This window comes from Oncorhynchus masou, chromosome 31, assembly GCF_036934945.1.
Source record: "Oncorhynchus masou masou isolate Uvic2021 chromosome 31, UVic_Omas_1.1, whole genome shotgun sequence".
NCBI classification, from domain to species: Eukaryota; Metazoa; Chordata; class Actinopteri; order Salmoniformes; family Salmonidae; genus Oncorhynchus; species Oncorhynchus masou.
The window spans coordinates 28,773,955-29,038,954 of NC_088242.1; the positions used below are offsets into that span (position 1 = coordinate 28,773,955).

A 265,000-nucleotide genomic window follows, 5' to 3' on the forward strand; every position below is an offset into this window, starting at 1 on the left:
ACGTCTGGCAACATTGTTTTTATTTTTTTTATCAAATGTTAATAGTATAAATTTCAAAAATCGTTTAGTTTTGCAACTTTGTTTTTCATTTTTTTTGCAACTCGTAAAATAAATTAATTTAGTTCCTACTGTACATTAATTTCCTCTCTTCCTTTCAATTTAATGCAAGGAAAAGAGTAACAACATTCAGATAACCTAAGCAAAATTTGCTAACTATCCAGGTCAGTGTTTCTATTTTAAAAGTAACTCAAAACTTTTACTCACTTTTTAAATTAGCTACTTTTTACTTTTACTTGAGTAGTTATTTGACACCAGTAAATGTAATAAAAAATAGTATTAAAGTAACAGTACTTCTACTTGAGTAGGATATTTCAGTACTCTTTCCACCCCTGCTGAGGATGAACTGCGCTGAAGATTTTAAACTGCGATTGCAACGATTTAGGATCCACAACAAATTTATGCGACGTCTTGCTCCGACGAAGACGTTGTTGGTCGCATAATGTGAGTGGTTGAAAGACGTGTGATTATGGGTCTTGCGCTCAACCCAATTTACATTTTAGGCCTGAATTGGCAAACATTTTTGGTTGTATCTTGTGTAGTGTGGGGGATGCTACGATTCGACTTTTGCAACTTGTCGGCTACATTGCATTGCTTCAGCCACAGAGAAGAAAGCCACGGGCGCCACAACACATTTCAAAATCGCTGGGCGGGGGGGTCTAAACAGGTCACAATGTGAGCAAACTCGTGTAGTGTGAGCACATGGGTCGCAGACTTCAGGATGACAAGATCATGCAGACTATTCGCATAATGTGAGTGCTGCCCAGATTTTTGTCGTCTGATTTTTGCATAGCTTAATTCGGATCATTTTGATCGCCTAAGTGGCGGTGTCTATTTCTGATCATTCAGTTCACCTACACTACCGGTCAAAAGTTTAAGAACCTACTCATTCAAGGGTTTTTCTTTATTTATACTATTTTCTATGTTGTAGAATAATAGTGAAGACGTCAAAACTATGAAATAACACAAAAAAGTGTTAAGCAAATCAAAACTATTTTATATTTGAGATTCTTCAAATAGCCACCCTTTGCCTTGATGACAGCTTTGCATACTCTTGGCATTCTCTCAACCAGCTTCACCTGGACTGCTTTTCCAACAGTCTTGAAGGAGTTCCCACATATGCTGAGCACTTGTTGGCTGCTTTTCCTTCACTCTGCGGTCCGACTCATCCCAAACCATCTCAATTTGGTTCAGGTCGGGGGATTTTGGGAGCCAGGTTAACACTCCATCATTCTCCTTCTTGGTAAAATAACCCGTTGATAACCAAATGATAGTCCCACTAAGCCCAAACCAGACGGGATGGCGTATCGATGAGATGACCTGTATGCCTGACTGTTCCTCCTGCGTTCGTAAATGATAGCTGGCTACACCGATGCCCTGAAGATCGAGGTGATGACAAAGGAGTTGTGTAAAGCCAAAGCAGGAACAGACTGGTATTCCAAGCTACCTCACGTCATTGCTCCACTCGAATGATTCAGCTGTTACGAAGACAAATGCGTGACTCAGTGGTTTTTCTACCTCAATTATAACCATGAACTATATTCTAATTTATGAAAAAAAGTTTCTAAAATGTAAAAATGCTCTCTTGAAATGAGTGGAGAAGTCTGCACCACCACTGATTGATGGAACTGTTACAGGGTCTACCTAACAATCTAACAATTGTCTAAATTTAGATCTGATTCCGTATTGCTGTTCTCCCCCCTGTCGGTCTATGTGGCCCGGGACCCAGTTATTACATCAGTTTTAGCTGTTTTGAGTGAGTGCGCTCAAGGCCTGGGCTGAGAACACAATGTCATCCAACCGTAACAGAAACTGTTGGTATGTTGAACCTGACCCAGCATGGGGTGTAATGACAAAACAAGCACGATTATTCACTTCCAGATATATTATACTCTACCCAGTGCAAACTGAAAACATGCTCATATTAGTGCCTGTCTCTTCACACATGGTGGTATGGAAGGCCTGAGAGCCCAGAGATCTGGGTTGCCTCAAAGCCCCATTTAAAGTCCTAAAATCTTTATTAACAAATGATTATATACATTCCTATCACTCTGGACGAAAATCATTTTTTTGTGTACTGGTAGTATAGGTTGATTTCAGTAAAAAGATGAAAGCGTAAAATAATGGCATCTACTGACAAACTCCTTTACAAAGTCTTTTGTTTGCTAAATTGTCCATGGGGAATTGTCACGTTCTGACCTTAGTTCTTTTGTTATGTCTTTGTTTTAGTATGGTCAGGGCGTGAGTTGGGTGGGTAGTATATGTTCTTTTTTCTATGTTGTAGTTTTGCCTTTGGCCTGGTATGGTTCTCAATCAGAGGCAGGTGTCGTTCGTTGTCTCTGATTGAGAATCATACTTAGGTAGCCTTTTCCCACCTGTGTGGTGTATTTTGCTTCACCGTTCAGGACTGTTCATTTTGTCGTTTTATTGTTTTTGTTCAGTGTTCAGTATTCTTATTAAAACAATATGGACACTTACCACGCTGCGCATTGGTCCTCCTCTCCTTCTCACGACGAATATCACAACAGGAATCAAATTGTCAAACGTTTGAAAGTACCGTACTTCAGAAAACATTTTCATCTAAACACATAGTTACATTTATCTGTAATCTGATATACTTGATTAAATAAGGCTTTCAACAACCAGCAATGATGGCCAAATGTCTGTTTTCTCCAAGCCTGGATGCTTAGGTGAAAGCCCTTAGATGTGCATTGATCAGACATGTCTTGGTGGGCTACAAGTAGGTAAGCTGAACTATAGACGATTTGAGGAAAGGGAAAAGAGGTATTGCAAAGAATGCTATTCAATATATTATTAGAACCATTCAGAGGGACTCTGTGGGTTTGGAACCCTGTAAGTATCACTTTCCTCCAACTGTGACTGGACCACACTGCCTCCCACAGACTACAGGCCCAGTAACTACATACAGATGCTAGGATGTTGCTTCACTGAGTGGTGATACCTATCAGAGGGCTAAGACTATTCTAGAAATATTGGCACAAACAGTTTAGAAGATGCCGGAGAAGTCCCGTTCATTCCATATCAGCATGATAGACATCAAAGAATTTGAAGGGGGACGGGCTAAATGATCTGTCCTGTTTGGTGCAGTCTTGTTTTCTGTGTCTGTCTCCCATTGAAATGCAATTGAACTTGTTCCCCCCTTAAGGAACAAGGCAATGGATCCAAAATGCTGCCATGATAGTCGTTACTGAAGCTATATTAGGCCTGTATTGGATTACCCCAGTTAGAAACCACCTGACTCCCCCACAATGTGCATGTTTATAATGTGATGAAGGCACATAACAACTATCTTATGTCAGGGAGTAATGCATTCAAACTGTTCAATAGCAAATCCCTTTCAGGCACACTGGATTTATGACTTGGTCGCACAGGCGGTTTATTTAATATATCAAAAGCGTGTATCAATGGTTTGGAAAGTGTTCACACGCCAAGCCACGAAATTAGATTTATGAACTTCATAATCAACATCCTTTCAACATCTCTAGTTGTTTAACATGTACGCCGTTTGTTCTGCTACACGTTACTGTTGTTTCCCCACCCCCCACAGTGCGTCAGTGCGGTGATTACCAGATTTCACACTGCAAATCGCATGTGGGAATACAACGTTAACATTTTTGCTGACATCATATTTATATTGAACATATTTTTGTTCTATAATGTGTGTATGTTAGCTTTATTAAGGTGCATTGGTTTGGGAGGCTGAAAACAGATGGTTTCAGAGCAAAAGGGAATCATTTGAGAAATGTTGAACGGTACATTTTATAACAAACAGTTTTTCATAACTTTTAAACTTTTGCCGCAACTAACTTTGAAAGCCTTGATAGAGTGAGTCTAAGGCCATAACTTAACAGGCGTGTGTATACATGTATTTAAAGGCTTATGACAAACAGTGACAAATAAAATTGACATTTTTCTCTCTGCTTTCTCCCGGGTGTCTAAACATCATGTAGTCAGTGACTTTAATATGTCAGAGGAGTATGAACCATATCCTTTCCTAGCCAACATAAACACACCACTGTTGTTTCTAAATCTACTGGGACATCTCCACACAGTCAAGCTAGGTTGCACAGCTTACAGAAGAATCCATTTATGATTTGTCTTCAGTCCGCTACAAAGGTCTTCACTTCAGTAGTTTCATAGCTGTTGGACCATGGAAACAATGCAGCAGGAATAATGGATGTCTCTCCAACACGATCCAGGGTTATAGGAGTTGTAACATAGCTAAGGCTTTTGACATTTGACATTGTGCTTGTTGGTGGAGTACGCATATAGAAGTTTACATTTTTTAAATTCACATTTTTCATACTTCTTTGAATAACATGTCTATTTTCTCAGACTTTTATGATATAATTTTACGATTAAGAGGAATACAATGTATTAGTCATACTAACAAGACATTAATATTAGACTAAAATGTATTCTCGGTCACTTAACATGTTTAAATGATATAACATAACTCTTATCGAGCTATTTCTTCTCCATTTTAGATCATACAGACTTTATGACTGACTAAATATGTTTGATTGAGGGACTATTTGAGTCGATAGCCATAATGCGCATATACAGTACCTGCTGTATTGGTACTTAAAGGCCCAGTGTGGTCAAAATTTTGTGTCATATTTGTACAACAGCTTATAAAACTAACATTGTAAAAGTGTGAACAAATGTGATCAGTGTTCTTTCCTGATAGTTGCCGGTTGAAAATACAATTGACACAGGAACTTCTAATCAGCAGGTTTTGCATAGGTGGAGTTATGGCCTGCCTCGTGACATCACCAGGCGATATGTTAATAGACCAATAACAAAGAGCGTTCCAAACCTCTTTGCCAATAACCGCTAGTCTTCAGGTTACATATCCCTCCCATTAGGCCCCTCTAATCAAGTCCCTCACTCTGGGTGCTCCCAGACAGTCCTACAATGGTTCCTCCTTTAAAAGTTGCGAGCTTGCACTGCGGGACTTAGAGGTACCAAGCGTCACGGCTTCATTGCTCCAGACCACCACAAGGGGGAGTTAGAGCACTCATTATGCATTTGGGTCCCATGGTTTTTATATGACCAATCATATCGAGTGGTTCCAATGACGAATTTTAACGCGAGCCACCCTTGCCTTGTGGAGTTCTTCAACAAAGATGGCTGACAAAACATTACGGTGGAACCAGATGTATGTTGTTATAACGTCATAACGAGTCAAGCAAAAAATGTACAATTGAGAGGAATATGTTTGTTAATGTAGAGACAAAAGTTTGTGTATATTTTTTGGTCATAAAGTTAATTTACAAAAATCGCTATTTAGCAAGTTATCTGACTAGCTTACATTAGCCAGCTAGCTAGTGTCAGGAGAATGAATTTGTAATTTGTGTTGTTTAATGTTTTAGGGACTCCTGAGAAAACCAACAAATGAGGCTGTCGTCTTGGGAAACAGTGGATGTAAAGAATTTTCTTTAAAAGTTATGTCATACTGCGTCACACCCTGCGTGCTGCTGCAGCATTCTGTGGCACGTCATTTAATTCTCAACCATTTCATCTGTTACTGCAAATTATTGCTAGTTGGACCACCAGAGGGCATCTTTGAGAAGCATTTGATAGTATTCTGTATTGGCCTTACCAGAGAATTTAAAACGTTTTTTGTAATAACATAGTATATGGGATTGATTTTAAAATTCTTTCTTGGGAATTTTTTGTTTCTTTTTGACAATTTTAATAGTATCCTTAAGATTCTATTGATGCCCCAATGAATCAATCTAAGCAACATAAAAATAAAAAAAATATCAAAAGCTAGAGATTTCTGTGAATCCACCGCATCCGCGTATGTCGGCCTTCAACGTCAGCGGTAGAAGGTGGAACGAGCTTCAACCATGTTTGTCAAACCACAAAGACGTCTGTAGCGTCCGAATGGTTTGGCCTACAAACTATTTTGACCACTCAATGTAAAGATGAGACTCTCACGAACATGATGGTGTTCTCTTCAGACGAGCCCCATGCAACTTGTCTGAAGTTGGTGCCGCTGATGTGCCAACTTCTGTCTGTAGTGTCCTGAACAGTTTGGGCTACAAACTTATATCAAATCAAATCAAATTTTAACTGTCACATGTTTTGTAAACAACAGGTGTAGACTAACAGTGAAACGGGCATTTCCTAACAATGCAGAATACAATAAAAAATGTAATAATAATAATATATCTTTTTAAATTGTAACATGAAGAATAAATACATAATGAGCAATGATAGCTTGGCTATATACACATGGTATCAGTACCTAGTCGTTGTGCAAGGGTACAAGGAAATTGAGGTAGATATGTACATATAGGCACTGTAGGGGTAAAGTGACGAGGCAACATGATAGCTCATAGACAGTAGCAGCAGTGTATGTGATGAGTGTGGAAATGTGTGTGTGTGTGGCAAATGTGTGCCTGTGTGTACATGTTATGTGAGTGAGTGTGTGTACAGTATGTGTTGAAATGTTAGTGTAAGTATGTGTGAGTGTGTGGGTGGCTGGAGTCTCTGACCATTTTTAGAGCCTTCCTCTGACACCCTCTGGTATGGAGGTCCTGGATGGCAAGGAGTTCAACCCCAGTGATGTACTGGGCTGTACACACTACCCTCTGTAGCGCCTTGCGGATGCTGAGCAGTTGCCATACCAAGCGGTGATGCAGCCAGTCAAGATGCTCTCAATGGTGCAGCTGTAGAACTTTTTGAGGATCTGAGGACCCATGCCAACTCTTTTCACCCTCCTCAGGGGGAAGAGGCATTGTTGTGCCCTCTTCACGTGTTGGTGTGTTTGGACCACGATAGGTCCTTAGCGATGTGGATACTTGAAGCTCTCGAACCACTCAACTACAGCCCCGTCGATGTGAATGGTGGCCCTCCATTTCCTGTGGTCCATAAGCTCCTTTGTATTGCCCATGTTAAGGGAGAGGTTGTTGTCCTGGCCTTCTCCCTATAGGCTGTCTCATCATTGTTGGTGATCAGGCCCACCATCGTCATGTCATCGACAACTTGATGATTGTGTTGGAGTAGTGGGCTGCCACAAGTCGTGGGTGAACAGGGAGTACGGGAGGGGACAAAGCACGCATCCCCAAGGACCCCCGTGTTGAGGGTCAGCATAGCGGTTGTGATGTTGCCCACCCTCACCACCTGGGGGTAGCCCGTCAGGAAGTCCAGGATTCAGTTGCTTAGGGAGGTGTTCAGTCCCAGCGACCTTAGCGTAGTGATGAGCTTGGAGGGCACTATGGTGTTGAATGCTGAGCTGCAGTCAATGAACAGCATTCTCAGGTAGGTAGTGTGGAGTGCAATAAAGGTGGTGTCATCTGTGGATCTGTTTGGGTGGTATGCAAATTGGAGTGGGTCCAGGGTTTCTGCGATCATGGTGTTGATATGAGCCATGACCAGCCTTTTTGTAGAATTTCATTGCTAAAGAAGTGAGTGCTTCGGCATGGTAGTCATTTGGACAGGCTACCTTGGCATTTTTGAGCACAGGGACAATGGTGGTCTGCTTGAAACATGTAGGTATTACAGACTGGGTCAGTGAGAGTTTGTAAAGTGAAGCCACTTGCCAGCTGGTCACCGCATGCTCTGAGTACGCGTCCTGGTAATTCGTCTGGCCCTACTTCCTTGTGAATGTTAACATGTTTAAAGGTCTTACTGTACATTATGAACTGAGAGCGTGATCACACAGTTGTCCGGAACAGCTGGTGCTCTCACGCATGGTTCAGTGTTGCTTGCCTTGAAGCGAGTAAAAAAGGCATTTAGCATCATTGGGTAGCTCTCAGCTGGGTTTCCCTTTGTAATCCGTGATAGTTTGCAAGCCATGCTACATCCGTCGAATGTCAGAACCGGTGTAGTAGGATTCAATCTTAGTCCTGTATTGACACTTTGCCTGTTTGATGGTTTGTCGGAGGGCGTAAGGGGATTTCTTATAAGCATCCAGATTACTGTCCCGCTCCTTGAAAGCGGCAGCTCTAGCCTTTAGCTCAGTGCAGATGGCTTCTGGTTGGGATATGTATGCACTGTCACTGTGGGCACGTCGTCAGCATTGCACTTATTAATTAAGCCGGTGACTGATTTGGTAAACTCCATAACGCCATCGGATGAATCCCGAAACATATTCCAGTCTGTGCTACTGAAACAGTCCTGTATTTTAGCATCCACTTCATCAGACAACTTCAGTATTGACCGCGTCACTGGTACTTCCTATTTGAATTTTTGCTTGTAAGCACAAATGATGAGGACAGTAAGGGCCAGATTTGCCAAATGGAGGGCAAAGAAGAGCTTTATATGTGTCTCTGTGTGTGGAGTAAAAGTGATCTAGAATTTTTTTCCCTCTAGTTGCTCAGGTGACATGCTGGTAAAAATAAGGCAAAATGGATTTCAGTTTTAGAGCATTAAAATCACCTGCCACTAGGAGTGCTTCCTTTGGATGAGTATTCTCATGTTTGCTTATGGCCCTATACAGCTCGTTGAGTGTAGTCTTAGTACGGTCAACATTTTGTGATGGTAAATACAGTAGACAGCAATATAGATGAAAACTCTCATGGTCCGGGCCTGGTCCGAAGTGAGTAGTATGTCCTGTGGCGAAAACTCATTGAAGTCTTCTACGTCAATCAAATGAATTGGGACTTTAAACATAACAGACATGTTTGAATCTAACATGTTTTCCAGAGAGAGAGAGAGAGAGAAAGAAAGAGAGAGATAAGGAGAGAGAGAGAGAGAGATATAGAGAGATATAGAGAGAGAGATGGAGATGAGGGAGAGGGAGATGGAGAGAGAGGGAGAGGGAGATGGAGAGAGATCGAGATAGAGAGAGAAGGGGTGAAGGAAATGATCCATCACCCGAGATAAACTGTAAACAGCCTAATGACACGTGGCAATATAAAATGGAAAATTCAAATAAACACCAGTGGGCCTGTTTGGAGGCTGCCCTGGTACAATAGCCCAAACAATTGGGCATTTGAGTAATCATTACCAACCATAACTCAGAGCAGTGGCCATGTTAAATAAACAGTACACTTCTGGAAGGCATATACAACTAGGCCCACATTTACTTTAGGCGGATTACAGGAATCTGTGTGGTATGGGACACTGGACAGCCCTGGGGTCCTTGGCATCCCTGAAATGTCATATCAGTATCTTATAAGTTTTAACCAAAGGAAGACCCACTACCATTACAAATTAGGCAAGAAAAACTTACGGCTAGTTGAAGACCGTCTCCTGCATGCTAACCTGGTCCAGCTCTGTACGTGCTTTAGCCAACTCTGACTATCATTATAGTGTATGAATACACATACTGTATTGCATACACAATTTATACACACAAAAGTGGACACACACACCACGTTTGCATAGCACAGCACTCGCACTTCCCATACGAACACGGCTGTATAAGTATAAGTCTGTTTCACCTTAAATCTGGACCTTGTTGTAGGCTAACTCGTGAGATGGTAAAAAGAGAGAACGGACCTCTCCCTCCCCCTTTCTCTCTCCTTTCTCTCCCTCTACCCCTCCCTTGCCTTTGCCTCCGCCTTTCAAGTCTGAAAGACTTTGTTATAGATCCAGAATTGATTTATAAAAGCGTAAACTGGTGTGTGTCCAGGAACATTCTCCACGCTGACCTCATGGGTGAATTCCTGAGCTCTAATTGACTCCTAATTGGGGCCTGATTACATGGCCATTAGACCGAGTTCAGCAGAAACAACATGGCCGACCCTTCGGCGGGCTTAACTCTAGCTCTCACTGCTGCCAATTACCTTTATACAGCCCAGGTAAGGTGTCATTGTGGGGCTAAAGCCCGCTGCTATCTCTAATGGTCAGTGGAGAGGAGGAATAATGGCACGTACCGTACTGGAGTATGGATGGAGAACATGTTGAAAGGTGTTGGTCGCTTTTAGAGGACTCCAATAATATCTCAGTTTGATGTTGGCCATGTGTTGCTGTTGGGCGAGTTTTGTGTAATGTAGTGTTTTTGTGACTGGCTGAAATTGAAAAATTGGAAAGTCATACATTGAATTTAAGACTTTATTCACTTTTTAGTCAACTCATTACCTCAACTATGTGTTTCAGTCTTCAGTAGCTGAACAACATGACAGATTTTTGAAAGGTGTTCTGTAGTCCATGGCCCTGGTGGTCAAACGAACTCGAACCCTCCCTAACTGGTTCCACTTTCATACTTCACAACATTTGAAATGAAAGCCATCACGGCCATCAGTGATTTTTCCCTAGGTTTGAGTTGTCAGCCACATGTCCATTCAAACAGCAGGTCAAAGCCAAGTCGTTGTCTGAAGATCATAGGCCTGTCTATTTAACAGCAGGGTCTAACACGCATAACAACTGGACTGGCCTCTATGAAGTTTCTGTGTACAACGTGTGAAAAAAGTTTCATATTGATGTTATTCTGCAGGTCCCCGGGCGGCCATTACTAACCCAATATTCTGTTGCAGAGTGAGAGAGCCTCCAGTCTGTTGCTCTTGGCCACTTACCAAAACATGAAAGCATGAAAATGATCCATCCAGTCATGGAGCCCCACAGCACCATCAGTGTTCCCTACTTACACAGACGTGTGTGTGTGTGTGTGTGTGTGTGTGTGTGTGTGTGTGTGTGTGTGTGTGTGTGTGTGTGTGTGTGTGTGTGTGTGTGTGTGTGTGTGGACATGGTTGAAACTAGCCCCCTCCCACACCCACCACCACCTCTACCATATTTCCCCAGAAAAGTGTAACAGGGCTATTTGCAGCTATTTGTAATGCCACATATTTGAATGACCACAAGGTCCAGCGTTTATAGCTGTGCGGAGAGCATAGATAAACAGTGTTGACTTCCTCTAGGCTTGTTATCAGCTTTCTCATACACTCACTGCCCTGCTCTGTAACCCCGCGGCTCTCAATGTGTCATATCCCACTGGAGCACTGGAGGATGGGGCCCAGAAATAGCCTGTGTGTGTGTGTGTGTGTGTGTGTGTGTGTGTGTGTGTGTGTGTGTGTGTGTGTGTGTGTGTGTGTGTGTGTGTGTGTGTGTGTGTGTGTGTGTGTGTGTGTGTGTGTGTGTGTGTGTGTGTGTGTGTGTGTGTGACAGCCATGGGAGAAGCCTTCGCACTGCTCTGATGACATGTTGACCTTAGCATTGTTGTCAATAAAACTACGTTGAAACCTTAACTTCCAAATGGTGTATCAAAGATGGCTGCCAATCCACCCACCAGGGAATTTAGGCTTGAATGGGAATGTGATGAGGAATTGAGATGGTATGTGAGGGGAATAAGGTTTGGGTTGAGGGCTGGGTTTAGGAGTGTAAGGGAACAAGGCTTGGATGAGAGCTGGGATGAAGAGTTGAAATCAAGCTTGAGTTGACCCTGCACTGTGGGGTCTGTGTGGTCTGTGGGTTTGTGTTGCATGTATGCTTCACAGAAACAGATGTTTGTGCTGATGGAGAGTGGCATGTCTTCAGCAATGCTAGACTTTGCGTCATGTTGCTCGATTACACAACTTTGCCAAGAATGGCTTGGAACTATACAAATGTGAATCACTATTTCGCTCACATATGTGTGCACGTTTTAGGTGTGCCGTGTACACGTCTCAATGCCAGTGTAGCACAGTCAGTGAATTGAAGGAAAATTGATTCTAGCAGAAAATAAATCAAATGGAGAGAGAGAGAGAGAGAGAGAGAGAGAGAGAGAGAGAGAGAGCTAAAGTTCTCAGTGAGTTATACTTTAACCCCCTCCTATGGTTACTCATAGTACTGATTGGGCAGGAAGCTGTCTCTGTGTGTACCACTTCTGTATACAGACAAACATGGAAGAAGGAAAAAAATCATGCCAGAAAACTGTTGTAATGAGTGTGTATGTTTGGTGATGTTGCTAACATTAAACATGACAGGCTTTTAGACAAATATTAAAGATGTAATTTACCTGTTGAGAAGCAGCAGACTGGGATGATTTATGTGAATATGGTCTCTACTGATTGATCTATTTAGAAACAAAAACCATTACACTATAAAAACACACTGTGGTTTCCTCAAAATGGTACCTGAATAAGGAAGCATGTCATGAGAAGGCTTGCCAGGTCACCTGATAAACAAACCTACATCCTTGGGGAAGGCCCTTTCCTGTTTCAGCATGACAATGCCCCCGTGCACAAAGCGAGCCAGGCCTCATCGCCCAACATCCGTGCCCTCACTAATACTCTTGTGGATGAATGGAAGCAAGTCCCTGCAGCAATGTTCCAACATCTAGTGGAAAGCATTCCAGAAGAGTGGAGGCTGTTATTGTCACGTTCTGACCATAGTTCTTTTGTGTTTTCTTTGTTTTAGTGTTGGTCAGGACGAGAGCTGAGTGGGCATTCTATGTTTTGGGTTTCTATGTTGGGCTTGTTGTTTGGCCTGATATGGTTCTCAATCAGAGGCAGGTGTTTGTCATTGCCTCTGATTGGGAACCATATTTAGGTAGCCTGTTTTGTGTTGGGTTTTGTGGGTGGTTGTCTTCTGTCTATGCACCAGATAGGACTGTTTCGGTTTTCACATTTGTTGTTTTGTAGTGTTCTCATTTATCGTCTATATTAAACATGTTGAACACGGAAGAAAACCGTTATACCAGCAAACGGGGGACTAACTTCATATTAATGGCCATGGCTTTGGAATGAGATGTTCAACGAGCAGGTCATGTAGTGTACAGTACAACTGTTTCCGCGGGGAACCAGGGCTGTCGCTCAACGCAAGCCATTTAGATCTATGGTGTTTATCTGGTGTTATTCCAGGCTGATTACATGTACACTAAACAGGGTCCAGAGTTTTCCTGGTCAGGCCATGCGATCAGGAAAACCTCAAGGACCTTTCACCCAAAAGTCACTGTGAAGTCTTCAGGGACTGCACACCGATGGCTGACAATGGTGTATTCATGAATATAACAATAAATACACTGGAGATTATACTACTGATGAAGAACAGTGATATGACACACACAAAGGTTACACAAATGATCGACAGCACAAGCTCATACACATCCAAGTGATTGTAATCAAACACTGTGCATAAAGGAAAACAACGTGCTTGTCATTTGGTAATTTAGTTTCTGTAGGTTTAATGAAAGATTGGTGTTACAGGATACTGTTATTATTGTTTTCTATACCGAATAAAAATATAAACACAACATGTAAAGTGTTGGTCAAATGTTTCATAAGGTGAAATAAAAGATCGTAGAAATGTTCCATTTGGACAAAAAGCTTATTTCTCAAAAATGCTTGGTACAAATTTGCGAGCATTTCTCCTTTGCCAAGATAATCCATCCACCTGACAGGTGTGGCCTATCAAGATGCTGATTAAACAGCATTATCATTACACAGGTGCACCTTGTGCTGAGGACAATAAAAGGCCCCTCTAAAATGTGCAGTTTTGTCACAACACAATGCCACAGATCTCTCAAGTTTTGAGGGAGCGTGCAAATGGCATGCTGACTGCAGGAAAGTCCACCAAAGCGGTTGCCAGATAATTTAATGTTAATTTCTCTACCATAAGCCACCTCCAACGTCGTTTTAGAGAATTTGGCAGTGCGTCCAACCAGCCTCACAACCGACTACCATGTGTATGGCATCATGTGGGTGAGTGATTTGCTGATATTTTGAATGTTTTGAACAGAGTGCCACATGGTGGAGGTGTGGTTATGGTATGGGCAGGCAGAAGCTACGGACAACGAACACAATTGCATTTTATTGACGGCAATTTGAATGCCCAAAAGCACTGTGACAAGATCCTGAGGCCCATTGTGAGGCCCGTTTATTTTTAAAGGTATCTGTGACCAACCAATGTATATCTGTATTCCCAGTTGTGAAATCCATAGATTAGGGTCTAATGATATTTTTTTAATTGACAGATTTTCCCATATAAACTGTAACTCTTTGAAATTGTTGCATCTTGCGTTTATATTTTTGTTCAGTATAGATTGTTGCACCTGCATGGGTGAGAACAATGAAGTGTGCATGAATGTTATACAATGTGTTAGAGCTGAAGACCACCCCTTAAAATACACAGGTGAGTTCATTATGAGTAGTATGAAATCCCCTGGGACATATGTGACATGTTTTAGTGACTTTTTTAGTTTTTAATGTTGCCAGAGCCCTCCAAAGATGGACGAAATTACAACCTCAACGGGGGCTGTGCCTCAGCCGACACATGCCGCTTGTCTGCGAAACTCCCCTTTGCTACTAACTACAGTCGTTGTAAAGGGAGTCTGTGTAACAAAGCCATGGGGATGAGTCTGAGTTCTCTCCCTCTTCTGCTGGGTCTCCTCCTCATCTCACTGGTCTAGTTAGTGGGAGGATTCATGGTAATCCCAACCGTTTAGAGTGATATGTGTCCACAAGATCAGGAAATGTTGGAGGTTAATTTGTTAGTAGAAATTAGGAAGGATGATGATTTCTATAATGATTTTAAAATAAAAAGTAAAAAGTAGGCCGTTTTAATATTTTATTTTTTGATGGTGCCCTTTATATCGGGATATGATTTTTGCAATATTTTATTCTATAAGTGCTCCTGGAAGACGAATAAAAACAATTTAACTTTAAACAGACACTGTGGTTTATTAATATTGGCGAGTGTGTACTGTGAGGGCTTGACTCAACAGGTGTGTATGTCTGGAGTATGGAGAAGACATTCTGGATACAGCTCAAATCTGAGTAAAACGCGTGTTAGTTGACCCTTGTGAAAATAATTTGACTGTGAATTATTTTTCTTTAAAGAAAGGGAAGAATAAAATTGATCAAATAAAAAAATACTCAGCAATCTAAACAAAATCCTAAAAACCTGAAGACAGGTTTTGAGAAATGTTTGCAAATATATTAAACTAGAAAACTGAAATACCTCATTTATATTTACATCCTGTTTCCATTGATCATCCTTGTGATGTTTCTAGAACTTGTGGTAACCTGTGGTAAATTAAATTGATTGGACATGATTTGGAAAGGCACACACTTGTCTATATAAGGTCCCACACAACCATGCCCCCCCCCCAAAGGTGCGGACTCCGGCCGCAAAACCTAAACCTATAGGGGAGGGTCTGGGTGGGTGTCTGTCCGCGGTGGCGGCTCTGGAGCGGGACGTGGACCCCACTCCACCATAGTCCTTCTTCGCCTCTCTATTCGCGTCCGTGGCCTCTTAAGAGCGGCGACCCTCGCCGCTGACCTCGGACTGGAAACCCTTGCCACGGGAGATTCCGGCAGCGCCGGACGGATGGGAGATTCCGGCAGCGCCGGACAGGCGGGAGACTCCGGCAGCTCCGGAGTGAAGGGTGATTCTGGCATCGCCAGCGTGACAGGCAGCTCTGGCAGCTCCTAGCTGACTGACGGGTCTGGCAGCTCCTAGCTGACTGACGGCTCTGGCAGCTCCATGCTGACTGACGGCTCTGGCAGCTCCTGGCTGACTGACGGCTCTGGCAGTTCCTGGCTGACTGACGACTCTGGCAGCTCCTGGTTGACTGACGGCTCTGACAGCTCCTGGCTGACTGACGGCTCTGGCAGCTCCTGGTTGACTGACGGCTCTGGCAGCTCCTGGCTGACTGACGGCTCTGGCAGCTCCTGGCTGACTGACGGCTCTGGCAGTTCCTGGCTGACTGACGGCTCAGGACAGACTGGCGGCTCTGTCAGCTCAGAACAGACTGGCGGCTCAGGCAGCTCAGGACAGACTGGCGGCTCTGGCAGCTCAGGACAGACGGGAGACTCTGGCAGCTCAGGACAGACGGGAGACTCTGGCAGCGCTGGAGAGGAGGCAGGCTCTGACAGCACTGGACAGACGAAAGCACCTGTAGGGAGAAGACGGAGAGACAGCCTGGTGCGGGGGGCTGCCACCGGAGGGCTGGTACGTGGAGGTGGCACCGGATAGACCGGACCGTGAAGGCGCACAGGAGGTCTCGAGCACCGAGCCTGCCCAACCTTACTTGGTTGAATGCTCCCCGTAGCCAGGCCAGTGCGGCGAGGTGGAAAAGCACAAACTGGCTGTGCTAGTGAACCAGGGACACCATGCGTAAGGCAGGTGCCATGTACACCGGCCCGAGGAGACGTACTGGAGACCAGATGCGCTGAGCCGGCTTCATGGCACCTGACTTTGATGCCCACTCTAGCCCGGCCAATACTAGGAGCTGGGATGTACCGCACCGGGCTATGCACACACACCGGGGACAACATGCGCCTCACGGCATAACACGGTGCCTGCCCGGTCCCTCTCTCTCTCCGGTAAGCACGGGAAGTTGGCGCAGGTCGCCACACTCGCCTGCCTCGCTGCCTCATACCACCGCCTCTCGGCTTTCGCTGCCTCCAGCCCAGCCTTGGGACGGTGATATTCTCCAGCCTGTGCCCATGGTCCCTTGCCGTCCAGAATCTCCTCCCAAGTCCAGGAGTCCTGCGATCGCTGCTGCTGCCCATTACCACGTTGCTTGGTCCTTTGGTGGTGGCTGTTTCTGTAACAAACCTCGTCCTCCTCTTCTGAGGAGGAGTAGCGAGAAGGATTGGAGGACCAATCTGCAGCGTGGTAAGTGTCCATAATGTTTATTTTAATACATAAACTGAACACTACGACATACAAAACAATAAACGTGAAATGAACGAAACAGTCCCGTGTGGTACTAACACGGAAGACAAACACCCACAACCCGAAAGTGAAACCCAGGCTACCTAAGTATGATTCTCAATCAGGGACAACAATTGACAGCTGCCTCTGGTTGAGAACCATACTAGTCCGAACTCAAAAAGCAACATAGAAAAACAAACATAGACTGCCCACCCAACTCACGTCTTGACCATACTAAAACAAAGATAAAATAACAGAACTAAGGTCAGAACGTGACAGTACTTTACTTTACTATTCATATTTTGGAAAACTTTTACTTTTACTTCACTACATTCCTAAATAAAATTATGTACTTTTTACTCCATACATTTTCCCTGACACCCAAAAGTACTTGTCATATTTTGAATGCTTAGCAGGACAGAAAAAGGGTCAAATTCACGCACTTATCAAGATAACATCACTGGTCATCCCTACTGCCTCTGATCTGGCGGACTCACTAAACACAAATGCTTGGTTTGTAAATGATGCTTGACTGTGCCCCTGGCTATCCGTACATTTTAAAAACTAGAAAATCATGCTGTCTGGTTTGTTTAATACAAGGAATTTGAAATGATTTATACTTTTACTTTTACTTTTGACACTTAAGTATATTTTAGCAATTACATTTGCTTTTGGTACTTAAGTAGATTTAAAACCAAATATTTTCAGACTTTTACTCAAGTAGTATTTTACTGGGTGACTTTCACTTGTACATGAGTCATTTTTTTATCTTTACTTTTATTCAAGTATGACAACTGGGTACTTTTTCCACCACTGGCCACAATAGATGATGTCACCATAGTCTAAGACCGTTAGGAACTTTGACAGAAGGATCTGCTTTCTACTATTAAGCAATATTATTTCTACACAAAAAGCCCATTTGTATTATCAGCTTCTTAGGTAACTCATCGACTGAATGTGCTTTTCTTTAAAGACAACCTGTCGTCTATCCAAATTCTGAGATATTTATGAGCAGGGGCACGATCAATGTGGCCACCATCCAAGCTATAAGATGCCGAAACATTTGAGTCATTATGGTGCGCTCTCGAAAACAAATGAGGAAGCATATTATGAGAGGGCTTGCCTGGTCGCACAAGAAACCTATCAGCACCCTTTAAAACGTTAAGTCACAATACTTGCAACTATCTGATATGAGATTAAATGAAAAGATCATCAAATCTCATCAAATAGTTGAACAATGGCTTATTTACATGCGTTTGACTTGAAACGCAGCAATGGGAGTGCATTGCATAGGAAGATAGATGTAGGAATTGTACTGTATGTTCTTTAATTTATGATACATGTATTTTGACTTTGTAACCTTTACTGTGTATGACCTTTGAGTGTTGTTTAAAAACTGCTAGGAGGAGGGTGTAGAGATCGAGCTGCAAGATTTCATGCCCAAGGAAGTCACATTTCCTTTCTCTTGCTTGTTTAACAATAAGTGGACCTTTATCTCGAGAGGCCTGGAGTTTACATCAGTGAGAACAGTTTCACAAGGGTAAGCCTATAGTATTATAATGATTTGTAGTAGTTTGACTGATCAATAGCCTTTTGTCCAAATAAGATAAAAAAATATTTGATGAACATGGACGTAGGGTCTAAGGACTGTAAGATAGATGGTAGAAAGTGAGTACATTTTTCTTTGAATTTCATACAGTACTCTGCGTGTTTGTCACTCACTTCTACTCGCATTTGAGTTCTTGAACAGAACCACTTCCATCTTCCAGTTATTTTTTTACTGCATAGCTATCCAAGATGAAGCTAATCCTGAAAATCTCCTTCACCTTCACACTGTTCTACACAGGTAACCTTTCAAATGGTGTTGTTTGGTTCCAATCTGTTATTGGAGCCAAAATATCAATATGTTCACCTTATTTCCACATACGGTAGCAGTTGGTATACAAGTTTAGTCTGTTAATTATTAGTTAGTGCGTTTGATCAATGTTTAGATGTTTTGTGACTTTATTCCTGTGATCTGGTGTATTCTTCAGTAGCAGACACACTACAGTGCTACACTTGCGAGTCTGATGAGTGCAGCGAAGCAGCGTTGGAGATGTGTTCTGGGGGAGAGGTGTGTTCCACTAGGACAACAGTATTTGGTGATTTAGGTAAGTCTGGTTTGGAGTTGACTCTGTTCTTGTAATGAATGGTTGCAATAAATTCCAAGCTGATCACATAAATATGGTCCCGATTTCCCCCCCCCCCCCCTGGACAGAAGAAACTCGGGGCCCTTTCACTTTAAAGTCACTGTGAAGTCATTTTTACCCCCCGTCAGGCACCAGAGTCTCTAAGGATTGCACAACGAGAGAGGAAACCTGTGTATTCATGGACGCAACAACAAGAACATCAATCAGTGGTGGATACACACACACCTCCAACGCCGCGTACTGCTGCAGCACGGACGGCTGCAACAAGAATACTCTCCCAGGTAAGCTCATACATCATAACGTTTCTCATTTCTTCAATTCTCTCAGAATCACACTGGTGACGTGGTTTCAGTATTTCATAGAAACACTACGGGCAACATTTTCTTAGTTTAACATTGTGCATAGTGAAAAACTTACCATGAACCTCATTATAATCTGGCAGCGTGATTTAATTGGATTATTTTCTTCAACCATGTGCATTATAAAGAGTTCACTAAACTCACCTCCCTATAACACACATTGAAGAAAGAAAGGTTTTAAGCAAGATCACACTGTGAGTTTACAGTGTGGTTTATGGCTCTTTTGCATAAGGAAAATGTTTCCCCTATGTGTTGTCAGTACCTGATAAGTGGAGACTACTACTGATATAGGGCTGCAGGTAACCTAGGAGTGTTGGCAGGAAGTGGGCTGGCAACCGGAGGGTTGCTGGTATCAAATCCAAGCTCCACCACTGTGGCAGCCCCCCGCACCTCTCCAAAACATGTACGTGTATTTTCAATATGTCTTTCGGATGGGTTTGTTAATAAATGGACGTCGCATGTCGGTTGGACCACTTGATTTGACCAATAAGGTGATCTTATTTTAATAAAGGACAGAACAGTGACATGACATCTGAAGCATGTATAAGGCTACACATCTGAGAGACAACACAAGCACGGCCATTATGTCAAACACTCCAACCGATTGTAATCAAATAATTGATCAATCAAGTTCTTGATATTTTGTTTAAAATATGTAGGAATAATTAAGGACTTGCTTTACAGGATACTGACATTTCTATTTTTCACCTGTGGTGCAGTGCTCAGTGACAAGCCCAATCATCTACAATGTTACACCTGCAAGAGTAAAGGGGATCAAGTCTGCAACACAGTTGTACAATGTGTTGGAGTTGAAGACCACTGCTTCAAATATACAGGTAGTTCATTTTCAGTGGCATGAAATCCCTCGGAAAGTATTTAACATTTGCTTTAATGATTTTTTCTTCTTCTTCATGTTGCCAGTGCCCGTTGGTGATGGAAGTAATGATGGACGACACCTGGGCTGTGCCTCTGCTGATGTATGCCGCTGGTCCGAGACATCCCCCTCTACGCCTAACTTCAACTGTTGTGAAGGGAGTCTCTGTAACAAAGCCACGGGGATTGGACTGAGCTCTCTCCCTCTTCTGCTGGGACTCCTCATCTCACTGGTCTAGTTAGTGGGAGGATTCATGGTAATCCCAACCGTTAAGAGTGATGTGTGTCCACAAGATCAGGAAACGTTGGAAGTTAATTTGTTCGTAGAAATTAGGAAGGATGATGATTTGTATAAGGCTTTTAAAATAAATAGTAAAAAGTAGGCCGTTTTAATATCTTTAATTTGGCACTCTACTCTGTAGTGGGATATGATTTTAACATCACTGTATTTTATAAATGCTTCTTATCACTATACCACTGCAGTGTATGTTACATAATGTATAGTACAAAGCTCAAGGTTGCACCCTTCGTCTCTCATAGGGCCCGATCAGGCCTTTCCTATGCACTTCTCAGTAGTTGGTATTCAGACTTACCTTATGAAGGTGCATAACGGGCCTTGCAGGTATGGTTTCCTTGCGCACACTGAGTAAACAAATGTAATTCGGCTGCTGAAAACCCTCCCACTTGCTGGCCAATATATTTTCTCACAGAGTTTTCATTCAGTAGGGTTTTCAGTACATTTATCTTCAGCAATTCCGTTAACTACAATATGTAACTTTTTGGGCGACTCGACCAAATTCACATAGACATGTGAGTTAAAGATCTTTCATTCCCATTGAAAGCAAGTCTAAGAAGCAGTAGATCTGTTCTATGTGTACTATTTCTATGCTTCCCGTTCTGAAGTTCCATTTTTGCATAATTTATTTTTGGTTTTGTACACCACTTTCAAACAGCTGAATATGCAATATCTTTGGTTATGGAAAATATATTTCACAGAGGTTTAGATTGTACAATGATTATTGTTATCTCACATTAACTGAAATTCCGAGAACTATTCGATTTTTTGCAAACAGCAAATGGCGGAGTGATTTCTGCACAGGGTGTCTTTACGGTGTACTAGAGTACATTGAGAGAATGGGTTCAGAAAATAGGAATCAATGAGGGAAAGCCATCTAAATATATGCATATTCATTACCATTTCAACAACAACTGGTAAATGTAAAAATACACTGATCTTGTAGATTATGAATCATAACAAAACAGGTTTGGAGAGCCTTTATGCACAAAAGACACTGAATGTTTTTGCATAAGGGTTGGACAAAGTGAACACCTTGTTTCCTGTTTCTTGTCAGAATCTTGAGCCTCATTTTGTTAAAAAAGTGGGGTAATGACTGATGGAATAATGTGCTTGTATCCTTTTTTTATTGACACTGAATGTATAAAACATTAGGAATACCTGCTCTTTCCATGACATAGACTGACCAGGTGAATCCAGGGGAAAGCTGATCCCTTACTGATGTCACCTGTTAAATCCACTTCAATCAGTGTAGATGAAGGGGAAGAGACAGGTTACAGAAGGATTTTTAAAACTTGAGACAATTGAGACATCGATTGCGTATGTGTGTCATTCAGAGGGTGAATGGGGAAGATAAAATATTTCAGTGCCTTTGAATGAGGTATGGTAGTAGGTGCCAGGAGCACTGATTTGAGTGTGTCAAGAACTGCAACACTGCTGGATTTGTTACGCTCAACAGTGTGTATTTTTATTTTATTTCATCTTCATTTAACTAGGCAAGTCACTTAAGAAAAAATTCTTATTTTTTTATTTAACTAGGCAAGTCAGTTAAGAACAAATTCTTATTTTTTTTATTTAATTTATTTAATTTTTATTCAATGACAGCCTAGGAACAGTGGGTTAACTGCCTTGTTCAGAGGCAGAACGACAAATTTTTACCTTGTCAGCTAAGGGGATTTGATCTTGCAACCTTTCGGTTACTAGTCCAACACTCTAACCACTAGAATACCTGCCACCCCTCATGGCCTACCCCGGCCAAACCCTAACCCGGATGATGCTGGGCCAATTGTGCGCCGCCCTATGGGACTCCCAATCACAGCCGGTTGTGATACAACCTGGAATCGAACCAAGGTCTGTAGTGATGCCTTTAGGACTGAGATGCAGTGCCTTAGACCGCTGCACCACTTGGGAGCCCAAGAATGATCCACCACTCAAAGGACATCCAGACAACTTGACACAATTGTGGGAAGCATTCGAGTCAACATGGGCCAGCATCCTTATGGATTGCTTTCGACACCTTGTAGAATACATGCCCAGACAAATTGAGACTGTTCTGAGGGCAAAGGGGGTGCAACTCAATATTGTTTTGTACACTCAGGGTATGTTGATGAATCAAAAATACAGTGGTTTGATTCATTTTGAAAATTGCCACATTCAAATTTTTAACCCATGATAATGTTGGAAGATTAGTGTATATGCAATGATAGTAGGGAGAATAGTGTACAATAGTAGGCTATTGACTCGTCTATTGCCTGCCCTAACCATGGAACTGTGTGATAACACAAACTGTTATGGCTTGGTCTGCACTCAGCTCCATAGCGATTTAATTAGCCTACATGTCCTTTTGGTAACACTTTACCTGGCACCCAGTGTCATAACACATTATGACACGGTCATAACCATGTCATAATATGTCATACCAGCTGACATTACGTGTCATAACCTGTCATAATATATTTTGACTTGTTGTGACAAATTGTGTTATTTTATGGCTGGCTATGACACCTGCTTAAGAGTGTCAAAACCTATAAAACCTACCACACAAGGCGAAACATTCCATGATACCGTAGCCTACGTGTCAACAGTGTGTTTATGTTATATAACATTTTCTGAAATATATCATGTTAAATTATCATTGTAATTGCGTACACGTTGATGTCAGGCATGCACATACACCAATTCTCTTTTGCTGATGACTGGGATGAACGCAGGAGCAACAACAACAAAGGATTTTAGAAAGAAACTTTCAAACGAAAGGAAACTGAATAAATGTGGGTTTTGACACGCTTATGTAGGTGTTATAACCAGCCACAAAATAACACATATCACAACAGGTGTAACTATATGGGTCGAGAGTGTTATGACCATATTATGGCAGGTTATGACACGTTAAATCAGCTGTTATGACATATTATGACATGGATATGACTGTGTCATAAGATGTTATGACTCTGGGTGTCAAGTATAGGGTTACATGTCTTTTTTTATATTATCAACTGTTACTAATGATCCTCAGCAACAACCACATGTCCGTGACGATGTTTACAGAGGAAGCAAATGAAGATAAATGAAACAATCTAATGAAATGAAATGATAATGTAGACTATACAAAGTGAAGGGAACTAACAGTAAGTTGTCAGTTGAATATATGTGGTTATTAGGCCTACTGATGGTCGATACTGATAGTGGTATTTAAAATGATAGAAATAGGGAACATAGAAAGTCGGGGATAGCCTATAATTAAGACATTTAAGAGTGCCCATCCTTGCAAGTTAAAAGGCCGTACAATTTAAATTCTGCATAATGGGTCCGCATTTCATCAACTACTGTGGGACATGTGCATACAAAGGGAATAGAGTTCCATTTACGCGCTTAGCTCAGGTCGGGACTGGGACCATAGTGATGGGAGTAATCCACGTTATGTACATTTAATAACAATGTGGGATTCCAAAATATGTGTTTATGTTTGTTTGACATTTTCTGTACGATTTCTACTTTTTAAAGTACTCTCGGAAGACTAGCTATTGGTGGGCTAAGAGAGGTCCTAATAATAAATAAACTATAATTTTTTTTTTTTAAACGTGTTTTATTCATACCTGAATGAGGGACTGGGTCCTGAGAGGGCTTGTGTCTGTCTGGAGTCTGGAGCAGCGTCCTGGGCAAACTGTACACTGAGTCTACAAAACATTACAAACACCTTCTCTTTCCGTGACATAGACTGACCAGGTGAATCCAGGGAAAGCTGTGCTCCTTTACTGATGTCACTTTGATGAAGAGGAGGAGACAGGTTTAAAGGGAGGATTTTTAAGCCTTGAGAAAATTGAGACATCGATTGTGTATGTGTGTCATTCAGCGGGTGAATGGGCAAGGCAAAATATTGAAGTGCTCTTGAACCGGGGGTATGGTAGTAGTCACGTTCAACCGTTTTCCGTGTTTATCAAGAATGGTCCACCACCCAAAGGACATCCAGCCAACTTGACACAACTGTGGGAAGAATTGGAGTCAACATGGGCCGACATCCCTGTAGAATGCTTTCGACACCTTGTAGAGTCCATATCCAATGAATTTAGGCTTTTCTGAGGGAAAAAAGGGGTGCAACTTAATATTAGGAAGGTGTTCCTAATGTTTTGTACACTTAGTACACTCAGTGTGGATCAAGTAATTGACCATTATGAAAATAGAGTCTATATGAATGATAAAAAACATGATTTGTTCCAGTTTGACCTTACTGCGAGCATGATTTGTTCCAGTTTGACCTTATTGTGAGCATGATTTGTTCCAGTTTGACCTTACTGTGAGCATGATTTGTTCCAGTTTGACCTTACTGTGAGCATGATTTGTTCCAGTTTGACCTTACTGTGAGCAATGATTTGTTCCAGTTTGACCTTACTGTGAGCATGATTTGTTCCAGTTTGACCTTACTGTGAGCAATGATTTGTTCCAGTTTGACCTTACTGTGAGCATGATTTGTTCCAGTTTGACCTTACTGTGAGCAATGATTTGTTCCAGTTTGACCTTACTGTGAGCATGATTTGTTCCAGTTTGACCTTACTGCGAGCATGATTTGTTCCAGTTTGACCTTACTGTGAGCATGATTTGTTCCAGTTTGACCTTACTGTGAGCATGATTTGTTCCAGTTTGACCTTACTGTGAGCATGATTTGTTCCAGCTTGACCTTACTGTGAGCACATAAAGGAATGCAAAGGTGACATTCACACAAAAAGGACACAGTGTCAGCAGCAAATGTGTTGAGCAAATGTTGTATATTTTGTTTGGCAGACCTTTGTGTCTGCTATGATAAACCAACCACTCTGCAGCCCTTGGAAATATGGAGATAAATGTCATATAATAACAATACTGTACCTGATACATTTGGGGGATTTGGGAAATGAATGATTAACTTATATGGATAAGAAACGGTTTGAATAGGCTGAACGATCAGTAAATGGTGTGAAACGGTTGAAAGACGGCTGTATTCGTAAGGAGCTCAGTTCATTTGTACCTCATAGCGGTCTATCTATCCACGATGAAGATTATCCTGACAATCTCCTGCGCCTTCACACTGTTCTACACAGGTGACTTACTGAATCCCAATAGATTGGTTCTTACATGCACCTTATTTTGACATACAGCCGTTATGTTTAATTTGACGTATAATAACACGATGACGATCGCAATTGAAGAGTTTAGTTAATTGTTTGTTTAACGATCGACCACTATTGATATATACATGTTTCTTTTTTTTTCATAATCTTGGATGCTTTGGTTTCTAGCTGACATGCTCAATTGCTACACCTGTGAGCCTGAGGATGGAAAATGTCGGACAACAATATTAAAGAACTGTGTGAAAGCAGTATGTTCCACCTTTACAAGCATAGAATATCCTCCAGGTAAGTATGGAGATGAGTCTGTTCTTGTAATAATGGGTTGTAATACATTTCAGACTCATTACACATTGAAGTCTTTTTCCCCCAATATGTTTCTATTTTATATTTCAAATGTACAATTGCACCATTGTTACAGTTTGCATTGTGAATGATTTTGAACCTCTCCTCTCTCCATCAAATTCAGATTCCATCAGAGTATCTAAGGGTTGTACGTATGTAGACGAAAACTGTTATTTCATGGATAAAGTAACAAAACTGTCAATGAACAATGGATACTCACAAGCTTCCCAATCCTCGTTTTGCTGCAACACGACAGGCTGTAACATAGACACCCTCCCTGGTAAGAACACCCATCTAGTCAAATTTACAAGCTCTCAGCAATCCATTGATGGTCTAGTTTGAGAAAAGCAACGCTTGATATTTATTAGTTTGCGTAGGTTGTTATTTAATGACATGGTTATTAATCTGTGGTCTGGGCAGCCCTCAGTGACAAGCCCAATAAACTACAATGTCACACCTGGGTGAATGGTACTTATGAAGTTTTGCAATGCGTTGGAATTGAAGACCACTGCTTCAAATATAAACGTGAGTTCATTTTCACTGGCATGAAACCCCATGAGACGTGACACGTTTGAATTATTTTAATACTTCATTTCTAGATTTCCAAAGAGTCATTGACAACAGAGATGTCTTAGAGTCTTTTTTGTTTGTTTTGCATGTTGCCAGAGTTCACTCCTGATGGGGGCAAAGTCACCATTTATGGAGGCTGTGCCTCCAGTGACTCATGCCTCTGGTCTGAGATGCCCAACCAGACGAACCTCAACTGCTGCAAGGGGAGTCTGTGTAACAAAGCCATGGGGATGAGTCTGAGTTCTCTCCCTCTTCTGCTGGGTCTCCTCCTCATCTCACTGGTCTAGTTAGTGGGAGGATTCATGGTAATCCCAACCGTTGGTGTGATATCCACAATAAATCAATGTGTCAATATATTGGTACATCTAAGAAATGTTAAATACAAGTAATATTATTGTGTTTGGATGTTAATTTATTCGCAAAAGAAATGGAAATTGTAGAATTGTTTTAAAATCTGTAGTCACTCATGTCACTCTTTACTCTTTACTATATATTATAAACTGGGTGGTACGAGTCCTGAATGCTGATTGGCTGACAGCCGTGGTATGTCAGACCGTATACCACGTGTATGACAAAACATGTATTTTTACTGCTCTAATTACTTTGGTAACCCGATTATATTATGCCTTTATATTATTAAGCAATAAGGCTCAATGGGTTTGTGGTATATGGCCAATATACCACAGATAAGGCCTGTATCCAGGCACTCTGCGTTGCATCGTGCTTAAGAACAGCCATTAGCCAATTTATATTGGCCATATACTACACCCCCTCGGGCCTTATTATTTAATTATATAATGGCATAATATCACCACAAAACTATGTTACATACGGTACAGTGCAAAGATCAAGGTTGCTCCCTCTCTCTCATCAACTTCAATTGTACTCTCTTCCTAAACAAAGGTCTTACACACATCTGAAAGCACGAAAGGAAAAGGAAATAGAGAGAAGGACCACCAAACATCTGATGCTAAACCAAAGAATGTTAACGAGGCCATAAATATATTTTTATACCTTTCTACTATGTTTGATATGATGCCATTGTCGGGTGAACGTAGCAGGGTAAAGTTAGGTCTGATGGGGCAGAGTAAACAGATTTAGGAGATGGGTTTATTCTCAGGTATAGGATCATACCCCTATATTTTCACTTCTCTTAGTTTTTTTCTGTACTGCTTTTTAGTTGAGGCTTGTAGCTAGCTGAGGGTTGTAACATGGCAGTGTGTACCCATTTATATCAACAGTTATTATCAATCAGTTATTATATGCTTAATGTGCTTTGGGACTAATAAAATAAAAGTAAATAATCCTATATGTGGATGCCTGTCATCTTTATTGGTTTAGTCTGCTAAATGACTTAAATGTAAATGTAAGATGAATAATCCCACAGTGGCTCAGACACAGAGGCATCAGTGGTAGTGTACATAACCAAGCGAACAGATAGCCACCCGGCTAGCTGTTAACAACAGCCCTCTTGTATCAGTGACGAAGACCCTCTTTGATTGTGGAATGGAAAGCAGGACCCTGGGCTGGTCTGGTTGTTGCCTTTGGTCTGTCATGCTAATCTTCAAAGAGGGAGACGAGCTGAGACTCCTTGGTCGATGGGTTCCGGGCACACACATACACTGGGTTCCCGGCACACAAACACATACACACACTCGCTCAGACACACTCACCCACACTTACGCAGACACACACACAGACACACGGACACTCTCTCTCCCTCCCCCTTTCTCTCCTATGGAGGTCTACGCTGTTTACTCAGAGTTCACTTATCCCTTTGAAAGTGGACAAAAGAGGACAAAGACAAATATTTTATATTATGCTGCTGATAATGCCTTTATTTCATCCCCACATCAGAACCCTGAATGATAATAAACACTTTCTGTTTTCCTTTGCCAGATTTGACATATGTATCATCATGATGTTAGGATTGCTGATATTTACTGTATGTGACAGAAAGATGGAAAAACACAAACTGTTCATTGGTGGTTTGATCTTTTTAATCAGGAACAGAGAAAGTACATCTCAGATACTGTATAATGAATGAAGTAGTAGTGCAATATTTAGTGTTTATGGCCAATGCTTTTATGTCCCATTTGCTTTTAGATTTATCAGTCTTTCAAGCTTCAAAATGTTATGTTCATACTATTTTCACAAGGAGATAGGATTGCTTGATGTGCTTTATACGTCAAAGTAAATAGAAACGTAAAACCTCAGTAAAGTTCCCAAAAAAGGTCATGCTTTATTAGGGTCAGCTATTGGTTAGGACCAACCCTTACCCTTAATAGAGGTCACTGGAGTTGGGATGAGGTTGACTAGGGTAGCTGTTTGTACTGCACTGGTGCCACTTTGTGGCAGGTATTGGCAATTGCATTTTTCTGTATTTGGGATAAGATAAATGGTCCGTCTGTGGCCCTGACGTCTTGCTCAACATTATACGCAAAAATGTGGGATAGCCTAATACAAGGCCTACGATTGGAGACTGAAATTATTTTAATTGAAATGGTGTGGTGGTAGGCTACCCTGCATGTTTCCTTTTGCGCACAACGTTTTACCATAGTGTATCACCTGTTGCAGTGCTTCTCATGTAGACTAAAGTTAATATTCTCCTCTGTCTTGAGAAGTCGGCACACAAACAGAAAGCGCGACTAGTTACCTAGTTAACCTATCTGGAAGAATGACATGGGTCAGAGCCAGGGAGTAGCTTTTGTTCCCCAAGCAACGGATGGTTCATTAATGCAAACACAGCGTTACTATGGAGGCCAGGACACAATCACTTTATACACAAACCCCTTCACGCCATCGGGTCACTGTGGCAGTGGGCTGAAAAGCCGAGGAGGATAGTAGAACAGGGCAAGAATGGAAGATTCTCCGGCGGAGGACAGGAGATTCGAATTCATAGAGAAATACGTGTTAAAAACTCTAAAACTGAAGCAAGACCGGTGGCAAAAATGTATTTCCACCGATGACAACAAGCAAGTTATTCAGGTGTTCTTGGACAAACCCGACCAAATGACACTGGTCGTGTCTCTGAATGCAGCTGGCCACTTGCTGCCCACTGTCGGGTTTCCAGCGACCGTTAAAAACAAGGGTGTTTACTTCGTCAAAAGAAGCAAAACAGCTCTAACCCCTGACTCCATGAAAAGTCATTTGGTATATGGAGACTTGTCCTACGCGCCGCTTGACCAGTTTTCTGCACTAGTGGAGGAGGTAAGAATTAAAACAATGCTCACTGCGCAGGACAGCTCACCTATATCAGGTGTGTGTGTGTATGTTACAAACAATTGAACTACAATCAACGACAATACTTTACATAGGCATCTCATATTATTTTTAGGTAATGAAATGAGCAGTGGTGGAATAAGTATTGTCATACTTGAGTAAAGGTAAAGATACCTTCATAGAACATATCTCAAGTAAAAATGAAAGTCACTCAGAAAAATACTTATGTATGAAAAGTAAATCTAATTGCCAAAATATACTTATGTATCAAAAGTAAAAGTATAAATCATTTCAAATTGCTTATAATAATCAAATCGTACAGCACAATTAACTTGTTTTTTATTATTATTTACCAGCGGATAGCCAGGGCACACTACAACACTCAGACATAATTTACAAACGAAGCGTTTGTGTTTAGTGAGTCCTCCAGGTCAGAGGCAGTAGGGATGACCAGGGATGTTCTCTTGATAATTGATATGTGAGTGAACTGGACCATTTTCTTGTCCTACTAAGCATTCAAAATGTAACGAGTACTCTTGGGTGTCATGGAAAATGTATGGAGTAAAAAGTTTTAAAAAATCTTTCGGGAATGTAAAGTGAAGTAAAAGTAAAAGTAGTCCAACATATAAAGAGTCAAGTAAAGTACAGATACCTAAAAAAACGACTTAAGTAGTACTTTAAAGTATTTTTACTTAAGTACTTTACACAACTGGAAATGAGTGAATAATAGCTATTATTATTATACATGATTTTGTAATACTCTTTACTGTGATAAAGTTGATGTTATACTTATTCTCCCCCTTACGCCTTTCAGGTTGTGGTCCCATTGCTGTCCAACGGCAGGAACCACAGTGAATGGCCTCAGGTGGTATCCCAGGACATTCAGCGCCATGTTCATTCCCTCAAGAACAATGTGTTTGTGGTGTCTGGCCAAGTGAAAGGCAAGACTCTGCTGCCTTTACCACCTGGGGCAGAGAGAGTAGAGCAGGCTGCCTTGGAGCGGGACAAGAGGTAACCTAAATGACCGGCTGTCTCATATTATAACAGGACATTACAACACAGTAGGGTTATGCATTATAACATGTAATAACATTAGTGTTCAAATACACTGTTCAAAAAAATAAAGGGAACACTTCAACAACACAATGTAACTCCAAGTCAATCACACTTCTGTGAAATCAAACTGTCCACTTAGGAAGCAACACTGATTGACAACACATTTCACATGCTGTTGTGCAAATGGAATAGACAACAGGTGGAAATTATAGGCAATTAGCAAGACACCCCCAATAAAGGAGTGGTTCTGCACGTGGTAACCATAGACCACTTCTCAGTTCCTATGCTTCCTGGCTGATGTTTTGGTCACTTTTGTATGCTGGCGGTGCTTTCACTCTAGTGGTAGTATGAGACGGAGTCTACAACCCACACAAGTGGCTCAGGTAGTGCAGCTCATCCAGGATGGCACATCAATGCAAGCTGTAGCAAGAAGGTTTACTCTGTCTGTCAGCGTAGTGTCCAGAGCATGGAGGCGCTACCAGGAGACAGGCCAGTACATCAGGAGACGTGGAGAAGGCCGTAGGAGGGCAACAACCCAGCAGCAGGACCGCTACCTCCGCCTTTGTGAAATGACCTCCAGCAGGCCACAAATGTGCATGTGTCTACTCAAACGGTTAGAAACAGACTCCATGAGGGTGGTATGAGGGCCCGACGTCCACATGTGGGGGTTGTGCTTACAGCCCAACACCGTGCAGGACGTTTGGCATTTGCCAGAGAACACCAAGATTGGCAAATTCGCCACTGGCGCCCTGTGCTCTTCACAGATGAAATCAGGTTCACATTGAGCACGTGACAGACGTGACAGTCTGGTGCCTGCAACATCCTCCAGCATGACTGGTTTGGCGGTGGGTCAGTCATGGTGTGGGGTGGCATTTCTTTGGGGGGCCGCACAGCCCTCCATGTGCTCGCCAGAGGTAGCCTGACTGCTATTAGTTACCGAGATGAGATCCTCAGACCCCCTGTGAGACCATATGCTGGTGCGGTTGGCCCCGGGTTCCTCCTAATGCAAGGCAATGCTAGACCTCATGTGACTGGAGTGTGTCAGCAGTTCCTGCAAGAGGAATGCATTGATGCTATGGACTGGCCCGCCCGTTCCCCAGACCTGAATCCAATTGAGCACATCTGGGACATCATGTCTCGCTCCATCCACCAACGCCACGTTGCACCACAGACTGTCCAGGAGTTGGCGGATGCTTTAGTCCAGGTCTGGGAGAAGATCCCTCAGGAGACCATCCACCACCTCATCAGGAGCATGCCCAGGCGTTATAGGGAGGTCATACAGGCACGTGGAGGCCACACACACTACTGAGCCTGATTTTGACTTGTTTTAAGGACATTACATCAAAGTTGGATCAGCCTGTAGCGTGGTTTTCCACTTTAATTTTGTGTGTGACTCCAAATCCAGACCTCCATGGGTTGATAAATTTGATTTCCATTGATAATTTTTGTGTGATTTTGTTGTCAGCACATTCAGCTATGTAAAGAAAAAAATATTTAATAAGAATATTTCATTTATTCAGATCTAGGATGTGTTATTTTAGTGTTCCCTTTATTTTTTTGAGCAGTGTATATAGGCGTGTTGTAACATATACACCTGTATTTCCCCAGACTTGATAGATATCAACATGTTTTATGATTCAGCTGGAGTCACCAGATATTTAGGCTACCCTAACCCTAACCCAGACCTAACCCCTAACCCCAGTCTCAAACCCCAGTATCTAACCCATGTTATCGCCACCTACAGGGGAGTTGTAGTGGACAAGAGCATCATCCATGCCATTGAGTCAGTGGTGATAGAATGGAGCCACCAGATTCGTGGGGTCCTGAAGAAGGACTCATCTGAGCCTCTGCTGGAGGGAAAGAGTCCCACACCACACACTGAGATCAACTTCTGGAGGAGCAGGTCAGTACTGTAGTGGGCCTACACTATATGCCAGGGCCCTGCGTTGTGCTCAGTAGGCAGGAAACAGTAGCATGTTTTTTTTAAACAGTGACCCATATATAAACAAATGTTTGTTTTTTCTCGATATGTATGCATATAAAAACGAATGTATATGGCACTACTCCAATTAACCTCTCTGTGTAGATATGCAGACCTGGAGTGCATCCACTCTCAGTTCAAGTCCTCCAAGGTGACCAAGATGGCAGAGCTGCTGGATGCCATGGAGAGCAGCTACTACGCTGCCTTTAAAGACATGCTACAGGACGTTCTAGCAGGTAAACTAAAGCCCCGTTTTAACAAATCGTCGATAAAGTAAAACCGCACTGTGGGTTCAACTAATGTTAATGCTGTATCAGAGGTGTTCATTAGGTGCTACTAAAACAAAGACACCATGCAAGCGTTCTACTATCTTTGTGTCTGAAGGGACTGGGGACCCCGGATTGTCCTATTGTATTAGAACGTAGTGAACTTGAACTTGTGTGTGTCTGATTCTGTATCTGCCTGTGTTTGTGCCCCAGCCCTAGAGGAAGCTAAGGACATTTGTACGTACCTTCGTCCGCTGCAGCGTCTCTTTGAGGACCTGGAGAATGTGGAGTTCCCTGAGGTCAAGGGTCAGATCGGGCCTCTGATGCACATTGTGTGTCTGGTGTGGTCCAACTCACGCTACTACAACACCCCAGCACGCCTTATCGTCCTGCTACAGGAGACATGCAATCTACTCATACAACAAGTACACGAATATACAGTCAATCATGTAATACTGGTGGTAGTAATAACTCTATGAAGTACTTTTCCTCCATTTTGCAGTAATGCGACATATTCTCCAGTTGCATTGAAAAACAATATTTTTGTTTTGAAATGACGTTCATGTTTTCATGTGTGTGCTTTACTTACACGACTTACGGGACTGTGACCATGACCACATTCATACAGTCTCATGAATATACATGAATGTTGTGGATTTGACTGCTAACTGCTGTTTTGATTGTTGTATATGTTTAGGAAGGTGAATATATGTATATCTATGGATATGGGTCTTCATTTGACATCACATACTCTGATTTGTCCTCCACCTCAGGCGCGGGTGTATCTGAGCCCAGAGGAGGTGCTAAAGGGAGACGTGTCTGAGAGCCTGCGAAAGGTCCAGACCTCACTGGACATCCTAAACACCTTCAGACTGACCTATGAGGAGAAGAGGGCCAGCCTGGGCCAGTACCAGAGGAAGGGCAGGGAAGTCCGACCGTGGGACTTCCACCCACTCATGGTCTTCTCTGGCCTCGACCGCTTCATTGACCGTGTCAAAACCATTGAGGTGAGGATCAATTAATTAAAAACAGGGTTTAATTTTTTTTAAATATATTTTTGTATTGCTTTAGAAACATTTATGGAATATTGAAACACATTAACTTATTGAACAGATCAAAAGCAGTGGAATTACACCCTACCGACATCAATATTGTACAGATATCAGGATTCATATCTATTCAGTCCAAACACACACATTAGTAAGCCAAACATACTGTGTACTAAGGTTGGGCTGTATTAAGATTTTCATACCATCATACAGTTCCTGTACCATACCAGGATACGGTATTACCGGCAGTGTACACAAGGGGCACCATTTCTTTCCAAACCCCCCAAAAATAGCAAAGAAAATTATTGATCCAAGCTAGCCACTTAACTAGCAAGTTAGCAAACCAAATGCATAGCTGGAGCCCTGAGCTGGAGATAATTTATGAATCACATATTAGTCCCCCCCTCCCGGATTTTTTTGACGGTAATGAAAATCATACAGTCGTCATTTCAAAATACCCTGTTATACGGTATATACTGTATACCGCCCCAGCCTACTGTTTACCATAAACACCATAACCGCAGCCAATACACTACATTAAATGCTTGATGTTTAACAGGGTCTCCTCTGTGTTTGTCCCTCTCTGTCCCTGTCTGTAGGATGTCCTCCTGACAGCAGTAGACCTGTTAAAGCTGGAGAAGGTGGAGTTTGGAGGCATCCGAGGCAGAGCTCTAAGCCAGCAGGTCCTGTGGCTCCACCAGGAGTTCCTGGACACATATAAAGTCCTCACTGAGAAGCCCTACGACTGCCTCGACGTCTACAATACGGTACGGCAGGGTTCCCCAACTGGCAGCCCGCGGACCGAATTTGGCGAACGGGTGATTTTATTTGGCCCCCGAAGTTTTCTGAGCAAAATAAATATATAATATATATCTTTTTTTTTGTGAATTGTTGGACATAAAAGACTGTAAAAATACCAGAAATAAATCTGTTCCAATTGATTTTCCAAAGTATTCCCACGCAGAGATATACAGTGGGGCAAAAAAGTATTTAGTCAGCCAACAATTGTGCAAGTTCTCTGACTTAAAAAGATGAGAGGCCTGTAATTTTCATCATAGGTACACTTCAACTATGACAGACAAAATGAGAAAAAAAATCCAGAAAATCACATTGTAGGATTTTTAATAAATTTATTTGCAAATTATGGTGGAAAATAAGTATTCATCTTTTTAAGTGGGAGAACTTGCACAATTGGTGGCTGATTAAATATTTTTTTTTGCCCCACTGTATGTGATTGTATACAAGTCTAAGCAAGGTTTGAAATTATTATGTTTTAGTCAAATATTATATCTGTTTGGGCTTCTTGCTGTCAATTTGCAAATGATTTGTTTTTATGTTCCGGCCCCCTGACCATCCACTGAGGAAGAAATCGGCCCGCGGCTGAATCTAGTTAATGATCCCTGCGTTACTCTATAATAAAGAAGGAATATGGGAACAAGGGGCAGTTGTATGGACCCAGATTAAGTTAACAATAATCTACTGTAACAGCAGATATGGTTAATATTGGCCAAACACATTTGAAGTGAAGCAATTTATTTGTGGGCTGTCTAAAAGCCCTGTCAAAAAGGGCTTGAAAGGGTTGTCTAACTATCTACCTGACTGTGTGTATGTGTCTCCATGTAGGAGTTTGAGGCAGACGTGTGTGAGTTCAGATGTAAGGTGGAGGATACAGACCGTCGTCTGGGAGCAGTATTCTGTCAGGCCTTCGATGATGCCTCTGGACTGGAGCACGCATTCAAGGTGAGGAGAGGCGCACACCACACACACACACACACACACACACTGATACTCTACTGTCCTCCCTGCAGGTGCTGGATATGTTTGGCAGCCTGTTAGAGCGCCCACTCGTGGCAGCAGATGCTCTGGACAGATATCCTCTCCTTATCAGCCTGTTTGACAGAGAGCTAGACTGCTGCAAACTGCTCTTCAACAAACACACACACACACAGGAGGAACTGGGTAAAACACCTTGCATGTTACTCACGCCATCTTATATCATAATTTCGTACCAAAGTAATACATGTAAAGAAATCATCAACACTCTTGCTATGATGAACGTTTGACCGTTTACTAGTTTGCCTGCGACTGTTATCACTGCTGCCACATGATACTGTTTCCCCAGAACATTTACCTCTCTAGTTCGTTCTTCAATCTGCGCGTTTCTATCACTCCAGGTTATACTACTGTGAATAGGAACATGCCAGCTGTAGCAGGAGGTATGAGGTGGGCTCAGCAACTACAGGAGAGAATCCAGACCCCCTTCTCCATGTTCAGATACATCACCCACCCGTGAGTCTCCTCTCAGCCCGCATCGCTACTTTACCCCTTCGATTCTGCTGCTGGTGGTTGTATCAGTATTAGCTGAGCAGCAGTTCAGCTTTTGGGTGTGGTGGTTTCTTCTCAGGTGTCTGGAGTCTACAGCAGGAGAAAGAGCCGTACAGAAGTATGAGGAGATGATGCAGTTACTGGATAGGTATTTTAACTCAATTTTATCTCTGTAACCCCCCCCCCCCCGAGATCTGTTCTGCTACCACTTTCTGAACAACTCTATTGAAATGCGTTTAAAAAGAATATCCTGTAAGCTTTATAGAAATGCAGCATTTTTTTCTAGTGTAAATCAGTGTAGTGGATTACGTGTATGGAAGGCAGGGCCACAGCGGAATATAGCATGGAGACATGGAGCTCCAGTCGTGATTTATGTTTCCATTGTGGCAGTGTGGTTCACGGAGCTCTCATAATCTCATATGCTCTGTCATCATACTAATACTCTGTGTACAATGGCCCTACACAACACGTCCAACATAGGAACCTGCAAGACAAAGCATTCTATTGTGTTTCAATGATGTTCTCTCTCTCTCTCTCTCTCTCTCTCTCTCTCTCTCTCTCTCTCTCTCTCTGTGTGTGTGCGTATGCATGTTATTTTATTGTGTTGCTATTTTCTTTTTGTACCTATTTGTTCATTTCCTTACTCTTTAACGGCATTGTGGGGAAAGGGCTCGTAAGTAACCCCTCACATTGGGGCGGCAGGGTAGCCTAGTGGTTAGGGCGTTGGACTAGCAACCGGTTGCGAGTTCAAACCCCCGAGCTGACAAGGTACAAATCTGTCGTTCTGCCACTGAACAGGCAGTTAACCCACTGTTCCCAGGCCGTCATTGAAAATAAGAATTTGTTCTTAACTGACTTGCCTGGTTAAATAAAGGTAAAATTAAAAAAATTAAAATTAAAAGTACGCGTTTCACTGTAAAGTCAACACTTTTTGTATTTGCCGCATGTGACAAATACCATTTGATTTGATATGCGCACTCACATAACCACTCACATTACCACTCACATAACCCCTCACATAACCACTCACATAACCTCTCACATAACCACTCACATAACCACTCACATTACCACTCACATTACCACTCACATAACCACTCACATTACCACTCACGTAACCCCTCACGTAACCACTCACGTAACCCCTCACGTAACCCCTCACGTAACCCCTCACATTACCACTCACATAACCACTCACATAACCACTCACATAACCCCTCACATTACCACTCACATAACCACTCACATAACCCCTCACATTACCACTCACATAACCCCTCACATAACCCCTCACATTACCACTCACATTACCACTCACATAACCCCTCACATTACCACTCACATAACCACTCACATTACCACTCACATAACCCCTCACAGAACCACACACATAACCACTCACATTACCACTCACATAACCACTCACATTACCACTCACATAACCACTCACATAACCCCTCACAGAACCCCTCACATAACCACTCACATTACCACTCACATAACCACTCACATAACCCCTCACATTACCACTCACATTACCACTCACATAACCCCTCACATTACCACTCACATAACCACTCACATAACCCCTCACATTACCACTCACATAACCCCTCACATTACCACTCACATAGCCCCTCACATTACCACTCACATAACCCCTCACATAACCCCTCACATAACCCCTCACATAACCACTCACATTACCACTCACATAACCCCTCACATTACCACTCACATTACCACTCACATAACCACTCACATAACCCCTCACATTACCACTCACATAACCCCTCACATAACCACTCACATTACCACTCACATAACCACTCACATAACCCCTCACATTACCACTCACATAACCCCTCACATAACCACTCACATTACCACTCACATAACCCCTCACATTACCACTCACATAACCACTCATATAACCCCTCACATTACCACTCACATAACCCCTCACATGACCACTCACATTACCACTCACATTACCACTCGCATTACCACTCACATAACCCCTCACATTACCACTCACATAACCCCTCACATAACCACACACATTACCACTCACATTACCACTCACATAAACACTCACATTACCACTCACATAGCCCTTCACATAACCACTCATAACCACTCACATAACCACTCACATAACCCCTCACATTACCACTCACATAACCCCTCACATTACCACTCACATAACCACTCACATTCCGTTGCATCAAATGTACAATATCACCCGTTGTTCCTGCACCCAATCTAAAATACAACGATGAACAACATGTGTCCCCTGCACCCTGCTCACTCCAGTCAGACTTTAGGGACCTTGTTATACAGTTGTAATCAGCAGCGCTGCTTACGTATTCCAGTCAGCTATTAAAGGCATTCGAACACACACACACACACACACACACACACACACACACACACACACACACACACACACACACACACACACACACACACACACACACACACACACACACACACACACACACACACACACACACACAGGTCATTATGCTAACACTAAACACTGTGATTTATAGTTTTAGCCCAGGCGTTTGATTGCCTCAGCGTCTGCTGTGCCTAACTCGGGAGATGAACCATCAGCAGGAATCCAATAAGGACCTCAGTGCTCTGAAGCCCTCACCATAAACAGTCTCTTTACAGATTGGTACAGCCGTCCAGGAGCCTGACATATCGTCTGTTCTCTGTAGTGAATGAATCCGTTTAGCCGTCCCCTACTGTATGTTCCTCCTCCTTTACTAGACTCCCTGTGTATGTGAGAGATTCAATAAATGAAATCAGCCACCCGAACCTGTTCACCCCGCTATGATCTACAAGGCGGAGACAGTACAGGTGCATCAAAGCCGGGACCGACAGACTGAGATATAGCTTTTTCCTCCAGGACTTCAGACTGTTAAACAGTCACCTCTAGCCTCATTAACTGTTCTCTCTACCCTGCACCTTAGAGTCTGCTACCCGATGTATATAGAGAACACTGGTCACTTTAATAGTGTTTACATACTTTTTTACTTACTTTATACTGTAGTCAAGTCATTGAACACTGGTCACTATAATACTGTTTACATACAAAACACACCATTATATGTCTAAATATCTGCAGTACCAGTCAAAAGTTTGGACACACCTACTCATTCAGGGGTTTTTCTTATTTTTTTTACTATTTTCTACATTGTAGAATAATAGTGAAGACATCAAAACTATGAAATAACACATATGGGATCATGTAGTAACCAAAAAAGGCTTAAACAAATCAAAATATATTTTATATTTTAGATTCTTCAAAATATCCACCCTTTGCCTTGATGACAGCTTTGCACACTCTTGGCATTCTCTCTTCATGAGGTAGTCACCTGGAATGCATTTTAATTAACAGGTGTGCCTTGTTAAAAGGTCATTTGTGGAAAGGGTGGCTACTTTGAAGAATCTCAAATATAAAATACATGTTGATTTGTTTAACACTTTTTTGGTAACTACATGTGTTATTTCATAGTTTTGATTTCTTCACTACTATTCTACAATGTAAATGTAGTTAAAAAATAAAAAATAGTTAAAAAATAAAGAAAAACCCTTGAATGAGTAGGTGTGTCCATTTGAATGGTACTGTATATTTAAGCAATAAGGCCCGAGGAGGTGTGTTATATTGTCCATATACCACAAACCCCAGAGGTCCCTTATTGCTATTATAAACTGGGTACCAGCAGTAAAAATAAATGTTTTGTCATACCCATGGTATATGGTTGGATATACCACGGCAGTCAGCCAATCAGCATTCGGGGCTTGAACCACCCAGTTTATTAATATATATATTCCGGTCTCTGACAATGCTCGTTCTGATATTTCTTTTTTTCTTTTTTTTTCCTGGATAATGTGTGTATTGTTTATTTTACTTTTTTTTAAATTGTTAGGTATTACTGTGCTGTTGGAGCTAAAAACACAAGCATTTCGCTGCACCTGCGATAACATCTGCAAATTCATGTACGCAACCAATACATTTAGATTAGATATGTCTGTGTTGTGCTCAATCCTCATTTTGGTGTAGTCGCTTTCGCTACATGTTTCTGTTTGTTACTGAAGAGCATTCTTTTTTTTAATACAGTGGCTCATTAGAGAAACAAATGTCTGTTATTACAGTTTATTGAAATCTGCAGTAGCTTGTTTAGCATTAACAGTGTAATAGGAATGTGTTACTTGTTTTGTTAATTGATCAACTAACTTACTCTCTAAACCAGTGTTTCCCAACTCCGGTCCTCGAGTAATCCCAACAGTACACATTTTTTATTGTGGACAAGCACACCTAATTCTACTTGCCAATTAATCATCAAGCCTTTGACAAGTTGAATCAGGTGTTTTTGTCCAGGGCTACAATAAAATGTATGCTGTTTGGGGTAGTAGAGGACCGGAGTTGGGAAACACTCTCAACTAACTAATTCTCTAAACCAGTTTTCTGTTCTACTTGATAATTCGTTGCCTTCACCCGGTGTCCCAGGTCTAAATCAGTCCCTGATTAGATGAGGAACAATGAAAAAAAAGCAGTGGGAACTGGTTTCGAGGTCCAGAGTTGAGTTAAACTAACTAGCTTTGATAACCAACTACCTCCCCCAGTTACTCCCGTCAGCTGTTTGATGTATGGACTGAGACAGTGGGGGAGAAGTCCCAGTACAATCTCAACCTCCCCCTCATCAGCCGAGACCCAGCTTCCCGCCTCATCTCTGTCAATTTCAACCCACAGGTACTATAAACGTAACTCAGTCAGTTTCAACCCACATGTACTGCTAGGGGGAAATGATCTTGTACTCAACATTACTGTAAATTACATTGTTGCTACAGTGAACTTGTTATTTTTGCTCTCCCCCTCTACCTCTCTCTCTTTCCTTTCCCACTATCTCCTCCCCCTGAAACCCCACCTCGCCCCTCTCCCTCCCCCCAGTTGGTCTCAGTCCTGAGAGAAGTGAAGTACCTGAAGGCCAGGCAGACAGAGTCCATCCCGGACACTGCAGAGCAGGTGTACACTAGCAGGGGTCAGCTGTGGCAGTACATAGCCAACCTGGAGCTCACTGTGAGGAGATACAACAAGGTGGTGAGCACGGTTCTGGAGGTGGAGCACCCACTGGTCCAGGGTCAGCTCAGAGACATCGACACGCATCTCAGAGAGGCAGAGGAGGACATCAACTGGAACAGCCAAGGTCAGAGGTCAAAACTACAGGGGGAAGTGGGGCATTACGGGTGCCCTAATGTTTCAACTTGGGCAAAAACCGTCCACAATTTCCTTCTCACTTGGGCTTGGCTACATTACTCTACTGTTCTACTGTAACTACTGTATATTCTCCTCAAATGCCTATTTCATGATGTTCACTCCACCTTTGTCAGTTCCGGGACAGGACTGACTGCGATGTCATGACATGAGACCCCGGGAGAGAAGATGAAGATGATGACTAAGCCACAGTGCTTCAATCATTGATTGATACAATGTGATTCAAACAGTGTTGTTTGGGAGAGTTGTGGTGGTGCCTACTGTAGGACCCACAGCTTCCTGAAGGACAGGGTAGAGAAGCCTGTGTGGCTCAGTTGGTAGAGCATGGCACTTGCAACAGCAGGGAAGTTGGACGATTCCCACAGGAGACTAGTACAAAAAAGACAAACAAATATGTATCCACTCACTACTATAACTCGGTCTGGATAAGAGCTTCTGCTAAATGACTAAAATGTTGTTGTTTAAAAAAAATATATATACTGTATACAGTACATACATTATGACTACAGTCTCAACGTCAACAGTGAAGAGGTGACTCAGGAATGCTGGCATTCTAGGCAGAGTTGCAATAAAAGATTAAGATTGGCAAAAGAACACAGACACTGGAACTCTGCCTAGAAAGCCAGCATCCCAGAGTTGCCTCTTTACTGTTGATGTTGAGACTGGTGTTTTGCGGGTACTATTTAATAAAGCTGCCAGTTGAGGACTTGTGAGGCATCTGTTTCTCAAACTATACACTCTAATGTACTTGTCCTCATGCTCAGTTGTGCACCAGAGCCTCCCACTCCTCTTTCTATTCTGGTTAGAGCCAGTTTGAGCTGTTCTGTGAAGGGAGTAGTACCCAACTTTGTGCGAGATCTTCAGTTTCTTGGCAATTTCTCGCATGGAGTAGCCTTCATTTCTCAGAACAAGAATAGACAGACGAGTTTCAGAAGAAAGTTATTTGTTTCTGGCTAGGAGAGATCTAGGAGAGATCTAGGAGAGATCAAAAAAGGACCTTATAGCTGAAGACTTTTTTTTTGTCCCATTAAAGTACATTGCAATGACTTAGGAAGTGTTCACACTTTGGAGATGTGTGTGGCCAGATGGAGACAAAAACAATATGTTACTTCTGGTGCTGCTTACTGTGCTGGATGCACTTAGGATAGTTATGGAGAATAATTAAAGGGGACAAGGTGTTACAGTATATAGAGCCTGCTTTATGGTAGATGTATGTGGAGCCAGTTCCCTATCATTTCACTTGGAGGTTTTAGTAGAAGATGAAGGAGTTGGATAGCCTGGGTGCAAGTCTATTTAGCTAACTTCCCACTCCGTTTCATATGGTAAAGATTGTTTAGCATGGCAGGAGTGGAATGACAGCTAAACAGGCTGGTAACCAGACTGGGGGTTGGGTTGGCAACACTGGATGCCTCAGTGCCCTGCTTAAGAATAGATCAGTGGAAACACTGTAACAACCTTGACCAGCTTTCATTAGAGGGACATTACACTTCAACATTTGTCAGACGTTTTTTCAGGGATTGAGGCGAGTGGCTGGATCTACACAATTTGTGGGACATGGTTTCATCTTCTCTTCACTTTCAAGGTCTGAAAACTTTCTGACAAACATAGATTTGAAACTGTGATGGCCCTTTTAACGTGTGTCCATTTCCTTCCCCTGTTTGTGACCAGGGATCTGGGAGTACATCCAGGAAGTGCGTGAGTGTGTGTGTGACCTGGAGAAGAGGCTCCAGAGAACCAAGGACCACGTGGAGGAGATCCAGGCCTGTATGAGGGCCTTGGCCAGCCCCCTCTACGACCGAAGGGAGGGCAAGAGAGACACCCTTCTCAGCCTGGACGACCGGGCTGACAGGCTGGAGAGGTGTTACGCCCAAATACGCTCTTCCGGAGAGAAGATACACTTCCTGCTGAAGGTGACTATACCAAATAACATAAAGGTCATAAACACTTCTGGCTTTGCAGGGAACTTTATTGACCATATTAGGAGTTATGTCTTAGTCCTCATTGCAAAAGTTGCGAATTCGGCAACTTTTGCAAATGTTTTGTCTGAGTGAGGGAAATGCTGTGAATTAAGAGGACTCAATTTATGTTGAAAGATGAGACGTTGTGGATTATAATATATACGGCTTTGATGTCAGACAAGCAATCCAAACCCCCGCGAGTCCAAATGTGCACTTCACATTTCCATATCATAAAACATGTCATATGCATTGTCAACTTTTATGGTCCTTATGTTTGATGTACCGTTACAAGATGACATGGGGTCATACCCTGGGTTGTTCTGAACAGAGTGAGCCTACGTCTGCCTATTGTGAAGAAAAATCACAGCGGAACACGCACATGTGTGCACCCAGGGCACCTTTCTCTGATCACCAAAATTACCATCTGTTTCTCTGAATTGCCTTGTGAAAGCAGAACACTGTAAGATCGTATTTTATAACTTAACCAGTCATATTGGCAATAGAACAGGCTTTCAAATGATGCCCACCTGACCCAGATAGTGATATATAATGGTCCGTTTCTGCGTAAACAACAACAGGGATGCAGAGTTGTGTTCCAAACAAAACAACCACAAGTGTGCTTGCTGTAGTTCCTCATCGGCATAGCTAGGAGAGATCAAAAAAGCACCTTATAGTTGAAGACTATTTTTTTGACCCATAGAAGTGCATTGAAATTGCTTAGGAACTGTGCACAATTTGGAGAGGTGTGTGTCCACTTGGAGACACCAGTCAGTCATCTCACTCAAACCCTTGTCATTTTTTTTGTCTTATGTTGCACCTACCCCACATCTTCCAGGAATATTCTCATCGTGTTACTGAATGTATCCAGAGTGTTTCCAGATGTTGTTATCTGTGAAAATACTGTGAAAAGTACAGTAAATGTAAAATGCACAGAAAATCAAGTGTAATGTTTGGATTTAGTCTTGAGTCTGGTGAAATGTTTTTTTTTCTCAACTTTGATCTAATGATATTCCCATAAACTCCACTCTATTCCCGTTCAATTGGTACTATGATTATGCCTTACATATGTCTTATGTAAGAAACATTTCAATGTAACCATATCCGTATAGGCCAATCGCCACGAATGTAAAAGGTTAAAAGGTGTGCATTATTCATTTCTTTATACAAATATAAGGTGCATGTTCCGTGTACATGTTACTCTTTGATTTTGAGTGTGAGTGTCTTCGTTCTGTGACAGAGTAACCTGGAGTTGTTCAGAGCAGACCCAGCTTCTGAGGAGTGGGAAGCCTATGTGGAGTACATAGACGACATGGTCATAGACGGCTTCTTCAACGGCATCGAATGCTCCCTCAAGTTCTTCCTCGACAACACCGGTGAGCAATGATCCGTTCCACTTGAATGATCAGTACATTTGTTTGTGTATCCACCTTAGGTTGGACTAACGTGCTGGCGAGCCCTCCTGAGTGTAAAGATGAGCACTTTGTACGAGACTCACACATTTCTGTGAAACAACCCCCTTCTTCCCTCCCTCAGACCAGCGCGGTGGTGTGGCCCCTCTGTTTGAGGCCCAGCTCGATCTGAGGGTTCCTGACATGGTGTTTAACCCTTCGCTGGAGTACGGAGTTGCCGATGGCTTCTATGACCTGGTGGAGAGCCTGGTCAATGACATCTACAGGACCTCTTCTCTGGTGGCACGCCTGGCCACGCACAGCAGCGTCCCACACTACCAGGTACTACAACACTACCATGGTTGCAGAATGCAGATAACTTTCCCCCAAATTCCCCGGTTTTCCAGAAATCCCTGTTGTAAGGTTCCCGGAATCAGGATGACATAACCAGGATTTCTGGAAAACCTGGGAATTTGGGGGGAAGTTGTTATATGTCAAGTTTGTCATATAATATATGTCAAGTTTGCCACCCTAAAAGGGATACTGTGAGATTCTGGCATTTTTTACCATGTTTATGTCTCTGCCTGCAGTATCAAGGAAGTTAGCGGTAGCTTCGCAAGCCAATGCTTACTAGCGTTAGCGCAATTACTGTTAGTCTACAGGTATGCACACAGAGTCATAAAAATGGTATGCACGAGTTCATCTGACGCTTAATTGCCAGAATCTCCCAGTATCCCTTTAACCCATCATCTAGAACGTGTATTGTATCTATAATCTATCATCTATAAAATAATTCTAATCTGCCGACTATCAGGCTGTTATGGAAGACATGGCTGATTTGGCGGACATGCGCCAGCTGCTGATGGAACGTGTGCAGGGCGTCATGGCGACGTGTTGTGAGTTCCGTAACTCTTTGGAGCGCTATGCATACCTGTACGTTGACGACAGGAAGGAGTTTATGCGCCAGTTCCTGCTGTACGGCCACGTGCTGACCAGTCAGGAGATAGAGGCTCATGCAGAGGATGGAGTCCCAGAGAACCCACCTACACTGGAGCAGTTTAGAAAGCAGGTGGATGGGTAAGGGAGATAAATAGAGTGTGTTTTTGAGAGTGTGTGTGCAAGTGTGTATGTAATGATGACTCTGTGTGTGTGTGTGTGTGTGTGTGTGTGTGTGTGTGTGTGTGTGTGTGTGTGTAACCCCAGATACGAGCGTATCCATGAAGAGGTGCAGGGTCTGGAACCAGTGTGTGTGTTCCAGGGGTGGATGAGGGTCGACGGACGGGCCTTTAAGAGTGCCCTGCTCAACATCGTCAGGAAGTGGAGTCTCATGTTCAAACAACACCTCATAGACCACGTCACAAACAGGTCGGCAGACTCTAACTCTACCAATATCCCACACAGATTGTTAGGCAGATACCAGAGGATTCCAGGGAGAAAAAGCACTCTGTCAAAGTACCCTTCTACTTCATGTTGTCTCTCTTGTTTTTAAACTTTTAAACATTCTCTCTCTCTCCCTCTCCCTCTCCCTCTCCCTCTCCCTCTCTAGCCTGTTAGACCTGGAGGAGTTTATCAGTCTAGCAGAGCAGGGGCTGGGTCACAGGGTGGAGCAGGGCGACTATGGTGGCCTGGTGGGGGTCATGGGTCACCTGCTGGCCGTGAAGGAGAGGCAGGGTGTGACGGACGCCATGTTTGAGCCGCTCCAACACACCATTACCCTGCTCAAGACATATGAACAGGAGCTGCCTGACGTGGTCTACAAACAGCTAGAGGTGACCCTTGTCCAAAGTCAATCGATCAATCTCCTACCTCTCTCCTTCCTCCTCCTCTCATTCCTCTGTCCCCTTCTGTGCTTCCTTTTGGCACGCATCCCTCTGTTTTGTCCCACTCCCTCTTTGCTCCTTCTGGTGGTACTCCTCCTCCTCCCGATACTCATCCCTCTCTTCCTCCTTTCTCTCTGTCCAGGAGCTATCAGAAAAGTTACTAATGTCTCTGTCCCTTCTTCCTCCTTAACACACATTGTCCCCCTCTCCCTCCTTCCTCTGCCTTACACTCGTCTATTTCTCCCTCCCTCTAGGAGCTTCCAGAGAAGTGGACCAACGTGAAGAAGCAGGCGGTGGTGGTGAAACAGCAGGTGGCTCCTCTCCAGGCCAGCGAGGTGGCCGGACTACGCAGGAAGTGTGCCTCCTTCGACGTGGAGCAACACGCCTTCAGAGAGAGCTTCAGGAAGAATGGGCCCTTCAGGTGACGCGCGCTCCCACACACAGGCTGAATTACGTTGACGGAAAGTTGTCCTCTCGCTTGTGTCCTCATTCAATCCTCAGTCCTAAACAGTTCCTTAGCTCCTACCCCAGGACATGTGTCCTATTTGATCTAAAAGGGCTGGATACTGTAGGTGTAAGCAATGTGGTTATGGCTCCACATCCCCAACCAGAGGGCTAGGTAAAAACATTGCTTACACCCTTCTGCAAGCAAGACAGGCTTCTCTCCGTCATAGGCCACCATTGTTGTTCCCTCCTGTCACACCTCTACATCGACCAGTCTATAATTGTGCAGTGAACAGTTAACGACACAACGCTTACACGTTAGGCAAGCATAATTGAATCTTTACATATGCTAATTACCCACACAGGTAGTGGTGCTCCATCATGCTGTCTAATTACTTAATTAATTATGCACATAATCGTTCCTCTGTAGTGACATGATTTTCTCATTAATGTCATGGATGTCCGGGTTGATAATTGACTATGTGCCTATGGGCCTGGGTAGCCAACCTCCATTCAAACATGACTTGACAAAGTAGTCAGCTGAAACGGTGACAGACTGGTGCTCAGGCTGGTGTGATGTAGGTTTGTCAGTAAGACCCTCTACACAAGGGGCTTTCAAATCTTTTTTCTCCCTGGTAGTTAATACATTTATAAATGTCAGGTTAACTTAGTATCAATGTGAAACCATATCAGATGCTGAGAGAGTAACCTTGCTGTGTGGTTCCTCTGTGTGTTATTGTAGGTTTGACAGTGAGAACCCGTATGCCATGCTGAATGCATCCCACAAACAGATCCAGGAGAAGGAGGCTGTGATGGCTAGGCTGGTGGAGTCTGCCGGCCTGTTTGAGGTGACTGTCTCTGACTACAGACAACTACGACAGTGCAGGTGAGACAAGGCTTTCTCCACAAGGTTTCTTCCTTCGAGAGAGTTTGTCCTCCTACGGTTTTCCCTTAGAAGATCCAGGCCGGGTTACTGTAAAGCACTCGGTGTCAAATATTTTTTTTTGTTGTGAAAAGTACTATATTAATACAATTGTTTGATTGACGTACTGTCTGACTGACTGACTTATTGTTATATCCTGTGGTTCCCAAGGCGTGAGGTGGGGCTGCTGAAGGAGCTGTGGGACATGATAGCTGTAGTAGACAGTACTATGGTTGCCTGGAGGACCACACCATGGAGAGACATCAACGTCGAGGACATGGAACTGGAGTGTAAACGCTTCAATAAAGACATCCGAGCATTGGATAAAGAGGTGAGAGGGAGAGATGAGGAGGTGGATGAGAAGGAGGTGCAGAGGGGAGGAGAGGAGAGGGAGAGAAAGTGAGATATTACATTGGCCACAATCAAAAAGGAAAAAGCCATTGTAAAAGAACATGTACATTTCCAAATACATTTCTCACACCTTGCCTCTCCCTTTCTTTCACCAGTGTTTTTGGTGGTTAATGCTGAATTGTATCATAAAAACCCTTCTTCCCCCTAGGTGCGATCGTGGGAGGCGTTCTCAGGTCTGGACAGCAGGGTAAAGAACCTCCTGACCTCCCTCAGGGCCGTAGCAGAGCTCCAGAACCCTGCCATACGGGCCAGACACTGGCACCAGCTAATGGCTGCCACCGGGGTGCGCTTCACCATGGACCAGGAGACAACACTGGCGGACCTGCTGCAGCTCAACCTGCACAGCTTTGAGGAGGAGGTGAGGGGCATCGTGGACAAGGCTGTCAAAGAGATGGGAATGGAGAAGGTGCTCTCTGAACTCAACTCTACATGGACCGGTACAGTACAGAATACCTTTAAACTGAACTCAATTAGGACTTTTATCAGATGCCTGTACTTTTCATGTTTAATCTGTGATTGGTTTGGTTGATTGGATTGACTGATTGGTTCGGGTTGATTGACTGACTGATTGGTTTGGTTGATTGACTGACTGACTGACTGGTTTGGTTGATTGACTGACTGATTGGTTCGGGTTGATTGACTGACTGATTGGTTTGGTTGATTGACTGACTTATTGGTTTGGTTGATTGACTGACTTATTGGTTTGGTTGATTGACTGACTGATTGCTCCAGGTATGCAGTTCCAGTACGAGCCTCACCACCGTACCCAGGTGCCCTTGCTGCGCTCGGACGAGGACCTGATTGAAACCCTGGAGGACAATCAGGTCCAGCTGCAGAACCTCATGTCCTCCAAGTACATCGCCCACTTCCTGGAGGAGGTGTCACTGTGGCAACGGAAGTTATCAGTGGCGGACGGAGTGATATCCATCTGGTTCGAGGTGCAGCGTACCTGGACCCATCTGGAGAGCATCTTCATAGGCTCTGAGGACATCCGTTCACAGCTACCCGAGGTCAGACAGGCACACACATGCACACACATGCTCAAAGACACACACTCGCATGCACACATGCACTCCCATTTCACAAGTTTGTTTTTATCCTTCATAAGGGCTCTGCCTGTACCACTTTCATGCATGTTAATTAATAAATCGTTAGTTGTCTAAACACCAGCCTACTTTTGTAAATCAGAATTATACATTTCCTTAATTACCTTGATGGCGATGCTGTTCCTCCGGTTCCAGTGGTAGTGTTAAAGCCAGATGTTTGTAGTTAATATCTCTCTGTGTGATTGTCCTCTGGGAACTCCTATCCTCTGGCCGGGCTCCCACAATGCAACTCTCCCCAGGACTCCAAACGCTTTGAAGGGATTGATGCCGATTTCAAAGAGCTGGCGAACGCAGCCCATAAAACGCCCAACGTGGTGGAGGCCACCAATAAAGCAGGCCTGTTCAGCAAACTGGAGGACATTCAGAGCAGGTGGGGGAAGGAGAGGGAGTCTGTGGTGGTGTGATGGGATTCTCTGTCTCACGGTGCACTGAAATGTGTGTTAGAGCAAAGAGAATGATTGTGTTATCGATAGAAAAAGGCAACACATACAAATGTAAGAACTGACCCATGAATGTATTTATACACTTATACATATTCACACAATTCACTGATAATGGGTGTGTGTAACCTTGTGTAGACTGTCTCTGTGTGAGAAGGCCTTGGCTGAGTATCTGGACACCAAGCGTCTGGCCTTCCCCAGATTCTACTTCATCTCCTCTGCTGACATGCTGGACATACTGTCCAATGGAACCAACCCACTCCAGGTAGGAACCTATACCCATTAGGTGTATCCACAAAGCCTCTCAGATTAGGCGTGCTTATTTAGGATCAGTTTAGCCTTTTAGATCATATTGAATACAATTATATTGACAGATTGAGACCTGATCCTAGATCAGTTTTTTTGCTCATACCTGTAGGACTCTGAGTCTCCACAAGGGAGCAGTGTTGGCCATAGTTTGCCAGAGTCTTTCCACCTCATCCTGGGAATAAAAAGTGCTAAATTATTCTCTTCAATACTGAAGGATAGTTGAACAACGACTTTTGTTGAAACCTGTCAATAACGCGTGGTCCTGACTTTTCCTGACATTAGTCCCTACTCTTCCCGCTCTGTCCCTAGGTCCAGAGACATCTATCCAAGCTGTTTGACAACACAGCCAAGATGCAGTTTGAGACTGACACGGAGGGGAACCCTACTAAGACAGGTCTGGGCATGTTCAGTAGGGAGGAGGAGTATGTCCCCTTTAATCAGCCCTGCGACTGCACCGGACAGGTAACACTATGATGGGGGACAGGGATTGAAAGATGTTATAGCATTTGTCAGATGTTCTCTGTCCAATCTGTGAAATCTCAAAGCCTGTAAATCTCAAAGCCTGTAAATCACAAAGCCTGTCAATCACATGTATTAGTTCCCTATTAGACACCTTCGTTTGAATGAAAAGCCCGTTGTGTTTATTCATGTTGTCTGATGCCCCTCGGTTCTAAAATGACAAACACATTCATAGAATGGCTGTGTAGTATGTCATCATTATCTGTGTGGTTGTCTTCAGGTGGAGATGTGGTTGAATCGGGTTCTGGAAACCATGCGGTCAACAGTGCGTCATGAGATGACAGAGGCAGTGATGGCCTATGAGGACAAACCCAGGGAGCAGTGGCTGTTTGACTACCCCGCTCAGGTACATTAGAATTAGAAGGTGTGTTAGAGCAGGGCTGTCACAAAAGCCTGCACACCAAATAGCTCTCCAGGAGGAGGGTTGACCGCTCCTGCCATGACCTGTGTCTTTTTAATCGATCTGTGTAGTGCATTCAGCTCTGTAGCTCGAACCTCTGTCTTCCTCTGACCTCTAACTTCTAATGTGTATATCGCACTCTAGGTGGCCCTGACGTGTACTCAGATCTGGTGGACGTCAGACGTGGGCATGGCCTTCTCCCGTCTGGAGGAGGGATATGAGAACGCCATGAAGGAATATAACAGGAAGCAGGTCGCCCAGCTCAACACACTAATCTCCATGCTGATTGGACAGCTGTCGCCGGGCGACCGCCAGAAGGTCATGACCATCTGCACCATAGACGTCCATGCGAGGGACGTGGTCGCTAAGATCATCGCTCAGAAGGTATCAGTATCAGTTTGTTTTCAACCTTTTCTCAATTATGAAATTAACATAATGATAAAGGATTTTTAAAAGTTTTGCAACTTTAACAAAGACAGAAAGTGTTTTGGATGTTGTTGTTTTTTACCCATCCCTGTTTTTCGTCTTCTTCCAATCCCCCCCCCCCCTCTCCTCTCTCTCTCTCTCCATTCCCTCATTCCCCCATCGCCAGGTGGAGAACTCTCAGGCGTTCCTATGGTTGTCTCAGCTACGTCATCGCTGGGATGAGAAGGAGAGACACTGCTTCGCCAACATCTGTGACGCCCAGTTCCTCTATTCATACGAGTACCTGGGCAACACACCACGACTTGTCATAACCCCACTGACTGACAGGTACACTGACCAATAAAAATAATGTTGGCACAGGGTATCACATTCTGATTGGTTTTCATCTCACTCACAGGTAAGTACCACTATGGTTGTTTACTTTTTTGATAGACAAGTTAGGGCGAGCCTAATCTCTCGTGAACAGATTCTGAGCGAAAACCAAATAATCTGTCAGGACGTGATGGAATTGGTAGGATAACGAGCAGCAGTAGTTCTGGTATTTGGATTTTCGTCACTGATTGTTTGGATGTATCAGGATTGGGCGAAGGCAGTGCTTAAACTTTGACTGCTTTGCACATGTGGTGAAATTAGCCCCCAACTCGGCACATGGAATTTTTTATTTTTTTATATATTTTTTTTCACCTTTATTTAACCAGGTAGGCAACAAGTTCTCATTTACAATTGCGACCTGAAATGGGGAATGGGGCGGGGGGCGGTTGTGGTTCAGGTCGGCTGTGGGCAGGGTGGCTTGATGTTTCTAAAATCTAAAATATGTTTTGATTTTGTTTAACACTTTTTTGGTTACTACATGATTCCATACATGTTATTTCATAGTTTTGATGTCTTCACTATTATTCTACAATGTAGAAAATAGTCCAAATAAAAACTATTGAATGAGTACAGTTGTGTTCAAACTTTTGACTGGTACTGTACATGTAAGAGATTAGCTAACTAGCCACTCTAGCTAGCTGGCTAACATTATAGGTTTAGAGTCATGACTAACAATAAAAATCATTATATTCTAATCGATTTTTGGGTTCATCATTTCTGTAAATACTTTTTATGCATGCTTATTTTTAATTTGATCTTTATTTAACTAGGCAAGTCAGTTAAGAACAAATTCTTATTTTCAATGACGGCCTAGGAACAGTAGGTTCAGAGGCAGAACAACATATTTGTACCTTGTCAGCTCAGGGATTTGAACTTGAAATCTTTCGGTTACTAGTCCAACGCGCGAACCACTAGGCTGCCCTGCCGCCCCAGCGCTTTCAAACTTTGAAAGTGCAAAGAAGTATGCTCTCAATGCAGTTATGCAGTCTGATACACCTACAGTGGGATGCCAAACTTGTTTAGCATTATCTAGTCCAAATATGGCACGATTCCACTGTTTTTATCCATTAGCATCACTTTCAATGAGGAACTTTTATTTTGAAGGTGAACTGCAAATTCACTATTGTGGCTAATTGTTTTTTTTAGGCAAGTCAGTTAAGAACAAATTCTTATTTACAATGATGGCCTACCAAAAGGCAAAAGGCCTCCTGCGGGGACGGGGGCCTGGGATTGTTATTGTGGTTAGCTTCTCATATGTAGGAATAAGCGGGTACCAGGGCCAGAGGACTGACACATTGGCCAACATTCCGATAGAAATGTATTATGCAGAACGAACATGCCTCCCTGATTCTAAGGGATCATGCCAGTTCTATTCATGCCATTTCTATCTGCAACGTATTCTCTTGGATTAATAAAACGAATCACAAGGAACATGTTTTGTTGCTTAGCACCTTTCATACAAGCAATTGCAGCTTGAACCGGGTTCCTACATTATTGTGGGAAATTATCACAGATAAAGTCTGAATATAAAAAGTAGATTTATGACCTGTTTCTGTAGTCCTCTGGCAAACTGTGCTGTGGCTGTGGAACTGACCATTAGCCCATTCCCTTTGAAGCCAGAACAAAGCACCACAAAGACAATGGTGTTTGAAGGCTGGATCACTGATCAGCGGCCATGTGCTCGTAGAGACAGCATATGGCCAGAGACTGTGCTCTATCTCGTTATCTCTGCCTGTCAAACTTTTGACCACTGACCCTCTGTCATTCAGCCATACTGGAGTCAGGCAAAGTTTGATATAAAGTTGTCATTCACTCACAGATGGCTTCTGGCCAACTTAAACAGTTTGATTTCAGCTTTCAGATGTGTTTGGATTTCAATCACGTAATTCTGGAAGCTGTGTTTTTAAGGATTGTGATGGCATCCCCCTGGTAGAAAAACAATGATGTAATCATACATACACAATACTTCTCGGTTAAAGTGTTTCAGCCCCTTCTGAGAACTGTGTTTAGGCATTCAGAACAAGCAGGTTTGTAGCCACCCAGACAGTTGATTGTGAGATATATGGCCATATTTCCAAAATGACTATTAAAAACGTTGGCAACAGTCTCTGGATGACACAAATTGGATCGTTTGTCTTCCGGTAGCTTTCATATCTCTATAACACACACTCTCTCTCTCTCACAATATATTGTCTATTTACCCTCTGCTTGCTGAAATGATTACCACATTGATTTCAGAGGCGAAACAACGCATTTATATTGATGATCAATTTCAGATTTGATCGTCTCCATCAGTCCTCCTCAACTCTTTAGTGTGCTATTGAAACATGCAGATTGTTGTTGCATTTCAATGCCCGCTTGTTATTTGACTTGAGTTAATCAGCCTATGAAGTGAAGTTGTTATTACTAAGAATGTGTGTGTGTGTTTCCCAGGTGCTACATCACTCTTACCCAGTCCCTCCACCTGACTATGAGTGGTGCTCCAGCAGGCCCAGCAGGCACTGGCAAGACAGAGACCACCAAGGATCTGGGCCGAGCCCTTGGCATCATGGTCTATGTATTCAACTGCTCCGAGCAGATGGACTACAAGGTGGGCTCCCACTCCTTCTGCAGACAGGCTATGAATCATCTAAGTCAGGGTTGGGCAACTTTTGATGGGGGTGGGGGACACAACAAAACAACTCATCATGAGGGCCCGCAGTTGCTCACGAGTCTGCGTACCCACGTCATACCTCCCCACGTTGTGGGCAAAACATCTTAGTGGCCCCACTCTTGACAGCAAAGAACATTTAAAACACTTTTTTAGAATACATTTCGTGCAATTCTACACATTTTGCCACGGAGTGTAGAGCAAATGTTGCCATTTAAAGTAAGTTTGCTGCAATTCTACACACATTTTCCCATGATGCGGTGAGGAAAACTGGCTGTCTTACAGTGAGTTTCCTGCAATTCTACACATCTTGCCATAGGGTGGAGAGAAATGTTTGCAGTTTTTAATACACTGCTCAAAAAAATAAAGGGAACACTAAAATAACACATCCTAGATCTGAATGAATGAAATATTCTTATTAAATACTTTTTTCTTTGCATAGTTGAATGTGCTGACAACAAAATCACACAAAAATGATCAATGGAAATCAAATTTATCAACCCATGGAGGTCTGGATTTGGAGTCACACTCAAAATTAAAGTGGAAAACCACACTACAGGCTGATCCAACTTTGATGTAATGTCCTTAAAATAAGTAAAAATGAGGCTCAGTAGTGTGTGTGGCCTCCACGTGCCTGTATGACCTCCCTACGACCTCCTGGGCATGCTCCTGATGAGGTGGGGGATGGCCTCCCGAGGGATCTCCTCCCAGACCTGGACTAAAGCATCCGCCAACTCTTGGACAGTCTGTGGTGCAACGTGGCGTTGGTGGATGGAGCGAGACATGATGTCCCAGATGTGCTCAATTGGATTCAGGTCTGGGGAACGGGCGGGCCAGTCCATAGCATCAATGCCTTCCTCTTGCAGGAACTGCTGACACACTCCAGTCACATGAGGTCTAGCATTGTCTTGCATTAGGAGGAACCCAGGGCCAACCGCACCAGCATATGGTCTCACAAGGGGTCTGAGGATCTCATCTCGGTACCTGATGGCAGTCAGGCTACCTCTGGCGAGCACATGGAGGGCTGTGCGGCCCCCCAAAGAAATGCCACCCCGCACCATGACAGACCCACCGCCAAACCGGTCATGCTGGAGGATGTTGCAGGCAGTAGAACGTTCTCCACAGCATCTCCAGACTGTCCAGACTGTCTCCACACGTGTCACGTCTTGCTAATTGCCTATCATTTCCACCTGTTGTCTATTCCATTTGCACAACAGCATGTAAAATGTATTGTCAATCAGTGTTGCTTCCTAAGTGGACAGTTTGATTTCACAGAAGTGTGATTGACTTGGAGTTACATTGTGTTGTTTAAGTGTTCCCTTTATTTTTTTGAGCAGTATATATCTGAGTGAGACTGAATTACGAAATCAATGTGTGCCCCCCCGATAATTCGACCATGATAACAAGTTTGGATAGCTGGGCACGGAACTAATTTAGCAATCTAAAAAAAGTTAACTGACACAGTCTATTTGACTGACTATCAGTGACTGACGTAACAAGAGTAAAACATCTGATGCACAACCAAATTTCGAAATTTCACCTTGTGTAGTCTACTATTCTAACTCGCAACAGTAAGTTGAGATCCAGACTGAGTTTTTTTTGGGGGGTGGGGGTGCAGGAGTGGATGGGGGGGGTTAATCCGAGGCCCTTCAAAAGGGGGGCGGGCCGCCAGTTACCCTGATCTAAGTCCTGCTTCTCCAACTCTGACACAGAGATGGAGGGGCGAGGAGGGTAAAGAGAGCTCCCTGTCGGTCTTCTCTCTCTCCCTCTGTCCTTGAAGGAAGAACTTAACAGTTCAACCTGATGGATGCATTTATTTTGCTGTTAAGTGGTGTCAGACGCCCTTCTCAGTGTTCCTGCTTCAACACACACACACACTGCATATAGAGTGGTCAATAGAGACGCAGGCACAATCTCTTCATACAGCTTGTTGCTGCCTGCCTAGACAGGATAATTATTATTGCCCTTCTCACTCTACACACACCACACTGTGTCAGAGAGAAGCGCTAATATGCACCAGGAGATGCAGCGATGGTGTAAAGTCATACAACCAAGCGGCACACACAGTCAGGCTTGGTTAGTATCAGGGCTCTGCCCTATAATAGAGAGGAGAGACTTGGATCCTACCTCTCTCCTGTCTAGTGAATCTCAGGAGGCTGTTTCTGTGTCTGTGGAGAAAGCTGATGGTGTGAGTTGGCGTTTAACCTTTTTCATATTGGAGTAGACAGACGGCAACAAAATGTCACCCGTTTAGGCAAGAAAGTTTAGGCCCTTGCTTTTGTGGTCAATCTCAAACGTCTGTTGTCATTCTTACCTTCAATTTTACTCTGTATAGAACACATCTCCCTCTCTCTTCTCTCTCTCTGACCCTTCCTGCAGTCGTGTGGCAACATTTATAAAGGCCTGGCCCAGACAGGAGCGTGGGGCTGCTTTGATGAATTTAACAGGATCTCTGTGGAGGTGCTGTCTGTGGTTGCTGTGCAGGTAAGCATGTCCCTGGGCTAATCATACAGTGTGCTCCAAAGGTATTGGCACAGTGGCCCTTTTTATTTAGTCTCTGTACTGTAAAGAAGAATATCATATGTTACTATTAAACACTTCTATTGCAGATAGTCCTGGATGAATCGTGAATAAGGATGAGCGAGAAGGTTAGACGCAAAAATATCATACCCCCATCCAAAATGCTAACCTCCCCTTTTCTTGTAATTGTGAGAGGTTAGCATGTCTTGGGGGTATGATATTTGTGTGTCTGTAAATCCCACTCATTATTCACGATTCATTCAGGACTATCCATAATCATAGTAGCATCCACATGAATGTAGATGTGTTTAGAAACATTTTACTCTTCCTTAAAAGTGACTCCTAAATTACACAATACATTATTTACCATTCATTTCTATTGGGCACAATACTTTTGGAACTCACTGTATACAGTACTAATAAGCAATGATTGCATTGAGTTAGCATAGTACCCATTCATATTTTGTCATCATTGTAATGTGTATTGTTGCAAAACTCATAACTAGCCTACGGATATTGTTGTACTCACTTTGTCTAGGTGTCCTAGGCCTAGTTATATGACCTGTAACCTAAATGAATGTATGCATTCATCTGACAAATCAGCATTTGAGGACGTGATGGATACATGCTTCCAGGGAGACAGCAATCTCACCGAGGTGGAAAAAAACCCCTCTTAAAACCAACAAACCCCCATTAGCATCACTGCAAACTGGGACACTCACCGACGATCACCTTAATTGGTAGCACCTGATGTGCTTATCAACCAGACTCAGCATTTGGACAAGGTTGCTGCTGCCCCCTGGGGGATGGAGTATGAAAGTGTATCCCAGATAGTATGTTTGTCTATGTCCTAACACTTACCTTAACCCATATCCTAACTTTATGTGCAGTAGATGATGCTGAAAGGGTTTCATCATCAAACTGGTAGTATAGCACAGCACAGCCAGTTTCTCTGCCCTCTCCCCGGCAGCTAGCTATGAAAGGAAACATTCTCAATAAGTCAGTGAGGAGAGAGAACTTTGAAATTGTAAAGTGGCAGAACGAAGCAATAGCTGGGCGTTAGCAGGCGTATTGAATAATAAATCAAGCTATGCTTGGAAAGGATGAAAGGAAGAAGACCTTGGATAAGACCGGGCAGAAAACAATCAAATGGTTCTGAAGGGCACTCTCCTACCCGCTCCAGTACCCTCTGTCACGCTCGTGAAAAAGGTCGGACCAAGGCGCAGCGTGTGTCAGGTTCCACATATTTTATTCGGATGAAACTTCTACACCAAAAAAAAAACGCCACATAAGTGGTGCAACTTGCACACACAAACAATATCCCACAAAGCAGGTGGGGGGAAAAGGGCTTCCTAAATATAATCCCCAATTAGAGGCAACGATTACCAGCTGCCTCTAATTGGGAACCATACAAAACCAGCAACATATAAATACACATTCTAGAACACCCCCCTAGTCATACCCTGACCTAAACCACTATAGAGAATCTAAGGGGTCTCTATGCTCAGGGCGTGACACTCAGCACGCTACACAAAACATTTTAAACTGTTTTTCAACGGAACAACAAAATTAGCGTTTCTCATTGGACAAGTCCTGGTAGTGCCTCCCACCCTTTTTCTCAGTCTGTTTTTCCTCTGTTCTTTGCCTAATGAATACGACCCACCCGTCTTCTCCATAAGCGAATGTCAGAGGAAGGTGTACCATAATCCATTCTGTTTAAGGGGAGAGCAGGCGCCATAACGTAGCTGCAGTTTGTGAGTGCGTTCGCAGGTGGCAGGATCAATTCTCCATTAGGTAAAGGGCAGGGAAACAGAAGGCAGCACAGACACAGCTGAATGGAGACAAATTAGCTAAATTCAGCCCCTCTCTTATCCTCAACACAACTGTCTGTTGGTGAAATTGTCTGCAAAATACCAGACTGGATGATGAATAATGACTAATGGGTGTATAATTATGAGAGTGCTGTTTCATATACACAGAGTAAACACATCATTTTCTAAACTAATCTATTTTACCACACCCTATACAGTCGAGATCTTGGGTTCAGCCAAGGACACGGAAAAGTTAATCTCATTCTTACTGTACACATCCTAGACACACACACACATAGATGTAGGATATGTGAAATGATGAGGATGAACTAGTGTTGCCGTTTCATCCTTTTAGTAAACGCTAGCTTATAGCTTATAGCGAATATCATTGCCTTGGCTATTTTTTAGAGTGTGAATACCGTTCCATTTTGTGTTTGTTGGTGATTGAATGCGAGTGGTAGTATCTTACAAGATCACCTACCGATGGGGACATCCGCAGAACCCTTTTGGAACCATTTCTTCTAAACTCAGCAAAAAAAGAAACATCCTCTTACTGTCAACTGCGTTTATTTTCAGCAAATAAATAAACATTTGTATGAACAACTGAGACATAAACCGAACAAGTTCCACAGACATGTGACTAACAGAAATGAAATAATGTGTCCCTGAACAAGGGGGGGGGGGGGTCAAAATCAAAAGTGGTGTGGCCACAAGCTGCATTAAGAGCTGCAGTGCATCTCCTCATGGACTGCACCAGATTTGCCAGTTCTTGCTGTGAGATTTTACCCCACTCTTCCACCAAGGCACCTGCGAGTTCCCAGAGAATTCTGGGGGGATTGGCCCTACCTCACCCTCCAATCCAATAGGTCCCAGACATGCTCAATGGGGTTGAGATCCAGAGTCTTCGCTGCCCTTGGTAGAACACTGACATTCCTGTCTTGCAGGAAATCACGCACAGAACGAGCAGTATGGCTGGTGGCATTGTCATGCTGCAGGATCATGTCAGGATGAGCCTGCAGGAAGGGTACCACATGTGGGAGAAGGATGTCTTCCCTGTAACGCACAGCATTGAGATTGCCTGCAATGACAATAAGCTCAGTCCGATGATGCTGTGACACACCGCCCCAGACCCTCCACCTCCGAATCGATCCCGCTCCAGAGTACAGGCCTCAGTGTAACGGTCATTCCTTCGACGATGAACGCGAATCCGACGATCACCCCTGGTGAGACAAAACCGTGACTCGTCAGTGAAGAGCACTTTTTGCCAGTCCTGTCTGGTTCAGTGACGGTGGGTTTCTGCCCATAGGCGACGTTGTTTCCAGTGATGTCTGGTGAGGACCTGCCTTACAACAGGCCTACAGGCCCTCAGTCTAGCCTCTCTCAGCCTATTGCGGACAGTCTGAGCAATGATTGAGGGATTGTGCGTTCCTGGTGTAACTCGGGCAGTTGCTGTTGTCATCCTGTACCTGTCCCGCAGGTGTGATATTTGTTTGTACCGATCCTGTGCAGGTGTTGTTACACGTGGTCTGCCACTGCGAGGACGATCAGCTGTCCGTCCTGTCTCCCTATAGCGCTGTCTTAGGTATCTCACAGTATGGACATTGCAATTTATTGCCCTGGCTACATCTGTAGTCCTCATGCCTCCTTGCAGCATGCCTAAGGCACGTTCATGCAGATGAGCAGGGAGCAGGGCCTCTTTAGTGTCCTAAGTTTTCATAACTCTGACCTTAATTGCCTACCGTCTGTAAGCTGTTAGTGTTTTAATGACCGTTCCACAGGTGCATTTTTGCTGAGTTTAGTTCCTGACTGTCTTATATCTCTATATATCTCTGTATATCTATATATCTGTCCTGTCCAGGTGAAGAGCATCCAGGACGCCATCCGAGACAAGAAGCAGAGGTTTAACTTCATGGGCGAGGAGGTGAATCTTTTCCCCTCTGTAGGTATCTTCATCACCATGAACCCAGGCTACGCTGGCAGGACCGAACTACCTGAGAATCTCAAGGCCCTGTTTAGGTAACACACGGAAAACGCACAAAAGTGTTTCCTTGTTTTTAAAATGCTATAATGTCATTTTTTAACAACGAAACGATGAGACTGATGGAAAAACAAAGATGAGTTACCTCTTTCAAGACATTCACCGTGCGATGTTTATGATAATGTTGACGGAAGAAAAGCTGACAAATGACAATGAATATATTTCAGTCCAGCAGTTACATGTAGTACTCTTGGTGAACTTAATGTCCCCGACGGGATTTGGACCAGGATTAACTAGAAGCCACATGACTGTGTCAGCCCTCTGAACTAAATCTTACTCTCTATTTCTCCCTCCTTCCTTCTCTCTTTCCCTCTCTACCTCCCTCCCTCTCTGTAGGCCTTGTGCCATGGTAGTACCAGACTTTGAATTGATCTGTGAGATCATGTTGGTGGCTGAAGGTTTCCTCGATGCCAGAGTCCTGGCAAGGAAGTTCATCACCCTCTACACACTCTGCAAAGAGCTGCTTTCCAAACAGGTACAGTATGCTTCAGATCCCTGATCTTATGCACTAGCTCCATTATAGCCTGGTCCCTTGTCTGTTTGTGCTGGCTTGCCAACTCACATGGTCATTGTGGCAAGACAATGACCATACAGTAGGAGTTGGCAAGACAGCACAAACAGATCGGGGACTAGGCTAGGCTAGCTCCATTATGTCCATATTGGTTATTACACAAAAATGGCTTGATATAGAGAAGAACTGAGTCATGACCGCAGTAAAATTCAATGTGACTGCTGAGTCATGGTAATCTCCTGTTATGCACTCTGGACATGCATTAGTAGTACGATCATCAGGTAACTAATGGCCTGGTACTCAGGGCTCTATTTAAGCAATAAGGCATGGGGGGGTGTGGTATATGGCCAATATACCACGGCTAAGGGATGTTATTTCGCATGATGCAACGGGGAGTGCCTGGATACAGCCCTTAGCTATGGCATATTAGCCATATACCACAAACCCCCGAGGTGCCTTATTGCTATTTTATACTGGTTATCAATGTAATTGGAGCAGCACAAATACATGTTTTGTCATACCCGTGGTATACGGCTGTCAGCCAATCAGCATTCAGGGCTCGAACCACCCAGTTTATAATATGAAATAACTTGCTTTGTGCAAACTTGTGTGTAAAAAGATATGTATAGATTAACATGTTAGAATATCTTGTTTGGGCCTCCTGAGTGGCGCAGTAGTCTTAGGCATCACTACAGACCCTGGTTCGTTCCCAGGCTGTGTCGCAACCGGCCATGACTGGGAGACCCATGAGGTGATGCACAATTGGCCCAGCGTCGTTTCGGGTTAGGGGACAGTTTGGCCGGCCTGGACGTCCTTGTTCCATTGCGCTCTAGCGACTCCTTGTGGCGGGCTGGTCGCATGCACACTGTACGGTGTTTCCTCCGACACATTGGTGCAGCTGGCTTCTGGGTTAAGCGAGCAGTGTGTCAAGAAGCAGTGTGGCTTGGCAGGGTCGTGTTTCGGAGGATTCATGGCTCTCGACCTTCACCTCTCCTGAGTCCGTAGGAGAGTTGCAGCAATGGGACAAGATTGTAACTAGCAATTGGATATCACGAAAAAAGGGGTAAAAAATATGTTTGACCATTTGTCCTTGTCTTACTTTCAAAATATGTTCAGCTGAAACCAGAAAAAAGGACACAGTCATGTTTGGCATTTCAAAACAACAAAGACTATGCTTTGTCTGTCTAGTAAACAAGCACTTTCGGAAACTTTTGGTACATCCATTTCTATCCCTTCCATTACATTTCTATCCCTTCCATTACACATCTTTGTCATTCTTGGAAAAGGAAAATGTGCCTTAAATATTAATGTTCCGTCTCTCCCTGGTCTCCAGGACCACTATGACTGGGGGTTGAGGGCCATCAAGTCTGTCCTGGTGGTGGCTGGCTCCCTGAAGCGGGGTGACCCAGATCGGCCTGAGGACCAGGTCCTCATGCGGGCTCTGAGAGACTTCAACATCCCTAAGATCGTGACAGATGACATGCCAGTGTTCATGGGGCTTATCGGAGACCTGTTCCCTGCTCTGGACGTCCCCAGGAAGAGAGACCTGGAGTTTGAGAAGCATGTCAAGCAGTCTGTGCTGGACCTCAAATTACAGGCTGAGGATAACTTTGTACTGAAGGTGAGTTGTAATTACCGGTTGACCAGGGTGGGCTGTTTCAGCCTTTAGAGAGTGTTGGTTAAAAGTTATGTTTTCATGTTGATGAATGACTTAATGAATGAAACAATTCATTTAACAAGTGACCCAGGCCTAGAATCATCCAAAAATACATGAAAAGACACCGTTTTTTGACGGTAGATGATAGCCCTGTAAGAGCACAGCCCATAATACTGTAATGTCCCTGACCTTCAATAACACTGCCAGGGAAATGAAACCACACTTCAATCTTGGTAATTAACAATAAAACAACAAATTCAGCTTTTGCGTTCCTCTGCTACTAGTTCCCTTTTCTCCAAAAGCCATGTACCTGGTGTTGCACTGTACTGTATCAGTGGTAAGTACACATTAGTGTCAGAGCAGTCTGGGTTGTGGATGAATCGGCCAAATATACCCAACCCAAACCCTCCGGTTATACTGTAATAACGTCCCAGGTGGAAAGGTCCACCGTCCTTATTCTAGCCATTATGCTGCGTTCACACACACACACACACGCACACACATACAATGTCAGAGACAGAGGAAAGCGGGGCCAGGGGAAATGAGTGCAATCTGCAGCAGGTCAAAGCGGTATGGTAGCAACGTAATGACACTCCATCACGCCTCTGTACCGCAAGAGCAGCTCTTAACCCTGCCACTGTCACAGACACCACACATGGATATAAACAGGGAGGGAACAGGCTGATGAGACAACGGCAGGTCAATAATGATCCATTTGTATCGTCTGAACCTTACACTCTCCGTCTCTGTCGGACACCCTATTCCCTGAAGCGATGTTAAACTATATTATAGTGCACGACTTTTGGCCACATTCTGTTGGTCAGTAAGATTAGAGTGAAAGGAGGAAGTCCAGAGGGGAATGGGTTTATTTGACTTTAGTGTTAGCCTCTCATAATGTTAGCCTGTTGTAGTGTTAGCCTCTCATAATGTTAGCCTGTTGTAGTGTTAGCCTCTCATAATTTTTGCCTGTTGTAGTGTTAGCCTCTCATAATTTTTGCCTGTTGTAGTGTTAGCCTCTCATAATGTTAGCCTGTTGTAGTGTTAGCCTCTCATAATGTTAGCCTGTTGTAGTGTTAGCCTCTCATAATGTTAGCCTGTTGTAGTGTTAGCCTCTCATAATTGTTGCCTGTTGTAGTGTTAGTCTCTCATAATGTTAGCCTGTTGTGGTGTTAGCCTTTCATAATTTTAGCCTGTTGTAGTGTTAGCCTCTCACAATGTTAGCCTGTTGTACTGTTAGCCTCTCATAATGTTAGCCTGTTGTAGTGTTAGACGCTTGTAGCGCTAGCATTAGCACCTGTCAGCTGCCCACATCTCAAATCTAATATCAATGTGGATTTTTCAGATGCTAACACTATGGTGAGGGTGAATAGCTTGAGTCAATTGCATTGATTGAGAATGCCATCAATGAGTTTTACTGTGAAAGGAAATATGATTTTCTCTCGCACTCTCGCTCTCTCTCGTTTTCTTACCGTTACAGAGACTTTGATATTTGCCACAATGTACTTTAATCTGTTATTTTCTCATGTTCCTGTCACATCCACAATTCAAGTTGTTAATATTTTGTGTATCAAAGTGTTGCTGATATTAATGAGGTGAATTTGATACTTTACATAACACAGATGAGGCCGTTTTAGAGGTAGCATAATTTGTTCTTTCCACACTGTTTGCTGTTTGCTTTATGCAGTAAATACTGCTCTTTCACAGAGCTGTAACATGAGTGACACACTGTACGGTACTGATCTACTCTGCTGCATTGCAGTGTACCATACCATTCTGTATAGCAATACCATACTATTTGTCTCTCCCTTTCTCTCCCTGGCTCTCACTCTCTCCTTCCTTCCCCCAGGTGGTACAGTTGGAAGAGTTGCTGGCGGTGCGCCACTCTGTGTTTGTGGTGGGTAATGCAGGCACAGGGAAGAGCCAGGTGATGAGGTCTCTCCAACGGACTTACCAGAACATGAAGCGGAGGCCCGTGTGGGCGGACCTCAACCCCAAAGCTGTGACCAATGATGAGCTGTTTGGCATCATCAACCCTGCAACCAGGGAGTGGAGGGATGGTGAGGGGAGGGCATGATGATGACGGTCGTGATGGTGATGATGATTGTCATGATGGTGATGATGATATGACCAACATATAGACCTTTGATGCATGTCTGTTTTCCAGGTCTGTTCTCTAACATCATGCGTGAGCTGGCTAACCTCAGCCACACTGGGCCTAAATGGATCGTACTGGATGGAGACATAGACCCCATGTGGATTGAGTCTCTCAACACTGTCATGGACGACAACAAGGTGTGTGTCTGTCTTCCTGTCTGTGTTTCTCTGTCCGTCTGTGTAATAACTCTCTGTACCTTTCCCTGCATTAGGTGTTAACCCTGGCGAGTAATGAACGCATCCCTCTCAACCCGACCATGAGGTTGGTGTTTGAGATCAGCCACCTCCGGACTGCTACTCCTGCTACTGTATCTAGAGCTGGTATGCTAGTCATTCGCCTCCTCCATTACCTCTCCTCCTCGTCTCCTTATCCTATCCCTGTCCCCCTGCTCTCCTCTTCTTTGGTTGTTATCCTAGACCACATATTTCACAGTTAGATCACATTTGACATGTATTTGTACGTACTGTGAAGTTACCTGTTTACATGTGACTACAGAGTAACAAGCTCTGCTTGTCCCTCCAGGCATTCTGTATATCAACCCAGCAGATCTGGGCTGGAACCCACCTGTATCCAGCTGGATTGACAGGAGGGAGGTCCAATCGGAGAAGGCCAACCTGACAATCCTGTTTGACAAGTACCTCCCCTCATGTCTAGACACCCTCAGGTCCAGGTAACACATCAGCTGTCAGTATGGAATGGTTCATAGTGATCTAGATGGTTCCTCTGGACTGAGGGGAGAGAGACTGTAGACAGAGAGGGCGTGAGAGTGACAGAGAACAATAGGCCTAAATAGTGTAAGACATAAAACAAATATATATACTGTATATTTAGTTCACTGATGGTCTTACCCCTATGTCTGTAATGTGTGTGGTCAGGTTTAAGAAGATCATCCCAGTCCCGGAGCAGAGTATGGTCCAGATGCTGTGCCATCTGTTGGAGTGTCTGTTAACCCCAGAACACACCCCTCCAGACTGCCCTAAGGAACTCTACGAACTCTACTTTGTCTTCGGTGCTGTCTGGGCCTTCGGAGGTGCCATGTTCCAGGACCAGGTAAGATGGTTGAATGATTCCTATGATTGTGGTTGGTCCTCTGTAGCTCAGTGGGGCTTATAACACCAGGATAGTTGGTTAGATTCCTAGGACCACCCGTACTTAAAATGTAAGTTGCTTTGGATAAAAGTGTCTCCTAAATGGCATATATTATTATGAAGTATTTTTGTGAGACACATTCCTACGTAGTGGATAAGTGCGTTCCCTCAGAGTCAAAGAATAAAATAGATTGCTTCAGAAAAAGGGGTATACTTTTATCACGGGTGCAAACGCTTTAGTAAATCGTCATCTAATTCGCTCTCCAACTCCCCTCGAAGCTTCAGATGATGAGAATTGCTTCACATATATTTCAGTAAAGTATGGTGGCTTTCAATGCGAGGACTCCGTACTGTATTGCAGCTTCATCTTCAAAACTAAGTGTATTCCACTCACAGTCCTAAACACTATAGCCGGCTGAATTTTTAACCAGAGGCGAACAAAGTGACGAGCGGTTGCTAAGCAACCCAGACAGCTCCGTACAGTAACCATGTCCATCTACGTTATGGGATAAAACAGTCTCTGACTAGCATACCAATGTACGCCACTTTATTTCCTTATCTACACTGCATTTATATGCTAAGTGGGTTTATTGACTGTAGAGCAGGGCCTGAACACAGTAGACAGCCTGGAGAGAGGGAAAGGAGAGAGGAGAGAGAGGAAATAACAGCTCAGGGATTTTTATTTTTTACTGATGGGTACCCACTGGCCACAGATGTCATTTCAACATCAAGTTCAACATCAACTCAACATTAAAGTTGTTAACTAATGTGAATTCAACGTGAAATCAACAAAAATGTCCCCAAGTCATTGGATTGAGGTTCAAATTTACATGACTTTTTTGAAAATCCAATCGCTTTTCCACGTTGAATCATCGTCATCACATTGACTTTTCTTGTTGAAATGACATGGAAACAATGTTAACCAGTTTCCACCAGTGGGTAGTTGTTCCACCAGTGGGTAGTTGGATAGGAGTGTCTTTGTTTCATTTGATTGTTTTTTAATGCAGACCGAAAGTGTGATCGCAACGCAATAAACCATGGCTTCCTCTCCCAGAAGTATCTCAAGACTATTGAGATTGACCCAATGTTTGTCTCTCCGTGTGTGTGTGTGTGTGTGTGTGTGTGTAGTTGGTGGACTACCGTGTGGAGTTCAGTAAGTGGTGGGTGACAGAGTTTAAGACCATCAAGTTCCCCTCCCAGGGGACCGTGTTTGACTACTACATTGACCCCGACACCAAGAAGTTTGAACCCTGGTCCAAGATGGTGCCCAGGTTCGAGATGGATGCTGATATTCCTCTACAGGTACGGTAAAGTCTTGTGTTACTGGTGTCACTTCATGTCACTTCTATAGTGACATTATACCGACATTATACCATGCATTAGCTGCTTCAAAGCTCTTCTATGTAGTCATCGACGGTCTACAGTAAAATATCTTCTCATTACATATTCTTTACAATTTATCAGATGCTCTTTTACCAGATGCTCTTCGCCAGAGCAATTTACAATAAGTGTACATCAGTGGCGTAAATATTGCACAACATCCGGCTTGAAGGACCACAATAAGTTATGGTTTAGGTTGTACTTGGAGTTGAGTAATCTGATCCTAGATCTGTGGGGAAACACCAACCTGTAGATTATCTACAGTCTATCTGAACTCTGTCCCCTATCTCCCCTCTCCCAAGGCATGTCTGGTCCACACCACAGAGACTATCCGCGTCCGTTACTTCATGGACCGCCTCTTGGAACGCCGCCGGCCCGTCATGCTGGTCGGGAATGCCGGTACTGGGAAGTCTGTTCTGGTCGGAGACAAACTGGGATCACTGGACCAGGAGAAATACATGATCAAAAACGTCCCCTTCAATTATTACACCACCTCTGCCATGCTACAGGGTAGGGAATGGTCTGCTACTACTAGCGTACAACTGTAAATAAATATACTGTAGCCTAGCTGGTTCTCTCCATTCCCTCTTTCTACACTCATCCTCCATCCATCTCTTTCTACACTCAACCTCCATCCATCTTTCTACACTCATCCTCCATCCATCTTTCTACACTCATCCTCCATCCATCTCTCTACACTCATCCTCCATCCATCTCTTTCTACACTCATCCTCCATCCATCTCTCTACACTCATCCTCCATCCATCTCTCTACACTCACCTCCATCCATCTTTCTACACTCATCCTCCATCCATCTCTTTCTGCACTCATCCTCCATCCATCTCTTTCTGCACTCATCCTCCATCCATCTCTTTCTGCACTCATCCTCCATCCATCTCTTTCTACACTCATCCTCCATCCATCTCTTTCTACACTCATCCTCCATCCATCTTTCTACACTCATCCTCCATCCATCTTTCTACACTCATCCTCCATCCATCTTTCTACACTCATCCTCCATTCATCTTTCTACACTCATCCTCCATCCATCTCTTTCTGCACTCATCCTCCATCCATCTCTTTCTGCACTCATCCTCCATCCATCTTTCTACACTCATCCTCCATTCATCTTTCTACACTCATCCTCCATCCATCTCTTTCTGCACTCATCCTCCATCCATCTCTTTCTACACTCATCCTCCATTCATCTTTCTACACTCACCCTCCATCCATCTATCTACACTCATCCTCCATCCATCTTTCTACACTCATCCTCCATTCATCTTTCTACACTCATTCTCCATCCATCTCTTTCTGCACTCATCCTCCATCCATCTCTTTCTACACTCATCCTCCATCCATCTTTCTACACTCATCCTCCATCCATCTTTCTACACTCATCCTCCATCCATCTCTTTCTACACTCATCCTCCATCCATCTCTCTACACTCATCCTCCATCCATCTTTCTACACTCATCCTCCATCCATCTTTCTACACTCATCCTCCATCCATCTTTCTACACTCATCCTCCATCCATCTTTCTACACTCATCCTCCATCCATCTCTTTCTGCACTCATCCTCCATCCATCTCTTTCTGCACTCATCCTCCATCCATCTCTTTCTGCACTCATCCTCCATTCATCTCTTTTTACATTCCCATCCCTCTCTCTTTCCACTCTCATCCTCTCCCTCTTCCCTCTCTCCTGCAGCGGTGTTGGAGAAGCCCCTGGAGAAGAAGGCAGGCCGTAACTATGGTCCTCCAGGCAGCAGGAGGCTGGTCTACTTCATAGACGATATGAACATGCCAGAGGTGGACGCCTACGGCACCGTGCAGCCACACACACTCATACGCCAACACCTGGACTACAACCACTGGTGAGAGGACGTGCACACACAGACCCTGCAGTCACACACAATCATACGCCAATGTAACAGTGCTCTTGCGTCTGTTCTTGCGTTGTGTACAACCATCGACACAGACTCCAACTTGTAGCACCAATCATGGAGATTTATTCTGATAGATACAGCACAAAATTGCACATAATGCAATGCACGGCTCACCATCCAACAATGCACTCACGCACTGTACAAAATATATGAAACCTCCCCACTAGACACAGTAAGTTACACCAAACACCTGGATTGTGAGGCACAGCTGAGTGAACATAATAATTTGCTTTTTTTTAAATTTTGCTGAACTGATGGTCTACATCTGATGGTCAGTCTGAGGGGATGGAGAGTGTAGTGGTGAGGCTGCCTCTCACACGAATCACCATCCCTCTCTCCCTCCCTCCACTGAGAAAAGTGGACAGTCTTCAAGCTGATGGCGAAACTCAAGTCGCAGTGCATTGTTTTTGCCTCATGCACCAATTAATGTTGTTAATTCGATGTCCAGATAAAGTGAAATATTACTTGATATAAAAAAGAGTCACGCCTCTAATAATAACAATGCAGGCTTTACGGAAACACTTTGCTGTAGTCATTCATTACAGCTGCAGTGCTGGTTGTAGTGCGAGTGGAAGTAGAGAGAACATGCATTTTATGGCTTATAAAAGTTTTGAACAAAGTGTTGACATTGCTGAATAACTTAAACATGGATTTACTCATAAAAACAGCAGCGCTTTGCTGTATTCGTTGAATCTCTCACTAGCAGTGGTGGGCCGTCAGGGCCAGCAAGGCCTTCTCTGCTGGCCTAAACATCATCAGAATATAGTTTTTTTTAAATATATTTTCGCACAAATATGTATTAAATTATTCCCCAGAGTAAGAGTTATACTTACATTTACATTTACATTTAAGTCATTTAGCAGACGCTCTTATCCAGAGCGACTTACAAATTGGTGAATTCACCTTCTGACATCCAGTGGAACAGCCACTTTACAATAGTGCATCTAAATCATTAAGGGGGGGTGAGAAGGATTACTTATCCTATCCTATGTATTCCTTGAAGAGGTGGGGTTTCAGGTGTCTCCGGAAGGTGGTGATTGACTCCGCTGTCCTGGCGTCGTGAGGGAGTTTGTTCCACCATTGGGGGGCCAGAGCAGCGAACAGTTTTGACTGGGCTGAGCGGGAACTGTACTTCCTCAGTGGTAGGGAGGCGAGCAGGCCAGAGGTGGATGAACGCAGTGCCCTTGCTTGGGTGTAGGGCCTGATCAGAGCCTGGAGGTACTGCGGTGCCGTTCCCCTCACAGCTCCGTAGGCAAGCACCATGGTCTTGTAGCGGATGCGAGCTTCAACTGGAAGCCAGTGGAGAGAGCGGAGGAGCGGGGTGACGTGAGAGAACTTGGGAAGGTTGAACACCAGACGGGCTGCGGCATTCTGGATGAGTTGTAGGGGTTTAATGGCACAGGCAGGGAGCCCAGCCAACAGCGAGTTGCAGTAATCCAGACGGGAGATGACAAGTGCCTGGATTAGGACCTGCGCCGCTTCCTGTGTGAGGCAGGGTCGTACTCTGCGGATGTTGTAGAGCATGAACCTACAGGAACGGGCCACTATACTCTTCATTTCATAGCTTTCCTCTTGGTTGCACTGCTTCCAGCCCCAGGTTGAGATTTGGAGGGCTGGTCTTTATGTTAGATCTTTTATCCAATCATATTCAGCCATCATGTGTTGCCAGGGGTCTAAAATCTGCCCTCAGGCCTTCAGAATCAACAGTGCGGGCGCTTGTAGCTTAAAGTGAATGGAAATGAAAATTTAGTGTCAACCAATCAGCTTTAGAGTTGGCTATTGTATGCCTGCTGGCTGCCTCCAGTGTTACACAGGAGCCAGCTAGCAGGCGTAGTGTGTGCACGTCTTTTGATTGGATTACCAATATTGAGAGGCAGGTCCTATATGGGCAGGTATATGCAAACCTCAGAGCTAGGAAACTGAATTTGATAAGCTAATTCATTTGCGTACTACTAAGCTGTTTTTTTAACCCACCATGGCGGAAGGAGAAGAAGATATCGATTTGGTCAAGGATATAATTATAACGTCATTCTCAAGACAAACTTTTCAAGAAAAGTTAGACATTGTCAGGAGAGTTCGCCCGACGCTACAAAGCCTGTCACAGGCGGGAAAGGGGTTCGTTCGCCACTTTCAAAGTTCCAACTACGAGCGCTATCAATGGGTCATAGACTCCGAGAAGCACTACAAACTGTACTGCTGGGAATGCCTATTATTTGCAAGTGATAGATTTGGTGTTTGGAGCCTCACTGGCTTTGCAAACTTGAGTTGTCTAACCAAGGCAGCAATGAAACACGGCTGGGCACTTACAAGCAATGGTGCTTTTGAAAACTTTTGGGGACACCCGAGTGGATCAACAGCTCAACGAACAAGCGCGCAGGGCAATGGGAGCTGCACAATGAAGAGGTATTGTACTCTTCCCCTGTAATTCTATGAATAAAAATGTCAATTTCAAAGTGACGCAACGCCTGGTTTTATAGTGCGTTTCTGTCTAAATGTATAGTGTCTAGAGCCATGGCATCATAATGATGGTAATAAGAGGTGGATTAATTCGGGTGGGACTGTGTAGGACGTCACTGAAGGCCCAGCCCCCAGGGACACGGCACGCCACTGCTCAACTGTCATGCTTTTAAAAGTTTTGAAATCTCAGTTTCAGCTTTGCTGTGTGCTCAAGGCTTCTTTTTACAGTCTATGGCTCAAGGAGACTGCAGACGCTGTGATCTAAGCTATCTGATTTGCCAGCAGTCGGCCTAAAGGTGCACTTGATTTGCTCTCTGGGTTCTACCTTCAGACACATGAAATGGTTTAAAATGGGAAACTTTGCCTTCCTGGCGCTAGGGCTTCTGAAACACGTGCACCTACTGCCAACAGCATGAAACAAATAACAAAAATAGGAACGCAAGGCTTTATCTTAGTTTTTTTTACATAAATGTTTGGAGATCAACCAGTTGGTGACCACTGCAGTAGATCTATACTTTTCGTCCTATGTATTGTTATCACAGATGGAACTTGACAGTGATATGTTATGGAAAAGAACGATGTTCCACTTCATAATTTAAGAACCCCATAAATGTTGGACAATTACAGTAAAGGCACATTTATTCAGAGTTACTGTACCACAGCTCTTTTAAAGAGGGTACTGGCTGGCTAACCCTGCTATAGCAAACCTACTGCAGTGAGTTAGTCCAATAATTGATCTGTTATTCAGCTTACTACAGCAGAGCATGTCTTCAGTTTACTATTCAAAGGGACACTCACTGCAGTTGCTGTTACTAAAATATGCTACAACTTAAATGATGTCCAATGTGAGAGCTTAGGCATGTGATTTTCCTTAAAAGGATTGTGTAGTTGGGGCATCAGGCATAGTAAGCGTATTGTAGACACAGCCACAGAGTGTGTGTGTGTGTGTGTGTGTGTGTGTGTGTGTGTGTGTGTGTGTGTGTGTGTGTGTGTGTGTGTGTGTGTGTGTGTGTGTGTGTGTGTGTTTTACACACGGTCAGCCAGTAGAGTTATGGAGAGTATCTCAGGTATGAAATTGAGAGGGAAAAGGGTGTTACTAAACTATGCTGGCTTAAGGCAGAATTGAGGTGTGCATATTGACAGGAGCACATGAAGAGTGTGTTTCTGTATTTCATTGCAATGTGCCTGTGCTTTTGTGTGCCTGTGGACGTGTTTAACTATACTTATGGGGACCAGAAGTCCCCACAAGAATAGTAAACGAGCAAAACATTGACATTTTGTTAGTCCCCATACGGTCAAATGCTATATTGAACAAAAATATAGACGCAACATGTAAAGTGTTTCTTGAGCTGAAATAAAAGATCGTAGAAATGTTTCATACACACACAAAAACGTATTGTGCACAAATTTGTTTGCATCGCTGTTAGTGAGCATTTCTCATTTGCCAAGATAATCCATCCACCTGACAGGTGTGGAATATCAAGAAGCTGATTAAACAGTATCACGTTCTTTAAGGATCGTAGACAGGTGCAGGAATGCGTAATAGGGTGTTTTATGACTCCACCCAAAATACATGAACATGACACGGGGACGAATCCCAAAACAAACAAGTATAAGCGAGACCCGGGAGACCCGTAATAACAAGTGCACCAGCAGCGGGACGTAACCGGCCTCGGAGACGACCACCGGGGCGCGGTGTGGGTCGGGCAGTGTGCCAACAGTGAAAATCACTGCGGTGGCGGTCGGCGCATGGCCCGCCAGTTCCTTGTGCCGACGCACGGCCCGCTGGTGACGAGTGTGCACAGCGTTCCAGGTCTCCTCAGCACACCCAAACCACTCGTCCACCGCAGGGGCCTCGGTCTGACTCGAATGCCAAGGTGCCAAGGCCGGCTGATACCCCAACACGCACTGGAAAGGAGTGAGGTTAGTGGAGGAGTTGCGGAGGGAATTCTGCGCGTACTCAGCCCAAGGTAGAAAATCCGTCCACTCCCCCGGCCGGTCCTGACAGTAACACCTTAGGAACCTGCCCACTTCCTGATTGACCCTCTCCACCTGCCCATTAGCTTGAGGATGGTACCTGGAGGTGAGACTGACCGTGACCCCAAGGCATTCCATGAACGCTTTCCATACGCGTGAGGTGAACTAAGGACAATGATCTGACACAATGTCCTCTGGGATCCCGTAGTGCCGGAAGACGTGCGTAAAAAGAGCCTCCACGGTTTGCATGGCCGACGGGAGCCCACGCAGAGGAATGAGGCGAAAAGCTTTAGAAAACCAGTCCACAACGACAAGATCGGTGGTGTTCCCCTGGGAGGGGGGAAGGTCGATGACAAAGTCCACCGAAAGGTGAGACCAGGGAACCGGCAGGGGAAGGAGCTTTCCATAAGGGAGGTGTCTGAGTGTCTTTGACTGAGCCCAGATGTAGCAGGAAGAGACGTCCTAGCCAAGGTGGGCCACCAGTACTTCTCAGACAGGCAGGCGATGGTACGGCTTTTCCCAGGATGACCCGATACAGGCGCCATGTGTGCCAGTTAAGGAGGCAGTCCTGTACACCTGTGGGCATGTAGGCACGGTTCTCTGGGCACTGTGCAGGTGCGGGTTCCGTGCGCAGGGCCTGCCGTATGTCGGCATCCACGTCCCACACCACTGGCACGATGATACGGAACGGAGGGATGATGGGGGTCTTCTCTCCCTGCTTCTCCTCTTTATCATAGAGGCGAGACAGGGTGTCCACCTTCACGTTCTTCGAGCCTGGCCTATAGGAAAGCATGAATTGGATCCTGGTGAAGAGTAGAGCCCATCTGGCCTGTCTCGGGTTTAGCCTCTTCGCTGCCCTGATGTACTCCAGGTTGCGGTAGTCCGTCCACACCAGGAAAGGGTGTTTGGACCACTCCAGCCAGTGACTCCATGCCTTCAGAGTCTTCTTGACCTTCTTGAGTCTTCCCGACTCCTACTTCGGAGGCTTCCAACTCAACGTGGAAGGGGAGTGATGGGTCGGGATGTGCCAGCACGGCGAGCAATGGTGAAGCGTGCCTTCAGTGTCTCCGCCTCTGCCATCCAACGAAGCCGCTGGGAACCTACTCTCAGCAGGGAGGTAAGAGGCGCGACCATCGTGCTGAAGACCCGGAAGCCCCGGATGAACCTCCGGAAATAGTTGGCGAACTCCAGGAATCGCTGGACTGCTTTCACAGAGTTGGGGATGGGCCATGACCTGACGCGTTGCTCCCCCATTTCCACTCCCTCCGTGGACATGAGGTAGCACAAAAAGGACAACGACCGCTTCCCAGCACAGACCTGACTAACGAGACATGCTGGGCGCTGTCAGCAGAATAGACCAAATTGTCGTCTATATAAACCACTACGCCCCGAAACACTTTGTTAATAAAGTCCTGGAAGACTGAAGGAGTATTAGACAGACCAAAAGGCATTATGAGATACTTGTAATGGCCCGTGGTCATGGAAAAGGCCGTCGCCTGCACGAATGCGCACCAGATTGTAGGCGCTCCTCGAGTCCAGTTTCGTGAAGTACTGCGCCCTGTGCATTTGTTCGATGATGGTTGGGATAAGGGGTAAAGAGTAGCTGAGCTTTATGGTGCCTTTATCCAGAGATAATCAATGCAGGGGCACCGTCCCCCATCTTTCTTTTTAACAAAAAAGAAGCTCGAGGAGGCTGGTCACGTAGAGGGTTGGATAAAACTCTGCTGGAGGCTCTCCTGCCCAGTCATGTGAAATCAATAGATTAGGGATTCATTTAATTTCACAGATTTTCTTATATGAACTATAACTCAGTAAAATCATTGAAATTGTTGCATGTTGCATTTATATTTTTGTTCAGTATATTTCTTGGGGGTTTAGGGTTAAGGTAGAATTAGTGTTATGGTTAGAAATAGGTTTGGGGTGAGGAGTTAGGTTTAGGGTTTGTGTCCCCCCACAAGGTTAGTTAATCAAGACTGTGTGTGTGTGTGTGTGTGTCCAGGTATGACAGGAGTAAGCTGCTGCTGAAAGAGGTCCACAGTGTGCAATACGTGTCCTGCATGAACCCTACGGCAGGCAGCTTCACCATTAACCCACGACTACAGGTACACACACAGACACGCTTACAAACAAGCACAGATAAACACGCATGCACTCACACACATGCACTCACACACATGCACTCACACACATGCACTCACACACATGCACTCACACACATGCACTCACACACATGCACTCACACGCATGCACTCACACACACACGCATGCACTCACACACACGCATGCACTCACACACACATGCACTCACACACATGCACTCACACACATGCATGCATATCTAATGATGTTCCGTTGTCTCTATTGCAACGTTTCATTAGCATAATTATGAACCCCTATACATATACACATCTTTTTTTAATTTTCTCCATTTCTCTTTGTAGCGTCACTTCTCAGTGTTTGCCTTGTCCTTCCCTGGAGCGGAGGCTCTTAGCACCATCTACAGTTCCATCCTCTCTCAGCACCTCAGGGGAGAGGGCTTCAGTGCTGCCCTGCAGAAGAGCTGTCCTACCCTGGTCCAGCTAGCTCTGGCCCTCCATCAGAGACTCACCTCCACCTTCCTGCCCACCGCTGTCAAGTTCCACTACATCTTCAACCTCCGAGACCTCTCCAACATATTCCAGGTGATGAATGCAAATGAATGAATGGATTGACGGGTGCACACACACACACACACACCCACACACATTTACAATTTACTATCCCTGGTGACATTTTTTACATTGATGCACATGTTCAGTTACTAAAGCTGGTACTGTACACTCAAAACTAAGACCTAGGGCATTTTCTCCTTCATTCATGAATTGTTCCATTAAAACGGCACTAGTTAAATGATTTGGCATGTGCACTCAAAACCCATCTCTTTTACTTTTTTAATATACTGTATCAAAGTTTGGATTGGTAGAGTTTTATTGCACCCCAGGCGGTAAAAGTTTAAGTACTGTAACTAATTTCTCATCTAAATGATTATTGATTTAGTAAGGTGTGCCTAGTGTAGAGAAATAAGGCTGAAATTTGCAGAAAAAGAGAGAAGAATGGATTTGCTCTCAGGGGTGTTTGTAACGATTTAATGTATTTAAATGAATATTATATTATACTGTAACCTCTAAAGCTGTCATGAGAGAGAAGCTTATGCGCAATATTTTTCTGTCACGATCCTCAGCGATTCCAGGGGGGGCAAAGACTCTCATTTAATACAAGCACCAATACATAATTAATACTCTAAGCCATTCAAGCATAGTACTTTATTTTTTATAATTCCTTCCCTGAGACCTCCAAGCCTTGGAACTGTTTCGAGTCACACCCTTATCCTCTTATAAAATGTGCATACAGAACGTCAGAATGTACAGTAAGTCATACTTCAAAAGAACTGGTTCTCAGTTATTCATCATTATTAGCCTTAAATCTAAGAGTTCAGGTTTAGCAATTATAATGAGTTGAGGTTGAGCTATTATAATTATTCTAACCTCACCTTTAACGATGTGGGACCATAGATTCAACACTAGAGAGTTTATTATCTATAATTACAGACCATGGACTCTGCCCTGCTGACCCCTTTATGTTACCTTTTAGACCTTAAATCAACGTTGACGACAGTACAGCATTGATTTCAATAGCAGTGGCCTGATGGGGGTAGAGCTCATTAAACTTAGCTTTTGAACTTTGAAGCGTCTCAGTGCGGTGCGTTTTTGTGAAGCCTGCGTTCTAAAGGGTCTGTGTAGTGTCACTGGTGTCAAGCGGGTAGAGGGTGTGGGAGAAAGGTGGGAGAAAGAGGAAGAGAGTGCAGGATGAATCCTTATTGTTTTTTCAGCTGGGGTAATAAGGAGAAAGTGAGATGGGGCTCAGACACAGCCCATAGTTCTCTTTTGAACTTGTCTCTCCATATGTCTTCACTATTCAGCTGCTAACTAGCTCCAGGGCCTGAGGATAGCTAGCTTCACAGGGTTGAAGAGACACAGCCTGCTCACACACTCTAGTCCACAATCCACCTTGTCTGCTTGTCCTCACTGTTTTTAAGAATGGAAAGTGCTTTCATTTACAAATAAAGCTCCTGAAAAGTTGACAAATCATCTTCGTGTCTTCAGACATTGTCTGTGCCCCAAACTTGTTCTTTGAAATAGCTAGTCAGATGAAGTGAGGACTAGTAAGTATTTTAGCGCAATAGCCACGCAGGTCCTATTGTGTTGGTGCTTACCATTACGTCATAGTATTTCTTCTATTGCAATTTTGCTGTCCTCTTGTGTTCATTAAAGTTAGCGAAATGTGGATTATTTCTGAAGAGCTTTACCTAAGGAACATTAGTTTGGTGACTTTTAATGAAGCAGCAGTTAGTTTAGTTTCTTTGTAAACACTGGAACACTGGTACAATCAGCCCAAGGCGACTACTGCCTCATTATCATCAGCTCTAATGAGGGAAACCAAGCTGAGGAACCTAACGGGGGAAAACACTTTGTTACAGCATTTCCAAGAGAACTGTTCAGACAACATTCAAGGTAGTGTCTAAGCCTTTCTTCTCTTCACCAGAAATCCTCATATTTTCCAATAGTTACACTCCTCAAGGTGGTTGTCACAAGGTTGTATCGATGTCACAAGAAGTGATCAGTTCTTTTCTCCGGTATTCCTCTCTCCTCTTTCTGGTATTCCTCTCTCCTCTTTCTGTCACTCTTTGGTTTTCCTCCGTCCCTTATTGATTGAAATACAACCACAAGGCTATCACTAAACACTTTTGTCGTGTTTGTCAAGTTTTCATAGTTACTTGACTGACAACAACTCAAAGCCAGATCCAGCTTAATATGATGACAGAAACACACCATCATCCTATGGGGACATGTTGATGTTTGATAGTTAACTAGATGCCAGTAGCCAAATCCCTGCTAATAGGACAAGAAAAACACTCTATGTTCCTATAGGGATGTGTTGTGAGAGAACTGCATTCCACAGCACCAGACCGTTAGGAATGCTGTCTATCGTTTGTTTTTCTGCAGTGCACGGCCAGCGGGCATAACAGGGATCTGTCTGGCGAACATCACCCTAAATGAGCTCTGGTAGAACAGAAGGAGAGTGGGAATGAGGGAAAGTGAGAACAAGGGAGAAGAAGAGCGATGGGTAGGAGAGGGGGAGGAGGGAAGGAGGGAAGAGAGCAGGAGAGATGAGAGAAAGTTATGTCAGCATGGTTAGGAGAGAGAACTCCATCTACTGTATTGTACTTAGGGTTGCAAAGGGTCAGAAACGTTCCAGGATATTTCCAGAATTTTTCCATGGGAGGTTAAGCCTGGCAATTTGGGGAATTTTGCTTAAATTCATCAAAAAAGTTAGCTTATAACAGTGAACCGTTTTTTGTGGGATACACATAAGGTAATTCTAGGTCTTGTGGCATATTTTGGTTAAACTATCTCTAATTCAATTCAATGGTATTGCAACCCTCTGAATGCACAGTGCATTCTTCCATCACATGTGCAGTGCACTCTTCCATCACATCATTCTCAAGAGCTGATTCTCAAGATCTTGCACACTACTGAGATGCTATTGAGCCAACACTACTACAATGTCTGGGACTACATGCTACATGCTTTCTGGTAAGTTTTGATTACAATACTGGGTGGGGTGAATAGATTTTATATGGCAGACATTATTTTTTGTTAATTAGTAAATAGTAATCTACAGCAGTGTGTTTAAATCATTTCTAACTTGTTAACAATTTCTGCTAGTTAGTTTTTGCTGCCATGTGAGTTTTAGCTTGCTTGAGCCTCCTAACTGAGGAGTGTTAATTCACCTGTTTCCGTACGTTTCATTTTAAAATGTTTATCTTACAAAAGAGTTGTTTAATCTAACTTTTCTAATCTTTACAGGAAAACGCCACAAAAAATCTGATGTGTGGAGACATTTCACTGCAGCTAATGTAGAAGGAAAAGCTGTGTACATTTGCAAATACTGTGCCAAATCATATGTGAAGAATGCAACAAAGATGCAGAATCATCTGGCCAAGTGCAAAAAGTTCCCTCAAGCTCACGACAAGCAACCTCTGAAAAAAGACCCTCTACTTCTATTTGAGGTGAAAATGATGAATCAGACACCTTATCGATGGCAACAGCTCATGGTCCTCCTGGAATCAGACACCTTATCGATAGCAACAGCTCATGGTCCTCCTGGAATCAGACACCTTATCGATAGCAACAGCTCATGGTCCTCCTGGAATCAGACACCTTATCGATGGCAACAGCTCATGGTCCTCCTGGAATCAGACACCTTATCGATAGCAACAGCTCATGGTCCTCCTGGAATCAGACACCTTATCGATAGCAACAGCTCATGATCCTCCTGGAATCAGACACCTTATCGATGGCAACAGCTCATGGTCCTCCTGGAATCAGACACGTTATCGATGGCAACAGCTCATGGTCCTCCTGGAATCAGACACCTTATCGATAGCAACAGCTCATGGTCCTCCTGGAATCAGACACCTTATCGATAGCAACAGCTCATGGTCCTCCTGGAATCAGACACCTTATCGATAACAACAGCTCATGGTCCTCCTGGAATCAGACACCTTATCGATAACAACAGCTCATGGTCCTCCTGGAATCAGACACCTTATCGATAGCAACAGCTCATGGTCCTCCTGGAATCAGACACCTTATCGATAGCAACAGCTCATGGTCCTCCTGGAATCAGACATTTTTTTGACTCAATGGAGGAACATAGTCAGATAAATGCTGATGAATGTCTTGCTCGAGCTGTGCATGCAACTGGTTCACCTCGGATGCTCACAGGCAATGTGAGTTGGAAGAGATTTCTGAATGTTCTTCGCCTAGCATACACCTCTCCAACCAGACATGCTTTATCTACTCATTTGCTGGATGCAGAGTTCAACAGAGTTCAAGTGAAGGTCAAGCAAATCATAGAGAAAGAAGACTGTATTGCAATCATCTCTGATGGGTGGGCGAATATTCGTGGGCAAGGAATAATTAACTACATAATCTCCACCCCTCAACCAGTATTCTACAAGAGCGCAGACACAAGGGCCAACAGACACACCAGTCTCTACATTGCAGATGAGCTGAAGGCAGTCATCAATGACCTTAGACCACAGACGGTACTTGCACTGGTGACAGACAATGCTGCGAAACATGAAGGCTGCTTGGTCTAAAGTGGAGGAGTCCTACCCTCACACCCATTGGCTGTGCTACTCATGCATTGAATCTGCTCCTCAAGGACATCATGGTACTGAAAACAATGGATGCCCTCTAAAAAGGAGCTAAAGAAATGGTTAGGTATGTGAATGGTCATCAAGTTATAGCAGTAATCAATCTACCTCACCAAGCAAAGTGAGAAGAATAAGAGAACCACTTTGAAGCTGCCCAGCATCACTCTTTAGGGTGGTGTTGTCATCATGTTTGACAGTTTCCTGGAGTGGAAGGAGTCTCTTCAAGAAATGGCCATATCACAGTCTGCCGTATGAACAGCCCGTTCAAGAGGATCCTCCTGAATTATGTATTGTGGGAGAGAGTGGTAAGCAGCCTGAAACTCTTGAAACCTGTTGCAGTAGCCATTGAGCGGATTTTCGGAGACAATGCCACCCCATCTGATGTTTAGACTCTGCTTGCAGATGTAAGAGAATACATCCGTACTGCCCTGTCCACTTCACTTTTGCTCCAAACAGAGGAAACTGCTGTTTTGAAATACATCAAAAAGCGTCAAGACTTAAGCCTGAAGTCCATACACGCCGCAGCGTACATGTTGGACCCCAAGTATCCTGGCAAGAGCATCCTGTCTGGTGCAGAGATCAACAATGCCTATGGTGTCATCACTACCGTGTCTCGCCACCTTGACCCGGATGAGGGAAAGGTTCTTGGCAATCTGGCGAAGTACACTTCCAAGCAAGGGCTTTGGGATGGAGATGCAATATGGCAGTCGTGCCAACATACTGTATCTCATCAGCCACCTGTTGGAAGGGACTTTGTGGATCTGAGGCTCTTTCCCCTGTCGCCTCCATCATCCTCGAAATCCCACCAACATCAGCCGCCTCAGTGCGCAACTGGTCCTTGTTTGGAAACACACACACCAAAGCATGCAACAGGCTGACCAATCCAAAAGTTGAAAAATTTGTGGCCATCCGGGCAAATGTGAGGCTTTTTGAGCCTGACAACCTCAACATCCTCAACAAGGTTGGAAAGTGACAGTGAAGATGAGGCCTCAGAGTCTGATGTTCAAAAGGTGGACATTGAGGAGGTCCAGGGAGAAGACATGGAAGCCTGAGAGGAAGACAACCAAAGCTTTAGTTTCTAGACTCGTTTTACAGATAATATGTTGAAAATGTTGTTTTTTTTGGGAGATGCGATGGATCATTGGGGATCATTCAATATTCCCTTTCTTTTGTTGTTCAGTGAAATCATCCCATGTGAAGAGTCAACTCATTTAAATAGTTTTTTTTAAATTTCTATTGTCAGGATTTAATCATTTGCAATTATGTCTACTTATGATAAGGTAAAAGGTGTATGTTTCTGTCTCCATATGATATGGTAAATATATCCAATGCAAAAAACATCTACATTTAAATGGTATGAATATAAATGTACGTATATTTCCGTTAATTCCCATATATTCCCGTTAATTCCCACGGAAAGTTTCACCTCTGAATATTCCCCAATGTGCAACCCTAATTGTACTGTCTGACATAGAAAGCCCAGTCCGCTGAGCTGGGGATAGCTGTAGTAGTTAACCAGGGAGGAGGAGAGGTGTTGTTTGGAACCAAGAGCGACTGGTCGGCAGAGAGGAGTGGAAACAAGCCTCAGACGAAATCAAATCAAATTGTATTTGTCACATGCTTTGTAAACAACAGTTGTAGACTAGCAGTGAAATGCTTACTTACGGGCCCTTCCCAATAATGCAGAGAGAAAATAATATATACATATATATAATAGAAAAAGTATAACACAAGGAATAAATACACAATGAGTAACGATTCCTTGGCTATATACATGTGGTACCAGTACCAAGTCGATGTGTAGGGGTACAAGGTAATTGAGGTTGACTTGTACATATGTAGGTAGGAAAAAAGTGACTAGGCAACAGGATAGATAATAAACAGTAACATCAGCGCATTTGATGAATCAAAAGAGTGCAAGAAGGGTAGTCCAGGTAGCTATTGGCTAACTATTTAACTAACTGTTTAGCAGTCTTATGGCTTGGGGGTAGAGGCTGGTCCTCGACTTGGTGCATCGGTAGCAGAGAGAACAGTCTGAAGGCTCTGACTCATACCCATCCCTCTCTTCTGTGGACAATGATAGAGGGGGAAGAGGGGTGGGGTGGGGGGGCTGCCAAAGGATGACTGGAGGAAAAGGAGAGGAAGATATTACACAGACACCTCCAACGCACTCCGTTACGACAGTCATCATCAGATCGGATTCAGTTGGCTGTAACACGCGAGGTGATGATGACGACGTTGATTTGCATACGTTCTGTTGCCTGGAGCACACAGCATCTGTTAGTTTGTGTGTTTTCTCCCTCGGTGACGGGCCGCAGAAAGGGACAAACAGTGCCGGGGCTTCACCGGGCCTATTCCTCATGCTAGGACAGCTGCTGGGAGAGGAGTTGGGATTACACTGAGACATGGATGAGTTCTAGTCTTCCCCTGTGGCACAATGTTAGTGTTTATCTCATCCGGAGCAAAGCATATCATCTTAGATTAGTTAGACATTTATCTGTTGGAAGGTATTATTTGATTGATCTGAAGTTTGCCATTCAGTTCATTTGGGTGCGTGTTGGAGATGCCAGGGTTTAGCATGTGAAGAGAAGTATGATAAATAGTCTTATTTTTATGAAATATGTGTCTCTTAAATAAACAGTGATTGCTCAGAATATATACATGAAATCAAACCAAGAAGTCCCATTGATTTATTTTCTTACTTACATAAACCCCTGGTCTTAATTTCTCTCACTCCTTTTCTACCAGCATTTAGACCCAACAGTGATCGACTTACCCACATGTATCTTTCAGAATCTGATCCTTTTTATGGTATAACTTGACTTTATCTGCCTCCTGTCCTGACCAGGGTATTCTGTTCTGTACCTGTGAGTGTCTGAGGGGTCCTGGGGATCTGGTGAAGATCTACCTCCATGAGTCCAACCGTGTCTACAGAGACAAGATGGTGGAGGACAGAGACACACAGGCCTTTGATAAGCTGCAGGCAGACACTGTGAAAATGTTCTATGAGGTAAGGAGAGAGTTTTACCAAGTTACACCCAAAGAAATGGAGACATGCAGGCGAGCACATGGACGTACACCCCTACACACCCGCAGGCACTCACACGCAGGCACACACCCGCAGGCACACACCCGCAGGCACACACCCGCAGGCACACACCCGCAGGCACACACCCGCAGGCACACATACGCAGGCACACACACGCAGGCACACACCCGCAGGCACACACCCGCAGGCACACACCCGCATGCACACACACGCAGGCACACACACGCAGGCACACACCCGCAGGCACACACCCGCAGGCACACACCCACAGGCACACACCCACAGGCACACACACGCAGGCACACACACGCAGGCACACACAAGCAGGCACACCCCCACATGCACACACAAGCAGGCACACACCCACAGGCACACACCCGCAGGCACACACACGCAGGCACACACCCACAGGCACACCCCCACAGGCACACCCCCACAGGCACACCCCCACAGGCACACACCCGCAGGCACACACCCACAGGCACACACACGCAGGCACACACAAGCAGGCACACACCCACAGGCACACCCCCACAGGCACACACACGCAGGCACACACCCACAGGCACACACACGCAGGCACACACCCACAGGCACACACACGCAGGCACACACAAGCAGGCACACACCCACAGGCACACACCCACAGGCACACACCCACAGGCACACACCCACAGGCACACACACGCAGGCACACACCCGCAGGCACACACCCGCAGGCACACATCCACAGGCACACACCCACTGGCACACACCCACAGGCACACACCCGCAGGCACACACACGCAGGCACACACTCACAGGCACACCCCCACAGGCACACCCCCACAGGCACACACCCGCAGGCACACACCCACAGGCACACACACGCAGGCACACACAAGCAGGCACACACACGCAGGCACACACCCACAGGCACACACACGCAGGCACACACCCACAGGCACACACACGCAGGCACACACAAGCAGGCACACACCCACAGGCACACACCCACAGGCACACAACCACAGGCACACACCCACAGGCACACACCCACAGGCACACACCCACAGGCACACACCCACAGGCACATACACGCAGGCACACACCCACAGGCACACACATGCAGGCACATGGACGTACACCCACAGACATCAGAACGGGCACACACATTTCACACACACACTTCACACACAGGCATGCACACACACACACACACACACACACACACACACACACACACACACACACACACACACACACACACACACACACACACACACACACACACACACTGTTGAGGAGAGAGTTTTACCAAGTTCAGCAGAGGAAGACGGAGCAAGAGGTGGAGGGGGGAAAATCATTAGACAGCCTGCTCAGAGTTGGAGGCCGGACATCAGTGACCAGCGCAGCGAGGAGAGGGAAGAGGAGGGGAATGGAGAGAATAGTAATCAGGAGACTGACTGTCAGGGCCTGGGCCAGCAGCCCAGCAAATTGGAAAACATTTGAATGGTTTTCTGACCGCTGTGCCCTGACTCCCTACCCTCCTGACTTTATCACAAACACACTGTTCATGCTTACAGCCAGGGAACTGACACCCACTCACACAGGGGAATACACGCAGACACACACACACACCCTCAAGTTGATCACACACACACTTTTTTTGCAGCGAGGGAACACACACACACACACACACCACCAAAATATAAAGCTTTGGTTCCGGCATGTCAGCTCGTCGTTTTCAAGTGTTCACTAATGAGAAAGAGACAGGAGAAAGGAGAACGTTATCACAGTTCCCCTCAGATGAGCTGCAGTCTTAGGGAATACACTGTAGGAATGTACATTTCCTCAAACAGAGGCCTGCGTTTAGAAACATCCCGCTATCATAAATATTTGAAGTGTTAAACATAACGAGTAAAAGTGAACACAGAGTAGCCTACTCCAGGAAATGTTTTGTTTGCTGAATGCTGAGTTCCTCCCTGTCCAGACTGATTCCATTTAACCATTCCACTGTAGCTAACTGAGGCTCTGTCCTAAATGGCGCACTATTCCTGATATAGTGCACTGCTTTTGAACCAGAGCCCAGGCCCTGGTCAAAAGTAGTGCGCTAAATAGGGAATAAGGGGCCATTTGGGATGCATACAGAATGTGTCTCCCCTCAGGATATGGAGGAGATGCTGGAGCAGGCCAGGGAGATGAACATGTTCTGTCACTTCGCCTCGGGGGTGGGGGAGCCCCGGTACATGGCTGTCCAGTCCTGGAGCTCCCTCAACAAGACACTACTGGAGGTCCTGGACAGCTATAACGAAGTCAACGCTGTCCTCAACCTGGTTCTGTTTGAAGACGCTATGGCTCACATGTAGGAAGGAGAAACCTCTATTTGGCTTTTTAATGTACTTATTATAGGTCCCTCTTTTGCTATGTCACTAATAAAAAAGAAATGAACTGAGAAACACTTTTAATGACGTATCATCAGTAAATCATGGCGATTGCCTCTTAAAACCTCTGCTTTTGTCCCTCTCTCTCTTTCCCCTCTATCTCTTTATTCCCCTCCCTCTCTCTCTCCCCCCTCCTGTAGTTGCCGTATCAACCGTATCCTGGAGTCTCCACGTGGTAACGCTCTTTTGGTCGGCGTAGGCGGCAGCGGCAAGCAGAGCCTCACTCGATTGGCTGCCTTCATCTCCAACCTGGAAGTGTTCCAAATCACCCTCAGGAAAGGCTACGGCATCCCTGACCTCAAGGTACACGCACGCACACCCGCACCTGCATGCACTGACCGAGACCATTGCATATTGCATGACTTAAACTACAAATGTTCCCCATTCTGTTCTACTGGGAACTCTCTCTCTCTCTCTCTCTCTCTCGTCACCCCCCCACCAGACTGACCTGGCGTCCCTCTACATCAAAGCTGGCGTGAAGAATGTTGGCACGGTGCTGCTAATGACAGATGCCCAGGTGGCAGATGAGAAGTTCCTCGTTCTGGTCAACGATCTTTTGGCATCGGGTACGAATGGGACGGGGACATTGGGGAAGGGGGTTGGCATTGGGGTTGGCTGGGACATTGGGGAGGCAGGTTGGCATTGGGGTTGGCTGGGACATTGGGGAGGGAGGTTGGCATTGGGGTTGGCTGGGACATTGGGGAGGGAGGTTGGCATTGGGGTTGGCTGGGACATTGGGGAGGGAGGTTGGCATTGGGGTTGGCTGGGACATTGGGGAGGCAGGTTGGCATTGGGGTTGGCTGGGACATTGGGAAAGAAGGCTATGTGTCACTCTGTTGGCATTAGGTAAAGCAGGGGAAGCCAGAGCCATATATAAAGAGCTCCAATATACTGTATCTGGCCTTGCCAATAGCTGCCCATGTAGATGAATGAGAGGAGAATTCTCTCTTTCACAAAGAAGAACAGCCAGTTACCATGGCTTTGTGTGAGTGTGCTGAAACACTGCTACTGCATCACTGTTGGAGGTGATGCCAAACGCAAATGTCCACCTCCGGGTAGACAAACAAGTCAGTTCTAAACTACAATTCTAATCCATTATTCAGATGGATGAGGAGGAGACATGGAAGTAAAAACCTAAAGAAACAGGATTTCTTTCTCCTCTCTGTCTTCCTGTGAGTCTGAGTTGCAGTACTGTAATAGTAATGCTCAGAGCTTCACCGTAAATCAGTGATGTGAGTCATCCAGTCACTAGGACCCTCGCCTGTCACTACCTCCTGTTTACACCCCTTCAGTGTTAGAGGAAACAGTGCCACTGTTCGCCCCAGCACATTCTGTTATTGTTTTGTTGATAAAGCATCCAGCATGGTAAAAAGACATTTGCAGGACCTATTCTGCTCTTCTATCCCGCATGAAGTGATGTGAAATTAGGGAAAAAACAGTGTTTGTTGTTTGAAGTAACTTCTTTGTTGTTGTAATATCGTAGGTTTATCCTCATCTGAATGTTCTATTGTAGATGAGCTCCCTATTGGTTTAGATCTGAATGTTTTATTGTAGATGAGCTCCCTATTGGTTTAGATCTGAATGTTCTATTGTAGATTATCTCCCTATTGGTTTAGATCTGAATATTCTATTGTAGATTAGCTCCCTATTGGTTTAGATCTGAATGTTCTATTGTAGATGAGCTCCCTATTGGTTTAGACCTGAATGTTCTGTTGTAGATGAGCTCCCTATTGGTTTAGATCTGAATGTTCTATTGTAGATGAGCTCCCTATTGGTTTAGACCTGAATGTTATATTGTAGATGAGCTCCCTATTGGTTTAGACCTGAATGTTCTACTGTAGATGAGCTCCCTATTGTTTTAGACCTGAATGTTCTATTGTAGATTAGCTCCTTATTGGTTTAGATCTGAATGTTCTATTGTGGGTGAGCACCCTATTGGTTTAGACCTGAATGTTATATGATCGGTGAGATCCCCATTGGTTTAGATACCTCAACAACATGTTGGAGTGTTCCAATATATGACCTTATATGTGGGATGCACAGGTAGCATCTATGGCACTTGTGCTTAGAAATGTACATTTATACGTAGTCGAATTGTGACATGTTAGTAATGGTCTGGAACAGAAAACTGCATCACACAGTAGCCCCCCCCCCCCCAGGACTGTACGTTACCCTCCATGTCTCTGTGTGATGTGAATGTTCTATCCCAGGTGAGATTCCTGACCTGTTCCCAGATGACGAGGTTGAGAACATCATCGGGAGCGTCAGGAACGAGGTGCGAGGACTTGGAATGATGGACACCCGGGAAAACTGCTGGAAGTTCTTCATCGATCGAGTCCGCAAGCAGCTCAAGGTGACAAACTGTCTTGCTCAGGGACATGGAGTGTTTCTTTGAATTTCATATCTCTCTCGGGTGTAAGAAGTTGAGGAACATGAATAATAATAATTCAAATGAAACTGGTCTAGAAGTGGTTGTAAACAGGTTTCTGTAACCAGCTTTGCCTTCCGAGTTGTTACCACCTCCTATGTCAGACCATAGAGATTATACTATTCAGAGGTTCATGACATTTTTCAGATACATTTTTTTTTAGTAAGGTCTAGTCTTATTATATTGCAGTGAGAGCTGTAGTTTGGGTATGAACTGTAGGCCAGCATTTCTCTCTGTGTGACTACAATCCTGATGAGATCGTGCCACCACTATACCCTGTTGTCTGAGGGAAAGCGTCAGGCCAGGGGTTAGCAGTATTATTATTATGATGAGGTTTGGAGCAGAATAAATGAGGGTAGTAGAGTCCCATGGGTCGGTGTTTAGAGAGGCTGGATCACACACATATACACAAACACACACACACACACAAATGTGGACACACATACACGCACATAAGCACATACAGCCGGATTCCTCATCCCTGTGCTAGGTAGGTGGCTGTGTGTTTCTCCCCTGGGGGCAGTGGGCTGACGTGTGTGTGTGTGTGTGTGTGTGTGTGTGTGTGTGTGTGTGTGTGTGTGTGTGTGTGTGTGTGTGTGTGTGTGTGTGTGTGTGTGTGTGTGTGTGTGTGTGTGTGTGTGTGTGTGTGTGCGTCTCTGTGTGTGTGTGTGTAGGTGGCCCTGTGCTTTTCTCCGGTAGGCAGTAAGTTGCGAGTGCGAAGCAGGAAGTTTCCAGCTGTGGTTAACTGTACAGCCATCGACTGGTTCCATGAGTGGCCACAGGAGGCGCTGGAGTCTGTCAGCCTCAAGTTCCTACAAGAGGTCGACAACATTGAGGTGAGATCTCTCCTTCTCTCTCTTTTTCTATCACACTTTTCTTTCCCACTCTCTCTCTCATTCTCTCTCTCTCTCGCTGTTTCTCTCTTTCTCTCACACACTTTTCTTTCTCTCTCATTCTCTCTCCCTCTCTTTCGTAATCATCATCCACAATAAAACCTCTAACACTCTACCTCTGTTGTCCTCCCAGCCGGAGCTGAAGGAGTCAGTGAGTAAGTTCATGGCCTACGTCCACGTCAGTGTGAACCACACCTCCAAGGAGTACCTGTCCAATGAGAGGCGCTATAACTACACCACTCCCAAGTCCTTCCTGGAGCAGATCAAGCTGTACCAAAGCCTGCTGGCCAATAAGAGCAGAGATCTCACCATGAAGATGGAACGCCTGGAGAACGGCCTACAGAAACTCAACAGCACCTCCGCTCAGGTCAGGCCTTACCTTACTTTATTCTAACTTAACCTACTGTACCAGCCTCTTCCTCACCTTAACCACCAAGATGGAGAGGCTGGAGAATGGCCTGTAGAAACTCAACAGCTCCTCTGCTCAGGAGATTTTTAAGCCTTGAGACAATTGAGACATGGATTGTGCATATGTGCCATCCAGAGGGTGAATGGGCAAGAAAAAAGATTTAAGTGCCTTTGAACGGGGTATGGTAGTAGGTGCCAGGCACACCGGTTTGAGTGTGTCAAGAACTGCAATGCTGCTGGGTTTTTCAGCTCAACAGTTTCCCATGTGTATCAAGAATAGCCCACCACCCAAAGGACATCCAGACAACTTGACACAACTGTGAGAGTTATTGGAGTCAGCATAGGCCAGCATCCCTGTGGAACGCTTTTGACACCTTGTAGAGTCATCAACAAATTGAGGCTTTCCTGAGGGCAAATGGGGGTGCAACTCAATATTAGGTTAGCTGTTCCTAATGTTTTGTACACTCAGTGTATGTTCCCTGATTCAACACTTGAAGGGACATGAACACATCAGCAAGTCCCACATGCAGGAAAGTCTAATGATAGTGTTGGTGACACACACACCCTCCAACGTTACTAGCATTAATGCATTACAATGTGTCACCAACCCCCTATAGGAATACCCAGCAGGTCACATACATACATTACAGCACATACTTACCCTGTAATTGTGTTGACTGTTCATTACAGTTACACCCCCTGACCCCTTTTACAACAGGCTTCATTAATGATCGTTCTATATGTGTTCACGTCTCTATGACAAGCCTCTTGCAATAAATGTACTTGTTTTGAAACATCAACACTTAATTCAGAAAGTCAGAGGTCGGCTGTCGGGTAAACAACAATAAACAAGGTTGCAGGGGTTAAAGCGGGGAGATGAGGCTGAAAATGACTCATCGGCTCCCCAGAGAACATATTAAAGGGATTCCTGTGGGCTGTATTCAGCTCCTCTGGTCTGGATTTTGGTCTGTTTTTGCGGCAGCCATCTTGGATGATGAGTGTTAATAGTGTTTTAATGAGAGGAGAGAGAGTGGGTTGGAGCTGAGATGCGCTGATACCACAGGATGTATCTGGGAGCGGATCAGGGGAGCTGAGTTCTTGCGCTGCACACACATGCACATACACGTGTGTGTGTGTGTGTGTGTGTGTGTGTGTGTGTGTGTGTGTGTGTGTGTGTGTGTGTGTGTGTGTGTGTGTGTGTGCGTGCGTGTGTGTGGCTCCTAGACTTGCCTCTATCAGTGTAGAGTTGCGTGGGCGAACAGTGCTCTTATACTCTTTATAATGAACCTACACACACACACACACACACACACACACACACACACACACACACACACACACACACACACACACACACACACACACACCTCCTCTTCTTTTGTCTCTCTGACACTAATCGCTGTGGGAGGCTAATGTCTCATCTCCAGTCGTGTAAATGTGAGGGTTCTAACCTCCAATCTACCCTCATCCACAGATCCCTGACAGGGAGCCAGATAAAGGAAAAATTGGAGGTTATATATAAAAATGATTTAAAAGCCCAATGCAGCTGTTTTTATATTAATATCAAATACTTTCTAGGTAACAATTAAGTTGTAGATTGTATTTTCAACCAGCAACTATCCAATTTTTTTCACACTTGTACAGTGTTAGTGTCATTAGCTGTTGTAAAATATTATTGAAAACATAGGAAAAACTTCATTTCAACTGCACTGGGCCTTTAATGATTAAGGGAAAATAGTTCTGCTTCTTCAACCACGTTTCTCTGTTCTGATAACATGATCTGATGAGTTCTAGTGTATCGGTCCCAGACTCCTAGTCTGATGAACTGGTTATGGTGCTGTAGGGGAAATACCTGCTCTCCTGTAAATTAGATCTTGGAAATAACTTTAGGTTTGTTTAGATCCACCTGGACAGAATTTCATCTTCCATAGAGGGAGGGTGGTAAGGCAGTTATACGGATTTTAATTGATAAAGACAATGCACCCTGTCTAGAAGCTAGGGTATTATGTGTGGGTGTTAGATAGCCCCATACACAGTGGTACGTGTTTACATGTATATAGAGAGCTGTCCAGATGTAGAGCAATTTCACTGTTTATCTCACAGCCACGTCTCACAACAATTAGCTATTGCTCTCTCGCAATCCATCTCTCTCTCGCTCTCTCTCCCTCTCTCTCTCCATCCCCCTGTCTCTCTCTTTCTCTCCCTCTCATTCCCTCCATCTCCCCCTCCCACCCATCACTCTGATGGCTCACTCGGTGCTCGTCAGGTTCTGTCTGGGTTGATTTCATCAGGACCCAACAGAGACATCTTCTACACAACACCCTCAGCACTCTCACGTCATGTTTAGTTAATTATCTCAAAGAACAACAAATATCACTCTGTTTTATTTCCCCTGTGCAACATTTTGACGAAGTCAGATGGTAATGTAGAAACATGCACGCATTCTGTGGAAATTGTGTGTGTTTCAGGTTTTCATTTGTGTGTGGTGTGTGTGGCATGAGTGTGTGTTTGTACCTGGATGCATGCGTGTGTGTGTGTGTGTGTGTCTGTGTGTGTCTGATTAGAGTTCTAGCGCCTAACGCTATTAAATTATCCAGTAGATACAGTTGAAGTCAGAAGTTTACATACACTTAGATTGGAGTCATTCAAACTTATTTTTCAACCACTCCACAAATTTCTTGTTAACAAACTATAGTTTTGCCAAGTCGGTTAGGACATCTACTTTGTGCCTGACACAAGTCATTTTTCCAACAATTGTTTACAGGCAGATTAGTTCACATACAGACTCCTAAGTCTGGTTCATCCTTGGGAGCAATTTCCAAAGGTTGTTTTTTTTAAACATCTTTTTCACCTTTATTTAACCAGGTAAGCTAGTTGAGATAAAGTTCTCATTTTTAACTGCGACCTGGCCAAGATAAAGCATAGCAGTTTGACACATACAACAACACAGAGTTACACATACAGTCAAAAAAAAAAAGTACCGCATTCATCTATACAAACAATATAAACACCATGGGACCATGCAGCCGTCATACCGCTCAGGAAGGAGACACATTCTGTCTCCTAGAGATGAACATACTTTGGTGCGAAAAGTGCAAATCAATCCCAGAACAACAGCAAAGGACCTTGTGAAGATGCTGGAGGAAACCGGTACAAAAGTATCAATATCCACAGTAAAACGAGTCCTATATTGACATAACCTGAAAGGCCGTTCAATAAGGAAGAAGCCACTGCTCCAAAACCGCCATAAAAAAGCCAGACTACGGTTTGCAACTGCACATGGGGACAAAGATCGTACTCTATGGAGAAATGTCCTCTGGTCTGATGAAACAAAAATAGAACTGTTTGGCCATAATGACCATCGTTATGTTTGGAGGAAAAAGGGGAATATTTGCAAGGCGAAGAACACCATCCCAACCGTGAAGCACGGGGGGTGGCAGCATCATGTTGTGAGGGTGTTTTGCTGCAGGAGGGAATGGTGCACTTAAAAAAATAGATGGCATCGTGAGGGAGGAAAATTATATGGATATATTGAAGCACCATCTCAAGACATCAGTCAGAAAGTTAAAGCTTGGTCACAAATGGGTCTTCCAAATGGACAATGACCCCAAGCATACTTCCAAAGTTGTGGCAAAAAGGCTTAATAAGGACAACAAAGTCAAGGTATTGGAGTGGCCGTCACAAAGCCCTGACCTTAATGCCAGAGAACGTTTGTGGGCAGAATTGAAAAAGCGTGTTCGAGCAAGGAGGCCTTCAAGCCTGACTCAGTTACACGAGCTCTGTCAGGAGGAACGGGCCACAATTCACCCAACTTATTGTGGAAAGCTTGTGGAAGGTATCCGTTAAACAATTCAAAGGCAATGCTACCGAATACTAATTGAGTGTATGTAAACTTCTGACCCACTGGGAATGTGATGAAAGAAATAAAAGCGGTGATCCTAAGTGACTAAATGATTAAATGTCAGGAATTGTGAAAAACTGAGTTTAAATGTATTTGGCTAAAGTGTATATAAACATCAGACTTCAACTGTATAAACTACCGTTCAAACGTTTGGGGTCACTTAGAAATGTTCTTGATTTTGAAAGAAAAGCGCATTTTTTGTCCATTAAAATAACATAAAATTTATTTGAAATACAGTGTAGACATTGTTAATGTTGTAAATGACTATTGTAGCTGGAAACGGCAGATTTTTAATGGAATATCTACATAGGCGTACAGAGGCCCATTATCAGCAACCATCACTCCTGTGTTCCAATGGCATGTTGTGTTAGCTAATCCAAGTTTATCATTTTAAATGGCTAATTGATCATTAGAAAACCCTTTTGGAATCATGTTAGCACAGCTGAAAACTGTTGTCCTGATTAAAGAAGCAATAAAACTGGCCTTCTTTAGGCCAGCAGCACAGCCAGGTGAACTGGGGACAGCAAGGAGTCATCAGGCCAGGTAGTCCTGAGGCATGGTCCTAGAGCTCAGGTCCTCCGAGAGAGAGAAAGAAAGAAAGAAAGAAAGAAAGAAAGAAAGAAAGAAAGAAAGAAAGAAAGAGAGAGATATTTAGAAACTAAAATTCACACAGGACACCGGATAAGACAGGAGAAATACTTCAGATATAACAGACTGACCATAGCCCCCCAACACATAAACTACTGCAGCATAAATACTGGAGGCTGAGACAGGAGTGGTCGGGAGACACTATTGCCCCATCCGACAATACCCCCGGACAGGGACAACTAGGTAGGATATAACCCCACCTACTTTGCCAAAGCACAACAACCACACCACTAGAGGGATATTTTCAACCACCAACTTACCATCCTGAGACAAGGCCGAGTATAGCCCACAAAGATCTCTGCCACGGCACAACTCAAGAGGGGGTGACAACCCGGACAGGAAGATCACGTCAGTGACTCAACCCACTCAAGTGACGTACCCCTCCTAGGGACGGCATGGAAGAGCACCAGTAACTCAGCCCCTGTAATAGGGTTAGAGGCAGAGAATCCCAGTGGAGAGAGGGGAACCGGCCAGGCAGGGACAGCAAGGGTGGTTCGTTGCTCCAGTGCCTTTCCGTTCACCTTCACACTCCTGGGCCAGACTACACTCAATCATATGACCCACTGAAGAGATGAGTCTTGAATAAAGATAAAGGTTGAGACAGAGTCTGTGTCTCTGACATGGGTAGGCAGGACATTCCATAAAAACTGAGCTCTATAGGAGAAAGCCCTGCCTCCAGCTGTTTGCTTAGAAATTCTAGGGACAATTAGGCGGCCTGCGTCTTGTGACCATAGCGTACGTTTGTTTATGTACGGCAGGACCAAATCAGAAAGATAGGTAGGAGCAGGCCCATGTAATGCTTTGTAGGTTAGCAGTAAAACCTTGAAATCAGCCCTTGCCTTAACAGGAAGCCAGTGTAGGGAGGCTGATCAATTTGATGTTATTTTAATGGACAAAAAATGGTATTTTCTTTCAAAAACAAGGACATTTCTAAGCGACCCCAAACTTTTGAATGGTAGTGTACATGTTATCTCTCCATTTGTGTCCCCTTTTTGTCCATTTCTATGCTTTGAGAAAATCATAGATTTTTTAAATGTAATAGATCAATATTATATGAATGATAGAATGATGTCTGTTCTGAGGGTTGGGTCTTAAAAATGTTTGGTCCTGTAAAAACACACATCAGAGATTCTATTCGTCGATAACAGATTCATTTTGTGTGTGTAATACATGTGTTGATTTCTGCTTATAATACGTTATCATCGTGACAAAAATGATCAACAATACAACCTTCCTGTCATCACAGATCCCATATAAGGCATGTGACACTGCTCTCCACCGGTCACTATTACAGGTAGAAGAATCAACCTAACCTCAACCATGACCTGTCCTCTCCTATTCTCTCCTGTGATAGGTAGACGACCTGAAGGCCAAGCTGGCCGCCCAGGAGGTGGAGCTCAAGCAGAAGAACGAAGATGCTGATAGGCTGATCCAGGTAGTCGGTGTGGAAACAGAGAAGGTGGGTGGCACTGTAAAACATTGTTGGTGGTGGGTGGGTTGAGTTCCCCTCATCATTCCCTAAACAAAGGATTGTAAAGTGCTTTTAGCATCTGGATATTGCAATCCACATTTTCTAAAGCATTATTGTGAATCACTTTGAGACTTTGTGAGAAGCATCGCTGCGTACGGCAATAATTCCCACGTCCCTTTTCTTTGATCTATGACCAGGTGTCTAAGGAGAAGACTGTGGCAGATGAGGAGGAAGAGAAGGTGGCGGCCATAGCGGTGGTGGTCACAGGGAAACAGAGGGACTGTGAGAAGGATCTGGCCAAGGCTGAACCAGCCCTCATAGCAGCACAGGAGGCTCTAAACACTCTCAATAAGGTGCACACACAAACACACAAATACACTCACAGTTTGATACCTTATGGGTTTCATTTCCAGTATATCAGATTTGATATGGAATAATGGTATTTTCCACAAAATAATGTGCTAAAATATTCACTGCTCAATGTCCAGCGGTTTCTTACTCTCTAGCCCTATAGCCGTTCTCTGTTGGTTTTATATGGGAGAGCTGTGGGATTCACTAAGCACCTGAGTGGTTTAAGGTGTTCTGTGTTCACCCAACCAGAACTGACATCTCTTTTCTGGCTAGGCTACCCTCTCTAAAGACTCCAATTAGTATTCCCTGTTGTTTTCTTCTTCTTTTTCTTCTTCTTTTTCTTCTTCTTCTTCTTCTTCTTCTTCTTCTTCTTCTTCTTCTCAAAGTCAGCAAACTGTTCCAATTTTTATAAACCTACTTTTTTTTCTAGAATGCCCTGACTGAACTGCTGATTAATTGCTGATAACTACTTTATTGAAAAGTGTATTTATTGTGATACAGTATGTGGTTGTCGCCCCTATCTTAAGATGGATGCACTAACTGTAAGTCACTCTGGATAAGAGCATCTGCTAAATGACTAAAATATCATAGAAATGTAACTGTAGGCCTTTGAATGAAATCCAGTTTTTCATATTTTTTTAATTCATCCTTCCCTTGCACTGAATAACCTGGCAGAGTGGAAGTCCTTCAAGTGCATTCCAGTTTTTAATCTCTGTCATTGTCTCTATCCCTCCTTCTCATTTTTCATAATAGCCTGGTCAAGCTGATGTCCTCCAAATGCACTTTCTATTTCAATCCATTCTTCCTTCCCTCCATCTCTCCCTCCAGAACAACCTGACTGAGCTGAAGTCGTTTGGCTCTCCTGTGGTGGCTGTGACCAACGTGACTGCTGCAGTCATGGTTCTGATGGCACCGGGTGGTCGGGTTCCTAAGGACCGTAGTTGGAAGGCTGCCAAGGTGATGATGGCCAAAGTAGATGCTTTCCTGGACTCCCTGGTCCATTTCAACAAGCAGAACATCCCAGAGCCCTGCCTCAAGGCCATACAGCCCTATCTACAGGTAGAGTACAGTCTTACCTATTGGTAGAGTACAGTCATACAGCCTTACCTACTGGTAAGGTACAGTCATACAGCCTTACCTACTGGTAAGGTACAGTCATACAGCCTTACCTACTGGTAAGGTACAGTCATACAGCCTTACCTACTGGTAAGGTACAGTCATACAGCTTTACCTACTGGTAAAGGAAAGCCATACAGCCTTGCATACTGGTAGATTACAAGCATACAGCTTTACCTACTGGTAGAGTACAGCCATACCTACTGGTAGAGTACAGTCATACAGCCTTACCTACTGGTACAGTCACACAGCCATACCTACTGGTAGAGTACAGTCCTACAGCCTTACCTACTGGTACAGTCACACAGCCATACCTACTGGTAGAGTACAGTCATACAGCCTTACCTACTTGTACAGTCACACAGCCATACCTACTGGTAGAGTACAGTCATACAGCCTTACCTACTGGTACAGTCACACAGCCATACCTACTGGTAGAGTACAGTCATACAGCCTTACCTACTGGTACAGTCACACAGCCTTACCTACTGGTACAGTCACACAGCCGTACCTACAGTACTGGTACAGTCACACAGCCTTACCAACTGGTACAGTCACACAGCCGTACTTACTGGTACAGTCATACAGCCATAACTGCTGTTAGAGTACAGTCACACAGCCCTAACTACTAGTCACTGGTAGAGTACAGCCATACAGCCTTACCTACTGGTAAAAATCATACAGCCTTACCTACTAGTAGAATACAGCCACACAGCCTTACCTACTGGTACAGTCGCACTGCCATACCTACTGGTACAGTCACACAGCCATACCTACAGTACTGGTACAGTCACACAGCCTTACCTACTGTTACAGTCATGCAGCCTTACCTACTAGTAGAGTACAGTGATACAGCCCTACCTACTAGTAGAATACAGCCATACAGCCTTACCTACTGCTACAGTTGCACTGCCGTACCTACTGGTGCAGTCACACAGCCGTACCTACTGGTACAGTCACACAGCCTTACCTACTGGTACAGTCACACAGCCTTACCTACTGGTACAGTCACACAGCTGTACCTACTGGTACAGTCACACAGCCGTACCTACTGGTGCAGTCATACAGCCGTACCTACTGGTGCAGTCATACAGCCTTACCTACTGGTACAGTCATACAGCCTTACCTACTGGTACAGTCGCACATCCTTCCCTACTGGTACAGTCATACAGCCTTACCTACTGGTACAGTCATACAGCCTTACCTACTGGTACAGTCATACAGCCTTACCTACTGGTACAGTCATACAGCCTTACCTACTGGTACTGTCACACAGCCTTACCTACTGGTACAGTTGCACAGCCTTACATACTGGTACAGTCACACCGCCTTACCTACTGGTACAGTCACACAGCCTTACATACTGGTACAGTCACACAATTTGATTGAGAATAATTTGATTGAGAATTTGATTGAGAATAATTCAGTGATGATAGTGTCATATTATTGTGGTACTTTATTAAACCGTCTTTTGAGGAAGGTGAGAGTGTTGAATCTGTTAGAGTACCCAAGAACTCAACATGCAAGACCAGTTGTACTTAACAGCTTGCATAACCTCAGACATGATGTCAAGCAGCACATTTTCATTGAACGTGTTAATCGTGTCCCTCCACCCCATGCCAACTCTGCAGGACCCAGAGTTCCAGCCCGAACTAGTGGCCTCTAAGTCCAACGCTGCGGCGGGCCTCTGCTCCTGGGTCCTAAACATCGTCAAGTTCTACCAGGTGTTCTGTGAGGTGGAGCCCAAGAGACAGGCTCTGAGCAAGGCCAACGCTGAGCTGGCTGCAGCCCAGGAAAAACTCACAGTCATCAAGGCCAAGATCAACGTGAGTTAACCTAACACTGATCAGGTTGAATCTGATTTAGAAACAGTTCTTAGACTTGGTTTTATAGTCCACTATATCATTTTCACATTGTGAAAATGTAATTCATCTAATTACCTAATAATACATTGTATGTTTCTTTAAGCGAGTACAAAATACATTCTATTCAGAGGCTGTTATATGCATCAAGAAATACATCTCAAGATGACAATCCCAATAGCTGTAAATAATAGCTGTGAGTCAACGGCCTATTGTGTATTTGACATTCAGACCCTCATCCTTAGCAGCCTCTATGCAGTCCCTCTTTATGAAGTCAGACCATGTAGCAGCCCTGCCGTAGCAGCCGCCGTGCTGTCTGCCAACGACCAACCCTGAAGAGTTTCTAGTTTAGACTCTAATAAGTTCCAAATCCACTTTTTTCCGCCTGTCGTTTGTTCAGCTGTCAGCCAAAGCATTTGTGTAGAAAATGGCTCCTGAGCCAGGGAGAATTAGCAATCCTCAGTATCATATAATATGAACCTGTATGTCTCCACCAATTAATTGTGTTTGTCCTTGTAATAACTGCCTCCGTATGCCTAATAAATCCTTTGTGGAGATTGATCACATTTCAGCAACTTTCAGAAAACTGTGAAAGTTTTGTTTCATCCGGAGTAGCTTGTCGTCGGGTAACAAGCGTTTAGATCATTTGAAGTTTTATCTGTCAATTTACCAAGCAATCTCTCTCTCTCTGTCACTCTCTCTGTCTCTCTCTCTGTCTCTCTCTCTCTCTCTCTCTCTCTCTCTCTCTCTGTCTCTCTCTCTCTCTCTCTCTCTCTCTCTCTCTGTCTCTCTCTCTCTCTCTGTCTCTCTCTCTCTGTCTCTCTCTCTCTCTCTGTCTCTCTCTTTCTGTCTCTCTCTCTCTCTCTCTGTCTCTGTCTCTGTCTCTCTCTCTCTCTCTCTCTCTCTCTCTCTCTCTCTCTCTCTCTCTCTCTCTCTCTCTGTCTCTCTCTCTCTCTCTCTCTCTGTCTCTCTCTCTGTCTCTCTCTCTGTCTCTCTCTATGTCTCTCTCTCTGTCTCTCTCTCTCTGTCTCTCTCTCTCTCTCTGTCTCTCTCTCTCTGTCTCTCTCTCTCTGTCTCTCTCTCTCTGTCTCTCTCTCTCTGTCTCTCTCCCTCTGCCTCGCTCTGTCTCTCTCTCGTGTGTGTGTGTGTGTGTGTGTGTGTGTGTGTGTGTGTGTGTGTGTGTGTGTGTGTGTGTGTGTGTGTGTGTGTGTGTGTGTGTGTGTGTGTGTGTGTGTGTGTGTGTGTGTGTGTGTGCGTGTGTGCGTGCGTGTGTGTGTGTGTGTGACAGCACCTTAATGAGAACCTGGCCAAGCTGACAGCCAAGTTTGAGAAAGCCACGGCCGACAAGCTCAAATGCCAGCAGGAGGCTGAGTCCACCGCTCGCACCATCTCTCTTGCCAACCGCCTGGTGAGTTGGCCAGACACACATACACACACTTACCTGGGGGCATACACATCGCCTGCTGATCAGTATTCAGTAAAGAGATGTGTTGTGTTGACAGTGTGAGGGTGGTAATCTCCACTTGATGAGAGACAGGCCAACAAAGGAATAGAAGGATCAGCATTTTCTAAAAGTGTCAAACAACATTGTAATCATTATTGCTAAGTTAAGCTTATTATTTCCAAACCAGCTGTGTTCTATAATTTTATCACACTTCTATTCATTGATGTTATTGTAATTAAGACAGGCTACTGACGGTATACTTTTTTAATGAGTCTACAGCTAGCAGGGTGCAGTGTGGGTAATCAATGTCACTCAGGGCAGAATGCTAATTGTAGAGCCTTAACTTTGACTTTTGTGTTAATCATGCCTTGGTATCAATATGAGATTTGCATGAAAATTCTAGATTTTTTTTTTACTTAACCAGGCAAGTCCGTAAAGAACACATTTTTATTTACAATGACGGCCTACCCCTGCCAAACCCAGACGACACTGGGCCAATTTTGCACCGCCCTATGGGACTCCCAATTACGTCCGGATGTGATATACATCCTGGATTCGAACCAGGGACTGTAGTGACTGCACCACTTGAATTGTGATCTGGCCTGTCTCACTCCATGGTTATGTGTGGTGTTGTATCCTGCCGTGTCACATTGTGTTGTGGTCTGCAGGTCGGTGGTCTGGCGTCGGAGAACGTGCGTTGGGCGGAGGCAGTGGAGAGTTTCAGACGTCAGGAGAGGACTCTGTGTGGGGACGTCCTCCTCATCACAGCGTTTGTCTCCTACCTGGGATACTTCACTAAGCGCTACCGACAGCAGCTCATGGACAACACCTGGAGACCATACCTCAGTCAGTTACAGGTGGGACAACACACACAGAGCCATATGCATACACACATAATAATCAACATTTCTGTTATCACATCATTGTAAAAGTGTTTGCCATTCATTTAATGAACGTCCTGATAAGCAGCTGATGAATAGAATCAGGGCTGGACCAAAAGCCCCCCCCCCCTCCCCCCATGAATCTCCAAGAGGAGGTTGTCCACCCCTCTGATCCATGCCATTTCAATGCCTGTGGCTTCTATGCTTGTTACTAACCACCATCCCCCATCCAACCTCCCCTCTCTCCCAGGTGCCCATCCCAGTGACCCCTGACCTGGACCCTCTGACCATGCTGATGGACGACGCTGACATCGCGGCGTGGCAGAACGAGGGCCTGCCGGCCGATAGGATGTCCACGGAAAACGCCACCATCCTCACTTCCTGCCAGCGCTGGCCCCTCATGGTGGACCCCCAGCTACAGGGCGTCAAGTGGATCAAAAACAAATACGGAGAGGATCTACGCGTCATCCGCATCGGACAGAGAGGGTGAGTCACAAGATGGCAGCTGTTCTGGAGAGAGTTTTTGAAGAGGGTATATAATGGGCTCTCCTTGGCAATCTTAATAGAGACCATAATTGCCTCTTTTATTGGGCAGAGTGGGTGAGAAAGACTTTACTCAGAATCACTTCCTGGTTTAATGAATTGCTATAACGATGTAGATTAAACATTTTCTTCAATGAAATTTCCACATCATTACCCATCACCGATAGTGCAGGAGACGGTTCAACAAGCATAGTACAAAAAGTCTTTAAAATATTGGGTAAAACTGATTAAGGCTTAAGCTCTTTCTAGTGACAGTAAAACTCCTATTCACGGGTCTGTGTTGACTTCTGGGCGTGTGTCTCTCAGGTATCTGGACTCCATCGAGAGAGCTCTGTCTGCTGGTGACGTGGTTCTGATCGAGAACCTAGAGGATACTGTAGACCCTGTTCTAGGGCCACTACTGGGGAGAGAAACCATCAAGAAGGGCAGGTGCGTGACTCTCTAAGTGATTTCCAAAGCATTTTCCGTCAAATCTGAAACCTGCTTTAAAATACACCTGTCAGCCAGTTCCAGTAGGCTGAATCCTACCGACCTTGCACGGTCACTGTCACAAATTGAAGTGAGAAGTTCATTGACACATTTGAAATGTGGATTTGTCCTAGTACAGCACGACTTCAATCATCACACCTCCAACTACTCTCCTCTCCTCTCTCTCTCTCCATCCACCTCTCCTCAGGTACATAAAGATAGGAGACAAGGAGTGTGAGTACAACCCCAGCTTTAGACTGATTCTCCACACTAAGCTGGCCAGCCCACACTACCAGCCCGAGCTCCAAGCCCAGTGTACCCTGATGAACTTTACTGTGACCAGGGATGGTCTGGAGGACCAGCTACTGGCTGCTGTGGTCAGCATGGAGAGGCCTGACCTGGAGGAACTCAAGGTGGGGCACAGTTAGCGTTTCGTCTATGATGATGGTCGTTAGCTAGGTTTCCCAATCTATTTCACCACAAAAAATCGATACATCTAGTGTATTTTGTGTCGTCGACATTAGGACATTATACCAACAAATTTGCTGTTTCCATCAGGCCTGTCAGGAGTGTTTATATACGTCCGCATAACATGGTTGGATGGAAACATGGTTATTCTGTGCTGAACGTTCTGGCACTAAATGGCCACTGTGGCTAACATGGAGAGAATCAAAAGGGATCCGAGATAGGAATTCTAGTACCGCTCCTTTACGTGCTTGAAGCTTCAGGCTTCCCTCTCATTCAACTGTTAATGTACACCACCGTTCAAAAGTTTGGAGTCACTTAGAAATGTCCTTGTTTTTGAAAGAAAAGCACATTTGTTGTCCATTAAAATAACATCAAATTGATCAGAAATACAGTGTAGACATTGTTAATGTTGTAAATGACTATTGTAGCTGGAAACGGCAGATTTTTTATGGAATATCTACATAAGCGTACAGATGCCCATTATCAGCAACCATCACTCCTGTTTTCCAATGGCGCGCTGTTAGCTAATCCAAGTTTATCATTTTAAAAGGCTAATTGATCATTAGAAAAACCTTTTGCAATTATGCTAGCACTGAAACTGTTGTCCTGATTAAAGAAGCAATAAAACTGGTCTTCTTCAGACTAGTTGAGTATCTGGAGCATCAGCATTTGTGGGTTCGATTACAGGCTCAAAATGGCCAGAAAAACTCATCAGTCTATTCTTGTTCTGAGAAATTAAGGGATTGACAAGAAAATGAAGATCTCGTCCAATGCTGTGTACTACTCCCTTCACAGAACAGGGCAAACTGGCTCTAACCAGAATAGAAAGAGGAGTTGGAGACCCCGGTGCACAACTGAGCAAGAGGACAAGTACATTAGAGTGTCTAGTTTGAGAAACAGAAGCATCACAAGTCCTCAACTGGCAGCTTCATTAAATAGTACCCACAAAACACCAGTCTCAACGTCAACAGTGAAGAGGCGACTCCGGGATGCTGGCCTTCAAGGCAGAGTTGCAAAGAAAAAGCCATATCTCAGACTGGCCAATAAAAAGAAGAGATTAAGATGGGCAAAAGAACATAGACACTGGACAGAGGAACTCTGCCTAGAAGTCCAGCATCCTGGAGTCGCCTCTTCACAATTGACGTTAAGACTGGTGTTTTGCGGGTACTATTTAATAAAGCTGCCAGTTGAGGACTTGTGAGGTGTCTGTTTCTCAAACTAGACACTAATGTACTTGTCCTCTTGCTCAGTTGTTGCTTCTTTAATCAGGACAACAGTTTTCAGCTGTGCTAACATAATTGCCAAAGGGTTTTCTAATTATCAATTAGCCTTTTAAAATTATAAACTTGGATTAGCTAACACAACGTGCCATTGGAACACAGGAGTGATGGTTGCTGATAATGGGCCTCTGTACGCCTATGTAGATATTCCATTAAACATCAATAGTAATTTACAACATTAACAATGTCTACATTGTACTTCTGATCAATTTTATGTTATTTTAATGGACAACAAATATGCTTTTCTTTCAAAAACAATGACATTTTTAAGCGACCCCAAACTTTTGAACGGTGGTGTGTGACGAGCATACATTACTGGAAGTGGGGAATCAACAGTGAGGACACTGTAGGAACATATGGTGTGACTCTCCCTCAGGTATCGAAACGAGCTCTAGACATTTACCAGTCAGACACTCAAACCAGTCCGGTTTCATTTAGTCTTTTCATCTTTCGTCTTCAGATACCATCTGAGAGTTAGACTGTCAAGAGTCGATCAGGGTTTGATGTCTCTTCTCCTTAGGTGTAACTAACAACAGATTCATCAACACTGACTAGAGTCAGCGACTTTTTGCAGCCTCTCATCATTATCTCGCTCCTCTTCTTTTAACAAAGTTTTAACATCACAAGCGGCTGCGATAGAGCCCGCGGCGGCGAGCTCTTTGATTCCAAAAACAATCGTCAGACGCTTTGATTAGCGAGACGTTAACTGGAAGGGTGATAATTATTGGGCCCTGAGTCCATCACGTAGAGAATATTGTGTGTGTGTGCGCGTGTGTGTGTGCATGCTCACATACGTCTGTCTGGCCTCGTCACTGAACTAGCCTCATCAACTGCATCTTGATGAGCAACTACTCAGCATTGTAATAATAATGTTGGTAAACTAGCCTGTCGCTTCAGTAACACCTCGGCATTACATCTCAAATGACCCCTACGCAAGTAGTTCACTATTTCTGACCAGAGTCAATGGGATGTCACCTTGAACTGTGTACCAAAATAGCACCCTATTTTGTAGACAGCGCATTACATTTAAACTTCATCCTCTGCTTGAGAATACGGTGTCATTTGAGATGCTTGGCTTGCCTTCCAGTGTTGAAGGTAATGAGAGTGGAGGGTTGTTATGTAGGGAGAGAGAATGGCCGACATGTGCAGTATCTGAATGCAGGTAACTGGAAGAATGGTCTTGATCAAAGCCCAGGAACTTAATGATGCCACATGCTCACAGCATCGACGATAACCAGGATCGGCTTTGTGTCCACGGCTGTTGGATATGGATGTCCTGAAGCCTTTAGACAGGACAGTCACTGAAACACTGCGACTATCAGCATCCCTGTCCATCCCCCGCTCTCAGTAATACACCCACACACATGCGCGCACACACACGCACACACACTCTTGTCTTAATCTCCCTATCTCTATTCCCCACTCCCCCCCCCCCCCCACCACCACCGCATTAAACCAAATCAGAAAGCCCAACTTTACTCAGAAACACATTCGGCTGACGGCAGTGTTTTGGGAGAGATCAGGAACTCTGATAATTGTAAAACTCAGTCAGCGGGTCGGAGCAGAGCGGAGTGGAGATTTACTGTAGCAGTGATTCTATTTACATCCAGTGGATTTCATTCAGCTTGCTGCTTGTTGGCATTGGGCCTCTGTAGGGAGGGTTTAATCAGACCTGTAGGCTTTCATCTGAAGACAAATCATCCTTTTTAATAACCTGAAAACACACATGCAGACACACACACAGAGAGATGGGCACACACACACAGAGAGATGGGCACACACACACAGATGGGCACATACACACACACACAGATGGGCACACACACACAGATGGGCACATACACACACACAGATGGGCACACACACACAGATGGGCACATACACACACACACACACACACAGATGGGCACACACACACAGATGGGCACATACACACACACACAGATGGGCACATACACACACACACACAGATGGGCACACACAGATGGGCACATATATACACACACACACAGATGGGCACACACACACACACAGATGGGCACACACACACACAGAGATGGGCACACACAGAGAGATGGGCTCATACACACACACCGATAGGCACACACACACACAGACGGGCATACACACACAGGCGGGCACTTACAAACACACACAGAGATGGGCACACACACAGAGAGGGGCACACACACACGGAGATGGGCACACACACAAAGATGGGCACACACACACACAGACGGCACACACAGACGAGCACACACACACAGACGGGCACTTACAAACACAAGCACACACACAGATGGGCACACGCACACAGAGATGGGCACACACACACACACACACACACACAGAGACGGCACACACACACACACACAGACGGGCATTTACAAACACAAACACACTCACAGATGGGCACACGCACACAGAGATAGGCACAGACACACACACACAGATGGGCACACACACACAAATGGGCACACACACACCGATGGGCACACACACACAGATGGGCACACACACACACAAACACAAACGCACACAAAACGGCAGTGTTATTTTAAGCCGCCTGTGTGTCCCCTCAGCAAAACGCAGCGGAGAAGTGAAATGTGATTTAATGAAGCTTGTTTAATTAGCATTTCATGGAGATGGGAGGAGAGGAAGAAGAAGATGAGGAAAAAGAGGGGAAGGAAAAGACGTGATGTGGAACTCTTATCTTTTTAATTAACGTTAAAAGTTAAGCGGGGTAAACGCGTGGCTAACTCCATGCACCTGCTATCCAAAAATTCCCAGTAGAATTTGTTTATTTGGTTATAACCTGTTCTGTGTTCCCCAGTAAACAACACGTTTCCTCTCTACTGACTGATAACAATCACAGTACTGATAGGAGCCTGCAAATAGAGCCTGCCTGTAGACCTGTTTATTGTCTCTGAATCAACTTCATGCCATTATTCCTCTAATGAGTTTAGAGTTTAGCTACTGAGCTGAATAGGATAGTTTGGATACTGGATGCTGATTGGTTGATAGGCATTAGTTATTCATGATAATCCACGGGTAATAATATAATATATGCCATTTAGCAGACGCTTTTATCCATAGCATTCTAGTCATGCAAGCATACATTTTACATTCGGGTGGTCATGGGAATTCGAACCCACTACCCTGGCGTTATAAGCCCCATGCTCTACCAACTAAACCACAAAGGACCGTAATTTGTGATAATTACATTTGAAATATTCCCTGTCCCATAGTTCAGCCAGGCAATTCATAAACTTTATCTCCACTGGAATAAAGATGTTGCCAACATTAGATGTTGTATTCAAACAGCAGGGTTTCTATAAACCTTGCTGCGCTTTGTATTCACGTCGAGCCTAAGAACAGCCCTAAACTGTGTGTTACTCTCGATAATCCACGGGTTCTCTTGCCTTATTGCTTAATGAACTCATCCAAAGTCCAGTTAAGAAGTGTCAAATGTCAACTCTCCATTTTCAGAGAGGGGGACACCCATAGAATCCCCCTAACAATTCTAATAACGGCCTCCCACTCGGGTGCAGTGTTTTGGGTGTGTGTGTGTGCGTACATGAGCGTGTGTCTGATGCAGCCTAGGAGAGTGGGAGAGAGTGAGAGAAAGAGAGGGAGAGAGATCCGTTTTCCATATTGCCGCACCAGGGCTGTTCACTGGCTCTCAGTAATCATCTGCCTGAAATGATAGATGTATTATCTCTTTTTAATCCCAATTAGGGATTTCTGCTATCTGGTTAATTGTTTGTTTTTCCCAGGCCGGGTAATTACGTGAACAATATGCCGACTGAGAACTAAACATTAATAACTGACTTGTTATTAAAAATTGGGGGGTGTTTTGATGTGGCGAGCTTTGCCCTCGTACAGTGGAAAGAGAGGGGAGACAGAAGAGAGAAGGTCAAGGTCGTGACGTGAACTCACAGGGCAAATTGCTTCACTTGAACCCCTCCTCCAATTATACATATACTTGTTTCTCCAATCATGAACCTCCAATTATATACGGTATGTCATTGACACCATTCTTGTTACTGATTTGGAACACGTTGGCATGTAATTGTTTTGGGACTAACTAGAATCAATCACCCAACCAGGTTACAGCTAAGAAGCAATCCGTAGATAAGCAGGAAGACTGTGCAGGAAAGTTTTTTGGGGGCATGAAACGGCAGGAGGCCAAGCAGAGCGAAGGACAACGAAACAAGGGTCCTGTCTATCTTTGAAAAGTGAAAGTTTTGTGGTACCCTGGCATTTTAAAACAAAGGGTGTTAAAACCAAAGCATTGAGGCTTTCTCAGAAGGCCAGGTTCACCTCTCCATATGGTGTACGATGATTAATACCCCTTAATCCAGGCCATGTGCAGGCATTCAGGAGTGTGTGTGTGTGTGTGTGTGTGTGTGTGTGTGTGTGTGTGTGTGTGTGTGTGTGTGTGTGTGTGTGTGTGTGTGTGTGTGTGTGTGTGTGTGTGTGTGTGTGTGTGTGTGTGTGTGTGTGATCCGTCCAGCGCCTGTCCGTGTGTTTGTGTTTGTTTGGTTTACCATCAAAGCCTGTGGATCCTGCAGCAGCATCGACTCTCTCATCAGACGGCAGCAGGGTGGTGGAAGTCTGTTGGCCACTGCTTGATGTCCTCAGCCTTGAGAGGAAGACATTCTAATCCACCCCAGAGCCTCCTCTTCATCTATCCAGATAGCCCATGCAGAGACCATTGATTGCTTCTGCCTTTGAGGCATCCTTCAGTATGCCTGCGCTAAATTAAGCCCCCACCATCACCTTTAATGCGTGTTTATCTACCACCAGCAGTAATTAGTGTCCCGAATCAAGGATGGGCCACACGTAGTTCAACAGTGTTTCTAATCAAACATGACCATCGTCCAACCCTGAGCAACCCATCGCCCTTGGTGCCTTGTTTACCCCAAGGAACTTTCGAGGTTCGCCAAGGATAGAATAGAATAGACTAGAACTTTACTGTCCACCCTGAGAGTGACATTAGCATTTGGCTTCACCTCACGAGATAAAAGATAACCCCAGGTCAGCCGCTACGGAAGAGAGAGGATTTGTTTTAATGGCAGCCATTTTACGCCTCTCTCTGTTCTCTGTCATTTTGTGTTTCCGTTCTTTATTTGTGTTTCTTTGAGTTTGTTAATCTTACCTTTTTGACCCTTGTGTGTAGTGTCTGTGTATTTTACTGCAATGTTTTATTTCATCTGTTTTAGTACAATCTTTATTTTCCATTTGTTTATTTCTGTCTGTATGTTACTGTAGTGGAACCTGACGAAGCAGCAGAATGGTTTTAAGATCACGTTGAAGATCCTGGAGGACAACCTGCTGTCCCGTCTCTCCTCCGCCTCAGGGAACTTCCTGGGAGACACAGAGCTTGTGGAGAACTTGGAGATCACCAAACGCACTGCCGCAGAGATAGAGGAGAAGGTTCTCTCTCTTTTATTATCTCTATTTTTATCTCTGTCTGTTTCTGAGTCTCTGTCTCTCTCACTTTCTCTCTTTCTAGCTTTCTTTCTCATCTCTGTGAAATAGCAGGAGAGGAGAAGATGGTTTTGGAGTTTAGGATGGTTTGAGTTAATATTGGAGAGGGTCTGGGTTGAAAAATTTACGAGTATATAAGCCTGAGGTAGACTGCCATTAGGGTTTAGCTTGTGCCTAAACTGATTTGACGGGAGGGGGGAACCTATGCTCTCTGACATATACAGTTGAAGTCAGAAGTTTACATACACCTTAGCCAAATACATTTAAACTCAGTTTTTCACCATTTCTGACATTTAATCCTAGTAAAACTTCCCTGTTTTGGGTCAGTTAGGATCACCACTTTATTTTAAGAATGTGAAATGTCAGAATAATAGTAGAGAATTATTTATTTCCGCTTTTATTTATTTTATCACATTCCCAGTGGGTCAGAAGTTTACACACACTCAATTAGTATTTGGCAACATTGCCTTTAAATTGTTTAACTTGGGTCAAACGTTTCGGGTAGCCTTTCACAAGCTTCCCACAATAAGTTGAATTTTGTCCCATTCCTCCTGACAGAGCTGGTGTAACTGAATCAGGTTTGTAGGCCTCCTTGCTCGCACATGCTTTTTCAGTTCTGCCCACACATTTTCTATCGGATTGAGGTCAGGGCTTTGTGATGGCCACTCCAATACCTTGACTTTGTTGTCCTTAAGCCATTTTGCCACAACTTTGGAAGTATGCTTGGGGTCATTGTCCATTTGGAAGACCCATTTGCGACCAAGCTTTAATTTCCTGACTGATGTCTTGAGATGTTGCTTCAATATATCCATATAATTTTCCCTCCTCATAATGATACCTATTTTGTGAAGTCCACCATTCCCTCCTGCAGCAAAGCACCCCCACAACATGATGCTGCTACCCCGGGATTATTGGTTGGGATGGTGCTCTTCGGCTTGCAAGCCTTCCCTTTTTTCCTCCAAACATAACGATGGTCATCATGGCCAAACAGTTGTTTTGTTTCATCAGACCAGAGAACATTTCTCCAAAAAGTACGATCTTTGTCACCGTGTGCAGTTGCAAACCGTAGTCTGGCTTTTTTATGGCAGTTTTGGAGCAGTGGCTTCTTCCTTGCTGAGTGGCCTTTCAGGTTATGTTGATATAGGACTCGTTTTACTGTGGATATAGATACTTTTGTACCTGTTTCCTCCACTATCTTCACAAGGTCCTTTGCTGTTGTTCCGGGATTAATTTGCACTTTTCGCACCAAAGTACGTTCATCTCTAGGAGACGACGCATCTCCTTCCTGAGCGGTATGACGGCTGCGTGGTCCCATGGTGTTTATACTTGCATACTATTGTTTGTACAGATGAACGTGGTACCTTCGGATGTTTGGAAATTGCTCCCAAGGACGAACCAGACATATGCAGGTCTACACTTTTTTTCTGAGGTCTTGGCTGATTTCTTTTGATTTTCCCATGATGTCAAGCAAAGATGCACCGAGTCTGAAAATAGGCCTTGAAATACATCCACAGGTACACCTCCAATTGACTCAAATTATTTCAATTAGCCTATCAGAAGCTTCTAAAGCCATGCCATCATTTTCATCATTTTTCCAAGCTGTTTAAAGGCACAGTCAACTTAGTGTATGTAAATTTTTGACCCATTGGAATTGTGTGGAGTGGTTGAAAAATGAGTTTTAATGACTCCAACCTAAGTGTATTTAAACTTCCGACTTCAACTGTAGTATGCAAAGGTACGACAAAGCTAGACGTCTGCTCTCAATGCTAATGTAAACCCTAAGCAAGCGGGGACGTCATAGCTCTGCACCTTTTCGGAAAGCTATTAGCAATGGTACTTTATGGACCTTTTACCGCAGTGGGCTAAATCAGGGTCACAGAGAGTGTTCCTTGGTAGTCTTAAACAAATCTACTTTGAAACAAAAGTATCCACCGCACACGTGGTTGTAGGCTTAAAAAAAGAAGAACCTGCACCATGTCAGATAAATAAAAAAAACATTGACTTCTGAAAAATATGAAGAACATTGCACCCATGAGGCCACTAGAGCGTGATTTGGTCATTTGACTGCAGGAAAGGGTCATCTCCACATCTAGCTCTCCACCTCTAGAGACTATCCTACAGATGTTTTTGAATACACAGTATATTGAGATGCTGATGCAGAACCTCCTGCTCACTGCTGACTGTACTCGCTTACTGTAGATCGAAGCGTTGGCACAGTCACAAATTGGGAAACTTGGCAAGTGAGCAGTAGAAAGGCTCTTCATTAGGCTCAAGGACACCACTTAGAGACTGAGATGTGAGAGTGGATTCCTTTACAAAGTGCCACTACTTTGTTAATACTGGCGCAGTATGTTCAGTGAATGTGTGGCAACATATTTTTCACCTTCTCTATAGGCATGTTGAATTGGATCATTAAATTGGAATGGCTGCTTTGTTCAGTGGGAGAGGATGTTATTGTACTCTCTGTTATAATTTGCTATAATTTCCCTGGCTGGTGAATGAATCCTATCTGTGTTTTACGTGGCTTTGTGTGTGTATTTACGCATGTATGTGTGTTTGCTGTGTGTGTATTGCAGGTTAAAGAAGCCAAGGTGACCGAGGCCAAAATCAACGAGGCGCGGGAGCACTATCGGCCTGCGGCAGCCCGAGCATCCTTATTGTACTTCATAATGAACGACCTCAATAAGATCCACCCAATGTACCAGTTCTCTCTCAAGGTACACCCACCTCTCTATTGACCTGACCTGTTATTGACACTCCCTAGTGAGCACACACACAGTTCACCATTCTCTCTTTCTCTCCGTACATTCTCTATTAACCCACCATGTTTGTCCCTGCCTCAGAGCTCCCCAGCGAGCGAAGTCTTTACCCACGCTGCTCTGTTTTCTGCCTTTTCCTCCATTAGTTTCCAGTGTTTTATGCTTTCTGCTCTTTTGTGTTTGTCGCTTCCTAACGCTTTTATGCTTCACCTAATGTCCCTGCTATTGTCACCCTCCAAAGCACTGAGGAGTCACGGGGTGAGATATGGTTTGCAATCACACTGCTCTCTGCAGGTAGCTAGCCACCCTGGGCCAACTGTAGAGAGTTTAAAGGCCCAGTGCAGTCAAAAATGTGATGTTCCAATATTTGATATATATTTTCACACTATGAGTTTGAAATAATGCTGTGGCATTTTGAAAATGATGATGATGCCCTTTTAGTGTACAAGCTGTTTGAAAAGACCGCCTGAAATTTCAGTCTGTTTTGGTGGGATGATGTTTTGGCCTGCCTGGTGACATCAAAATTAGTTCGCCAATAAAGAAAAAGAGTTACAAACCTCTCTTCCAATAACAGCAAATGTTCAGTTTTCCCCTCCCACTCAAACCACTCCCAGCAAAATTCTTGCTTGAGAAATTGCTCTTTGCTAAGAAGCTTTCTTTTACCCTGTTTTCTCCCCAATTTTGTGGTATCTAAATGGTATTTACAGTGTTGTCTCATCACTGCAACTCCCATATGGACTCGGGAGAGGCGAAGGTCGAGAGTTGTGCGTCCTCTGAAACACAACCCAACCAAGCCGCACTGCTTCTTGACACAATGCCCACTTAACCCGGAAGCCAGCCATGTCAGCGTGCACTGCGCCCGGCCCACCACAGGAGTCGCTAGTGCGCGACAGGACAAGGACATCCCTGCCGGCCAAACCCTCCCCTAACCCGGACAACGCTGGGCCAATTGTGCGCTGCCCCATGAGTCTCCTGGTCGCGGCCTGGACTCTAACCCAGAATCTCTAGTAGCACAGCTCGCACTGCGAGGCCTTAGACCAATGCACCACTCGGGAGCCCCTATTTTTGACCATTTTAATTGAAAACAATCACAGTAAGATACTTAATTGCTACCCAGAAATGATTTGATATTGAGATAAAAACGGCTGCAATGGACCTTTCACCAGATGAAATGTCTCTGCTGTAGATAAAACGCACAGGGCAGACCCATATATTTTAAATGCAGTCAGTTGAACAATTGCCAGCCAGCTCGTACTTTGGATATGTTTCAGGAAATAAATAATTTGGGTTCTAGAAGTGTGTCTGCTATCCATTGTGTTTTTATGCTCCAGACATTCATTGTGGTGTTCCAGAATGTTCTATCCATAGTGTCTGTTATCCTAGGCAGTACTGAGTCTGTTCTATCCATTGTGTTTCTATGCTACAGGCATTTAGTGTAGTGTTCCAGAAAGCGGTACTGAAGGCCCAGGCAGACGAGGTGTTGAAACAGAGAGTGTCTAACCTGATAGACAGCATCACTGTCCAAGTGTTCCAGTATACCACCAGAGGCCTATTCGAGTGTGATAAACTCACATACATCGCACAGCTCGTCTTCCAGGTACACAGAAAGTCAGAGTTCAAAGTTCAATAAAAGCTTTATTGTACATTCTTGGTCAAATAGAAATGTTTTTACATTACACAGTGACGAATATTAGGTATTAATCACTGCCCTTTAAAACTTCGGAGGTCTCCTTTTCGGTCTTTAAAAAAGAACAATATAGGAATGAATGTTATTTTGACAGTATATGTTTTTTGTCATTGTGAACCCAGATCCTGTTGATGAATAAGGAGATCAACCCTACAGAGTTAGATTTCCTGCTGAGGTATCCCGTCCAACCAGGAGTGACCTCTCCTGTCGACTTCCTGTCCAACCATTCCTGGGGCGGTATCAAGGTGAGGCAAACAGGAAGTGAAGATGTCAGACCTTCACAGTTGAGGTTGAAGACACGTCTAACCACAGATCTAAGATCAGTTTACCCCACAAAAGCCAAACCTTCACCATCAGGGGACAACATGCTACTTTAAATCAGTGTCTAGGGATAAATTCATCCTACTACATACTTTAGAACAAACCATCCACTGACTATCCTTGTCATTTACGTATGACTGAACTCCCCTTTTCCCCTGTAGTTATTTTAGCACTTAGTCTGTTTCCACTCCATAACTCAGTACATCTGTGGAAGATAACAGAACATAATGGGTACAGTGAAGTCTACTTCCACTACAATAAAGCAACCTTGGTCCTCCAGTACCCCCAACAGTACACATTTGTATTGGTACCCTGGACAAGCACACTTGATTCAACTTGTTAACTAATCATCAAGCCCTCGATCGAATCCGGTGTGTTTGTCCAGGGCTCCAACAAAAATTTGAACTGTTGGGGGTACTGGAGGACCGGAGTTGGGAAACTCCGCTCTTAGCGGTAAGAGCATTACGGCTAAAACATGTATGAAATAAAAAGGCATGCCATTCTTTTTACAAAAATGTTAATTTGAGAAGTTGCTGCCTCTCAAGGGTTCACTACTCTCACATATCTATTAGGTGAAATACCACATTGTGCCACCACAGCGGCAAGATTTGTGACCTGTTGCCACAAGAAAAGGGCAACCAGTGGTGCACAAACACCATTGTAAGAGGGGGAGTGTGAGAGAGAGGGAGAGAGATCTTTCCGGAAAGGTGGGGGGCTACGACGTCCCCACTTGCTCAGGGATTACAGTAGTGTTGAGAGCAGATGTCTGGCTACTGTACTCCAGAGAGCATAGTTCCCCCTCCCATCAAATCAGTTGATGTACAAGCTAAACCGTAATGGCAGTGTACCTCAGGCTTTCGTACTCATAAATATTTCAACCCGGACCCTCTCCACTATTAATGATCCTAAACTCCAAAACCATCTTCTCCTCTCCTGCTATTCCACAGAGATGTCGGTCTAGGTACGATTAATTTAATTCAGTCACTCTGGTTCTTATCGCGGTCAGGAACATAATCAGTTGGAGAGGATGAGATCCTGTGATAGTGCCTGGTGGCCGTGGCCCTCTTAGATGATATTAGAAGGATGGGATGGAGAGGAAGCCACAGGGGGCTGTAGTATTCTCTCCTGACCTGAGAATCTGCCAACCCAGATACTGGTAATTAACTAAGTGAAGGAGTTGGAGTGACTTCATCTTAGCTCATTAAGGGCCGTGGTGGGTATTTCCGGGGAAGGAGTTGTGATGTTCTTCGATAGGACCTTGACTTGATTGACAGAGACTGAGAGGACAGGTGTTTGTGTGTGTGTGTGTGTGTGCGTGTGTGTGTGTGTGTGTGACATTCAGAGCACTCTGTGAGGCCACTGTTTTTCAGTGATCCAAAGCTGAGATAAGAACAAATGCTGTCAGATAAAAGTCTAGAGTATGTGCCAGGTTTGTGCTGCCGAAGCATATTCCCCTTTTCTACCCGCTGTTATAAACAGCCTAATGTCTACTCAGCACTATGGTTTGAATAAATACAATTCATATTGGCGTAAGAGAAGATAAGCACTCTGTCTTATTATGAGACTTTTCCAACCCAAACTTTTCTCCTTTGTGGCACTTATATGAGGTAAACAATAAGAGCAAATAACCATTTGTTCATCCTTAGAAAGGTTTCAGAGACGGTGGGAAAATACTGTGTCTGTGAATTAACCCCTGCTTATATTTACATACAGTATCTACCTCATTTACCACATTAACCCCTGCTTATATTTACATACAGTATCTACCTCATTTACCACATTAACCCCTGCCTATATTTACATACAGTATCTACCTCATTTACCACATTAACCCCTGCCTATATTTACATACAGTATCTACCTCATTTACCACATTAACCCCTGCCTATATTTACATACAGTATCTACCTCATTTACCACATTAACCCCTGCCTATATTTACATACAGTATCTACCTCATTTACCACATTAACCCCTGCCTATATTTACATACAGTATCTACCTCAATTACCACATTAACCCCTGCTTATATTTACATACAGTATCTACCTCATTTACCACATTAACCCCTGCCTATATTTACATACAGTATCTACCTCATTTACCACATTAACCCCTGCCTATATTTACATACAGTATCTACCTCATTTACCACATTAACCCCTGCCTATATGTACATACAGTATCTACCTCATTTACCACATTAACCCCTGCCTATATTTACATACAGTATCTACCTCAATTACCACATTAACACCTGCCTATATTTACATACAGTATCTACCTCATTTACCACATTAACCCCTGCCTATATGTACATACAGTATCTACCTCATTTACCACATTAACCCCTGCATATATTTACATACAGTATCTACCTCAATTACCACATTAACCCCTGCCTATATTTACATACAGTATCTACCTCAATTACCACATTAACCCCTGCCTATATTTACATACAGTATCTACCTCAATTACCACATTAACCCCTGCCTATATTTACATACAGTATCTACCTCAATTACCACATTAACCCCTGCCTATATTTACATACAGTATCTACCTCAATTACCACATTAACCCCTGCCTATATTTACATACAGTATCTACCTCATTTACCACATTAACCCCTGCCTATATTTACATACAGTATCTACCTCATTTACCACATTAACCCCTGCTTATATTTACATACAGTGTCTACCTCAATTACCACATTAACCCCTGCCTATATTTACATACAGTATCTACCTCAATTACCACATTAACCCCTGCTTATATTTACATACAGTATCTACCTCATTTACCACATTAACCCCTGCCTATATTTACATACAGTATCTACCTCATTTACCACATTAACCCCTGCCTATATTTACATACAGTATCTACCTCATTTACCACATTAACCCCTGCCTATATGTACATACAGTATCTACCTCATTTACCACATTAACCCCTGCCTATATTTACATACAGTATCTACCTCAATTACCACATTAACACCTGCCTATATTTACATACAGTATCTACCTCATTTACCACATTAACCCCTGCCTATATGTACATACAGTATCTACCTCATTTACCACATTAACCCCTGCATATATTTACATACAGTATCTACCTCAATTACCACATTAACCCCTGCCTATATTTACATACAGTATCTACCTCAATTACCACATTAACCCCTGCCTATATTTACATACAGTATCTACCTCAATTACCACATTAACCCCTGCCTATATTTACATACAGTATCTACCTCAATTACCACATTAACCCCTGCCTATATTTACATACAGTATCTACCTCAATTACCACATTAACCCCTGCCTATATTTACATACAGTATCTACCTCAATTACCACATTAACCCCTGCCTATATTTACATACAGTATCTACCTCAATTACCACATTAACCCCTGCCTATATTTACATACAGTATCTACCTCATTTACCACATTAACCCCTGCCTATATGTACATACAGTATCTACCTCAATTACCACATTAACCCCTGCCTATATTTACATACAGTATCTACCACATTTACCACATTAACCCCTGCCTATATGTACATACAGTATCTACCTCATTTACCACATTAACCCCTGCCTATATTTACATACAGTATCTACCTCAATTACCACATTAACCCCTGCCTATATTTACATACAGTATCTACCTCAATTACCACATTAACCCCTGCCTATATTTACATACAGTATCTACCTCAATTACCACATTAACCCCTGCCTATATTTACATACAGTATCTACCTCAATTACCACATTAACCCCTGCCTATATTTACATACAGTATCTACCTCAATTACCACATTAACCCCTGCCTATATTTACATACAGTATCTACCTCATTTACCACATTAACCCCTGCCTATATTTACATACAGTATCTACCTCATTTACCACATTAACCCCTGCTTATATTTACATACAGTGTCTACCTCAATTACCACATTAACCCCTGCCTATATTTACATACAGTATCTACCTCATTTACCACATTAACCCCTGCTTATATTTACATACAGTATCTACCTCAATTACCACATTAACCCCTGCCTATATTTACATATAGTATCTACCTCATTTACCACATTAACCCCTGCCTATATGTACATACAGTATCTACCTCAATTACCACATTAACCCCTGCCTATATTTACATACAGTATCTACCTCATTTACCACATTAACCCCTGCTTATATTTACATACAGTATCTACCTCAATTACCACATTAACCCCTGCCTATATTTACATACAGTATCTACCTCATTTACCACATTAACCCCTGCCTATATGTACATACAGTATCTACCTCAATTACCACATTAACCCCTGCCTATATTTACATACAGTATCTACCACATTTACCACATTAACCCCTGCCTATATTTACATACAGTATCTACCTCAATTACCACATTAACCCCTGCCTATATTTACATACAGTATCTACCACATTTACCACATTAACCCCTGCCTATATTTACATACAGTATCTACCTCATTTACCACATTAACCCCTGCCTATATTTACATACAGTATCTACCACATTTACCACATTAACCCCTGCCTATATTTACATACAGTATCTACCACATTTACCACATTAACCCCTGCCTATATTTACATACAGTATCTACCTCAATTACCACATTAACCCCTGCCTATATTTACATACAGTATCTACCACATTTACCACATTAACCCCTGCCTATATTTACATACAGTATCAACCTCATTTACCACATTAACCCCTGCTTATATTTACATACAGTATCTACCTCAATTACCACATTAACCCCTGCCTATATTTACATACAGTATCTACCTCATTTACCACATTAACCCCTGCTTATATTTACATACAGTATCTACCTCAATTACCACATTAACCCCTGCCTATATTTACATACAGTATCTACCTCAATTACCACATTAACACCTGCCTATATGTACATACAGTGTCTACCTCAATTACCACATTAACCCCTGCCTATATTTACATACAGTGTCTACCGCAATTACCACATTAACACCTGCCTATATGTACATACAGTATCTACCTCAATTACCACATTAACCCCTGCCGATATGTACATACAGTGTCTCCCTCAATTACCACATTAACCCCTGCCTATATGTACATACAGTGTCTACCTCAATTACCACATTAACCCCTGCCTATATTTACATACAGTATCTACCTCAATTACCACATTAACCCCTGCCTATATGTACATACAGTATCTACCTCAATTACCACATTAACCCCTGCCTATATTTACATACAGTATCTACCACATTTACCACATTAACCCCTGCCTATATTTACATACAGTATCTACCTCAATTACCACATTAACCCCTGCCTATATTTACATACAGTATCTACCACATTTACCACATTAACCCCTGCCTATATTTACATACCGTATCTACCTCAATTACCACATTAACCCCTGCCTATATTTACATACAGTATCTACCACATTTACCACATTAACCCCTGCCTATATTTACATACAGTATCTACCTCAATTACCACATTAACCCCTGCCTATATTTACATACAGTATCTACCTCATTTACCACATTAACCCCTGCTTATATTTACATACAGTATCTACCTCAATTACCACATTAACCCCTGCCTATATTTACATACAGTATCTACCTCATTTACCACATTAACCCCTGCTTATATTTACATACAGTATCTACCTCAATTACCACATTAACCCCTGCCTATATTTACATACAGTATCTACCTCAATTACCACATTAACACCTGCCTATATGTACATACAGTGTCTACCTCAATTACCACATTAACCCCTGCCTATATTTACATACAGTGTCTACCTCAATTACCACATTAACACCTGCCTATATGTACATACAGTATCTACCTCAATTACCACATTAACCCCTGCCGATATGTACATACAGTGTCTACCTCAATTACCACATTAACCCCTGCCTATATGTACATACAGTGTCTACCTCAATTACCACATTAACCCCTGCCTATATTTACATACAGTATCTACCTCAATTACCACATTAACCCCTGCCTATATTTACATACAGTATCTACCTCAAGAGTTGTAGTTTCTGGCAAATGTTTAATGCATATTTTTTTGCGTCCGCTTTCCTCTTCGCTTTCCTCTACATTCATCCCTCCATCCCAGTCTCTGTGTTCCATGGACGAGTTCCGTAACCTGGACCGGGACATGGAGGGTTCGGCCAAGCGTTGGAAGAAGTTTGTGGAGTCGGAGTGTCCTGAGAAGGAGAAGTTTCCTCAGGAGTGGAAGAATAAGAGTTCCCTACAGAGACTGTGTATGATGAGGGCCATGAGGCCTGACCGCATGACCTACGCTGTGAGGTGAAAGGTCAAATACCTTACCTTCTGACCTACTGTTAGAGGATATACAGTACAACTGTGGTTCTGTTTTTTTGTGAGGATATCTTTTGAATTTCCCTGTCCCACCAATGAACAAACATAATATAATGTAAACAGCTAACATTCAACCCAGTGAGCTAACATTTAACCCAGTGGCCATTGCCCACAGCTACAGTATGTAATAGTTATGTCATTGAAAAGTAATAAATACTATGTTTGTATGAGTGCATTATCAGCTTGTAAACTGACCACCATTAGCCATGAGCAGTGCTCTGCATTCCGAATGTGTATTTTGTACAGATAACTGCCAAAATAAAGGAAACATTTGCTCAAGTGTTTCCTTTATTTGGGCAGTTACATGTACAGTACCAGTTAAGCGTTTAGACACACCTACTCATTCAAAGGTTTTTCCTTATTTTTACTATTTACTACATTGTAGAATAATTGTGAAGACATCAAAACTATGTAATAACAAATATGGGCACATACAGTATCCAAAAAAGTGTTAAAGAAATCAAAATATATTGGAGATTCTTCAAATTAGCAACCCTTTGCTTTGATGACAGCTTTGCACACTCTTGGCATTATCTCATCCAGCTTCATGAGGTAGTCACCTGGAATGCATTTCAATTAACAGGTGTGCTTCGTTAAAAGTGAATTTCTTTCCTTCTTAATGTGTTTGAGCCAGTCAGTTGTGTTGTGACAAGGTAGGGGTGGTATACAGAAGACAGCCCTATTTGGTAAAATACCAAGTCTATATTATGGCAAGAACAGCTCAAATAAGCAAAGACAAATGACAGTCCATCATTACTTTAAGACATGAAGGTCAGTCAATGCGGACAATTTCAAGAACTTTGAACGTTTCTTCAAGTGCAGTCGAAAAAACCATCAAGCGCAATGATTAAACTGGCTCTCATGAGGACCGCCACAGGAAAGGAAGACCCAGGGTTACCTCTGCTGCAGAGGATAAGTTAGTTATAGTTACCAGCCTCAGAAATTGCATCTCATAATCTAATAAATGCCTCACGGAATTCAGAAAGTAACAGACATATCTCAACATCGACTGGTTGAATTGCTGTAAAGAAAATACTACTAAAGGACACCAATAAAAAGAAGACTTGCTTGGGCCAAGAAACACAAGCAATGGACATTAATCCGGTGGAAATCTGTTCTTTAGTCTGATTAGTCCAAAGTGGACATTTTTGGTTCCAACCTTTGTCTTTGTGAGATGCAGAGTAGGTGAACAGATCATCTCTGCATGTGTGGCTCCTCCTTGAAGCATGGTGGAGGAGGTATGGGGGTGCTTTGCTGGTGACACTGTCAGTGATATATTTAGAATTCAAGGCACACTTAACCAGCATGGCTACCACAGCATTCTGCAGTGATATGCCATCCCATCTGGTTCACGCTTAGGCTGTATAAGGGATAGCACCTCCAGGCTGTATAAGGGATATTTAACCAAGAAGGAGAGTGATGGAATGCTGCATCAGATGACCTGGCCTCCACAATCACCCGACCTCAACCCAATTGAGATGGTTTGGGATGAGTTGGACCGCAGAGTGAAGGAAAACAAGCCAAAAAGTGCTCAGCATATGTGGGAACTCCTTCAAGACTGTTGGAAAAGCATTCCAGGTGAAGCTGGTTGAGAGAATGCCAAGAGTGTGCAAAGCTGTCATCAAGACAAAGGGTGGTTACTTTGAAGAATCTAAAATATATTTTGATTTGTTTAACCCTTTTTTGGTTACTACATGATTCCATATGTGTTATTTCATAGTTTTGATGTCTTCACTATTATTCTACAATGTAGAAAATTGTTTTTTTTTTAATAAAGAAAAGCCCTTGAATGAGTAGGTGTGTCCAAACCTTTGACTGGTACTGTTTGTATTGAACATATATCATCATGTCTCCCCACAGAGATTTTGTGGAGGAGAAGCTGGGGAGTCAGTATGTGGTTGGCAGGTCGCTTGACTTTGCTGTGTCCTTTGAAGAGTCTGGTCCCGCCACACCCATGTTCTTCATCCTCTCTCCTGGAGTAGACCCACTGAAGGACGTGGAGAAACATGGTAATGGGGTCCCCTACAATGTTAACACCAATGTGCTGTCATTACTAAAAAATGTTGAGGAAACTCGTTGCACTTAATATCAAATCAAAATTGTATTCGTCACATGCTCCGAATACAACAAGTTCCAAACACCTTACAGTGAAACACTTACTTACGGGCCCCTAACCAGTTTCAGAAATATATCCGAGTACAGTTATTTAAAATGTTTTTGTAGTCTGCTGTGACTTTGGGCTAAATCATATTTAAGATCATTTACTGATTAATTACTGGAATAATTCAGTGATTTGATTGATTTAATTTGGTTATTCTCTCCAAATGAATCATTAACTGTTATAGTGTTAATACTATCAACAATATCATTTTACTATCGTCGAGTTCTGGAACCTCAAGAACCCGATCACTGGTGAAATAACTTTATGCCACAAATAGTTCATTCAATGTTTCATTTACTAGACCAAATAAGTTGGAACATGAGGTAGCTAATAAAATACAATATCAAGGCAGGGTATAATGGGATTCAATTCAGTTATTGAGGTGAGAGTCACAGGTCTGTCCGTATAAATGAATTTCCGTATTCAACTCAGGCAAGTACAATAGTACATTCACAAGACTTTAAAGGATGATATGGTCTTATTAATTGAAAGAGAAAAAGTGATTGGCCTACGTCATTGACATAGGCTTTCACAACTGTGAAATTATAGAGAGCGTCACCAACCACGAATAGACAATGGGCTAGGCTACCAGTTAGCCTCCGACATGGACAATGCCAGGACAGTATTGAACATGGGCTTGTAAATTAGACCTGCCGTCTTGCAATTACTCAGTGACTTCCACTAAGTTTCACACACAACGTCACTTTATATAGATAATGTAACAGGGCATATTACTTTTATGTCGTTGTTGCCTCTCAGTTGGGATTCTGTTATGATGGGATGAAAATGGGATTGATGAGGTCAGTGGACTGAAAATAGCTCACAGCCAAAGGAGCGAGATCTCTCTCAGTTCTCAGTCCAGGAAGTACATTATATTAGAGAACTTCCATACAGTGAATTCTTCCTTTGGTCCAGTCGGGATGGATTGCAAACACAGTCAGTTAGTCTCCAAGGCAAACCGTGCGTTTGCAGGATCCCCTCTGGGATGATTGCTTCCGTCTAAGTATGGTGGGAGAAGTTGATCGGAGTTTGCTTTCCAAGGAGATGTGATCACTCATGGTGTGGCCGCCCCTTGAAGAAACTTGATCTCCTCATCTGTTTGCAAATCCTGTAATGTTTAGGGATACTCATAGGGCTCTGATGACCTGACATTAGGTGTTGGCTTTAGGGATGATCAGTGAGATACACCTGCTGGAGCGCGTGCTACGGGTGGGTGTTGCCATCGTGACCAGTGAACTAAGATAAGGTGGAGCTTTACCTAGCATGGACTTGTAGATGACCTGGAGCCAGTGGGTCTGACGACGAATATGTAGCGAGGGCCAGCCGACTAGAGCATACAGGTCGCAGTGGTGGGTGGTATAAGGTGCTTTAGTAACAAAACGGATGGCACTGTGATAAACTGCATCCAGTTTGCTGAGTAGAGTATTGGAAGCTATTTTGTAGATTACATCGCCAAAGTCGAGGATCGGTAGGATAGTCAGTTTTACTAGGGTAGGTTTGGCGGCGTGAGTGAAGGAGGCTTTGTTGCGGAATAGAAAGCCGACTCTAGATTTGATTTTAGATTGGAGATATTGATATGAGTCTGGAAGGAGAGTTTACAGTCTAGCCAGACACCTAGGTACTTATAGATGTCCACATATTCTAGGTCCGAACCATCCAGGGTGGTGATGCTAGTCAGGCATGCGGGTGCAGGCAGCGAACGGTTGAAAAGCATGCATTTGGTTTTACTAGCGTTTAAGAGCAGTTGGAGGCCACGGAAGGAGTGTTGTATGGCATTGAAGCTCATTTGGAGGTTGGATAGCACAGTGCCCAAGGAAGGGCCAGAAGTATACAGAATGGTGTCATCTGCGTAGAGGTGAATCAGGGAATCGCCCGCAGAAAGAGCAACATCATTGATATATACAGAGAAAAGAGTCGGCCCGAGAATTGAACCCTGTGGCACCCCCATAGAGACTGCCAGAGGACTGGACAACATGCCCTCTCATTTGACACACTGAACTCTGTCTGCAATGTAGTTGGTGAACCAGGCAAGGCAGTCATTAGAAAAACCGAGGCTACTGAGTCTGCCGATAAGAATATGGTGATTAACAGAGTCGAAAGTCTTGGCCAGGTCGATGAAGGCTGCACAGTACTGTCTTTTATCGATGGCGGTTATGATATCGTTTAGTACCTTGAGCGTGGCTGAGGTTCACCCGTGACCAGCTCGGAAACCAGATTGCACAGCGGAGAAGGTACTGTGGGATTCGAGATGGTCAGTGATCTGTTTGTTGACTTGGCTTTCGAAGACCTTAGATAGGCAAGGCAGGATGGATATAGGTCTGTAACAGTTTGGGTCCAGGGTGTCTCCCCCTTTGAAGAGGGATGACTGCGTCAGCTTTCCAATCCTTGGAGATCTCACACGATATGAAAGGGAGGTTAAACAGGCTGGTAATAGGGGTTGCGACAATGGCGGCGGATAGTTTCAGAAATAGAGGGTCCAGATTGTCAAGACCAGCTGATTTGTACGGGTCCAGGTGTTGCAGCTCTTTCCGAACATCTGCTATCTGGATATGGGTAAAGGAGACGCTGGGGAGTAGCTGTGGGGGGGGGGGGGGGCAGTTGGCCAAGGTTGGAGTAGCCAGGAGGCAGGCATGGCCAGCCATTGAAAAATGCTTGTTGAAGTTCGATAATCATGGATTTATCAGTGGTGACTGTGTTACCTAGCCTCAGTGCAGTGGGCAGCTTGGAGGAGGTGTTCTTGTTCTCCATGGACTTTACAGTGTCCCAGAACTTTTTGGGGTTAGAGCTACAGGATGCAAATTTCTGCTTGAAAAAGCTGGCCTTTGCTTTCCTGACTGACTGTGTGTATTGGTTCCTGACTTCCCTGAACATTTGCATATCGCGGGGACTATTCGATGCTATTGCAGTCCGCCACATGATGTTTTTGTGCTGGTTGAGGGCAGTCGGAGCATGCTTATCTAAGATGGTGAGGAAGTTATTTTTAAGGAATGACCAGGCATCCTCAACTGACGGGATGAGGTCAATATCCTTCCAGGATACCCGGGCCAGGTCAATTAGAAAGGCCTGCTCGCAGAAGTGTTTTAGGAAGCGTTTGACAGTGATGAGGGGTGGTCGTTTGACTGCGGACCCATAATGGATACGGGCAATGAGGCAGTGATCGCTGAGATCCTGGTTGAAGACAGCGGAGGTGTATTTGGAGGGCCAGTTGGTCAGGATAACGTCTATGAGGGTGCCCTTGTTTACAGATTTAGGGTTATACCTGGTGGGTTCCTTGATGATTTGTGTGAGATTGAAGGCATCTAGCTTAGATTTTAGGACTGCCGGGGTGTTAAGCATATCTCAGTTTTGGTCACCTAACAGAACAAAGCTAGTTGGGGGGCGATCAATTCACAAATGGTGTCCAGGGCACAGCTGGGAGCTAAGGGGGGTCGGTAAGCAGGCGGCAACAGTGAGAGACTTATTTCTGGAGAGTAATTTTTAAAATTAGTAGTTCGAACTGTTTGGGTATGGACCTGGAAAGTATGACATTACTTGTAGGCTATCTCTGCAGTAGACTGCAACTTCTCCCCCTTGGCAGTTCTATCTTGATGGAAAATGTTATAGTTGGGTATGGAAATCTCAGAATTTTTGGTGATTGACAGAGCCAGGATTCAGACACAGCAAGACACTTAGCAGTCTCCTAACACTGTTCCTAACCCTGGCAGTCATTATGACTGCAGGTTGCGGGTGAATAAAATTCGAACTGTTGGATATCTTAACTCTGGCTAGATTCCAATAGGAATTACACATCACTTTGCAAGCCAGCATAATGTGACTTGCAGGTAGGGTTGCAAAATTCCGGTAAATTTCCCAATGTTTTCCAAATATCCCGTTTGGACGATTCCTGGAAATCGTTCAACCAGGATATATACAGTGCCTTGCGAAAGTATTCGGCCCCCTTGAACTTTGCGACCTTTTGCCACATTTCAGGCTTCAAACATAAAGATATAAAACTGTATTTTTTTGTGAAGAATCAACAACAAGTGGGACACAATCATGAAGTGGAACAACATTTATTAGATATTTCAAACTTTTTTAACAAATCAAAAACTGAAAAATTGGGCGTGCAAAATTATTCAGCCCCCTTAAGTTAATACTTTGTAGCGCCACCTTTTGCTGTGATTACAGCTGTAAGTCGCTTGGGGTATGTCTCTATCAGTTTTGCACATCGAGAGACTGAAATTTTTTCCCATTCCTCCTTGCAAAACAGCTCGAGCTCAGTGAGGTTGGATGGAGAGCATTTGTGAACAGCAGTTTTCAGTTCTTTCCACAGATTCTTAATTGGATTCAGGTCTGGACTTTGACTTGGCCATTCTAACACCTGGATATGTTTATTTTTGAACCATTCCATTGTAGATTTTGCTTCATGTTTTGGATCATTGTCTTGTTGGAAGACAAATCTCCATCCCAGTCTCAGGTCTTTTGCAGACTCCATCAGGTTTTCTTCCAGAATGGTCCTGTATTTGGCTCCATCCATCTTCCCATCAATTTTAACCATCTTCCCTGTCCCTGCTGAAGAAAAGCAGGCCCAAACCATGATGCTGCCACCACCATGTTTGACAGTGGGGATGTTGTGTGTTCAGGGTGATGAGCTGTGTTGCTTTTACGCCAAACATAACGTTTTGCATTGTTGCCAAAAAGTTCAATTTTGGTTTCATCTGACCAGAGCACCTTCTTCCACATGTTTGGTGTGTCTCCCAGGTGGCTTGTGGCAAACTTTAAACAACACTTTTTATGGATATCTTTAAGAAATGGCTTTCTTCTTGCCACTCTTCCATAAAGGCCAGATTTGTGCAATATACGACTGATTGTTGTCCTGTAGACAGAGTCTCCCACCTCAGCTGTAGATCTCTGCAGTTCATCCAGAGTGATCATGGGCCTCTTGGCTGCATCTCTGATCAGTCTTCTCCTTGTATGAGCTGAAAGTTTAGAGGGACGGCCAGGTCTTGGTAGATTTGCAGTGGTGTGATACTCCTTCCATTTCAATATTATCGCTTGCACAGTGCTCCTTGGGATGTTTAAAGCTTGGGAAATATTGTTGTATCCAAATCCGGCTTTATACTTCTTCACAACAGTATCTCGGACCTGCCTGGTGTGTTCCTTGTTCTTCATGATGCTCTCTGCGCTTTTAACGGACCTCTGAGACTATCACAGTGCAGGTGCATTTATACGGAGACTTGATTACACACAGGTGGATTGTATTTATCATCATTAGTCATTTAGGTCAACATTGGATCATTCAGAGATCCTCACTGAACTTCTGGAGAGAGTTTGCTGCACTGAAAGTGAAGGGGCTGAATAATTTTGCACGCCCAATTTTTCAGTTTTTGATTTGTTAAAAAAGTTTGAAATATCCAATAAATGTCGTTCCACTTCATGATTGTGTCCCACAAAATACAGTTTTATATCTTTATGTTTGAAGCCTGAAATGTGGCAAAAGGTCGCAAAGTTCAAGGGGGCCGAATACTTTCGCAAGGCACTGTATTTTGGGAAAGTTACTTGCAGGCCTGATGTGGCCTGTAAACCATGAGTTTCTGGCCACTGTATTAGGGTAAAGCTAAGCCTCATAATATGGCCTTAATGAATAATGTAATGTCATAAAGAGTTAAATTATAATGTTAATATTCACCTATGAACTCACTTGGTGAAAGCCACAGGACTGAAAATGAACGAATTCCACAACCATGTCTCTTTTACTAACAAATACAGTCATGGGTGGTAACTCTACAATTCACTCGAAAAGGCAAGGTACAGTGGAAAATTATATTGGAGGTGTGGCTTAGTAAATTTCAAGCTGATACAACTTAAATCTGAACCCCCAAATGTTTGAGTCATTGTTAAGAGAGCCTAAGTCCCACATTCCAGGGCAGGATTTATCGTTCTGTTCGCAGCGCCACCCTCTTACAAGCTATCACAAGACAAATAAACTCCTCTCCCTCTTCTCCTTTTACAATGTGAGTGGGCCTGAGGGGGGTCAGAAGGCAGAAAACAGTCGCCTTCAGCAAGTCAGCAGACCAGCTTGTGATCTGCATGTGTTACTGGGTAAACGACCATCCAGGCTTTAGAGTGCCAAGAGATGTGTATTGCAAGGGAGGAATGTAACTTTCACTCTTTGTGACAAAGGGAAAATGGCGCAAGGACATTTAAACACATTTCCTTAACAATGTATTAAACTGAAAAACTCATACATGTTGATATAACTTGAAGCATAATGTGAGAATTTTCTTCTGATTCTTCTATGTCCTTAAAATGGGTATAACAGGTATTCTTCTGAACCAAAGAACGGATGCATTTTACCAATATCCTGTTTTGTACCTACAGGCTTCATCCTAGAGATTGTTAAACTGCTTTGTGCAGTAGAAAAATGCTGTGGACACTTATGAGGAAATCTCAGGTTTGTCCATAAGAACAGAGATGCTGAATATCTAGAATCAACAGGGTGGTCTCAGGTCATCCAGTTCTCTGCTGCCTGTGACTGGAACAAATTGCAAAAATTGCGGAAGTTGGAGACTATTATCTCCCTCACCAACTTTAAACAACTGCTATCTGAGCAGCTAATTGATCGCTGCAGCTGTACCTAGTCCATCGGTAAATAGCCCACCCAATTTACCTACCTCATCCCCATACTGTTTATATTTATTTACTTTCCTGTTCTTTTGCACACCAGTATCTCTACCTGCACATGACCATTTGATCATTTATCACTCCAGTGTTAATCTGCAAAATCGTAATTATTCGCCTACCTCCTAATGCCTTTTGCACACAATGTATATAGACTCTTTTCTTCTTTTTTCTACTGTGTTATTGACTTGTTTATTGTTTACTCCATGTGTAACTCTGTGTTGTCTGTTCACACTGCTATGCTTTATCTTGGCCAGGTCGCAGTTGTAAATGATAACTTGTTCTCAACTAGCCTACCTGGTTAAATAAAGGTGAAATAAAATAAATAACAATAAGTAAATAAGCAATTTAAAGTGGAACAAACATTTCAGTAACGGGTGCAAAAATTCTAACAATCTGATTGGATTAGTTTTGAAAAATGTATATTATTTATTTTTTCTAGCATAAGATGAATCAATTAAACACTCCATGTACAGTGCATTCAGTCCCCTTAACTTTTCCACATTTTCTACCCTACAGCCTTATTCTAAAATGGATGAAATTACAATTTTTCCTCATCATTCTCCACACAATACCCCGTAATGACAAAGTGGAAACAGGTTTTTAGAAATTTTGGCAAAACAAATATTTTTAAAAATACAGAAATACCTTATTTACATATTCAGACCCTTTGCTATGAGTCTCGAAATTGAGCTCAGGTGCATCCTGTTTCCATTGATCATCCTTGTGATGTTTCTAGAACTTGTGGTAACCTGTGGTAAATTTGATTGATTGGACATGATTTGGAAAGGCACACACGTGTCTATATAAAGGTCCCATAGCTGACAGTGCATGTCAGAGCAAAAACCATGGCATGAGGTCGAAGGAATTGTCCGTAGACCTCTGAGACAGGATTGTGAAGAGGAACAGATCTGGGCAAGGGTATCAAAAAAGATTCTGCAGGATTGAAGGTCCCCAAGAACACAGTGTCCTCAATCATTCTTAAATGGAAGAAGTTTGGAACCACCAAGACTCCTAGAGATGGCCTCCAGGCCACACTGAGCAAATGGGAAGGAAGGGCCTTGGTCAGGGAGGTGACCAAAAACCTGACGGTCACTCTGAAAGAGCTCCAGAGATCATCTGTGGAGATGGGAGAACCTTCCAGAAGGACAACCATCTCTGCAACACTCCACCAATCAGGCCTTTATGGTAGAGTGGCCAGGCGGAAGCCACTACTAAGTCATTTTGGATTTTAGATTTTGCCAAGAGGCACCTAGAGGACTTTCAGACCATGAGAAACAAGATTATCTGTTCTGATGAAACCAACTCTTTGGCCTGAATACCAAGCGTCACGTCTAGAGGAAACCTGGCACCATCCCTACGGTGAAGCATGATGGTGGCAGCATCATGCTGTGGGGATGTTTTTCAGAGGCAGGGACTGGGAGACTAGTCAGGATCGAAGGAAAGATGAACAGAGCAAAGTACAGAGAGATCCTTGATGAAAACCTGTTCCAGAGCGCTCAGGACCTCAGACTGGGGCGAAGCTTCACCTTCCAACAGGACAACGACCTTAAGCACACAGCCAAGACAATGCAGGAGTGGTTTAGGGACATGGAAATTCGACTGACAGGGTTATATTGAACAACCTGTGAATAAAATGATTGGGCTGCTGAGGCTGGATTGTAGATAACATGTTTTGTAAATGTGTTTCTCTGTACCTTGGAAACACAGTAACCTAGTTTGATGTTTGAGTGAATAGTCTCCAAGTCTTTTTTATGGTCTGGCGTGAAATCCTCTCATCATGTGATATGAGATCATTCTCCCACTGAAGCTCAGATAATTGGTCAGACACACTCGTTCAAATGCACACACACACACACGTGTATAATTGATGTCCACACCCTTCTGTGCGCACGCGTGTGTGTGTGTTTGCACACGTGTTTGCATGCATGTGTATGACTAATTATCCAAGCCCTCCCTGTATGCGTGACCAATCACATCAAAGCTAAAGCAGCTAACCAATCAGAGAGGCCTGGTGGAGAGTGTGAAGAGAGGGCCAAAGGCAACACAGATCACACAGAATGAAGAACCCTGAATCTATACACTTTACTTTAGGAAAATAAAGTGGGTCTTCGCTAAATTTCAGATGGCCAATTTTTCTTAGGCGATAGTGAATCTACACTGAGTTTACAAAATATTAAGAACACCTTCCTAATATTGAATATTTTCCCTCAAAACAGACTCAATTTGTCCAGGCATGGACAGTACAATGTGTCAAATGCGTTACACAGGGATTCTGGCCCATGTTGACTCAAATGCTTCCAACAGTTGTCAAGTTTGCTGGATGTACTTTGAGTGGTGGACCGTTCATGAAAAACCCAGCAGCGTTGCAGTTCTTGACACACTCAAACCGGTGCGCCTGGCACCTACTACCATGCCCTATTCAAATGCACTTAAATCTTTTGCCTTGCCCATTCACCCTCTGAATGGCACACCTACACAATCTATGTCTCAATTTTGTCAAGGTTTAAAAATCCTTCTTTAACCGGTCTCCTCCCCTTCATCTGTAATGATTTGAAGTGGATTTAACAAGTGACACCAATGGGGATACAATCTATCACCTGGATTCACCTGGTCAGAGCAGGTGTTCCTAACTTTCTGTGCACTCAGTGTATAAATGAAGCGCACTTAATAAAAAAAGAGATTACTACTTTATTATTAAACTGTTGATCATTTCAATTTTCCCTAAACTGCTGTGGATTATATGAATCATTACTGTGTGATCTTTCTTTCAGGCAGGAAGCTGGGCTATACGTTTGACAGCGGTAACTTCCACAATGTGTCTCTGGGCCAGGGACAGGAGGTGGTGGCTGAACAGGCTCTGGATCTGGCAGCTAATGAGGGACACTGGGTTATACTGCAGGTATTCAGATACACACATTTACTTGCAGACACACACACACACACTCAGAGGTACACACAGGCGCACGCACACACACACACACACACACACACACACACACACACACACACACACACACACACATAGCCGACTGCCTAAACCAGCCGTTGCTAAGACAACACTGAGCTAATATACAGCTGGGATTCCAGAACAGGCCATGTCATGAAATGTCATTTTACTTTTGTGTAATTAAAAAAATCTATTCTTTCCCGTGTTTAAGGTCATATTGTTTCTCTAATCCATTGTGCTTTGCACATAGTGTTGGCTTTTTGCTCTCCTTTGTGGTTCAACTGCATATGAAATAGTATAATTTCCTGGAGAGAGAGAGGCCCGGTATTATTCAGTACAGTATCTGGTTCCTCAGTGTGTGTTCTCATATTTGGAGGGCAAGGCCAGTCAGCGTTTGCATTTTAAGCCAGCTCGTTTGTTGAATCCTAATGGGGAGTATCGACAGATATGAACGCCGGCACAGGGCACAGAGACAACTCTTGGAGAGAGAGTGTGTGTGTGAGGGGGGGGTCTCCTTCATTCACAGTGCTGGTAAAGCAGAGAATTTCTTGCTATCCCTTTCTTTCTCCTCTCTTTCTTCAGCTCTCTCACCCAGTCATCACAGACACAAGCAGCATCTCTTTTTCAATCCATCTCTCCTTCTGTCTCTGTCTGTGTCTCTCTCTCTCCCAGCCACACACACAGCCAGCATCACAGAGACAAGCAGCGATTGAATTACCTTTGCATAAGACTCCTGATCGATACAACTTAAAAAAAGCCTTGTCCCCGTGGCAACCAACCTCACCGCCCACTCACTCTATCATCCTCTGTCTGTCTGTCTGTCTGTCTGTCTGTCTGTCTGTCTGTCTGTCTGTCTGTCTGTCTGTCTGTCTGTCTGTCTGTCTGTCTGTCTGTCTGTCTGTCTGCACCACCCTCATAGAAGGAGGGAGAAAGAATGGAGGGAGGTCTGCACCACCCTCATAGAAGGAGGGAGAAAGAATGGAGGGAGGTCTGCACCACCCTCATAGAAGGAGGGAGAAAGAATGGAGGGAGGTCTGCACCACCCTCATAGAAGGAGGGAGAAAGAATGGAGGGAGGTCTGCACCACCCTCATAGAAGGAGGGAGAAAGAATGGAGGGAGGTCTGCACCACCCTCTTAGAAGGGGAGAGAAAGAATGGAGGGAGGTCTGCACCACCCTCTTAGAAGGGGAGAGAAAGAATGGAGGGAGGTCTGTACCACCCTCTTAGAAGGAGGGAGAAAGAATGGAGGGAGGTCTGTACCACCCTCTTAGAAGGAGGGAGAAAGAATGGAGGGAGGTCTGTCTCTTTTCTATTTCAATCCCTCTTCTCATCCTCTGCCATCCTCTGTCTCCCGCTCTTTTCAAACCCTGCCTCACATTTTCCAAAATGTCTCCTCTTCTGCCTCACATTCCTCCCATCTTTCTAACCTCAGTCATCCCATCCCTCTCTCGTATCCAGGCCTTGATCCCACAACAAACACACACACACCTTTTACCTCCCTCTCATCTCCCACGGGTCCCTCCATCCCAGCATCAGATCAGTAGCAGGCTGCAAAGCAGGGTTAATGGCAGGTTCTCCTTCACTGCAGGTAAATTACTCTGGCCCCTGTTCTCCTCTCTCTCCTATGTTTCTGACGGGAGCATTATCCCTATACCACTGCACACCGGGCCCTGTCCTATCCTTACTCTTCACAGCCCAACCAGGAACACCCAAAGACACTTTGAGAGATGCAGAAACCCACCTAGAGAGAGAGGGAGAAAAGAGAAAAGGCAATCAATCTGGCAGATTGGAGCTGAATAGGCTATATCCCCCAGACCTAGGAATATATTTGAGCTGAAGAGCCCATATCCCCAGCAGTGGGATTCTATTGAGTGGACCTAAAATACCCAGGTCCTCCAGGCACTTACTCCTAAAGGCACAGGGACGCTCACAGTCTAGCAAAATAGATGGAAAGGAAATAGGGCGAGACGCTTTAGAGAAAAAGTTAGTTTCTCTCCCTCTTTTTCATCTTTCTTCACTTCACTCTGTAAGGAGCATGATAGCTTGGATATTTGGGTAGTGTTGTAAAGTTTAATGCAGACCACTTTTTCTTCTTGTGAGTTTTCAGTGAGAGAATGATGTGAACGAGAGTTGAATTAATCAGAGTCGTCACTGTAAGGATCCTATTGCCATAGGCTACATGCCATTTTAAATCCTCATTTCATTCAGCCATACTTCTTCTTAGTCTTTCATTATTGTTGTATCATATTTGCCTTGGCGCCCTAGCAGCAGCCTAAGCAGAAAGCTCCTGTAAATTATGAAATATTTTTGTAATTAATAGATTTTTCTTTATCTACAAATCTTTTTAAGAAGTAAAAATTAATATAGCTAATTAATATAATTAATGAAATGCTCTACAAGGTCAAGACTGAAGTTGGCAAGTAATTTGTTTGTTTGGTAAACTAGCTAACGTTAGCTTGCTAGCTGTTTTTATTTGAATGCCAGCCAGTGTCCGGAGGTTGAGGATGGAGACAAGCCGAAAGCAAGAGGTGGGCAGCGATGAGGATCGTAGTGAGGACAAAGTTACAAGGCTGCTCTTTAATTATTATTGAAATGTGGTCTGCTTTCTGGCGCCACATGACTGCCGTAGCAACATCCAAGTGGATGCTCAATTTTGTTAGTAGTGAAGGACTAGATAGCTATCTACTACGGAGTACTTGTCTTTTTTGTGTGTGCTTTGAAGCGCTTTGAGATTCTTTGAAAAGCGCTATATAAATTAACATAATAATATTTTTTTTTTCATCTACAAAACTATTCCGGTGCTGAATATAGTGTGGATGTTTCTTCTGCAGAATAGCTATATTCTCAAACTCTACAGTCTGTTTGGTTATCCTTAATGCCTATTCTGTCATTCTGCCCAAGTCTCTGCTACAGAGACATTGTTATAAAGACATAGTCAGAGGCCAGCTGTGGAGATGCCCTTAGGGCAGAGGGCCTTGATGACTGAGTGTGTGAGCAGAGGAAGCCGTGGAGAGAGTGAGGACTGAGTGTGTGAGCAGAGGAAGACGTGGAGAGAGTGAGGACTGAGTGTGTGAGCAGAGGAAGACGTGGAGAGAGTGAGGACTGAGTGTGTGAGCAGAGGAAGACGTGGAGAGAGTGAGGACTGAGTGTGTGAGCAGAGGAAGACGTGGAGAGAGTGAGGACTGAGTGTGTGAGCAGAGGAAGACGTGGAGAGAGTGAGGACTGAGTGTGTGAGCAGAGGAAGACGTGGAGAGAGTGAGGACTGAGTGTGTGAGCAGAGGAAGACGTGGAGAGAGTGAGGACTGAGTGTGTGAGCAGAGGAAGACGTGGAGAGAGTGAGGACTGAGTGTGTGAGCAGAGGAAGACGTGGAGAGAGTGAGGACTGAGTGTGTGAGCAGAGGAAGACGTGGAGAGACAGCTGGGTGGGCCTTGGTGTTGCCACAGGCAGGCCATGTTCACTATTGACATCATGTCATAGCAAAAAACAAAATTAGTCAGCGATGGTGACAACATCATTATAAGAACTGGAGGGATGGAGGTACTTAACAGAGAACAAAGAAAATATCTCGAAGGTATTTTTCTTTCTCCTCTCTCTCTCACTCTCTCTGAGCCTGGGTGGTTTCATTAAGGTGACAGGCTCTAAGGGAGGCCTCAGTCTGTCTGTCTGTCTGTTTAGGCTCTTTATTACACACTCGTTAGTTAGACGCCGACAGGAGAGCATGTTCTTCAAGGCAATGAAAAAGCACTTCAATTTAAAGTTTTAATTTGTGTCTCGTTCAATATGCTGTAAGTTTATAGGCTCCTAACTTGGATCTATCTCAATATTACCCCCTCAGCTTCGGGCTATGTATTCTTCTCACTAAACACACAAGGAAACGTCTTATCGTTCTCTTTTGCTTTTATTTATTTATTTTGTCATCTAAAATTTGAGGTGATGTTGCTCCAGAGGATCTCCTGTCATTTGGAAAGAGGGTTAACTTGAACAATCAGAGGGATGATTAAATTTAGAGTGCCGTAGGAGATGAGGAGAAGGCAAAGCGGCTTATGAATTAATGACTGCAGTTATTAGTGGTGTAATTAGATTTGGGTAACACGCGGGCGGGCAGCGCTCTGGGCGGTGATGTGATGTGAGGGGCTTGGCTAACTCCTCATCACCATGAGGACTTCCTCTCTCATGGTTAGGAGTTAGGACACACGGAATGGAAAATTGATCTCAGACAAGTTTATGTTGTGCTATCGCAATGTTATCCCTATACAGGGTTGAAATGTACATTCTGAGGGGAATAGAAAAAGCTAAAAATGCACAGTCACACCTGCAACAAAACGTGTTGTGTAGGTAAATGTGGACTTGCTTGAGGCATGCTGCCTGTATTTATTGATATTACTGTAATATTTCTCCCTGTAGAACATTCACCTGGTGGCGAGGTGGCTGGGTTCTCTAGAGAAGCATCTGGAGCAGCATGGAGAGAACAGTCACCAGGACTTCAGAGTCTTCATCAGCGCTGAGCCTTCAGGGACCCCAGAGGGCCACATCATACCACAGGGCATCCTGGAGAACTCCATCAAAATCACCAATGAACCACCCACTGGCATAAACGCCAACCTGCACAAGGCCCTGGACAACTTCAACCAGGTAACACACAAATAGGCATACAATGTATGATTTCTCTTTCTCTCTCTCCCTCTCTTCATTTTCATTTGCCCGTAAAAGAAGCAGTCCAGACGTCCCATGTTTACGTGCCAGTTTCTCTGTGGTGTTGTCATCAAGTTGCCTATTTGGTGTGCATTAGCAGCTAACAGATTGAGTTTAAAGATAAATAAAAAATTAATTCACCTTTATTTAACCAGGTAGGCTAGTTGAGTGAAGTAAACAAGTGAAGTCTCCAACACGTGAAGTCTCCAACTTCAGCGATTTTTGCAATTCGTTCCAGTCACAAGCAGCAGAGAACTAGAACGAAAGGCGGACAAATTTTAGGGATGATCAGTGAGATACACCTGCTGGAGCGCGTGCTACGGGTGGGTGTTGCCATCGTGACCAGTGAACTGAGATAAGGCGGAGATTTACATAGCATGGACTTGTAGATGACCTGGAGCCAGTGGGTCTGGCGACGAATATCTAGCGAGGGCCAGCCGACTAGAGCATACAGGTCGCAGTGGTGGGTGGTATAAGGTGCTTTAGTAACAAAACGGATGGCACTGTGATAAACTGCATCCAGTTTACTGAGTAGAGTATTGGAAGCTATTTTGTAGATGACATCGCCGAAGTCGAGGATCAGTAGGATAGTCAGTTTTACTAGGGTAAGTCTGGCGGCGTGAGTGAAGGAGGCTTTGTTGCGGAATAGAAAGACGACTCTAGATTTGATTTTAGATTGGAGATTTTTGATATGAGTCTGGAAGGAGAGTTTACAGTCTAGCCAGACACCTAGGTATTTATAGATGTCCACATATTCTAGGTCGGAACCATCCAGGGGGGTGATGCTAGTCGGGCGTGCGGGTGCAGGCAGCGACCGGTTGATAACCATGCATTTGGTTTTACTAGCGTTTAAGAGCAGTTGGAGGCCACGGATGGAGTGTTGTATGGCATTGAAGCTCGTTTGGAGGTTAGATAGCACAGTGTCCAAGGACGGGCCAGAAGTATACAGAATGGTGTCGTCTGCGTAGAGGTGGATCAGGGAATTGCCCGCAGCAAGAGCAACATCATTGATATATACAGAGAAAAGAGTCGGCCTGAGAATTTAGCCCTGTGGCACCCCCATAGAGACTGCCAGAGGACCGGACAGCATGCCCTCTGATTTTGCACACTGAACTCTGTCTGCAGAGTAGTTGGTGAACCAGGTAAGGCAGTCATCAGTGGCTACTGAGTCTGCCGATAAGAATATGGTGATTGACAGAGTCGAAAGCCTTGGCAAGGTCGATGAAGACGGCTGCACAGTACTGTCTTTTATCGATGGTGGTTATGATATCGTTTAGTACCTTGAGCGTGGCTGAGGTGCACCCGTGACCAGCTCAGAAACCAGATTGCACAGTGGTGAAGGTACGGTGGGATTCGAGATGGTCAGTGACCTGTTTGTTGACTTGGCTTTCGAAGACCTTAGATAGGCAGGGCAGGATGGATATAGGTCTGTAACAGTGTTACCTCTGTCAGTGACCTTAGAGTCGACTCTGACCTGTGGAGGACACAGTCTTCCACTGCAGTAGAAACATGGCTCTCTATGGGGAAGAGGCAGATTTGGATGGGATGTTCGGATGTTTATCGACAAGCCATCTTTCTGTGATCTAAATACAGTATGACATAATTATGTGTGTGTATGCCTTCATGCATATGCATTTTTGCTCGTTAGAATTCCACCTCTACCTCATCAGTGCACTTCTATCTACAGTAAAACAGCTGTTAGCCAGAAATGTAGCATATTATCAACAAGTTATCAATGCTTCTCCATCTGTAACCTACCATAACCTGCTGGGGTTCTGCCTCCATACCAATAATGCAATGCTTAGCTTCCACCCAACATGCCATTTTAAAGTGCTGATGCCTATCTCTCTGATAGTGCATGTTTGTGTGGTAGCTAATACACACACACACACACACACACACACACACACACACACACACACACACACACACACACACACACACACACACACACACACACACACACACACACACAGGTCCCCTAAGGTACTGTAGAGAGAGGGACAATATTCCAATCATGTACTGTACAGGGTGAAAGCTAATCAATGGTTTGTCTCTATACAGCCAGAACCCTTAGTAACCCACAGTAAGCCAGAGAGATGCCAGTCTTTCTTCCTTCCTGACCTTTTCAACCAGCAGATACAAAAAGCTTTAGTGTCCATTCTCATCCCCTGGCTGTGTGTGTGACGGCCAGCAGAGGACAGGAGACATTAAAGAAACAGGCCTCTGGAATGACAAGGTTAGGATTTTTTTGATGTAGTTACACAGTTCTCAAAGGGCTGGAAGACACGTCATTATAGATGTATTATCAGGTCTTGGTTTATGCTTCTTCTTTGCTGGTAGAGAATGTAATCAAGTGTGTGTGTCCTCTAACAGTGTATGTTATAGGGAGGCAATGCTTCACTATCAGCTGTGAGCAGCCAGAGAGGCACTGTGTGCAGAATATTAACTAACTTTCCGTGTGTGTGTTTGTGGCTTGTGTGTGCTCGTTTGTGTGTGCGTGTGCGCGCGTGTGCATACGTTCTAGGAGTCAGCTCCCTTGGGCTCGACAGGGGAAAAGCCAGAGGGCCTACACCACAGTACTCAACCTGACACAGGCAGGAATATAAAAAGAGCATTTAAACCCACTGTTTTCATAGAGGTTATTGGCATACTTATTTCACCGTCCCTCCCCTAAGGCCTCGTGCCATCTTACATTCATTCCCCTTATCTGGGTATAATGAGCCAACGGGATGAGATCGCCTGACATGTAGTAACAATTAAAAAAGAATCTCATCCTGACGATTATTTCCATTCATTGTCTTCTTTCTGTACCGCGGAGCCCCTTCGTTGCTGGGGACTTCGGCACAGAGAATCAGCCATAGCTTCTTACTTTCAACACAACGCTTTTGTATTGGGAAATCTTCAAAAATGCTACCCGTACTTTTCTGAGGAAGACAGTGAAATGGTGAACTTGGTTGACATTCGTCAGGAAGAGTTTTGAATGTTTGTTTAGTTGTCTGGGCCTTTGTTTTCTTCTAGGACACTTTGGAGATGTGTGCCAGGGAGAATGAGTTTAAGAGCATCCTGTTTGCGCTGTGCTACTTCCACGCGGTGGTGGCTGAAAGGAGGAAGTTTGGACCTCAGGGCTGGAACAGATCTTACCCCTTCAACACAGGAGACCTCACCATCTCCATCAATGTACTCTACAACTACCTGGAGGCTAACTCGAAAGTAACCAGTCCACACACATGCTGTATCTTATGTGCCACAATAGTAATAAAGACAACCATGTTCCATGACAGTAACACCCTTTTCACACTATTGTGCCGACCCTAAACCAAATTATGGATATTTTATTTGGCAACTATGATGGATGTGAAAACCAGGCCAACTTAATAGAACGGTTCGGTTCTGTAGTGTGAAAAGCATTTAAGATTCTAAGGTGCATTATAACTCATTTTCTCTCTGCGTCCCAGGTGCCATATGATGACCTGCGATACCTGTTTGGAGAGATCATGTATGGAGGTCACATCACTGATGACTGGGACAGACGGCTCTGTAGGACCTACCTGGAGGAGTTCATCAAACCTGAGATGATGGAGGGAGAGCTGTACCTAGCTCCCAGCTTCCCCTTGCCTGGGAACATGGACTACAACACCTACCACCAGGTCAGTAAAGAACCACATCTACCATCAGGCCCCCGGATTCTCCCTGCCTGGGAACATGGACTACAACACCTACCACCAGGTCAGTAAAGAACCACATCTACCATCAGGCCCCCGGATTCTCCCTGCCTGGGAACATGGACTACAACACCTACCACCAGGTCAGTAAAGAACCACATCTACCATCAGGCCCCCGGATTCTCCCTGCCTGGGAACATGGACTACAACACCTACCACCAGGTCAGTAAAGAACCACATCTACCATCAGGCCCCCGGATTCTCCCTGCCTGGGAACATGGACTACAACAGCTCTCAGGTTACCTAATGATCTTACCTCACATGGCTTAAAGCTGCAATATGTCACTCGTTGTATTTTTTCAATGTTCAAAAGCTCCAATAAGTGGGTAGTGGTCATCCAATGTGATGCAACAGTAAGGATATTGCGCGTCTGCCTGAGAACCGCTGTATTCATTGGTTTTCATTTCCCCGGGGTCGGGTCAGATTTTCCCTCAAGATTTGGTGGTGCGCACAAGTGACATGTTTTCCATCAGTGAGGAGGACAGCTCAGTGAGGAGGACAGCTCAGTGAGGAGAACAGCTCAGTGAGGAGGACAGCTCAGTGAGGAGGACAGCTCAGTGAAGAGGACAGCTCAGGGATATTCTAACGGGTAGCGTTATGATAGCTAGCTAGTTGAGCCCATGGCCAATGCTTGGCTAGCGGAGCTAACTAGCTTACAGACATGGCAGACGCATAAGTAAGTCATGTCAATTATTAAATAGCAACCTTGAGAATGTGGGGGGGGAAGTTGGTTACTTATCTGTAACTTATCTATAACTATATTGTATACTTGGTTGTTGTGTCAATTGCGGAAGTAAAAAAAATATCATCCATCATTTATTAGATAGCAACCTTGACAGTCTAAGGTCTAAGTCTGTTGTGTCAATTCAAATCTACTTGTTTTCCCCATTTTCGGCGTGCTGATATTTCTCTCCAACTCTGGAATCTGTTCTGTTTGCTTCTCTGTTATGACAGCAGGAACTTTGCTTCACCACAGCCCTCTTTTAAAGAAAAAAAATGACAACTGCCAAGATTTATATCAGTAACACTCTCTTGCTAAAATGTCTGCCAGCCCTCGCAGCCTGTCCACATTCCTCCCACCAGCTCCCCAGGGAGAGGTTGTATTTAATTATCTCCAGCCCGGGTGTTGTTCGCTGGGCACGTCTAGGCTGACAGAGACACCTGGCATGGAGGTCTGGAGCGTTTTACACTTGGCCAGCAAACAGATAGAGAGGGAGCTGAGTGGCTGAGACTTAGCTGGAGCGCCTGGAACTGGAAAGGCCTGGTGGTCCCTGGGGGTCTGTTAGGCCATGTCCACTCCCTCATCCATCTGTACTGCCCATTGTACAGGAGAGAGATGGGGATGGAGGAAGGGAAAGGGAAGGAGGGCATGCTATGGGATTATTTGAGATACTTCTCAAAAAGGTTTTGAGATGTTTTCAGAACATTTGGGGACCAGGACAGAGAAGAGCTTTGACTGGGATAAGCCGGTTGAGTGGGGGGGTTGGAGGAGAGAGGGAGAGAAAACCAATACGAAGTAGTGATGAGAGGCATGGATGGGTAGCAGGGGGATTCGTAGACAAACAGCATCTGGTGAAGATAAGGTCAAGCACATTGACTGCCTTGTGAGTGGTAGGGGACTGGGAAAGTGTGAAGTCAAAGAGGAAAATAGTGGAAAGAAAGAGGTGGAAAGAAATTAATCGAAGGAAGGCGTTGGGAGGTTGAAATCTCAGAGTACGATTAGCGGTGACCATCGTCAGGAAGTAAACTTATCACGGCATCGATCTTATTAAGGAACTCTCCAAGGGCACCTGGTGGGCCATAGATGACAATAATGTTAAGCTTGAGTGGACAAGTGACAGTGACAGCATGGAATTCAAATGAGGATATGGATCGGTGTGAAAGGGGAAACCTTTGAAAATCTCCAGGAGAAATGAGTCGCCCTTTGCCACCACAATGGCCAGATGTTCTAGAACTATAACATGTCTCATTATTTCCTTTGCTTTAACAGAGCTTGGCAAAGTATATACTATATCTGGCATCCACCATATTTTCTTCACCAGTTTTTTCTTCTTCAGATCAGTGCAGATGGACGGGAATTCACTGTAGAACATTGAAATGCACACTCCCACTAATTTGGTGTTCTAACGTGTAATTCTCTCTTCCTCCAGTACATAGATGACACACTTCCTGCAGAGTCTCCCTACCTGTATGGCCTCCACCCCAACGCTGAGATCGGCTTCTTAACGCAGACGTCTGAGAAGTTGTTCCGGACTGTGCTGGAGATGCAGCCCAGAGACGGAGGGGCCGGGGAGGGCAGTGGGACCACCAGAGATGAGAAGGTAGGGATGGACTAACTGTATGGAGGAGGAGCAATGCGACAGTCATATATGGTAAAACCAGTTTCCTGGACACAGGCTAACAGCCTACACCCATTGAGGTTCTCCATTCAGCATGGTTTTGGAGTCCAGGCTTCATCTGTGGCCCAGAAACCGGCCCATAGAGTGTAGAGGAAGTTGGAGCGATTGCAGCCTCTGAGATTCTAAGTTCTGTGAACTGATTCATATTTTGAAAGTGTCAAACCTGAACCATTTTATTTTATTTATTTATTTCACCTTTATTTAACCAGGTAGGCAAGTTGAGAACAAGTTCTCATTTACAATTGCGACCTGGCCAGGATAAAGCAAAGCAGTTCGACACATACAACGACACAGAGTTACACATGGAGTAAAACAAACATACAGTCAATAATACAGTATAAACAAGTCTATATACGATGTGAGCAAATGAGGTGAGATAAGGGAGGTAAAGGCAAAAAAAGGCCATGGTGGCAAAGTAAATACAATATAGCAAGTAAAACACTGGAATGGTAGATTTGCAATGGAAGAATGTGCAAAGTAGAAATAAAAAATAATGGGGTGCAAAGGAGCAAAATAAATAAATAAATTCAATACAGTAGGGAAAGAGGTAGTTGTTTGGGCTAAAATATAGGTGGGCTATGTACAGGTGCAGTAATCTGTGAACCATACTGATTGTATGGTAAAGAACAAGGTGGTCTTTGGTCCAAGGCTCCATCAGGTCATAGCTCTATAACATCCATCTGGCACTGACAGGAGTGACATAATACAGCACACGTCACCTCTACCCCCTGACAACCTATATGGCTTACCTTAACTACACTCTCCCATTGTCTGGACAATCTTATTCCCTTGTTCCCAATCCCCATATGCCTTACCTTAAATACACTCCCATGTGTTACCTCAGAAAAACTAGTCCAATGTCTAAAACAAATATGATCATAGTGAATGAGCTCAATCCCCCCCTTACAATCTAAAGCACTCAGAAAAGTGTTGTACTTAAGCAATAAGGCCAGAGGGGGTGTGGTATATGGCCAATATACCACGGCTAAGGACTGTTCTTACACACGACGCAAAGCAGAGTGCCTGGACACAGCCCTTAGCCGTGGTATGTTGGCCATATACCACAAACCCTGAGCTGCCTTATTGCTTTTATAAACTGGTTACCAACGTAATTAGAGCAGTAAAAATAAATATTTTGTCATACCCGTGGTATACGGTCTGATATACCATGGCTGTCAGCCAATCAGTATTCAGGGCTTGAAACACCCAGTTTATGAATTCCAATACATTATGACCTCACTTTTCTAATATGCAAGCTAGCTTCCTGTTTAATGGGCCTTTGATAGATGTAGAGCAGTGACTTCTCCTTGTGTCCCTACACTATCTCACGCTTTAGTGCTGTCTGACTTTTCATGATATAGAAGTGTGTGTGTGTGCACATACATGTGGGTGTGTGTTTGTACGTGTGCGTGTGTGTTTGCCTGGGTGTATTATGACGGCTGACCTTTACAACTGAGAAACAGAGATAGTTATGTCTTAACAGATGACAACCAACGCTAGCGAACGATGTCCGTTTGAGCGCTTCCTGTTTGATATGCAGGCTGCCGCGGAGCTGAAGAAGACAGATTCAATATTTGAGCGGAGAATCCATAGTTATGATGACCTCCAATCCTTTGTTCAATGTTTAATCCGTGGATTGATCTCTAGTGCTGGAAAATGTGGACACAGACATAAGCTTTCATCACTTACCCAACGGAAATATGAGACGAGGATTGATTCTCTGGGGATTTGACTTTTATTAAAGACAAACGGCTGCTGTTGTTGCAAATAATTCTCATGAATATTTATACATTTTTTTCTTCCATAATTTTCTTCTCAAGGAGTCATTAGTGCTTGGAATTCTTATCATGTTAACTCGACGGATGTAATCTTGTTTTGATTCCCTGCTTTTCAGTAACAAAATGTGACACCGGCACTGAGAAATTCTTGACAATAACCACAATCTATCGTTCCGTCATTAATCCCGTCTTCACAATACATCCCCAAATTCAAGGTTAATATTTACCCCCTCTTTTGTGACTGTCTCTTCACACACACCACACACACATATACACACACACACCTTTACCCCAGGTACGGTCTGTGTTGGAGGAGATAATGGAGAAGTTACCAGAGGAGTTTAACATGGTAGAGCTGCTGGGGAAAGCTGAGGAGAGGACACCCTACCAGGTGGTGGCGCTGCAGGAGTGTGAAAGGATGAACACACTCACCCAGGAGATAAGGCGATCCCTACGCGAACTCAACCTTGGACTCAAGGTGAGTCAATCAATCATTCTATCAAGGTCAGCCAATCACAAACAGTCTTCTTTGTCTACTTCTTCTGCTCACTCCCCCACAGTTACTTTGAGTTAACTTTGCTTTGAAGCTCAGATAATTACTTGTTTTGGGGTAAACAATGCCAGTGTCCACCGGTGGTGGGTGGCTGGGCACTGCCAACCGATAGACCACTTCTAAGAAAAAGAAACAATGGCATTGGAGTCAACTTCCCCTTTTAGGGTTGAAAAATATATTTTTTTATCATTGGGGTAATGAGTCACGCTCTGTTGGTTAAGCCTGTATACAGTAGATGTAGCAGTCTGGTCTGCTATGTTATTATTCCTGCATAACTTTGTGTCACTAGTATTCCTCTGAAACGCAGGCTGTCTTCTTAAGTAGTGGTGAGTCAGCCCTCTGGCCCCTAGTGTGTGTGCGTGTGCACGTGTGCGTGTGTGTGTGTCTGTGCATGCGTTTCGTCTTAAGTGTTAGTCATAGTGAGGATTTGAGAAACAATGACCTTAAACACTGGAGATAATATATTTTTTTAAATACATAAATGTAAAATGACATTTCATGACATGGCCTGTTCTGGAATCCCAGCTGTATATTAGATCAGTGTTGTCTTAGCAACGGCTGGTTTAGGGTTAAGGCAGGTGGCTGTGTGCGTATGTGTGAGTGCCTTTTCTAAGGAGTTATGAGCTTCGATGCCTCAACACATTGCCTCTGGTAAATCGCCTCAGTGAGTTAAAAGCTACGTACTTTATTTTACCAGTGAAATGTACTCATATTTCGACTTTACTGTGCAAATAAATTGGAACTATCAGAATCTCAACCTTGGCTGGAAGCATTTGGGGGGTGGGAGGGGGTGTCCTGACTTGTTGAGGGATCTGAGTGATTTGGGGGAGAGTTAAAAGGGTGACTGGTTCAGGGTTAACGCTCTGCAGTAGATGAGATACGTCTGGGAACTCTTTATCGCCTCAGTAAAGAAGGGTTATGACGGCGAGACATGAATACATACATCAGCTAGCTACGGTATCATTCGGTGGAGGACACACTGTGTGTCATAGCCATTTAACTTGTTAGCCTCCATCCATATAGTTATTCTGTTTTCTCTTTGGATAGAAATTGAAGAAAGTGAATGACTGCTTTTGTTTATGCATGCTTCACCAGCTATGGGTTGCTGTTGCTAGTGGTTACAGGGTGGTATTGCTCAATGACACACAGGATTTACATTTTAGTGTGAAAAAGACAACTCCAATAACTGTGAGATTTCTCCTCGGTGTTCTTGCAGAAATCCACAGGAAAAAGTACATTATTAATTAAAAAGTTGTTTGAATAAAAAATGTGGCTTACTAATAAAACATTTGACACAAACTTATTCCATAATTGACTGCCAATAAAGGTTCTCTGAATCTCATTCCCATCGCTTTTTCTGATTGGTTCCTCCCTCTCAGGGAGAGCTGACTATGACCAGTGACATGGAGAGTCTCCAGACGGCCATCTTCCTGGACCTGGTCCCAGAGTCGTGGACCAGACGGGCCTACCCATCTATGTGTGGCCTGGTCCTGTGGTTCACTGACCTGCTGGGGAGGATCAAGGAGCTGGAGGCCTGGGCCACTGACTTCATCTTGCCCTCAGCCGTCTGGCTGGCCGGCTTCTTCAACCCTCAGTCCTTTCTCACAGCCATCATGCAGGCTATGGCTCGCAGGTAGGTTGGCATGATAATCGATATTACAGAAATATATAGCCTGAAAAAGTGGATTCACTGATACTTGTGCTAACGCAGGCTCGGCACGATCACACATATTATCAGATAATGGAAACAAAACTGTTATTCGCTTTAAAATAAGGTGAGAAGTACAGTTTTTCTCATTTCAAAACAGTATTTTCTATGAGAATAGAATTCACCTTGTACCTAGAATTCCCATTGTCAATTATCACGATAAAAGCTGTTCTCACGATACTACTTTTTTTAATATATGTTTTTTATTTCACCTTTATTTAACCAGGTAGGCAAGTTGAGAACAAGTTCTCATTTACAATTGCGACCTGGCCAAGATAAAGCAAAGCAGTTCGACACATACAACGAGACAGAGTTACACATGGAGTAAAACAAACATGCAGTCAATAATACAGTAGAAACAAGTCTATATACGATGTGAGCAAATGAGGTGAGATAAGGTAAAGACAGGTGATTGTGATACAACATTCCATGATGTTCCCATGATTCCTCCTGTCAGGAATGAGTGGCCTCTGGACAGGATGTGTCTGCAGTGTGACGTCACCAAGAAGAACAGAGAGGACTTCAGCACTCCTCCCAGGGAGGGGGCCTACGTACACGGACTGTATATGGAGGGAGCTCGCTGGGACACTCAGGTACAGAGAGGGGTTATATAGGGGACATATAGATGACACAAAGGTGACATAGCTAGTGAGACTTGGGTATGTATGTCAGAGGGGGCCTACGTACATGGACTGTACGTGGAAGGAGCTTGCTGGGACACACAGGTGGGGATGTCACCTCATTGAGGAGTCGTGTGGCTGACGTATCAGTGACTTAAGAGTGACGTAGTCGTGTTGTATGTGTGTGTACATAGGTTTCCCACCTTCACTGCATGTGTGAAGAGGCTTACAGTCCATACATGGTTAGAGAGGGTGAAGTAGTTATTTAATTAAAGTTTATCTCAAGGTTACTTCAGTTACTACTGTAGTATGGAATACTTTGTGCGTGAGTGTGCCAGTCAGGCTTTCTTTTTATTATATGTATGCATCCAGCTCTCCTGCAGGGTCCCAGTAGACCTGTTAATTAGTGAATGTGTCGAGTATGCACTGGCACACTTTAATCACCCTTATGAGTGGCACTGCTGTGTTCTCTCTTTATTAAAAGCTGGAGACAGACAGACAGGAAAGGGTATAGGCAGACAGTCAGACTGAGAGACGAGCAGCGAGGGAGACAGGCGGGCAGTCCGGGAGGGAGGGAGGAAGGCAGGCAACGATGGAGACAGTGTCCTCTCCCATCCTCTCCCCCTCTCCTCTCCGCTCCCCTCCTCTCTCCTCCTAACTTCTGTCTTGCACTCATATTGGCTCCTCTCATCTCCACTCCTCCTCTCAGCCCTGGGCCAGCACTGTGCCCGTGTAGTGTCAGGGTGTAACGGAGTGTGAACGGGAGTGTGAGCAGCATCCCTCCATCTGGAGCCCGGCTCTGGCGCTGCAGCTGTACAAGTCAAAGATTTATGATAAACCAGCTCATCTGTATGAATGAGCCAAGCTACTTATTCAGGGGATGCGGACATCAAAGACGGAGGAATACACAGTAGCACTCTATGTGTATATAATAAAGATCTAGAGATGATAGTGGGAGGATGGGAAGAGTGTGTGTTTGGTACTGTAGCTTATTTGCTTTGACATTTTTTTGTTGGGGGGGGTTGCAGGTACAATATTCAATTTACACAGTTTATACCGCACGTACCTGTAGGCTGCCACTCAAAAGAAAAGAAAAAATAAATGCATACAGGGAAATGATCAGATTGATCACACCCTGGGGGGTGGGATGGTCTCCACCACTTATTGGTTGTCTGTCTCCACCACTTATCCCCTAAGCCCCAACCCACCCCCCGCCACTTATCCCCTATGCACCCACCCGCCCCCACCACTTATCCCCTAAGCCCCCACCCGCCCCCCACCACTTATCCCCTAAGCCCCCACCCGCCCCCACCACTTATCCCCTAAGCCCCCACCCACCCCCACCAGTTATCCCCTAAGCCCCCACCCACCCCCCACCAGTTATCCCCTAAGCCCCCACCCCCCACCAGTTATCCCCTAAGCCCCCACCCTCCGCCCCCACCACTTATCCCCTATGCCCCCATCCGCCCCCCACCACTTATCCCCTATGCCCCCACCCGCCCCCACCACTTATCCCTATGCACCCACCGCCCCCCACTACTTATCCCCTATGCCCCCACCCGCCCCCACCACTTATCCCCTATGCACCCACCCGCCCCTGCCACTTATCCCCTAAGCCCCAACCCTCACCCTGCCACTTATCCCCTAAGCCCCAACCCTCACCCTGACACTTTTCCCCTAAGCCCCAACCCTCACCCGGCCACTTATCCCCTAAGCCCCAACCCTCACCCTGCCACTTATCCCCTAAGCCCCAACCCTCACCCTGCCACTTATCCCCTAAGCCCCAACCCTCACCCGGCCACTTATCCCCTAAGCCCCAACCCTCACCCTGCCACTTATCCCCTAAGCCCCAACCCTCACCCTGCCACTTATCCCCTAAGCCCCAACCCTCACCCTACCACTTATCCCCTAAGCCCCAACCCTCACCCTGCCACTTATCCCCTAAGCCCCAACCCTCACCCTGCCACTTATCCCCTATGCCCCAACCCTCACCCTGCCACTTATCCCCTAAGCCCCAACCCTCACCCTGCCACTTATCCCCTATGCCCCAACCCTCACCCTGCCACTTATCCCCTAAGCCCCAACCCTCACCCTGCCACTTATCCCCTAAGCCCCAACCCTCACCCTGCCACTTATCCCCTAAGCCCCAACCCTCACCCTGCCACTTATCCCCTAAGCCCCAACCCTCACCCTACCACTTATCCCCTAAGCCCCAACCCTCACCCTGCCACTTATACCCTAAGCCCCAACCCTCACCCTGCCACTTATCCCCTATGCCCCAACCCTCACCCTGCCACTTATCCCCTAAGCCCCAACCCACACCCTGCCACTTATCCCCAAAGCCCCCACCCTCACCCTGCCACTTATCCCCAAAGCCCCCACCCTCACCCTGCCACTTATCCCCAAAGCCCCAACCCACACCCTGCCACTTATCCCCTAAGCCCCCACCCTCACCCTGCCACTTATCCCCTAAGCCCCAACCCTCACAATGCCACTTATCCCCTAAGCCCCAACCCTCACCCTGCCACTTATCCCCTAAGCCCCAACCCTCACCCTGCCACTTATCCCCTAAGCCCCAACCCTCACCCTGCCACTTATCCCCTAAGCCCCAACCCTCACCCTGCCACTTATCCCCTAAGCCCCAACCCTCACCCTGCCACTTATCCCCTAAGCCCCAACCCTCACCCTGTCACTTATCCCCTAAGCCCCCACCCTCACCCTGCCACTTATCCCCTAAGCCCCCACCCTCACCCTGCCACGTATCCCCTAAGCCCCAACCCTCACCCTGCCACTTCTCCCCTAAGCCCCAACCCTCACCCTGCCACTTATCCCCTAAGGCCCCACCCTCACCCTGCCACTTATCCCCTAAGCCCCAACCCTCACCCTGCCACTTATCCCCTAAGCCCCAACCCTCACCCTGCCACTTATCCCCTAAGCCCCAACCCTCACCCTGCCACTTATCCCCTAAGCCCCAACCCTCACCCTGCCACTTATCCCCTAAGCCCCACCCTCACCCTGCCACTTATCCCCTAAGCCCCAACCCTCACCCTGCCACTTATCCCCTAAGCCCCAACCCTCACCCTGCCACTTATCCCCTAAGCCCCCACCCTCACCCTGCCACTTATCCCCTAAGCCCCAACCCTCACCCTGCCACTTATCCCCTAAGCCCCAACCCTCACCCTGCCACTTATCCCCTAAGCCCCAACCCTCACCCTGCCACTTATCCCCTAAGCCCCCACCCTCAGCCTGCCACTTATCCCCTAAGCCCCAACCCTCACCCTGCCACTTATCCCCTAAGCCCCAACCCTCACCCTGCCACTTATCCCCTAAGCCCCCACCCTCACCCTGCCACTTATCCCCTAAGCCCCAACCCTCACCCTGCCACTTATCCCCTAAGCCCCACCCTCACCCTGCCACTTATCCCCTAAGCCCCCACCCTCACCCTGCCACTTATCCCCAAAGCCCCAACCCTCACCCTGCCACTTATCCCCTAAGCCCCCACCCTCACCCTGCCACTTATCCCCTAAGCCCCAACCCTCACCCTGCCACTTATCCCCAACGCCCCAACCCTCACCCTGCCACTTATCCCCTAAGCCCCAACCCTCACCCTGCCACTTATCCCCTAAGCCCCAACCCTCACCCTGCCACTTATCCCCTAAGCCCCACCCTCACCCTGCCACTTATCCCCTAAGCCCCAACCCTCACCCTGCCACTTATCCCCTAAGCCCCAACCCTCACCCTGCCACTTATCCCCTAAGCCCCAACCCTCACCCTGCCACTTATCCCCTAAGCCCCAACCCTCACCCTGCCACTTATCCCCTAAGCCCCAACCCTCACCCTGCCACTTATCCCCTAAGCCCCCACCCTCACCCTGCCACTTATCCCCAAAGCCCCCACCCTCACCCTGCCACTTATCCCCTAAGCCCCAACCCTCACCCTGCCACTTATCCCCTAAGCCCCAACCCTCACCCTGCCACTTATCCCCAAAGCCCCCACCCTCACCCTGCCACTTATCCCCTAAGCCCCCACCCTCACCCTGCCACTTATCCCCTAAGCCCCAACCCTCACCCTGCCACTTATCCCCTAAGCCCCAACCCTCACCCTGCCACTTATCCCCTAAGCCCCCACCCTCACCCTGCCACTTATCCCCTAAGCCCCACCCTCACCCTGCCACTTATCCCCTAAGCCCCAACCCTCACCCTGCCACTTATCCCCTAAGCCCCAACCCTCACCCTGCCACTTATCCCCTAAGCCCCAACCCTCACCCTGCCACTTATCCCCTAAGCCCCACCCCTCACCCTGCCACTTATCCCCTAAGCCCCAACCCTCACCCTGCCACTTATCCCCTAAGCCCCAACCCTCACCCTGCCACTTATCCCCTAAGCCCCAACCCTCACCCTGCCACTTATCCCCTAAGCCCCAACCCTCACCCGGCCACTTATCCCCTAAGCCCCAACCCTCACCCTGCCACTTATCCCCTAAGCCCCAACCCTCACCCTGCCACTTATCCCCTAAGCCCCAACCCTCACCCTGCCACTTATCCCCTAAGCCCCAACCCTCACTCTGCCACTTATCCCCTAAGCCCCAACCCTCACCCTGCCACTTATCCCCTAAGCCCCAACCCACACCCTGCCACTTATCCCCTAAGCCCCAACCCTCACCCTGCCACTTATCCCCTAAGCCCCAACCCTCACCCTGCCACTTATCCCCTAAGCCCCAACCCTCACCCTGCCACTTATCCCCTAAGCCCCAACCCTCACCCTGCCACTTATCCCCTAAGCCCCAACCCTCACCCTGCCACTTGTTGTTGGTTAGTTTGCAGTGGCTGCAGCAGGTGTCAGCCATCTCTTTGAAAATAAGTTATGTGTGAAAATTTGTTGCATTTAAAGTGGAACTGACAGCATTTCAGCAACATGAAATCTTATTCAAATCTGTTCATATACACCCCCCATGGGGGTTGTCAAGTAACTACTGAGATATGGTCATTTTCACATTTTCATAAATTATTAGAATGTTTGGGAATTACATATACTAAGGCATTTGTGAAAATTTGTTAGCAAAATAGAGTGGGAAAGCAGCCTTGTGTTTGGACAATAATAGACACTGCAGTAAATAAAAACAGCTGTCTTGTCCAGGACCGGTCGACACAGACCCATGCGCTATAGCCAGTCAGAGCTACAGTAGGCCTTTATGCAAACAAGCCATTTGTCACACGGCCCTGCCATCATTCACTTTGAACTGGACTGTGTGTTTACAGGCAGTAGGGCCTGCCATCATTCACTTTGAACTGGACTGTGTGTGAACAGGAAGTAGGACCTGCCATCATTCACTTTGAACTGAACTGTGTGTTTACAGGCAGTTGCAACAGCACAACTTTAGATCTCATTCGCCAAAACTAACAAAATACACCGGAATAGATTTCTGCAAATATGTAAACACCTCGGGGGTCCTCTTACATTTGGTCAAACAACCATGAAAAGGTAGTCTCTCTCTCCCTCAGTTATGCACATCATGAACAACAAGATCAACAACTAATTCTAGCCAGAGCAAGATGAGCTCAAATCTAATGAAGGAACATTAGATAAACCCTCTCAAACTTTTTCATCTATTTGACCGTCAAAATTGCAATAATAAACCATGGGGAAATGTAGCCTCCTCGTCCTTCTGCAGCTTGTCTGCCAATGCATGCTCGTCCCAACCAAGGACCCAAGCTCACTGGCTAAAGTTGGCTAGCTTGCTAGCTAGCTACTTCCAGAAACACATGAGAGAACCCTCACTGTGACCATTTTACTCACCATAGCAGAGCTGGTTAGGCTGGTTAAGTTCCAGACACAAATGAGAGAACCCTCACTCTGACCATTTTACTCACCATAGCAGTGCTGGTTAGGCTGTTTAACTTCCAGACACAAATGAGAGAACCCTCACTCTGACCATTTTACTCACCATAGCAGAGCTGGTTAGGCTGTTTAACTTCCAGACACAAATGAGAGAACCCTCACTCTGACTATTTTTACTCACCATATCAGAGCTGGTTAGGCTGTTTAACTTCCAGACACAAATGAGAGAACCCTCACTCTGACTATTTTTACTCACCATATCAGAGCTGGTTAGGCTGTTTAACTTCCAGACACAAATGAGAGAACCCTCACTCTGACCATTTTTACTCACCATATCAGAACTGGTTAGGCTGTTTACATGTTATCTGGAGCATTTTTTACTATACCTTTTTTTGTCTACGTTTACTGACACCAGTCGTATTCAGCAGGTGTTGCGTGTTCCTAAATTCATCAGTTGTTCTGCACTCTGGCACACTCATATGAGAGTGCTCTGAAATCGGAGTAGATAGCCAGAGTGAATTTGCGAACTCAAGAAATATGCTAACTGGATAACTGTCGATAAAGTTATTGGTAGCTGTGTATAGGTACGCTAGCCAATTAGCCATGACTGACTTGTGATCATTGCCCTTGCTTGTTTGATTGTATTGACATTCCCAGCCCTAGTTACATTCGTCAATTTTTGTCCAGAATATTGAGTCGTTGAAACTGAAACAATGAATCCCAAATGGAGGCAGCAAACAATGTACCAGGCCAGCTGGGATTTACAACCTGATAGCAAATATGTTTTGGAACTACCAAGAAATGTATTGGGGAATTATATTAATGCATTGAACTGCATCCATCTATTCTGCCAACAATGCCTTAGTGTACGTCGTGGAACGTTGAGTCTAATATAACCTATTTTTAAAACCTCTTATGGAGTTGATTTTGTAGCATAAACAGTGAATTAGATATTTTTAACTGACATTATGATTGTCTGTTTGTTTCATATCTGGAAAGGAGTTAAAACTCAGTCAGATCCACTTTAAACATTAGGTGACTGGATACTTTGTGTGTCAAACATGAAATGTGTTTTTTTTGTTGCAATGGGAAGTAATCGTTGTACATTTTGATTGGAAAATGATTAATGGTTGTGTTTTTCTATTCTTATGATTGGGACCTACTGGCTTATTGTGTCCAGGTGAATGGACTGCTTATTCTTTAACATCATGCTGTGTGTGAATGCTGTCTTTCCATTGACCCTATGCAGTGGTATAGTGGTTCCTGGAGAAGGGGGTATACTCAAATGTTGCCAAAAAGTTCCCAAATGGCTCCGCCAGGCGAAGGAAAGGCACCCTGGGTGAAAAGTCTCATGTTTTCCTGTTTTTTTAATGAATTCCCCTATAGATTTTTCAGATATTCACTCTCAATCACTTTTTTTTATAGAGCATCGTATTTAAGTCCACAACAATGCTTAAACCACATCATTCTGACAGGCCCACCAGTGGGTGGGCTTCTGTCCTCCCAGGCCCATCCATGTCTACGCCCCTGATGCAAACAGGGCATGATGACAATTGCACATCACAAATAGCCTACTAAACAACACTTCAGACTAAACTTTTTCAGTACCTGGTTTGCATACCCATTGTTGTCTTAGTTAGCATTTACTGGTAGATATCATAAGTTGAAATGTCTTTCTTACCCTACCGACTACCGATGTCATTCTTCTGTGAGCTGCTCCATGCTGCACACTCTTGCTGCCTGCGGATGATGTTCCTCTGAAACTAGGCTATGTGTGCTGCGGGCATGTGAACATATTTTACGTGCTTTGCGTTTGTGTAAGCCGCTGATTGTGTAGGTATGACTTCTCTATTGTAGTACCTAATTGGTAAGTAGTATACCTCCACTACACTACTTTGATACGAATCAATAGGGATTAAGAAGTGATTATACGCAATGCCCACTGAATAAAAGTGTGTACACAGTTTATACCTACAAATAGCCTCCACTACACCACTGGCCCTTGATTTATTTAAGAAAAAGTGCACTCCTACATGAGTATACAAGTATTGCGGTTGCTGTCCTTTCAGAGTCATGAATCTGGTACACACTGAAGACCTATAGGTTCACCACTGTACTAACCTGTGACACACTGAAGGTCTATAGGTTCACCACTGTACTAACCTGTTACTCACTGAAGGTCCTATAGGTTCTCCACTGTACTAACCTGTCACTCACTGAAGGTCTATAGTTTCACCACTGTACTAACCTGTCACACACTGAAGGTCCTATAGGTTCACCACTGTACTAACCTGTCACTCACTGAAGGTCCTATAGGTTCACCACTGTACTAACCTGTCACACACTGAAGACCTATAGGTTCACCACTGTACTAACCTGTCACACACTGAAGGTCTTTAGGTTCACCACTGTACTAACCTGTCACACACTGAAGGCATATAGGTTCACCACTGTACTAACCTGTCACTCACTGAAGACCTATAGGTTCACCACTGTACTAACCTGTCACACACTGAAGACCTATAGGTTCACCACTGTACTAACCTGTCACACACTGATGGCCTATAGGTTCACCACTGTACTAACCTGTCACACACTGAAGGCCTATAGGTTCACCACTGTACTAACCTGTCACACACTGAAGACCTATAGGTTCACCACTGTACTAACCTGTCACACACTGAAGGCCTATAGGTTCACCACTGTACTAACCTGTCACACACTGAAGACCTATAGGTTCACCACTGTACTAACCTGTCACACACAGAAGGTCTATAGGTTCACCACTGTACTAACCTCTCATTCACTGAAGACCTATAGGTTCACCACTGTACTAACCTGTCACACACTGAAGGCCTATAGGTTCACCACTGTACTAACCTGTCACACACTGAAGGTCCTATAGGTTCACACACTGAAGGTCCTATAGGTTCACACACTGAAGGTCCTATAGGTTCACACACTGAAGGTCCTATAGGTTCACACACTGAAGGTCCTATAGGTTCACACACTGAAGGTCCTATAGGTTCACACACTGAAGGCCTATAGGTTCACCACTGTACTAACCTGTCACACACTGAAGACCTATAGGTTCACCACTGTACTAACCTGTCACACACTGAAGACCTATAGTTTCACCACTGTACTAACCTGTCACACACTGAAGACCTATAGGTTCACCACTGTACTAACCTGTCACACACTGACGGCCTATAGGTTCACCACTGTACTAACCTGTCACACACTGAAGACCTATAGGTTCACCACTGTACTAACCTGTTACTCACTGAAGGTCCTATAGGTTCTCCACTGTACTAACCTGTCACTCACTGAAGGTCTATAGTTTCACCACTGTACTAACCTGTCACACACTGAAGGTCCTATAGGTTCACCACTGTACTAACCTGTCACTCACTGAAGGTCCTATAGGTTCACCACTGTACTAACCTGTCACACACTGAAGACCTATAAGTTCACCACTGTACTAACCTGTCACACACTGAAGGTCTTTAGGTTCACCACTGTACTAACCTGTCACACACTGAAGACCTATAGGTTCACCACTGTACTAACCTGTCACACACTGAAGACCTATAGGTTCACCACTGTACTAACCTGTCACACACTGATGGCCTATAGGTTCACCACTGTACTAACCTGTCACACACTGAAGGCCTATAGGTTCACCACTGTACTAACCTGTCACACACTGAAGGTCTTTAGGTTCACCACTGTACTAACCTGTCACACACTGAAGGCCTATAGGTTCACCACTGTACTAACCTGTCACACACTGAAGACCTATAGGTTCACCACTGTACTAACCTGTCACACACTGAAGGCCTATAGGTTCACACACTGTACTAACCTGTCACACACTGAAGGTCCTATAGGTTCACCACTGTACTAACCTGTCACACACTGAAGGTCCTATAGGTTCACCACTGTACTAACCTGTCACACACTGAAGACCTATAGGTTCACCACTGTACTAACCTGTCACACACAGAAGGTCTATAGGTTCACCACTGTACTAACCTCTCATTCACTGAAGACCTATAGGTTCACCACTGTACTAACCTGTCACACACTGAAGGTCCTATAGGTTCACACACTGAAGGTCCTATAGGTTCACACACTGAAGGTCCTATAGGTTCACACACTGAAGGTCCTATAGGTTCACACACTGAAGGTCCTATAGGTTCACACACTGAAGGTCCTATAGGTTCACACACTGAAGGTCCTATAGGTTCACACACTGAAGGTCCTATAGGTTCACACACTGAAGGCCTATAGGTTCACCACTGTACTAACCTGTCACACACTGACGGCCTATAGGTTCACCACTGTACTAACCTGTCACACACTGAAGACCTATAGGTTCACCACTGTACTAAACTGTCACACACTGAAGGCCTATAGGTTCACCACTGTACTAACCTGTCACACTGAAGGCCTATAGGTTCACCACTGTACTAACCTGTCACACACTGAAGGCCTATAGGTTCACCACTGTACTAACCTGTCACACTGAAGACCTATAGGTTCACCACTGTACTAACCTGTCACCCACTGAAGGTCCTATAGGTTCACCACTGTACTAACCTGTCACACACTGAAGGTCTTTAGGTTCACCACTGTACTAACCTGTCACACACTGAAGGCCTATAGGTTCACCACTGTACTAACCTGTCACTCACTGAAGATCTATAGGTTCACCACTGTACTAACCTGTCACACACTGAAGAACTATAGGTTCACCACTGTACTAACCTGTCACTCACTGAAGACCTATAGGTTCACCACTGTACTAACCTGTCACACACTGAAGACCTATAGGTTCACCACTGTACTAACCTGTCACACACTGACGGCCTATAGGTTCACCACTGTACTAACCTGTCACACACTGAAGGCCTATAGGTTCACCACTGTACTAACCTGTCATACACTGAAGGTCTTTAGGTTCACCACTGTACTAACCTGTCACACACTGAAGGCCTATAGGTTCACCACTATACTAACCTGTCACACACTGAAGACCTATAGGTTCACCACTGTACTAACCTGTCACACACTGAAGGCCTATAGGTTCACCACTGTACTAACCTGTCACACACTGAAGGCCTATAGGTTCACCACTGTACTAACCTGTCACACACTGAAGACCTATAGGTTCACCACTGTACTAACCTGTCACACACAAAAGGTCTATAGGTTCACCACTGTACTAACCTCTCACTCACTGAAGACCTATAGGTTCACCACTGTACTAACCTGTCACACACTGAAGGCCTATAGGTTCACCACTGTACTAACCTATCACACACTGAAGGTCCTATAGGTTCACACACTGAAGGTCCTATAGGTTCACACACTGAAGGTCCTATAGGTTCACACACTTAAGGCCTATAGGTTCACCACTGTACTAACCTGGCACACACTGAAGGCATATAGGTTCACCACTGGCACACACTGAAGACCTATAGGTTCACCACTGTACTAACCTGTCACACACTGAAGGTCCTATAAGTTCACCACTGTACTAACCTGTCACACACTGAAGGTCATATAGGTTCACCACTGTACTAACCTGTCACACACTGAAGACCTATAGGTTCACCACTGTACTAACCTGTCACACACTGAAGACCTACAGGTTCACCACTGTACTAACCTGTCACACACTGAAGGTCTTTAGGTTCACCACTGTACTAACCTGTCACACACTGAAGACCTATAGGTTCACCACTGTACTAACCTGTCACACATTGAAGACCTATAGGTTCACCACTGTACTAACCTGTCACACACTGAAGGTCTTTAGGTTCACCACTGTACTAACCTGTCACACACTGACGGCCTATAGGTTCACCACTGTACTAACCTGTCACACACTGAAGACCTATAGGTTCACCACTGTACTAACCTGTCACACACTGAAGGTCTTTAGGTTCACCACTGTACTAACCTGTCACACACTGAAGACCTATAGGTTCACCACTGTACTAACCTGTCACATACTGAAGACCTATAGGTTCACCACTGTACTAACCTGTCACACTGAATGTCTATAGGTTCACCACTGTACTAACCTTTCACACACTGAAGACCTATAGGTTCACCACTGTACTAACCTGTCACACACTGAAGACCTATAGGTTCACCACTGTACTAACCTGTCACACTGAAGGTCTATAGGTTCACCACTGTACTAACCTGTCACACACTGAAGACCTATAGGTTCACCTCTGTACTAACCTGTCACATACTGAAGACCTATAGGTTCACCACTGTACTAACCTGTCACACTGAATGTCTATAGGTTCACAACTGTACTAACCTGTCACATACTGAAGACCTATAGGTTCACCACTGTACTAACCTGTCACACACTGAAGACCTATAGGTTCACCACTGTACTAACCTGTCACACTGAAGGTCTATAGGTTCACACACTGTACTAACCTGTCACACACTGAAGGTCATATAAGTTTACCACTGTACTAACCTGTCACACACTGAAGGTCATATAAGTTTACCACTGTACTAACCTGTCACACACTGAAGACCCATAGGTTCACCACTGTACTAACCTGTCACACACTGAAGACCTATAGGTTCACCACTGTACTAACCTGTCACATACTGAAGACCTATAGGTTCACCACTGTACTAACCTGTCACACTGAATGTCTATAGGTTCACCACTGTACTAACCTGTCACACTGAATGTCTATAGGTTCACCACTGTACTAACCTGTCACACACTGAAGGCCTATAGGTTCACCACTGTACTAACCTGTCACACACTGAATGCCTATAGGTTCACCACTGTACTAACCTGTCACACACTGACGGCCTATAGGTTCACCACTGTACTAACCTGTCACACACTGAAGACCTATAGGTTCACCACTGTACTAACCTTTCACACACTGACGGCCTATAGGTTCACCACTGTACTAACCTGTCACACTGAAGACCTATAGGTTCACCACTGTACTAACCTGTCACCCACTGAAGGTCCTATAGGTTCACCACTGTACTAACCTGTCACACACTGAAGGTCTTTAGGTTCACCACTGTACTAACCTGTCACACACTGAAGGCCTATAGGTCCACCACTGTACTAACCTGTCACTCACTGAAGACCTATAGGTTCACCACTGTACTAACCTGTCACACACTGAAGGCCTATAGGTTCACCACTGTACTAACCTGTCACACACTGAAGACCTATAGGTTCACCACTGTACTAACCTGTCACACACTGAAGGCCTATAGGTTCACCACTGTACTAACCTGTCACACACTGAAGGCCTATAGGTTCACCACTGTACTAACCTGTCACACACTGAATACCTATAGGTTCACCACTGTACTAACCTGTCACACACTGACGGCCTATAGGTTCACCACTGTACTAACCTGTCACACACTGAAGGCCTATAGGTTCACCACTGTACTAACCTGTCACACACTGAAGACCCATAGGTTCACCACTGTACTAACCTGTCACACACTGAAGACCTATAGGTTCACCACTGTACTAACCTGTCACATACTGAAGACCTATAGGTTCACCACTGTACTAACCTGTCACACTGAATGTCTATAGGTTCACCACTGTACTAACCTGTCACACACTGAAGGCCTATAGGTTCACCACTGTACTAACCTGTCACACACTGAAGACCTATAGGTTCACCACTGTACTAACCTGTCACACACTGAAGGCCTATAGGTTCACCACTGTACTAACCTGTCACACACTGAAGGCCTATAGGTTCACCACTGTACTAACCTGTCACACACTGAAGACCCATAGGTTCACCACTGTACTAACCTGTCACACACTGAAGGCCTATAGGTTCACCACTGTACAAACCTGTCACACACTGAAGGCCTATAGGTTCACCACTGTACTAACCTGTCACACACTGACGGCCTATAGGTTCACCACTGTACTAACCTGTCACACACTGAAGGCCTATAGGTTCACCACTGTACAAACCTGTCACACACTGAAGGCCTATAGGTTCACCACTGTACTAACCTTTCACACACTGACGGCCTATAGGTTCACCACTGTACTAACCTGTCACACACTGAAGACCCATAGGTTCACCACTGTACTAACCTGTCACACACTGAAGGCCTATAGGTTCACCACTGTACAAACCTGTCACACACTGAAGGCCTATAGGTTCACCACTGTACTAACCTGTCACACACTGACGGCCTATAGGTTCACCACTGTACTAACCTGTCACACACTGAAGGCCTATAGGTTCACCACTGTACAAACCTGTCACACACTGAAGGCCTATAGGTTCACCACTGTACTAACCTTTCACACACTGACGGCCTATAGGTTCACCACTGTACTAACCTGTCACACTGAAGACCTATAGGTTCACCACTGTACTAACCTGTCACCCACTGAAGGTCCTATAGGTTCACACACTGAAGGTCCTATAGGTTCACACACTGAAGGTCCTATAGGTTCACACACTGAAGGTCCTATAGGTTCACACACTGAAGGCCTATAGGTTCACCACTGTACTAACCTGGCACACACTGAAGACCTATAGGTTCACCACTGGCACACACTGAAGACCTATAGGTTCACCACTGTACTAACCTGTCACACACTGAAGGTCCTATAAGTTCACCACTGTACTAACCTGTCACACACTGAAGGTCATATAGGTTCACCACTGTACTAACCTGTCACACACTGAAGACCTATAGGTTCACCACTGTACTAACCTGTCACATATTGAAGACCTATAGGTTCACCACTGTACTAACCTGTCACACACTGAAGGTCTTTAGGTTCACCACTGTACTAACCTGTCACACACTGAATGTCTATAGGTTCACCACTGTACTAACCTGTCACACACTGAAGACCTATAGGTTCACCACTGTACTAACCTGTCACACATTGAAGACCTATAGGTTCACCACTGTACTAACCTGTCACACACTGAAGGTCTTTAGGTTCACCACTGTACTAACCTGTCACACACTGACGGCCTATAGGTTCACCACTGTACTAACCTGTCACACACTGAAGACCTATAGGTTCACCACTGTACTAACCTGTCACACACTGAAGGTCTTTAGGTTCACCACTGTACTAACCTGTCACACACTGAAGACCTATAGGTTCACCACTGTACTAACCTGTCACACACTGAATGTCTTTAGGTTCACCACTGTACTAACCTGTCACACACTGAAGACCTATAAGTTCACCACTGTACTAACCTGTCACACACTGAAGGTCTTTAGGTTCACCACTGTACTAACCTGTCTCACACTGACGGCCTATAGGTTCACCACTGTACTAACCTGTCACATACTGAAGACCTATAGGTTCACCACTGTACTAACCTGTCACACTGAATGTCTATAGGTTCACCACTGTACTAACCTTTCACACACTGAAGACCTATAGGTTCACCACTGTACTAACCTGTCACACACTGAAGGCCTATAGGTTCACCACTGTACTAACCTGTCACACACTGAAGACCTATAGGTTCACCACTGTACTAACCTGTCACACACTGAAGGCCTATAGGTTCACCACTGTACTAACCTGTCACACACTGAAGGCCTATAGGTTCACCACTGTACTAACCTGTCACACACTGAAGACCCATAGGTTCACCACTGTACTAACCTGTCACACACTGAAGGCCTATAGGTTCACCACTGTACTAACCTGTCACACACTGAAGGCCTATAGGTTCACCACTGTACTAACCTGTCACACACTGACGGCCTATAGGTTCACCACTGTACTAACCTGTCACACACTGAAGACCTATAGGTTCACCACTGTACTAACCTTTCACACACTGACGGCCTATAGGTTCACCACTGTACTAACCTGTCACACTGAAGACCTATAGGTTCACCACTGTACTAACCTGTCACCCACTGAAGGTCCTATAGGTTCACACACTGAAGGTCCTATAGGTTCACACACTGAAGGTCCTATAGGTTCACACACTGAAGGTCCTATAGGTTCACACACTGAAGGCCTATAGGTTCACCACTGTACTAACCTGTCACATACTGAAGACCTATAGGTTCACCACTGTACTAACCTGTCACACTGAATGTCTATAGGTTCACAACTGTACTAACCTGTCACATACTGAAGACCTATAGGTTCACCACTGTACTAACCTGTCACACACTGAAGACCTATAGGTTCACCACTGTACTAACCTGTCACACTGAAGGTCTATAGGTTCACACGCTGTACTAACCTGTCACACACTGAAGGTCATATAAGTTTACCACTGTACTAACCTGTCACACACTGAAGGTCATATAAGTTTACCACTGTACTAACCTGTCACACACTGAATACCCATAGATTCACCACTGTACTAACCTGTCACACACTGAAGACCTATAGGTTCACCACTGTACTAACCTGTCACATACTGAAGACCTATAGGTTCACCACTGTACTAACCTGTCACACTGAATGTCTATAGGTTCACCACTGTACTAACCTGTCACACTGAATGTCTATAGGTTCACCACTGTACTAACCTGTCACACACTGAAGGCCTATAGGTTCACCACTGTACTAACCTGTCACACACTGAAGGCCTATAGGTGCACCACTGTACTAACCTGTCACACACTGAAGGCCTATAGGTTCACCACTGTACTAACCTGTCACACACTGAAGACCTAAAAGTTCACCACTGTACTAACCTGTCACACACTGACGGCCTATAGGTTCACCACTGTACTAACCTGTCACACTGAAGACCTATAGGTTCACCACTGTACTAACCTGTCACCCACTGAAGGTCCTATAGGTTCACCACTGTACTAACCTGTCACACACTGAAGGTCTTTAGGTTCACCACTGTACTAACCTGTCACACACTGAAGGCCTATAGGTTCACCACTGTACTAACCTGTCACACACTGAAGGCCTATAGGTTCACCACTGTACTAACCTGTCACACACTGAAGACCTATAGGTTCACCACTGTACTAACCTGTCACACACTGACGGCCTATAGGTTCACCACTGTACTAACCTGTCACACACTGAAGGCCTTATAGGTTCACCACTGTACTAACCTGTCACACACTGAAGACCCATAGGTTCACCACTGTACTAACCTGTCACACACTGAAGACCTATAGGTTCACCACTGTACTAACCTGTCACATACTGAAGACCTATAGGTTCACCACTGTACTAACCTGTCACACTGAATGTCTATAGGTTCACCACTGTACTAACCTGTCACACACTGAAGGCCTATAGGTTCACCACTGTACTAACCTGTCACACACTGAAGACCTATAGGTTCACCACTGTACTAACCTGTCACACACTGACGGCCTATAGGTTCACCACTGTACTAACCTGTCACACACTGAAGGCCTATAGGTTCACCACTGTACTAACCTGTCACACACTGAAGACCCATAGGTTCACCACTGTACTAACCTGTCACACACTGAAGGCCTATAGGTTCACCACTGTACTAACCTGTCACACACTGAAGGCCTATAGGTTCACCACTGTACTAACCTGTCACACACTGACGGCCTATAGGTTCACCACTGTACTAACCTGTCACACACTGAAGACCTATAGGTTCACCACTGTACTAACCTTTCACACACTGACGGCCTATAGGTTCACCACTGTACTAACCTGTCACACTGAAGACCTATAGGTTCACCACTGTACTAACCTGTCACCCACTGAAGGTCCTATAGGTTCACCACTGTACTAACCTGTCACACACTGAAGGTCTTTAGGTTCACCACTGTACTAACCTGTCACACACTGAAGGCCTATAGGTTCACCACTGTACTAACCTGTCACTCACTGAAGACCTATAGGTTCACCACTGTACTAACCTGTCACACACTGAAGGCCTATAGGTTCACCACTGTACTAACCTGTCATACACTGAAGGTCTTTAGGTTCACCACTGTACTAACCTGTCACACACTGAAGGCCTATAGGTTCACCACTGTACTAACCTGTCACACACTGAAGACCTATAGGTTCACCACTGTACTAACCTGTCACACACTGAAGGCCTATAGGTTCACCACTGTACTAACCTGTCACACACTGAAGGCCTATAGGTTCACCACTGTACTAACCTGTCACACACTGAAGACCTATAGGTTCACCACTGTACTAACCTGTCACACACAAAAGGTCTATAGGTTCACCACTGTACTAACCTGTCACACACAAAAGGTCTATAGGTTCACCACTGTACTAACCTCTCACTCACTGAAGACCTATAGGTTCACCACTGTACTAACCTGTCACACACTGAAGGCCTATAGGTTCACCACTGTACTAACCTATCACACACTGAAGGTCCTATAGGTTCACACATTGAAGGTCCTATAGGTTCACACACTGAAGGTCCTATAGGTTCACACACTGAAGGCCTTTAGGTTCACCACTGTACTAACCTGGCACACACTGAAGACCTATAGGTTCACCACTGGCACACACTGAAGACCTATAGGTTCACCACTGGCACACACTGAAGATCTATAGGTTCACCACTGTACTAACCTGTCACACACTGAAGGTCCTATAAGTTCACCACTGTACTAACCTGTCGCACACTGAAGACCTATAGGTTCACCACTGTACTAACCTGTCACACACTGAAGACCTATAGGTTCACCACTGTACTAACCTGGCACACACTGAAGACCTATAGTTTCACCACTGTACTAACCTGTCACACACTGAAGGTCTTTAGGTTCACCACTGTACTAACCTGTCACACACTGAAGGCCTATAGGTTCACCACTGTACTAACCTGTCACTCACTGAAGACCTATAGGTTCACCACTGTACTAACCTGTCACACACTGAAGGCCTATAGGTTCACCACTGTACTAACCTGTCACACACTGAAGACCTATAGGTTCACCACTGTACTAACCTGTCACACACTGAAGGCCTATAGGTTCACCACTGTACTAACCTGTCACACACTGAAGGCCTATAGGTTCACCACTGTACTAACCTGTCACACACTGAAGACCTATAGGTTCACCACTGTACTAACCTGTCACACACTGACGGCCTATAGGTTCACCACTGTACTAACCTGTCACACACTGAAGGCCTTATAGGTTCACCACTGTACTAACCTGTCACACACTGAAGACCCATAGGTTCACCACTGTACTAACCTGTCACACACTGAAGACCTATAGGTTCACCACTGTACTAACCTGTCACATACTGAAGACCTATAGGTTCACCACTGTACTAACCTGTCACACTGAATGTCTATAGGTTCACCACTGTACTAACCTGTCACACACTGAAGGCCTATAGGCTCACCACTGTACTAACCTGTCACACACTGAAGACCTATAGGTTCACCACTGTACTAACCTGTCACACACTGACGGCCTATAGGTTCACCACTGTACTAACCTGTCACACACTGAAGGCCTATAGGTTCACCACTGTACTAACCTGTCACACACTGAAGACCCATAGGTTCACCACTGTACTAACCTGTCACACACTGAAGGCCTATAGGTTCACCACTGTACTAACCTGTCACACACTGAAGGCCTATAGGTTCACCACTGTACTAACCTGTCACACACTGACGGCCTATAGGTTCACCACTGTACTAACCTGTCACACACTGAAGACCTATAGGTTCACCACTGTACTAACCTTTCACACACTGACGGCCTATAGGTTCACCACTGTACTAACCTGTCACACTGAAGACCTATAGGTTCACCACTGTACTAACCTGTCACCCACTGAAGGTCCTATAGGTTCACCACTGTACTAACCTGTCACACACTGAAGGTCTTTAGGTTCACCACTGTACTAACCTGTCACACACTGAAGGCCTATAGGTTCACCACTGTACTAACCTGTCACTCACTGAAGACCTATAGGTTCACCACTGTACTAACCTGTCACACACTGAAGGCCTATAGGTTCACCACTGTACTAACCTGTCATACACTGAAGGTCTTTAGGTTCACCACTGTACTAACCTGTCACACACTGAAGGCCTATAGGTTCACCACTGTACTAACCTGTCACACACTGAAGACCTATAGGTTCACCACTGTACTAACCTGTCACACACTGAAGGCCTATAGGTTCACCACTGTACTAACCTGTCACACACTGAAGGCCTATAGGTTCACCACTGTACTAACCTGTCACACACTGAAGACCTATAGGTTCACCACTGTACTAACCTGTCACACACAAAAGGTCTATAGGTTCACCACTGTACTAACCTGTCACACACAAAAGGTCTATAGGTTCACCACTGTACTAACCTCTCACTCACTGAAGACCTATAGGTTCACCACTGTACTAACCTGTCACACACTGAAGGCCTATAGGTTCACCACTGTACTAACCTATCACACACTGAAGGTCCTATAGGTTCACACATTGAAGGTCCTATAGGTTCACACACTGAAGGTCCTATAGGTTCACACACTGAAGGCCTTTAGGTTCACCACTGTACTAACCTGGCACACACTGAAGACCTATAGGTTCACCACTGGCACACACTGAAGACCTATAGGTTCACCACTGGCACACAATGAAGACCTATAGGTTCACCACTGTACTAACCTGTCACACACTGAAGGTCCTATAAGTTCACCACTGTACTAACCTGTCGCACACTGAAGACCTATAGGTTCACCACTGTACTAACCTGTCACACACTGAAGACCTATAGGTTCACCACTGTACTAACCTGGCACACACTGAAGACCTATAGTTTCACCACTGGCACACACTGAAGACCTATAGGTTCACCATTGTACCAACCTGTCACACACTGAAGACCTATAGGTTCACCACTGTACTAACCTGTCACACACTGAAGACCTATAGGTTCACTACTGTACTAACCTGTCACACTGAAGGTCTATAGGTTCACCACTGTACTAACCTGTCACACACTGAAGACCTATAGGTTCACCACTGTACTAACCTGTCACATACTGAAGACCTATAGGTTCACCACTGTACTAACCTGTCACACACTGAAGACCTATAGGTTCACCACTGTTCTAACCTGTCACACTGAATGTCTATAGGTTCACCACTGTACTAACCTGTCACACACTGAAGGCCTATAGGTTCACCACTGTACTAACCTGTCACACACTGAAGGCCTATAGGTTCATCACTGTACTAACCTTTCACACACTGAAGGCCTATAGGTTCATCACTGTACCAACCTGTCACACACTGAAGACCTATAGGTTCACCACTGTACTAACCTGTCACACACTGAAGACCTATAGGTTCACCACTGTACTAACCTGTCACATACTGAAGACCTATAGGTTCACCACTGTACTAACCTGTCACACACTGAAGACCTATAGGTTCACCACTGTACTAACCTGTCACACTGAAGGTCTATAGGTTCACACACTGTACTAACCTGTCACACACTGAAGGTCCTATAAGTTCACCACTGTACTAACCTGTCACACACTGAAGGTCATATAAGTTTACCACTGTACTAACCTGTCACACACTGAAGACCCATAGGTTCACCACTGTACTAACCTGTCACACACTGAAGGCCTATAGGTTCACCACTGTACTAACCTGTCACACTGAAGACCTATAGGTTCACCACTGTACTAACCTGTCTTACACTGAAGGCCTATAGGTTCACCACTGTACTAACCTGTCACACTGAAGTCCTATAGGTTCACCACTGTACTAACCTGTCACACACTGAAGGTCCTATAGGTTCCTTCACCACTGTACTAACCTGTCACACACTGAAGGTCTTTAGGTTCACCACTGTACTAACCTGTCACACACTGAAGGCCTATAGGTTCACCACTGTAATAACCTGTCACACACTGAAGGTCCTATAGGTTAACACACTGAAGGTCCTATAGGTTAACACACTGAAGGTCCTATAGGTTAACACACTGAAGGTCCTATAGGTTCACACACTGAAGGTCCTATAGGTTCACACACTGAAGGTCCTATAGGTTAACACACTGAAGGTCCTATAGGTTCACACACTGAAGGTCCTATAGGTTCACACACTGAAGGTCCTATAGGTTCACACACTGAAGGTCCTATAGGTTCACACACTGAAGGTCCTATAGGTTCACACACTGGAGGTCCTATAGGTTCACACACTGAAGGTCCTATAGGTTCACACACTGAAGGACCTATAGGTTCACACACTGAAGGTCCTATAGGTTCACACACTGAAGGTCCTATAGGTTAACACACTGAAGGTCCTATAGGTTCACACACTGAAGGTCCTATAGGTTCACACACTGAAGGTCCTATAGGTTCATACACTGAAGGTCCTATAGGTTCACACACTGAAGGTCCTATAGGTTCATACACTGAAGGTCCTATAGGTTCACACACTGAAGGTCCTATAGGTTCACCACTGCACAAACATGACTATAATAGATATAAAGGCTTTAAGATACTGTATTCATGTTTCAAGAAAGGAGTGTATATATTTGGCTTGGCGAAGCGGTTTTAGGGCTGACTAAATGGAAGCTGATAATGAGTTTTTTTACTTCGCTGGTCTCGGGAAGAAATTATGAGTCCTCACTGTCCGAGATCGAGTCAAGACCTGGTACAAATGTATTCGACACCGAGACAAGACCGAGACATTCAATATGTGGTCTCGAGACCGTATTACTACAACACTGGAAAATAGGTTTATATATTTTGTTTGTATGTACAGCACATGGCCAAAAGTATGTGGACACCCTTTCCAATTAGTGTATTCAGCTATTTCAGCCACACCCGTTGCTGACCAGTGTATACAATTGAGCACACAGCCATGCAATCTCCATAGATAAACATTGGCAGTAGAATGGCCTTACAGAAGAGCTCAGTCACTTTTAACGTGGCACCGTCATAGGATGCCACCTTTCCAACAAGTCAGTTTGTAATATTTCTGCCCTGCTAAAGCTGCCCCGGTTAACTGTAAGTGCTCTTTTTGTGAAGTGGAAACGTCTAGGAGCAACAGCGGCTCAGCCGCTAAGTAGTAGGCCACACAAGCTCACTGAACGAAACCGCCGAGTGCTGAAGCGCATAGCGCATAAAAATTGTCTGTCCTCGGGTGCAACACCCATTACCGAGTCCCAAACTGCCTCTGGAAGCAATGTCAGCACAAGAACTGCTCGCCCAGAGCTTCATGAAATGGGTTTCCATGGCCGAGCAGCCACACACAAGCCTAAGATCCCCATGCGCAATGCCATGTGTCGACTGGTATAAAGCTCTTCGCCATTGGACCCTGGAGCAGTGGAAACACGTTCTCTGGAGTAATGAATCAGGAGGAATAATGGTCTGGGCTGTTTTTCATGGTTCGGGCTAGGCCCCTTAGTGTCAGTGAAGGGAAATCTTAACCATACAGCATACAGTGACATTCTAAACGATTCTGTGCTTCCAACTTTGTGGCAACAGTTTGGGGAAGGCCCTTTCCTGTTTCAGCAGGACAATGCTCTGTGTACAAAGTGAGGTCTATACATACATTTCTTGGGGGGATTGGTGTGGAAGAACTTGACTGCCCTGCACACAGCCCTGACCTCAACAACATCAAACAGCTTTGGGATGAATTGGAACCCCGACTGCGAGCCAGGCCTAATCGGCTAACATCAGTGCCCGACCTCACTAATGCTCTAGTGGCTGCATGGAAGCAAGTCCACGAAGCAATTTTCAAACATCTAGTGGAAAACCTTCCCAGAAAAGTGGAGGCTGTTACAGCAGCAAAGGGGGGACCAACTTGTGGTTTGTCCTTACCTTGATTTTCGAAGGAGGTGTACGACGAGCAGGTGTCCACATACTTTTGGCCATGTAGTTTAAGTATTGGGCTTTATAGATTGTTTATATGTATGTGTTGGGCTTTACAGTTATGCACCTGAGCTCAATTTCGAGTCTGAATACTTATGTAAATAAGTATTTTTATTTTTAATACATTTGCAAACATTTTTAAAAACCTGTTTTTGCTTTGTCATTTGTCATTGTGTGTAGATTGCTAAAAATGCCAAGGTCATATTTGTCCATATTCTGTTCCAGTTAAAGGGTTGTTCAGATTCACTTAGATCTGTGGAAGTACAGTAGCTTATTAATAAGATACACTATAGCCAGTTTTGTCTTTGCAACAAATAAATATCTATTCTCTCCTAATGGTGACGGTTGCTGTTATCTTTTTATATTTCTATCAACCCGATACACCTTCAAGAAGATGATTGTCATGAATTTCAATGAGATGGGGCGGCGTCTTTTACGACCCTCATTATTCCTATTTACCTAAATACACATAAAGCTATCAATGTTTAAAAGAATGCAACAAAAAAATGTACCGACTGCTAATGCAAGTAGGGCTGTAATTCAGACGGACGTCATAAAGTGGCTTTGTCTCTTCGTCCTCCAAGCTTCTCCTCCAAAGTCATTAGGATTTACATTTGTTTCCTAGCTTCGTGGTGGAACTTCTGTCTCCTGGACACTAAGTGGAGAGAGGATTAATTAGTGAGATGGACCGCTCTGTTTCCTGTTTGAGCGTGTTTGGAAAGTCTGCTCTGAAAGGCAGGAGAAGACAGGATAACTTCAGACTTATAGTGACTTTCACACACTGTTCAAGGGTACCCCAAATATTGAGCCCCTAAATTGTCCTTCTGCCAACTCAGTTAGATTAATTTAATTACATTTGCTGTATTGTTTAAGAATGATTTAATTCAGTTTGACCAAATACAACCTTCAGGAAATAAAATTGCTTTAGTTATATGGTAATACTTCATTTTCACATTATTCCTGTTGTTTGTCTTAAGGGCACCTACACTGAAGAAAAGTGTATAGTTGAGATACTTTTTTCTCAAAGACCATGTCATTGTCCTCTCTCCCTCTCCCACCAGGCTGGTATGATGGTGGATGCCCGTCTGAAGGAACTGACCCCCACCATGCCTGTCATCTTCATCAGAGCCATCCCTGTGGACAAGCAGGAGGTGCGTAACATCTACCAGTGTCCTGTCTACAAGACCAGACAGAGAGGACCCACCTACGTATGGACCTTCAACCTCAAGACCAAAGAGAACCCTTCCAAGTGGACCCTAGCTGGGGTGGCCCTGCTACTGCAGATCTAAATGCAGGTTTTATCTTGTTTTTGTAGATCCAAAGTTCTAAACATACTGTGACGTTTCGGTCAGAGACCTTCATCAGACATAATCTTGCCAGCCAACTTCAGAATGGGGTCGATTTGACTGACCTTTTACTTTGCGCATAAACATGAACCTAGCTAACTGTACAGCACACAGTCTTTTAATAGTTACTAGTTGAGTTCTAGATTGATCTCACTTGTCGAAAGGAGAAAATGTTCCTGTCAAAATGAGAAACGAAGTGAGAAGGTTCAAAAGAAAGATTTATTCTGTCTTAAAGAGAAGAGAAACCCTACACCAAATAGATTTGTCCTGTAATACTTAAATCAGTATAATCTAAAAATCATCTACTCTGGAGATCTCAAATAGTAGTTTCTTCTTTTTTTAAACACCAATTTTGTAGAATAAAGACTTTTATACTGAACCATCCAAGAGTGCAGTCAGGTGATTTGCGTTCACTGCGTTGCTCCTCTTTCCCCTCCATTTTCTCTCATCTACAGTCATTCTCTCTAACTTTTTCAAAGCAGTCTTCTCCACCAGCCACCTCCTTCCTAAATAACCTTCCCAGCTCTAAAGCTCATTCTGCAGTCTCACATATACTGTATACCCATCCATTGCACCCAGACATGTGCAGACTGCACACATACACACGCACTCACACGGACACCATAAAAGGATCAAGAGGAGGGATTCATTTTATGGTGGTGGTGTATAAGTTATGATGCCTCAGCTATCTCTATTTCGCTCTCTTTCTCTCTCATCAGCTCCGTCTCCCTGGTGTCTCCTTTATCCAGTTATTGGAGGGCCTTAACAAAGCACCATGAGACAGAGAGGCATGAGGAGGAGGGATGGAAAGAGGGAGGGAAATGAAGAAAGCAATAATGCAATGGGAGGCAATCTATGTAGAACTTGCAAATTACACCTTCAGGTAGTGTTATGAAAATAGATTGTGCCTTTGCCTATGTGGCGCATACCGGTATACACAGTACAGATGATGCATGGGACTCAGGAGAAATTATTACCCTCTTATAAGCTTAGAAGAAATAATTCAAAGTGCTTTTGAAGTGCTGCATTTTTGTTGACTCTTTCTATTCTATGAGCTCTTTGGACCAAAGAGAAAGTTAGCACTTATCTGCCTTCAAACAATACTGTTGTGTCTCGTGGGTTTCATAACCACACCTTTATAAAAATGCAATAATGATGAGACAGGAATCAGTTCAACCATTTATCTGGAACGTGCTAGGTCTAGAACACATACAACACCATCATGCTTTGCGGCACACCCCCAATACACCACACCTTCTTCCCTTCGACTTAAATTGTAACCATTATGAACAACAGTCCTGAAAAGTTGACCGTGAGCCCCCAGGTGAAAACAGAGTGTAACAGTTCTGGATGACTCACGACTGGCGTTTCTGTCAATGTAGCTTTACTCAGCAGTAACTGATCTATGTGGCTTTTCCAGATGACATCCTTTCTGAGGTTTGTGTAGGTTGAAGCTTGTGCGTTGCTCTCTCTTCATTAGTAGCTATACAGACGAACCCTTGGTTGTTGCGTGAGGTGTGTTTCTGTAGGATAGCAGGAAGCTATTCGAGCGTTGGTGCAGTGTTCCTTCCTAAGACGCTTTTAAGGCCTGTTTCATGGTCTGTACGAATTAACCTCTCCGCCAGCCCATTGGTTGATGGATGTGACGGGTGGATCTGATGTGCTATACGCTTTTCACCTGTAGGAACGTGGCCAATACTTGGGACAGCTGCGGTCCGTTGTTGCAAACAAGTTGGAGTGGCAATCCGAACCTACTAAACACTTCTCCAAGCTTCTCGATGGTCTTCTCAGCAGTAGTAGACCTCATGATGGCAACCTCTGGCCACTACCTATCAGTATCCACAACCACAAGAAACATTCTGTCTTCGAATGGACCTGCGAAGTCTACATTCATGCATTGCCACACCTCTAGCCAGTCTATTTGATCACCTACCAGAGTGGCCTACCATTAAAAACAATGGAGAAAAATGTCTCGCCTACTCCCACTCCCCCTCTCCAGCGCTTGATGCTTGACATTGCCGGTCTACTAACCAACCACCGGTCCTGGCACCATCATTATGCACACCTGCTCCCATCATTACACACACCTGGACCTCATCATCACCTTGATTACTCTGCCTTTACTTAGCCCTCAGTAGCCTCAGTCATCAGGCAGTTTTTGGTTTTGTCACGTTCAGTACGCTTAACGTTCTACTGATTAGTTCATCTGCCTTTTATTATTATTAAACTCACCTTCTGCACCTGCACCCTGACTCCCAGCGTATACGAAGCAAAACATGCATCTCATAACATGGAAATGGCTGTTCTATCATTCAGCCTACAGTATCAGCCAATGTGTGATGTTCAATGTAGGCCTACATTCCATGAGACTTTTGAAAAAAAACATGCCAGGCTTAATATTAACCTGTTTATCCACTTGTCCTTCAGACAAGGAGGTGACTGAAAATGTGTTGTTTGATGCAACAACAAAAAAAGTTTACAAAATAACATTTATTATTCCCATACCATTATTACAGAGAATCAGACAAATTATGCTACTCTCTGCCTATTGGCTACTTGGCTTATTCAAGACCATCTCAAAATACAACACTGCCCCTTTAAGACATAAAAAAACTCTTAACCTGACTCTCTTTTCAAAGATGGTTTGAAATGCACACATCTTGTAGAAAACAACCACCTTAATTACTCTCCCTTTATTTAGCCCTCAGTAGCATCAGTCATTAATTGTTTCGGTACATTACATTGAAAGTGGCTAATATTGCATTGATTTGATCACAATTTCAACAGTAGAGCGAAAAATTGATAGTGTTAACTAATCTTGTGCTTCTATGCCGGGCTGATATTTCTTGTACGCAGCAGTCCGAGGGGAGCTGTGTGCCCGAGCACGCGCTCAGCTTAGAGGAAACATTGGTTCCATGTATAACCCTCTGACATGGGACACAACTGCTCCAACACCATATGGATTAGAATCACAAGCTAGTTGGCTGGGCAATGCAGCTTTGAATTGTGTCAGTGCCGCAGATTTCAGTATTGTTTCCTTGGTTTTCATGAATGATTCTTAGCATTGTTCTGTCCATTTCCATGTTTTGTCCTGACAAAGAAACTGATGCAGTGGCTTCAGCTTCATTGCCGAGCTTGGGATAAAGCATCGGTAGCAATTCAGTAACTCCAGGAAGATATATGCTGATGTTGTCTTGGACATTCTAACGTTCTGAGGAGCTGGGATTTTCAAGATAGACTTGTCATTGGACGGGGCCTTGTGGAGGCCCGTAGCAGCGATGACGGGTATGAGGCATTCAACCAATGATTGGAAGAATGCACATTTGTCCTGACAAACTCGCAGCCTGTAGTCCTACAATCTCTGTAAGGTCACATTCAAGTTCTCTAGATGGTCCTCTTCGTCCTTTCCAGTAACACGGATGTCATCCAGGTAGCGTTATGCTCCTGGCAATCCACTCAAGATCGGGTCCATTGTCCTCTGGAACAGAGGTGGCGCACTTGTGATTCCAAATAGTAGACGACAGTACTTGAAGAGCCCGGTGTGTGTCACGATGGTCAGCAGCGCCTTTAACTTTTCATCTACTCGATTTTGAGGAACTTTTGACCCCCAGCTACACCCTTGAAAAGGTTGTCAATGTGTGGTAGCGGATACTGCTCAGCGGACAACACAGGGTTAACTGCGACTTTAAAGTCTCCACATATCCTGATTCCCTCCTTAAGGACTGATACAATGGGTGTTGCATATTCACTCATGCTGACTGGCTCCAGTACTTTGTTCTTGACTAACGCGCCCTCGACTTTTGGTCTGATAGCTATGGGTTGTGCTTTCAGAAACTTTGGGATCTTGTCTGGCTTAATGCTAAGCTTCACTGTAATGTCTTTCATGCAACCCAGCTCTCCATTAAAGACTCCTCCATGTTTTTTTAAGACGGCGGGTAAGATATGTGTCTCCATGTATTATTGTAGACACTAATGGCCAGTCCAGTGTGATTGTCTTCACCCACGAATGTCCCGGTAGGGATGGATAGTCTCCTTTCACGAAGTAGAATGACAGCTTTTCAGTGTGTCAGTTTAATTGACAGGTGACCTCAGTGATGCCTCTCACGGCAACAGATTCACTTGCGTAAGTCTGGTTGAAGTGGAACGTGTTTGAGTTGAGTTGATTTTATTTTTACAGGGACAGTGCACATTAATCGACGTTTCAGTAAAAGTGACGGTTTTAGCCAGCTGGCTAATTTTCAACTGCAGTCCCTGGGCAGGTTATTAAAAACAATTACAACATAGAACAAAAAGCAGCAAGACAAGCAAGTTTCAGTGTCTTTTTGTAGACTGGGTCTGACACGAGATACAGCTGCCCCCGTGTCAATCTCCATTCACACTGGTTGCCTCTCTAGCAACTGAGAGACATGGTAGCCGTGCGGTCCCCCAGCAACAGTCAGTATATTCAGTGACTTCCTCGTCTGATGAGTAACTCACCTCTGTGTTCTCTTGCTCAACAGCATGAACATGTCCCTTTTTCCTTCGATGGAATGTCTTTCTTGTTTTCAGTCTTTAATGTTTTCTGTGAGCTCCTTTTGTTTCTGCAGGCTCGCTTGATGTGGCCCATTTGACCACAGGCCCAGCAATCGATGTCCTTATACCAGCATGTAGATGCCTAATGTCCCGCCGTGCCACAGCGGAAGCATGTGCCTTGATTTCCCTGCCTCAGATTTTCAGTTGGAACTCTGTGCCCTCGTCCTGATGAACTCAACTGCCGAGCTTCGTGAAGCAGCTACTTGACATCATGAAGTGCAGCATATTAACGTTCGGTACCTCATGAATTATAGCTTCTGAAATGTTACAGGAGGGATGGGTTTTCGCCAATAGCGAGTTACAACCCATGATTCTTTAAAAGCCAAAAACAGCATGGCCATTCATATTTCATTATTTAGGGAGAGCTTCTGGCATGGAAGTGTGGGGCGAGAATAATTAGAATGTTGGGGTTGGTTGGGAAAGATTCTTATCAAAAGGGGCTCCTGCTCAGAATGGCAAAGAAGGTAGCTTTTAATCATCTTCTGAGCCACACGTCAGCCGGTTGCTAGGTTACAGGTCAGTTCTGAGAAACTGCTAATGTGAAAAGCTTGCAATGGTTTGCTGTGTGTAACATGAAAGCAAGTGACATAATAATTTGAAGGAAATGGCTGCAGTTGTTCAGTTGCCTTCGGTAATGACAGGGATGATGCGATGCATTTTTCCCTTGCCCCAGGCCCCTTTGCAATCATTCATACATTATCTTCAGACATGCAAAACTAAATCAGGAGTCAAACGTTATCACCTCCAGCACTGCGCAGTCACATTCAGATACAGTAGTAGCAGGTCATGAAAGAAGTGAAGCGTAATATTTTACCCCAATAAATAGAGTTTAACCCCCTTCCTCCTTTTTCCGTTTTCATAATATGTTTTTCTTCTTTTTAAAGCTAGACGTTGATGTTCATTATAAAATGTCACTTGTTCTCTGAAATACTTTCTGTGAAAACAGCAGGGAAGGTGGCAGCCATGACGGCAAGCTTCTTCAATAACGAGCAAGTGCTACCTGGGGTGTTTCTGATTTGTTTTGTTTTTACCAAGCAAAAATGATTGGATGCCAACTTCAGTATTATACTTACTTGTATTATTATAACTTAAATAACCATTTATCAATAGTATTATCAGATATTAACACCAGCAAAATGTTCCATCAGACTTTTATTTTGCTCTTTATCCTGACGTAACAGGTTTGGTTATGTTTCCACTTGCCACTGCAGAAATGTGTGTTCAATGTTCATGTATTTCTATTGGTTGGTTCAAGTCAATAAGTTGTTATGTCATTGGCTACGCTTGAAGACAGGGGGAGATTGCGAATGTCAATTCTTCCCAGTCTGATATTTACATGCAAGTGGTAAGTCACGTTCTGAAATAGTGCATTCTATTTACGTATTTACAATGTGTATGAGTTCACTATGTACTTTTCCTGATATATATATATATATATATATATATATATCATATATACACACACACACACACACACACACACACACACACACACACACACACACACACACACACACACACACACACACACACACACAGTACCAGTCAAAGGTTTGGACACACGTACACATTCAAGGGTTTTCCTTTATTTTTACTATTTTCGAAATTGTAGAATAATAGTGAAGACATCAAAACTATGAAATAACACATAAGGAATCATGTACTAATCAAAAAAGGCTTTAACAAATATAAATATATTTGAGATTCTTCAAAGTATCCAACTTCTGCCTTGACAGCTTTGCACGCTCTTGGCGTTCTCTCAACCAACTTCTTGAGGTAGTCACCTGGGATGCATTTCAATTAACAGGTGTACTTTGTAAAAAGTTAATTTGTGGAATTTCTTTAGTTCTCAATGCGTTTGAGACAGTTGTGTTGTGACAAGGTAGGGGTGGTACACAGAAGATAGCTCTATTTGGTAAAATACCAAGTCCATATTATGGCAAGAACAGTTCAAGTAAGCAAAGAGAACTGACAGTCCATCATTCCTTTAAGACATGAATGTCAGTCAATCCGGAAAATGTCAAGAACTTTGAACGTTTCTTCAAGTGCAGTCGGAAAAACCATTGAGTGCTATTATGAAACTGGCTCTCACGAGGACCACCACAAGAAAGGAAGACCCAGAGTTACCTCTGTTGCAGAGGATAAGTTCATTAGAGTTACCAGACTCAGAAATAGCCCAAAATAGCCCAAATAAATGCTTCAGAGTTCAAGTAACAGACACATAACAACATCAACTGGTCAGAGGAGACTGCGTGAATCAGGCCTTCATGGTCGAGTTGCTGCAAAGAAACCACTACTAAAGGACACCAATAATAAGAAGAGACTCGCTTGGGCCAAGAAACACGAGCAATGGACATTAGACCGGTGGAAATCTGTCCTTTGGTCTGATGAGTCCAAATGTGTGATTTTTGGTTCCAACTGTTGTGTCTTTGAGACGCAGAGTAGGTAAACAGATGATCTCTGCATGTGTGGTTCCCACCATGAATCATGGAGGAGGAGTGATGGTGTGGGGGTGCTTTGCTGGTGACACTGTCTGTGAGTTATTTAGAATACAAGGCGCACTTAACCAACATGGCTACCACTGCATTCCGCAGCGATACGCCATCCCATCTGGTTTGTGCTTAGTGGGATTAACATTTGTTTTTCAACAGGACAATGACCCAACACACCTCCTGGCATCCACAATCACCTGACCTCAATCCAATTGAGATGGTTTGGGATGAGTTGGACCACAGAGTGAAGGAAATGCAGTCAACAAATGCTCAGCATATGTGGGAACTCTTCCATACTTTGAAGAATCTCAAATATAAAATATAATTTGATTTGTTTAACACTTTTTTGTATACTACATGATTCCATGTGTGTTATTTCATATTTTTTTTATTTCATAGTTTCTACAATGTAGAAAATAGTTAACAAAGAAATACCATTGAATGAGTCAATGTGTCAAACTTATGACTGGTACTGTATATACGGAACAAAAATATAAATGCAATGTGCAACAATTTCAAAGATTTACAGATAAAGGAAATCAGTCAATTGAAATAAATCAATTAGGCCCTAATCTATGGATTTCACATGACTGGGAATACAGATATACGCCTGTTGGCCACAGACACCGTATAGATAAGGTAGGGACATGGATCAGAAAACCAGCCAGTATCTGGTTTGACCGCCATTTGTCTCATGCATCGCGACAAATCTCCTTCAAAGATAGTTGATCAGGCAGTTGAATGTGGCCTGTGGAATGTTGTCCCAGTCCTCTTCAATGGTTGTGCGAAGTTGCTGGATATTGGCGTGAACTGGAACATGCTGTCGTACACGTCGATCCAGAGCATCCCAAACATCCTCAATGGGTGACATGTCTGGTGAGTATGCAGGCCATTTTCAGCTTCCAGGAATTGTGCACAGATCCTTGTGACATTTGTCCTCAAGATCTTGTCACTGTATCTCTTTGCATTCTAATTGCCGTTGATAAAATACAATTGTGATTGTTGTCCTTAGCATATAGCTGCCCATACCATAAACGCAAAGCCACCATGGGGCACTCTGTTCACAACGTTGACATCAGCAAACCACTCCCCACACAACGTCATACATGTGATCTGCGATTGTGAGGCCAATTTGGCGTACTGACAAATTCTCTAAAATGACGTTGGAGGCGGCTTATGGTAGAGCAATTAACATTCAAATATCTGGCAACAGGTCTGCTGGACATTCCTGCAGTTAGCTTACCCTCAAAACATGAGACATCTGTGGCATTGTGCTGTGTGACAAAACTGCACATTTTAGAATAGCGTTTTATTGTCCCCAGCACAATGTGCACCTGTGTAATGATTATGCTGTTTAATCAGCTCCTTGATATGCCGGATCTGTCAGGTAGATGGATTATCTTAGCAAAGGAGAAATACTAACAGGGATGTAAACAAATGTGTGCACAAAATTTGAGAGAAATAACTTTTTTGTGCATATGGACAATTCCTGGCATCTTTCATTTAAGTTCATGAAACATGGGACCAACACTTTACATGTTACGTTTACATTTTTGTTCAGTGTGTATATATACAGTATATACAGTGCCTTCAGACACTATTCACACCCATTACTTTTTCCACATTTTGATGTGTTACAGACAGAATATATAATTTATTAAATTGGGATATTTTGTCACTGGCCTACACACAATAACCTATAATGTCAAAGTGGAATGATGTTTTTTGCAAGTGTTCAACACCTTTGTCATGGCAAGCCTAAATATGTTCAGGAGTAAAAATGTGCTTCGCAAGTCACATGAGTTGCTTGGACTCATTGTGTGCAATAATAGTGTTTTACATGATTTATGAATGACTACCTCATCTCTGTACCCCACTCATACAATGATCTGTAAGGTTCCTCAGTCGAGCAGTGAATTTCAAACACAGATTCAAAGCAGGGAGGTTTCCCAGTGCCTCCATAAGGGAACCTATTGGTAGATGGGTAAAAAAAAAGCAGACATTGAATATCCCTTTGAGCATAGTGAAGTTATTAATGACAGTTTGGATGGTGTATTAATACACCCATTTACTACAAAGATACTGTGCATTTGGAAAGTATTCAGACCCCTTGACTTTTTGCACATTTTGTTACATTACAGCCTTATTCTAAAATGAATTAAATATATTTTTCCTCAGCAATCTACACACAGTGCCCCATAATGACAACGGATAAACAGGTTTTTATACATTTTAGCAAATTTATAAAGAAAACCCCCTGATATATCAGATTTACTTTCGTATTCAGACCCTTTACTCAGTACTTTGTTAAAGCACCTTTGGCAGTGATTACAGCCTCGAGTCCTCTTGAGTATGACGCTACAAGCTTGGCACACCTGTATTTGGGAGTGTCTCCCATTCATCTCTACAGATTCTCTGCAGAGATCTCTCTGTACTTTCTTCTTTCCCTCGATCCTGACTAGTCTCCCAGTATCCCACATCCCATCAGCACGATGCTGCCACCACCATGCTTCACTGTAGGGATTATTTCAGGTTTCCTCCAGACATAATGCTTGGCATTCAATCTTGGTTTCATCAGACTAGAGAATCTTGTTTTTCATGGTCGGAGAGTCTTTAGGTGCCTTTTGGCAAACTCCAAGCAGGCAGTCATGTGCCTTTTACTGAGGAGTGGCTTCCATCTGGCCACTCTACCATAAAGGCCTGATTGGTGGAGGGCTATGGTTTTCCTTCTGGAAGGTTCTCCCATGTCCACAGATGAACTCTGAAGCTCTGTCAGAGTGACCATAAGGTTTTTGGTCATCTCCATGAGGCCCTTCTTCCCCAATTGCTCAGTTTGGCCGGGCGGCCAGCTCTAGGAAGAGTCTTGGTGGTTCGAAAATTCTTCCATGTAAGAATAATGAATGCCACTGTCTTCTTGGCGACCTTCAATGACTTCAATATCTGACCAAATTATGAAAGATGAGAATTGTACTTTTGAATTCCGTAAAGTCAGTGTGGAAGAGGTGAAAAAATGATTGTTGTCTATCAACAATGACAAGCCACCGGGGTCTGACAGCTTTGATGGAAAATTACTGAGGATAATAGAGGACAATATTGCCACCCCTATTTGCCACATCTTCAATCTAAGCCTACTAGAAAGTGTGTTCCCTCAGGCCTGGAGGGAAGATAAAGTCATTCCTCTACCCAGGAATAGTAAAACCTCCCTTACCGGCTCAAATACCCTAATCAGCCTGTTACCAACCCTTAGTAAACTTCTGGAAAAAAACATGTTTGTCCAGATACAATGCTATTTCACAGTAAACAAATTGACAACATACTTTCAGCACACATATAGGAAAGGGCACTCAACATGCACGGCACTTACACAAATGACTGATGATATGCTGAGAGAAATTGATGATCAAATTATTGTGGGGGCTGTGTTGTTAGACTTCAGTGCAACTTTTGACATTATCGATCATAGACCGCCGCTAGAAAAACGTATGCGTTATGCCTTTACACCCCCTGCTATAATGTGGATAAGAGTTACTTGTCTAACAGAACACAGAGGTTGTTCTTTAGTAGAGGCCTCTCAAACATAATCCCGGTAGAAGCAGTAATTCCCCAGGGTAACTGCCAATTTTCATTCTTTACTAATGACATGCCACTGGCTTTGAGTAAGGCTAGTGTGTCTATGTATACGGATTACTCAACGCTATACACATCAGCTACTACAGCGACTGAAACGACTGCAACACTGAAGAGCTGCAGTTAGTTTCGGAGTGGGTAGCAAGGAATAAGTTAATCCTAACTATTTCCAAAACTAAAAGCATTGTATTTGGGACAAATCATTCACTGAACCCTAAACCTCAGCTTCATCTCGTAATGAATAATGTGGAAATGGAGCAAGCTGAGGTGACTAAATCAGGGCCTCCCGTGTGGCTCAGTGGTCTAAGGCACTGCATCCCAGTGCTTGCTGTGCCACCAGAGACCCTGGGTTTGAGCCCAGGCTCTGTCGCAGCCGGCCGCGACCGGTAGGTCCTTGGGGCAACGCACAATTGGCCTAGCACTGACCAGGTCTCTAGGGGCACGGTGTTTCCTCCGACACATTGGTGCGGCTGGCTTCCGGGTTGGATGCGCGCTGTGTTAAGAAGCAGTGAGATTCGTTGGGTTGTGTTTTGGAGGACACATGACTCTCGACCTTCGTTTCTCCCGAGCCCGTACGGGAGTTTGTAGCGATGAGACAAGATAGTAACTACTAAAAACAATTGGATACTACGAAATTGGTGCGAAAAAAGGGGGTCAAATTTAAAATACAATTTTTAAAAAGTGCAAATCAATACTAGAACAACAGAAAGGACCTTGTGAAGATGCTGGAGGAAACAGGTATAAAAGTATCTATATCCACAGTAAAACGAGTCCATAACCTGAAAGGCCGCTCAGCAAGGAAGTAGCCACTGCTCCAAAACCGCCATTAAAACGCCAGACTACAGTTTGCAACTGCACATGGGGACAAAGATCGTACTATTTGGTGAATTGTCCTCTGGTATAATGAAACAAAAATATAACTATTTGGCTATAATGACCATCGTTATGTTTGGAGGAAAAATGGAGATGCTTGCAAGCTGAAGATTACCGTCCCAACCATGAAGCACGGTGGTGGCAGCATCATGTTGTGGGGGTGCTTTGCTGCGGGAGGGACTGGTGCACTTCACAAAATAGATGGCATCATGAGGAAGGGAAATTATGTGGAAATATTGAAGCAACATCTCTAGACATCAGTCAGGAAGTTAAAGCTTGGTTGCAAATTGGTCTTCCAAATGGACAATGACCCCAAGCATCCTTCCAAAGTTTTGACAAAATTGCTTAAGGACAACAAAGTCAAGGTATTGGAGTGGCCTTCACAAAGCCCTGACCTCAGTCCCATAGAATATTTGTGAGCAGAACTGAAAAAGTGTGTGCGAGCAAGTAGGCCTACAAACCTGATTCAGTTACACCAGCTCTGTCAGGAGGAATGGACCAAAAATCACCCAACTTATTGTGGGAAGCTTGTGGAAGGCTACCCAAAACGTTTGACCCAAGTTAAACAATTTAAAGGCAATGCTACCAAATACTAATTGAGTGCATGTAAACTTCTGCTCCACTAGGAATGTGATGAAAGAAAAATGCTGAAATCAATCATTCTCTCTACTATTATTCTGACATTTCACATTCTTAAAATAAAGTGGGGATCCTAACTGACCTAAGACAGGGAATTTTCACTCTGATTAAATGTCAGGAATTGGGAAATTTGAGTTAAAATGTATTTGGCTAAGGTGTATGTAAACTTCCGACTTCAACTGTAAATAAGATATTTCTGTTTTTTTTTAATCTGTTTTTGAATTGTCATTATGGGATATTGCGTTGTAGATTGTTGAGTGAAAAAAACGCAACTGTAATGTAACATAATGTGGACAAAGGGAAGGGGTCTGAACACTCTCTGAATGCATTTCATATGGAGCATTGTGTGTAGGCCAGTGACAAAAATGTCTCATTTTAGCTCATTTAAAATTCAGGCTGTAACACAACAATTTGTGTGAAATGTCAAGGTGGTGTGAATTCTTTCTGTCTGCAGTGACAGAATGCCTGGATTAGTGATCTGAATTCCTAAACAGTGTCTAGGTTTCCTGGGTTTTAACTCTGTGAATCCTCTGCCTCTCTGGGTCCCAGTCAGTCCTTGTTGTGAGGACCAACCATCTGAGAGCAGTGTTAGCATGGTGCTAGCTGGGTTCTGGCTGGGCTCAGGCCACTGTGAGCAGCTTTAACGTGGCACTAGCTGGGTTCTGGCTGGGCTCAGGCCTTGGGTAATTAACTCTGACAGAGTTGATGAGCTGCTAATTAAATGTTTATCTGGATTTGGCATCTGTCGTTAAACAAAACGTCTGTTAGCTGTCTCTCCAATCTGAGGATTATCAAGAGTGAGAGCTATTGGGCCTGGATCCCTGTGCTAGGAGGAGATAAGGTTGGAATTATGGATTTGGCAACAACATTTTCAACATAGAAATTGTTTTTTACTCCGGTTTCTTTCAGCTGATTGTTTCCTGAATGAAGATGGACTAGTTCATTTGGACTGTTCACTGCCACATAGACACTTCAAGACAGTTTATTGTAGAGAATAGTTTCTTGTAGAGAAGTTTTAAATGTTGCTATTATCATCTTATTGCTGTGTATTAAGTTTTAAGATCCCCACTAAAATGTCAGATTATGTCAGATTAAAGTCAAAATATCATCTTAACTTAATGTCTCTGAGTTCCAGCACCAGTCCAAATTGCAAGATTAACTAACCAGCATCCCTCTCAGGGTGTGGAGTTCCCGCCAGCTCAACTCTTATTGACTTGTTTGCAGGTGGATTAGAGGCACAAACAGAAGAAAAGATCCTTCTGAACACACTATTCCACAGATATCCATAACATAGATTGGCATAGGCCTGTGGGTCTTCAGAGGTGTGTGAAAGACAAATGTATTTTTTTACTTGGGAAAGGTGAAATATGGAGTTCTATATGTTTCTCACTCCTATCGTTCATTGGAAATGTGGCACATTGTCCTCTAGGTTATCCCATGTGCTGTGTGTATGGGTTGAGAAGATGAAGGTCGCAGTCTGTTGTAGGACATTTGAAGGTTTCCATGGATTGCGACGCGAACTGGCCAATGTTTCCTTCCTTCCCAATCTAAGATGACAATTCTCTCTGAGGGCAGAATTAGGAATGACAAAGGCACAGGGACAAATGGAACAGCAACGATAGCTAAAACCAAATATTTCCAGAACAAAAAAAAAGTCCTCAGTCCGCCCTCAACTTTGTCAGCATTAAAACTGGAGGAGTGATAGAATGAAGTCTTGTATTGTGGAACGAGACGCTGTTTTTAAAATGTGGCGACAGTTTGAAAGCTCCTGATTATGTTATGGAAAGCCCTGTTCTTGGCCTGATTCCCTTTTCTCACAGTGGATATGGCTTTAACTTCAGTCTCCATAACCGCCCGCCTGGGCATCTTAGGCCTACCTTTTACACTCCAGCTGATTCCCCCATCCATAGATTTCTTTTGATTGGAGTGTCATATTTTCATCTAAATGCTGATCGGTTAGAGGATTGGGTGCAAATTGGAAACCGAAACTTATTCCGGCTTAGTTCCCTACTCTTTTGTATTTGTGGACCAATGTGATTGCGGGGGCCTCTTTTGTGTTCTGTGAGAATTCACGTTCGAAACCCACAGGAGTTCAATGAATTTTAAGAAGGTCTGAAATTGCAGTGGCTACCATACTAATTCAGATATCAGAAGTAAAGTACTGAGGTAGCCTGCATCTCTGGCATATTTCTAACTATGGTAAGGCTGTCAAGTAAAACTGTCTGTCAACGTGACAGACTATATGAAGAAGGTGCCGATAGACATGGCAGCTCTGCTTCTCGCTCCTAAGCATCTTCACACTATTTTGTTTTTGGATAATTAGCCCAGAACGTTTTTGGGTTATTACATACAGCCGTAAATAACTTTTGAATATCAGAGCGGAGGTAACTCGCCTGCATTCCGACCAGGAATATGACTTTTGCGAATTGGATCCTTTGGCAATTGAACTTATCCCAGAGGCTGCCCCAAGACACTACTGGCGGAGAAGAGGTATTTGGAGTGGACTTCTAGTCCAACTAAGAAGGCGTGCACACCATTCACCGCTTCCGAGTATATTACTCACTGATGTTTAGTCCCTGGACAATAAAGTAGACAAGCTCAGGGTGAGGATCTCCTTCGAGAGAGATATCAGGGACCGCAACATACTCTGTTTCATGGAATCATGTCTCTCTCTGAATATACTGTCGTTCATACAGCCAGCTGAGTTCTCAGTACATCACGCAGACAGGAATAAAGAATTCTCAGGGAAGAAGAAAGGCGGAGGTGTATGTTTCATGATTAACTACTCATGGTGTGATTGGGATAATGTACAGCAACTCAAGTCCTTTTGTTCACCTGACCTAGAATAGCTCACAATCAAATGTTGACTGTATTACCTCCCAAGATAAATATCTTTGTTTATAGACACAGCCGTATATATTCACCCTCAAGCCGATTCCACATCGGCCCCCAAGGAAGTACACTGGACTTTGCGGCCAACAACGTGGGCTGCTCGCAAGGACTATGGGCTCTCCTTCTCCATGGCCGTTGTGAGTAAGATATTTACCCTCGCAAGGCTGCCGGCCCAGAAGGCATTCCTAGCCGCGTCTTGAGAGCATGCGCAGACCAGCTGGCTGGAGTGTTTATGGACATATTCAATCTCTCCCTATCCCAGTCTGCTGTTCCCACTTGCTTCAAGATGTCCACCATTGAAAGTAAAGGTACTGTAACCGAACTAAAAGACTATCGCCACCATAGCACTCACTTCTGTCATCATAACATGTTTTGAAAGGCTAGTTAAGGATCATATCACCTACACCTTACCTGACACCCTGGACTCACTTCAATTTGCAATACCGTCCCAATAGATCCACAGACCTACTGCACCTACTTATTCAAAGGTTTTTCTTTATTTTGACTATTTTCTTAATTGTAGAATAATAGTGAAGACATCAAAACTATGAAATAACACATATGGAATCCTGTAGTAACCAAAAAAGTGTTAAACAAATCAAAATATATTTTATATTTGAGATTCTTCAAAGTAGCCAACCTTTGACTTGATGACAGCTTTGCACACTCTTGGCATTCTCTAAACCAGCTTCCCGAGGTAGTCACCTGGATTGCATTTCAGTTAACAGGTGTGCCTTGTTAAAAGTTCATTTGTGGAATTTCTTTCCTTCTTAATGCGTTTGAGCCAATCAGTTGTGTTGTGACATGGTAGGGATGGTATACAAAAGATAGTCCTATTTGTTAAAATATAAAGTCCATATTATGGCAAGAACAGCTCAAATAAGCAAAGAGAAATTACAGTCCATCATTACTTTAAGACATGAAGTTCAGTCAATGCGGAAAATGTCAAGAACTTTGAAAGTTTCTGCATATGCAGTCGGGAAAACCGTCAAGCGCAATGATTAAACTGGCTCTCATGAGGACCGCCACAGGAAAGGAAGACCCAGAGTTACCTCTGCTGCAGAAGATATGTTCATTAGAGTTACCAGCCTCAGAAATTGCAGCCCAAATAAATGTTTCACAGAGTTCAAGTAACAGACCCATCTCAACATCAACTGTTCAGAGGAGACTGCGTGAATCAGGCCTTCATGATCTAATTGCTGCTAAGAAACCACTACTAAAGGACACCAATAAGAATAAGAGACTTGCTTTGGCCAAGAAACACGAGCAATGGACATTAGACCGGTGGAAATCTGTCCTTTGGTCCAATGAGTCCAAATTTCATATTTTTGGTTCCAACCTCCGTTTCTTTGTGAGATGCAGAGTAGGTGAACGGATGATCTCTGCATGTGTGGCTCCCAACGTGAAGCGTGGAGGAGGAGGTGTGATTGTGTGGGGGTGCTTTGCTGGTGACACTGTCGGTGATTCATTTAGAATTCAAGGCACACTTAACCAGCATATCTACCACAGCATTCTGCAGCGATGCGCCATCCCATCTGGTTTGCGCTTAGTGGGACTATCATTTATTTTTCAACAGTACAATGACCCAAAACACCTCCAGGCTATGTAAGGGCTATTTGACCAATAAGGAGAGTGATGGAGTGCTGCATCAGATGACCTGGCCTCCACAATCACCTGACATCAACCCAAATGAGATGGTTTTGGATGAGTTGGACTGCAGAGTGACGGAAAAGCAGCCAACAAGTGCTCAGCATATGTGGGATCTCCTTCAAGACTGTTGGAAAAGCTTGCCAGGTGAAGCTAGTTGAGAGAATGCCAAGGGTAAAAAGTTAAAATAAGGAAATAAACCTTGAATGAGTAGGTGTGTCCAAACTTTTGACTGGTTCTGTATATTTATACTCCGGACTCCGACGTTGATCGTCCTAATATTTATATATTTCTTAATTCCATTTTAAATTTGTGTGTTTGAGCTAAGAACACAAGCATTTCGCGACACCCGCAATAACATCTGCTAAATAGGTGTTTGCGACCAATAACATTTGATTTGATTATGATAGGGATAGGTGTGACCACCCCTGAGAAAAACAAGATCACTGTGTCATGGGAAAAAATGAATCCCACCTCTAATTTGTGTTCTCTTTAACTAATGAGATTATGTACTTTCATGTATTTTCACATTTTGGTTATTCTATGAGATGATCAATTGCTTGAATATGTACAGGCAAAGGAAAGGCTACCGTTTTCTAAACGTTCTCATGTGTAAGTGTACGAAAACCCCACCTTCAGCTCTCACTCAGCCCTTTCAAATCCCTGCAGGTATTGATTGGTCATGCTGGTCAGCTGTACCAATGTAAAATGATATGATTGACATATGCTCTTTTTCATACACATCAACAAACAGAGCACAAATATAGTCATTTCAGAAGAGTATTGTCTGTTTAAAAAAATATGGATGGTTTATTTGACCCTACTGCAACAAGCATATAATCCATCACCATGTTTTTCAACTTCTCATATTAGTCAATAGAACACAGTTTACATCCAAATATGAACAGTGGTATATTTTTTTTATCAACACATTCATTCACTTCTCAATCTACAAACATAGTTGAAAAGACACACATTATAGTATTCATTTATCCTGTCAAATACTTGGTTAAGTGGGTTTTCTAGTCTGAACTGATCACGAAACGGTGGTGGTTTATAACTTGTTCAGAATCTACTGAAAACATTAGACAGTCTAATACAAAAGCCAACCAGTAGGGACTGGTCCATAATACTGCCTCTAGAATTATAGCTTATTTACAATCATCTATGAGCTAGCCATCACCGAACAAATTTATGAAAGAAAGAACAGAAACAGAGTATCTCATTAATTGATTGTGCTTTTTAAACCCACTAAAACCAATTCTCCATTTTGTAAAAATGGAACACTTGTCTCAGACTGAGGCACCAATAAAAGTGCTAGTAACGTTAGTTTTGATCTATTTCAAGATCTCTCTACAGCTATGCGTAAGACTGGCGTTACAAACGGTAGTTTATATTTATATATTTATAAAGTTGTTACAGGGCCGTCCCGGTTTCATCACCCGTGGTTGTCTTGTCGTGTCTTTCAACAACACTTGTCTTGGAGACATCGATTGGATCAGTCCTTGTGTTTTACCATGCAAAGCCCTTTAGAGTTGCGGTAGAAGTTCAAAGAAGAAGAGATTTGTGTTGGACGGTTGGACAGAAAGGCTGCCTGAGCCTCGGTATTCTCATATAATCAATGTCCCCTCATATGAATCACACCCCAATTGTGTAGGGCAAGGGGAGCTGGTGCTTAGGGCATAACAGGAATAACAGTAGAGTAGTTTGCCAATTTCACAGCACACTACCACAGCTGAGCCATGTTTATCTGGAGTCAGTCTTTATGGAGTTTGTGTCTACAGAAGAACTCCAGTCTATTACAATACAGTACTTGGTTCTGGTGAAGTCCGGAAAGGCAAAGAGATGAGGGTATTATCTTTTGATTGACTTAGCAGGAAACTAAGCTACAGAGTGTCATGTCCCACCTTACAAACAGTCAGTCTCTTCCCATCCCTTTCCCCACAGAAACATAATCCTTCCCATACTAGCGATTAGCTGTTAGCGAGTTAGCATTACCCATTGCGTCACTCCCAAGCTAGCCGTTAGCGTGCTAGCCAGCGTTAAACAGTCACTTCGGTCTTGCTGCCTGTGCGATAGTGCTGCTGCTGCTGCTGTTGCTGTTGGTGGTGGTGTTGGGGGATGTAGTGGAGCTGCTCCACAGTGTGGGTCCTTCTAGAGGCAAACTGCTGCCTCTTATTAGTCGTGTGGTTCATTGCTAGCGTGTTGGAGTGTGCCCCTTGTCCTGGTCCTGCTCCGCCTGCCGCTCCTGCGTTGTTCGAGGCACTGGGATGGGAGTGCATTTTGGTCATCTTGTAGCGGTCCATGAGTGGCGTCGTGGGCATGAACACGTCCGGGTGCGAGATGGCGTGCGACATCGACTTGTCGTTGTTTCCCCGGAAACCGCCGGATACGCTGCCAACTACACCACGCTTTAGCGACATCATCATTTTGTCCGGCGAGATCAGAGGATCCTGAGATAGCAGGCGGTCTTGGGAGTACAAGCGGTCTTGCGAGTAGAGGCGGTCTTGGGAGAAGTGGCGGTCTTTAGGGTACATGTGGTCTTGCGATTGTAACAGCCTGTCTTTGGAGTACATGCGGTCCTTGGAGTACAGCCGTTCCTGGGACATCAAGCGGTCCTGAGGAAGCAGGCGTTCCTGGGACCTCAGCCTCTCAGCAGACAGTAGCTGCTCATCAGACAGGATTCGTCCTCCATGCTCGGTCATCCCCATCCCATAGGAGATGCTATAGTCTTCCTGGGGGCCTCGGTGTGGGGACAGAACCCGGTCCTGAGACATGGCCCTTTGGACTCGGGGAGGCCTCTGTCTCCTGGGGGCCTGCTGGGCCTGGGGCTGCTGGGGTGGGGCCTGGGTCACCTGGGGCTGGGGGGGCTGGCTCTGGAGCTGCTGCTGCTGCTGTTGGAGGAATGGATGAAGATACAGTCAACTCTTGATATATTCAATGGCTTGGGACTTTTGTAAATGCATGCTCTGAACAGGCACCACTGCATAACAAAATGCAGATTTATACAAATATGTAGATGCAGTACTTGTTCCTGGTTCATTTTGATGACGTGTAAGGGCAGGGTGCTTCTGGCTGCCAGGTCAGGGAGGTGACGCTTGCGGGTGTAGTAGTCGTCGACGTCTTTATCCGCTGTGGAGAGACAGAGTGAGACAGAAGAGGTGGATTAGGAGAGAGAAAGAGGGAGGGAGAAGGTAGAGAGAGTAGGAGGGAAAGAGAGAAAAGGGTAGTAAAGGAGATTGAATAGCGGGTCTGAAGGGTGCTCTGAGAATACGACAATCCTGGCCCCATCTGTGATTTTACCGGCGTTTCTGGCTGTGGGCTTTCCAAAGGTTGCGTACAAGTCTGTTAACAACCAGTGTCATACTGCATACACCACACAAAAACGTCATACACAAAGGCTATTTGAAAAGACGCAGGATCACGTAACATGGATGAAAATTCATCTGCACGTTCATGTATTAACAAATCGAACATGGATATGGGTTGTGTCCAAGAACAGGTCGAGATAAGATATGTGCATGTCTCCAGATTGTCTTGGCAGGATGTGTGATATCACACCCTCACACCTTGTATGTGTTATAAAGGAGACTCACTGGGAACCATGCATCAACCATTAGTCATACGTACGGATTTGACATAGTCAGACATACACAATATCGTGCGCCACACACACACACACACACACACAGATGTACAGTACACACATGCTCACATACAAACATCCTGTCAAACTAAGATGTAAAGAATATATGTTTCATGGTCACATATACCGGATAGGTGCAGTGAAATGTGTTGTTTTCAGCCATAGTTCAGCCATAGTAGTACATCACCCCTGGTGCAAATTAGGGTTCAATAACTTGCTCAAAAACCCATCGACAGATTCTTGACCTTGTCGGCTCCAGTATCCAAAAACAGAGACTTTACCGTTCCTATCCCAACGTTCTAACCACTAGACTACCTGCCGCCCATGACTAAGTAAAGCTGCGGCAGAGATGATATATATTTATATATATATATATATATAAAAAATGGAAACCTTTGAAGTTCACACCCAAAAAGACAGCTGTCTTCCTCCGAGTCTGTTCTTTTTCACTTTGGCTTTGAACGTGTTACTGCTAAAGTGAGATGGAGATGAACTTTCATAACATGAATCCGTTAATAATATTCATTATTCATAAATTGAAAAATAAAACACCTCTCCAGAATCCAGAGAACAATAATACACCATTGTAGAATAGATCCAGCTGTATAAATGATGGACACAAGGCTTCTAATACACCTCAGGTTGATCAGTCCTTTCACACAAATGTCAATTATGACAGGGAGCTAAAAGGGGATTGGCTAAAGAGAATTACCAGATGAATAACAAAATATATATATATATATATACTGTATAGGCTTTTAATTGGCATGAAAATTATGTGTGTTATTAAATAAATTAGCCTAAATCTGTGAAATATACATCTCCTTTAATGAATAAAAGAGCAAATAAAAGTAAGATGTCATCATTAATTCTAATAGATTAATAGATTAGAGAAACATGTACCGTGCATTTTAATTCCCAATGGGGAAGAAGGCAAGGCCAGTTCAGGCTGAAAAAAAAACATCTGAAAAAGGAATGAACGTGTGTGCAGAGACACACTGTACGCTTTACTTTCAATTTATACATCAATTTACATGTATTAGTAGAAGCTGAGATTTGCCATTTCATTATTCCAATAAAGGAAATGCGTCTCTATCTCGCCTCTGGCTCTATTCTACATGATCTATCAGTAGAAAGATGCCTTTTGGCTATTTGCTGCTGCAAATGATTTGCTTTGGAAGCAGATAAAGACAGTCAGGCTGGGCTGGCACTGCCTGAGGACAGTGTTAGGTTTTTAACATGGCAACAACATTCACCATGCATTTTGTAACATTACTTATTAAGACAATTTCCCAAGCACGGACATTTCCCATGCAATGACATAGCATCTTCCAATCAATATGCAGTCCAATATCTATTAGACAATAACAAGCACAAGAGACACCTGAGACAGGCACATGAATACCGATTTTGACCCACTCTAGAGATAGCAAGCACTGATGGGATCAGATCCTTCACTTTGGAATACATTTTATGGATTCCAAGTCTACCCATTAGACCCTGTACACTCAATAGGTGCTTTTTTTGGTTGAATAGATTTGATTCAGTGTGAGTGCGTGTGTGCGCGCGCGTGTGTGTGTGTGTGTGTGTGTGTGTGTGTGTGTGTGTGTGTGTGTGTGTGTGTGTGTGTGTGTGTGTGTGTGTGTGTGTGTGTGTGTGTGTGTGTGTGTGTGTGTGTGTGTGTGTGTGTGTGTGTAACAGCACCGACTTTGGACACACCGACTTTGAACTGTAGACTACAATAGATTCAGATCTCTCCCTTTAGTCCCATGTGGCTCAGTTGGTAGAGCATGGTGCTTGCAATGTTAAGGTTGCGGGTTCAATTCCCACGGGGGACTAGTATTCAAATGTATGCACTCCCTACTGTAGGTCCCTCCAGACAAGAGCATCTGCTAAATTACTCAAATGTAAGTAGGACAGCCATGATGCAATTACACAAGCCTTAAGGAATAGTTGTGTTCTGCTCAATATGACGAGATGAACCCCAGCGTAGTACACTGAATCAATACAGAGCTGCAACTAGAGCACAGCACAGAGCTTAATGTGCTTAAATGCTCACACTGAGAAATGGTGGCTGCTGCTTTTCTAAAGAGACATCTTTAAAGAGAGAGAGTGACTGTGTGGTGTATTGGAATGGAATACCAGTGAGGTGTGGTTTTGATGAAGTTATGGAGGGGCATGTTTGATGTGTGTGTTTTTGTAATTGTCTGTCCCCTCTCATCCAGACACTCTGTTTATGTCTTCAAGAGTCAGCACTTTCTGGAAAGGTTGTGAATGCTGATACACTGAATATTAGGACCCTTTCAGAAAAAGAGAATGTAGCCTTCATTTTGACATATCCTATCATTACATTTTAAGGGGCGTGTGGTATAATCCTTCATATATGTATGCCAGTAACGAGTCGAATGCAGACTTTTTAACATGCCAGAGTAGGCATTAACTTATGCATTGAGTTTTTACCATGCCAGAGTAGGCATTAACTTATGCATTAGAGTTTTTAACATGCCAGAGTAGGTATTTACTTATGCATTAGAGTTTTTACCATGCCAGAGTAGGCATTAACTTATGCATTAGTGTTTTTACCATGCCAGAGTAGGCATTAACTTATGCATTAGAGTTTTTACCATGCCAGAGTAGGCATTAACTTATGCATTAGAGTTTTTACCATTTTATTTTTTTTACCTTTATTTTACTAGGCAAGTCAGTTAAGAACAAATTCTTATTTTCAATGACAGCCTAGGAACAGTGGGTTAACTGCCTGTTCAGGGGCAGATCGACAGATTTGTACCTTGTCAGCTCGGGGGTTTGAACTTGCAACCTTTTGGTTACTAGTCCAACGCTCTAACCACTAGGCTACCAGAGTTGGCATTAACTTATGCATTAGAGTTTTTAACATGCAGGTCATTCAGCGAGGCAGTGGGAGCTCTTTCAGTGTTTCTGCTAACGCTGGACTATGCTGTGGCGAGGACCTACTCAGTCTCTTGAGGGAGGAGTATCTGTTGAGGTCGGCCTTGACGGCGGCCTCGTAGGTGGGCGGCAGGTGGGACAGGCTCTGGAAGGAGCGCGAGGAGGACAGGTCGTATGGCTCCGTCTGCGAGGTCAGGATGCCACTCATCCTAGTGTTCTCTGGGGAGACACAGCAAAACAAACAAGATGGGAAATGGGCAGGCTTCTTAAAACATACCCGGAGTCAGAACAAAGGCAACGCTGGTAGAGCACAGCTGCTGAGGAAGGGAGGGAGGGGAGTGACGGGAGGTGTTCATCTGACAGGAACTTGTTCAGAGAGCGTTTGGTGGAGTCTGGGAGGTGGGCGGTGGGCTGAAAGGAGAGGGGGGTTAGGGGACGTGGGTTGAAGGAGGCGGTCACTAGGCACTGTGGGATTGCTTGGCACGGAGGAGATGACAACGGACCAATAACAACACCACATCAAACAACGGATGTCTGCTTCAGAGTGACTCTGATTGTGACAGTTTGTGTGCTGTGATCTGAGGAGGATGGGGAGTGGGGTGGGGTGGGGAGAGGGATGGGGAGTGGGGTGGGGTGGGGAGAGGGGTGGGGAGAGGGGTGGGGAGAGGGATGGGGAGTGGGGTGGGGTGGGGAGAGGGGTGGGGAGAGGGATGGGGAGTGGGGTGGGGTGGGGAGAGGGTTAGGACAGGGCAGCAACCCGCTCATCAGCCTGATGCGATGTGATGCCAGAGCGAGAGAGGGGCATACTGGGACTCTGGCCCCTCTCTCCCTCTCTTTCTCTCTCTCTTTGCCCTTTTCGTCTCAAACTCCCCTCGCTCTATCCTGCTCCTCTCTCTCCTACTATCTCCTAGCTCCCGCTCTCTCTCCCTCTGACTACTCTCTTTTCCCTCCCTCTCTGCATCCCTCTCCCCATCTCCCTCTCCCCTTCTGGCTGTGAGTCTGTCACGCAGAGCAGTGGGCAGCAGGGTGCGGCTCAAGTCCTGGCTCCAGCGGCCAGATAAAAATAGAGGGATGGGTGACTGCTGCAGGAGAGAGTTGAAGAGGGGGGAGAGTTGAAGAGAAAGAAAGAGAAGTTTGAAAAGGACAGATGACAGCAGGGGTCCGGAGAGAACTGTGGGGGGTGAGATTTGGGAGGAGAGAGACCCAGCTGTGAAAGAAGTGTCTGCAATACACTCTCCACACAGGGAAAATAGACTCACACTGTGGCATGCTGTTAGCTACCTCTATAACCAGAAACACACGTCACTGCTAAATCACCACGCACAGTACAGCCACACCACGGACTATGTGGACAGGGGAAGGTACAAAGGCTAAGGGTTGGTGAGTGTGTGGAAGGGTGTGGGGGTGAATGGAAGGGTGTGTGTGTTAGTTAGTTCATGTGGGTTTATGTGTGTGTGCTTTTGTGTGTGTGTGTGTGTGACTTACCCCGTCTCAATGATCGGTGAGCTACCCCACCCAAGTGGAAAACAAACAGTTCAGAAACATGTTGATGGTGTGAAACAGCATTCAGACCAACCCAACCAATACACACCTCATTCAATGCCATCAGTCCAGCAATTACCTCTGGAATAAACCAACGATGTATATTTTATGTATTTGGAACAGACCAAAATCTAATGTGCCTTTAGATATAGTAATAATGCACCTCATATGTACAAAGAGCAATTTGTATACCCTCTTCAATTGACAGAAGGTCAGCAGTTGCTTCACACACAGAGGATAGCAGAGGTTGCACTAGCTACATAGACCAGCCTTATCGGAGCAACACAGAACACTGGCACACCAAGCCCTGTTTATGTGGCTTGTGATCAAAGCGTGTTCGTTCAATGTGTTGTCAGAATGTATTTCTCATGTTTCCCATAGATTTCAGGGGTATTTCATTCATGGAACACTCATCTGGTTTAGCAGTGTGTAATGGAACACACATTGAGTTGACACACAGGAGCAGATGCGTTACGACTACAGAATCTCCTTAAAACGCAGCGGAAGCATTGGAGGGGAAAGCTTCTACACAGGGTTGAGCAGACACTGAACATCAGCCAGAGAGGCCAATCCAATGTTAAACAAACACAAAGAAATGGTATTTTCTCTCCTTTTCATTCTTCTTTATCCTCGCCTCACCCTTTGTCCTTATGCAACCAGCACTCTTCCTCATATCTATTCATCAGCCTCTATCCCCCCTAAACCCAGCTCTGGTGAATGAATAGATAACATTGGCAGAAGAAAATCTGTAAATGTAATGAAGCTGGGGGTGATTTCCTCACAGAGAGCAGCGGTAATAGCACTCCATCTTCTAATGACAGAGGAGGAACGTGTACGATGGTCGAACGCGACACTGTGACCTTAAAAGGAGGTTCACTTGATGCCCAGCCAATCGCATTTCCTTTTAGTAAGGAGATAGACATTCATTCGTTTTTTTTATTTGCTCCGTTCAAAAGAATACACGGTCATGATGATGAAATGTGACACTTCTGTGATTCTATCGTTAATAAGAGAATGTTAATTTTCAATAAGAGTAATTGAAGAGTAGGTTGGCATCAGTGGTAGCATATATTTGTGTCAAAATAGTGTTTCAAAGTTAATTCCCCAAATCTGGGCTACATTACTTCGAGAGAATGGCCTGGTTTGGGGAAAAAAATGTGATTTAGTGACATTTGTCTTTCTACAAATAACTGTGTGGCTCTGATTCAACATCCACACTAAGTAATGTACTGGGCATGAATTCTAAGTAGTAGCCTATGCTAGAGTGGGTATTGGAACATAACCCTGTATCTGGATGCTAGTGCTGTTAGCTGTCCTTACCATTCTGGGTGCGTGTCGGGCTACCTAGAACCACATGGTTGTAGTTTTGCTGATGGGTACCTGTGAAAACAGCAATGGAGAGGATCATTCAATGTGCATGAGATAAGCATATCAGATATCGTATCTGATCAAAAGTAATGACATGGTTAATACAAGCAGAGAGCTAGAATTGGCATCATTAAAGGGATGGTTCATCACGAAATAAAAGCTTGTCAGATGTTTTCACACTTCAAAAATGGTCTTTAAATCAATCTTAATAATAATTTTAAAAAAAACATCTGACAAACGTAGATTCAGACATAGAGAATCCCTTTAACATATTCCAGCCAATGACATGGATATCATGGTGAAGCAAGATGGAGAGAAAACAGGAAGGAGAGGAAGGGCAGGTAAAATAGGGGCGCAAGGTGAAAAACCGGGCGGGATGGAGAGGTGGAGACTGGAATCATTGAGGAGAATGTGCAGAAGAAGAGCAGCATGTACAGTGAGCATGTGTTATTCACATACACACTGACATGGGACATGAGTGCCCTTGTTCTTTCAAAAAAATTGCATTACTGAAAATGAAAAAGATAAATAATAATAAAATAGTAATATATCTGAACATCTCATTTCAGTTGGACCGTTCTTTGTGATATTACGATCCTTCGATTCAGACGTTTTGGTATGACAGTGATGGTGAGAGCGCTTGGATGAACATGTTGTAGCATTGCACCCCTCGGCACAAACCCCTGTCACTTAACCAACTGTCCATCCAGACCATGTGGACTGTTTTGGGCTGAAATGAGATGGCTGAGATGGCAGAGAGATGGTCCCTTTAAAGATCCCATTGTATTGAGTCAGGGGATGAATGGCAGCTATTGTGTGTGTGTGTGTGTGTGTGTCTGTGTGTGTCTGTGTGTGTGTGTGTGTGTGTGTGTGTGTGTGTGTGTGTGTGTGTGTGTGTGTGTGTGTGTGTGTGTGTGTGTGTGTCTGTGTGTGTCTGTGTGTGTCTGTGTGTGTCTGTGTGTGTCTGTGTGTGTCTGTGTGTGTCTGTTTGTGTGCGGTGGTGGAAAAAGTACTACTTCAGTAAAAGGAAAGATACCTTAATAGAAAATGAGTACATGAGTAAAAGTCTAAATGTATTTGGCTTAAAAAAACTTAAGTATCAAAAGTAAATGTAAAAGTATAAACAATTTCAAAAGCCAGGGCCACACTCCAACACTCAAGACATCAAACAATGCATCGTTGTTTAGTGAGTCCGTCAGATCAGAGGCAGTAGGGATGACCAGGGATGAGTGCGTGAATTGGACAATTTTCCTGTCCTGCCAAGCAGGGAAAATGTATGGAGTAAAAACTACATTATTTTCTTTAAGAATGTAGTGAAGTAGAAGTAAAGGTTGTACAAAATATAAATAGTGAAGTACAGATACCCCAAAAAACGACTTAAGTAATAATTGAAAGTATTTCTACTTAAGTACTTTACACCACTGTGTGTGTGTGTGTGTGTGTGTGTGTAAGAGTGATCCAGGTGAAAAAGCAATGACACCGCCGACCGTTGAGACTCATTCATTTGGCTGTGTGCTGCTGTGCCTGTTTAATCATGCATTAGCAGTCACAGTGCTGAGAGGGGATAGATGACCCTCGTTCTCACATCATGGGTTTTAATATTTGTTATAGGAAGATGGAATGTGTCATCAGAGTAGGTGGGCGTGTATGTGGGTATTTTATTTCTATAAAAAAAGAGCTTGACCGTTGACGTCAGAGTTTGGTTTGTGGAGAGAGAGACTGTTTGCAGACAAAGTGAAGTCACAGACGTGAGGGCAGGGTTTGCTGAATATATGAATGTATTTAATGTTCTTGAAAAGCATCAGACATAAAGAACACACACACGCACACCCATGCACTGTGATCTCCATTTTAATTACATTGTGCCATAGCTGTAAAACCAAAACACTTTCCATTCACTTTTGTAGTTAATCCACACACAGTGCTGACACCCCAATCACACCTTTGAACTTCAGGCTTGGCCCCACACTATCAGTGCCCAGATAGAGAAAGCACTGAGACCTCCATAGAGAAATAGAGAGAAGTACTGCAGAGCTCCCCATAGAGAAAGTGTAGACAGAGAGAAGTTTTGCTGAGTTAAGAGCCCCTGCACTGCACTGGGCCCTAATTAAGAAGGAAGAAGGACCAGTTCAATGATCCCGCTGTAATCGGGGGACCAATTAGCTGTGTCAGAGAGAGGCAACACACACACACACACACAGCAAGCACATTGGTTCCTTGAAAGTTGTGGAAACTTATATTTTTTGGTTTCACATTGGTTGTGGGAACAAAGTCATGCCAGTAAAATGTATTTTTTTTTTTTTTACATTCTGAGGACAGAAGTGAACATTTTGCCTGTTCTGGGAACACGTATTTTCAGGTGGCAGGGAGGTTCAGAGAACGTGTTTGTCTGGTTCCTTGAAAGTTTTCCTAGGAGGTTTTATAAAGGCTCTGAGAATGGAAATGATGTTCTTTTGAATAACTTCCTTCACTGAATGTTTCAATAGGACTTAATACCACTGCTAGCTTATTCCAAGCACAGATAGGAACCATGAAAATGAATTTCCTCAGGCATTAATCATGCCAACACATTTATGTTTTATTCAAACAGACCCCATTTCAAAGGAAACAAGCACTCATTAAGATCAGGTGTGGCCAATTAGTGGGCGCGGCCAACACACCTGAACACACTTAGGATAGAGAGGGTTTTTGTTGACGCTTAGAACGGAATGTATATGTTTTTAAATAACATTATTACTAAAGTTTTCTTGTGGTTTTTATGGAATGTGTTCTCATCATTCTAAGGAAGGAATGTTTGTTTTTAATAACATTATTAGAATGTTCTCTGAATGTTACTTACCCACGAACAGGACCAAGCCTGGAATGCAGAGGAGTGTCTGCACCTCGATCTAGGTTGGGCAAAACTTAACATGGTGGTGTTTGCCTTAGCAATCTCACTGGAATAAAGACCTCCTCCATTCCTTTCATTATTGAAAGAGATTGTGATGTCTCACATCTCAAAATAGGGCTACTTAATGTTAGATCCCTCACTTCTAAGGCAGTTATAGTCAATGAACTAATCACTGATAATAATCTTGATGTGATTGGGCTGACTGAAACATGGCTTAAGCCCGGTGATTTTACTGTGCTAAATGAGGCCTCTCCTCCTGGTTACATTAGTGACCATATCCCCGCGCATCCCGCGGAGGTGTTGCTCACATTTACGATAGCATATTTCAATTTACAACAAAAAAAGATTGCATTTTGCCTTTTGAGCTTCTCGTCATGAAATCTATGTAGCCTACTCAATCACTTTTTATAGCTACTGTTTACAGGCCTCCTGGGCCATATACAGCGTTCCTCACTGAGTTCCCTGAATTCCTATCAGACCAGATAATATTCAAATCTTTGGTGACTTTAATATTCACATGGAAAAGTCCACAGACCCACTCCAAAAGGCTTTCAGAGCCATCATGGACTCAATGGGTTTTGTCCAACATGTTTCCGGACCTACTCACTGCCACAGTCATACTCTGTACCTAGTTTTATCCAGTGGAATAAATATTGGGGATCTTAATCTTTTTCCTCATAATCCTGGACTATCGGACCACCATTTTATTACGTCTGCAATCGCAACAAATAATCTGCTCAAACCCCAACCAAGCATTATCAAAAGCTGTGCTATAAATTCTCGGACAACCCAAAGATTCCTAGATGCCCTTCCAGACTCCCTCCACCTACCCAAGGACGTCAGAGTGCAAAAATCGGTTACCCACCTAACTGAGGAACTAAATGTAACCTTGCGTAATACCCTAGATGCAGTCACACCCCTAAAAACAAAAAACATTTGAAATAAGAAACTAGCTCCCTGGTATACAGAAAATACCCAAGCCCTGAAGCAAGCTTCCAGAAAATTGGAACTGTATTGGCGCCACACCAAACTGGAAGTATTTCGACTGTCTTGCTGTATCGAAGAACCCTCACTGCTGCTCGATCACGCTATTTTTCCAACTTAATTGAGGAGAAAAAGAACAATCCAACATTTATTTTCGATACTGTCGCAAAGCTAACTAAAAAGCAGCATTCCCCAAGAGAGGATGGCTTTCACTTCAGCAGTGATAAAGTCATGAACCTCTTTGACGAGAAGGTCATGATAATTAGAATTACGTACTCCTCTTTAAATCGGCGTATTTCTCCAAAGCTCAGTTGTCCTGAGTATGCACAACACTGCCAGGATCTAGGATCAAGGGAGACACTCAAGTTGTTTAATACTATATCATATCTCTTGACACTTTGATGAAAATAGTCTTGGCCTCTAAACCTTCAAGCTGCATATTGCACCCTATCCCAACTAAACTACTGAAAGAGCTGCTTCCTGTGTTTGGCCCTCCTATGTTGAGCATAATAAACAGTTCCCTATCCACCGGAAGTGTACCAAACTCACTAAAAGGGGCAGTAAAAAAGCCAAACCTTGACCCAGAAAATAATTTTAAAACTATATGCATATATAAAATCTCACATTCCTCCAAAAAAATGTATAAGCTGTTGTGCAGCGACTCACTGCCTTCCTGAAGACAAACAATGTATACGAAACGCTTCCGTCTGGTTTTAGACCCCATCATAGCACCTAGACTGCACTCATGAAGGTGGGAAATTACCTTTAAATGGTGTCAGACCAAGGCTCTGCATCTGTCCTTGTGCACATTCTTTTGGAGAGATTTGAAACCCACATTGGTCTACACGGACAAGTTCTTGCCTGGTTTAGATATTATCTGTCGGAAAGGTATCAGTTTATCTCTGTGGATGATTTGTCCTCTGACAAATCAACTGTAAATGTCGGTGTTCCTCAAGGTTCCGTTTAAGGACCACTTGTTTTCACTATATATTTTACCTTTTGGTGATGTCATTCGGAAACATAATGTTAACTTTCACTGCTATGCTGACGATACACAGCTGTACATTTTGATGAAACACGGTGAAGCCCCAAAAATGCCCTCCCTGGTAGCCTGTGTTTCAGACATTATCAAGTGGATGGCGGCAAATGTTTTACCTTTAAACTCAAAACAGAGATGCTAGTTCTAGGTCCCAAGAAACAAATGGATCTTTTGTTGGATATGACAATTAATCTTGATGGTTGTACAGTCATCTGAAATAAATCTGTGATGGATCTCACGTTACTTTGTCTTTTGACAAACATATCAAGAATATTTCAAGGACAGATATTTCCATCTTCGTAACATTGCAAAAATCAGACATTTTCTGTCCAAAGATTATGTAGGAAAATTAATCCATGCTTTTGTCACTTCTCGATTAGGCTACTGCAATGCTCTACTTTCTGGCTACCTGGATAAAGCACTAAATAAACTTCCGTTAGTGCTTAACATGGTTGCTAGAATCTTGACGAGAACCAAAAAATGTGATCATATTACTCCAGTGCTAGCCTCTCTATACTGGCTTCCTGTTGATTTCAAGGTTTTACTGCTAACCTACAAAGCATTACTTGGGATTGCTCCTACTTATCTTTCCGATTTGGACCTGCCGTACATACCTACGTCACAAGACACAGGCCTCCTTAATGTCCCTAGAATTTCTAAGCAAACAGCTGGAGGCAGGGCTTTTTCCTACAGAGCAACATTTTTATGGAATGGTCTGCCTATCCATGTGAGAGACGCAGACTCGGTCTCAACCTTTAAGGCTTTATTAAAGACTCATCTCTTCAGTAGGTCCTATGATTGAGTGTAGTCTGGCCCAGGGGTGTGAAGATGAATGGAAAGGCAACGAACCACCCTTGCTGCCTGGCCGATTCCCCTCTCTCCAATGGGATTCTCTGCCTCTAACCCTATTACAGGGGCTGAGTCACTGGCTTACTGGTGCTCTTCCATGCCATCCCTAGGAGGGGTGCGTCATTTGAGTGGGTTGAGTCACTGACGTGATCTTTCTGTCCGTGTTGGCGTCTCCCCCACCCCCCGAGTTAGTGCCCTGTGGGAGATCTTCGTGGGCTATACTCGGCCTTGTCTCTGGGTAGTAAGATATCCCTCTAGTGGTGTGGGGGCTGTGCTTTGGCAAAGTGGGTGGGGTTATATCCTGCCTGTTTGCCCCCGTCTCAGGGTATCGCCAGACAGGACCACAGTGTCTCCTGACCCCAGTATTTATGCTGCAATAGTTTATGTGTTAGGGGGCTAGGTTCAGTCTGTTATATCTGGAGTATTTCTCCTGTCTTATCTGGTGTCCTGTGTGAATTTAAGTATGTTCCCTCTAATTCTCTCTCTTTCTCTCAGAGGACCTAAGTCCTAGGACCATGCCTCAGGACTACCTGGCCTGATGACTCCTTGCTGTCCCAGTCCACCTGGTCCTGCTACTGCTCCAGTTTCAACTGTTCTGCCTGCTGCTATGGAACCCTGAATTGTTCACTGGATGTGATACCTTGTCCCGGACCTGCTGTTTTTGGACTCTCTCTACCGCACCTGTTGTTTCTAACTCGGAATGATCAGCTATGAAAAGCCAACTGACATTTACTCCTGAGGTGCTGACTTGTTGCACCCTCTACAACCACTGTGATTATTATTATCTGACCCTGCTGGTCATCTATGAACTTTTGAACATCTTGGCCATGTACTGTTATAATCTCTTCCACCAGTGTAAGACTGGCTGGACTGGCCACCAGTCCTACACTGGTGGCCACTCCAGCCAGAAGAGGACTGGACACCCCTCAGAGCCTGGTTCAACTCTAGGTTTCTTCCTAGAGAGGGAGTTTTTCCAAGCCACCGTGCTTCTACGTCTGCATTGCTTGATGTTTGGGGATTTAGGTTGGGTTTCTGTTCAGCACTTTGTGACATCGGCTGATGTAAAAAGGGCTTTATAAATACATTTGATTGATTGATTAATAAAGTGTTTTTTTATGGAAAGTTATAACATTCTCGGGAACAATTTTAGAACGACTTTAAATAGAACAATGAGGAAACCTGTAGGAAACTTTTTTTGCTGAAATACTGAAATTACAACAGAAGAACTTTGTTTTTTTTAGAACATTCCCAATGTCAAACCAGTTGGATAATGTTCCTACAACTACCAAAATGTAAATGAAATGTAACAAAGCAATTTGTTTATGAATGTAGCTGGCTTGGGGTTAGGTAAAAGACCCAGTGTCGTCAAAAACATGACTTCTGGGTTTTAGATTATTTCCAAAATGTGAGGTAGGAATAATACTGTGAAAAAAGACCGCCTGAAATTTCAGCCTGTTTTAGTGGGAGTTTGGCCTGCCTGGTGACATTAATAGACCAGTAAAAAAGAGAGTTCCAAACCCCTCTGTCAGTAACAGCCAGTTTTCAGTTTTCCTCTCTCCACTCTCCGACAGTCCTAGCAAAACCCGTGCTTGAGAAATTGCTCTTGCTAAGAAGCTTCAATTTTACCAATTGAAAACAATCACAGTAAGGTACTTCATTGTTACCCAGAAATGTTTTAGATATTGAGATAAAAATGGCTGCATTGGCCCCTTTAAAAGAGGGACGGGCAAAAATATTGTTGGATTTGAGTCAATTTAAAGACGCCTGCCTATTAGCTGTATCAGTTATTGGTTCTGCCAGCTGAATGAGAAGGAGAGAAGGAGATAAGCACAGGGACTGAGCATATAATTACACTGTATATTGATTATTCCTGATTGAGAGGTTAACCAGGTCTCCAATCTAAATTGATAAAATGGGTATTTTGTCTGTCTGCAACTTGATGACGCAGCTGTGCACTTTGTTTGTTGCCAGTCAAACAAAATGAGATGATAAACCCAGATTTATGCCGGCTTGTGTGGTTCCGTGAGGTATTTGACATCATCTCTCTTCCTGTAGGCACATATTCCATCATATTAATATTAATCAGTATTTTCACACCTGATACAGCACATGTGAGCCTGCATATTAACACCCAGATGGCTCAACACTGACTCACTATCCTGACATAACTTATCCTATCACACAAATCATGACATAACTTATCCTATCATACAAATGATGACATAACTTATCCTATCACACAAATCATGACATCCAGGAATGTGGTGCTGGTAAAACTGTGGGTAACGTCAGTGGAGATAAGTGGTAAGCTAACCTTAACACTAATGCTAACCGCACTAATATGGCACAATTGGTGCATAAACACCTAGTAATGTATAGCCCACCAATAAATATCTTAGCATGACTCTCCTTCCAACTGGATGCGGCAATCTGAGCACATTGTTAAAGCTCAGGGCTTAAGAATCCTTCTAAACTTCCCATTAATGTTAATGACATCCTGTGAGAACACTCCAACCCTCAGTAATGAGGACACGCCAACCCTCAGTAATGAGGACACGCCAACCCTCAGTAATGAGGACACGCCAACCCTCAGTAATGAGGACACTCCAACCCTCAGTAATGAGGACACTCCAACCCTCAGTAATGAGGACACTCCAACCCTCAGTAATGAGGACACTCCAACCCTCAGTAATGAGGACACGCCAACCCTCAGTAATGAGGACATGCGAACCCTCAGTAATGAGGACACGCGAACCCTCAGTAATGAGGACACTCCAACCCTCAGTAATGAGGACACGCCAACCCTCAGTAATGAGGACACGCCAACCTTCAGTAATGAGGACACTCCAACCGTCAGTAATGAGAACACGCCAACCTTCAGTAATGAGGTCACGCCAACCTTCAGTAATGAGGACACTCCAACCCTCAGTAATGAGGACACGCCAACCTTCAGTAATGAGGACACGCCAACCTTCAGTAATGAGGACACGCCAACCTTCAGTAATGAGAACACTCCAAATCTCAGTAATGAGAATACTCCGAACCTCAGTAATGAGGACACGCCAACCCTCAGTAATGAGAACACTCCAACCCCCAGCAATGAGAACACTCCAACCCCCAGTAATGAGAACACTCCAACCCTCAGTAATGAGAACACTCTAACCCTCAGTAATGAGAACACTCCAACCCTCAGTAATGAGAACACTCCAACCCCCAGTAATGAGAACACTCCAACCCCCAGTAATGAGAACACTCTAACCCTCAGTAATGAGAACACTCCAACCTTCAGTAATGAGAACACTCCAACCCTCAGTAATGAGGACACTCCAAACCTCATGTAATGAGAACACTCCAACCTTCAGTAACGAGAACACTCCAACCCTCAGTAATGAGGACACTCCAAACCTCAGTAATGAGGACACTCCAAACCTCAGTAATGAGAACACTCCAACCCTCAGTAATGAGGACACTCCAACCCTCAGTAATGAGAACACTCCAACCCTCAGTCATCAGTGATCCCTTTGAAAAGAGAAAAACAGAAAACAAACAAGGTCATCAGTGAGCAGAGGGTGAGCAGCTGTGTATCTATCCCCTATCCCCTCTCCCTCCTCCACCCAACCCAGAGATGGGTCCCTAACATCCCCTCCAGAGCCCCTCGGGGTGTAGCAGAGTTGGTGTACGCAAACTCTTCGCCTTTCCTCCCAATACAAAAGACCGTTCGGAAACACAGTCATGCAACAACTTCCACATTCTCAGGCAATTTGAACCCTTTCACGTATAAATTTTAGTTTTGGGATGATTTTGGTTATCATAAGGGTATCATAATTGCCTGACTGTCTGACTATACAATTTCACTTAATATGAGTGAAAATTATAGGATGACATTTGGTGTAATTGCTCAACCCCTGCCTGATCTTTTCGTTCTAAATAATGTGCAATGACATTTTCACAGATGCATCTTCCATTTATTTTTCAGTATTTGAATAAACACATGTGTATGTACATGCGCCTGTGTGAGAGGGTGTCAGACCAGGGGTCTCTCTATCCTATTGGCTTTGTTGACATCAAAACACTGCCAACACATCTACCCTGCCCTTCTCACCCCCTCTCCTCCCTCCCTTTTCCACCTCGCCGCGCCATGGGGCTGAGAGCCACTGTGGACTTGGCATTTAACAACTGACAAAGAGTGTTAACATTTAATCGCTAAATGTTAACTGCCAGCTTGACTCAGTGCGGCGGGCGGGGAGACTTTATTTTACCAATGGATGGAACTTCTGTCTCGTTCTGCCTTCCGCTCATCCCAACAGTGGAAACAGCTTATTTCTGACCCAATTGTGGCACCAGCGATACTGGTTAGGAAGTTATATCTAATGCTGCTGCCTCCAAATGTAGACCTATAGAACTCATTTTAGACTCAGTGTGCCTAAGTCTCTGGGTGTTAGACTTAAGTACAGCCAGACTTTTATAGACTATAGGCTAATCATTTAGAACCTGACCTAGATTAACTGGTAGAAGACTATGCCAGCTGATGGGATAATTAAAGTCAGTGGGGCAAACATATTTTGTTTATAAGAGGTAATCATATACAGTAGCCTACAGGATATAGAATGGCCAGTAGTATTAGCCTGTTCTAGAATGGCAGTAAGACATGACAGAATAACAGTAAGAAGTGCCCGTTGTCATGTAAAAATCCTCCCAGTGTGAAATAGTACCCAATTGTTCTGATTGTGTTGTGATTGTGACGTCATGTTGTAAAACCTCTCCCAGCGGGAAAATGTTTCCAGTTCAATAATTGCACGTGCGTCTCTTTACGTGGATGGCTGAGCTTGTGCGGATGTTTCTCTCACACCCTCCCGTAGTGCCAACGTCTTTGTAATCGCAAAAGATCTCTCCTCACATCAACCCTCAGGACATTGACGCGCGAGTCTGGGTGTTTATATGCTGACCTCACACCTCAACAAGCTTCAATACTCCTGGCCACCATTGATTGGCAGATGTGTGAAACAAATGTGCGTGCCCACAGAGCAGTTGTTCAAGGTCGAGGAAGGGTGTGAGAGAAACATCCGGGCTGCGTTTCAAACTCTTTAAAGATACACCCTCGTCCACATACCCTCATTCCCTTGGGGGAATCTCCGCGGCCATATTTGTCGTCGGTCCAAATGATTAGCCAAGCAAGGGAAGTTTGCAGCGTAAGCCCCTCAGCCCTCGATTTTAATGGAGTTTGCGAGTGTACAATTATGTTCACTTAAGGGCCTGAAACACCGCATAATTCAATTCGTGATGATTGTACATCCACTAAGAAAAGTCTGCCAAAACTTAAAACCTCAACGTCAAGATGGAGTCAGCATACAAGTGTAAGTAAAAAACAAATGTAAATAAGTTAGAAATGGTGATACTAATGCACAAACACGTCTAGTAAAAGTAATGATGCTTTTGTTTGGTTAGCTTCGGAAATTGTAGAAATAAAACATTTTCCTTCTTCAGAAGTTCCAGCTAGGCCGGCTAATGTTATTTAGCTAATTAATTTGCTAGCTATCATACATTAGGTGTATATTTAAGCAATAAGGCCCGAGGGGTTGTGGTATATAGCCAGTATACCACAGCTAAGGACTGTTCTTATGCATGATGCAATGCGGAGTACCTGGATATAGCCCTTAGCTGTGGTATATTGGCCATATACCACAATCCCCTAAGGTACCTTATTGCTTTTATAAACTGGTTACAAATAATTAAAGCAGTAAAGCAGTAAAAATACATGTAATTAAAGCAGTAAAAAGACATGTTTTGTCATACCCATGGAATACGGTCTGATATCCCACAGCTGTCAGCCAATCAGCATTCAGGGCTCGAACCACCCAGTTTATATCAATATATTATATATTTAATATAAGTAGACATGCAATCATTATTGACTGTAGCGCATAGAAACACCCACAAGCTACCGGTGGCTGAAAACACAATCATCGCAGGATGAACGAGTGACGAGTTTACGGGCATAGGCTGTCCATTTAAAAATCATTCCTCCCTCGCCTCTTTCCCAGCAAGTGTATACTCATCATACGTCCTGATACGTCATCAGAAGCATCCACTTATTTTAAGGGCTGAGGGAAGAGGGTGTGTCTGCAACATTGAAGGTCCCCAAGAACAGTGGCCTCCATCGTTCTTAAATGAAAGAAGTTTGGATCCACCAAGACTCTTCCTAGAGCTTCCCAAACTGAGCAATCGGCGGAGAAGGGCCTTGGTCAGGGAGGTGACCAAGAACCCGATGGTAAAATGTTTACACTGGGAGAAATTTTACAGCATGACGTTACTGTCAGAACGATTGGGGACTATTTCAGGCTGGGAAGATGTTAACATGACAGGTGGCAGGTAGCCTAGCGGTTAAGAGCTTTGGGCAAGTAATTGAAAGGTTGCCGGTTCGAATCCCCTGACCGACAAGGTAAAAAATATGCAAGGTACTGAACCTTAATTGCTCCTGTAAGTCGCTCTGGTTAAGAGCATCTGCTAATTAACTGAAATGTAAGTGCCAGTTTTAGAATGGTAGCGAGCATTCCATTGTCAGTGTCTCATCTCTCTCAATAACCCAAAGGCATTTAAGGCTCACCTGCTGCTATAAATGCCAATCTTTGGTGACAAATGTGTGTTCATTTAGCAATATGATGGATGCTGAACAATCATCTACCAGAGGGACCCTGTGTTGTCACATTATAAGACTTTTTTTAAATCTTGTATTCTAGACCTCCGAGGCCAGAGTTTCACTGACATTTACAGAGACCTTGAGAGACCTCACAGTCTCTCTAGACAACGCAGAAGATAATGATGTTCACCACTATGTCTTGGCCTCCTCAATTCACATGGGACCAAGAAGAATAGACAATATGTCAGGATTCAGTAAATGGAAAAAAATACCTCATACTTATATTTTCACACCCCAACTGTTCCGTTAGAACTATACTGATCAGAAAATATAAACGCAACATGTGTACGAAGTTACTGAGTTGCAATTCATATCATTAAATGTATTAGACCCTAATCAATGGATTTCACATGACTGGGCAGGGGCGCAGCATAGGCTGCCACTCACTTGGGAGCCAGGTGCAGCTAATCAGAATGGGTTTATCCCCACAAAAAGGGCTTTTGACAGAAATAGCCCTCGGTTTCATCAGCTGTCTGGGTGGATGTTCTGGTGGACATTCCTGCAGTCAGCATGCCAATTGCAAGCTCCCTCAAAACTTGAGACATCTGTGGCATTGTGTTGTGTGACAAAATTGCACATTTTAGAGTAGCCTTTTATTGTCCCCTGCACAAGGTCCACCTGTGTAATGATCATTCTGTTTAATCAGCTTCTTGATATGCCACACCTGTCAGGTGGATGGATTATCTTGGCAAAGGAGAAATGCGCACAAACAGGGATATAAACAAATTTGTGCACAAAATTTGAGAGAAATAAACTTTTTGTGAGTATGGAACATTTCTGGGATCTTTTATTTCAGCTCATGTAACAAGGACCAACACTTTACATGTTGCATTTATATTTTTGTTCAGTATAATAAAGTAATATCTCTCTCTGTGTAAATTATTTTTTACATACCAGCTCCCTCGTAGTCCTTCAGACTGTTGGTTGTGAGGACAGGAGAAGGGTTGTAGTGTCGCTAGCAAGGATAAGCACAGATTTATCTGATGTCTTCTTTAAGTAATAAGAAGTAACATCATTCAAAGCTGCCTTTATCCGTACCTCTAGAGAACTCCTCTTGGTATGTTGAGGACTGAAAGAGTCCAGGAGCATAGCACAAACAAACAAACAAACAAACAAACAAACATACATACATACATACATACATACATACATACATACATACATACATACATACATACATACATACATGGTATAGTACAGTAGCTAGGACCTGGGTATAAATAGTATTTTTATCCCTTCAAACACTTAAGCTGCGCTTGGTTTAGTGGAACCAATTAGATAGTCCCGAAAGTGCCAACAATACCAATCCAGTGCGCTGGGTGAGCTAAACCAAGCACACTTCATGTATTTGAGAGAAAACACTGTTTTGACACAGGCCTGATGGTACAGTAGGTTAGGAAAAGACGGACAGTATGGGACAGCTTGGGCTTATTAAGGCACAACACGATGGAATAGAAAACCACTTTACTTGTCAGGTCAACTGCAATGAAAATCATCAAGAGATTTTCTCATTTCCATTTCCACTAAGATCATCTTATAGCCTACTAATAGTCCTTTAAAAAATAGTTTTTTTTACGCAATTGGTCATCTTTTGATTGCCACTTTGTGGTCAGGGGTCACTGAAAGTGCCACTATGGGTTAGTTGTGCTTGAGATTTTCTCTTTGGTTGATAGACCTTGCAAATCCACTGTGGGTGAATTTAATTAAGGAATTAGCTTTTTCAAAAAGTTTCACAATATGTTTGAGATATTTCAATAAGACAAGATAAACTCCTAATCTTTGCAATTGACTTGACACTGATCTAGATGGTCTGCAGCGAATGTACACAAACAGATGTCACACATGATCCACCACACACAGTGACAGGAGCTAGAGGTCACAGGTTAAAGGTCAGATAGAGGTCAAGGAGAGACACAGAACACTCAAGGTAAAAGTCACCGCTCACCACAGATATAGGATCAGATTACCTTAGGCCCAATCCTAGCCTAACTATTAGGAAGTTGATATAAGCTCTGACCGTGTATCAGTGATTAGGAGCAACCTTTACCTATTCCACACACAACGGCCATTCCTACCATGGTGGCTTTGGGAGCGGACGGGCCAATGCTTTTCACCTAGAATACAGAAGGAACCAGGCACAGTAAGTAGTGGAGAGGACAGAGAGTTTACAACATATCAAACCAAGAGAGGAGAGCCAGATAGAGCAACAGAATACAGCTGAAACATCAGAACATATTATATATTTTCTTTCAAATGTCACATTTGCCAATCAAATAAAGAAATGGTATTGTACAGATCACTTCATATGATCACATAAGTAGAAATGAATGCAGAACATTTGATCAGCCCTTACCAAAGGCTATGCCACACACTCCAAGTAAAATACAGCTAACACCGGACTGAACACTACGCTACTAGATTAGGTTAAAGGAGGTAAAGATTGAAGGTTATATGCGTATAAACGAGATGAAATGTGAGGAAAAATGAAGGTTGGAGGAATTACAAGAGAAGAAGGGCTGCAGCTTAAAAGGATGGCAAAGAAGGTACAGATCCAATACTAGAGGAGTAGAAAGGGGGAGATGAAATGGAGAGATGAAAGAGACGAGGAGATGTAGAAGTCAGCTGTGTTCTGTACACCATGTTACCACCGAGGCGTGTGCACACACGCACGCACACCCACCCACGCATGCATGCACACGCGCATGCATGCACACACATTGTTGGGTGTGAGGGTCCAGCCATGCGAAACTTTGATCCATCATTATAGATGATGGATCAGCTCCTCATACAGGCTGCCTCCCACACAGCAACAGATACTGATATTTGAAAAAATTGGTTACAACCTTATTCTAAAATGTAATAAATAGTTGTTTTTCCTCATCAATCTACACAAAAAAAACATAATGACAAAGCAAAAACAGGTTTTTAGAAATGTTTACTAATTTATAAAAAATGATAAACTGAAATATCTCATTTTCATAAGTATTCAGACTCTTTACTCAGTCCTTTGTTGAAACACATTTGCAGGCAATTACAGCCTCGATTCATCTGGGGTATGACGGTACAAGCTTGGCACACCTGTATTTTGGTAGTTTCTCCAATTCTTCTCTGCAGATCCTCTCAAAGCTGTGTCAGGTTGGATGGGGAGCGTTGCTGCACAGCTATTTTCAAGTCTCTTCAGAGATGTTCGATTGGGTTCAAGTCCAGGCTCTGGCTGGGCCACTCAAGGATATTCAGAGACTTGTCCCGAAGCCACTCCTGCGATGTCTTGGCTGTGTGCTTAGGGTCATTGTCCTGTTAGAAGGTGAACCTTGCCCCAGTCTGAGGTCCTGAGCGCTCTGGAGCAGGTTTTCATCAAGGATTTCTCTGTACTTTGCTTCGTTCATCTTTGCCTCGATCCTGCCTGTCCCTGCCACTGAAAAACACCCCTGCAGCATGATGTTGCAACCCCAATGCTTCACTGTAGGGATGGTGCCAGTTTTCTCCAGATGTGACACTTGGCATTCAGGCCAAAGAGTTAAATCTTGGTTTCATCAGACCAGTTTTGGCAAACTCCAAGCGGGCTGTCATGTGCCTTTTACTGAGGAGTGGCTTCCATCTGACCACTCTATCAAGGCCTGATTGGTGGAATGCTGCAGAGATAGTTGTCATTTTGGAAGGTTCTCCCATCTCCACAGAGGAACTCTGGAGCTCTGTCAGAGTGACCATCGGGTTCTTGGTCACCTCCCTGACCAAAGCCCTTCTCCCCCGATTGCTCAGTTTGGGAAGCTCTAGGAAGAGTCTTGGTGGATCCAAACTTCTTTCATTTAAGAATGATGGAGGCCACTGTTCTTGGGGACCTTCAATGTTGCAGACATTATTTGGTAACATTCCCCAGATCTGTGCCTCGAAACAATTCTGTCTCGGAGCTCTACGGACAATTCCTTTGACTTCATGTCTTGATTTTTGCTCTGACATGCACTATCAATTGTGGGACCTTATATAGACAGGTGTGTACATTTCCAAATCATGTCCAATCAATTGAATTTACCACAGGTGGACTCCAATCAAGTTTTAGAAACAGTTCAAGGTTGATCAAATGGAAACAGGATGCACCTGAGCTCAATTTCGAGTCGCACAGCAAAGGGTCTGAATACTTATGTAAATAAGGTATTTCTATTTTTTTGTTTTTATACATTTGCATAAATGTGTGATTATGGCCTGTTGTGTGTAGATTGCTGAGGATATTTTTTATTTAATCAATTGTAGAATAAGGCTGTAACGTAGGAAAATGTGGAAAAAGTCGAGGGGTCTGAATACTTTCCGAAAGCTCTGTGGGCCTACGTTCCCCACCTCTGGCCCTCGCTACATATTCGTCGCAAGACCCACTGGCTCCAGGTCGTCTACAAGGCCATGCTAGGTAAAGCTCCGCCTTATCTCAGTTCACTGGTGACGATGGCAACACCCATCCGTAGCACGCGCTCCAGCAGGTGTATCTTACTGATCATCCCTAAAGCCAACACCTCATTCGGCCGCCTTTCGTTCCAGTACTCTGCTGCCTGTGACTGGAACGAATTCGCTGAAAAAAAATCGCTGAAGTTGGAGACCTTTATCTCCCTCACCAACTTCAAACATCAGCTATCTGAGCAGCTAACCGATCGCTGCAGCTGTACATAATCTATTGGTAAATAGCCCACCCATTTTCACCTACCTCATCCCCACAGTTTTTATTTATTTACTTTTCTGCTCTTTTGCACACCAATATCTCTACCTGTACATGATCATTTATCAATCCAGTGTTAATCTGCAATATTGTAATTATTCGCCTACCTCCTCATGCCTTTTGCACACATTGTATATAGACTCCCCTTTTTTTTCTACTGTGTTATTGACTTGTTAATTGTTTACTCCATGTGTAACTCTGTGTTGTCTGTTCACACTGCTATGCTTTATCTTGGCCAGGTCGCAGTTGTACATGAGAACTTGTTCTCAACTAGCCTACCTGGTTAAATAAAGGTGAAATAAAATAAAAAAATAAATGCCTAGCAACACACACACAAACACACACACACACACTGATTTGTTAAGTAGTTAAGTAGTAGTATGAATAAGTTACAACCCAACACAGCCCTGACCTCACTATGACCAGATACAGCCCAGAACAGGTCAGCTAGTGTGTTGCTGTGCATACATGTGTGTTGAGGTGGGAAGGTACATTAATAATACAGACATACAAACACTTTAAGTGACTTGAAGCCTTGACCTAAAGAGATAATGGAATGCTATGGCACGATGTCTAACACACTGAAATCAGTTTGAAATCAGCCAAAGAGAGATACAGATATCCAGCACGGTACCCTATTTCCTATTGTGCACTACTTTTCACCAGAACCTTATTGATATGGATCTACAGTACATGTAAGACATTGGACTATGTCCCAAATAGCACTTTATTCTCTATGTAGTGACCTGGTTAAAAGTAGTGCACTACATACAGTAGGTAATACATTTGGGTTGCAGATTTGGACTTATATGTACTTCCATATCTATATTTACTACATTAGAGACATTCTGTTCAATACTAAATGGATTGTATTGAATATTCCATGTCTATTCGTGGCTAACTTCTGTTCATTGACAGTTTAGAAGAATGATGCCCCCTTAGGTCACATTGTTTAACAATCTGTATCCTTTGTTTCACCTATATCTACTGCTGACAGGTAGGGAGAGATGATGTCATTCACAAGTCAATGGTCAATGGGTTCATTCCAATTGGCAGCTTTGGCTGACTCTTTAGCCTTGGGTTTTTGGCCGTGTGTACACTTCAGTACAGGGAGTCTATAGCTGCACCACAACGAACCAAACAAACCCACTGGGGGGGGGGGGGGGGGGATGATTGCAGGGGCGTCATTCACCCCAGAGATCTGAGGGGACAAAAAGTATGTGAGGATGGCTGTGGGGTGATCCGGAGGGAAGCTAGGCCCCCTCGACCGTAAGTTGGAGAATTTTGCATTTTTCAAACACTTGAAACAGCTTTTTCCTTCAATCTAGAGCCATAAGCATTATGCTTAATACTATTTACTATTGAGCTGTATCCTGGTGGTTGTTTATTTAAAGTGACTGGATATGCTTCTCTGCTTCTGCTAAAATCTTGGTGAAAGATTGAAAGGAATGTGAGACTTATGTACTTGCTTATGTACTTGCTTTTCTAAAGTCTACCAAACTTGCCAGCAGGCATTCCAGCTAAGATAGTTAGACTCGCTAGATACTCTAAATTCATTGATACCCTGAAATGGCTTCTTGGTAGCTAGTTATGAGAGTGGGACATTGGGAACAACAACAACAACAAATATTGACAAATCTGAGGAGGCACATAGTCCTGTTCCTCCTTAGGGCATGAGGCCTCTGACTGGTTGAATCAACGCGGTTTCAACATCATTTCAATAAAGCAATTCAATGTGATGACGTTGAATCAACATGGAAAACTGATTGGATTTGCAAATAGTCATCAACGTCAGGGAGACATTTCAAAATTATTATTTTTCTTTTTAATTCACACTAGTTGACAACTCAACCAAATGCAAATCAACGCTAGATACTGAAATGACGCCTGTGCCAATGGTGTGAATGCTATCGTGACTAAAGCAACAGAGATGTCACTGCCCTGAGGGAGACCCTCAAATGGCCAGCCTAGCTTGTCTACCGTCAGTGAGAGCCAATGTTTGCGAAGATTTTCATTTAGATTTGTGCTCAGGGTAAATACTTCTACAATGGCCCTGGTGTGTTACTCCAGCCTTCTACTCCGGCCTCCGCAGCAACATCCCTATAAGTCTGATGAAATCAATGAGCTGACGTTAGCCTGCCTGGAGGTCATTTCAAGAACAAATGTGTGGCTTTTTGCAAAACACACACAGATAAAGGACGATTAGAGAGCTAGAATAACATTAAAAATGCTTCTCTCCCTCCACGTCGCTCCTCCCTTTCCCTTCTACCTTTCCTCCTCCCTTCCCAACCTTGCTATTTTCATTCCTCTCATCTCTCTCTCTTCTTCCTTTCTCTCCTCTGCCTCTCTCTCCTCCCCTCTCTCTTTCATTTATCACTCTTCAAAGTTCAGTCAGTTTGTTCTGTGTGAGCAACACCCGAGAGTCATTCAGCATATAGCATAATCAATTGGCACGGTGTTTCTTCTCTCCATCTCTCTCTGTCTCTCTCGCTCTCTCTCTGGTATAACAGAAAACAGGCTGGGACTGGGTGTGATGTCATGTACTGCATGTGTGAGTGAGTGTTTGTGTTTCTGCTTCCCTGCTGAGTGCGTTGGGCTGTTATCTCTCCCTCTGATATCTCATTACATTACATAACAAATCTGCCTGATAGCTAGCATTATCATCCTCCTACAGCACCAGAAGCCATGCGAGATGATTACATTCTTAATAGCGTCATATGTCTTTGATTTTAAAAAAAACACCACATATGCAGGTGTGTTGGTAGGACTCATATCACACCTGGGATTTGAGTCTCCTGTGACACAAGTGAAAGAACGCATTGAACCAATATAGAAGAACAGCAGTAGAAACGGATGTATTTGGATGGGCTTGAAGGTTTCAGTGAAAGTGTTTAAGCAAAAGATTTAGCTGCTCGGAGCTCCCTTAAAGAACAAATACCAGCCACTGATCCCTACTGTGTAGCTTATGCAAATCATACAAAGATACAGTCGATTTACAGAGGTTTAGAAGTGTGGTGCTAAATATGCATGTTAAACTGATACAGTGGTTTGGGATCAGTCAGGCATCAAAGCGGATTGTGTTGGTGATAATTAACAGCAGCACAGAGCAAATGTGTTGTCAGAGTTTACCAGTCTGCTCTGAAACAAGCTTTCTTCATTAACTCTCCATCTAGCAGCAATCCCCCAAGCACAAATAGAAGACAGAGAGCAAGAGAGAGAGAGAGAGAGTGAGAGAGAGGGGGGGTAGAGAGAGAGAAAAAATATATTAAGGTAAGTAAGAGAGGGAGAGCGAGATTTGCTAAAAATGTAGGGTGATCAAAGTGAAAAATGCTGTTTTAATTCCTGGAATAATATTGTCCTGTCGACAAGCTGATTACAGAGAAACACTGCTGCAGGAGAGAGATGGGGAGGGAGAGCGAGAAATAGAGACAAGTAGAGCGCAAGAGAAAAACAAGCAACTGAAACCCACAGATGAGGCCGACAATACAGATGCTGTAAAATGGCAGGACTATAATGCTCTCTCAAATGGAAGGACTATAATGCTCTCCCAAGCATCAATCTGTGGGAAGACTCTCTTTGGCCAGTTGAGGAAGTTTCATTTGAGGGGCTTTGACCTCTGATCTGTTCAGATATGCAGTACAAACATCTCGTACCGTTTACAGTTTTAACGTATCCCGCCGTGCTGCTAAGACCTGAATGATACAACATTTGAGATGATGATGATACACATCTCTCTCTCTCTCTCTTTCATTCTCTCATTCTCTTTCTGTGTGATCTCTGATGTGATCTCTGATGTGTTATGGACAAATAACTTCTCACACCGTGGCAGAGAGCCAGCCACCTCTGGGAATATTCCCATATCACGTCATGCTTGACATGCTTTACATTTCCAATGTAATTGGAAATCACATCCGGATTCAAACCACAGTAGTTTCCTTAAATGACCCCCCTACTCACTGCAATCACAACAGTGTTGTCGGGCAAACTAATAGGCCACTGTTTTGACATGTTATGTAATGCGTTCGCTTTCACATTGGCTAAACAAGTCACACAAACACAATGGTTTGTTTCCTCTGTTTCCCATTCTCTCCTTCTACTGTACAATCAACCCCAGCAGGAGTCTCAGTATCCAGTCTCCTGCCAATACACAGAGCTAATTCCAAATGCATTAATGATCAGACTAGGACAATACTGTTAACAAAGGCAAACGGTGTGGGTGTGCTGTCTGTGTCAGGGAAAAAACACGCGCTTTTCACAGTTGACTGTCAGTCGTTTGCTAAAGATAAAGGCTTCCTTAAGCTTGACAGGGTATGTAAGACCCTGGTTGCAAGTGAATTATGATTTGTCAAGAGTGGTACAAAAGAGACATAAGAATTCAGTGTCATGCCTTGTGGGAGGATTGGTGAGTTAATAAAACAAATAGTTTCCACAAAAGAGTGTTGAATTAGAATCTGGATGTATTGATCAAGAGTTATCCTCTGGCCTATGGGTGAGTGAGGGAGGAAAAACAAAAGAGCTTGTTGAATATTTCCCCAGAGGCTTCTTTGTGTTGTTCATACCACTGATCTGGGTATTGGGGAGAAAAGCCTCTAACCTTCCACGACCTCCAGATATCCCTCTGGCATTGCTATTTTCATTCACTTTTGTTTTGCTTCTTGACAAATTTGTGATTTTCATAAGTTCAAAAGGGTGACCTGACTATGAAATTACAAATAACACTCAAAGTCACATTACTTTTGATGAGCAGAATGTCCCCTTAAGAGCCTTGCCCTCTTGGCTCTACGCATCACCGAACATTCAAAAGCTATAACCATACCCGACAATTTGCCGTGGGTACTTTGGGTGTTGGGCGAGACAAATTTGAATAATGATTAAGGGCATTTAATCTACCTCGGCCCCAATTGATATGCCAATCACACTGGTAAATCTAGTAAACCATGTCAGTCAGTCAGCCTCCAGCGGGAGGGGAGAGGAGGGGAGAGGAGGGGAGGGGAGGGGAGGGGAGGGGAGGGGAGGGGGGAGGGGAGGGGAGGGGAGGGGAGAGGAGGCCCAAGGACAGAGCTCCTTTCAGTAGCTCTTTAATTACTGCTGGCAGCGGCAGCCATAATGACCTAGAGTCATTGAGAATCAGTGAGCAGCCCAGGGCTACGGACCAGAACAGTAGCATTTCAAACCGTTACAACTTTATCAACATTTCAGAAGAGTGCCACAAGCTAAAGCGCCAGCCTTGATCAGAGCATAGTAGATTAGCATCCGTGTCAATGGTTCATGAGATGAACTTTATGAGGAGCACATCATGAGCAGATCCTAATGTTGCACTGTGAGTCACCATCTGTTTACTCATAGGGGAGAACACATGCAGACACACACCACAGGGGAGCTGTAGTGGCAATGTTAATCCTGATGTTATATTGCCATCAGTGGAGGGATGAAAATGAATTAAAGCATCTTAATCAATGCCATGTTTGCCTCCTTCAGTCTCTGATGATGATCCACCTCCCGGGTGCTGACAGACTGAGTTAACCTTCTGAACCTTAAAAAAACATCCTGTAAGTACCAAAACGCATGACTCACTTTGTCAAAAAGTTTGGAGAGGGTAACGTTTTCAAGTTCTGGCTAGATAATTGGTTCTAACCTCTACGAGCAATGAATATGTAGTGTGTAGTGAGAGGCTGAGGGGCTGAGGTGAGGGGTGTCACCGTGGGGGGCCAGGAAAATGCCTGCCAGATTCTCACTACCATCCAATTTACTGCAGTAATATCCCTGTAGAATTAATTTCCCGAAAAATAGAGCCAATTTGTTCTGAAATGAGTTATCTACACGGCGAATGCAAGGAATCCTAAATCGTGCGTTAAATTTGTTTTAGCATAAGACCTCCAGTTCCATGACTTTATAGAACTCTAGTTTTGTCTTTCTTGCATTATTTGTATCTAGAAGTGTGGTACAAAATGTCTTTGTGTCTTTTGTGTGTTCTTACAACTCTCATTCTGAATATACTCTTCCAAATAGATGAGACGTTGATTTTGCTCCTATTAAATGGGAAATACACATGGAACAATACCTGTTGAAACCATTCAAAATCACTCAGTTAGCCAAGACGAGTGATTGTCAAACGTGAAGAAATCGTTCAAGAAGAAGAAATATATAAATCGGAAACCAGCCATCTTTCTCTGTCTTTTTATTTATCCTCTCTCTTTTTATTTATCCTCTCTCTTTTTATTTATCCTCTCTCTTTTTCTTTATCCTCTCTCTTGCCAAGAGGAAGAAAATAATCCTGTGGTTTAAATAAAATAAAGTATATATTCTCTTCACACCGAAATCTCACTGAGATAACACAAACATTTACTCAGCCAGAGCCATGACATAAACAACTTCACATATTCAATATTTGTAAACAATGAGACAATCTTATTCCGGCTCCCCTCGGTCTTGATAATGATACTCTTCAAGACGATGGTTAGTCAAGGACGCCTGTTACAGTAGTGTTTATTTCAACCAAACATTTTTTACTGAAAATGTATGCTGACAGTTTTCTTTGAAGAGTTTGATTTTCTGTTGATGCAAGTGAAATATTTGTTATTGCTTTATGGAATACACTGTCTGCAAAGAAATATTGTAACTTAACTTTGATCTGTGTAACAAGAAGAGTCCTTTCCCAGTGAGACCCAGAAATGTCCACATACTGTAGGTTTCCCTTAAGACAAACACAAATCCTTCCAACAAACCCCAGTCAGATCTGTCAAAAACACGAGCTACAATGGGCCTCTGTGAGTATATATAATTATTATGTTCAGTAGAAACTCTTTCTTTCTCTCTCTCTCTCTCTCTCTCTCTCTCTCTCTCTCTCTATCTCTCTCTCTCTCTCTCTCTCTCTCTCTCCCTCCCTCCCTCCCCCTCCCTCCCTCCCTCCCTCCCTCCCTCCCTCCCTCCCTCCCTCCCTCCCTCCCTCCCTCCCCCCGGGCGTCATATTTCACATTGGCATGCATTCAGTCAAATGAAGGGAAGGCAGTTTGATATATGGAGGGGCTCCAGAGATGAAGCATGTCCCCCGTGATTGCTCCCACAGCCATTACTCACATAGCCTGGTGATTACAGAGACTACATCCCAAATGGCACCCTATTCCCTATATAGTGCACGACTCTTGACCAGGGCATAGAGCTCTGGTCAAAAGTAGTGCACTATGTAGGGAATAGGGTGACATTTTGGATGCACTTGAGTCTGTGGCTTGACTGCAGGCTGACTGTAGGAGTTGACGGCCATGCCCAGCCTCATGAGGGAGCAGTCTCCACGGAGAGAGACCCAACAACAGCGGTTCACTGGTAATCTTTGACTGCCAGTCTCAATCAGTGGGGAGTTATAATGGATAATGTACAAAGCTATCAATCACCTTGTAGAGGGGAAGGCAATGGGGGGATCTATGCAGAGCAGCATTGGGAGGTGCTCCTCCAAGACAATATACTGTAGCAGTAAACAAATGGCATGTTTAAAGTGCAGAGGAAATGTATTTGTTTGAACCAGTATCCTGATGAGAGTCGCAGCCTTCCCTTACAGCAATAGAACGACCTGTTGGGGGAGGGAAGTGGTTTTGTGTATTACTTTTCATAAGCACTTTGACATGTCAAGTGATCTTTTTGGTATTTGACATTGCAGCTACAGCAGCACAACAACAACGTTACTGGCATCATGACATGTCAGCCTATTTCTCTTTGAAAAGGTTAAGTTGTACCCCACACATTCCTACCGCTAGTTAAACAGTCCATTAAGCAAGCATTAGCGACACAGCATTTTGTTACTGGTCAAAAAACCAGAGTACATTACACAATAATATATGCAGCAGTCTGCTTTCAAGTACCCATTTGAAGAATCTATATTGCACAATTTACAAATGAGACTACATATCTGTACAAGTTCATTTTGTGCCTGCAAATAATATACAGCAAACGGACAGTAAATTCCTTGTAACCATGGGCAGGAAAAGCTGCAGTAATAATTTGGTAAATTAATTACTACACTGATTTACCTGTCTGAGAACACAACTCCTGCATATAGAATGATAATAGTACTCATAAAAAAGCCGACTAGATTTCACCCCGTCTACATGGTAGGATTAGGTACATACAGTATTGGTTGAAGAAAATAGGTACTTTGTGAATGCTTACATGCTGACCAGACTGGACACGTCGCGTGCGTCGCAAAATAAATGTAGAAATCCATGTTATTCAATTATTTCACCCACACTGGTCGCGCGCACCAACGAGGGCTAAAATAGAAGTCATTCCTATTTCTGACGCAGATCGCGCTGAAAGTCATCTCCTCATTGGTTTATAGAAGCAGGTACCCACGTGCCATCTCCTCATTGGTTATACCCACGTGGGTGATTGAAAGATTAACTTTGTTGCCAGTTGTCGTGGTAATACTATGAAAGTTTAGATGCCGATCACCATATAAGTTCAAAGATGAAAAAGCCTGGAAGGAGGAGAGATGACTAGAAACGATTCGGTTGGCCGTTTTATGTGTGGATTAATTGTCGGAGTAGAGGTCCTTGTGCATTTCAGGTAAAATAACAACTCAATGTTTCTATCCCAGGACAAATTAGCTAGCAACAGCAAGCTAGCTAAATAGGACAAATTAACGCTAGCTAGCATGTGCAAGCTAGCTAGCTAAATTGCCATACATGTTTCATGCTTTTCGACCTGTCCCCAAATTAATGTAATTGGTTCAGAGTTTGTTTTGATATTTTAACCTGCGTGTCGTGATCGCGTTTGGTGTGGGGGGACAAAATAAATATATGCACAATAGCGCACGTTGGCGCACCCGCGCAGCCGGTTTGGGTTCCGTGTTATGCTGCAGCCTCCGAGCAGGACAGCCTCTATTCAGTGAGGAATGGGTTGCTACACTACTACTGTACTGTATTGGCTCATCAGTCCCAGTCAAACTGCACGGTCAAATTCAATTAGAGCAAATTAGACAACATTAGTTATGCCCTATTAAATTATTAGGGGAAAGTCATATCAAAGAACGGTTATATAATCTTCTTTTTTTCTCATATTCTTTCCATTTTTTCTTTACAATGACATCTTTAGCCACATCTGGCCAACCTTAAATGTGGGTGAACACTCTATGCTATATATGTCAGGAAATGCCCAGAATTGCATTGAATGTTCAAAATGCAGAATCATAGATGGCCACCTCAGGTGGACGATGATTAAAACGTCCAGATGTTCCCTAATGAGTGGAGCTAACTAAAGCTTGTTGAGCCCTTTCAGAAATAGGCCATGACCTTGGTTAGTCCCCCTTGCCTGACTGAATGCCCAAATGAAAACAACTCCTATTGGAGGGATTAAGCATTATGTAAGCTCTTTGAGAGGATACTAATTGTCTGTTAATAACAGTTCACTACCACAATATGTCAGAATGATGCGCGTCATGGACTTTGAGATAATCTTTTCAGGGGCAGTAATTTATACAGTAGCTAGATAGCGGAGCATCTCCGTGGCGAGCCCACCGTGAGCCTCTGGAAACAGCTCTAGCTAGCGGGCTCATGAACGAGCTAACAGGCCAGCAGTTAATGAGCCCCAAGCATTCCAAACATCATCAATCCAGACATCATCCACCAGAAACACTTTACATTTTTGTGACTACATTTCCCAGGGGGCAGCTGCATGACTGATTCTTCCCAGTTTAATTTAATGCTCTCTTGCTTCCCTAGATTGCTTTATCTGCCAGACAAAACCAGCGAAGCTATGGAAACACTCAAACTCAATCCTCAGATGAAGCCTGTTTTGTTTTCTCTCTCCCATGAGCTGACTAAGAAACGATGCGCCACGAGACAGCGGTATAAGATTTTCACATCCAGCTGTTAATAATAACACATTTTTAAAAAAGTCTGGAGAGAAAAACATTTTTCAAAACTTTGAAGCAGTATTGCAGCATCAACTTTTCTTTGTAAAGCTAAACTTTAACCAGCACTTAGAAATAGCTGAATTTCAGACACTAAAAAAAGATAGAATACTAATTAACTATGGTGTATTACTAATTTATGCCACCTGTGCATACCAATTGAACTAAATGTGAGGTCCTGAATAATGCAAAACCTGCTTTTGTAGGCAGAGAGAGAGTTGCCAACTTTACTCTATTCCCGCCCTCGACGTCCCTGTCTTTGTCTCTTAGCGAAGGCTAAAGCACAGAACCACACTTCTTAAAACAATCCCCTAATGCAAAGACTTTGGAGAAATTATAATTATAGGCTTTAGGGAAAGTTCACAGAGTCTGTGACTCACCTATGGAATGAAGGTCAGGCTATACGTGTTTTCGTCGAATCACAGATCTAGGGTCAGATTACCTTAGCCCCAAACCTAACCTTAACCATTAGTGGGGAAGAAAAAATATCTCTCTCTGAATCCGTGTTTAGGCCGTTAGAGGCAATTTCTTCTACCAGCTCCCTGTTTCCCATTACATTACATCTCTGTAAGTGAGACACGTAACAGGCCAGGGCTGAGAATGAGTCTGATGTGATATTGATAGTGTTGCTCCAGTCAGCTTGGCCGGTCGATGCTTTCAGGAGACAGATCAATGGCTGTGTCCATGAGATGAAAAATATAGGAGAGGAATAATGTAGCAAGTCCTCCAGCCGGCCGACACAGCAAATTTCACCTTCCACTGTTCTGTGTTGTGTACCATGTGTGGAGCTAGGCTTGGCTGACACAGTATCTGTCCATTAGCGGCCCTTCTCCTTTGCTTCTCCTCTCCCCCTCCTTTCCTCCTCCTTCTCCTCTCCTCCCCGGGCTGAAACATGCATTGTCAAGACTTCCTCCAATAACTACAACCACAACAACAACAGCCTACACTGATGCTGACCAGAGGTGATTTTGTACTACACATCCAGTCCCCCGTCGGGTTGTTTATGTGGACAAGTGTGTCGTGTAAACATCACAACATCTGACATCACAGACATGCTTCTGCTGGCTCCCAAGCATGTTAATGGTGCGTTGGAGGCAACCGGAGGACTAATATTGTATTGTCAGACCGACAAAAAGAGAAAAGCCAAGAAGAGAAAAGCTCACAGAGTTGACAGAGTAGACTTTTGTGTTGACGTTACTGGAATAGGAGAGCGCAGGCCTACAGTTTCACTGGTGTGATGCTCGCCTTTAAGGGTATTCCCTCTGGATTTCTGACTGAGCTCTCCACTGAGGGCTTCACTGCCAGAGTCATGCTTTTAGACATCCAACCAGCACACTGAGAATCTGGAAAAGGGCCTGGAACCATTGGAGTTGGTGGAAAGATATGACAATCCCATCACTGCCTTTTCTCAGAATGTAAAACACACACAGTGACTGAGCAAACAAATGTATCTCCATCTGCGGAGTCACTCAGTCAGCCAGTACAGTATACAAAGTGCCATTTTAGTCCCAGTATATAAAGCACTGAAGGATCACCATCTCGACACAGACCCCGTCAGCATTCCCCAAGGGCAGGGCTTTGGACCGTGACCCTCGACAGACCTCTGATAGACATTACAGCCAATCACAAGAAAGAGGAAGATGGAGAGAGAGCGAGAGTGAGAGAGGGGAGAGAGAGAGAGAGAGAGAGAGAGAGAGAGAGGGTGAGCAAGCAAAAAGGTAGAAAAGACAGATAAGGCTGAGGAAAAGAGGAATATGTCAAACTAAGCCTCTGAACCGTCTCTCTGTACAGCCCCAGGATATGGAGCCTCCCACAATGTCCTGGCTGCCTTCAGGGGGTTCTCCCTTGAGCGATCCCCCCTCTTTCTCATCCTCTTCCTCTTCTTCTCCCCTGGGAGTTGTTCCCTTGTTCCTGTCATCCTGAGCATGTTTGCGGAGGGCCTTGTTCTGCTCTGTCCTCCCATACGTAGCTGCTGTCAGTCCCGTTTCAGTCCCACACGCCCACCAGTGCACGCGCCCAACATGCACGCGCCCAACATACACGCGCCCACCAGTGCACGCGCCCACCAGTGCACGCGCCCAACATGCACGCGCCCAACACGCACGCGCCCACCAGTGCACGCGCCCAACATGCACGCGCCCACCAGTGGAGGCTGCTGAGGGGAGGACGGCTCATAATAATGGCTGCAACAGAGTGAATGGAATGGCATTAATCACGTGTGTGATGTATTTGATACCATTCCACTCATTCAGCTCCAGCCATTACCACGAGCCCTTCCGACCTCCTGTGGTGTGCGGGCACACACACGCACACATGCACACACCGTCTGTGCAGTCCCTGTGTCCCACAGGCTCAGGACTACAGTACACTACTGCGACCACGCCAACTGTAGTAGAATTAAGATAAGGAACTCAAACTCCCTTACAACAAGACAGAACACACAGTTGGGAAGTGGATTAAAATACCAATATGCTGAGGTGACAGTCAGGTGGTAGGATAAGTAGTGGGGTACGTGGTACGTGGTACCAGTAAAACATGAGCCTATCATAATGTCAAGAAAACTGGAAGTTGCTACATCACTATTTATCATTAGGCTACTGCATGTCAAAGGCATAAAAAAACGATTGAATATGGGTGGTGTATCTTATGCTCCAAAATGCGATGTGGCTCGACTAGAACACTGAAATTTAGCCAAGGCAGAGATGAATGACTTCACAAAATAGATGCATCACGAGGAAGGAAAATTACGTGGATAATTTCTTGAAGCAACAGCTCAAGACGTCAGTCAGGAAGTTAAAGCTTGGTCGCAAATGGGTCTTACAAATGGACAATGACCCCAAGCATACTTCCAAAGTTCTGGAAAAATGGCTGAAGGACAACAAAGTCAAGGTATTGGAGTGGCCATAACAAAACGAAGAAATTAAATCTACTTTCACCCTTTGCCCATACACTGTATGTCCCACCTTGTTTTCTTCTACACACTTCACGTTCTTCAATATGTATTTGATTTCAATTAACTTCACAGTGTGTGCATGCTATGCAAGCCATGTGGCACCAATATGATGATACAGGAAAATCTACAGAACATTAAAGAGAATTTCTTCATACTAAATGCCCTTTCGTGCATCACTCAGCATATCAGCATTGCTTAACACCGTGTTCCAGTCTGTTCATAATGGACCAGTGTGTCTGTAACCCCTCCTCTCTCTCCCTCCCCAGTATCATGTTCTTTTCATTCCCTTCATCCCTCCACTCAGTGAAATGTTAACAGAGCCGGTTATATATGTAGGATCTCCCTCTTCCTCCTTCCTTTCTCCACTTCCTCCCCCTCCTCCCTCTGCTCCACCACTAATAGCCCCTAGGGAAACTTCATTATTTATCGCTATTGAAGTGGGGCTTTTGATTATAATACCTAACCCTCCCCTCCTGTCTATTACCCCAAAGGTCTGGGGCTGGGGAGGGAGAGAGGAGGGGGATTGATTACCTGTAGCCTCTACCAGACATGATTCAAGTGGGCTGTGAGTGAGGGAAGTTCACTGGATCAACGACAATGACGGTAACGTTTAGGCAATTTCGAATCAAATCAATTCTAATTTTATTTGTCACATGCTTCGCAAATGACAGGTGTGGACTAACAGTAAAATGCTTACTTACGGGCCCTTCCCAACAATGCAGAGAGAAGTAAAATAAAGAAATATGAGAAAAGTAATAATAAATACACAATGAGTAACGATAACTTGGCTATATACACAAGGTAGTGTGTATAAGGCAGTACTGAGTCAATGTGCAGGGGTACGAGGTAATTGAGGTAGTTAAGAACATAGACTGTAGGTAGAGATAAAGTGACTAGGCAACAGATAGATAATAAACAGTAGCAGCAGCATACAGTATGTGATGTGTCAAAAAAAGTTTGTGCAAAAATGCAGATAGTTTGGATTTCTTATTGGTTAAATATTTAACAAACTATTTAGCAGTCTTATGGCTTGGTGATAGAAGCTGTTCAGGGTCCTGTTGGGTCCAGACTTGATGCATCGGTACCGCTTGCCGAGCGAACAGGCTATGACTTGGTTGTCTGGTATCTAGGTACATTTTTCGGGCCTTCCTCTGACCCCGCCTGGTCCTGGATGGCAGGGAGCTCGGCCTCTGTGATGTACTGGGCCGTACGCACTACCCTCTGTAGCACCTTTTGGTCGGATGCAGAGCAATTGCCATACCAAGCGGTGATGCAACCAGTCAAGATGCTCTCAATGGTGCAGCTGTAAAACTTTTTGAGGATCTGAGGGCCCATGACAAATATTTTCGGCCTCCTGAGGGTGAAGAGGCATTGTCGTGCCCTCTTCACAACTGTGTTGGTGTGTGTGGACCATGATAGATCCTTAGTAATGTGGAGACCGAGGAACTTGAAGCTCTCCACCAGCTCCACTACAGCCCCATCGATGTGAATGGGGGCGTGCTCGGCCCTCCGTTTCCTGCAGTCCACAATAAGCTCCTTCGTCTTGCTGACGTTGAGGGAGAGACCTCTGACCTCCTCCTTATGTCTCATCGTCATTGGTGATCAGGCCTACCAACATCGTGTCGTCAGCAAATTTAAGGATGGTGTTGGAGTTGTGGGTGAACATGGAATACATCCCTGGTTAGGATGGAGGTAGACCGGCATGCCGTAATATTCATGCAGTACAGTGAATAGGATTTAATGATGTCTGAGAGATAGAAAAGGAGAAAGAGGAGAGTTTACTCTGTAACACTGGACAGGGATGAGAGAGTGTATTTGCAAAATGGTGCACAGTGTTCCTCTCAAGATGTTCGCTTCACACATTGATTTCAAAATGGCATCCGGTGTCAGATCTAATGAGGTGATTATGGTGTTTTCAACCTGGTTCCTGCTGCAGGAAGAAGGGCAGTGTCAAAGAGATAGGAGAACACACTACCTGTCTTTAAGAGAGGCATTGTCACAATGAAGCGAAATGGGGGAAGTTTAAAAGAACACAACTACGTAGTGAACCATGTTTAAAAGAAGGGACAACCTTTACACGATGTGATAAACACACTGCAGGTAGGATCTTCATTTCATCATTCCTGGGGTTGCAACTCAATATTAGGAAGGTGTTCTTAATGGTTTGTACACTCAGTGGAGTTCATCATGCCATTGATCAGAGTATTATTCAAGCTGTGTGTTTGTGTGTACAATATTTACTGCAGAGAGACACATTAGCTGACGTAACAAAGACGTGATACCACACCACCCGAGACCAGCACCTCAGGCTCAAGATCAATACTCTAATAAACTCAACTCAAAACCCGACATCTCTCCAAAATGAACGAGAACATAAATAATGGACGATAAAACAAACACTTCCCTTTCCCCCCTTGTCATTATTGCCCTTTTAATGTTTTCATCTTCAGGAAATAGACGTGGAGATGGATCACAACTGAAGCTGATGAAGTTTAATTTAATCTCTTCTCCTGTATCATTATTTTAACAATACCATCAGCGTTTCAGAGAGAGCTTGTGCGCTCGGAATGGCAAGTCCGGTTTCCAATTCCGCAAAAGGCAATCATCCCATTTGTGTTCGCACATAATGGAAGCAAGGAAAATAGAATGAAGGAGGAATGGAGGGAAGAGGAGGGGAAGAGAGAGAGAGAGAGAGAGAGAGAGAGAGAGAGAGAGAGAGAGAGAGATTTTTTAAAAGTTATCTCTCTTCCCCTGTCTTCGTCACTCTGGCTCCTCTCTCTGAATAATAGATTAGAGATGAGAAGTGTAGTTTTCCTTGCAGGGGGGACAGCCAAGCAGCATACTGATGTAGCTATGAGGTCAGCTCAGTACCGTCAAGATCAGCCTGCATGTTTAAAGGCACTTCAACAAGCATCCTCAAATGATTTATTTTTTAAATTATTAGTATAAATATTTTCATTGGCGTTATATTAGTAGCTGAACCGTTGCTGAAGGTCACCGGCTGCTCAGTCAGTATTCAATGACTTACTCTACAGTATGATAAACAGCTAGCTATATATAGTGCAGTCAAGTGTATTTTTATTAGGTATCTTTGTACCCCAGCAGTTCTTTGTGCACTGAACCCTTCCAACCCAACTGTCAATGTCCAGTCACATCCGGAACAAAATGTCATAAGGTTAACAAGGTGGGGTGAATAGTGCTACCCAACTCACCTGATCAAATCCAATGTTATTGGTCACATACACATATTTAGCAGATGTTATTGCGGGTATAGAGAAATGCTTGTGTCCCCAGCTACAACAGTGCAGTAGTATCTAACAAGTCACAACAATACACACACATCTAAAAGTAAAATAATGCAATTAAGAAATATATAAATATTAGGACGAGCAATGTTGGAGTGGCATTGACTAAAATACAGTAGAATAGAATACAGTATATACAAATGAGATGAGTAAAGCAGTATGTGAAAATTATTAAAGTGACTAGTGTTCTATATTATTAAAGTGGGCAGTAATTCCATGTCTATGTACAGTACCAGTCAAATTTTTGGACAGACTCACTCATTCAAGGGTTTTTCTTCATTTTTACTATTTTCTACATTGCAGAATAATAGTGAAGACATAAAATTATAATAGTGAAAACTATAAAATTACACATATGGAATCATGTAGTAACCAAAAAAGTGTTTAACAAAACCAAATGTATTTGAGATTTGAGATTTTTCAAATCGATGATGACAGCTTTGCACATTCTTGGCATTCTCTCAACCATCTTCAACCAACTAAATATAAAGAAAACCCCTGACTGAGTAGGTGTGTCCAAAAATTTGACCGATACTGTATATAGGGCAGCAAATGAGGAATAATGATAGGCTACATTTTCCACCTAAAAAGGGGTTGGTGGTGTGGATGTGGGGGGAAAAAAGCTCAGACTGGCTCAAAGAGGAGACGTTGTCCTTTTTGCTGGAGATTCCAAGTTGTCAGATCACCAAACGCCTCCAGTGAGAAAGACTGTTCGCTGCTCACGTTCCGTCATAAAAAAAAATCAATTAAGATTAAACATGGTATTCTACTCCCTCCACTCGTGCTCTGAGCCCCTGGTGTTTAAAAAATAATAATATTGGACCCAATCCGTATGTTTGACACCTCTGTTCTAATGCATTCACATGGGAGCTAGCTCTCAGTAAGCTAGAAGAGGCCTATTCTGGGATCATTATTTTTATTTCACAGACGGGTTGTGGCATTTGGAGAAAGCTTATCAGGTCAAGAGGAGGTCAAGAGGAGCCATGAACATGTGTCTTGAAATGTTCCCCATCAAGGCCTCCCGAGGAGCGCAAGGGTCTAAGGCACTGCATCGCAGTGCTAGAGGCGTCACTACAGACCCGGGTTCGATCCCGGGCTGCATCACAACCGCCCGTGATCAGGAGTCCCATAAGGCACAATTGGCCCAGCGTCGTCCGGGATAGGGGAGGGTTTGGACAGGGGGGCTTTACTTGGCTCATCTCACTCTAGCGACTCCTTGTGGCGGGCCGGACGCCTGCAGGCTGACCATGCTTGTCGGGTGAACAGTATTTCCTCCGAGGGCAGGTGGGTGTTAAGAAGCGCGGCTTAGCAGGTTATGTTTCGGAGGAAACGTGACTCAACCTTCACCTCCTGAGCCCGTTGGGGAGTTGCAGCAGTGAGACAAGATCGGGGCTTCTCTCCCCTGGGGGATAGAGGGAGAGGAAGGCAGAGCCTGGCACTATTTCCAGAAACTGGCAGTCTCTATCAAAAGGATGAGACTAAATATGGAGAGAGAGAGAGAGAGAGAGAGAGAGAGAGAGAGACTATATTATATTCGGAGAGAGATGAGTTACACCATGCCAATCCTTAATTCTACTACCAGTCTCTTATGGGAAGGCTTGTCACATAACTATAGGAGGATGCTTCAGTATTAGATTGTGTTCTATTTCCAACATAAGTGGATAAGCAAAATTCCAGAGGCTGCTAAATAGTGTCAGCAGCACTATTTCAGCACTGAAAACAACATAGATCAGCTGTGTATTGCTTCTTCTCCTGCGCATTTTGCTCAAAGAAGTTGAATAACAAATCTAAAGGAGGGAAATTAGCATGAAAAACTCCTCTCATTTCAATCGATGCATAAAATATCTGCACTTACTTTAATGAGCAGCAATAAAAGTTGCCACGCAGCGCGGCAGAGAGAAGAAGAGATGAGAAGAGAGCATCCTGATTGATGTTGCACATTAGAGAGTGGTAGCCTCCTTAACCGAGCAAACATCACAGCCTCCTCATTGTCCTCTCTTCTCTTCCTTCCTGTCCTCTCTTTTTTTTTCTCTCGGTCCTTTCCTCCGGCTCTCAATTTTTTTCTCTCTGTCTGTCTGACTCTCTCTCTCAGAACTCCCTGGCGAAGTTCTCTCAGAACTCCCTCTCCCTTCTCCTCTCCTCTAATCTCCTCTCCTCTAATCTCCTCTCCATCCCTGAAGAGCTTTCGCTCTCTGAGAATATGTCTCCTCTCCTGACCTGGAGTGGGTGATAAACCTCTGAAGTAAACCCTGACATATGTTTACTTATGATAAATGAAAAATAACACGCCCGCTCAAACACAGGTACCAGTTAGCTAGCTCTGCAGCTCTACAATTAACGTTCCCCATTGCTCACCATCACACGTTTTTCCCTAAATTCCAACACCATATCTCCTCCGCTCCATATTCAGCAGAGAATGCACCACCTGAGAGCAACAAAAATGGAGATGTCTAAACATTCTCTTCTCTGCAATTGTGTGAGAGGAATCTTGCCCTAATTAAGGCCTCGCTGCTAATGAATGCTCTGGCCCCATCACTCTCTGAAGGACCATATTAGCACGACACTCATTGGACATTCTGCACAGCACTCATCTGGCAGGTCAGTGACACCACCACCCAGCACCTGACCTCTAATGTGTGAGGGGGGTGCACAGATGAGCCAGCTTTCAATCAAATGCCTGTTTCAGGTAGTAGTGCTTGTGTAATGAGTCACCTTTCCCGAGATCTTAAAGTGGAACTGACAGCGTTTTGACTACTTTGCAGATATGAAACAAACAGAAAATCAGAATATCAGTTAAAATGATCCAAATGCCAGTTCCATTTGACAACAGTAAGACATTGTTGGCAGAATATATGGATGCAGTTCAATATAATTCACCAATATGTCTTGGTAGTCCCAAAAATATTGCTATCAGGTTATAAATCACAGCTGGCCATTGTTTGCTGTCTCCACCCATTCGGATGCACTGTGGACAAAAACGGGTGAATGTAACTAAGGCTGGGAATGTCAATACAATCTATTTACGTAGCTCTTAATTTAGCAAGCTAAAAACACGGAGCTCTCACATTAGCTAGCTACCTGCTGGGAGGATTTCATGTCATTGGAGGAGAGTGAGGGACCAACTTTTTCCCCTCATATTGTTTTTTTCAGGGGCTACAGCTAGATGCAGGTGTCATTTGGTTAGCTAGCAATAAATATGAATCGCTTTGCTAGCTAACTTAAACAACTGTTATCCAGTTAGCATATTGCTTGCGTGTATGAATTCACTCTGGCTATCTACTCCAATTTCAAAGCACAGAATAACTGATGAATTTAAGAACGGGCAACACCCGCTAAATATGACCGGTGTCAGTCGCTAAACTTATGCAAAAGAGCGTAACAGCAAGCTACGAACGCTCTAGATAACATGTAAACAGCCTAACCAGCTCTGCTAGGGCGAGTAAAATGGTCAGAGTGAGCATATAGTATGCTTACTTGTTCTCTCATTTGTGTCTGGAAGTAGCTAGCTAGCAAGCTACCCAACATTAGCAAGTTAGCTTGTGTACTTGACTACCGTTGTGAGGAATGCTCTAATCAACCCTACTCCTTAGCCAGTGCATCCAGTGTCAATCGGGCAGTGTACGCTCAGAGAGCGAAAAGCTCTGAATTTACAAATGAGCACACTCTGACACTGGAGGCAATTTATGAACGCACCCGTAGCTAGTTGTCAATCAGATGTACTTGGCAATTATCAAATCGGCAAGCAGGCAAGTTCCCATTCAGTTGTCAAAACGTGGGTTGGGACAAGCATGCATTGGCAGGCAAGATACAGCAGCAGGCTACTATTCCCCATCATTTATCAGTGCAATTTTGACAGCCAACTAGCTGAACTAGTTTGAGAGGGTTTATCCCTCGTTAAGAGTTTAGCTCATCTCTCTCTGGCTAGCTTTAGTTGTTGATCTTGTTGTTGTTGATGTGCATAACTGAGGGAGAGAGAGAATACCTTTTCACGGTTGTTTGATCAATAGGACTGTAAAGTTCCCAAATGCAAAAATCCATTCAGGTGTATTTTGTGGCTTTTGGCAAATGTGTTCTAATGATCTAAAGTCCCACCGTTGCTACTAACTATAAACACAGTCCAGTTCAAAGTGAATGATGGCAGGCCAGTGTGGCAAATGGCATATTCACGTAAAGGCCTACTGTACTTCTGATTGGCTGTGGCGCACCGGTCTGCATATGAGGTTTTATGTACTGCGATGTCCATTAATTGCCCAAACGCACGGCCGCTTTCCCACTCTACATTTCTGAGGAATTTTCACAAATGTCTAACTATACGTCATTCCCAAACATTCGAATAATTTATGAAAATGACCATATCTAAGTGCTCGCTTGTCAGAAAATATAAAACAAAGGTGTAATTCTTCCTGATTTGAGTCAGATTTCATGTCGCTAAAAGGCTGTCCGTTCCACTTTTAAGACTTGTGTTATAGCTGCCAGAGCTGTATGTCTCAGCTCAGTGGGCTAACACAAACAGGTCACATGCACAAACAGATGATGTCCTTTATTAGCATCATTGGAGGCTCTATACTATGTATTGAGGCAGAGGAGGTGACTGATTGGGTTGACGCTTGTGTGTCATAGAAATGAATAAAGAAAGATAGGATCTGTGTGGTTTGTTGTGTGTGTGTTTTGACATCGTAGGAGGCTCTTCCTGTTTGTTGTTTATGTCTTTGTCACCGTGACGACGCTAACGAGGCTTCTTGGGGGAGGATGTTTTGGTCAGGCGTCATGCAGCCCCAATTTTTGATCATGCGGTCTGATGGTACAGTATGTTGTTGTTCTATCAAATTTGATTCATTCCAAGTCTGATTCATCTGCATCTTGGAGATGAGTGTTTTAACAGCAGTGGGAGTTTTTGGCAGTGAGGGACTCATCATAATTCTCAGAATAAAAAGTAAGAGCTATTTAGAAGAAAACATCTGTCAGTATGACAACACAACTATATGAAAGTAGAAAATGTCCTTTGGCAGTAAACCTCTCACTCCCACCTCTACCCCTCTGATCACTCTGAAAATGTATTTTCCCACCTTTTAAACAATTTCTCTGTTGTAACTTATGATATTCGAAACTCCACAGCTAGTCTGGGTAAAAGGAGTATAGAAAATGTACACATATACGTTGTAGATCATATGTGCTGAGAATTAACAGTAAACACAACAATATCATTTAAAACCGTCTGCTACTATACTGATTGATATCATTATATCAGCCATACCAGACCCACATCATATTTACTAAAACAATCCTCCAATGCCATGAAAACACATTTGAGGTCAACACCAACTGGAATTAACTCGGGGCTTGGTGAGGTAATGAGGATAGAAATAAAAGATTTGGGATTTCGTCTTTGTCTAAAGCAATTACTTCTATTCAGGACTGTTCCGGCCGTGGCTGAATGTCGAATCATCCTCACTGACTGACATACGGATGAGGGAAATTAAAATGACTGTCTTCAACCAATCAAAGCCTCTAAGTTGAATTGGAATGCTTCATGGAATTTGCATGCATAGCTGGCTGTCAATCTATCTGCTCTCTGGGCTGTAGCGGAACATTTCAATCAATCAAGGTGGAATTATAGTATCTCCTCATAGGTGACAGGGATTTTCAATCCGGCTATACGGATTGCTGAGCTCTATTATTCTCTATGGACTTCCTAGCTTGGCTAAATATGTGTGACACATCTCAAAGACTCTGGTATAATGTGACAGGGATGTACTGTACGGACTTCTCTTTCGGGACAATAGCTGAATAAGAAACAGGCTAGTCAATAAATACAGTAGTTGTGAAAGGCCTTGTATTATTTTCTACTTTAGATCACAGAATACATTTTTTTATTATTTTTTTATTTTTTATGGGAGGCTTGTAAGTGTATGACATCACCAACAGGCTCTTGAACAGCTTCTATCCCCAAGCAATACGATAAATAGGTAACAAAATAGCTACAACGGAATGAGTTTTGCTTGTATCTTTACTGACCGTTTATGTCAGTATTTGCAGTATTCCCTATGCACACTCACTGGGCCCTACACACTCACACACGCTGTCACTCCAACACACACACAAACACTCACTCCGTCATTTGCTCACTCACACATGATATGCACATACATTTATACAGACTCTACACACCCGCAACACCACTCATATGCAAGCTGCTGCTACTCTGTTTATCTTATATCTGCTTGCCCTATACACACCTACCGCCATCTCTCCAGTATCCCTGTACATGTAAATATGGTATTGGATCTGATTTTTAAATATTTCCTGTATATAGTATAGTATATATAGTATAGTATGCTTACTTACTTATTTATATTATTCATTATTCTTATTCTTGTTTCTCGTGTTTTTTTTTTCTAGTAATACATTTTTTTTAAATGATTGCATTGTTGGGTATTGAGTTTGCAAGAAAGGACTTTCACTGTACTTGTGCATGAGACATTAACACGTGAAACCTGAAACTGTAGGGAGCAGGAAGACAAGAGCAGTTCTGATATGCTCTGATTTCTGGAGATATGTTCCAAAAAGACTCTATTCGAATTACAGCGTTTACACATACGCCATTTAGAAGACGCTCTCATCCAGAGTGTCAGCGTACGTTTTCATCCGTTTTTTTATACTCATCCCCTGTGGGAATCCAACCCACAACTGTGGAGCTGCAAGCGCCGTGCTCTACCGACTGAGTTACACAGGACCACTAAAGATGAAGACTGAAGATCAGTGACAAACTGAATTTTTGATGTATACCTACTTTGAAGTATTGCATATCATAGTAGCTACATCAACAGAAAATATCTACTGCCATAGCATGGCTGAATGTCACCATTACCATTCACAGAACACAAACAGACTTTTACAATTCTATTTGATAAAAAAAGGGCTGACTATACAGGGAATAAGGTGCCCTTTCGGAGACAGTCTAGGACAAAACAACAAGAGCAAAGGAATTGAAAGAGGCATCTTGGTCGTCCAGACAGATGGCAGAGGAGACAGGAGTGTCTGTCTCTCAGAACGATAAAGTCCAGATAGAGAGAGAGAAGCCCGGTAGGAGTCAGAGCCAGCACAGATAACACTGACTACTGAACAGATGGCTACTTACCCCTCCGAATACACCTGTCCTGTCCTGTCCTCCTCACACAGATACAGGAAGTGGAAGGCTTTTAAGGTGTCACGCAACGCAAGGCATATAAATGGATGGGCACCAACATAAATGTCTGTCGACCGGCTGGCAGGTTGTCAGGGACACTGCAGGTTGGACAAGGTCCTTGAAGGTTAAATACTGACTGGATGTGAATGGGTGTGACTTGGTGTTCTACAGGAGTAAATTAAAGATTGGTATAGCGGCGAAGTATGTAAATGTTGTTGCTATTGAGTGACTCATCCGGGGACCCATGAAATAGAAATGAGTGGGAGTTGACACATGAAGCCAATAGTTGAAGGCAACTCAGGATACGACGCAATGAGAAAAGATGTGTGTGTGTGTGTGTGTGTGTGTGTGTGTGTGTGTGTGTGTGTGTGTGTGTGTGTGTGTGTGTGTGTGTGTGTGTGTGTGTGTGTGTGTGTGTGTGTGTGTGTGTGTGTGTGTGTGTGTGTGCGCATGTATGTAATGCCTCAAATCAGTGTTTAAAAAAGAGCATCAGTATCTCTGAGAAAAGCTGTCATACAGCTCACTCATTCACTCACCAAGTGAGTGAGTGAGTGAGTGAGTGAGTGAGTGAGTGAGTGAGTGAGTGAGTGAGTGAGTGAGTGAGTGAGTGAGCTGTATGACAGCTTTTCTCAGAGATACTGATGCTCTTTTTTAAATACTGATTTGAGGCATCACATACACGTGCGCACACACACACACACACACTTTGTACAAGGATAAGACAGAGTTAGCCTATATATAATTTAGTTGTTGTGCTCTGGGTAAAGGCTATGCTTGAACTCCTTTGAGGTGGACCCAGTGTTGTGGTAAACCCTAACAGACAGATGTGAAGCTTCCAGCCCCTTTGACCTCTGCTATATAGTCCCCAGGGAAACAACACACAAACCCACACACTGCCTGTAATTAACGACTAAACACACACACAACACACACACTGTAATTAACTAGCTGAACAGACGCCTGCTAATTCAACATCAGCCCTGAAAACTAAAGCAGGACTCAAAAATAACCTTTTTCCTCCGATTTTGGTCCAAAGCTTTTACCCACGACGAGAAGAAATCAACCGAGAGGGCAGGGCCCGTTCCTTACTGTACATTAGCAGGTGATATCGAATGAGAACATTCTCCAAACCGAAGTCAAAGACAAGCAGGGGATTGATCTTGATATTCTACCCTGCTGCTATGTGAATATCATGTGCCTCGATGCAAATGGATAAGCTCCATAGAAATGAGCTATGTGTTAACAGCAGAGGGAGAGAGAGAGAGAGACACAGTGTAATAAAGACAGACAGAGGAGGAGAGAGAGAGAGAGAGAGAGAGAGGGGAGAGAGAGAGAGAGAGAGGGGGGGGGAGAGAGAAAGAATGAGCAAGACAGAGGAGGAGAGGGACTGCATGACAAAAAGAGAGCTAAACTGAGACAGAAACACATCTACACCATAGAACTACTGTAGCTGTAACAAGACCTAGTTTGCTTGTGTATATTTTTCGCAAGCTAGCCCAGGAGATTTGTTATATTCTAAGTGCTAAGATTCCAATCTGGAAATGTGTACGTTCGGCGAAAAAAAATATGACTACCCATTGTTACAAAACTCTGGGTTTTGCTAAACCATACCCCATGATGCCTCACAAATATACAGTTAGGGATGGAAGCAGAGGAAGCATCATCTGTGATGTTGGTAGAGAGAATCTAAAAACAAAAAAAGAATACCAGATATATAATGTAGCAGCGATTCACATTACTCATGTTTCGTGAGAGAGAGAGAGAGAGAGAGAGAGAGAGAGAGAGAGAGAGAGAGAGAGGGAGAGAGAGGGAGGAGAGAGAGGAGAGGAGAGGAGAGAGAGAGAGAGAGAGAGAAGAGAGAGAGAGGAGAGGGAGAGAGAGAGAGAGAGAGAGAGAGGGGAAAGAGAGAGAGGAGAGAGAGAGGGGAGGGGTAGAGAGAGAGAGAGAGAGAGAGAGAGAGAGAGAGAGAGAGAGAGAGAGAGAGAGAGAGACTGTAGCCATTCTGGATGAATACCATTGTATATAGTTCGACCCCCGGGGACCATAACACACTGAGACACAAAAAAGGAGCAAAGACAGACACTGCAAATTTTATGTAAACAATAGATCATCATTCTCTCATTAAAACAACGGAGGCAATGCAGAGAATATTCACAGATGGAACAGAATAGGTTGAAAAATACATTTTAATCCCTCTCTCCATTCCTCGTGAGGACGAGAGATGTTGATTTATTGGGGTATCACCCAATGCAGTTCTGGTCCAGCTCCAACCCTGCCTTCAGCCCCACAGAGTACAGTGTTTATGGACAGGCAACAGACCAGATGTCAGCCAAACCCAGGGACAAATGTGTCCTGTGTAAATCTGCAGAGACGCAATTACATGTTCCTCATCGGATATGATGAACATGGATTCAAGAAGTATTGACTCTGTGGAAACAGATGATATACATCTCCTAATGTACAATCATTTATATAGCTTTTCCCATCCACTCTTCTACTGTACTGCTACCGCCCAAAGGGGACCAGAAATCATGACGACGGAAGAAGACGTGGCTGTTGGCTGTTGGCTGTTGGCTGTTGGCTGACTTCATGCAGTAAAAGCTTCTAATATAACAGATGCAAAGTATATGAACAAACTAAGAAAAGAGGGTTCCTCAAGGATTTTGAGGCCTTCAATGGTTCTTTGCAGTTCAGAAAAAGTGTTCTTTCCTCATTAGTGATAACAAAAATGTAGGTGGCAGAGGCTCATTTGAATATTTTTGTATTTTTTTTGTGCTACCGTGAGTTCCAGTGTCATTCCAGCTGATGTAATATGTTGTGTCATTATGGCCAGTGACAGTGTCTTGTGAAAGACTTGTGCTTCATTTAGAACCATGGCAGAGGTACAGTGTGCGCAGCACGGGTGAGGCTGGGTAGTTCCAATAGAATGCATAGCCTTTTGGGTTAGAGAGAGGAGGTGTGTCTGAACTTTTGACTGGTCTGTATGTAAATTTGATATTTCCATTATAATGGAAATATATATATATATAGAGAGAGAGAGAGATTTGGTTTGTTAGAAATCATTTACATAAGTATTCAGATCCTTTACTCAGTACTTTGTTGAAGCACCTTTGGCAGCAATTACAACATCAACTCATCTCAAGCTCTGTCAGATTGGATGGGGAAAGTTGCTGCACAGCTATTTTCAGGACTCTCCAGAGATGTTCGATCGGGTTCAAGTTTGATCTCTGGCTGGGCTCCAGGACATTCAGAGACTCCCGAAGCCACTCCTGCGTTGTCTTGGCTGTGTGCTTAGGGTTGTTGTCCTGTTGGAAGTTGAACCTTCGCCCCAGTCAGAGGTCCTGAGCGCTCTGGAGCAGGTTTTCATCAAGCATCTCTCTGTACTTTGCTCCTTTCATCTTTGCCTCGATCCTGACTAGTCTCCTGGTCCCTGCCGCTAAAACAAATTCTTGATCTTGATGCTGCCACCACCATGCTTCACCATAGGGTTGTTGCCAGGTTTCCTCCAGACGTGACGCTTGGAATTCAGGCCAAAGAGTTCGATCTTGGTTTCATCAGACCACAGAATCTTGTTACTCATGATCTGAGATTCTTTATGTGGCTTTTGGCAAACTCCAAGCGAGCTGTCATGTGTCTTTTACAGTGGAGTGGCTTCCGTCTGGCCACTCTACCATAAAGGCCTGATTGGTGGAGTGTTGCAGAGATAGTTGTCCTTCTGGAATGTTCTCCCATCTCCACAGAGGAACTCTGGAGCTCTGTCAGAGTGGCCATCGGGTTCTTGGTCACCTCCCTGACTATGGCCCTTCTCCCCAGATTGCTCAGTTTGGCCGTGCTTCCAAACTTCTTCCATTTAAGTATTATGGAGGCCACTGTGTTCTTGGGGACCTTCAATGCTGCAGACAGTTTTTGGTACCCTTCCCCAGATCTGTGCCTCGACACAATCCTGTCTCGGAGCTCTACAGACAATTCTGAATAATTATGTAAATAAGGTATTTCTGTTTTTTTGGGGGGGTTTTGCAAAAATGTCTTACATCTTGTTTTCACTTTGTCAATATGGGGTATTGTGTGTAGATTGCTGAGCTTTTTTTCCTTTTTTAAAATTTTTGAATAAGGCTGTAACTAAACAAAATGTGGAAAAAGTCAAGGGGTCTGAATCCATTCCGAAGGCACTGTGTATAGAAATATGTGTGTATCAGCTACAGTATACATTTAGCAAGACAAAAGAGTGGGAGGAGATGGACACACACTATATATATATATATATATACAACTCTTATTTTGTATTTTATTTAATTCATATCTGATGTTGTTGTTGCCTATTAATGTTTTATATGTGGACCCCGGGAAGAGTAGCTGCTGCATGTGCAGTAGCTAATGGGGATCCTAATCAACTAAAACTAAACTAAACACTCAGCCGCGCTCACATACCCACTCTCTCACACACACACACACACACACACACACACACACACACACACACACACACACACACACACACACACACACACACACACACACACATTGCAACTTCTAGAAGTGACATATCCCTAGTGTGTGTTAAATGGAAGGTAAATAGAGGAGAATGAATCACAACAGGACAGTCTACAGTGATGCATACTAATCAGTATTTAACCCACGGGGAAACACAGGGCCTAGCTAATGACATCCATCTTGAGGAGGTGTGTGTGTGTGTGTGTGTGTGTGTGTGTGTGTGTGTGTGTGTGTGTGTGTGTGTGTGTGTGTGTGTGTGTGTGTGTGTGTGTGTGTGTGTGTGTGTGTGTGTGTGTGTGTGTGTGTGTGTGTGTGTGTGTGTGTGTGTGTGTGTGTGTGTGTGAGTGTGTGTGTGTGTGTGAGTGTCCTCCGTGGGTGTATGCAGATGGCTGGGTCATGATTTCCACCCCACGCTCTAAGCCAGGTAGACAGCAACATCGCTGTTTTTTCTGTGCATTTTCTATTTCCTTTACCCCAATGTCTTGACACCAAACAAAGATGTACACCGATAATAATGTATATAACATGGCAGAGGTACAGCGTGCGCAGTATGGGGGAGGCTGGGTAGTTCCAATAGAACACAAGGCCTTTTGGGTTAGAGAGAGAAACTGTCCGGGGTGAAGAGAGAGAGAAAGAGAGTCCAAATCAAATCAGCGTTTATTGGTCACGTAGACAGTTTAGCGGATGTTATAGCGAGTGCAGCAAAATGTTTGTGTTACTGTGAGTGTGTGCGCGTGTGTGTGCATGAGTACATGTGTGCGTACGCGTGTGTGTGTGTGTGAGAGAGAGGAGAGAGGGACCGTACTTGCGTTCTAAACCGTAAGCATTTTGGGTACGCGAAAATAGAAAGCTTTATAGCATGTGAAATTTCAAAAATGTTGCATAATTTCAATGCCATTAGTACACAGCATGTAGTACGAGGCAGGACAGATATCGGCCACAGAGAGAAAAAGAGGTAAAGAGGGAATGAGAGAGGAAAGCAGAGGAGATGTATGTTTCATTGTTGACTCAGCAGAAGGAGTCTGGTCAGTGTATGGAGGGATGGTGATTGGTGGATAAGAGGTAGAGGTATATGGATAAGCTTTATAAGGGTCAGAGGTTAGATAGAGTTGGATCGATAAGATTAAGGGTTATATAGATATAGAAAGTGTATAGAAAATGTTGTACTGTACCTTTGGGCTGGCCGCGACCCAACGTGACGAACCCGGACGAGATGAAAGTATGAAGGTCGTGACCCCCACTGCTGCGGATGCTCTCCTTCCCGTATTGGAGACCTGCAAGAGCCAATCACAGAGTCAGAAACCTGGTGTAAACCTATAGGGACATCGAGGAGGAGTCTTCCAAAGACTGCTTACTTGCAAAGTTTCTCTTTTTGATCACCTAAGAACAGCAGACACTTCCGATTACTTTGATTCTCACTTTCACTGCTGCTATCAGAACCCCTTGATCATTCTCTCTTTAAACTAGAAAATGGAAGAAAACTAGTCTAAATAAATAAATAAACATGCTAATAAAAATCCATAGGAAAGACCACTGTGAACCCAATCATGCTTCACTTACCAGAGGTTGCCATAGCTGCAGATATCATGACTTAGGCTTACTGTATGTCTCGCCTGTATTATCCTCCCATTCTATTACCATGGTAATTGTGTTGTGAGCAGTGTCACACACACACGTACACACACACACAATATCATACCCGATCCTTCCTGTCTAACCTTTATCATGGTTGGGCCATGTTTCTGACCCTAGAAGACAACCTGTGAATCCAAAGGACCTGTTCAAACCCAATCCCCTTCTCCTGATTCTTTTCCCAACGTATTAAGGTGAGATAGCGTGAAGCACCGCCACGGAAAAGGCTATGCATTACGAATTGATTGTCCTTGATAAAAGGATACGTGACTTTCACCTCCAATGAGCACCTATGCACCTATGCACCTATGCACCTATGCACCTATGCATGTGACAGATATAGGAGATAGAGAGGTACCTTTGACACGTGATAACTTTTTTTGTACCTTCTTGAGTTCCCGGCTCTATATAGCAGAAGAATGTTAATAATCCGATCATTTCATTATGGAATGAGAGGGAGCGATGTGGTGTTGTGAAGCTCGGAGAGACTGGCGAGGTTATTCAACTCCAAGGGCGATAAAGCTTTACCCCAGTGAGACAGGAGGGGGTAATTGACATGGTGTAGTGGTTTTACAGCGTTGTCAGTTCCCTATCTACGGTGTAGGGGACATGGTGGCATGCACGTCATCTGTATCGTGTGCTGTATGTACTGCTCTCTCTCTCTCTCTCTCTCTCTCTCTCTCTCTCTCTCTCTCTCTCTCTCTCTCTCTCTCTCTCTCTCTCTCTCTCTCTCTCTCTCTCTCTCTCTCTCTCTCTCTCTCTCTCTCTCTCTCTCTCTCTTTCTCTCTCTCTCTCTCTCTCTCTCTCTCTCTCTCTCTCTCTCTCTCTCTCTCTCTCTCTCTCTCTCTCTCTCTCTCTCTCTCTCTCTCTCTCTCTCTCTCTCTCTCTCTCTCTCTCTCTCTCTCTCTCTCTCAACCTCCCATTGACGGTAAGCGCTCAGCCTTTGTAAAAACCAAACTACCAATGCTGTACTGTGCAATACTTATTCTTCATGTCAGAATTGTTGATCGCACACGAGCACATGCAAGCTCTGACACACAACACAGGTGCATACAGGAGGTGGTTTATACAAACCATGTTGACACAGTCAGCATAGAAATACCCCTCTTTAAATGGAGGAGATGATTACCAAGCCCACAGGGAGGGAGAGCGGGAGGGAGGTCAGTGAGGAGATGTAATAGCCGTGCAGTTCTGGGATTAATTGTTGGAAGATTAGAAAAACACAAAATGTCGAGAGAAAAAAAGTGCAGACTGAATCTGATTATGAAAAGTGCCAATCGGCGAACTATATCTTAATTAAACTAATGAAATCATAGTTTAGTAATCCAGGCAAAACTCATGCATGCTGTGCTGCCAATCTCTCCGAGGCAATAGACACACACAAACACACACATACGCAGAGAGTGAGACTAACACCCATACTCGTGCAGAAATACACACACAGACTCACAAATACCCAAATACACACACACATACACACAAACGCGCACACACACACATACACACACACAAACCCACACCCACACTCACACACATACACACACACACACACACACACACACACAGCACTAAAGGGCTGTGGGAAATGTCCAAAAGGTCCTATCAAAACAAGGTTACGTAAAAAACAAGAAGATGAAATGGTTGTCATTTGTATACAGTCACCATTAGCTGTTTGTGCATCAGAGTCATCGTTGGAGAAACTGTGGTTGTTGTTGAGTCAAAAATAGGACCTCTGACCCTAAGATGTTAGGATATGGATCCTGGAGTATAAACAGATATACTGCACACTACAATAAACATTCATCTCTATTCATTATGGACTTAATTCACCTTTTTTTATCGCAACAACCAACATACAGTAATAAAATCTGTGTTTGCAGTGTAATGTAAATGTTTTTCTCCGTGAGAGCTATATGGGTCCAAAAAGAATTATTATATTATATATTATTTTCTCTCACTTAGTTTCTTTACTTCAAACCCAGAAGTACGTTTAACGTCAAATCCACTCAAGCCCTCTAAACTGAACAACTGTCAAGGACTTTTCCTTGTTGTGGCTGCAGCGTGTATGATGTATGATGTTAACTCAGACCTAAAAACAGGTTCCCAAGCTTACAACTCAAGCAGAGTGGATGACAATATAAATAGCATGGTATCCTATTCTGCTGTCTGCACAGTTTGTTCCGGGATCTGTTTTTAAAAATGCCCGGACGGCGGGACAGGTTTTCTAGCAATTTACCAAGGACACCTGTGACCGACCCGGCCTGCATTTTTAGGAATGCATCTAAAGCTATGCTAAGAAAATCATCTGTTTTTTTGGGCAAAGTGGGCTTGTTGTGATGTGGAAAACCACGGCATTCCATTTTAGGATCAGAGGGGGATGTCATTTCATTTCATCTCTTGGCTCAGTTGGAGAGGGTCCTCTTAGGCTTCTCCAGACCTTAGGCTTAAGCTATAGCTGGTTACCGAGGACTCTGGGACATTCTGATTTAAGAGACGTGAGGGGCTCGTCTTGGAAGGCTGCGGCGTGTGTGTAGGGTTTCTTTAATCTATTCATTTATTTGTGTCTTTCTTCCATTCGGTTTCTTCCTTTCTCTCCGTTCTCCATGTTCTGTCTATCTAACTGTGTCATCCTCAGCGGGGACATCTCTCATAGAAAGAAATCCTCTAGTCAGGAGCACAACAGTACGGTATTATAGTGGAGTCGCATTTTGCCACACATGAATATGCAATTTCACTGCGAGTGAGTGGTTTCTATCTCTCTCTCTCTCCCTGTGCTGCTGTACCACCGATCCTGATCCCGTTAGAATGGCAACTCCCAATTTATACCCACACATTACCCATGTCATCTCTTCTGCCTGTCACTGCCTTTCATGTCCAAGACCACAGGACTTCCTGGTCCACAGTGTAGGGCGAGCTGGGCTGGGATGGGATAAGCTAGCCTACATGATGAGCTATGTTCACTTGCTAACACTAACAACGATTGTGTGCAGGAAGGCAGGCAGACAGAGACACAACCTGACAGGCAGACAGAAAGGCACAGAGAGAGCGAGATGCTTGACCTCCGCTGAGTATGACTTCCCACAAGGTCATCCAGTTGGGTGGGTGCTTTCCCCCTGTGCCTTGCACGGCTCGGTGGGCCACAGCATTAGGACCAGATTGATACAGTGAGTCAGGGGGACAGGCAGGGCCGCTGACTGGGAGCAGACTGGGGTCGACAGACCGGGGGGGTCGACAGACCGGGGGGGTCGACAGAACGGCGGGGTTGACAGACAGACCGGGGACGACAGACCGGCGGGGTCGACAGACCGGCGGGGTCGACAGACCGGCGGGGTCGACAGAACGGTGGGGTCGACAAACAGACTGGGGACGACAGACAGACCGGGGACGACAGACAGACCGGGGTCGACAGACCGGCGGGGTCGACAGACCGGGGACGACCGACCGGCGTGGTCGACAGACCGGGGACGACAGACCGGCGGGGTCAACAGACCGGGGACGACAGACCAGCGGGGTCAACAGACCGGGGACGACAGACCGGCGGGGTCAACAGACCGGGGACAACGGCGGGGTCAGCAGACCGGGGACAACAGACCGGGTCGACAGACTGGGGACAACATGGCCCGCCATGCTCTGCAACCTAAATGAGCTGGTCCGAAACCTGACACACGTGTTTGTCTAGCCTGCACATCTGTTTGTCTGTCCTGCTGTGTGTCTCTGTGTGTCTTTTGTCCATGCGAGTGGATTTTTAGGTCTTTCTCTGTCTGTCTGTCTGTCTGTCTGTCTGTCTGTCTGTCTGTCCTCCCTTTCTCTTGTTGTGTTGAGGTACAGAAGAATAGGTTTTTGGATACGGCCACAGTCTCTTCCTCTCTGCACTCGTTTTCTGTCTTACTGTGTATCTCTCAAACACCTTTCTCTTTTAGTCTTTCTCTCCCTCTCGCTCAACTCAGACCTGCCTCACACTCACAGTAAACATGAGACAGGTTTGTGGTTGCAGGACTGTATGTCTTCAGAGATCCCAGAACCGAGATGTACACCCCCTGTCAGTGTTGTTCTGTTCCCACTTTCCAGCCGTGTGGTTGAATCCCATTCCCATGCGTGCCGACGCGGTCACGGTCTCGCTGCGGTCTGTGTTTCAGGGTGTCATCCTTGGCTGACTCACCCGCTGAACCACTCAGTGTCCACCGTTTCCACCCCGCCACAGACGGCCCGGCCATGTTCCCTCACCAGCCACAATGATCTACACTAACAGGGCCTCTGTCTGTCTTTCTTCCTCTGTCTACTGTCCCTATCCCTCTCTTTCTCCCTCTACTGTCTCTATCCCTCTCTTCCTCCCTCTACTGTCTCTATCCCTCTCTTCCTCTCTCTACTGTCTCTATCCCTCTCTTTCTCCCTCTACTGTCTCTATCCCTCTCTTCCTCTCTCTACTGTCTCTATCCCTCTCTTCCTCTCTCGACTGTCTCTATCCCTCTCTTCCTCTCTCTACTGTCTCTATCCCTCTCTTCCTCTCTCTACTGTCTCTATCCCTCTCTTCCTCTCTCGACTGTCTCTATCCCTCTCTTCCTCTCTCTACTGTCTCTATCCCTCTCTTCCTCTCTCTACTGTCCCTATCCCTCTCTTCCTCTGTCTACTGTCTCTATCCCTCTCTTCCTCTGTCTACTGTCTCTATCCCTCTCTTTCTCCCTCTACTGTCTCTATCCCTCTCTTTCTCCCTCTACTGTCTCTATCCCTCTCTTCCTCCCTCTACTGTCTCTATCCCTCTCTTCCTCTCTCTACTGTCTCTATCCCTCTCTTCCTCTCTCTACTGTCTCTATCCCTCTCTTCCTCTGTCTACTGTCTCTATCCCTCTCTTCCTCTCTCTACTGTCTCTATCCCTCTCTTCCTCTCTCTACTGTCTATCCCTCTCTTCCTCTGTCTACTGTCTCTATCCCTCTCTTCCTCTGTCTACTGTCTCTATCCCTCTCTTCCTCTCTCTCTCCCTCTCTTTCTCTCTCTCCCTCTTGTTCCCACTCTTGCACAAATCGGATGATTATGGGATGTTAACACAGAAGATTACACCATTGACAGGGAGCGCAGCCTGCTGTAGACACACAATGTGTGCACTCGTACACAAAGAATGAGAGTCCACTGACACATATAAGTTCAGTAACAGTCTCATGCAGATGATTAAGAAGGTCAAAGTCATGAAGGATAATGATGATGCACCAACACATTCACACACTTTACACAGTATTCTCATACCACTTCACCAAATTTGTCTTTGATGATATGTACCCAAAACAGTAGAATATATGTACCATACTATAAAGGTAACGTACCGTGGTTGGACTTGGACTGGTGGACAGGGGTGTAGTGGTTCTTGGAGGAGGTTTGTTGAGGAGTGTTGTCTTTGGGAGAGCCGTTCATCGCTGCAAAGTTCTCACAGTCGTACTGAGATATGGGAATGGGCCCCTGCTGCCTCAGGATGTCTGCAAGAGCCCTGGGGAAGCACAGAGAGAGAACTTTGAATATTTTGGGCACCAACTGTTACTGTTACTACTATTTAGCTAACTTCTCCAAGCAGCTACACTAAACTCCAAGGTGAGTGAGAGTTCTTGGCACTGGAAGGTTACAGAGAATAATAATAAAACAGTCGAAACAGACACAGAGTTGTGTTTATGAGAAGCCGTTCTAATTAGGTTGAATGGTAGTGTTTTTCAGGCCGACGCCAGGTGCGTATGGAGGTATGGTACCCTCGGGGACGAGGAGGAGAGGGAAGAGAGGGAATAGAAAAACTCAACAGCCTCATGAAAGAAAATAACAACTATATTCAATTTTTTTTTTCTGGCAGCACTTCGGAAGAGGAGGAAATCAAATGATGTTTGCATTGCTGCGGTTGCTCCAAGCCTTGTACATGACAAATATCTCTACAGCATAACCTTTGCTGCTCTATAAATATTGTTCCTGTTTTTTAGTTATTTCACACCTGTGTTTTTCAGTGAGGTACTTTAACATTGGGTGTGCTGTTGTGCAGATGTGTTAAGCAATTATTATTATAATAAAATCGAACCTTTACTTAACTTGGCAAGTCAGTTATGACGGCCTAACCCGGCCGACTCTGGGCCGATTGTGTGCCACCCTAAGGGACTCCCAATCACAGACGGATGTGATGCAGCCTGGATTCAAACCAGGGACTGCAGTGACGCCTCTTGCACTGAGATGCAGTGCCTCAGACAGCTGCACCACTCAGGAGCCCATTATAATGATAACTTTGACCTTAACGTGATACATTATTCACTGTCTCGAGCTTAGTCCTGGGTTGAGTCATGCATGTATAAAAGGACCATGCGTCATAGAGGGAGAGTACAATGTTTGTCAGCGGTCACTCATCGATGTCTTCTCTCCAACATGTGTTGTCCACTCGTCTGTGGTAACTGTAATGTGGCAAAGCCCAAAGGGAGCCAAGAAACAGCTGAGAAGACACACGGAAGCTTACACACAAAACTACAAACAGCTACTTGGTGGAAAACTCCAACATAATGCTGATTAACCCTTGTCAGTTCACCACTGCAGGCTATGAATCCACACACCACCACCACCGAGAAAGTGTTGGTATGATAGGTGGTTTGGAAGTGTGTGTGGGGGGGGGGGGCTTGAATAGAAGTTATATTTAACATTTTATTGTCTATAACAGTCAACTGATAACAAACTGGTTTGACTTGACATTTCTATTTATTTATTACATTTTACCCCTTTTTCTCCCCAATTTCATGGTATCCAATTGTTTAGTAGCTACTATCTTGTCTCATCACTACAACTCCCGTACGGTCTCGGAAAAGACGAAGTTTAGAAGTCATGCGTCCTCCGATACACAACCCAACCAAGCCGCACTGCTTCTTAACACAGCGCGCATCCAACCTGGAAGCCAGCCGCACCAATGTGCCCGGAGGAAACACCGTGCACCTGGCAACCTCGGTTAGCGTGCACTGCGCCCAGCCCGCCACAGGAGTCGCTGGTGCGCGATGAGACAAGGATATCCCTACCGGCCAAACACTCCCTAACCCGGACGACGCTAGGCCAATTGTGCGTTGCCCCACGGACCTCCTGGTCGCGGCCGGTTGCGACAGAGGCTGGGCGGCAAGGTGGTCTCTGGTGGCAAAGCTGGCCCTTAACCACTGCGCCACCCGGGAGGCCCGGCCTTGACATTTTACGAGTATTTTTACGAGGGAAATGTGCGTAGACATTGCTGTGTGTCTGGATTTATCCGTTTCCATTTTAAGGGATGATGCATCATCAGTGCTCTCCGTATTATTACATCGGGTTTATGATGCAGAAACCAGATTCATCACAACACCTGCAGTGAAACATGCTCAAGAGAGACATCAAATATGCATCAGTAGGATCAGTAGGATCATTCCCTCACCCACACACCTGATTTGCCAGCCAACAAGTCTGCCTATCCAAATCATTTAGATGTTTCGCTTTGAACACCTCTGCAAACAAAATGTGGCTTTCATGTGTACACTACTGTATTAATGGCATTCCGGCATTTAACCTCAATTCTGTATAATCCAATAGAATATAATTTGGGGAAAAATATGCACCATTTGAACTATGAGTGGGTGATAGGATCATTTTTATAAGCAGTGTCAGACTGTATTGGCAGGACATTTCTCTACCTGGTTAAAAGTCCAATGTTGTTTCATATAAAAGAGTTTCATTCCAAAATGCAATATATCAATTGTCAGAAATGTTGGTAAATTGACATTAATTAAAAACACATCTTGTGAAAGAGATAGAGCTACTCTTTTTTCATCTTACCAAATCCACCCCTAACATCCAAACTCCAATAGAAAAGTACCCCTATTGGGTTTTTAAAAAAGCTACATATAATGAAGTATCAATATATAAATAGATAACTTTCAACCACATTGTGCCAATATCACATAGCAGATTTATTGTATCCAGAAGGTATGTGTTTTCTTTTGGTAATTTAAGCAACTTTTGCAAACAATCGCAAATAATTTGCTGTTCAATTATGGATTGGTTGAATGCTTATTGCCTGAGTGACAGAGCTTACTGTTTGCAGCCTCCGTAGGTTTGCAGTGTTTCCCATGGCTGGGGTTCGGATCAAAGAACCCTACAAATGAGTTCTTTATAGAATGTTTAGGGGTGCCACATATGGAGCAAGCAGAACCAGAGCTATATATAGTGGGGTCTGAAATGATTGACTCTATTGACTCTACAAACATGAGCAATGACTATTTAAAACAAATATTCAAATACTGAGCTATATTGTGTGCTCAAAAAAATTGGGACATTTTAATATTTTATACTAATACAATCCCACAGAGAAACAGATTTGTTTTTTCTTAAAAAGGTATGGGTCAAAATAAAGAAAGTAGTCCAAAATGTAGTATTTGGTCCCATATGCAATGACTACATCAAGCTTGTGACTCTATAAAATGTGTTTCCTGTTTGTTTGGGTTGTGTTTCAAATTCTTTAGTGCCCAATAGAAATGAATGGCAATTATTATAAAGGAATGGTAATGAAGTATTATTCGTTATCATGGTAGCATCCACATGAATGTAGAAGTGTTTAGAAACATATTATATTCTTATTTACAATAAAAGTGACTCCAAAATGACACAATACATAATTTACCATTAATTTCTATTGGGCACAAATCTAATCTTAAGCACATCTAAAGTTAACGTTTGAAAAGTATGAGAACAGCCACAATTCATACACATAGAATGGGACCCATTCATGTCAGATATAACAACTGACACGTGACGCCTCACAGTAGGCTGAACTATGACCTCTGACCCTTAATTGCCCTGGAGTAATATAGTCAGTCTACTGTACAACTGTTCCAGGTGCGGCTAGTGTTCTTAGTTCAAGGGTTAGACCTCTTGGTATACTGGCTTAGACAACTGGGGGATGTGGATACGCCCCATATTAGCTCGGCCATGTTATACGGAAAACTGAAGATTTCAATTGACAGATTTATAATCCATAATATATCTTATACTGCATGCGAACATGATTTCATTAGAGAATAATATGTTTAACGACATTGACATTTTTGTCTCAAGACATTATAGACCAGATCATGTTTCGGCACACATACGAGCGGGCTTTGCACCCAAGCAGGCGTTCATTAATTCAGTCATTCTGACTTACCTATGGATATTCATTTCCTGAGGTGGCTCTGTGGCTTTGTCGTAGGCAACTTTAGCCGAAACTCCCACCACTAAAATAAATGCTATGATCCCACAGGTGATGTACACCGCAGTGTTCGTCTGGTCCATGCTCGGGTCAAAAGGCTGCCCCGTCGAGGCTGGCGACGGAGGGGGCGTTTTCACCCAGTCCGGCGTGTTGTAGTTTTTACAACTTGACTGATCCACTCGTTTTTCTTTTTCCTGGCAGCAGAACCGCAGGAAGCAGGACCCGCAGCAGTAGCGGTGAACCGTGTTGTTACACGCAAACTCTCTATCAAATTGTCCGCTCACGTCGTAGTAACCCGTGCACATATCGTAGTCCTTGGTCGTGTTCTTCTGCGGCGCAGCGGTGGGGACCGCCGCGGTGATGTTGGCTTCTTTTGCCTTGGGAGTCCTCTTGGTCTCCGTCTTCACTTTCTTGCCTCCCGTGGCGGCGCATAAAACGCTCAGGGGATCCAGGTATATGAGGAGCAGCAAAAGGTGCCGTATCCCCATGGTGTGTCTAACCAGTCAATTCACTTCTGACGCGACGCTTGTGTTCTTTTCTGACTTGGTACTTATAGTGAATGTGATAGGGCTCTTAGTCTGTCAAGGCTGTCGCAACCCTGGCATCCGCCACTCGCGTTGGTCCCCTCAGTATCGATACTGTTACCATACTGGGTAGAAGAGTGAGTTAAGTTTATCATTAATAGCAGAGTTTCTGCAACCCATTGCGCTCTGATAGGAGAGTCGAGAACCGGGGACTCTGTGCTTTCCGCCGGGTTGGAGGTTCTGAAATCGGCTGTGTGTCGCTGTCCAATGTCCTGATTTCTATGGCGCGCCTTAGGTCGAGCTGTCTTTAAACAGTAGGGTTTGTGCGCACATCTTGCTGTGGTGAAAGTTGCGCTGTAGAGGAAACAAGCAAAACGCTTAATTAGCCATTATCCGCACGTCAAGGGTGGCGCATTAAGTCTACCAACTATTCAGCCACGCGATGGAAAACACTAATTTATTCCGATAAACGTTTTTTTTTGTCACATCCCTTTCGTGAAGTATTTGACATTCAGGGCTTCTGGGCTTATCATATTGGCTGCATGCAGTCAATACGTGCTTGTTTAAATCCATTTCAATGCACAGACGTAGCAACTGGAAATATCCAAATGCATACAATTCTAACAGAGTAGAACCAATATGTACAAAACTGTTTTAATTGCAGCCAAATATTTGTTTTTACTCAGTAAAATATCGCCAACGAATAGCCTATTTCAATATATTAGACTGCTTAAAAGTAAGGTATTTCATTTTACCTTACAGTAAAAAGCACAACACAACGCAATGTAATGTAGATATCTGCATATGAAGCTGAGGCACAAGCAATGGGTCAAAGTTAAAGTTTTGGTGATAAAACCTACCTCTATCAAGATTGCCGTTGACTTGCTTGCTCTCTGTCTGGGCGGTGAGAGTGAATAGAATATCAGAGCTCAGCAAGAGACCACTTTCCACTTCTCCCCTCCCTCCCCGTCTCTCTTTTTTTCTCCTCCCTCCCTCCCTTCGTCTCCCTCTCAAGGCGTCCACATCCATAGGTTCGGTTTGCTTCTAGCAGAACTCAGCTAGGCGAAGCAACCATCTGTGCTCTCATACTCCCTAAAGACCTTTGCTTGAAAAACGAGAAATAAGCGGCAATATTACTGTGACTAGCTACCATAGTCACAGCATAGCCAGAAACACGGGATAAATATTTTGATTTAGATGTCAGCGTTATTTTATTCTAATTAATTTTGGAGTAGAATTTCCTTTTAATAAGTCACCAGAACTGACCTTCTCACAGTCATTCATTATAGATTCTGTGAGTCTTGCCTATTAGTGACACACTGAGAAAACACGTAAGACAGTGTGTGTGTGTGTGTGTGTGTGTGTGTGTGTGTGTGTGTGTGTGTGTGTGTGTGTGTGTGTGTGTGTGTGTGTGTGTGTGTGTGTGTGTGTGTGTGTGTGTGTGTGTGTGTGTGTGTGTGTGTGTGTGTGTGTGTGTGTGTCAGAGAGAGAGAGAGATCCTCACATGCCTGCAACAGTTGACTGATCACAAAGCCAGGAAGCAGTTGCTTAGTAACCACTTTTTACTATTGCCATCCATCCTTGTTGTGATGAAAAATGTAAACCTCCCAATAGTAAAGAGCTCCTCTGGACTGGAGGGATGGATGTGCTCTGAGACATATGCACGGTCTCAGATGCAAATTGCACTGTACTGTATATCTATTTTATACATATAGTAAACAGCACAGACTGCTGCTAGAGCACAATGAGGTAATGGAATAGGCAAGCTGCTTAACACCCCTCTGAAAGCACACGTTTCATGAATGGGCTATGTTTTCTCATTTCTTATTAATTAGTTTGTATTTTAACAGGTAAGTTGACTATTCTCATTTACAACAAAGATCTGGGGAAGATGTGTAGGGAACTGGAGAGGTTTGTCGAATGAGCCACTTGGAAACTGGTGAGAATGAAAAGCACAACTAAACCACATGTAAAGATAAGAAGTTAAATCAAATCTGAATTGGCTTCAGTGCTCATGTAGTTTGAGGGGTGAATATGGCACATAGGGATGTGTGAAACTTACTCCTGACCTGCCATTTACACTATAAAAGTGGCACTCGTTTAGCCACGCTTGCCGTGCTAACAAGCTAGCAAGCAAGCTTATAAAGTGAATGGCTTCCGATGTTTCAATGTCGCTTCCTAGTGTAAATGGCCTGTCAGCCTGAAGTATCGGGCACCAGCGAAAAGCTAGTAAGATGCTTCAGAAGGGTGGTCAAGTGTGCTAGCAAGGCAGAGGTCCTGAGTTCGAGCCTTGGTGTGAACCGAATCAGGAGGAAGTAGTACTTGCAAGGCAAACAGTGTCATGTTCTTTACACTCACATCTGTGTGCTGCTGTAAAGATCTGTTTTCTAAAGATTACAGTGAAATGCACCTCTCCCAGCTAGCACATTTGGTTCCTTGGAAGTTGTGGGAATGTACGTTTTTGGTTTCCATTCCGTTCCGGGAACGAAGCCATAAGTTTCCAAACCCCCAAAAATGATTGTTTTTTTTAACATTCTGAAAATGGAAATGAACATTCGCCTGTTCTGGGAATGTACATTTTTAGGTTGCAGGGAGGTTCTGTGAACGTTTTAGCATGGTTCCCTGATATGTTATTTTCAATCATACAAAGCTGTTGATTTTAGTCTATTTAAACAGACCACATTTCAATGGAAGCAAGCACTCATTAAGATCAGTTGTTGCCAATTAGTGGGCGTGACCAACACAACATAACATACTTAACAAGAGAGAGCGAATTTTGTTGATGCTGCTGCTGCTGCAAAAAAAATAACATTCTTAGAAAAATCTTTCAACTTTACAAATGTTTTCTTGTATTTTTATGGAAAGTTTTCCTGAGAACATTGCTTTAAATAGAACCATGAGGAAACCTGTAGGAAATCTTATGCTGAAGTACTGAAATTTCTCCCTAAGAAACATACAGTCCTCAGAACATTATGGGCTAGCTGGTTATCCTGCACAATTCCCAAAATGTTGTGGGGAGATTGTTTGCAAAATACCGATAGGACAACCGACACACTCAGCCAGCTCTAAGAAACATAAGGTTCTCAGAACCTTATATGCTAGCTGGGCTTTCAGTTGTATCTTATCAGTTCCTGCAATAAACTTGCTTGAGGGACCCAGTTTCAGCTGGTTTGGCTTAAATGTAACAGCAACTTTCCATGTGGGTGGTAACAGACAGGGATTGATAGCGGTGGGTTTTTGGTAAAGTTTTAGTCATTTGTCATCCTCTTTTGTGTCAGTTTATTCCCTGAGCAGAACATTCAGAGATCACCTCTTCTATTCTATTCTATTCTCACAATCATCCTCTCAATGCTCTCACTTTCAGAGGACTGTACAATCCAACCCAATCCATTTCCAAATGGCTTTTAAATATATCCCAGAAACTTAATCCTCATCTCTCCCCACTCTGAGGCAAACATTACTAGTAAATACAGACATATCTGTGAGTGAGGCTTCATCTTCTGCTCAGATATGTTTTCCCTGTACAAGTCTGCAGTTACAGTGCTGACAAAGCAATGAAGCGCAGCCCCATCTGAGATCCAGAGAACCCCCCCTTCCATTCTTACTGTTCCATGTCGAGCAATCCTTTATGCATGCCATCACTCTCCTGCCATTACTGCAACCCATTTTCTTTTGAAAACGCTGGTTCCCAAATTACGGTAAGAGCCCAGGCTGGTACAACTGAGGGCTTTTAAGAGGAACTGTCTGCTTGAATGTGGCTGTGTGTGTAACCGCCACGTCCTGCTGGAGAAAGTGCTTTGTCAAGGGCTTCAGATAATGCTCCAGTTGTGCCCTCTGGGCGCTAGGCAGAGAAAGGAACTGTTGGGGCTATGGGGTCGGAGAGTGGTTGCTTGGACCGAGTATTAAAACACACACAAAGTGGTATATCTATGCAGGACTCCTTCTTTATTCTCACAAAAAGCAGGAGACCTGCGTTTCTACAGCGATTGTGATTTTATTGTATCGGCAGGTTAATGACGTTGGCAAACGTACAATTAAACTGCTTGTCAAGCCGTTAGCTTTGGTTTTCAGTACAATAGAATGTGATGATATAATACCCAGCTAGCACATAATGTTCTGAGAACCAAATGTTTCTTTAAGCTTGGTGAGAGAATGGTTGTCCTACAGTTACTTTGCATACAACCTTCCCACAACATTCTAGGAATGGTTCAGGATACCCAGCTAGCACATAACGTTCTGACAACCATATGTTTCTTAGGTGGTGAATTCAGTACTTGGTTCACGGTTCTATTTAAAGTGATGTTGTCAGAACATTTAGAAAACTTTCCATAAAAACCACAAGAAAACATTAGTAACGTTCAAAGAATGTTCTAACAATGTCATTTAAAAACATATACATTCTGTTCTCATCGTCAACAAAACTCTCTCTATCCTCTATCTTGTTAAGTGTGTTCAGGTGATTTGGCCGCGCCCACTAATTGGCCACACCTGATCTTAATGAGTGCTTGTTTCCTTAGAAATGGGGTCTGGTTGAAAAGACTAAAATAAACAGCTTAAAAAAACTGCAAGCTCAATCCTGGTGGGGCAGTGAAATATTATAGGTTCCAATCTCACTGATACTGTGCAACAATAAAATGTGTTTGCATGATTAATGCCTAGGGAAATTAATTGCCACGTGACCTATCTGTGCTTGGTGTTCAAAACAGTTAACCCAAACTAAGCTAACAGTGTTATTAAACGTCTTCTTGAAACATTTTCTTAGAACGTTATTTACCTTAAAATAACCTGTCATTTCCGTTCTCGGAACGCTAATAAAACCTCCCAGGAAAACTTTCAGAAAACCATAGTAAAACTTTCTCAGAACCTCTCTGGAACCTAAAAATGTACATTCCCAGAACAGGCTAAATTTTCACTTCCGGCATTTTTTTTTAAATCATCTGTTTTCCCAGTCAGGAAACATATGGCTTCGTTCCCACAACTTCCAAGGAACCAAACGTGCTATCTGGGTATTGACAGTAAATGCATAATGGATTGCATTTGGAGTACATGGCACTTTTTCAATTGCTATAAGCACTTTTCGTGTAAGTTTGAGAGTGAGTGTGTGTGTGTGTGTGGGACTATTCCAAGGGGGAACGCATGCCCGCTGTCCGTCCTTTCCCAGGTGTTATCTGGCTAACTGGCTACAGCTGTAACCACTTACATTTCATTTACACCCTCTGTGCACCTGATAAATATTTGGATATACAGTACCAGTCAAAGTTTGGAAACATCTACTCATTCTAGAGGTTTTATAAACATTTGTGCATTGAAGAATAATAGTCAAGACATCAAAACTATTAAATGACACACATGGAATCATATAGTAACCAGAAAAGTGTTAAACAAATCAAAATATATGTTATATTTTACATTCTTCAAAGTATCACACTCTTGGCATTCTCTCAACCAGGTTCATGAGGAATGCTTTTCCAACCATCTTGAAGGAGTTCCCACATATGCTGAGCACTTTCTGGTTGCTTTTCCTTCACTCTGCGGTCCAACTCATCCCAAACCATCTCAAATGGGTTGAGGTTGGGGGATTGTGGAGGCCAGGTAATCTGATGCAGCACTCCATCACTCTCCTTCTTGGTCAAATTGCCCTTACACAGCCTGGAGGTGTGTTGGGTCATTGTCCTGTTGAAAAACAAATGATGGTCCCACTAAGCACAAACCTCATGGGATGGCTGAATGGTGTGGTAGCCATGCTGGTTAAGTGTGTCTTGAATTCTAAATAAATCCCTGACATTGTCAGCAGCAAAGCACCCCCACCATCACACCTCCTCCTCCATGCTTCACGATGGGAACCAACAAATGCGGAGATCATCCATTCACCTGCTCTGCATCTCACAAAGACACAGCGGTTAGAAGCAAAAATCTTGAATTTGGACTTATCAGATCAAAGGACAGATTTCCACCGGTCTAATGTCCATTGCTCATGTTTCTTGGCCCAAGAAAGTCTCTTCTTCTTATTGGTGTCCTTTAGTACTGGTTTCTTTGCAGCAATTTGACCATGAAAGCCTGATTTCATATTCTCCTCTGAACAGCTGGGTCTGTTACTTGAACTCTTTGAAACATTTATTTGGGCTGCAATCTGAGGTGCAGTTAACTCTAATGAACTTATCCTCTACAGCAGAAGTAACTCTAGGTCTTCCTTTCCTGTGGCGGTCCTCATGAGAGCCAGTTTCATCATAGCGCTTGATGGGTTTTCGCGACTGCACTTTAAAACTTTCAAGGTTCTTGACATTTTCCGGTTTGACTGACCTTCATGTCTTAAAGTAATGATGGACTGTCATTTATCTTTGCTTATTTGAGCTGTTCTTGCCATAATATGGACTTGGTCTTTTACCAAATAGGTCTATCTTCTGTATACCATCCCTACATTGTCACAACACAACTGATTGGCTGAAATACACTAAGAAGAAATTCCACAAATTAACTTTTAACAAGGCACATCTGTTAATTGAAATCCATTCCAGGTGACTACCTCATGAAGCTGGTTGAGAGAATGACAAGAGTGTGCAAAGCTGTCATCAAGGCAAAGGGTGGCTGCTAAAAGACTTAAAACACTGTTAAACATTAATTTTACTTATTCATTGTGTGATTTCAGAATCATCTTTACAGTGTCTCAACCCCTACATGGTTTTCCTTAGATGTTTCTGTCATTATTTGTGCATATGCCACATCAGAACATATACATAGAGATATAACCTACTATAGAACACACACACATGCACCCTCTACATCAGAGAGGGGTAAACAGTAGCAGCTGGAAAAGCAGTCCTCAGGGAGACATAGACGTGATTTATGAGGAATTGCACCATTTCCAATAACCCACTTCAGTATATATATATATAGAGAGAGAGTGTGTGTGTGTGTGTGTGTGTGTGTGTGTGTGTGTGTGTGTGTGTGTGTGTGTGTGTGTGTGTGTGTGTGTGTGTGTGTGTGTGTGTGTGTGTGTGTGTGTGTGTGTGTGTGTGTGTGTGTGTGTGTGTGTGTGTGTGTGTGTGTGTGTGTAAAAGTGGGTCACAGCTGCCAAAAGGAGCACGTATTGACAATTTTTTATTTTTTATTTTTTCACCTCAGGCAGGGGCTTTCCTTTAGGCATAAGGGGAAATGAGTGTCCTTATTAGCCTTCTCTTTTTAGCAACCCCTCCTGACAACACACACCTCCCAACAACACACCTCCCATGTCTGTGTAATAGGGGTGGGAAATGTATATGGGTGAATGTCAATTGATTCATTTGTCAAATGTGAAATTATGCTGACACGTCACTCGTTGTGTCTCTGCCTCTCTGCCTATATCTCTCTCCTTCTCTACTATGTTCTCTCTCTCTCTCCATCTCTACTATGTTCTCTCTCTCTCTCCATCTCTACTATGTTCTCTCTCTCTCTCTCTCCATCTCTATTATGTTCTCTCTCTCTCTCTCCATCTCTACTATGTTCTCTCTCTCTCTCCATCTCTACTATGTTCTCTCTCTCTCTCCATCTCTACTATGTTCTCTCTCTCTCTCCATCTCTACTATGTTCTCTCTCTCTCTCCATCTCTACTATGTTCTCTCTCTCTCTCTCTCTCCATCTCTACTATGTTCTCTCTCTCTCCATCTCTACTATGTTCTCTCTCTCTCCATCTCTACTATGTTCTCACTCTCTCTCTCTCTCTCTCTCTCTCTCTCTCTCTCTCTCTCTCTCTCTCTCTCTCTCTCTGAGTGTACACAATTGAGCAAGTCGAGTGAGGTTTGCACCCTTTTCTAAACACAGTGTGTCAGTGTGAGGTTCACAGAGACTACCATCACAAAACTGACCTGACATGATGGACATAATTTATTAAACTGACAAATTTATGTCACATACATCAATCTCATCTTCATTAAAAGCACCACCTGTCTCTCTTTGTAATCTTCCTTGTGTATTCAACCATGTAGTAGTAGTAGTAGTAGCAGCAGAGTAGTAGTAGTAGTAGTAGTAGTAGTAGCTGTAGTAGTAGCAGCAGTAGCAGTAGTAGTAGCAGCAGCAGTAGTAGTAGTAGTAGTAGTAGTAGTAGCTGTAGTAGTAGCAGCAGTAGTAGTAGTAGTAGCAGCAGAGTAGTAGTAGTAGCAGCAGAGTAGTAGTAGTAGTAGTAGAAGTAGTAGCTGTAGTAGTAGCAGCAGGGTAGTAGTAGTAGCAGCAGAGTA

At 44.0% G+C, this 265,000-nt stretch overlaps 3 protein-coding genes and 1 long non-coding RNA gene across 10 annotated transcripts; 2 read left to right on the top strand and 2 right to left on the bottom strand.

The window, feature by feature from the left end:
- Positions 1-18,082: 18,082 nt before the first annotated feature.
- LOC135525152 (urokinase plasminogen activator surface receptor-like) lies at positions 18,083-21,539 on the top strand. Of its 5 annotated transcripts, none has more exons than XM_064952887.1 (6): positions 18,083-18,151; positions 18,381-18,457; positions 18,645-18,761; positions 18,929-19,081; positions 19,879-19,995; positions 20,081-21,539. In XM_064952887.1, the coding sequence occupies exons 2-6, from the start codon at positions 18,409-18,411 to the stop codon at positions 20,269-20,271; spliced, it is 627 nt and encodes a 208-aa protein (XP_064808959.1). In that variant the 5' UTR covers positions 18,083-18,151; positions 18,381-18,408; the 3' UTR covers positions 20,272-21,539. The 5 variants fall into 5 exon arrangements, with proteins under 5 accessions (XP_064808959.1, XP_064808962.1, XP_064808961.1 ...); XM_064952890.1 differs by having other exon boundaries at positions 18,648-18,761; XM_064952889.1 differs by having other exon boundaries at positions 18,087-18,151; positions 18,400-18,457.
- A 7,664-nt stretch (positions 21,540-29,203) lies between these two features.
- Positions 29,204-174,603, top strand: dnah9 (dynein, axonemal, heavy chain 9). The gene is made up of 76 exons (XM_064950630.1): positions 29,204-29,554; positions 30,381-30,577; positions 32,367-32,525; positions 32,709-32,839; positions 33,083-33,294; positions 33,643-33,876; positions 34,518-34,685; positions 35,542-35,658; positions 35,727-35,877; positions 36,093-36,207; positions 36,323-36,391; positions 40,882-41,008; positions 41,207-41,462; positions 43,199-43,440; positions 44,726-44,861; positions 45,022-45,218; positions 45,691-45,953; positions 46,080-46,241; positions 46,423-46,645; positions 46,951-47,117; positions 47,883-48,026; positions 48,234-48,393; positions 48,622-48,910; positions 49,206-49,483; positions 49,819-49,949; positions 50,158-50,284; positions 50,638-50,790; positions 51,068-51,193; positions 51,392-51,631; positions 51,840-52,000; positions 54,479-54,635; positions 57,075-57,179; positions 60,885-61,042; positions 61,401-61,539; positions 62,909-63,196; positions 65,079-65,289; positions 65,397-65,524; positions 65,599-65,707; positions 65,910-66,057; positions 66,263-66,437; positions 67,604-67,777; positions 68,158-68,365; positions 69,568-69,733; positions 76,239-76,341; positions 76,681-76,920; positions 84,349-84,510; positions 86,697-86,893; positions 87,113-87,275; positions 87,415-87,538; positions 89,183-89,325; positions 90,075-90,236; positions 90,427-90,660; positions 96,605-96,709; positions 96,919-97,074; positions 97,901-98,131; positions 99,820-100,014; positions 101,339-101,458; positions 102,163-102,351; positions 102,626-102,861; positions 103,225-103,347; positions 103,595-103,799; positions 110,409-110,573; positions 113,204-113,344; positions 114,813-114,983; positions 115,196-115,318; positions 121,627-121,820; positions 123,753-123,901; positions 133,488-133,615; positions 138,069-138,296; positions 141,378-141,569; positions 141,815-142,006; positions 144,232-144,402; positions 146,554-146,736; positions 148,191-148,444; positions 148,977-149,112; positions 173,940-174,603. The coding sequence occupies exons 1-76, from the start codon at positions 29,204-29,206 to the stop codon at positions 174,165-174,167; spliced, it is 13,395 nt and encodes a 4,464-aa protein (XP_064806702.1). The 3' UTR covers positions 174,168-174,603.
- LOC135523753 (uncharacterized) lies at positions 83,652-85,986 on the bottom strand. Its single transcript, XR_010452864.1, has 3 exons — positions 85,847-85,986; positions 84,277-84,428; positions 83,652-83,875 (listed from the first exon to the last, which is right to left on the bottom strand). It is a non-coding gene; the product is annotated as an uncharacterized LOC135523753 (long non-coding RNA).
- A 17,146-nt stretch (positions 174,604-191,749) lies between the features above and the next one.
- LOC135523754 (protein shisa-6-like) lies at positions 191,750-257,741 on the bottom strand. 3 transcript variants are annotated; one of them, XM_064950631.1, is made up of 9 exons: positions 257,651-257,741; positions 256,222-257,144; positions 252,374-252,534; positions 246,599-246,700; positions 214,964-215,002; positions 200,382-200,441; positions 197,586-197,738; positions 193,995-194,098; positions 191,750-193,860 (listed from the first exon to the last, which is right to left on the bottom strand). In XM_064950631.1, exons 2-9 carry the CDS (start codon positions 256,752-256,754, stop codon positions 193,009-193,011), a joined length of 2,004 nt encoding a protein of 667 aa, XP_064806703.1. In that variant the 5' UTR covers positions 256,755-257,144; positions 257,651-257,741; the 3' UTR covers positions 191,750-193,008. The 3 variants fall into 3 exon arrangements, with proteins under 3 accessions (XP_064806703.1, XP_064806705.1, XP_064806706.1); XM_064950633.1 differs by lacking the exon at positions 214,964-215,002; XM_064950634.1 differs by lacking the exons at positions 200,382-200,441; positions 214,964-215,002.
- Positions 257,742-265,000: the final 7,259 nt, after the last annotated feature.

What these genes read in the sequence shown, in the direction of transcription:
- LOC135525152 (XM_064952887.1), top strand. Translation starts at nt 18,409, where the DNA reads ATGAAGCTAATCCTGAAAATCTCCTTCACCTTCACACTGTTCTACACA. An exon ending in CTTCACACTGTTCTACACAG is followed by an intron (nt 18,458 to 18,644) that starts GTAACCTTTCAA and finishes TGTATTCTTCAG; the next exon opens with TAGCAGACACACTACAGTGC. An exon ending in CAACAAGAATACTCTCCCAG is followed by an intron (nt 19,082 to 19,878) that starts GTAAGCTCATAC and finishes CCTGTGGTGCAG; the next exon opens with TGCTCAGTGACAAGCCCAAT.
- dnah9 (XM_064950630.1), top strand. Translation starts at nt 29,204, where the DNA reads ATGGAAGATTCTCCGGCGGAGGACAGGAGATTCGAATTCATAGAGAAA. An exon ending in ATAGACCACGTCACAAACAG is followed by an intron (nt 46,242 to 46,422) that starts GTCGGCAGACTC and finishes CTCCCTCTCTAG; the next exon opens with CCTGTTAGACCTGGAGGAGT. An exon ending in TCGCACAGCTCGTCTTCCAG is followed by an intron (nt 114,984 to 115,195) that starts GTACACAGAAAG and finishes TTGTGAACCCAG; the next exon opens with ATCCTGTTGATGAATAAGGA.
- LOC135523754 (XM_064950631.1), bottom strand. Translation starts at nt 256,754, where the DNA reads ATGGGGATACGGCACCTTTTGCTGCTCCTCATATACCTGGATCCCCTG. An exon ending in CCCGACACGCACCCAGAATG is followed by an intron (nt 197,739 to 200,381) that starts GTAAGGACAGCT and finishes GTGTCTCCCCAG; the next exon opens with AGAACACTAGGATGAGTGGC. An exon ending in CTCCTCCCTCAAGAGACTGA is followed by an intron (nt 194,099 to 197,585) that starts GTAGGTCCTCGC and finishes GTCTCTCCACAG; the next exon opens with CGGATAAAGACGTCGACGAC.